Source organism: Amyelois transitella, chromosome 8, assembly GCF_032362555.1.
Source record: "Amyelois transitella isolate CPQ chromosome 8, ilAmyTran1.1, whole genome shotgun sequence".
Lineage (NCBI taxonomy): Eukaryota > Metazoa > Arthropoda > Insecta > Lepidoptera > Pyralidae > Amyelois > Amyelois transitella.
The window spans coordinates 9287760-9576117 of NC_083511.1; the positions used below are offsets into that span (position 1 = coordinate 9287760).

Here is a 288358-nt window from a genome sequence, read left to right on the forward strand (position 1 = left end):
CACAATATTTTCATACATTTATGTGTATTTATAGTATCTAGGTAGATTTATATCTGTGGCACCGTCAGTATTCAGGCACGGCCCTTTATTCGTGTTTATTGTGGTAGGTATTTGTTGTACGAATTGACATGTTTCCAATTTGTTATTAAGACAATTTAATACCTTCATCAATATAAACAGTTTGCCTTTCTGACTGTTTATTTAGGCATCGATAATTAAAACTAGGTAGGTAGGTATATTTCCTACTACCTACTATATACTATCGATGAGTGTAAGTAAGTAAAAATTCATTTTAGTAACTAGGCAGAATACCTTGTAAAGGTTTATGAAGTATGTAGGTAACTAAAACAAGCCCTTTTCTTCTCGGAAAAATTGCATAACGAATTGTTGTCCTTAAAAGTAGGTTCATACTAACATACATATAATCACGTCTTTCCTACTTACGGGGAAGACAGTTCACTGCCGCCAAGTTCTCTCTTTCATCATTGCGTGTTTCCAGTTACACCGTCTGCCATCTGTGATTCGGGGCCTAGGGTCTGATTTCCTAAATTTATATTTTCACTTGTTCGGTCTGCAGCATCTTCAGTTTTAAGTCCGTCCTAGATTGTCCAAGAGTTCTCCCATAGTGGGATTTCGTTAGTGTTACTTGTCTCGAGAGTACTGGGACAAAATCGTCCCACCGTGACGTGTGGTTCCCGGCACCAATACAAAAAAGAATAGGACCACTCCATCTCTTTCCCGTGGATGTCGTAAAAGGCGACTAAGGGATAGGCTTACAAACTTGGGATTCTTTTTTAGGCGATGGGCTAGCAACCTGTCACTATTTGAATCTCAATTCTATCATTAAGCCAAATAGCTGAACGTGGCCATTCAGTCTTTTCAAGACTGTTGGCTCTGTCTACCCCGCAAGGGATATAGACGTGAACATATGTATGTATGTTGTCCAACAGTGGGTCGTGGGACAACTCAATGGGACTAAGTGGTATAGAGGGGAGTTATTATAGGGAAACTTTTAACACGTACCTAAATTAATTCCAGTGTTCATTAACGAAAGAAAATCTTAACTTAATTAATATTATTCTGGCATTTAATTAGTAGGTAGGGCGAAAATAGCCGCGGGAATAATTCGAAGTTTTCTCTCAATATCTATATAAGTAGGTAATTTAACAACTCTGAATTTCTTTCAGGGAAAATTGCCAGCCAAATTATACGGCACGCAGGGCTTAATAAAACGAGTCTTTTTATTCACGACTGATCAAAAAGGAGTGTTATGTTTCTTTATTTAATCCATATTAATATAAGATATGAAAAGATAATATTTGTATTTAGAAATATAGACAAAACATAGGTGGCATATTCTGGATGAACCGTGAAAAAACCAATTTAGTTACTTCCTAATATAATGAATGCGGAAATTTGAAGGATGTGTGAGTTTGTTACGTTTTCACGCAAAACCTACTGAACGGATTTTGATGAACTTACGTAGGTACACGGAAAGAATATAATAGGGTACTTTTTAACCCGAAATTCTAACAGAATGCCAAGCCCCCGTGACGTATTTAGTTTAAATGATTTTTCATTAAAATTTACGGAGGTGGGGTGGTAGGTAGTAAGCTGATTGGCATGTATCTAACTTCTAAGGAAATGACGCATGAGGATTGTAAAAAATGTGATTGTACTTTACCAACGTGATTCGAGTTATTTCTTTATCCCAGCTCAGTGCTATAAACGTGTGACCTTCCGAAAAAAAAGGTAGCATTCAAAAGGTTTCTGAGAGGAAAAAAATTCGGGCGTTTTATAGTCGCTTCTTGATCTCGGCCCTACAAAACATACCTACTTATTTAGTTGGCACACCCTTTCTTGAGCACAAGTGAAAAGCTCGTATAAATTTTACGAGTGCATATATTTCACAGATATTATTCGATGTTGAACCTTTGATTGAAAGTGGAAAAGAATCATTGTGCATAGTATAGATACTAACTAGCTGTGAATAAAACTGTTACTTTGTGCATTATTCATTGAAATAAGTATAGGAAACTACTTTAGGTTATTAGGTTTCTTTCTGCTTTAATTCTGCACAACTTGGTTTATACCTAAAAATCTTGAGGGGCATAACAGGGAAGTTTTTATCTTCAAATTTGTTATAAGTAGCTTTTGCTCTCGACTTCGTTCGCTTTTGAAAATCGAACGTGGTTATAAAATGTAATTTTCTTCTTTGTAGGTAGATACTTTTTATATTTAAGTTTGTGAAATTTTTAGATTGGTTGGGAAGATAATTGGCAAAAGATAGATAGATAAACTCTTTATTGCACCGTTAGAAAAAGAAAAACAGAAAAAAAGGGTTATGAGGTACAAACGCGGACTTATCGCTAAAGCAATCTCTTCCACTCAACCTTAGGGTGGGAGGAAACTAAAGAATAGAAAGGCGATTGGCGCAGTACCTACGTATAAAATAAAATACAAAGCATAAATTTACCTAAACTTAATACAAACATAATATAAAAACATACTACATTGAAATAAACCTACATAAATAAATATTTATCTTTTCAAATTAAATACATAATTAAGGCATAAAGAGCAAATAATATAAACAAAAATAAAAGAAGCTTTCGTCTAATATATTATCCTAAAATAATACTATGTATATATAATCGGTCAATCATACAAGTGAATCAAGCGGAAATTGAAATGAATAGTATTTTATCATGGGATGGATATTTTATTTTATATCATATACCCGCATGAATGGCAGCCTATTTGAGTAAATGTTTGTTTATTCAGAAGGGTGTTAAATAGGTGTGAGATATTTTAAGATCAAACAAAACATCTACTCAAACAGAGATTGGTGTTAATTACACGAATCCGTATGTTATTTATAGAATTGTTCACGTTTTATCCATTATTATATATAGGTATATTTTTTATCATTTTAATTTGGTAGGTATTGCATAGGTGTGATGAGTAAAGTTAATATGTCTTTGTGTATAGTATAAAAAACTGCGTCAGCAAAAATCAGGACGTAATAAACTTCATAGTTGGTGAAAGGGTTCAATAAAGTTTTAATGATATAGTGTAATCCTTTTTTAAACGCTTTAAGTAAGTGTGAGAAGCCTTTATAATAATTATGATCAAATTAGACAACAGGTTTTTTAAAATCGCACGAGGAAATTGTTTAACGGTTATTTTTTTTTAAATAAATATAAGGATTAATAAAAAAGACAAATTTTTAACTAAATTTATTCCCAAAAACTATTGTTTTAGAAACCCTACAATAATGATAAAGTCCAGGTCCAACACTGTTTTTCGTCACATAAATATATATGAATATCTAAATAAAATACATTAAAACCATTCAATATCTTACACGACAATAGGGCAGAATGGTAGGCTGCAAATAAATATTCAACTAACATTCAACTAAGAATTTTAATAAATACCTACATTAAACATTTCATTGTTTGTAACTCCAGCAAATTGTCTTCTTATTTTACCTATCGCTTAAAAATTATTTAATTTATTATGTGTTTTCTTTATTTGTGATATTTAAAAAAAAAGTAATATTCTGTTCAATTATCCAACTGATTTATACTGGTCTGGTATCAGAGGAAAAATAACAAAAATAATGATTACTTTAATTTTTCTCGATTATCGTTCAAGGGATTATGGGTTTCTTGTTTAGAATAACCATCGGTTAGTATTATGCCACTATTACAAATCTTTACTGCATCAAACAAAAGTAATCGTGGCGTTATTTATTTCACAAGGAGATCTCTGTTTACTGTCTTCAGGAATAAAATGTTGCGCTAACAGAAAACTGTTTTCTTTAAATAACTCTAGTACTGCCGGGTTACAATTCGGGAATACGCAACTAAAACTATTTAAATTTAAAAAGTACTTAACAGTTTGCTGTAGTGACATACACTGTTTCAATTACCTACCTGGAACAATTACATATATATTTTTTAATGTTGCATGAAGTTTTTATTACAATATACATTATCTCAGTTATTTGTATCTTTGAATGATTAAGAGATCAATGTATTTCGATCATGGAGAATTCTATAAACATGGCACATGCGTTTATTTTACTTGGCAACAGAATCAATGGTTTGATGTTACGATTACGGCTAGTATCTATTTGAAATTCTACCAAAGTTCGTACTTCATATTCGTCGTATCATACAGCACATAATGAAGCGTATTTTTATCTAGAACTAATTACATTTTATGTTCGATTACCGATATCAATAGTCTGATAACTTGCTAGTGGTTGTTAGAAAGAAAAAGTCAGATATAAAATTCAGCTGGCCAAAAAGCTTTTATGAGAAAAAATTCGTAAGCTCTCTTAAGTATGTTGATGTTTAGTGAAGAGTTAGTTACCCATAACACGTCTCGAACTTACTTCAGGGCTAGCTCAATATGTGTTATTGCGCCGTATATATTTATACTTAGCGAGGATCGAGCAAGATGTAAGTTGTTATCTCTGCCTGCTTCTTCTGGAATACTCGAAGGTACCTAACGCTTAAATTCACAAAATATTAATGTAGATATTTTTTGTTAATTTTTATTTTTGAAGAACTGTTGGTGGGTACTGCCCCCGTAGAGTAGCACGCGCAACGCCGTTTTTATAGCACGAAAAACCAACGCTATCGCGCGATCAAAACGCCGTCGTCATGCTATAGGGTTGATTACTCATTTAATTATTAGTTTAACATCATTTTCCTGCTACACGTCTTGATTATCAACAGCAATGATGAAAAACAAACAATAGCATGTTATCAGTGATTGATCTCAGCATTTTCTCAGTCACTTGCATTGTTTTCTGATGAGGAAGTCAACTACGCCATTCTAGAAATGTTTAGGCAGGAAGATGTTTTTTTATGGAAGTTTTGCTTAAAATTGACCTGACACAGTAGCACAAATCCAGAAAAACTAAGCCCATGAAAGTTTTATAAGGAATTGTAATACAGTGGACAAGCCTATATAGTAATATTACCTAATGATATGGCTGCGATCGTAAATTCGACTTTGCAGATACATCCCAGATACTTTAAACAAGCGTATAAATAATATAATAGACGCTAAATGCTAAGAGTATTTAGAAACTGTTAAAATGTATCGACGTCAACTTTTACAGTCGAAACTTTGCCCGAAATATTTCCCTTCGCAGCTGAAACTTCGAACGTCTACTCGAACTCATGATTGAGTCCTTAACTTGTTATATGAAAGTTTTCCTCCAGTTACTAAATTTCCACGGGGACATATTGACTTTCCGAAACAGTATTTATTTAATAATCCTAATTATTTATTTAAGGTACATTTCATTCGCGCTCGTTTTCATCATACTAACAAGATTTTGAAATCCATATTGGTCTTAAATCTATGACTAGTAGAGTAGTAACAAATGCATCGATCACAACTCATCACTGGTATCGGTGTACCCAGAATTTTATTTCATTACAGATGTAACAATTAAAATATTTTTCATTTATAAAATAAGTGTAATCTGAAGCAACAAGACGACCTAACTTGGATCGAAACAAACTCAATCGACTCCTTCAGACTTACAATAATGTTTTGGCATAAGTAAATATTCATATAAAAAAGATGGCCCACAGTAAGTTTTTCATAATAAACTATGAAATAATTTATATATTTAAAAAGAATTATAAAATAAGTTGAATATATGTTAGAAATAGTAAATAATTCACAGTACACGAAATTATCCTAATAGGGGATCATCAACTACACTAGTTATTTTATACTTTTTACATTTATCTACCTATTTGTTACATGGTTATAATTAAGGTTTCATTATCTACATAATTATAATGAACAATAACTTCTAGTTTTCAGAAAATACAGTAGTAATAGAATTTTTCAAAATTTTAACCAATTTTTATTATCATTTTAGGTATTTTATACTTTGAACTAATTCAAGGTCGAAGGAAATATTACATTTCAAGCTTTGCCTAAAACGTTCTCATTATACGCAAATATTGCGAAAAGTACTTACGTAGCATACACACGAGATACGTAGAGATCGTACTTATTTACTGCACTATATAATAGTAATAAATCTTCAGAGGTGAGATACTCAATAGTGTTTGATGATAAAATTTCGATTATGCGCTTCAAAAATCTATTTTCAAATTTATTGCCCTCCACTGTCGAAGCGCCACATCGCAGTCGGTGCTACAGCTGATTCATATCACATGCGATCTCACCCGATGCCTAATCGCGTACGAAAACAAATTCGTTGTAGTGGTTCCAGCGGTTCTCCTCTGTGTCCACTCCGGGCTTCAACTCTGCTGCACCTGCAGTGCCACTGCCACAGCTGGCAGACAATTTAAAACCGTTTTCTTGCAACATGTCAAACGCTTGCTCTATGAAGGAATGCTTCAGGAAGAACCGGGATGTGTAGCGGTCAGCGAGACCATGATCAGGATCTCTCGACTCGTTGAGGGTTTCGCCGAAAACATCGCGACACAATGTCACCTTCCCGCACACTAAAATTCGCGACAACTTGCGGAACTTCACGTCAGCAAGCCCATCTCGTCCAAAAGCGAAGCTGCCTCTGTATCCGACGGTGATGCAGCCACGTTCCCGGTTTGGAGGTCGCGGGTCTGAATCCCGAACGGCATTCTCGAGGCCAACCAGTCTGTAGTGTTTGGCTTCTCGTGCTAAACGTTTGTGTTCTCGGAAGCATTCCGGCAGTACTAAACCACCGTCTCGGAGATAATCCAAGACATATCGAAAAAGAACTCCGTCGCGGTCAAAAAAGATGCGCCCGCGAGCGTCGCGCGGATGGTCTGGATCCCGAAGCGCAGCGGCGGGAAGCGATTCGGGTTCGCGGAGTAGCGTGTCACGCGTGGTAGCGTAGTGCACGCCGCCTACGTTGAGCTCGAGGACTTCGGGCGGTGCGTCCGCCATGGCTGGAGGCTGAGGGCGCAATGAGTCGGCGGCTGCGCTCTCCTCGCTCCCTCCCTGACCCACTTACCGCGCGTCTCAGCGCCGCCGCGCGAGCCCATCAATAACGCACGCCCGGGTTACTGACTTGAACGTAATTATTTCCTACCCTTTCGAGCGAAAACTCCTCCGTAAAAGCCTTCAAGGTCGACATCTATTGTTAGCTAACAGATGGCATATTACTCGTCGATATCCCAGAATGCCCTAATATTTGAGCGGTTTACTTAGTATGAAGTAAATTGCTTCTCAAAAATTATGGCCACATGCCCGAACATGTGGAGCGAGCATTATATGTAAAATGATTTTCTGATGGTCACTCTGCCAAATTTTTTGTAAAAGTTGATAAGAAAATATTTGGCGAACTATTTGCTTAACATAGAGTTTACAAAATAAAACTTCTGAAACTACTTTGTAAGTAATACAAACATTAATGCATTTCAAACAGAGTTTGTGCAATTTAGAATTAATGTAACGCTTGCCAAGGTTACTGCGAATGTTTCAAGCGGAACTTTTAATGGCACCTTCGAGCCCCATATAATTTCTTCGGGCTCATAAAAAGCTGGGATTCATTACACCTGTGCGATAAATTGGGTTTCGCGGTGAATATTATGACAACTTGGGGCGCGAGTGTTTACAGATTAATTACATAATATTGGATAATTGCGTGCAGTAAAGATAATAATAAGGTCATAATATACCTACCTAAAGAAATGGGATGAATTTGAATGACGGCGACTAAATGTAATCTTCATTCAAATAAGTTCACAGTTGCACTATAATTAAGTAGTTGACACTCATTAGAAGTCAGGCGGACCCCGGGCCCAAAAACACTTCTGTGGAGGGTGCAACCGGGAGCACGCGATGAGAGACTCATTAGAAGTCAGACAACGCACTTTCATCATCAATCAAAACATATGTAACAGGTCTCTTGCAAAAACTTTACACGTTTTATTTTCACATGGTTTTTTTTTTCATAAATGTTATGGTCATAAACAACTCGAGTGTTTCATCCTTCAGGCTGACGTCGGCTAGGGCTAGGTGATTTATTATATTGGATTTTCGGAACGGAAATACCGCTCATTTTGGCTGTTACCTAGTTCTAAGATGGGTGAAATTCCTCTTTTAGGTGGGACCAAGAAACTAGCTTGGTGTAATTACTAACATCGACCTCCCCTGTATCTGATGATCGAGACAAATAAGAGAACGATTCTGACAAAGTAATACCGAATGTTAACTCAATTCATTTATTCATAACAGCAAAAATATGCTTTTAAGGAAATATGTTGGGAGTTGATGTAATAATCGCGGTGGCTGGTAAAACATTTTGCTGGAAGTTTACGACAATTTTACGTTGTCTTAAAAATTTTAAATTAAGGAGCAATTTGGCGTCGTGCAATGAATTTGCTTGGTACGTTGAATTTTCATAAACGAAATGGCTTATTTTGGAAATAGGAGTGGAAAATCTATGGATAACGCATCGTACTGATATGTCAATAGTGAAATCGCATCATGCTATATATAGCTATACTTGAATTCACGATGATACAGTTACGAGAAGTAATTAATTGATGATGCTGACTTATGAAAAGCCTAAAATATCTGCATTTGCACGAAAAGTGTTCGTTATAGTCAAGTCTGAAACTTTTTGGGTCGTAAAACCCAAAGCCCCTTACTAAGGGTTTGAGCGCGTCCCTTTGGAGAATTACGCAGATTATGAACCATTTTATATTGTACTAACTCATGGCTATTCTTTTTTGTGACCAAAAGATCAGGAAACTTTCGTTCTTTTTTAAAATGTTGGTAAAATCATTAGGAAGAATTCAAATAATTTCATAACCTATTTTAAATTAATTTCGTTTTAAAGTTTCACCAAAATACTAATTGAATAGAAATAATTTAGGTAGCGATTAATATACAATAGAAAGCGAGGCATCCAGTAATTTGAACTAGCCTCTCTGGAAATATATGGGAGAGGATATTTATGTTTCGCATTTGTTAGCTGTGGGACCGGTATGTACACAAATGAAACTTACTGAATAATAAACTCGAGGGAGGAAGTTGAAACGCATTCACTGTTTCATCAAATCACGAGAGAAAGCAATTCACAACTGTGAATGACACGAACAATAACAACGTATTACATACATGATCAATCTTTGTCTATCACGGGGTAGAAAGAGCCAACAAAGAAAGACCACGTTTGGTCACAAAAAGAAAGACCACGTTCAGCTGGATGGTTTAATGATGGGATTGAGGTGATATTTAGATGACATAGGTTGTTGGTTTAGCTCATCGCCTGCCAAATGGAAGAATCGAAATTAGTCTTTTCCTTCATTCAAGCAGATGGCACACACTACTCTTGTCGTTACCAGACCAACATAACATGATGACAGTGAAATAAATGTAATTATTGTAGAATCAAAACTCAGGGAAAAGTAGAAACTAAGTTTGATAAGATAAACTTTTCAAATAGAGTCTTCGATAAGTTTTCTAACTTTGCTCAAACTACGATGTATCTAGTTCTTAGATACCTACATACATGTGTGGACGACAGAGTCTTATGTATTTTCAATACCTATTAAATGTATCGAGATTGAAAACTTGCTCACTGATAAAATAAGATCTACTCATTTTCCATAGGTACAGTCATATTCTCTTCATGCAAGCTCGTCAATTTCGGGCACTCTTGATGATGTTTTGCCAAAATGTCTCCAATTTGATCAAGGTAGGTACGTTCGGCTAGACCTTTGACATACAGAAGATGAAAATCCAGAAATCATAATCTTGTAGCATATAATTAGTTAGAAAGCTTATTTTCACCTCATTCTGATAAAATCGTCGATAATAATTTTTCATAAAAGGTTATTTTCATTAAAATAATAAGATCGTTCTCCGTGATAACTCGTCATCAAGTTCTTCATAATTAAACAGTGGATTCTAAGACTGGGGATATAATAATTGAAATCAATTATATACAATAAGAAACAGAGGAAGTAATATAGCGTAGTCAACAAATATGACCAACTTTCCTATAAAAGAAAAAATGCCCGGCTCTCGTAATTAATAACTTACGATAAGGATCGCTGATTCATGTTTTCTATTTCTAACGACGAAACTTACTTAGGCCATCACATCAAAGTCATGTTATCCATTGAATTGTTTCGACGTCATCGCTAAATGAAAATGGACTTCGTAAACCTTGACCTCGTTCTGAATAACCCATATTGGGGGGACTGTCAGTGGGACGATTGGATAACAATGGTGGTTTTATAATAGAGATATATAGGTTTGCATTGTTTGGATCGGGGTGAAGTTTATTTATTATTAGATCGCGTGTAGGACTGGAACTGGAGAAAAATATTAAAAGAGAGGAAGATGAAGAATAAAACGTTTGGGTCAAAGTAAACGTAAAAATTTACCTACTTACTAGTAAATAAAAAATTAAAGACAGAAAAAAAATTTTGGAGGACAAACTCTCTCTAAACGACAAGACCTAAAGAAAACATAGAATCTTTCCCGGTTGCATCTTACGTTGCATCTGAATCCACTTTCCGACATTTTTATCTCTACTTTGTCTTCGAAATCCATCCTTCGAATCCATTCGAGATTTTCGTTTGAAATGTTTTTTGTTCTTTAACTTTAACCCCTATACATATTCTCCCTTTTAAAAACAACTAAGTAACGTTTTATCATCATTAAATCAGACCCTTCATATTCGCAATTAGTTCAAGGAGAACTTGATCATATCAAATATAGGTCCACAGTTAGTACGATTATATTGTTTTAAACTCACTGGGGACTGAAATGGCTGATTCCGTAGCGTGTTAAGTCCCGGTGCTATTGTAATTTAACGACATCAGCTTGAATGCGTTTCCAATAATATGGAAAATGGGATAAGCCGCTTGGGGTAGGGACTTTATTAGTCTATATTATTTAACGGGACTTTGTAAAGGGAAGAATTATTAAAATTCAATAACGGAATTAGAAGTCAAATTTTAGGTTTTGTGTGATAGAGGAAAGTCACCAAATATGGAATAGTATCCTAATATGGAATACCTTCATTTCTCTAAGACTATAAGTATAGAAATGCAACACTCGACCATCTTCTGTTTCATTCGGTCTACTAACTATCGCACTCACACCATCGAGTCAGTTGCGCGAACGCTTCACGTGTGGCAGGCGTGTTTTATTTTGTTATCGTGCAGAAAATTTTAAAGGTAAGTAATAAATGAGTATAACCAGCTGTTATGTTTGTATACAAAAGTGTTATACTATTTAGTATATCGGTATTATGTTTATTTCACCATTTTGTGATCTTTTATCATTAAAATATTGTGACATGAAAAAATATTTGGAAGAGTTTGAACTAGTATAAAAATCCAAATATGGACAGTCGTGGGTGTCTAATTATGGAATATTCCATAATTAGGTCTTAATATTTCATAATGATAGATACTTGCTATTTTTTCTTTAAAAAAATATATGTAATGTTTGTTTTTAGAATGTCCGGTTCACAATCAACCAAACGAAAAACCTGGGATGAAGAAAAAATGGCACAAGCTATAAAATTCGTCCGGGAAAAGAAAATGGGGTATTTGAAAGCGGCACAGCATTTTCAAGTGCCTAGGAAAATGATTTAGAAGATAAAAATATGAAGAGACAAGAAAAAGAAAATAAACTAATCAAGACAAAGAATAAGAAGAAAACTGCGAAGAGAAACAAACAAACGAAGAAAAATAAGGATGATAGTGAAGAAGAAGACTCTGAGGAACTAGACGTTATCCAGTTTAGTGAAGGTAGTGAACAAGATGAGTTGATGGACCAAGTACGCCCTGACTCTGCTGATGCAGAATGTATGTTTTGTTCAAGTCTTTTTTCCATGGATAAAAGTGGAGAAAGCTGGATTAAATGCTTGATGTGTGGGCTCTGGGCACATTATGATTGTGCTGGTCCAGAGTTTGATACTTGGATCTGTGACTTTTGCAAGTAATTATGTAACTTCTTTCATTTATCACAATATGTTATATTCATTTGATTGATCTCAAAGATATTAATGTCCATTTTTGTTATTGTTACGTTGATTTATGCTTATATTCCATATATGGGTACCTATTCCATATTTGGTTACTCATTTGTGATTTTGTTTTTTGTGTTAGATTTTAATTTCATTACTAATATATTTGATTAAAGGCTGTTAATTACTACATACAAATGTATGACTGATTAGTTAAAACATTAAACTGGTTTAATTTATATGAGGTTTTTTTTTTATATCCCAAAAACAAAATGGTATTCCATATTTGGTGACTTTCCTCTATAATTTTGGCTGCAGCTGAATGTAGCGATAAAAATATAAAAAAATGAAATATTAGTCTGCCGCGTTGGTAGTTTTTAATAAAACACATAAAAATAATCACCAAATTGCTTGCCCATCGCCTAAAAGAAGAATCCCAAGGCATCCATGGAAAAGAGGAGTGATCCTATTCCAATGTGCCAGGAACCACACGAAACATTTTATGGTAAAAGCAAATTTTAGAATGTTAATCCACTGATTTCAAGAGTTATTAATTTTCAAACCTCGGAATCTTCACAATTAAATCCCAAAGGGACGGGGTATGGTACCTTAAAGTTGGCACCGTTATTGAATCCACCCTTGTCATCTGTAACCCTTAATTTATCTGAAATGAAATTACATTTCAGGCTTTATTACCTACAAGTATTGAAGGGATTAACAATCACTTTTCAAGAAGTGAAATTGTTTAATGGAAAAGTTAATTTAAAATTTGTGGCATTTATTGCCCGACTTAAAAAGGCGCGTGAAGCGTTTAATTACTAACTGATGCTCTTACTGCGTGAGAATATATCGTAAGGAAACCTGGACATTCAGGCAACTGGGTGTATTACCGTAATCGATGTTGGATTTCTATATAAAGATTGCGGAAGACGACTTACCCAATCTAGGATCGTGGTAATTGTCGGACCAAGAGCTCCTCTCTAGAAAGTTGAGAATATAAAGCCAGGAGGAAAGAAGGAAAATATTATAGACAGACAAATTAAAAAAAAATCTCTGTAACGCACAACATAAGAGTACCTATTTTACGAAGGAATATTACTTAAAATATTGTCCAATGTTATTTTCGTATGTAACCTCACCTGTCAAGTTAAGGCGGCCTAATTGTTGCTCATTAAGGGACTAATTATCGGGAGCTTTTAGCGAAGCCTCGTGAAAATACGCCTTTGTATTCCATATTAACCAGATGAAGGCAGAGGTGAAGTAATTAAAAATTTCCAGACTTTTGTTTGCCTTCACCCTTTTAATTAATGTGAATGAATAAAAAATGGAACGACGTGACGGTTTGCGCACGCATTTAATAAATGTTTTAATTAATTTTAATTAACTTCGGTTATCTATTCCTTTGGGGTATGTCACGTGTGTTATGAATTATGATAAATATATGTTACTTTTTTGGTTTAGGAATTATAATGAATCAAAAGTTGTTAATCAAAGAGGAAACGTGTCATTAGGACATATTATATTTTATAGTAGTTTTAGAGAGAAAGCGTCAGTGGTCGAATCGGTGCCTGGTTAAAATGCGTGTGGCGCAAAAAAAAAGGCACAGGTTCGAATCGCACCTGGCTATGTACCAATGAAAGTTATGTACATTAGTTTGAATAATATACACAATTTAGCTACTTAGCTAGGCCTTCGAGCCTTATGACTATTAGCTATGTCTACCCCGTAAGAGATAAGACGTGATATTTTTATGCTTGTAGGTATTATATTCAGTCATATCATAAAATTAAAACTGACCGATGTCTGTACTTGAAAGACATAAGATACTTTAGAGTAGGTTATGGCCGATTCACACATTATCGGTAAAGTGCGGAGCGCAGAGGACGAAGAAGGGTGTCTGTGTGTACCGCCACCTCACAGTGGTAATTCTTTTAATACCTATATAACATACTGCCACGCGTTCACAGACTTAAAAGGCGAAAACCACAAAATCTACTCTGTCCTGTAGAGGAAGACGGTATGTCACTGGACATGTGCCTCATAGGAAATCGGCATTAGACATTGCCAAATGTCCATACTGACAAATTGCAATAGAAATGGAGAAAAAAATAATGCATTTCAGGCATGTCAGCGACGTCACAGTTCTCAGAGTGTGAATGAGCCTTCAATGAAGTGTCAAAACAAAACTTAACATGCTCTGTGGAAAGGAATCAAAAGATCTTCGTGTTTTTGAGTCTTTACTAATGTCGTATTTAAAACGAATGTATTGGATACATATTATGCACATCATTCTGCATTATGAGTCACATTTCACCCAAGCAAAGCTAAGTTTTTATATAGGCAAATAGATGAATTAAATATTTAATAATGGCAACACACAAATTTGTAAATAAAGAAAAGAAAACATATGTACCTTAAGATTTTATATTAGAAAAGAATAAATTATAATACGTAGGTATTTAATACACTGAAAAATATCACACAGGTACACTTATACCATTGTTTCTACTAATTTATACGCAAAACCACCAGTAACTTAATATTTAGAAATTCATAATAAATATTGTGAAAAAATTAAACAAAAATAACTTTTAAGTAATTAGTAGTGAAATTAAATGTTTCTTCTTTTAGGCGATGGGCTAGAAACCTTTCACAATGTCAATCTCAATTCCATGATAAAGCTTGTACAGCTTAAGATGGCATTTTATTAGTTCCATCTACTTCATAAGGTTTAAAAATGAGATGTATTTATGTGATGGTTCAAAATGCAACAAACCCATTGAAATTAAAATTGCTCAGCAATTTGACATTAATCAATCAAACTTAGTGAAGAATATGTTCTAGTGGTTCAGATATAAATCTTGGGAGATTGCACAATCCTCTAGTGATAATAAAATTAATCTTTGACAATACTGAAATTGTCAAAGCTATACTCAGTTATCTCCTTTTGGTTTCTAAATTCAGCCTTTTCGATTCTGCTGCTCGGACTCCCAGTCGTTTTCAACCACTGCATCCTAGGAATAGAGAGGGTATAAATCAAATTAAATAACTAAGAAAGAAATAAAAATTAAAAAAGAGCAAATTTAAAGGTATGTGTCAACGAATGATATAAGCACGGCCACCACTGAATAAATCCAGGAGCAAATTAGCAAGGTTCTGTGTGAGAGAACGTGGCCAGTAAAAAAAAAATCTTACATTCATCCATCAATCAATTTGGTAATTTTGTGTCCCTTTAAATAACGATATTGGCAGAATCTCAGAAAGTCCGTTAAAAGCCAATAGTAACAAAATACATTTAAGTTTTGTTCCTCCCGTAATATTAATTACTGACGAATTTAATATAAAAGCTATTAAAATTCCTTGTTCATTACTTATTCACAAGATGATTAAACTATGTAAATATCAGGTTTGAAACTCAGTTTGTGCTTTCTGGGTAACTGCCTGTGACTATGATTCTAATGTGGAAAGTAAGATAGCTGTTAAGGAAGTTGCTTTGTTTTAGAATAGTCCAATCTACTTTTTATATTCAAGGAAATAAATGCATATGAAATACTTACATTGTTTCAATTTTATCCGGTGGCCCCTGCATGTGTCCTAAGACAGTTCCTTCATCAGTATTTTTACACCAGCCACGGAGTCCCAGTTTCTGGGCTTGTTCTTTAGTGAACTGAAATAAGATTTACACAGTTTATTGAGCCACAAAGACTAAAGGGCCTGCATTTGTCTTATCAAACTTATCGGCTAAATATAATATAAGTACCTTACGAAAGAAAACTCCCTGGACTCTACCATAAACTTCGAAATCGGCGGCTCTCATTGCCATTGCGACAGTGGCTGCGGTAGTGCAGTTTACTCTCAAAACACTGACACCCGTCACAGCCGTTAATACTAAAAAACGAAACATTAACTGAAATATATAAATGGATCTGGCTATTTAAGTTAGGTAATTAATTTGAATTGAAAAAGAAATATCTACAAGTCAATCTATTTTCTTCATTTTTCAACTTTTCACTTGACAACCTGACATTGACACTGTTTGTTTTCGGTTCATTTCACGATTCGTTTCACTTTTTTGCCATGATTAAAATATTAGTTACTCTGAGAAGTCTTGGATGAAAACCTAATAAAGCAGTTATCTCATGAATAATTTCTAAGTAAGAAGAGCATGGATGCGACTAAACCATGGATGTTGAGAAATACATGACTAACCAATCATAAAATGCAAAATTCTTAAAACAAAATTTAAATCAACGGAACATACTAACTGCGTACTTTTAGATCTCGAATTCACGAAACGTCAAATCAACGTCAGCTGTCAAATCGTGAGACTCAGTGGTAAGAGGAAAACTTGTTTTGTTTTGTAATTTAAAGAAATACTCTCCAGGAATCTAAATAATTAACTTTTCTTTATTATTACAGTAGCCTACGACAATAATAAATATTCATCAAGTAAAACAATGGCATTCTTTTCTTGCGGAAGGTTAGTATGCAATTATTATGTAATAGTTGTTTTGGTGCATTTTGCGTGGCTAAGGTGAATAATGCATAATTTTACATTTCAGATTGGCCAGTAAACCTGTGCTTTCAAGTTTAAGTAGGTTTCCTACGATCTTGGGCACTGCTCAGTATGCTCAGGCGGCCGGAGTCCCTAAAATAACATACAAACCATATGCTCCGCCGAATGAGGAGCATCACGACATAAGAAATGAAAGGCTCAAGCGTCCAATGTCCCCACATTTGACGATATATGCCCCACAGTTAACCAGTATGTTGTCTATCACACATAGAGCTGCAGGTTAGTGATTTTCTTTTAATAACCTAAACTAAGTGCATCAACTTGAATTAGCATAAGTTTCATCAATGATAATGTTATTTGATGGGAACATTAGACCTCTAGAGTCCTGGAAACTGGCCTTCTTCATAAATATTTTCAATAGGAGATTTGCAGAGAAAAACAGAAGTTTATAGTATAATTCTATTTCAGGTATGATTCTTTCTGGCTATGCCGGCGTCCTAGGCATTGGGGCTTTGGTCCTACCCAACGACATTTCCTACTACATTACTATTATTGAGGGTCTGAACTTGTCTCCCGCCACTCTGTTCCTGGCAAAAGCAATGATTGCAGCACCGTTTGCCTATCACTTTGCAAATGGCTGCCGACATTTATACTGGGATACAGCAAAGGGACTGACCATAAAGGAGGTTTACACAACAGGCTATGCCATGCTCGCTGCTTCACTTGTGATAACAGTATTCCTTGCTGCTTTATAATTATGGATTAATTTCTCATTAGCAATCAAAATTCCGAACTGGATTTAATTTATTTGTTACCGTATTAAGTGATAAAATAAAAATGTTGTAAGCTACATGGTTTGTTTATTTAATTCTTAGATGATGGTTAAGTAAGCCATAGTCAAACTTTCTGTCATTAACTATCTATAAAGATTTTTTCTAGTTTTAGGGACTTCTGATTAATGAGATATTTCACTAATTTGTAAAAAAGCTGGCACATAGAAAATATCATGGCTTGTCTTGACAAGGGAAAATTTGCAAGACAATAGATTCAAAATTGAGGATGCTGAAGCCCAAGTCGAGAGAAATAGATTATTCAAAGATAAAGAGCTCTTCAGGTATATGAACATTTCCTCCTCCTAAAATTTCCATTCGAGAAATCCATTGGCAGTTATAAAAGCAGATTATACTAAGGGTCTATAAATCATTATGATATGATTAACCCATCTATTCACTACTTAGTCTATGTTATCAGGTTTGCTATGTTAAAATGAAAAGATAATTTTATCTCACTTCAAGATTGCTTAAGGTTTCAACAAATCCATTGAAAAGGTTTTTTTTAAATGCAAATTATTAATTAACCTATTGGCTAATGAGGCTGGATAAAAAACTCGGGCGTGCTTTTTACGTGCGCATGACAGTGGTAAGGAATCAAAATTAAAATGTAAATAATAATTTTACCACGTCCAAATTTTATACAAGAGTTACAAATGATTTTGATATAAAGATATAGTTAGGTACCTATTACACAACTTTCAATCTAACCAATGTTGGATAACCAAGGTATTTAAGACAGATCTCTTTAAGAGTAGGACAGGAGAAATATAAGATGGGAGTTAAAGCACAAGCTAAACAAGTAATTTTTTTTTATTTGTAATTTTTGACATATATCAAAATTCAGACTTATAGATTGAGATGAGATTCGGCAACCATTATTAAAAATTTTATTATATTAAATGTACATAAAAGTCTCTTACAAACTATTGGATATTGCTTAGTCTAGTTGAATTGTAATTACTTATACTAATCCACAGTTAGAAATGACATCGTGGATAGTCTTGAATTTGTCAAAATCAAACTTCTCCGTTGTAGCCAATCCTTTAGCAGCATTCTGAAAGAGAACAAGTTTATTAGTTTTACCAAGTAAGCTTACTTTTTCATCATCCTTTTGGTGTTGTGGTTTCGTCTCTGCGGAAGAGCCCGGGCCACTTTTTGGCATGTACCAACTAGTAATTACACTTTCAATTTGTGTTATTCCAATTGTGGTCCTAATGTAAGAAGAAGCTGTTTTTCTTATGATCACGATATAAAATTAGGGATATTAGTCGATCTATTAACAAACTTTGATCATCTCTTTCTCTCTAAGTCATCATAGCCAAAAAGATAGATCGAGAGGGAAGATAAGATCTACGCATCTTCAATGTTGAAATGCCCCAAAGGTAAATACTACTATAAGCAGAGCAACTCTTGTTCAGACAAGAGTCTATAGACGAAGTTTAGAAGCGTATTCTTTCTTTTTTTATGGTGCAATAAAGAGTCTTTCTATCTATCCTATCTTTCAGGGGAACCTGACGATTTTCAACTAAAGATGTTAACCGTGATGATTATACACTTCTTAAGGTAAAGTTGTAGGTACGTACATTAAAGAGGACGTTGTTATTCTTCAAGAATTCGCCGTAAATGTTGAACAGATCTGATCTGGTATCCAATAACTGGGCCAGACTCAATGGAGTGTGTGCTATAGAAACGTCAGACATGCTGGTCTTTGACGCTAGCCAAGTCCTGGATGGTGCCATAACAATGTTACAAGTCTCGAAGTTGGACAATTTGTCTCGACCTCCAGACTCTCTATTTAGGCAAAGTAATTCATATTGGGATTCGTCGTAGTCTTTCAAATCTGCACCTGGAAGTTAAAGCGTTTTGAGTTAGAATATTTTATTACATTTATGACTCTGTGAGGCGAGAGAAGTATCCGACGGTCGAAAGCGGAAAGGTAAAGACTCTGCTACATGTGTTGTAAGACCTCTGTCACTGTGAAAACCGTGAATGTCACTATTACTATTTCTTTTACTTACTAGAAACGAATGCTATATCGCCACGTCCTTCTTGAAGGCATTTGAGAGGATTATTGTCACTAGCACACTGTTTCTTCAGCATGGATATGTCATCACCTGTAGAAGAGGAGACTGATGAAAAATGAGGAATTTTAATGTTAAAAAACATTTTACTATTTTCGAAAGCAAATTTTACCTTTTGGATTATTTTCTGGCTTATCAACACCGGGCAAGCATGAGCCGGCAGAGAAGAAATCAGAAAGTTTTTTGACGCACTGCAATAAAGAAAAGTTTTTATTATTTTGTGCTGAGTTGAAGTGTAGTTTGCGGATATATAATGTGAGTAAGAGGTCGAATAAAGCTATCACAGATGTGCTATCGTTACCTGTCCAGGTTCAGAAGTGATTTTTCCTTTATTGATGAGGTAGAACAAAGGAGCGTGAAGGCCACTGAAGGTTCCGAAAGAACTATGACATGATCTAAAAATAAAAACAATAACAGCATCACGTCAGTTATCATTTAAGACTAAAGAGCACAGGCTCAAGTATTGATCCCTGTGGAACACCGATATTGTAAGGTTTTCCAGAGACTCTTGAATTTTACCTTATTGAATTCCCATTAAGAATTGTTCAAATTTATATGTGACTAAGCATTCGTGCACTGCACTTGCACTAAATTGTTGTGTAATTATTTATTCATATTTAAAAACGATATTTTAAAAAGATGTTCTTAATATTTCGTTCAAACTAGCCGAAACGTTTTTAACACATCTGATAAGTTACAAAAATTGAATCATTCATACCTTTTACCCCGCAAGTCATCAATCGTCGTGTAAGTAGAACCTTTTTTGACAACAGCAACTGCATAGTTAGGAGTTTTCTTTTCCCCATACACCTCGTGGAAAACTGGATGAAGACCATATTGTTTGGCAGCGGCTGCTACTCTAATATCGTCTACTGCGGCTAGGTCAGAGCCATTGTCTTGGACCTGATTGAGATTTTAAACTGTATTAGGTATAGTCCCTTACGGTAGGTATAAAATATAAGTCTATTGGACGTGACTTGACTTGCCAGTCAAGTTCAATGTTACTAGTTATCACAGTTATTTTGTTGTGTTTATTACTTCGCCAAGGCGAGTTATTTCTCGTATAAATTTTTACATTTCCACTTCCCTTTCTATCTATCATACTCTACTGATTTAATTCATCGGCCGTGTTTTATTTTAGTACAAGATTCCTTTTAAAATTAATACTATTTTCAAGCGAAACTCTTGTCCAATATGTAAGGTTCTTCTGCAAAGGTTGCGGAGGAAAGATATGAAGGCTTTGTGTGAAAACCTGATTTACCCAATCCAAGATCATAGGTAAAGGTACCTCACTAGAGGTAAAAAAGACAATGTAAAGCGAACCTTTGAATATTACAGTAATACATACGCTTCTCAAGCAGTCCTTTTCGGAAGACTCCTGCACACAGTCCAGTATGGGTCTGATGTCGCGGCTGAATGCAAACACCGACATCGCTCTGCACTTAGCGAGGGCAACGCTTGATGTCACACACATCCTACAAACAAGTTTTGTTGAGTCTTTAATGTGTATTAACATTTACATTTATATTTAATTGAAAGCTTTTTTTAGTATAGTATAGATAAAGTCAATAATTCCTAGCGTTAGTTTTGATTCTATATAAGACGTTTCATGATTCAATCAATCTATTTGATCTTAAATCTGGTTTGAGTTTGAATCATCTTTCATTATACCATCAAAAAATATGCAATATATAAAAAAATCATTATTATTATAATTACTGTTTGAAAAATTTACAGCACGTCCATGTTCTTGCTCATCATTCATCTCTGTGTAATTAGCTTTCTTTAAAGATTTTACTTGTTTAATAGTGTCATTATCTGTTATGTGATTTTTCATAGAAAGATCCAATAAGTTTCTAACGTTTACTTTGTTTTCAAGAAATTATATATCTTCCTACAATTCGTTGCACATGAAATCAATATAATCGTACCTTACTACCAATTCTGGCACGCCATGCCCTCGTTCAATCACCTCTGTATAGTTGGCCTTCTTTAAATAATCCACTGGCTTTATAGGGATGTTATCTGCTACGTGATGGATCTTCTCAGACAGACCCAATACGTTTGTGAACCAGCTCGGCTTTGTGCTTGCACCTAAACATTTTAAACAGTTACCAAAAAAGAAAATTATTGATGATGGAATTACAAGATTAAAAAAAAATAGACTCAGCGAATTGGTCTATACAGATTCATGAAGTAATCAATTAGGTATATGATACGATTTTAATTTTTTTTTATGGATGACAATTTTTTCGAAAATCCCACGACGTACTTAATATCACTGATGACATCAAAATTAGAAATAGGTACTTTAAGTAAGTTGTAATGTAAAATCATGTCATCCCATATATCATACATCGTTTTAGATCAATCGTTAATTGTGTAACATTTTATATATAGTTTAAACATTAAATACATTGAACTTACCGGCGTTAGACAGTTGTTTGATTTTCTCTCTCAGCGGCGAGAGTTGAGCCAGAACGTCATTATGACCAAGCAGACCCTGCCAAGGCCTAGCCGCCCACGAACAAGGGTTTTTGTCGCCAACAGGCACTTTAGACCCGTCCACACAGAGATACCTGAAGTTTGTCGGGTCCTCTGGTGAAGGATGGGCTGGAATAGTGCCTAGGGCCAGCTGAAACGTTTGTTTAACTGAAAATGACTGCTATTGAAGAGTTCAATTTGTAGGTTATAAAAAAGTATAAATTAGTTTTCAGGAGCAATTGACGTTTGGGCGGTTTCCAATCAGCATCTGAAGAACTTGATCTTAGTTCATCTTGTGAAGACTTGACAAGACGTTTTATCAGAACTGATAATATTGAAGTTGATCCTAAATAAGTATGTGTTCCGAGAACAAAATACATAAAAAATTAAATAACAGTAAAAATAACTTACGCCAAAGAATTTGTGGACATAAAAGACTTTAGTGAAAGCGACTTCGCCACCATTATGGGCAAGACATTTCAGGGCTCCTTCGTAACCACTGAAGTCGTCAGGGTAGTCACATTTATTAGGATGTTGACAGAGTGAGCATAGTTGACTGTAATGTTGTTCTGAAAACATATTATCATTATTAGATCCTTATGTAGTTGCTTCTCTTCCCTTGTGGATTGTAAAAACCAATCAAGGGAAAGGCAAATTAACTAAGGATTCTCCTTTTGGGCGATCTATTCTTATCTGAATATCAATTCCATCATTAAGCCATACAGCTGAACGTGGCCTTTCAGTCTTTTCGAGACTATGTTGGCTCTGTCTACCGTGCAAGGGATATAGACGTGATTATATGTATGTAGGTATGTAGGTCTATTTAACATCTTTTTAGCCTCGTCCTCTCATGATATTGCTGCATTGTCTTCGATCACAATATATCGAAGCGCTTTGTAAGGAGTAGATATTTAGACGTCTTTTAACATGTAGGTACATAGATTACGTTCAGCTGTGCGTCTCACTTGCACAATAAGAAATTTAGTGGGTTAAGATTCTATTATAAAGGCTTGTAAAGGTTTTCATTTGTAGTAGGGACCAGAAATTAATTTTAGTATGTCCACTTAATTTTGGCGTATTTCCAATCAGAACTCATAAAGATTAGACGTCTGGTTAGTACCTGGTGTTTGGGCCTTGATTAATTTCAATATTTAGCTTCACGGAATGTCGCGGGAGATAAGTTTATATTTATTCAAGATCAGTATGAAAAAATCCCCCAAGCGGGTAAGAATAACTCTCGGAAAAAATAAACTAGGTAGGTACCTACTATTCATTCCATATATGCTATTGTTCACATCGGGGTCAAATGAGAGGTCCGGATCAAATTGATTTATTTATCTGTAGCGAAGGTGATAACGTTTTATTATTTTGGTGTATATCCAATTTATTGTCGTATTTATAACTCGCCGACATGTATATTTATGTATGAAAATCATTCTACAATTTAAAAAGCTAAGTAATACTGGCCAGCGAGAATGCACAAACCAAATTATAACTTAAGTAATAAGTTATGTTTTTCTAATATCTGTCTGATGGTAATGCAGATGATACCTAAGGTGGTGCAAGCTTAAGTATGTCGTTCATTTTCGTCTTTGTATAAACAGGCATTGACTTACTCCAAGCACTAGTGGTTTTTGGATCTGGAGACCAGGTGCCGACAATGCAAGATTGTTTGAAGAATGTGGATAACGCCTTCAGCTCATTTTCTTTTGGCGATATTGTGTGATCGTTCATTTTCGGGAACACAGAACGTTTCATAAGCATTGTCAATGGGATCTGAAAATAAAGTTTACAATTATGAATTTGTAAAAACAAATTAGTATGTAAGTAGGTATGCAAGTTGCTCTTTCTTTACAGTAATAAAAGAAATAATAATTATAATGAGAGATAACTTGTGTTTTAAACTTATGGTATACTAGCTGCCGGTTACGGCTTAGCCCACGTTATATGTTAATGTAGATTTAACAGTAAAAAGTTATCAAGAACTAAACGAAATTTAAACTTATTAAGCTAAGTGTATATGTTTGTGTATAGTAACAATACAAATATAATACGCGAGCAAAGTTGCGGACGGACGCTTAAATAAAATAATATAAGAAGTGAAAACAAAAAAATACCACATAAAATACTTTAAAATCCATTTCGCCTTCGAATAAAATAGATTTACGAGTTACTGAAGCCGTAAAATTAATGTGATAAGCCATGTAAACACACCTGTCCAAAAAATAATTTATTGTCAACATAAGTGTAATTTATTTTCTGTACCTAGCAGAAAATAATTCGCTGAGCATTTTGTTTTTCATATTTATTGCATTTACAATAAAGTGTGGATAGTGCCGTGTGGTTCCCAGCACTTTATAGAATAACTTCATTTGTTTTCCATCGACGTAAACTGCGACTAAGCGAATAAGCACATGCATCTAGTGAATGTTTTACCATTTTATATGGGTTAGGTTCCCCTGCAAATGTTGCGTCTATCGGGCTCATGAATTGTTTCGAGTAATCACCTGACTCACCCAATCCAGAATGAAGGGCAAAAGGCGCACCCTAGGCTCCTCTTTAAAGTTGTTTATAAGAGAGGTGACGGTGTTATCAGGATTTACAGCAGTATGAAAAAGATTGCCGTGTGGTTCCCGGCACCATTACAAAAAAGAATAGGACCACTCCATCTCTTTCCCACAGATGTCGTAAAAGGCGACAAAGGGATAAGCTTATAAACTTGGGGTTCCTCTTTTAGGCGATGGGCAACCTGTCACTATTTGAATCTCAATTCTATCACTAAGCCAAACAGCTTAGCGTGGCCTATCAGTCATTTCAAGACTGGTGGCTCTGTCTTCCCCGCTAGGGATATAGACGTGATCATATGTATGTATGTTAAAAAGATTCTTCTCTATTTTGGAAAGTTTGGGTTTCAAATGAAAGCTACGAAAATATTGGCTACTTATTTAAATCCCACCCCAAAAACGTTTATTTTTCAGACGAATCACCCAAAATCCGACTCGACCTGTTGTACCTATGTTAAATATTTATATAAAGTCTACACGCATCACAGCACAGATGTTCGCATGATTTTTGCAAAGTTGTAAAACTTGTTTGGTTTTGAGTAAATATGTTGAAGCAAGGACCTTCTACGTGCTGGTATGAAAGCTCTTATATATTGGTCGCTCAAATACCTATATTCATGGAGACTATTCACTCGTTCAAGTTTGACATTTGGAAGCTCTTTGGGTGGTTACAATAGTTCTAATAGTAGGTGCCTATAATTTTTGGCGTATGCTGTGGTTGTATAAGGTCAAAGCTTTTTATTTTCTAAGAAAACTGTTGTTTAAATAAAAAAATGTTTAATTATGTGTAAAATTTTGAAACAAACCTATTTACCCTTTTTTGTGAAATCTTCTTCAGATTGTTTCTTGTTACGTGTTATATAATCTGTGATACGGTATTGTCATAAAATACTATATACATAAAATAATATAATACCTACAAGATGAGCACCGTGAATTATTAACCTATGTTAAAAAAAGTACTTAAGTGTCATAAACGTACGAATTACTATACGTCTTGTATCGATTGTTAGTAAGTTATTAATATACATATATACACACAATCACGTCTGTATCCCTTGCGGGGTAGACAGAGCCAACAATCTTCAACAGACTGATAGACCACTTTCAGCTGTTTGGCTCAAGATAGAATTGAGATTCAAATAGTGACAGGTTTCTAGCCCACCGCTTAAAAGAAGAATCCCAAGTTTATAAGCCTATCCCTTAGTCACCTTTTACGATAGCCATGGGAAGGAGACGGAGTGGTCCTATTCTTCTTTTTATTGGTGCCGGAAACCACACGGCATAGTAAGTATTGAAATTAAAAACAATCTACTATATTGAAAAAACAGAAGCGTTCTCAGCTTTATGCATGTTTCAGTTAAATTATACCGAATGGGTATTTTAATAACACCGCTCAGGTATTCCGCGCGCCACCCTCATGTCATGCCCATTCATATTGCGCCGTTGATCGAATTACAATCAGTTGTTTATACGCACCGACAGTAGGAACGTCCGAACGCTTCCAGTTTATAAGGTAACAACAATATTTGTATGTCTTTTTCAATTTACCTTTCATCGTAGGTTTTTCACGGATGCTTTATTAAGCTTCAAAATTTGAAAAACGCTAGCAAATTAAAACGTTAATTAGCAAATGAAGCGAAGGAAGTATGAAGAGATCGTGGCAAGTGGAAAGAGGTAGTTTCTGCCTACCCCTCCGGGAAAGAGGCGTGATTTTATGTATGTATGTATGTAATTCTTAATTGCAGCGTATATGTACACCTCTGTCACAACATTCTGCCTCTCGAAGGATCTCTTTGGTGGCGATCAATATAATTTTGTTTCTAATATGTTTGATGGGCTGTAAGCTGTCACTATTTTAATCTAAATACCATCATTAAGTCAAACAGCTGAACGTAGCCTTTTGGGTATTAGCAAGTTCGCTGGCTCTGTTTGCCCCGTAAGGGATGAAAACGTGATTATATGAATATATGTTCTATAGCTATCCATTAAACGTGAGTAATTAAGTATTTTCGATTTCTAAATCTTCTAAACGTTTAGTTAATACGTCCCAGCGTTACACGCTTATCAAAAATCTTTCGCTAACGACGTCACGCGTTTAGGCAAAAGCTTTAAAAACACATTTTCCACATATAACCGTAATATCAAACTGACACAACGAGACACCCCTTCGGGGGCCTGACATGATATGTGCGAGATAAATCCGTTGTTTGAAACGAAAATGTGGAAAATACATGATACTGTAGCAAATTTCCGTCCGACGCGTAACCTAATTTGCCTATAGATTGCGCACGTCTGTTATCGAATATCAATCGTTCGTTCGTCAAAGTCAATGCTGCCAACACAAAATAATAAGGGTGTCTATAATGGAGACGTTGTATTTTCTATCGATATTGCGCCCTGAATAGATGAAGAAAACCTGGCTGGAAGTTAAGATAATGATCGTGTCTGAAAACAGTGCAGGCCGGATAGAATGAAAAGAGAAATATCGAGTAGCTGCCCCGAAGTGTACCGGCGGAACAGATGAGAGAGAGAATATATGCTGTATTACTTCAGTGTCGGTGATAAAGTATTAAAAGTATAAGGACATACAAAGCCTGACTTTGGATGATATTATACAATTTACATGCAGCTTTAATGCTATTATAAATTGAAGTGTGGATTACTATCCGACAAGCGACTAACCGAAAACTGTCGATAAATATTTTTGCAGCATGTGCGAGTAGTTTAAAGTATAAGAGCATGTCAGCATGAGTTGAGTTTATTTTGAGACTAAAAAGAATTTCTATGAAATATCTCTTACATTTCGTTTCTATCAAATCCGCGATTCATTTGTACAATTTATTTGTACTTTCCCGTTCTTTGTTCCTGTATACCTTCCATTCGAATACAGCTATTTGTGTTTGCACGGCAAACGTTTACGTGTTTCTTTTCGCAATTCTCGTTAATTCCACACGAAATTCTTTTGTGAATTCGCAAAGGCTTTGTTTTATTTTAACATTATTCAATTCTATTGTAGAAAAATCTTTTAAGAAACACTCAGTTGGGTACGCTAAGAGCGAGAATTCTAGTGAAGTCGTGTAAGTAAAATAAATGTCTTTTCTTGGATCCCTCTTTAATTACTTTTGGACACTTGTTCGTGAACTTTGAGAGTAAGTACACAGTGTGCTCTTCTGGGTTTTCTTTTACTGAGCAAATCAAAATTTACGAGTCTTAATGTATCCTTTGAACACGTTTCTAGCTGAAATAGGTATTTTTAATAATGTTACTCACCTTATATCCCACGTTCCTGTTGACCCCGGTGTGACAAGACTTCAATCCTTTAAGTCCATCTAAGCTATTGATCGGCAAATCCTTGTGGACCACTATGACGGCTTGGTATCGGAATTCCGCTGTCAAAAAATATGTTAATAAAAACTAATTTTTATTTATTTGTGTTTTCTGATAGGGTGAATGAGAACTAAGATTAAAAAGGATGAACGTCGAAAAGGGCGACAAACTGTCAGGACTCTTCCCCCGTGTGTACTCTAAATAGCGTAGCATTATAATCGGGTACTTTATTTATCAAATAAAGTACCCGATTATAATAAAAAATATAAAAAAAATATTACAAAATATTCACAACAGCTTCGTCAACATCAAGGTAATACAAAATAGAAACAATCACCAAACAAACAAATACATTTAATCAAAAATACCACCCCGGACTGCACCCGGCTCAAAAGTACCCATTAAACTTGCCGCATTCCCTCTTTGTAGCGTAGCATGTTTTTGGACAGACAAAAGAAGTTGTCGGTTCAATATTGATAATAGTTGATTGCAAAGGTTGTGGAGGTCTGACTTACTAAAACCAGGATCGTGATTATAGGCGTACCAGCCTCTTATGAGGACTACAGAGAGGTGAGAACGCAGGTTGGGGGTAAGGCCAGGAAGTTCACGAAAATAAGTTTTCAGGAATCGTGGTATGAAAGAAGCAAAATGGCTCTGCCTATCCCTCCGACATTTAGGTAGGCAAAGGCATCTTCGGGGAATTGGTCGAGTATAGATGTTACACGTGTCGGAAAACTCAATATGCGATTGACAAAAAATGTCGATGTTTTCAAGTGTCCCAATAGGATTGATATTGGAAAACTGTTGAAGTAGAATGCAAATAGTGATTTCAGTTTGTGACAAACCCAATTGTTCCCTAGAGGTTTCAAGAGAATAGAGAAAGTTGTTTATATTTTTCGGGCCTCTTGACAAAGTGAACGAAATATTTTTTTTTGCAATATTGGATAAAATGTTCGTATAGAATACGAAATACTACACTGCAGTGTTAATTTATATGTTCTCAGTCACTCACATCAGAACGAAGAAGGAAAATGAGTGGTTGAATAACAACTTGTTTTATCACTTCTAGAATGGATTATCCAATCATATTATTAAAAGCTAAGTAATGTTATTAAAAGCTAAGAAATATTTGGATTTTATTTTAGACCAATAATATACTTAATCAATTGCCAATAAGTACCTATATAAGACGAAGATAGACTAATATTACCTTCTGTATCAGAGATTATATAAAACAATTTTAGAGTGTATTTTAAATTAACTATGATGACAATTTTCTAAATTATCATTATTGATTGACATAAAACCTTTTTCCTATGACGCAATGACATCAACTTGAGAGCTTCGATATTTGATGTAAACGAACGTTATCTATAATTTGAATAATAAAATCGTCACGAATAAGTGCCTGATATAAGTGTCAGCTACTTTCATAAAAAAGCATCACTTTAAGGTAAAGTAAGTTAGAATATTATCTCCATTCTAGAAGGTTTTAGTAATAAAAATCGGTATTATGTAAAATATTATTCCGAATGACATATAAGAATAAGAAAAGACCTTTTAATCCACGTTCGAAGCTGATCTTTGGTAACGAAAATGGTTTTTTTTTCCTACATAATGGAGCCGTGAGAACGTTATTTACCTACTAAATATGCAAAGAATGTGAACGTGTATTTTGAAAACACATTTATTACACGAACACATACTAGATTGGTACTATATATTTATGATATATTTTGAAACAGCTTCTATTAGCGAAATATTAATATATATTAATCACGTCTACATGATAGAAAAGAGGAAATTTAAAGACTTAAAGACCATGATCAGGTGAAGACATGCATACATAAATCACGTTTATATTCCTTGCGGGATAGACAGAGCCAGTAGACTTAAAAATACTGACAGGCCATGTTCAGCATATGGCTTAATGGTAGAAATAAGATTCAAATTGACAGGTTGATAGTCTATCACTTAAAAGAAGATTTCTAAGTTTATTAGCTATTCCTTGATTGGCTTTAACGATCTCCATAAAAAGGGAAGCAGTTGACAGATAAGGTTTTTCGCCGCCTTTAACTAAATGTTAACGTTAACGTTAAAGGTGACTAAAGGCAAGAGAGGGAGGGGTCCTACTCTGAAGCTCGGGGAAGCCAGACAGCATCATAGTCAGAGCCAATAGTCTCAAAAAGGCTACCACCACGATCAGCTGGATGGCTTAAAGAAGACATTAAGATTTATGCCGTGTGGTTCCCGGCACCAATACAAAAAATAATAGGACCAATCCATCTCTTTCCCATGGATGTCGTAAAAGGCGACTAAGGGATAGATTTACAAACTTGAGATTCTTTTTTTTAGGCGATGGGCAACCTGTCACTATTCGAATCTCAATTTTATCTTAAATCCAAATAGCTGAACGTGGTCTATCAGTCCGCTCAGAACTGTTGGCTCTGTCTACCCCGCAAGGGATATAGACGTGATTATATGTATGTATGTATTAAGATTCATGTAGTAGGGGTTCGTAGGAACTTCTTATTAACTTTTTATTTTGTTTAACTTACCGTCTGGCTCATCGTCGGTCCTATACTCCTGGAAGAGGACGAAGTCTTGGTTGGGTATCTTAGAAGCCACGTACATGTCCTCGGGGTCTACCGGCACAAAGTCGGCTTGGCGTTGCTGCACGTAGGAAAGGCATTCCATTCTGTATAAAAATAAAAATGAATTGTACAAAATCCTTCAAGAATCCTTTATCTTTCAAATATCTTAGTTTCGTGGATGACTTGGTTACTATTTTTTTTTTTTTATAAACTATGGTTACTCTTTTGTAAGAAAGGAATTCTAGAGATAATCCTTTATTAGTTACGTCAAGAGCTGATTAAGAAAATGAAAAAAACCGTGGGGTTCCTTATTTCTCCTGGTGTTTGACCCGTTTATATTCTCTCGTCGCTGGAGACGAGCCCCGATTGGTTCCTTGAGCAAAGTTATTATGACATTTGAATCTGGCATTCATATTATTAAGTGAAATGTAAAATCATAGGGATAGGCTTACAAACTTGGGATTCTTTTTGAGGCGATGGGTTAGCAACCTGTCACTATTCGAATCTCAATTCTATCACTAAGCCAAAAAGCTGAACGTGGCCATTCAGTCTTTTCAAGACTGTTGGCTCTGTCTACTCCGCAAGGGATATAGACGTGACCATCTATGTATGTAAAATAAAAGCATTCTTATCAGCAAAAACAGTGAATATGAAGCAGTATTTAAAACGAAAAGAAAACATAACTTAAACCACAGAGCGCATAGAACACAAACGTTGCTACAATAATAAACTTCAGTCTTGTTACAACTCCTTTAATATTTGTAGAACAATAGAAATTAAATTGTCGTGGGGGAAACCGTATGCGATAAGTTTTGTAGTTCCAGAAAATTCACTCTGCGGAATTTTGGTGTAGTAGTTTGTATTTTATTTCGCTAATGTAGCCGTGCAGCTACAGGGAAGTAGAATTATTGTGAATTTCAAAATTTTATTTCTCTACAACATGAATCAAATAGTTATCAAAAGCTGTTAGCTCTCATTTTGATAACTTTTAGTTTTTCGAAATTGTGTATGCTAACTTTGGGTTGCATCTTCAATTCTTACGTTCATACCATCTAACTTAGCCAAATAAGCCTTTTAATGAACGAAACCGCATCGTTGTCTTACGTAAGAGAGACAAGACACAAAATTTTGATCATTCTTATTCTCGCTCTCTTCGTTGCTTGACATGATTGAATCTGGAAATACGAGTACTCACCTATCTCTCGCTGCTACACATTCTAGGGTTGCTTTGCTTTTCGTTTCTACTTCTAGCATCTGCTCGCAATCTTTTAAAAACTGTGCCGGCACGCATATTTTGTCTGCAAAATAAACAATATGAGAAATAATATCCTTAATAAATTTAATTATGGAACCATTTTTTTTTAATTGCGTTACTTTAAGCAGGTATATTTTTATTTTTATTGCGGTATATTTTATCAAAATCATTTAATGTACTAGCTTTAATTTAAGAAATTGTTAAGTTGTTTTATATTTAAATTTATATTTTACTGACATATTTTTTCAGTAACATTTATCAAAGCAAAGAGAAATTCAGGATTTTCTTTTTTAAAATCGCTGTTCTATTTTATGTGGCTGTCAGCTAATTTATAAATTAAAAAGAAACAACCGAAACAGATTTTGTTTTAAAAATTAAAGGTGGGCTTTCATTATATATTCAGCTAATTAATTAACTGTCAAGTTGACCCTCTTTGTACTTCCAGCTACAATACCTTCAAGTAGGAGTAACATTTACGATATTTTATTATTAAAATAAACATTAAACGACAAACCACTTAATCCGCATATTCACAAAAAAAGAAACAAAAACAAAAATACGTACACGGAGATTTACAATGCACACACACGATCAACGCTATAAGACACGGTATATATTTTAAATTCATGGTGTGTGACCACAGGCAATGACACTTGCCGATATACTGCCCGTGATCCGATCAGTGTCTACTTTTATAAACATTGAATATGAACATCTTTGTATTGTAGACGAGCACACACGGAGGGAAGTGATAACTGGAATTGATGCAGTCTAAATGCGAAGCTGATTTTTTTTTCTTGATATAAAGTTTTGGAACAGATTATTCTAAAATTTGGTAATAACTACGAATGTTTGATAAGGTATTTCATATATTAGTGTGATTAGGTACTAATTCATGCTCTTAAGGTGAAGAAATTCGTGAGGAAGCCTGTATATTAAGCCAACGGATGAGTAACCAAGATCCTAGCTGGGTTTAGCTTTCCTTTAAGGTTAAATTGCGGGCAGTAGTGTTCTTAGACGTTTCGTATAGTAACCTGATTTAAGTTATTATAAGACTTACGATCTATGATGATTACAAAATATATTTATAAGAATAATAATTTTTGATTTTAGATTTTCCAATTGGGATAAGTCTACCATTGCAATTATTTTTTAAACCCAGATACTGTATTAGATTGTGTATATTTTGTGCGATTAAAAGTTTACAAATAAACAAACAATAACCTCTATTTTGTGAACTCCTAATAAAAAAATTGTCTTCATTTTACTGGATAGGTGTTCCAACCTTAATGATAAGTAGAGTTGCTGAACTCATGGCAAAGCTGTAATGTTTTATGAAACAACTGCTCGAGTATGCATAAAGGTGGCAGTCATTACTCGCAAGGGAGCGTGTTGGATTTATTATGCAGCCAGGCCTAACGTGAAATTAACTATTTTTTAGGGTCAACTTATCTCATGTTCCAACCAAGGTAAGGGCTACCTGCACAATGGGTGGTTTTGTTGCGACTTGGAAGTTACAACATTCTCTGCTTAATTTTGCCATCATAGTCAATTAACACAAAAGAAGAAAAATTATATTTTTGTCTAGAGATGAAATATGTTAATAAGTAATTAGTTTGGGCGGAAATTGATATTCTCAACTACATTGATAGTATGTACCTATGGCAGTACTTAAATATTAATTAATATATGTATATAAGGACCACAAAAAGAAATGTAATATTTCTATGAAAAACTAAAAGAATTAGATAATAAAAAGTCTCAAACTAATTTGCCTCAAAAGAGGATATATTGACTTATTTTTAATAAGCTCATGCATAACTCACTTATGCGAGGGTGGCTAGCAATAAATATAAAAAAAGAAAAATGTTTCTTAAAAAAAATTTACTTCTCACTGAATATGCATGGAATTATGCTAACAAAAAAAGAAAAAAATATATTGTGCCAGTTTTTCTAAATTCGAATGTATGAGCCCTACTTACACCAATCTTTTTTGTACTATACCTTTATAAAAAAAATATGTTAAAAAATGGCGCGAGCTGTCAACATTTTTAAAAATAGATCAAAAAATAAGATGCATGTATTAAAAGTTTTTGAGATAATTAACCCGTAAATAATTGAAAATGGATTGGATTCATTGCAATAATTGTTTTTCTCAATTAGATCCTGGCATAACTCTTCATTTGACATCTTGTGGACATATGTTTTGTAATAATTGTTTAAATAATGGTAAGTTCCTTCATTTTATGCGTATTTGTTGTTAATATAAAACATATATTATTTTTTTTAAACAGAAATATTTTATCTTTTTAGGATCTCAACAAAGCACATGTTTAATATGTCGTTTGCCTTGTTCAATTATGAAATTGGTACCTGATGTAAGTAAATTATTAAAGATTTTTATTACATATCTTTAAGATTGTTTTTGTAATGTGTAAGTTAAAACTCAACAATATTTTATAGATGAAACCAGAAATTCAAGACTATTTTACTGAGCCGGAAGAGATAATCAAAAAATGTTGTGAAGTATTACAGTTTCAGAAACAACACAGGCGGAGGCTTCTTTCATATTTATTTCAGTCGGTAAGCATTTCTCGTGTTTTACAATAAATTATCTAAGGAAAGTCGAGGAAATATTTGTTGCTGAGTCTTTTTGAGTTTCCATAATTAAATAGCTAAGGCGAAATTAATCGACACCAGTACCTAACTCCCTAACTAAATTACTGTTCGTTACAATTATCTGAAACTGTCCTTAACTAAAGCTGTTCTTTGTGGAGTAAGTTGAAACTATCTAGTCGAAGATTTAATTAAATGGCCGACTTGGCGACCATTAAGAGAGAATCACTTTATATGTGTTTAAACTAATTCGTCCGCTAAAAGTGTAGCCTATAAGTATCAAATGTAGATAGTATGCGTATATTAGTAAAGTATAGATGTTTTGAATACTATAGTGTCATACATTTCAAGGAGTTTTTCTAAGAACTTTTTGTATTTCTAGACAAAGAAATTTTACACGGCCAGAACGGAGTTAAGGCGAATGACCGAGTTGTGCCAAAAACAACACAAGCAATTGAAAGAGAATCAGAAAACTATCAAACATTTGGAAGCACAGATATCACAGTCAAGTAAGTGATATACCTACTTAATAGAATATTTGAATTTTTCTTACTTAGCTGCAATCAAATCAAAATGTATGGGAAACCAAAACATATGAAACAGCTGATTTTATTTTCGCAGTTTCGACGTTAGTCCCATAGTAAAAGTTGTTCAGTTTTGTATTCTGAGTCACATATTAAAAATATTCAAATTTAATGAAATTGAACATGCAGAGATGAAAGGGATCGTCAGCTTTTGTTTGGGGCTTCGCTCCCGTGGAAATATCCAGAAAAAAGGATCTTATTTTTGATATTGAATAGGTATAAGTCTTTCATAAAGTTGTTGGTTATAAGGCAGCTCGCTACAGAATTATAGGTTCTTTTTCAAGTGAAGGTTAACATTTCTACTCATTTCTTTCACATACTTATTTGTATGGGGTTTGTTTCATGCATGATAGTTTGAATTGTGATATGACAGAGAGACTATTGGAGCCGGTGGGTTTCTGTCTCGTTGTACTACAAGGCTTTAAAATACTCTTGACATTTTTATTTTTGTTCCAAAATAAATGTTCCGCATGTTATTAAGGTTTTTCCGTGTAATTGCAACATTCGGTAAATTATCTAAAAAGACAATTGACTAAACCATACCTTTATGTTTGTAAACATTTAAACAAAATTTAATTAACAAAATATTTTAAATTTATTGTGCTACTAATTTTTGATTTGAAATAGATATGCTTACCTAGGTAACATATTGTAAGTATAGTAACATACTGACAGGGGCAGACAGAGCCAATAGTTTCGATTACACTCGAAGGTCAACCGCACCTTTAGAGTTGAGAATCAGTTAGTGTCAAACAATTCAAATTATGTATTTATATAATATTTTGACTGAAAATGATATTTGCTTTCCTTGTCAGCTAGTGTCTTGCTTGACCAGAGTAGGTAATATAAAAAAAAACAAATTTATCTTTTATTTCAGAACAAACATCACCATTCAATATTCCTATATCACCTGTTACTAACGTGTCACCTAATTTTTTGCAAGCGACGCCTACTTACAAAAGGACAGCTAAAAGTACTCCATATAGTGTAAGTTTATATTTTTTACTTACAACTCCTACTGTATATTTAAACATACCTACATATCTTCTACGAAGTAGACACAGAATAGTCAGTCTCGAAAAAACTCATAGGTCACGTTTAGCTGTCTAGCCTAACGATGGAATATAGTTAAGATTCAATTACAGTGAATTATTGTAGCACATCGTCTAAAAGAAGAATTCCAACTTTAAAATCCTTTCCTTTGATTGACTTTTTGTGTGAGCGGTAAGATAAGCAGCTGGTACTGGTATTTTCGCTTCTAGACTATATGGAAGCTTGCTTTAGATCTTCTTTTTCCTTCTTGGCTTAAGTCTTGGTTACATCGTCACCTCTCTGGAGAGGAGCTCAGGACATGCCTTTGACCATGGATCCTTGATTGGGTGAGTCAGGTTTTTACACGAAGCGACTCCCATCTGACCTCCACAACCTTTGCAGGTAAACCTACCCTGTATTGGATCCATGGTTACACATCTAGTTGCCTGAATGTGCAGTTTTCCTTACGATGTTTTCCCTCACCGTAGCTGGCTTTAGATGATTGTGCTTAATCCCTTAGTCGACTTTTATGACATACACGGGAAATAAATGAAATGATTCTATTGGCCGGGTCAAAACATATTTTTAATACTTGTTGTTGGGAAAAGGGAACTTGGAATTTCCCCGTATATCAATATTGATAATAATTACACGCACAACTCGTTTTTATCAGTTAAGTTGGTATTTACATTACTTAATAATACTTACTTATCGATGTCTTTCTATGCCGATTAACAGGGGTGTTATTTGAGTTATTTAAGTTAATATACACAAAGGTAAACCTATTTAAGAGAGTTATGAATGTGGATGAAGCGAAGGAAGTATGCAGAGATCGTGGCAAGTGGAAAGAGGTAGTCCCTGCCTACCCCTCCGGGAAAGAGGCGTGATTTTATGTATGTATATAAAACTATTTTTAAATACTTAAGTGGCTAGTCTGTGGGGTCGTATTGTTTCCTTAATTGATTACTTTGATATATTTGTAGGCAGAGACTTAATATATGGCGGATCCCAGAGGGGTTAGTGCGAGATTTACTCGATCAAACGCGTCGAGCAAGTAAACGCGAATTTGTATGTGATTTGATCAGCGCCACCTAGTGGTAACGCGATGGCACTAATGCACTCTACGCATTTGATCGATTAAAACTCGCACTAACCCCTCAGGTACCGAAGAATAGAATAGATTTATTTTAAAAATTGGATACAGGGTAGCACTTATTGACGTCACAGCATGGTAACGGTGTAGTGTAGTAGTGTAGAGTACATCTTTACACTTGCAACAATCCTCGCAACATTCTTATGCCATCGTCCACATTCGTAAATCTTTTCACTTAAACTTGTCGGTAGTTAAAATATACATAAATCGTGTTGTTCCGTCACAGCAGCCGTATCAATCTAACCTGGTGACCCCGTCACGGATAAGCAAACAGAGGACAAGCAACTTTGGTTCTCAGAGTCAGGTAACTAATTAAATTTATCTAAATTAATTTAAATAGGTACTTAATTTAACCAGTCGGAAGAGACCTTTGAAAGCGCCCTTTGTTTAGAAAAACTATTCAATTTAGCTTTAAAAAAATTTAAGAGTTTGTTATGGGATTCTAACTCGAAAGTACTTTATTTTGTGTTCTAAATATATTAAACGCAAAGATGAGTGACTGATTGATCTATCAATGCACAGCTAAAACTACTGGACCGATAGAGGTGAAATAAGGTATGCACATAGCTATGATGCTTTCAGCTTAGATTACGAAATGTATCAAAATGGTTTGTGTAAGGAGTTCTACATTATCTTTGCTTCATATACTTGTATATGTATATATATGACTATATTAATTGTGTTATATATAACTAAGTTATAACAATATTAACCCGTTGTATTGTTTCCCTAGACGGTGTAATGTAGGATTGAAACTAACATTTCTGTATTAAATTTCAGCGGTCTAACACGTCCCTTAAGATTTCATCGACAGTGTTCACACCACCGACGCCCGAGTCAGTAGGGTACAGCGACTTTTTAAAGAATTTGTAATGAATGGTATCACGCCAAATTATGATGTTGCCAGCGACGCTAAAGCGAATTGTGTTTAAAAAAAAAAACAAAAATTGACATTGACGTTCGATTTATTTTAAATTAAAATTAAATTTATCATCAGCCAGCATGCTTTCACAAATTGTGTTACTTTTTTATTGATTTGCAAAGAATCGTAAGAAATTGTTGTAATCTGTGACGGATTTCCTAATAAGAAATATTGGTCGGTTTATTTTCTAGGTCCTTCCTTAGTCAATGCAGCAATGAGTCAGGCTACCTGTCCAACAGCCCGGTGTTGTATTGCAACGGCTATGACCGAAAATGTACATTCAATAAAAAGAATTACATTAAGAAGTAATGATTTTGTTATAGCTATAAGTTAATTGTTATTTGATTGTTTTTTATGTAATAAGCATGTTGTTTGTGCAATTATCATATGAATTTGCACTGTTTTCTGCATTAAAATATAATTTGCTCGAATATATTTCTAATGATAATATTGAACATATGCTATTTGTTTTATTTATACTTTCAACTATCAGTTATGATATAGAAGAGACGTTAAGTATTAGTACTTGTAACATAATTATTATTATTGGTACCTACAGTCGTCCAAAACACAGTAAAAATTTTGCTTATAAATTAATAAAAATTTAAAATTATTAAATATATTTAGTTATCAAAATTAGTGTCAAAATGTTGAAGGAAATTTCCGAATCCACCAAAATTCTTACATCAAGTAATTAAAAAACTTTTTTCATGTAATCCATTACAAAATCTGTCATGAGACCAATTAGGTACAAGAAGTTAAACGAGTTTTACTTAATAATATGCAAATTGGAAATCATGGACGAGAGACGAGAAAATATTTTAAAAGTTTTCATGCAATTTACATAATTCTATAGTATTTTTAATCAATATGTGCAAATTTTAGATTATAATAAATTAAACCTTTGAAATTTGGCATTTACTTAGATCTTTTCGTTATCAAGGGGTGCACTTAAAAAGGATTTCCCGAAATTCCCGGGGGCACATGAATAAGCGAGATATTTGGGCACAGTGTAGTACAAAAAACATAAAAGGCTTGAAGACTAACAAAAAAGGAAGGTATGAATTAGGTAAACAAAAATTGCAGTACTTTTGTATCTGTACCTATATTTACCTGTACAAATCTGTGTAAAATCACGCCTCTCTCGGAGGCAGGCAGAAACATTTTGCCATGATCCCTGGGCACTTCTTTCGCTTCATCCACATTCAAAAAATATGAATTGGGATTTTTCTCGTATAAGTCGGTCAACTGGAATTTCTTTTCATTATTACGATATTCCATTTGTCACTCCATTTTCTCATAATAGCGTATTTTCAATGGCTTTCAGAAGCTGAAGGTTTCACGGCTTGGGGTTCAATGAGAAGTATTATGATAAAAGTACTTTTTGTTATTGTGAGAAGATTTACACTACGTTCAGGAATTTTTTATCATCTAGTTGACATGATAGATTGATTACTACTTTTGCTCTATCACAAAATATGTGGCCGGTACACTATGACCATTTTTATGTTATCTTACATCAAAGCAATTCCTGTAGGCTTTGTATCTTATACATAAATCGATATGATACTAATTACTCGGATTTCTATTGTTATATTTGATTCATGGATAGACCACAATACTGTTGAGAGACGCATTATAGATATACCTATTCCCTAGGAAACACTCAGCCGACTCGCCAAGAGGATGATGAGAGTCAGAAACTGTCCTCCGACAATCGTACGTCCTACGAATACATACATACATACACATTTGAATGATCCGTCATACTAAGAGTGAGAGAGAAGCAAGGTAGGTCTATTCTATCGGCTGAATACCCAAGGTCAAAAGTGTTATGTCATCGAAATGTTCGCGGAGTAAACGTCAGTCTCAGAATAGTTTCAGACTGCAGTTGGAGCATCAAATAAAACTACATCTAATGGAAAAAGGTCAAAAAACGTATTTATTACAACAATCGTCAGAAGAAGTCGATTTAGCGGTGGATAGGCAATATTCCCTTGTTTTGCTGGAACCCTCCGCTGGCTTCTTGGTGACCGTGGATCGAGTGGGCACCCAAGTTGTTGAATTTCTCCAGCTGTTCGGCACCCCCTTTGTAGCCTTTCTGCAGGAATTCTCCCTAAAAAAGACATAATTTGTAAAGAACACAAACAATTTAGATGGTTTCAGGACTCATCTGGTGTCTTAGTGATATCCTTAGAATTATTTAAATCCGTCGGAATTTATGTTGATTTTAGCTTAATTTTTTATTTTAACCAAAAAATATGTTATGTAATTTCCTTCAGAAATAGATTGTAATTTTATCTTTTTATGATTTCACTCTCTGTCCCACAAAAACCGGAACATAATACAATTCGTCAGTAAATGTGTTTGCAACTAAACACTATGCTAATGCAACAAGTCATACAAAAGACTGCGTGAAAGTTGAATTTGAAGACATGTTGTCATGTCTGGCACTCTAACAACTAAAGTTGAACGAGTTAAATGCAACAATAGTAACGTGTAGGTTTATTTTTACATCTGTATATCTAAAGTTACCAGTACTTATTGATGACTAGAAAAAAATATTTTTATAATTTTTCGGCTGGCAATCTATGCCATCAACTCTGTAAATGGTGATAAACCATAAATATTATCGTTCTATTTTCATTATTAGGAGGATTTTTTTACATGTTTCATTAATTAATGATTTAGTGCAGAAGATTTTCAGCAAAATGGCTCCTTAGAGAGGAGATAAATAACATAACATAATCTTGGGATTAGCGATCGGTCGCATTTACAACTGCTAACTTCGATGTACGAGAATTTGTAAAATCAACATGAAGTCATAGACCTACTTAACATGCTGAGCGTGTGCATAAAGTTTTTTATCAACTGGCCGAACAGCCTTCACAATAACTAGTTGTTCTATCTGTTAACTAGTTGTTAATGTTCTCTAAAATAACAATATTTAAAAGCTAAGCTTCGAGAACAAAATGATTACTTACCTTGTTGGCTTTGGCGTCATCAATCTTCTGTTCTGACACATGATGTCCTTCCTTTCCGTGCGCGTTGGCGTCCAATACTTTCTCCTCATGAGCTCCTTTGAATCCTTGGTGAGCATTTTCACCAAAGGAACCAGCGTTCTGCCCAGCAACCTTATGGTCAGCTTCGTCATGTGCCTCATCGTAAAAGCTCTCAGTTTTCTCTTCTTCATTCTTACTACTTGAAGATTTGAAGCCTTTGCTCACATGGCCCTTTTTGTGGCTCTTCGCTTTCTTAAGCTGTTCTTCATTGGCACCTAAATATTAAAAAAAATAATCATGTAGGTACTCATCGCAAAATAGGTGTTTGGTGTCTCTTTGATCTAATTTGTGGATTAAAAGTGTGACCTTTATTTTAAAAGAAAATAAGCTCTTTTTCTTCTCTTTAAAACAGATAGTTCATAACAAAACCTAACCTAGTTACTTTGAAAATATTTCTTACCATGTTTATCAAACTTCTGACCACCTTCGTAGAACTTTTCATCACCGGCAGCTTTCTTTTTGGCTTCTTCATCTTTATAAAAACTGGATTCTCCTTTTTCTGCCTTTGCAGCCGCAGCAGCTTGTTGGAAACCTTCTTGTCCATGCTTAGATTCTTCTTCAGCCTTCTTTTCTAGTTTCTCAATATTCTCCCCAGCACCCTTCTTTTGTGCAGAGTCATACTCCTTTTTATCAACATATCCTCCACCCACTTGAGCTCCTAATATAGGATGATGGTACAAGAGACCGTTGCCTATGCCCACACCTCCGACGCCAAGACCTATTCCAGGGTTAATAAGACCCACTGTCCCGATTCCACCTTGGCCGATTCCTGCTCCAATTCCAGCACCACCGATGCCACCAAGCCCACCAAGGCCAATGCCTAATCCTTGGCCAAGTCCTAGGCCACCGAGTCCTCCGAGGCCAATTCCCTGGCCTAAGCCAATGCCTCCAACACCAAGTTGTCCAACACCTCCAACTCCACCAACACCACCACCAACTCCGCCCACTCCTACTCCACCAACTGTGTTCAGAATAGTAGATGCAGCTCCTTCTAGTTTATCAGGATAATCCTCACTTTCTTCAACTTCGTATGAATTAGCTATAGGAACCCCGGATCTTACGTCAGTACCAATTGCATCCAATCGTTCCTTCACATAATCGTACGGAGTTTTTTCATCAGCTAACTCCACTTTATGAAACACTTGGGCTCCTGCCGACGCGACAACGCAAACAATAAAAACTGTCAACATCTTGGTGATGTGATCGTAACCGACGTTCTGAGACTGATGTCATTTGAATATTGCAACGATTATTTATAGTAAGGTTAAATTTGGTGGAACGAAGTACTTTTTGTGTTGGCAGTGTGATAGTTTTCACGCGGCGTCTGGAGCCGTGTCCAGTGGTTTCCTTCCTGTAGTATTGTTTTAACTGCTCCTAATGGGAACGCCACCAGTGTAATAAGACAATGAGCCCAGTCGAGACCTTGCGTTCCAGTTCATTGCGGCCGGCAGTGGGGCGTTGGTTTTACGCAAGTGACCTGTGGGTGACACCTTTTCTCAATGATTTGCTAGAACTGCATATTCTAGACATGCTAAAAAAGTATGTTTATTGTTTGCAGTAATTAAGTGCTTTAGTTGTTCTCATGTTTCCTCTTCGGCAGTTCGATGTTGTCTATCAAAAGCGAAGCTTAGATTCAGTATTTATTTCTGTTAAGGTAATATTTCACTGCAATCAAATAGGTTTCTTGATTAGGTATGACAAATCAAGTACTGTTTTTGCTAAGTTAGAACAAATAATTAATTTCATTATTAGGTGTTAGCCTTGGTTCAGTTTGGCGATTTCACGTTTTTGTTTTCTTACTACGGTTTGATTATGTGTCGAGGGCTCTAATAAAGGTTATCCATTATATTCGTATCAATGAACAATGACTGCTTAACAACTTAAAATTCATCATGCAGAAACAGTCTAAATTGGTAAGACAGACAGTTACACATTTCAGATATATCATACGTTCATAAGAAAAAGTAGGTTGCCAAAGGTATTCGTAATTACTTAACTGACTATTAACTCGCAAAGAAAGAATATTTTTATTTTTAAATTTATTATTTCATCAATTAAACTTAAAATCAGTAGGTAGGTAGGTTACCAAAAAAATCAAAGTTAACTATCTACAGTATTAAATTTTATTTACAAATAATCATTAAGTATATTAAAAGAGTTTCCCCCAGTTTTTCTAAGTTAAAGTTGTTAACGCGTATTACACAAACAAAACATTCAGAAATTCCTGTGACGTTTGTTGAAAAAGTTTAAAGATTTCAAGACCTCAATATGTTAACCAATTTATACTCGCATGTGCCAGGATTAAAATTTATTAAGTTTAATATGGACTGAAGTACACTATTGTCCAGGCAAGTTTTAAAACTTTCTCGTATAAAATGAGTTTTAACTTTAGTAATGAGCCAGTTATATCACAGAAGCTGGCTAGATTGTGCCTTTTCATTTAGAATTCATATTTTCCGTACTATTATGGCCAGTACAAACTTAGGAATAAAATCCGTTTCAATTTAATAGGTTTGTTTTTTTTTTAATTGTGATCCCCTACTAGGAAAAGATGTTTCATTCCTCTTTTGCATATTCTGATCGTGGGTCTTCACTGAACAATTGATGAAAGCTCTAATATAGATATGTAATTCTATTAATATTTAATATAGTTAAGGATTGAACGTAGTGTTAGATTGGCGCTCGTTTTAGCGAGGGCACTGACATGTGCCCAGATCTTTGGACAAATGGAATATAAAGAAAACGGTAAAAACAAACCTATACACCTATAGTAAAAACCTAATTGTGACATAAGAAAATATAGCGAAAGTAGTATACAGGGATCGTGGCTAGTGGAATGATGTAATTCTGCCTATCCTTCCGTAAAAGAGGCATGATTTTACTATTTCACATTGGCTACCAGTCAACTCGGCGCGAAATAATTATTTTTTGTATGTATGTTTGTACCGCAATAACTTTCAAACTGTTGGTCTGATTTTGATGATATCTAATATGTATGAATGATCGGTCAATAGATTTTTGAGTTCGTAGGGTTTCAAAATCGGTTCGCGAAGTCTAAGTTCGCTATACGTAGTGTAAAATACATAAAATATAACAACAAATGAATCGCCTGATGAGAACGAATGGCAAACTATACAAATCCACAATTTCCACTTAGATTTACAGGCACATCCACTTAGAAACTTAGTCTGTTTTCTAGTAATCCCTGTTTAGTTACATAGATGTGAGAAACTAAGATAAGATGTAAGATAAGAAGGGATTGGGTAAACTTTGTTTTAAGAAGTTTGTACTTCTAAAGCAACTTTGTACTTAGTTTGTTCAAAAATCCTTTGAATAAGTATGTTTTTGGATGATAAGTAGTTTTCAGAGTCCACTATTTTTATTAGTTTATTTAAATTTAAACAGTTGGATGGAGTATGCCACATATGAGCTTTCTGTACCAGTCGAACCTTTGGACCAAAACATATGTATGTTTGTATGGCTGGTGCGATAACAGTGCAAGAAACGATAAAACATCTATACTAATATTATAAAGCTGAAGAGTTTCTTTGTTTATTTGAATTTGAGGAACTACTAGTTCTAATTGAATAATACTCGTATAACATCACGCTGCAACTATTTGGAGCAAGGAAATAATGGAATATATAAAAAAAAACGGGGAAAATTATTTATCCTTGAGGGCTTCAATGATGCCCAAAATAACTATTCCACGCGGACGAAGTCGACGAAGAAAGGTAATTATACTATTAATCCATCTTTTTAAACTTAGTTGATGATTTTATTATATTATATGCAAACCTATCTAATACGTTCTTTACGTGTGAAAGCAGTTCGACACATCAGTAACAAGTTATAAAAAATATCCATAGAAATTCAGAAACCAATTGAGCATATTCGTTCAGTTGTTCATGCATACTCGATACAATCATCGTCGATTTCGACTTTATCGTTATCGACTCGCCTATTCTGCGGTTCAGAAATTGAACGTTTTGGCTGTATGTAACTCTGCTGAAATTGGACCGAAAGTGTGTCTGAGAATTCTGAAAATGGGTAACAATTTAAACATTGTTCTGTATTGGAATGTTCACTTTTTCTTTTTATTAATATACATATGACTGACTACGGGCTCTAGTCATCCAGCTTTGTGGCTGAAAGATTGATTTGTGAGAATATTTCATAGGTTGCTTATCCATTGACCTAAAAACAAATTCCAAGTTTATGTTATATTCCTTTATTGACTTTCTGCGCGAGGGAGACTCGGCTGGCTAATACCATATTTTTTTGCAACCAGAATAGTAGGGAAACACATAATAGTCGTCGAATTTCTTTGTACTCTTTTTAGGAAGTCCATTTCGCTCAGAATCCTCATAAAAATGCAATGTTGCAAAGTAACATGCAAAAATTCGGTGTTATTTCCTTTTTCCTACGGTTTCAAAGAGACAAAAATTTCATGAAATACGTTGCGATTTTTCCAGTGCTTCCCACATTTATTTGGGTTTGCAGTGAGGGCGGCGAGTGACCGCGGCGTCCGGTCACTTTGATCTCATTAGCGCAGTCACTCACGAGCTGTGAAATTCGGATTCAATTTTGCAGCACACTTTTATGGAAGATTTTTCGGGAAATAAGAAATAACTGTTGTTGGTATTTTAAACATTATGATGTATTTAGTAGAAGGAGATTAGTTTCCTCTGTTGTTGGTATTTTAAACATTATGATGTATTTAGAAAAAGGAGATAAGTTTCCTCGAGTTAGTAAAGTTGTGGAAGTCAGACGGACCTCGCTTTGAGCAAAAAATTAGCAGAAGTATGTTACAGGTGGACCCCTAAATCCTCTTCTGATAGACGAGTACTAACACCAGGAAGATGATGATGAAGATTGTACGTTAGTAATAAGACTCTAGACCATTCTTTTGTTATTCTTGGGGCGTTGTAAAAGTTGACCAAAAGGCAAAAGCGCTGATAAGTACAGGAATAATTTAGACGTGTCCTTTTGCCCTTTAAGCAAACAGCAGAGACCCTTTAATGACAAATGATGAAAGAGAATTGGGATAAGAGGAGTCTAAACCCAAACAAGCTGTTACAAAATATAGACACACATAACGTCCTTTTTGGGAGTTGATCGTTGGGAATCATTGTGGTGTTCTGATAACAGTCATTAATGAGGCTATTTGAATGGCATAATATTTTATTGAAAATACATACATTACAAAGAACATACACAAAGATTCTCAAATTTCTAAGTCTTTCCATTGATCGAGTTTTACAAACCGGGAAGAGAACCTGGCACACACTATGTTTCCTTGCTACGAGGCCAGCAGAGAAGCAACATACATACATATGGTCACGTCTATATCCCTTGCGGGGTAGACTGAGTCAATAGTCTTGAAAAGACTGAATGGCCACGTTTAGCTATTTGGCTTAATGATAGAATTGAGATTTAAATAGTGACAGGTTGCTAGCCCATCGCCTAAAAAGAATCCCAAGTTTGTAAGCCTAACACTTAGTCGCCTTTTACGACATCCATGGGAAAGAGATGGAGTGCTCCTATTCTTTTTTTTATTGGTGCCGGGAACCACACGGCAGAGAAGCAATAAGAAACAAAATACATGTGAATATTACCTAGTGATAAAATACATAAAAGTTTTATGATTATCTAAGTTAATACCTCGTTGCTGATTACTCGTTTGAGTAGGCAATTTATACTTAGGCAATCAGCATGATTGGATGGATGTACCTACTTGTTTGCGTAAAACGGAGCGTTAATTAACGCCGTCAAACAAATTTTCGCTAAATGTATGCGAAGTTTTCGTTTATTTGTTGTGCCTTTGCGAAAATTAAATAAGAGATATAAAATGGTAAAAGAAGTAATAATATAGGTATATATATTTTTATGTAAATAATAACGTCTCCAAAGAGTTTTGTTAATATAAAGAAAAGCAGCCAAATACGTTCCGTACCATCATAACGTTTGTTACTTAAATATTTATTTTTTATATTCACGTTTCTACCTGTTTAAATAGAAGCAACGACAACACATCATTTGTGCAAATTGCGGCTTTTTATTTATTTATTTATTTATTCAGTTCACCAACAGTGGATACAACAGTAAGTATTTACTGTACTCTCTGTATAGAGATACATACAATAAGGTTCGTTCTAATTGCTGGACCAGTTACAGGCAAACCCAGCATGCTATGGGGAACAATCCGTGTTTAATTTTAATTATTACTGATAAATTTAAGTAAGTATCTATCTACCTTTTTGTTAGTATAAAGTTTATTGTGGTGCAAATAGTAACAAATTCAATGTTTTGAACGGCTTTCTAGCTATCACGATATATGAGATACAGTCGAGGACAGAGAGACAATGGAGGCTTAGTTATAGGGTCCCGTTCTTACCTTTAAGGTACGGAAACCTATACAAATAAAAACAAATATTTTCAATCAAACAGAAACTGGTGTATATCTAGTTACAATAACGTACAGCCAAAACTTTGGCGAAAGAAACGAAAATTGGCATGTATGATTTTTGGGATATGGAATATCTTGAAATTCCTAAGGAATAGGGAAATCAAAAGTTATTTTTTTTGTTTTACGCAGGCGGAGCTGCGGGCTTAATCTAGTATGTATATCATATACCTACATATAATATAGTACCTTAAGATACCTTTGTTGATCAACATTATTTTATTTCAGACTATTAATGATGTGGTCAAAAAACTCCATAAATCATGTGCCACGTTTCCCTACGGAAAAAGCTGCGTTTGTTAATCTATTTTTGGTAGGCAGGTAACCAACATTTTTGTGAAGCGCATATGAATTTTCATAATATTTTATATAAAAATTGTTCTGTATTTCTCTTTATCTCTCACTCTCACTTTCATTATCAAAAGATTGATTTAAAAGCGTATTTAGATAAAAGGTTATATTTTTTTGTTAAATTATTGGCAAACAGTTGTAACAAGTATACAAAATTAAAAACAAGAAAGCATGCAAATTCTACAACCTAAACTGAACGATATCTATTATTAAAAAAAAGACAGATATGATAAAAAAAATTTTTTTTTTCACTCAGTGTTACTTAATTTTGGTATACATAATTTAAAAAGAATTCACCAAAAACATAAAAACCAAATATAAAGTCAACGGCCAGTATCACGAAAAATACGTCAGTTTTACCCAAATTTGAACATACGCAGCGATAAATCATTCTATGAACCGACAATTTAAGGATGATGGATTAACTTCAATATACAACCTGATACTAACATGACGCACGTATACTTAGTTACCTATGCAAACAAGTTATATTAGCATATACATGTACGATTAAGCTACAGCTTGTAGCTTTAACTTACGTCAAATATGAAATGCTAAAGTGATTTTGTTTATGTACGTGTATGATTAATTTGTTACAAAAATAGAGGAAATTTTGAGTAAGCTATTACCCGAGATTTCGTTTGTGTTAACTCTATATAACTTACATTTCTGTATGTAAGTTTATATTTCTGTATGTAAGTTTACATTTCTGTATGTTAGTTGTATAGTTCTGTATGTATGTGTTCCAAACTTTTCCAATTTCGATTCAGCTATTTTTTTACGAAAATTCTCTATTTAGTAAGGATGATACTCGGTACCGATCCCAAAAATCTTACCCATTATTCCAATTTCTATAGCCCCTATAATGTTTTCTTTGATGAGACATCTCTACTTGTGATGAAAGACGTCAGCATTCATTATCTATTCTGAGCTGGGCCGGCGGCCATTTTCTTTTCAGGGCAACCCACAGACGCTTGCATTCACCGCATCTGTCCGACGACGTTTCGATAGTTCATTTTCAGAATTTTTTTTAAGCTACTCTTTTTTCTTCATAATTTTGAAATTAAAATTGGTACTATAGTGTTGAAACTTCAAGTTTACATTTTCATTACGATAGCCAATAGGAATCATTGAAAAGACTTATCCAAGTGCAGACCTGTGAGAGTAGTTTTAGTTAAAACCCAGAACGGTTTCTTCAAGAAAAGACCAATCGTTAAATTAAGTCCATTGCCGTCGCAATGACAATATTCACTGCATTTTCTCAAAAATGACTTATTTTTGAATTGTATTATTTTTTTTTCTCCGTGTCGTGTGCCGTGTGGTTTCCCGGCACCAATACAGAAAAGAATAGGACCACTCCATCTCTTTCCCATGGATGTCGTAAAAGGCGACTAAGGGATAGGCTTACAACCTTGGGATTCTTTTCTAGGCGATGGGCTAGCAACCTGTCACTATTTGAATCTCAATTCTATCATTAAGCCAAATAGCTGAACGTGGCCATTCAGTCTTTTCAAGACGGTTGGCTCTGTCTACCCCGCAAGGGATATAGACGTGACCATATGTAATGTAATGTAACTTTTTACGACTATGAGTGATTTCCTTTTGAGAAAGCGATTCCCCACCGATTTTTTTTTGTTTCTATCCTTTACTCTTTCCGCACAACTCGACAGTGGCAGCATGCGTGGTTACTTCGGAAGCTCGAAAACACCCGACGGCTTACGAATGGAGCCTTAGAACAATTCAAAATCAGTAATTGAAAAAAAAAAATGGCGTGATCATATGTATGTACCTGTGTATGTATGAATAAAAATAGATGGATCATTTGGGATTCATAACGCGTTTTGTCACATAATCCTCTGTTTTCCCACCGTCCATAGCCTGAATGTGTCAATTAAGACGCCAGATGGCGCTGGACGAGGGCACGTAGCGACACGAAATAGATCAATTTGGACAATCTATGAGGATACCGCAGTTTCGTGATAGGAATTTCGGTATAAGCATAACAGACCGACAAAGTAACCGAGTGATGTCTACCAATCAACTTGAGACGTAAATTTTTTTTGTATGTGTGTATGTTTGTAACACCGGTAACTTTCGAACCGCATGTCTGATTTTGATGAAATTAATAATACAAGTAGGATCTGTCATCAGAATTTTTTAGTTCGTTTGTTGAGATTTTGAGATAGATTCACAATTTATATATTAATACAAATTTCAAGTGTTCGTGAGGTCATGTACGCTTAGGCAAAAATATGATGATAAAATGCAAAATAACTACTTAAGTACTCGTATATTTACATATTTATAATCTTTGAATGAAGCGACATTTATAAATTTTCGTACTATGCTCATAAATTTGGGCTCAGGGTTATCATGACCCCACCTTTCATAATATCCCAGATTTGATTAAGGTACCTTCGTCTTGTCCTTCCCCTTTCAACGTTTCCAATTACACTCACCTTGTATATTTATACCATTAGCCCTTAAACCATCATAAGCAATTAGTATATCTTTTAATGAAATCTCTAAAACAACAGGGAAACATTTGAAAATGTAATGAAATATGGATTTGAACAGGGAATGTGGTAAAGTCAACATATTAATGCGTGTTATTCATACATGTGCCGTGTGGTTCCCGGCACCAATACAAAAAAGAATAGGACCACTCCATCTCTTTCCCATGGTTTACGTAGAGGCGAATAAAGGATAGGCTTGCAAACTTGGGATTCTTTTTTAGGCGATATGCTAGCAATCTGTCACTATTTGAATCTCAATTCTATCATTAAGCCAAATAGCTGAACGTGGCCATTCAGTTTTTTCAAGACTGTTGGCTCTGTCCACCCTGCAAGGGATATAGACGTGACCATATGTATGTATGTATTCATACATTTAGTATTCGTTAATCTCGTAAAAGCCGTGGAGCCAACACGGGAACAGTTTAAAGTCAATTAACGCACACGGTACAGTCACAAGTTGCATATTTATTAGTTGCATCCAGCTGCATACATGGAGGACAATGAAAAGAACTGATATATGTAACTAAAACATTGTGTGAGGACGCTTTTTTAATGCAAATTTTCTAAGTTTTCTACAAATTGAGTATAGTAGTCGGAATTTTAAGATTTCATTCATAAACAAAATATAATAAACATGCAATTTTATGACCCATATTACAAACAAATAATTGAGTAAAAACTGAATCAAGAAATAATGTTAAATAAAATAGTTATTGAAACGCCTTAAAAAATTCAATACCAAATTTATTTCATTTGAAAACTACTTTCAGCTTATGCTGTAATCTTGGGGATCGGTTCGTATTCAGTTAAAGGTCAAAACATTTATGAGAACATATTTCTTTACAAAATCACAAGTTATATTATTTTATCCATGTTTTATCGGTCGGATACCCCAGGAATACAACGTCAAATTAAATGCCTTCTCCATTCCAATATCAGCTCAATGACCTGGTACAATCTGTGCAATAATCAGTTCCAATTAATTCAAAAGCTGAACTTTCATTGTTCGAGCCTAAGCAGCAATTAAACGCGTATAATGTGCAACATTTGTTATTGAATACGCCCTCGAATCGTCCTCAATTAAGGCTAATTGTATGAATAGTACGGCGGCTGGACGCACTCCAGCCGTAAATTTTCGGCTTCGTTAAGCTGAAGATTAGAGAATATAGTTATCTACTTTATTCTCTTTATCCTCGTTAAAGTCTGTTTGTCTCGGACTTGTAACAAAGGTTAAAGTAAGCAAGTAAGTAAATGCTTTATTGTTCACTAAAGGAGTACATTACAAATATAAAAAAGTAGTACAGGCGCGTTTATCCTTAAGTGGGATATCTTCCAGCCAACCTGTTAGTTGTGCTACAGTATGCTGGGACCAGTATAAGGGGAAAATGTAGTCTCTGCCTACCCCTCCGATGAAGAGGCGTGATTTTATGAATGTATATAGATTAGGGTTAGTCCCTGGTTAAAATTCAGTGAAAAAAGAAAAATTATACATGGGAGATAAGGTCAAATTTAAAATAAAATTGTAGCCCGCACACACTATATTTCTGGCACTAGCTATTCGTAATTAACTTAATAAATATGTATATTAAAAATAGTAGTGCCGTGTGGTTCCCGGCACCAATACAAAAAAGAATAAGACCACTCCATCTCTTTCCCATGGATGTCGTAAAAGCCGACTAAGGGATAGGCTTATAAACTTGGGATTCTTTTTTAAGGCGATGGGCTAGCAACCTGTCACTATTTGAATCTCAATCCTATCTTAAAGCCAAAAAGCTGAACGTGGCCTATCAGTCATTACAAGACTGTAGGCTCTGTCTACCCCGCGAGGGATATAGACGTGATTATATGTATGTATGTATGTATGTATTAAAAATAGATAGGGAACGTTGGAAAGTAACTAACTGAAAAACCAACCTGCATTTAAATCCGGGATGTCGTAGCGAAAGCATAGGTCAAAAGCTTACATCGATTAATTGATAACAAAAAGAATTCGCAATGCTTTTCACACGCGCATATAAAAGAAATCTTCGCTTGTCGATATCCCGACGGCACAAAAGAGATATTCAACAGCATCTGTAAACTGATTGAACTGATAACTCAAAGACCGATAATGATAAAAGTTGTCAATCTCTTTGTGGAGACTATCCGATCACGTCCACACGATTTGCCCAACTTTCTAGATGCAATCGTGGTACCTGTTTCACTTTTACACTTCCTTGATGCTTTGATATGTCTGAGTCTAGTATATAAACAATTTGTTTCGCTTTATTATTATACAAACAAAAACATGAAGCACTTAATGTTTTTGATCCGCCGGTCAATTTATGAGAAAGCGAGTCTGCGAGTGGGCGGATAAGTATTTGTTTGTTTTCCTCTTTTATTGTATTGATTCCACGTGTTCTTAAACACTTTTAAAATAAAGACACAGAAGAGTTGAATTTGGAACGCAAAAAATCGCGTAAATGACTTGTTTTCTACAAAAAATTTACCCACTATAGTTTTGGTTTGTTTGAATGGAGATCATATGTCTCTGTATTTAAGGAGGTAAATCAATCGAAAATAGGACTATGTGAAAAGATATCTGTAGAACAACTGACCCTGGATCTCAAAGTACAGAAGTGGAAGGTGTTACCGGGAATACGAAAAGACGAAAAGGAATCTCGCAATTTGTCAGTTAATAGGTAACTGATTTTAAAACTTCGTGTGGCATTATACTGTTTATAAATAATACAGGTATTAAACACGTACGTAACGTACCTTTATTTTATCGGACGTTTCGAATAAAGGTACGTCACGTGCGCGTTTAATACCTGTATTATTTATAAATAGTTAATAAGTAACTGTACCTCTTGATAGTTAATTTCGTCACAGCAAAGGTGTTCTTCTGAGCGTGACGCTAAGATAAAAAATCTTTGAGGAAATTACAATGGTATGTATGTATAACACGAAACATTTCACGAATCGGGTAATGCACACTTTCTTACAAACGCAGAGAGCGTGTTGTGTTATGATATATTTGGTACGAGTGGCCCGTCCGTCTTCGTCTGATATAGTTATAAGGTAGGTAAATGATCAACTATGTCCCATAATGGTTCCCGTGCAAAGTTGACGAGTTCAGACGGAAGTCGCTTCGTGTAAAAACCTGACTCGCTCAGTCCGGGGTCATGGTCAAAAAGTGAAGAAGCAACCAGGCAATGCCAGGAGGAAGAAGATACATAAGTAAATTCAGTTTTAAAAGAAAGAAACAAAGAAAATAGACCTGCACAGAGATTACAACATACAATCAACAAAAAAAGAGCAATGCATGTAAAAATGATAAAAAATTCTTCACTTGACATTATTAACTCCCGTTTCATTCAGCATTCCTAAAGTATTTACGCTTTATGAGTTAACCCTTGTTAGGCACAAGTACCAGGTCTAGTCATAAATTCCAGTGGCTCACAAAACATCGCAGCTGGAGCCATTACTGAAATATTCGATGCTACTGATAAAAGAGCATTTACTGTACGCCACAATTCGCCATATTAATTACAGGTTCCGTGAAAAGACTTTTTTATAATATTCGAAACGATCAATCGATTTGAATTTGTCTGAGTAATTTTGCATACATATAATAACGTCTATATCCCTTGCGGGGTAGACAGAGCCAACAGTCTTGAAAATACTGATAGGCCACGATCAGCTATTTGGCTTACTGATAGAATTGAGATTCACATAAAGTGTCAGGTTGCAAGCTCGTCGTCCAAAAGAAAACCCAAGTTTATAAGCCTATCCCTTAGTCGCCTTTTATGAGATCCATGGGAAAGGGATAGAGTGGTCCTATTCTTTTTACTATTGGTGCTGAGAATCACACGGCACATATTTATTTAAATTTAAAGTTATTTATTGAGTCTCAAAGGTAAAATAGGTGGCCTTACACAGAAGTGTCGCTTTTATTTCTAAAGGATAAGGATAAATTACCAATACAAGAAAAAATTAAAGTTTCGGAAATTTTTACGTTTATTTATTTACTCTAGATCCCAATTAGACACTCTACTTTGATTTTATTATAATTGAATTTTAATTTAATATTTGTATATAAAAGCGAAATTGAGTTGGGTAATAACAACTAACATCTACGAGTAAACGCCTGTAATACAAAAGAGGGACGATTAAATTCATATTATCGTCATGCATATAATCATGCCTCATTCTCTTAGGGGAAGGCTCGGACTAAATGTTTTCACTTTTAAGCAATAATCGCGTCGAAACATAATCGTGTCGTACATTGTAAACGCGACTTTCACAGCGTGTCATTGAGAGCTTTGCACGGTTCTACTGTTATGTTATTAAATAAATCTCGATGCTATCTTGCCTGTCCTAACACTAACAAGCGAAAGAATCTAGATAGGCGCTCGATTAGTAGTAATTAAAGCCTGCACGGCTTCTTTGTGGTATCTCCGCTTGAAGACTGCCGGTAACCTTTATACTTACATAGATTTTAGTTGAAGTGCCGTGTGGTTCCCGGCACCAATTCAAAAAAGAATAGGACCACTCCATCTCTTTCCCATGGATGTCGTAAAAGGCGACTAAGGGAGAGGCTTACAACCTTGGGATTCTTTTCTAGGCGATGGGCTAGCAACCTGTCACTATTTGAATCTCAATTCTATCATTAAGCCAAATAGCTGAACGTGGCCATTCAGTCTTTTCAAGACTGTTGGCTCTGTCTACCCCGCAAGGGGTACATAGACATAGATGTGACCATATGTATGTATTTTAGTTGAATTATGTAATTACAGTTTTGTTGCTAACTGATGATACTGCACGTATGATAAGGCAAAATATCGTGAGGAAACTTGGATGTGTAACCATGATCTGATATGGGTTCTGGATAAGGACAAGGGTGTGGACTTACCCAATTCAGGGTCGTGGTGAAGGTGGTGCAACCGAAATCGGTGCCAGGAGCCCATGAAAACACGCCATGTATATGTACTTATATCCTTTGCGGGGTAGACAGAATCAAATAGTGTTGAAATTACTGCAAGGACACGTTCAGCTGGTATGGGTTAATGATATAGAATTGAAATTCATAAACACGCCATTCTTGACTGTTTATGGTTTTTGGGCAAAAGCTAATAATTTTAGTCATACCTATTACTTTTAATTTAAATAACAAACGCCGACACTAGATTTAAATTCTGTTGTCTTATATACATAATGATTTTCGATTAAGATATTAACGTTGGAAAGCTGACATGTTTGTTCATAATTTGCCTTCAATATATCTACTATATTCTGTCCAATAATTTTATGCGCGTCACGTGATATTTATAGTTCATTTTATTAATATTAGAACTCATTTAACATCGCCATAGATTTTATTATAGAAAGTGATGGCTGGACACGTAATTTGCTCAAAGGTATAATATTTCTTGCAAATGAAATCGATTTGTTTGTTTTATTTTGTGTAATTAATGTAATTACTTAATTGTTTTGTGTACATAATGTAGAAATTATCTGATATATTTAAATAGGAAGTTACTGATTTGTGGCGTTTACTTTTTCATATTCTAAATAAGGACCTCTCCACGTTTCCCGTAGGTTTCTAAAAGGTAACTAAGGGAATAATCACTTACAGTTATACTTAAAAATAACATTCCTATGTTTTTAGTTTGTAAATTTAGAATAATTTTTTTATTATTAAATAATTATAATTATCTAATATTAGTTTATATTATTTAATTAGGTATATTTATTATTAGTACAGTTCAGAAATTGTAATAGTCACATTTTATTTAAATAAATGTAGCCTATAAATAACTGTATAAAACTAACCTATATTGAAGTTTTGTTAATTTAAGATCACATGGGCCATTACAGTTTCTGCCCAAAAATATGCAGAAAATGTATAATTATGAATTTAATTTTATTACGAAATTTTGCATTTTCGCAACTTTCAGACTGAAATTACTATTGAAATGAGTAAAATCTGTGTAACCTTTGCCTAAGCTATAATTTTCTAAACAACGTTAAACTGAACGTTTAGTCTAAATCATAATAAATATGTTTAGCCATTTAACGTTAGTGTTATGGGTCGTAAGTCCAAAACTGGGTTGTTACGAAGCTAACAATCGTAATCAATACTCATTACCTAGAAAACAAATACATATGTTTTCATCTGGTTTCACTTCACAGCTTGGCTGTCTGGGGGTCTAAGCAATATTTCATCAAGTAGTTATTTTGATGATTTACTGAAATGATGCATTTGTACAAAATAAATTAAAAAAAATATGTGCCGTGTCTTCCCAATCTTTCCCGTATGTCGTAAAAGGCGTCTAAGGCGAATTCCTCTTGTACCACTATTTGAATATCAATTCTATAATGAAGCTATAATTAAAAATTGTGTGGAGTGGCACGAAAGGCCGTGAACCAACTTTTACTCAAAAAGTTTTCAAATGTTTAAGTATTGCCGTGTGGTACCCGACACCAATAGAAAAAGAATAGGACCACTCCATTTCTCTACCATGGATGTCGTAAAAGGCGACTAAGGGGTAGGCTTATAAACTTGGGATTCTTCTTTTAGGCGATGGGCTAGCAACCTGTCACTATTTGAATCTCAATCCTATCTTAAAGCCAAATAGCTGAACGTGGGCTATGCGTCTTTTCAAGACTGTTTGCTCTGTCTACTCCGCAAGGGTTATAGACGTGATTTTATGTATATATGTTTAAGTATATTGTTACAACAAAAACCCCTGTTGCAAAATATTTTTCATCAGCTGCCATATACATACATGCACATATATAGCAGTAAAACTGCGATAGTCGAGGGCTAGCAAACTAAGATCCGATTAAACGTTCAGTGCTCACAATGGATGCTTGTTTCAAAGCTTCAGAATCCATTTGCGCATCCATGTTCCTTTAGAGTGGACTAAAATACAGAATAAGTGAGTGACAAGTTTGAAATTCATGATTAAATAAATACATAATTATAATGCATCTATCAAGAAAGATAAAAGCAAAGCAAAAGTTTTTTGTTTGTTTGTTTGTTTGTTTGTTTGTAATATCTTTATTGCATAGAAATTTACACAGTAACAAGAAAAAAGTACAAAGTTATAAAATAAACAAATCACTAGCAATGGCGGACTTATCCCATAAAGGGATCTCTTCCAGTAAGGCAAAACAATAAATGTTTATTGTTTTTTATCAGTTTTTTATGACCAAATTTTTTAAAAAGTATTTCATCTACAGCTCTGCCGGCATAAAATGAAAAATTTCGCTTATTTTCCGTTTTTTTGGGAATTCCGGAATATCCTCTCTTAGTCCTCACACTTTCTAATGAACATGCATGCTAAATGTAAGCTTAGCTCAGGAGGTTCAATACGTAGACATTAAGTACATAAGAGATCTTAAGATATTAGTAGTTTAATTAAATATACATTTTTAAATTTGTTGGACAATACATTTAATGTGTTTGATGAAGACTTTCATTCAGGTTGTAGAATAGCTGCATTGCTTTATTTTTCTTGTAGGCGTGATCATAACAAAGATATATATACTTTGGGTGAGGTGGAGAGGGATACCCACCAAACACATACATACATATAATCACATTTTTATTCCTTTTGGGGTAGACAGAGCCAACAGCTTTGAAAAGACTGATAGGTAACGTTCAGCTGTTTGGCTTAATAAGTAATTACCCACCATAATTAGTATGATAATGTCTACTCATTAGAATTATGATGCTAGTCGCAAGTATATTAAAAAAACAACAAAAAATTGGGCACATAAATATGGAAGTGAGTTTTATAACGAATCCATTTTGTTTACACATTGTTAGTTCTTTGAAGGTCTTTTATACTTGTAAGGCGAAATATTTTGTTCTTGCATGTATGCTCTCGAATAATGAACAGAGTCAATAAACAATAAACATGTGTTTTAAAAATAGATGTTTAATGATAAGTGAAACATGTTCCAAGTGTACAGCTGGCGTGAAGCCTCGCGACCTAATTAATGTGCGGTTTCATTACGGCGACTCCCGCAAACCGCCGCGCTGTTATGATCCATTGGAGCTTAGTGTCCTACCGCATTTCAAAGACATATCATTTCATACATGTGGAAGAAGTTTTGTTTTTTGTTTTTATTTAAATATTTGTTGTTAGCTCTTACTTATTTTTACGCTGGCAATATTAAGAGAGAGAATAGGGGGTCTGTGGTACGATGTAAGACGTTACAAGAAGGTCTAATCAAATAAGAAGATTTACGATATAATTCCGCACTGTTTTACTTCAAATCCCACATACATGTATAGATCACGGTAGACAAACCCAGTAATCATGAGAATTGTAGGAAACGATTAGCTGGATATCAAAATGATTGGTTTCGAGTACTCTTGCCCTGACCTTTCGCCAGGACGAGTATTTTTATCACATGAAGGCCATGTTTCTCTGGATATCATAAGGATGGAACTAAGATTCATGGTGACAGGATGTCAGTCCAATCGCCTAAAAGGTTATTCCGACATTATAAGAAAGATTTTTGCCTCCATTTACTTTTGTAATCGACGTGGAAAGAAAAGCAGTTGGCATAAACAAGGCATGTTTTTTCTTCGTCTGTCCCATAACAACACTGCCATTTATAAAATCAAGACATCAATTCTGCATTGCAGTGAGAAATTGTCATCCAGCCACCTCGTGCAATTACTCATCTGGATGGGACGTAGAACACAATACAATACAATGCCATGCGCCCTGACGTAAATAATAGTACGCTGGACCAAATATTCTGTACAAAAAGATGCTGGTATTGGCCTATGATGTGCTTTCCCAAGCTTCCATTTTTTATACAAGATTTGAGTGCATTCGACCTTAAACTTCCTGGTGATAAGCAAGATGAGGTCTAAGGTGGTGGTTCACGCGCAAGCTACAATAATGTATATTTATCTTGCCTTGAAAAGTTGCAAAAATCGAACTTGCATGGATTTGGGGTAGAGAGACGCGGGGAGGGAATTACAAATCACAGATGTTCGTATGATAAAAGATTTGGCGAGTATGGGTACTAAAATAACATTTTATTGTCTGTTTTTTATTTTGTTATACTATTTACTTAATTATTTTTGTGTATGTACTAAAGTTTACTATCAAAGAACAAGCGGAACGAAATAACATTCCACGCGTAATTCTATGGACGCACACAGTAATATCTATAAAAACAATCATCGCCAAAATGGCAAAAATTTATAGAGGGCCATGTTAACGTGCCAATATAAAATCCAGAGTTCATTATAGAGGTCGGTGGCTTTCCGTATATTCTCTTGTAAGTCTGGGCGAATCATTTTCTTGGAATGAAAAGAGATGTTGTTTTTCTTCGGATATGTAAAATGCTGGTGTAAATTTTTCACGGGAAATTACTTGAGAAAACAAGCGTTTAACAAGGTTACTGGACAATGAGTGTACGTTTCTAATTTTACCTTAGCAGATGATTTACTAAGCCATCCCATCAAGTCTTGTAACTTTAGGTATGTCTTTTCCGTAAGGGATACAGACGTGATGTGTTTGTATGTATGTTATCAGGTTGTATCCTAGCCGTAAAGTTATTTCCCCTTGTCACTTGTCGAAAAGAAAATATTTCACGTTTAAATAAAAAAAAATAGGAATCAAACTGGCATTATGTACCTACTTGAAATTATAGGACTGATGTTTGGTCGTATCACACCGCTTAGGTACCAATTTGAGTGCAGTTGAAAAAATACATACATACATATAGTCACGTCTATTTCACTTGTGGGGTCGACAGAGCCAACAGTCTTAAAAAGACTGATAGGCCATGTTCAGCTGTTTGGCTTAATGATAGACATGAGATTCAAATAGTGACATGTTGCTAACCTACAAAAGAAATTCCAATTTATAAGCCTATCCTCGTCGCCTTTTACGATATCCATGGTTAAGATATGAAGTGGTTCTATTCTAGATTTAGAGATTCTCTATAAAAAATCCATGCAAGTTCGATTTTTGCAACTTTTCAAGGCATCTATTTGAAGATTTAGAGGAAATGAGCGATATTGAAGATGGATGGAAGGAATTTAAAGAAAGAATTGTGAAAGTAGCTGTTGAAGTGTGTGGTGTAAGTAGAAGAAGGAAAGGAAAAAATCACAAAAATGCGTGGATGAGTAAAGATGTGCAAGAACTTGTGCGATTAAAGAAGAAAGCATGGCTGGATTTGTTAGCAGCAAAAGCTAACTTAAGAATGCAAGAGGTTATAGATGAAGATGTGAATGAAGCACGTAAGGAATATAAGAAAATGAAAGATTTGGTTAAGAAAGCTGTGATTAGAAAGAAAGAAGAGTATAAAGAGGATTTTGATAAAAGGCTATCAGAAGACTTTCAGTCAAATCTGAAAGTATTCTGGAAATCCGTAAGGTCAGCCCGAGGAAATACTATAACCAGAGAGCTGACTAGGATCAGATGCCAGGATGGTAGCGTTGTGAAAGGAGAAGAATGTGTACTAAAGATATGGAAGGACTATTTTGAAAGTTTATTTGAAAAAAAGGAAGGAAATAAGAAAGATTTCTGCTATAGCGAAGAAAAAGAGAATGAGATGGAAGGCGAAATTGAAATGTTCGAAATTGTGGAAGCACTTAAGAGTATGAAAGCGGGAAAGGCTGCTGGGTGTGATAGAGTGTCGGTCGAGATGCTTAAAGCAGGAAAAGGCGTAGTAGCTAGTCAGTTGTACTGCCTTTTCAATTTGTGTTGGAGAAGCGGCCGAGTACCAAAAGATTGGTGTAAGGCTGTTATCGTGCCACTTTACAAAGGAAAAGGGTCACAGCTGGACTGCAAAAATTATCGTGGTATAAGCCTGCTTAGCGTCGTCGGCAAATTGTATGCTAAGGTATTGATTAATAGAGTCAGGAATGAAACTGATGACAAAATATGGGATGCTCAAGCGGGATTTCGAAAGGGAATGGGATGTACTGATCAGGTCTTTTCCTTGCGGTGCATAGCCGAAAAGTTTTTGGCCAAGAGTCAAAAAGTCTATTGCACATTCGTAGATCTGGAAAAGGCCTATGACAGAGTTGAGAGGAATGAATTGTGGTCAGCACTTTCTTTGCATGGGGTGAGCAGTCTCTTAATACGAGCACTGAAATCCTTATATGAGGATTCGAGTGCTTGTGTCAGGATAAACGGAGCGCACACTGAGTGGTTTAAGATTGAGAAAGGCGTTAGGCAAGGATGTGTTGCGTCACCGTGGCTGTTCAACCTATTTATGGATAGCTGTTTGACAGATTTGAAAGAGTCTAAAAGTGGATTAAGGATGAATGAGTTACTCGTCAAATGTCTGCTCTATGCCGACGATCAGGTTATACTGGCGTCATCAGCGGAGGAGTTACAGGAGATGGTAAACTGTATGCATGAAGCTTTAAAAGAGAAAGGAATGAAAGTGAACGTAAGTAAAACTAAAACACTGGTTTTTGAAATGGAGAAAGAAATGACAGCATGTAATATTTTGATTGGAGGAGAAAAAGTGGAGCAAGTGAAAGAGTTCGTATATCTAGGATCAAAGTTTACATCAGATGGCAAGTATGATAGTGATATTGAAAGGAGAGTGAACGCGGGGAACATGGTGAATGGAGCTTTGCATGCCTTTATGAGCAGTCAGAAACTATCCAAAAAGGCTCGACTGGCTGTGCACAGGGGCGTGTTGGTCCCGACATTAATGTATGGGAGTGAAAGTTGGGTATGGCAAAAGAAGCATGAAAGCAGAATAAATGCAGTGGAAATGAGAGCGTTAAGGAGTATGATGGGTGTGAAATTGAGTGACAGGATAAGGAACAGCGTGATAAGGGAATGTTGTGATGTGAAAGAAGATGTAGTTACAGGAATAGAAAAGGGTATGTTAAGATGGTTCGGTCATGTGGAGAGGATGAATGAAAGCAGGTTGACTAAGCAGATATACAAGGAGAGTGTGGAGGGAAAGGTCGGAGTGGGAAGACCTAGACGAACGTATCTTGATCAAATTAAGGACGTCCTGGTAAAGGGTCAGGTCAAAAGTACCCGAAACCGCCGAGCTTGTATGAAGAGAGTTATGAATGTGGACGAAGCGAAAGAAGTATGCAGAGATCGTGGCAAGTGGAAAGAGGTAGTCTCTGCCTACCCCTCCGGGAAAGAGGCGTGATGTTATGTATGTATGTATGTATGTATGGTTCTATTCTAAAGTGTCGGAAATTACAAGGTTATGTCAAATATATTCTAGTGTGAGATGTAAGATAACAACAAAACGTTTTTTGATGATGTCACATCAAACTGACCAATTGTGACGTCACACTCCCCATTACTTACCACTTCTGCAGTCTTATATTATTCCGAATACTATGGTGCCTTATCTACGTTTATCTTATCTGTGGTCAGTTCTAATTCAATTTCACTATAATTGAAGGGCGGCCGTTAACGCTTGTTTGGATTAGTGAAAACGCCACTTGACTGATTTACAACTGGAAGCACTGTCCAATTATTTTTTTTATAGATAGCAATAAAACTGCCAATCAAGTTAGGAATTAGTTGCGTCGGAGCGTTGATATTAAAAAAGTTACGAGTTGTAAGAAAATGAAAGTTTATTGGCTGGACTTTCATGTCGATTTGTTGTTATTTAATATTTATTTTCAAAGTTCCTAACAAATAAATTTAACAACATAGAAACCCCGCCGTTATTTTAAACAATATTAATGTATTTTATTGTTATTAAAAAATTGTATTAGCTTTTAACCGCAGATTCGCCCGCAAGAAATACAGAACTATATTTCTTGACGAGATAGAAAGTAGATAGAAAAGGAAGGAAATAAGAAAGATTTCTGCTATAGCGAAGAAAAAGAGAATGAGATGGAAGGCGAAATTGAAATGTTCGAAATTGTGGAAGCACTTAAGAGTATGAAAGCGGGAAAGGCTGCTGGGTGTGATAGAGTGTCGGTCGAGATGCTTAAAGCAGGAAAAGGCGTAGTAGCTAGTCAGTTGTACTGCCTTTTCAATTTGTGTTGGAGAAGCGGCCGAGTACCAAAAGATTGGTGTAAGGCTGTTATCGTGCCACTTTACAAAGGAAAAGGGTCACAGCTGGACTGCAAAAATTATCGTGGTATAAGCCTGCTTAGCGTCGTCGGCAAATTGTATGCTAAGGTATTGATTAATAGAGTCAGGAATGAAACTGATGACAAAATATGGGATGCTCAAGCGGGATTTCGAAAGGGAATGGGATGTACTGATCAGGTCTTTTCCTTGCGGTGCATAGCCGAAAAGTTTTTGGCCAAGAGTCAAAAAGTCTATTGCACATTCGTAGATCTGGAAAAGGCCTATGACAGAGTTGAGAGGAATGAATTGTGGTCAGCACTTTCTATGCATGGGGTGAGCAGTCTCTTAATACGAGCACTGAAATCCTTATATGAGGATTCGAGTGCTTGTGTCAGGATAAACGGAGCGCACACTGAGTGGTTTAAGATTGAGAAAGGCGTTAGGCAAGGATGTGTTGCGTCACCGTGGCTGTTCAACCTATTTATGGATAGCTGTTTGACAGATTTGAAAGAGTCTAAAAGTGGATTAAGGATGAATGAGTTACTCGTCAAATGTCTGCTCTATGCCGACGATCAGGTTATACTGGCGTCATCAGCGGAGGAGTTACAGGAGATGGTAAACTGTATGCATGAAGCTTTAAAAGAGAAAGGAATGAAAGTGAACGTAAGTAAAACTAAAACACTGGTTTTTGAAATGGAGAAAGAAATGACAGCATGTAATATTTTGATTGGAGGAGAAAAAGTGGAGCAAGTGAAAGAGTTCGTATATCTAGGATCAAAGTTTACATCAGATGGCAAGTATGATAGTGATATTGAAAGGAGAGTGAACGCGGGGAACATGGTGAATGGAGCTTTGCATGCCTTTATGAGCAGTCAGAAACTATCCAAAAAGGCTCGACTGGCTGTGCACAGGGGCGTGTTGGTCCCGACATTAATGTATGGGAGTGAAAGTTGGGTATGGCAAAAGAAGCATGAAAGCAGAATAAATGCAGTGGAAATGAGAGCGTTAAGGAGTATGATGGGTGTGAAATTGAGTGACAGGATAAGGAACAGCGTGATAAGGGAATGTTGTGATGTGAAAGAAGATGTAGTTACAGGAATAGAAAAGGGTAAGTATGTTAAGATGGTTCGGTCATGTGGAGAGGATGAATGAAAGCAGGTTGACTAAGCAGATATACAAGGAGAGTGTGGAGGGAAAGGTCGGAGTGGGAAGACCTAGACGAACGTATCTTGATCAAATTAAGGACGTCCTGGTAAAGGGTCAGGTCAAAAGTACCCGAAACCGCCGAGCTTGTATGAAGAGAGTTATGAATGTGGACGAAGCGAAAGAAGTATGCAGAGATCGTGGCAAGTGGAAAGAGGTAGTCTCTGCCTACCCCTCCGGGAAAGAGGCGTGATGTTATGTATGTATGTATGTATGTAGAAAGTACCGTAAGTCCTCTTAATTATATTAATTCAAAATTTCAAGAAAATTAGTTAGAGTAACTAGAAAACACGTGAAGGGGCAACAAACAAATTTACTTTCACATTTATTATATTAGTTGGGAAGTTGGGATTAGGAATTCAATACAGAAAATATATGAATTGTTGTCTATTGAAAATCTTGGTCATTTTATTACAGTTAGTTTCAATAAATACTTGCATCTAAGTAGATATCAATGACAACAACATTTTTTTTTCAAATACTCATATTACTTACTAATTTTTAGGTCCTAAATGGCTTATTATTTCACTAACCAGTAACCAACATACTGAAATAAGCTACGTCAATTAAGTTTTTTTTTTATCATATGTAAAACAATTTTAAACAGTTTTGCAAAATGTGTCAGTAACATGACAGAAACAGTAAGCCGTCACCAAACGTAAGGCGCTACCGTGCCAAACCGTGACAGGTTTTGACAGGTTACTTTTGCAAGGCACTCTGTCTGAGTTGATCTGTGCGTTACAACCACGGACCTTAGTACGCTGGACTAAATCTACTTATCTTTAAATATAAATGTTAAAATAGATTAACTGACTGCAGTTGGGCATATGGTGTAGGAGCAGTAGGTGAATTCTCCAAATAAAAGGTACATTTTTGCTTATTTTCAGATGATTATAACCAGTGGTTTGGTTTGGGTTTCGTTGATATGTCAATCAGTGAGTCAGTGTCCTCTGTTACATATTTTGATGGCAGCTGATTTTGGGTGAATAAAATATATTTGACGAATATATTTCATGATCCCCCATGAGATTTGAAAATTTGTGAACTGGAAAAAAGCAGTTCAGTTTGTGTATTTTTCTGTATATGTATAATTGCTAGTGATGTCGTGCTTCATTCTTGAAAATGGTGGCCTGAAGCTATATAAGTGTAGTAAAGGCAGAATGCATGGCTTTTAAAGCAGATTTTTTATCTCTACAAATAAGCAATGACGTGAAACCTATAGAATAAGTAGTTCCATAGTCACTCTTGCCAACAAAATGTCAAAAAGCTATGGAAGACAATTTATTTCGCTAATATGAAGTCCAGAGTGCACTATAGATGTCAATGGTTTTAACTAATCTCTGATCACTTTCACTTATACCTTCCGCGAATATTTATGCATTGGCGATGGATTAGCTATTTAGATGATGTCTTATGATTTATATTAACAGGTTCAATTACATATGAACTAATCAATTGTTAAAACTATTGTTATATTTAATTAACAGGAATTTGGTATATAGCACTCTTTTGAGTTAATATAGGATAGCTACCTGTTACTATTAAAATCGCACAAAAATGTCATTGTCGCATATTATTAAATAAATATTGAAAATGACTTAAGAGATATATTAAAATGAAAATGTAATAATCATAGTTATTTTATCCACAAAGAATAAAATAATTAAATTATAGAAAATCTTATTATAAGCATTTCACTTTACTGTTTGGATAACAATGAATCTATGTATGTTTTGTTTCACCAGCAACCTTTTTCTCAATTTCTCCTAAATATTACTATGTGACAGCACAAAGCTTACTTCTATCAAATCATTATACACCCACGAAAACCGCCCAATTATTTACACTACAATTACTATTAAGTAAGGCTGTGGACAGACGGTGAGAAAGTTATGAATATAGTCATTTTACATGTTAATCCTATACACACATACGTCACAATTTTCATGAGACTATAAGGTGGTATAGGATTTTAACGAAATAGAAATAGAAACGCATGAAACTGGAGTGCTTTGTAAGTAGCTTTTACATTACACTTGATTATCTGAAAATAATGAATAAAATATAAGTTCCTGTTGCCTCTTAACTCTCAGATTAAATTTCACAAGACAAGATGAAATAGAAGGTAACATGTAATCTCATCGTCGTATTTTGTCAAGTTCTTTCGTCCGTCCACACCTCTTTGAAGAAGGAACTCAAGGTCTGTACAGTTTTTACATGAAGCAGCTGCCGTTACCTCCGCAACCTACCTTAACCATATGAATGTGCAGATTTCTTCACCGTAGCCGCTTCAGTAAGCAAACAAAAATATAGATTTAAATAGAAGGAAACAATGAAATAAAATACAATTTATTCCTCTAAGACTCACACATACTAATTATTCCATAGCAATCTCTTCACAAATTGGATGCTTACTGATTACTATGTTAAGTTTATAGTTCTCGCCGACGGCAGATCAGCGCGCTGGGCCATCAATAGTCTGCACTACGCCTTACTGACAAGCGAATCCAAGTGGATTGGTTTATGCCTCTTTGCTCTTCGTTAATTGAACAGATTTATATCTTTTTTAGCATAATCTATTTACAGATAAAAAAGAAAACTAATGATTATGTGACGCCCAAACATTGAGAGTGTAGAAAGGTTCAGATTATAAAAGTCAACCAAGGAAGGATTTTTTTAAGCGATGGGCTAGCAGCTTGTAGCTATTTGAATCACAATTCTATCATTAAGCCGTATGGCTTAATGATAGAATTGTGGCTGTAGTTGAGCTGTATAGCTCAACTACAGCCTTTCAGTCTTTTCAAGACTGTTGGCTTTGTCTACCCAGTAAAGGATACACGGTATTGTACTTATATAATATTGTTATACAAAGTGAATATCAATGCCGTGTGGTTCCCAGCACCAGTACAAAAAAGAATAGGACCACTCCATCTCTTTCCCATGGATGTCGTAAAAGGCGACTAAGGGATAGGCTTACATACTCGGGATTCTTTTTTTAGGCGAGCAACCTGTCACTATTTGAATCTCAATACTATCATTAAGCCAAATAGCTGAACGTGGCCATTCAATCTTTTCAAGACTGTTGGCTCTGTCTACCCCACAGGTATGTAGTGAATATCACTGGGATCAAATTGGAACAAACAAACGGCTTTCCCAGCGATCGAGATGCACCAGCTAATCGCCGATCACTTTCACCGCGGCTGCCTTCAGACGCGCGAAATGATTGCTAATTTACATACGCTTGTTATGACATTGATGGACGTTATGCCAACATGTCGTCTTATGTTTGAAAATAGATTGTTATTGTATATAAAAAGGTTTTCTTTCAAGTTATCATAATTTTCATATATTTAAGAGTTGAAATATGAAAACAGATTGACTATTGCTTAATCAATCTGTTTTCATATTTCAGCTCTTATACAAAGGAAGTGTGAATGGGACTGTTGGACTGGGAACGCCTAGATGAACGTAATTTGCCCTAATCGGTGACGTTCTAGCAAAAAGTCAGGTCAAGAGTACCAGAAACCGACGAGCTAGCATGAAGAGAGTTATGAATGTGGATGAAGCGAAAGAAGTGTGCAGGATCGTGGCAAGTGGAAAGATGTGGTCTCTGTCTACCTCTTCGTGAACGAGGCGTGATTTATGTATGTATGTTTAAAAGCTGAAGGTGATGGCCAAAAACTTCTCGAGTGCAGACTACGTAGGCTTCAGTGATGCCTAAATAACTATTCCACGCGGACGAAGTCACGGGCACAGCTAGTTACTTATAATTAGCATCACACAAGTTTTTCAGTGTGTATGGTCATGCAAAGCTGTTTTCACAACACTTTTTAAAATTTGATGATTTGCTTTAAACTCCAACTTTTGATTGGATTGCGTTTTATTCATATGCCTTCTCTTTGCGTAGAATATAGTAGTCAAACAGTTAATAAATACTCTTTTGATCATTTGATTAAACTTAACAGTGTGATGTATATTGAAAACTTTCTATTATAGGCACTTTTATAATTGGTTAACATCTTGTTACTGGGTTTATTATATAACATAATTAAAAAAGTTATTTTTGTATGTTATAAAAAGTTTAAAATTTCCTAATTAACCTCAAGTATACCAATGTAAAGGGAACTTTCAAATAATAAAAAATACAAGCCGTGTGGTTCTAGGCAAATTGGAATAAGACATTTTATTGCAATTTAAACATTACTTAAAGCTGTAGGCAACACGTAAAGTAGCATTATATTAGAGTGGGATTTATAGCATTAACTTAAAACTAGTTTAGTTCACTTTGCCATAAGTGGGCACCCATCTTTACACAAACTACACCGGAATCTTGTTACAGAAATGTTTGAGAAGAGCTGACCATTTATCATCATTAAGGTAATTAGTTAATAACAGGAAACGTCTACGGTTAGAGGACTATATTTATACTAAAAAATGTACCTGCATTAACCTAATTAATTTGGCAAATGTGTGGATTTCATATAAGAAAGTTTCCGCAATTTTATAGCATTCGCTGTCGATAAATCTTAAAGTTTAATGATCGCATTTCACGTTACTCGTAATGTTGAGAGAAATCTGATTTTAGGAAGATTGGTTGCTTTGCACCGTTTTTAAGGTCTTTAGGTGAACCAGTTCCAAGGTTCGATTTCAGATCGGGGCAAGACTGAATATGTAGTTTTCTATGCAATATAGGAATTTCATACTGCATTCAGTGCAACCCTATGTTGTTAAAAATTTCCAAGAAGCCGATTGAACCACTATTTATTTTGTTGTTGGTCAATTGGCTGCGATGATATGCAGCCATTCCAAATGACTCATTGACTCTGTCTACCTTGTAAAGATTAAAAACGTCATTCTAATGTATGTATTATGTATGTACTTAGGATATTTTGAAAGAATTTTGTATAAAATAAAATAAATGAAATAAATAATTCTACATGATTCTTCTTTTAGGCGATGGGCTAGCAACCTGACACTATTTGAATCTCAATTCTAACATTAAGCCAAACAGCTGAACGTGGCCTTTCAGTCTTTTCAAGACTGTTGGCTCTGTCTACTACGCAAGGGATATAGACGTGATGATATGTATGTATGAAATAAATAAAATGACTGGGTTACAAAGCGATGAGCTAACAGTCTGTTACTATTTTAATCTCAATTCCATCATTAAGCTCTGTTGACCCTGTAAGGGATAAATATATGTATGTTAGAAATGATTATATGTATCTATGTAAGTTTTTAATTGGAGGTGTACGTAGTTTTTTTATAACCAAAGGTTTGGTTCTGTCTTCTTGTATAACGTAAATCGGACTGTAGTGAATACCCGGGAACCTTGTCTTATCATCTAAGTTAGATAATGAACCACGTACTATACTCATAATTAAACACACATTATTGAGGTATTTATGTCATAATAAGAATAGAAATTTATATTTATTTATTTACTTTTATTGTATTTTTAATTTAGATATACACGCTACTTTTGTAATAAGTACCAAATTTAAACTTTTTTCTCCTTAAAGCATGTAAAAATGTACGGAATTTCGGTCGACGATTTTGTAATTTGCGTCTGCGCGCGCGCCGCACACTCGTTGATGTCTTTCTTACGTGTCAAGTGAATTTTGTATGTAAAAGGGTCTCGTTCGCTTTTTGGGTTAAATAATGTTTCGTTACAGGTTAAATATATGGTTATTTATAATATTGTGTATTTATTCCATTGTTGAAGGTAGTGTACCCATTTTAGGGATCACATTTTATTTTATGCATGTAACCTTCGCGGTATTCACGAAGTAAAACTATTTCCTACTTTCTCTTTCAAAAGTGTTTTTCAAGTTTTTAAAAGGTTTATTTCTCGACAATTGCATATCTATGAAGAGATATAGAAACAATAGTTTTCCAGAAGTGCAATCGTGTTAGAAAGTGTTCATGACCGCCGATTTCGTTTTTACAGTCGACAATAAAATCACGAATAATTACTACTTTTCTGTTTTTGATGAATATCGTTAAATTGCAACAAATACGCGATTCCGTTCAGCTCCCGTGAGGCTATCACGGCGGATCATTTCACCTCAGCCGAGTCAGTTGCGTCCGCGCACCGCAAGAGAACGCACGCGTGTAACTCTCTCGCTCGCCGGGTCTCACGCGCGTCCAGTGCAACCAACAAAACATCTGTGACAGTGACATGATTTTGTGTTATTATCGGATTCACTAACTGTACCATTGAAAACGTAAGTCGATTAATAAAAATCCCGAACCTGTCTTGCCCCAGTAACGTCAACATTCAGCACAATTAAGAGCCGACAAATGAACACGCAAATCGATACACAAACCCATTTCAGTGGGGCAATTAATTCGCCATCTGCGTTAATGCGTTTCTAACATCGTGCACGTATTTAAATTATTTAGAAATCTCAGTCGTCACTTGCAAAAAATGCACGAAATCGCCGAAGCGGCGCGCGGCGCCGGCACATGTGATGATCGCCGCGCTGCTGCTCGCTAGAGGATGCTGAAATATAATAAATTAAGCCAATCGGTCACTATGCTCTTAGCACAGCTACTGTCAGGAATCGAATTAAGAAATTTAAATATGGAAATACAAATAACGTTATTTTAAAAAAATTGCTTGCTGCTATTATTTTTGATTACGCGCACAGATTTACTTAATTAGTCTCTATGAATTTAGACATTGTTAGACACGCGAATTGGTAACAGAATTGTGAATTAAATTGGTAAAAGAAATAAAAGAAGAATAAAAAAATTTGATTTATATTTCATTTGGGTTTCGTGTGAATTCGCGTATGAAATCAAGCTGTAAGTTTCAAATTATTTCTTATACCTTTAAATGATCTGATATAAATATAAAAGGTAAAACAAATTTATACATGAGTGAGTAAAACTAGGGTCAATATTTTTTTCGCATAATTGCGTATAATAAATAAGTATAGTGTTCACATGTAAAAAGAAAAATGTAGTAAGTAACTGCAGCATGTAATTCACAGTAGCTAAGAGCATAAGTTAAACTAACTTGGATGAGTGCCAATCTACCAGTTAAGAAATTACTGACTTGTGTAATACGGTTAAGGTGAAAATTTACTTTCTTGTTTACCAGTCTTTCCTTGGCACTTACTTAGATTAAAAAAAAAAAACTAAAATGCGTTAATAAAAAGATAAAGGTCTAATAGATGTGGTCAAATCCCATTATAATAACCCACAATGGTTTTCTCCAACCGTTAATAAAAAAAAGAATCCATCATCAGTTTCTCCAAGTCGATCGCAATCATTTATATCGACCGATTTCCATACTGCGTATTCTTTAAATCCGCATAATTAGGTACTTATTTACATCTTGTCCCATAAAATTTATTGCCAATGATTACACTGAAAGTTTATTTCAATTTTATTAAACGGTTCGATGTTTAATGAATTGTAACTTCGAATGCCGCAGATATGAGAAAATGAGAAAACTTCTCTTATGTATGCTACTGTTAGTTTTACTTTTTATTTATGAGAAAATAAGTACGAACATATAAGTCTGCAAATACTTGTCGTCTGTCATAAATGTTGACGACGAAAATTATAAGATAATATTGTAGGTCTAAAATAATTAGCTACGTAATGAATGCATCTTAACGACGCGACTTATCTGTGTAATTTGTCCCGTATATATTTATATTTATTTATTTATATCTTTTCAAAAATAAATCATAAAGTATGAACATGCATACATACATATAATCACGGCTATATCCTTTGCAGGGTAGACAGAGCCAACAGTCTTGAAAAGACTATATATATAGGTCAGCTGTTACGCTTAATGATAGAATTGAGATTCAAATAGTGACAGGTTGCTACTCACCTGCGTCGTTGCTACTTTATAGTATGAAAATTAATACAACAAATATATCACAAATAAATACTTGTAAATAATAAAATGCTTCATTTTAATGTAACATAATATCTTTTTCCGGGCCCCAGGTACTACTCCTCCTACTCTTCCAGAGAGAAGAGAAGAGTAAGAAGAGGTTATGTTTTAACTTATCTTTGAATTTTTATTTAAATCAATCAAGTCTAACCTAAAGTTACATAATCAGTCTAGAATTTTATGGAAAATCCAAGATTATTTTCCTTTTTCGGGCGAAACGATTTTTGGGCCACGATGTAAATAAAGTACCGCACATACGCGGCATATCTAGGTAGGAATACGTCGTGTATCATATGACTGGCAGTGTGTTAGTGGCTCGCGTAGTGAGAGTTAGAATGTGTATCACCACCGACCTGGAACCACGCGAATTAGCACTCGTTAACAATTATGCATTATTTTAACGCATAAATCAACCATAATGAGCCGTTTTGATGGCGGCTTTTTATGGCTTTCAGCGGATATTTTCCGTTTATTTGAAGTTTGGTAGTAAAATATTCATGCTGGAAGAGGTAATAAGATGTTGCGATGAATATTAAATTTGATCAGTGTTGATTTGTGTTAAAAGCACTGAATTATAGTAAATATTAATTAGATCAGTAAGTCGTTCTGATTTGCCAATATTTTGATGAAAATTCAAAGTTGAGTATGTCTGATGAAAAATGAAGAAATTTCCATTAGTGTGATATAAATTACTACCTATTAAAATAGAGTGTAATGAAAAAGAAAATATAAGTTCACCTCTAAATCCCAATTAATCTTCATTATGTTCATGCAAACCCATTTTATAAATTGTGAACATGATTATTTATTAAAACTAATGGTTAAACGTAATAACTAATTAGTTAAGAACTTGTTACTACGGATACTAAACAGAACTATCCAATATAAAGTGTCTATAATAACTGAAATCAATCAAATTAAGCGTCCCATTCATTAGAGGAAATTGCAATGCGCGCTTCCGAGCAACTTTCCTGGACCTTCATTAGGGTTCACATTTGGTTGATGATACTGGTAATAAGTGATCGTATTACTTGTTCTTATAAATCGGGTCCATTTGTAAAAGTGGCACTCGACATCTATACAGTGTGAAATTCGTGGTAAGTGTAGTAAGTACTAAACTATAAGATAAAATAGAGACGAAAGTATCAGTTTTAGTAATGCATGTAATTTTTATTTTATTTGGTTTTTGTGCTATAATTTCAGTTGATGTTGTTTCTGTCAGCAATTCCATTTCTTTTCACGATATCATTTTTTAAGTGGTTAATATAAAAAAAAAAATACCTAACAAAATAACGGATTTGACGAAAACTGGCTATTTCAATTCTGCCCCTCTTTTTGCTATGCACTGTTGTGATTAAAATTCAATAAAACTCATCAAAAAATTCGTTATTTGTTTTTTTTTTGTTATTGGTGCATCCTCTATAGCCGTAATCTTTCATGCGAGTGGCTACCACTCGACGAATGTAAACCCCACTGTGCCAGTAGACTTGGGAGCGCTAACTTTCCTCCCTTTACGGCCTTTGATTACCGGTGTGACCGCTTCATTACCGTGGCAGTACCGTGGATTGTAATGGCTCTTATGTTATTACCCGTAAAGGGCAATTTTCAATGAACAATGGGGTATGTGCTACTGTTATTCCAGATGATAGGTAATGAATTTATGGGAGATGTCTCGATTATAATGGTTTATTGATATAGACTTTAAAGAAAGACAAGCCTTCTAGAAATTAAAATAAATACTTTGACATAAAATTGGAATTCTACAATTAGACAAATTGTAATTTTATTATTTTATTCTTTTTTTTATTGTAAGATTTTTTGGACATTATTGTAACTTTAATAATTTAAAAGATATTAAAAACTCTTTTGTTTGGAATTTTATCGAAAATGAATGTATCCAATTGATGGATGAGGTAACAACAGTGCACATATAATACAAGATCCCTATAATTTCTTAAAACAGTATGCACTTAAAATTGACGTGTAATAACCATTTAGACATTTCACTCTGCGCGGACACTTGAAAAAGTAAAAATTTAATACTTTCTCTTGAAACGACTGACGTAACTTTTGAAGTCGGTAAAGGCTTGCGATTGATAAATGGTGCTCTCTGAATTATCTGCGATGTGGCATTGAGAAATGTTTAGTTCAGTTTGGAGCCATATCGAACCTTTTGAAGACAGTTGGGCGACAAGAAATGGCTTTTAAAGGTGAACGCTGGCTTTGCCGCGCCGTACGCATTTATGCGCAAGGTTGAATTAAACTTTTAATAATATAATTGGAACTGGGGCGTGTGTAGAGCGTGGCCAAATCTTTGTTCATCTTAAAAAGGCGGACGTACAGGCCCAAGAGAACTGTGTTCCCAATTTAATTCATAAGTCCTTTCTGTCCTTCGTCAGAAGCTGAAATTTGGTATGTACATTTCTTATACACTTATTAAAGTGAGGATATCTCGAAATCCCGACGGGAACGAACATAAACGGAAGTTTTTTTTTTCATACGGGCGAAGCTGCGAGTTTTACTTTAAAAGCATAGTTTAAGAAATTCATTTGCTTTATAATATTTCCTAACAGAATATAACACTTTGGATCGACAATGGGCGTGGGTTTTTGTTTTGCATACAATGACAGTGTTTTGTTTTTGGTGAGATTTCATCAAGTCTTGTACAGAGAGGCGCAAGCGCAACGGGGCGGCGATGTAACCGCGGCGGAACTGATTGTTTTGTTTCAAATTTTTGTAACTGCAATTTATTATTTCACAGCGTATTTGATGTAAGTAATTTTTTTAATGAAATTGAGAACATAAGTAAGGAACAGATTTAATACAAATCTCAGCGAAAAAAAAATGAGACCTTGACAAAAGAATGATAAGACGAGCAGACAAACTAGTGGTCGAATAATTTCCTAAAAGGAACCCCCTTTTAGGAAATTATGGAACCCTTAAACAATACAGTAAATATCGGTTCAAAGATACAATCGCTCACACAACAGAGGTATACAAAAACTGGCTCAATGTAAAAAAAGAAATTCAGATAGCATCTTCAATATAATAAAAAATCACGACATTATGAAATTTATTCAAAGTCCTGCGCACTAATTCAAATCTATAATCTATCTCTCACTTGCATTATAAGCTCTTATTAGTAATGTCTACTATTTCAAAATACGAGTACTCCACTCGTTTTAACAAAATCAACTGTCAATCATCTAATTAACTTAAAGTACCACACAATAAGAAATACAAACATAAAAATAAAACACTCATATCTGCATCCGGGAAAGTAGTTAAAACCTTTGAAACTTAACGATGTTATAAAACCCAGCTTTCAAAACGACGGATAAAAATGCTTTCACATAATAAAAGTCACAAAAAAAGTTGTGTAAGGTTATCTCACTGTGGTTAATTGTATTTTAATTACTTGGGTCAATGACCCTGTCTAGACGGTGCAGGGGTCAAATAAACAATGTCGGCTAATGATTTTTCACTTGCCAAATAGTGATGTGAGTGTGCTACTATATGCGAAAATAGTTGCGTCATGTATGGTGCTCTGTTGACAAGAACTTAGCTGCTAACTGTTTATAACAATATTTTTATAAAATTTAGTGAGGATTTATGAATTTACAAGAACAATTCTTACTTACGTTTTACCACGTTATAAAATTGGCCACCTAGACTGACACCGATTGAGTCATATTCTATTTGAATGTTGAAAAAATGAAAAATATTCACTTATAAAAAAACCCACTATATAGCACTGAATTATTAATAATCCTAAGAGACTGAGTCAACGAAGCTAGTGTGAACGGAGCACTACTGCAAAACAAATTATTACATACTACTCTGTCAAGAAAGTAGCAGGAAAAGATCAATAATACACAAACTGTTTGTTATTCATCCAAATTTATTTTATCACCTTCAAAATATGCTCCTTTAGAAACGATACACTTACGCCAACGAATAATCCAATCATCAAAACATTTTTTAAACGCTGTTTCCGGAATTGAGGTCAGTTCTCGCCGCGAATTCTCTTTTATGTCTTCTACCGATTGAAAACGGGTGCCACGAAGTGGTAATTTGAGTTTAGGAAAAAGAAAAAAGTCGGCTGGAGCCATATCTGGTGAATATGGTGGTTGCTCGATGGTATTTGTTGAGTGTTTGGTTAAAAATTCGTTCACAATGATGGCCTTGTGCGAAGGTGCATTATCATGGTGCAAAATCCAAGAATTTTCTTTCCACAAATCTGGCCTTTTTCGTCGGATTTGCTCTCTTAAACGCCGCATAACACTCAAATAATATTCCTTATTTACCGTTTGACCTTCCGGCAAGAATTCCGAGTGCACAACACCGCGATAGTCAAAGAAAACAGTCAACATGACTTTGACTTTTGAACGACTTTAGCGTGGTTTTTTCGGTTTCGGTTCAGTTGGAAGGCGCCACTCCGAAGCTTGTTGACTAGTTTGCATGTCAAACTCGTAAACCCACGTCTCGTCACCAGTAACAATGCGTTTCATGAATGTTGGGTCGGAATTGACTCGTTCTAGCATGTCCTCAGCGACTCTCATGCGATTGAGTTTTTGAAAAAAATTCAGGTCTTTTGGGACTAGCCGAGCGGCAACATGTTTCATACCCAAATTTTTAGTTAAAATGGTACGGATCGACTCGTGAGATACAGAAAGTTCGGTGGCTATCTCTCTCAAAGTTGAATGAGGATTTTCAGTCACTATTTCCTTCACTTTTGCGATGTTAACTTCAGTTGCAGACGTTGATGGCCTACCAGAGCGAGGCAAATCTTCCATCACATCTCGACCGCTTTTGAACGCTTTGTACCACTCATAAGCACGAGTTTTTGATAAAGTCGATTCACCGTAAGCCTTCTGTAACATTTTCAGTGATTCCGAACACGATATTCCATTGGCAATGCAAAATTTAAGACAAACTCTTTGTTCGATGTTTTTATCCATTATGAAATTAGCAATACACACTAGATATGATATAACTAAAAATAGCACTGTATTTAATGTAAACAACAGATGCAACTCAAACTCCGCGCCAAAATGGAAAACAGTTGTGCCAATCTAACAACAACAAAAAAAAACAAAAATTTGAATTTGGAACCATAAATAAATAATCCATTCCCGATACTTTTCTGACTGAATGTATATTAATATGTCAGCTACCGTTAATAATGATGATAAAAACACGAATAAAATTTTAAGTGTAATTATTTAGTTTTTCTGCACTATTTGGTGTGGAAGTAACTGAGTTTTATTAATTGAATATTATCTTCGCCTTGGTTTCACGTGGATTTTTAAATTATTTTTAGCAGGTATTTGTATATTCTATCATTGTCTTATAATTCTTTGATAAGGTTTCTGATAATATTATTTCAAACTGTTCTTATACTAATTTTAAAGGTTTTGTTGTACTAATTTTAAAGTTAATTCCATATTGCACGTCCAACGCATTATTTTCGGAAAGTAGACATTCGCAGACGTATATATGCAAATAAAAAAGTTTATACTTAAAAATAGAACTAGGTTAAACGAAAAGAAATTTCGAACACTAAAACCAATCAATTGTGTTAATTTAATGTAAAATAATGCATTATTTAAGCATTAATTGGTTTTATCTGGGCTTCAAATCGTTAATTAGTGATTGAATTAACAGATAATGGGGGTTTCAAAGTTTTATTAATCTAGTTTGGACGATCCTGACATTGAATGACCAAAGAAATTAATGACCGTAAAGGAGTGTGATGACTGGTAACTTAAACTTGAAATATAATTGATTACATTTAATTTCCCTCCATCTTATTGATTAAAACGTGGCATAGATCGATTGCCGGGTTTCCGGCAGAGAGGATTACTTTATCTTCTTCTGTGAATGACTATCTATTATTAAAACAATAAATGTGAAAGTGTGTTGACTCCTCACACAGATTTTTCCATTCGACCATTAAAAAATAAAGACGTATGCATTGTTACCGTATATCTTTTCTCCCGGAAAATAAATAAAGTACAGTGCAGTACAGTAACACGCGCAAATTATAGTTTTTCAGAACCATACAGTATAATCCCGGCACCAATAGAAAAATGAATAAGACCACTCCATCTCATCGATGTCTTATTAAGGAATATGTTTATAAACTTGGGATTCTTCTTTTAGACGATGGGCTAGCAACCTGTCACTATTTAATTTGAATTAATGGAAAGATTGAGCCAAACAGCTGAACGTGGCCTCTCAGTCTTTTCAGGATCGTAGGCCCTGTCTACCCCGCAAGGGTTATAGACATGATTATATGTATGTATGTACTAAGATGAAGGGTCAGCGAGCATACTAGATATTTTCTGGATTCACAGCAACCAGCTCAAAATTCGTGGAACTCGATTTGATAAATAGATTTCTCAAGAGACAGAAATTTAATAATCCACACCTTTTTTTATTCAATGACTCACAAAAATAAAATAAAGCCCTTTTCCAATTTCAACAGAATGAGTCTCGCCCATCTTATGCACGGTATTGTTAACAGAAATTTTAAGAAAAGGTCTCCTATCTTAATTCAGTGACTCACCTAAATTAAACAAAGTTTTATTTCAATTTCAACAGAATGTGTCTCGCCCATCTCATGTTCACAAGGTGATTTCGTCGTAACTCCGCAACCAGTTCAGTTTATACAAGTGAACTAACTCTATTGACCCTCTTTGATATCGTCTGGCTTTCCAACGATGCTCGCGGCCGCCCGTTTTATTCCACAGATGCATTTTACTGATTGCAAAAATGCATGTCTGACTGCAACTGCTGTAACCTCTTTCGTTATCTTTTTGGCTACTGTTTGTTTTGTGACTTTTAGATTCTATTTCGGTCTTAAAAGAGGTCGAAGAATTGTCTTTGTTTCTTCATTCTTAAAATTCTTTTTAATTTTTTATATCCGCATCCACAGACGTAGAAAGGCAGACGAAGTGTGGCTTGATAAAAAGTGAAGCATTTTAAAATTAAATAAGCAATTCTATTCTATTCTATAGCCGTATTGTACGCATGTGTGAGTGACAGAAAATAAGATAGGTAATCTATGACGTTAAGGCGACGCATTGGTACACATATGTAGGTGAGAATGGGTGGGTGAGGCGTGTATGTTATGTACGGCATACTATTGATACTTCATTATATATTATTTGCCGTATAGTAAAACTCCGTCCGCCTTTTTTTCTTCGTCTATGATTTTCACATTTGAAGTTTCGGTTGTTGTGCTTTATAGCGAGGTCCTCAAATATATGTGTAACTGTGTGTGTGTGTGGAGTGCGGGGAAGAACATACATAGAGTATTCACGCGGGCGAAAGTTAGTAGTTATTAATCTTTTGAAGCTGATATCTAGGTTAAAATCTTAACGACATCTTTACAAACATAAATTGTTTCTTTATTACGTTCGCCGTATATGCCACAATTGTAACTAGTCTCTCGTTGCATGAAACCTGCTGACTAGAAGTGAAATACTGTCAAGTAAGTGGAAACTGTGTCATTTCTACTGAACTTTTTACTTATGTTTCTAGATGATTTCTTACTTAGGTCTTTTGTTAAAATTATTCTTAAAAAATTTCTGTTGTATCGTTTCTCTGACTTTAAAGGTCCCGGGGATTTCCTGAAGTCTACAAAATTGGATATGCCAAGTAAAGTACGATTGAAATCTCTGGTAGAGAAATACGACTGGGTATATACAACATATTTATTTCAATGAACGAAATTAATTTTCGTGCGATATGTCAAGGAGGTTATAATTCGCTAACGAAGTTATTAAAAATGCTACTATTTTGAAGCTTGTAAACCTAGTGCCTGAAATTAGTGTACCCAAGAAAAAACATCAACAAAATATGTTATTTTCCCAATTTTTTTGTAACAAAGAAATTGAACTCAATTGAATTTATTTTTCAATGACACGAACGAGTTACAAACAATATTTATTTATAGCCCAAACACCATAAACAACGAAATATGAGTAAACACGGCCATTGTTTTGCCGTGACATAGGTATGTAGTTAGTGATAATGGTGACCCATTTGTGTCTGTGTCACTTCGGAACATTAACATGACCATAAAGTCTCATGATTGAGGTAAAGTCAAATTGAGGGACGGCGAGTATGATTCATTATGGTGAGGGCAGTTCATCGAATACAGGATTTTTTTTAATTTCTTTGAAAGAATGATATGTTTATGTTATGAATAGATGAGTAAATTTGCAAAAGGTATAAGTAAAAAGTTAAAACAATTGCCAGCTAATATTTTTCAGGCAATCCCGGCCCTTGTAGTTGTTACATAAATAATGTTGAGAATAACTATGTTTTTTGGAATAAATAAATAAATATGGGACAAAGCTAGCCTTACATTAAGTTTGAGACTTTGGCGCTCTAAGAATCGTCGAATAAGTTGTAATGAGTAAACCATAAACGTGAATTTCACGAATTTTTAGTACTAAAATAGTCATTATCATTGTAAAAACTACTTAAGGTGCTAAAAAACAAATTAAGTTTATTAAGATTATTCTTTGAGGTTTTGCCTTCTAATGTGTGAATAGATTCCCAACATAGCGAGACTTCGAGAGACTGCAACTAATATATTATTTCCATTAAACCTCACTAAACACATCATAAATATCTCATTGAGTATCGATCAAAACTAATTTTAGTTTGACCTGATTCGCGAAGAATCTGATAAAAATATTTTGAACCTCGCAACGGTATTAATTATGCAATTCATTTTGTTAGTTAGAACAAGGTAAATTGACCTTAAAATTATGCCCGAATTACATTTAAAACACTTTCGCTGAATATTCAAGACAATAATTTTTCTTATGTCTTTTTTGTGTTAACACCAAGTTCATTTGTAAAAGTGCGTGTCACATAAATTAAAACGTATTTTTTAATAATGGCAGTAACAATCATTTGCCGTGTGGTTACTGGCACCAATACAAAAAAAGAATAGGACCTGCATCTCTTTCCCATGGATGTCGAAAAGGCGACTAAGAGATAGGCTTTGCTGAACTTGGGGTTCTTTTTTAGGCGATGGGTGGATGGATGGATGGATTTGAATCTCAATTCTATAATTAAGCCAAAAAGCTGAACGTGGCCATTCAGTCTTTTCAAGACTGTTGGCTCTGTCTACCTCGCAAGGGATATAGACGTGACCATATGTATGTATGTATTTTTAATAATACTTACATTCCGTATAGAATCACATACATACATAGGTACATCAGGCAGATACATATTTTACTTGCCACGGTTCCACTATACATCTTTATCTTCTTCATGAGTGATTCTTCGGTTAAAGCAAGTAAAGGTATTAACATAATTGTGAATAATATTATTATCACCATAAAAAAGTGCTTCAATTAAGGTATATATATCGTACACACAATCACGCATCTTTTCAGGAGGCGCAGGCAGAGTCTACATCTTTTGACTTGCCACGATCCTTGCATACTTCTTTCGCTTCGTCCACATTCATAACTAGCTGTGCCTTGTTTAAAACAATTTGCGAACAAATTATGTCGATGCTACCTCGCTTTTCATCGCGTCTTTATTGACAGTGTGTGAAGTTAACCAGCCCGGTTAGTTTGCAGTATAAGGAAGTGAAGTCTCATTGTGCCCATGGGTTTTGGACCAATCTGATTTTTAAGAACTTCTTCTTCATGGTCTGTTAAAAAATCAATTATACTCATATTTAAAAAACATAGATACATACAAATAATCACGTCTATATTCCTTGCGAGTTACACAGAGCCAATAGTCTTGTAAGGCCTTACAGCCTACCTTCAGCTAAGAACAACCTAAGCAAGGTTAAAAATATGTATCATATATGTATGTGAATTAAATAAAAAAAACAAGATTTAGTTACATTAAGATTAAGTTATCTTACAATATTACAGATACAGATATCGTCTTCAATCCGTAAAGGGTTAAGATTTAGTTTCATAGCCGACTGATGGAATGGAGTTTCAGAATGTGTCGTGGGAAAAAACAAATTTTGCCACGTATAGATACTTGGACTTCCTATTTTTAACAATTAAGTGATTGGAAGTATATGTAAATAATTGTTTATTACAATGAACAATATTTGATTAAAAAATTTGTGACAGGAAATATTCCGAAGGGGCCAAAGAGAAAATACTCATTGGGCCAGTTTCACGCTAATGCTTCGTTTCATTAAGATGAATGGCAAAACTATACAGGAACTTACCTCATACGTCCTCAGTTCTTGCGGCGTCGACAGAGCGTCGGATTAGGACTGTAAAGAGTACGTTGTTATTGATACCCTGATAATCTAAAAGTATATTTTATCTGGAAATCAGAAAATGTATTGTATTACAAATATTACTATATCTTTGGTTAAAATTTTTAATATTTACAATGTTTTTTTATAGAAATTATGTCTGATTAACAAATAATGACGCAGTTACTCATGTAAAACTTAAAATGTATGATTTTTTTAGCCTATAAAAACCAAGAAAATTACTAACTATCGCTATCATTTTTCATCGGCTCATGAATTAAACTAGCAATTAGTAATTACGTTAACTGACCTGGCGAGTCATAAATCAACATAAAATGGAAAATAATGGGTTCCAGTGCGAAGCTTGAAAATTGCGAATTTCATTATTGTAAAGATTGGGTCAGGAGGTCAAGAAATGGGTTAGATTTAGAACTTTAAATAATAATCTTTGCTTGCAAATAAAATGCTTTTAACTGCGTTAGAAGTGGTTATACCATATTTTGAAAATGGAAACTTTTACTTAATTTTTCACCGTTCCGACCCTAAATCTAAATAGCATTAATTTACTTATTGTTCATGACTTTAAGTTTCATGAGTATTGGTTTCGGCGACTCCGCAAGAAATGAATTTTTTTTTAACATAAAACAACAGTATAGCAAAATGTGTGATATATTTTTTAAATTTTTCTCATGTTATTTTGTCTGTTATTTGTTATTTTTAACCGGACAATTATCGCCGTTCAAATAATAGTTCATGAACACTGGCTTGTTGAACTAACTGACCGATGGGTTACGATTTCGCGCGAAATTTCTGGGAAGTATTTCTCATATTTGCATGCTATTCTGCGTTGGTATTTCATAGTTGTTGGTTTAATATTTGAATGATGAAATCTCGGGTCATTGGAATCATCCTAATTAAATATAGATTCATATACTTATCTAATTGTGGTGGAAGTTAGGTGTGTTTATAATAATTTTTCACGAAATAATTTGATAATCCATACTGATATTTTAAAGTCTATCAGTCTGTTACACTTTCACGCCGAAACTACTGGAGTAGTTTTGATGTAATTTTCTTTTGTCATAAATTTATTTATTTATTCAAAGTCAAATGGTGATTACTTATTGGTAGTAGGCTAGTAATTCTTAAAAAAAGTGAATGACTGCTTACGAAAATAAGCACCTAATGGGCAATCAAATCCATGAAAAAAAAACACCTTTTCAATACCTCCATACCCTTTTTATCGTAACCACTCTCATAACGCAAACGTTAATAATCTTAACCCATACAAAGCGGTACACGCAAATTAAAACTGTACGGTACACAAAAGCGATCCGTACCCGGTAAAATAATACGTTTAGAATGAATGCGATAGTGATGTGGCCGAGTGTACCGTTGCCGACTGTATCAATAACGCATCAGTGAGGGCATTAAGCCGGATTCTTGCTCCCGCGCACGCTTGCCGCCTTATTCTGAATTTGAATGCGAAAGTTTGTTTTTTATATTATGTTGATCGATTAGCGGTTTGCCGCGACTTCACCCGTGGTACATACATCTTAACGAAAATAATATACCTTTTTAACGGTGAAAGAATTTTCATGATCGGTATTCCCGTGATAGTGCTATTAAAATTGTGTTCTTCTACAATCGATGATAGCTGCGTATATTTTCATAGGGAAGAGATTTGGTAAAATTTTCGAGAAATCAAACATTGCGGTTATTTGTTCTTACGCTAAAGCCGAAATGAATAATAAAGATACTGCGAATTGTATTAAAGTGAATATTTTTTTATTAGCGTTTGTCCTGGTTACATACTCGCCACTCTGAAGACAACCTCGCAACCTTGGCAGGAGAAGGAAAGTAAAAGTTCGTCATTAAGACCTTTCAGTCTTATCAACACTGTTAGATCTAAATACCCCGTATGATAATATGCATTTATGTAGGAAGTACATTAGAATAATCCCGCAATAGGTATTAACTGCGTTTTGAAGGTAATATCTTAGAATGCACGCGTAGTGCAATAATGCAGGTGGATTCAATACATATAGAACGTAACCATTCTATGAGATTCCTACAGCTGTGGTAATGACCCGAGCAGGGTTGCCATATACATGGAATTTCCCGAATATGTCCGGTAATAGACAAAGGAATTCAAATACGTCCGGAATTTGCCCGATTTGAGTAATGAATTTGAAATGTTTTAGCTTCAGTAAAAGGGTCTTTTGGGAGGCAAAAGCTAATTCAAACAACGGATAGAGTGATTTAATATTATGCTTTCACTATGTAGAAAGTAAAGTAAGTATATTATAACGGCAATTACTTAACTATACCTAAATAAAAAAAAAACTGCTCGATCCTATTTAAATAATTTCACATTTTTTAAAAGCTATGATAAATGTTTTCGATTAAAATAATTAAAAAAAATTTAAAATCTAAGTTGTTAAAATATTCGTTAATACCTGTATTTCAATTGCGAAAGACTAATATACTTATTCCCTTTTATTCGTTTATTTTTTTGTTTGAAATTATTATGTTTTTCATAAACTGCCAAACATGTTTACTGATCTGACAACCCTAAATTATTGGACTAGCGGTCTGTGTTGCCGGATCGGTAGTTTGTGGATCTTTGTTTTATTCCGCTAATGAATTTCAGACGTGTCAATAAATAAGGTGTTGGTTACCACTGGCTTCTGTCCTATGTAGTCATTTGTTACAATAAACTTACAATTCAATAGTCCAATCCACGAGCTTTCAATGGGTGATCTACATGGGCCTTTAAATTGTTTTCTATTTAATGGATAAATAAATTATTTGTTTTATTATTGCTTTTATCTAATTTAAAACTGTTAAGTTATAATATAAAACTGGTAAATTAGTTGTAATAAGACGGCTGTTAATTATATGGAGAAAGAAATTGTATGACGATTAACCATAATAAGGTGTAATTACAACTATATGATACAAAAAAACACAGTATCAATTCTTTGTTGTATTGATTGTGTGATTTTAATTTTTTTAATCCAAAGCGAAGCCGTCTAACTATATTGCAACTTTCGAAGCAAAAATCGGCTAAGCTCGGCTAGCTATTGAGTCTGAATAAAGAAAACACAATTTTTTCTCATCTTTTATTTTAGTAATTTTATACATATATAGAAAAAGAATTTAGGATTCCTTAGATAGGACCATAAAATTAATGAGAAGCACTACGCAAAGTTTAAAGTCTAATAATAATAATCACAAAGAGCAGTTACCAGCAGTTACTAGTTGGAGAAAAAATTACTAAAATATGCGTGTTAGTGTGTCTGGTGCATCACAAAATTGCAAGCTGCCCCACATTTAGGTAGGTAAGAGTGGTAAGAGCCTCTCGCTACTTGTCCGGACGGCAATTATGTTTGCGACACACGGTCAGCAAGTTTAGTGAATAATACAAAGCCGCGCGTAGTTTGCAGACAATTACGACTATTTATCTTCTTACAGCAAGGTAATAAGGACTTTTAATTAGCAATTGTGTTCCAATGGTGGTAAGGTTCTATTGATAACAAAGTTGTGGATGTTTGACGCGTGTCTTCACACGATCTATGTTTTTTACCTGATTTAATTTACTATTTAACCGTGGTCACATTCAGACCCCTGGATTCTGGTAACCGAGATAAGTGCCGCAGGTGGATTATACTTAGTCACTGTTACTGTATTGACTTCGGACTTGCGCGCTGAAAGCAGGCTCATATTAGTGCTTTTTCAGTCTACCTTACCTCGTAAAGATGAAGCATGTAGTAAATTTATCTTTTTTAGTCTCCGTTTATTTATTTAAACTTAATTGCACAAAATACAAATGACTAAATAATAATACTAAAACTAATACTAAAAGCATTATTTATCTAAGAATATTTTAACATTAAAATTTTTTATTTATGGATAAACGCAGAAATCTATATTTAATTTTTAATTCTAGATACTTAATCAATTTCTGTGGTTATTGTTTTTACTTTCCACACACTGAGACCGTGTGTCCATAGAAACGCGAAAATGAGCATAATTTGCACACCACAAATAGCGCTTATTATTTTAAAGTACCCACGTATTGTCTCGGCTGATTTCTTTTAACTTTTTTTTTCACCGTGCTGACATTTTGAGTGGAATTGTCTACAAAATGGCGGACGTTTTGGTCGTTTTCATTGATTAGAGCCATTTTAAAATGTAATTTGTGTGAATTTGAACTTTCTATTTGTTAACAAAAAGTTGCCATTTGTTACCTTTTTTTTACAACATACTTCAAACCTTTTACATTTATAACTTTCATGACAGGTTGAGGAAACTGCTTACCATTGGGTTGCTATACATTTGTTTATCCGCTTCTATCCTCAATAAGCGATTCTATATCGAGTAATTAAAAAAACTGCCTTTGATATAACTGTTTCAAAGATTGTTTAAAGATTTATGAACCTTATTCGTACTATATATTATCTATTAGTGTTATGATCAACCGAACCTATGTTGAAACTTAAAAATGTCTCCAATCTACATACATACATATAATCATGTCTATATCCCTTGCGGGGTAGACAGAGCCAACAGTCTGAATAAAATACTGATAGGCCACGTTAATCTAGTTAAAAAAGAATGTTAAGGGTGGACAACCCTTATCAGACCTACTCAATATGTTCACAAAATTTCATGAGAATCGGTCAAGCCGTATCTGCTCCTCCGAACGGGAACGCAAATTGTGACACGAGAATTTTATATATAAAATTAAAAACAAACAACGTAAAAGAAGATTAATACAAAAAGAATAATATTGAAAGTCATCTGGTAGCCGGTACGGTATTCTTAAAGCGCGCGTAACTGTACGTGCGCGTCGTTAATACCACGTCATGGTTGTACAGTCAGCTACATTATGAATATTATTACGGTATGTCGTGTGGTTCTTCATAGATGTCGTAAAAGGCGACTACAGTTTAGGCTTATAAATTAGGGTTCTTCTTTTAGGCGATGGGCTAGCAACCTGTTACTATTTGAATTCTATCTATCATCAAGCCAGAAAGCTATTCTATTCTATTATAATTTTTATATGTAGTTTATAATTATGCCGTGTGGTTTGATGTCGTGAAACGTTGACTAAGGTAAGTATAGAATAATAATGGGAACTTGGAATTCTTTTAGACATTGGTTAGCAACCTGTCACTATTTGAATCTCAATTCTATCATTATCTCATCTATATCTATCTTCCATCTGTATTTATATCTATATCATAATCATTTATTTAATTTAGACCTTAGATAATTTTAATTTAATTTATGTGATATAGCAGTTAATAGCTGCAATAAAGATTATTATTATTATCCCATACAAATGATCGTGGCCTTTCAGACTTTGCGAGACTATTGGCTCTGTCTACCCCTAAGGGATAAAGACGTGATTACATGTATGTATGCATGCATATTGTTTATATATGTATGTATTCTAAACCTAAGTACATTGGAAGTAGATAAAAGGAACTTTATGTAGCTGACTATACCAGGTTTAGCAATATGTAATTCATTTTATTATAAAACAGCTTGTGTTCGTACATGTTTTTTTAATTTTCTATACGTAAACATAAATTTAAAAAAAACGCTGTGTTTGAATTAAGAACAACGTTTGAAGGGCTCAAAAAAGGTAAATAGGTTTTACATTACGAAGAAAAATGTTTCACTCGTATAGTAGTATTTATTTTGTAGGTACACAGCTTCATTCGCTTTTATTATGAAGCCTTTGTGTCATTCTCAGATTTAATCTGTCTTTATTTTCTAAATCCGTTTGATAGCGTGAAGGAGTAAAAACATAATATGTATACTCATAAAAACACAAGCCGTGTGGTTCCCGGCACCAAGACAAAAAAGAATAGGACCACTCCATCTCTTTCCCATGAATGTCGTAAAAGGCGACTATGGGATAGGCTTACAAACTTGGGATTCTTTTTTAGGCGATGGGTTAGCAACCTGTCACTATTTAAATCTCAATTATATCATTAAGCCAAATAGCTGAACATGGCCATTCAGTATTTTCAAGATTGTTGGCTCTGTCTACCCCGCAAGGGATATAGACGTGATTATTTGTACGTATGTATACGAAAATCAGAAGAATTATATTTATTCCCGTTTCATAAAGCCTAGATAGAAAGGTAACTTCATTCGGGTTATCTGACAATATATGCAGTCATATTTTTTGTGAATATTATCTATCAAAAGAGCACACAGCATTGTAATGAAATAAAAGAAAACAGAAATGGAATTTTCTATATATATCCTTGAAAGGTTTATATTAGCATAAAATATAGCATAAAACATAGCTGAAAATTGAAACATTCAGTCGTCATTGACAGCTTATTCTTCATTTATTCTTCATAATTTTCAGTATTTCCATTGGTGTTTGAGTAGCTTGAAATAAATGTATTTTTTAAATATTTTTGGGCCATTTGCATAAAAAATTGCATATAAAGTTCTTTTTAAAGACAATAACAATTATATTTGCATTAAGTTGATTTAACAATTTGAAAAGTGTGCCAATTCATCTGCGGATAAGATATTTAATGGATAAATTGTCATCTAATTCAAAATTTATCTAAAAAAAATTAAAAAATAACTTGGAAATATTTCTTTACTCACGTTAGTTTGTTACACGGTCCCGTTTGTGTCAAAATAGAAGAAAAACATTGCGTAATTTTTAGTCAGAAAGTAGGTGTGGCACTTTTTGTGGCTAAATAGAGATTTTAATATCTACTTCCGAGGAAAATGCTGTGCTACTGACTTTATTACGTTTTTGTATTCGATCGTTTGGGTGTTTACCAGATAATAAACCGAATTGTGAGCGTGAACATTGAATTGTATTGAAAACTAACATTTGAACAACTATCTTTGTTGGTATTTGGGTGAGGTGAGAAATTATTTGTACCTAATTGGTAGACTGAGTCCTTACGATCGCTCAGTATTTTTATTTATCTTGTAATAAATCTTTAGTCATTCTTGGCTCTGATATGGAGCCTAAAAAATATATAAAAAGCGTTTTAGTTCTTGCATTAGCTATGTCAACAGCTTCGCAGGCGTGGTCTTAGTTCTCGAAGAACGACTAGTAATATATAACAAAGACTTCATAAGATTTATCTGCTAGTAATACGAGTATATAACAAAGACTTCATAAGCTTTGTCTGTTTCAGGTGGTGTGTGTGGCGACAGGCGCTGAAGGAGCGGTGATGCGCCGCGAGCGCCCGGGATCGACACATGCATGCCGCCCGCGCACCCGGTAAGTTTTTATTTTTTATTAAATCATAAAATTGTATTGGTGCCGTGTGGTTCCCGGCACCAATACAAAAAAGAATAGGACCACTCCATCTCTTTCCCATGGATGTCGTAAAAGCCGACTAAGGGGTAGGCTTATAAACTTGAGATTCTTCTTTTAGGCGATGGGCTAGCAACCTGTCACTATTTGAATCTCAATCCTATCTTAAAGCCAAATAGCTGAACGTGGCCTATCAGTCTTTACAAGACTGTAGGCTCTGTCTACCCCGCAAGGGATATAGACGTGATTATATGTATGTATGTATGTTTAAATATTGGTAACTAAACTTTTGGTTGGCACTAAATAGACTATCGCTATACTTTTAATTATTTAAAAGTCAGAATTTTTACGTAAATTTGCTTATTTTCATCATTGTACTGTTCCCCTAGATTTTCCTAGATCCTACTAATTTCTTTCGATTCCTGAACATGTGGAAATGTAACTCAACGGTTGAATGACAGATGCTTCAAGCATTAAGTCCGCCAATTGCGCTATATAAGAATACTATATTTTGTACAATTATAAAAAACAAACAAGTTAACATAATCCAGAAAAACTCTTTGCTGACCAGTAATAAATCAATTAGATTCGAGATTTGTTTTTTTTTAAAATAATGATGATAAATAAAGGCGTCTCTGCCTTTTAAATTTATTTCACATTTATTTCGACGACTGCCATTCATCATATCCACTATAAATATTAATATTAACCGTGTCAGTGGGTCGGCCATACATTTATCCCCGTTCGGCGAAAGTGCTTTTGTTTTGAGTATCGTGTTTGTCATCGGACGATGCCATTTAGCACACAATAAGATTTCTCATCATTTTATTCAATTAGAAAGCCAACGTAACATTTGTACTTACGTAATGAAAAATTGGAAAATTTTGAGTATAAACAGTGTACACGTACTTATTATAAAGCTTTTTTACAAGATCGCAAGAAGGGTTAGTAATAAAATCTCGTTAAATTTTTTAACAACAAGTAAATAAAGTTTATGTTTAAAATAAATTGTTTTGTCCTTAAATAAATCTCGCAGAAGTTATATGTAAAATTTAAATAAATATTAACAAATAAAAAATAAAATATAAATAGTTGATACATTTAGTATACAAGTATTTTAAGGTTCTATAAAAAATTAAATTGTTGAATTGAAAACCAAAAAGAAATAAATGAAAAGAGCCGCCCCAACTAAAAATACTAAAGAAATGCTTAAAACTGAGCAAGTCAAAATTATATAAATTAATTTAGGTTAACTGTCCAAACAAGTAGGTTATTTTCGTAATATTTACATATCCTACGTACAACGGAACGGCATAGTGATAATTTCCACGAGCATCAATTACCATGACATTAATGTGGATAACTGGAGCGAACCGAATTGGTACACTAACTTGTTTGACCCATCGTTACAACAAGATAATGTTTGATTAAATATTGTCATTTAGGTTATGAATATGAATGATAACTCGGTCGAATGTTTGAATTATTAAAAATTGCTCGAAGAAGCGTATCCGTTTAGATAAATCCACCTTTAAACGTCACCACGTACGATGTCTTTTCTGAGTAACATGAAGTTATGAGGGAAAATATCTCCAAAGAGTTTTGTTTGAAAAATCAGCTTTGAAGCTTTGAAGAGGGAAGCCGCCGCTGTAAAACTCATTTGTCGTGGATTAAGTCTCGGTTGCGTCTATACATCATACATCCACCTGTGATAGCTATCGTGGACAAAGTAAATCAAGTTTTTCATGAGACTCCTGTCTGACCTCCGCAACCTTTGCAGGGGAGTCTAACCCATATTGGATCTTGGTTACACATCCAAATGTCTGTATGTGCAGGTTTCCTCACGATGCCACTCAAAGAGCATTGGTTAGCATTCAAACTAATGTACATTATTCGGAAAAGCATTATTCGAAATAGCCGCGGTAAATTTAGACCTGTCTAATTATTTCAATCATCTCTAATAACGCCTTACGACAACCTCCTTCTATTCATTCTCTCAACACCTACGGGTCTTGAAAGAATAATACAAAAAGTAGAAGGCTTTACACGATAAATTACGTAATCAACGCTTTTAACAACCTAATTATGAGTCTTTGACATGCCACTAATTAATGTGACAAGGTGTTGATTATAAAGCGGTACTTGATAAGTTGTTTGATGTTTAGCTGTGCGTGTTAGTCTGTGCTACGTTTACATTACCTTCGTTAATAGGAGTTAGTTCTGTCGCATTTTCATCTAGTATTTTATATACGCTTTAAGTGTTTGGTAAAACAAATTTAAAAAGAAAATAATGGGAAGGCTTTTTAACTAGGGATTATTCTTTAAGCCTATGGCTAGCAACCTATTTCTATTTGAATCTCAATTCAATCATTAAGCCATGCAGCTGATCGTTAATGTATTAGTAAATAACGGGGTTGTTATTAAAAGATGTTGGTAGCGCTTAAAAAAAAACTTGAAAACAAGTTACACACAACTTACTAAGTTCGAGTAAAAGTTCCATTAACTTTTATAACGTAGGTATTATAATTGTATCGTAATATTACTCGCACCGTGTGAACTAAACCAGCTGATTATGTCAGTTGGATGTTGACTTTTTTTATATACTTATTGAAAATAAACTTCGTGGCTAATGAATGATTAAAATCATTCGTATATTAGTACTCTTAGCATAAAGCGGACCCCGGGCCCTGAACCATAACCATAGAGGATGCAATTGAGAAAGATGAGACAAGAATGAAAACTTATAAAATCTCACTTTCCTGTCGTGGGCCTGCTGGAAGAAATTTCTCTAGAAATAAGTAGAGCCCTTGTACTAAATTTCTCTTTAAGTTTTTTTTCTTATTTTCCTTGTTGTACATAAATAAATAAAAATAAAAAAATATTTTAATTAAGGTATAGAGAATATACATATATCTACTTAACTGTAAATCTGGTTACATAATATTTTCGTGAATAATTAGTTACAAACGCGCAATTGTAATTTTATCGAAGAAAGTACATGAATATTTTTTATTTATTTTTTAACGAATCACAACGTACAATAAAAGTTTATTTAACGGCCAATTATGTTGGAGGCTCGTTGTAATTGACGTTGTATTAGCAACTAAAATAGCCCTAATAAAAAGTGAAAACTTGCACTTCGTAGCGCCACATGTGGGTGGATGTATAGACGTGTTGTTACATGTAATTGGATGTAATAAAATATCTCTTTTATTTAAACTTTAGACTTACATAAGACCATCATGAGATCTTTACGGAGAATGTAATTTAATTGATATTTTGACGAAGGTTTTAGATATTTTCATATTTATTTTGGCAGTGTATTATTGCATGTCTAGTTTTATTATTCAATTTCTTATACTTGTATTTCAATTGAAGTCGTGTATTTATAAAAAAGAAAGTTTATAGTAAGAAAAATAAATAATTCAATGCTTTTCCTTGAAAAAATAATGCGACTGATGTAAACGAGGCTTAATGAGTAATTTGCAAAAAATCTTAGAAAACACTTTCACGATCGCGAATTCCGATTTCAACGAAAGTGACCTACCAAAAAAAAAAACAACGTACAAATAGGGTACAGTCAACCGCATATCAAACCGCATACCGCAAAGCATATCTAGTTACCCAGCTTGGAACGACGCCGTAATAGAGGTGAATTCACAGTGAATTTCGGTAGACTGATATGCTGCTGACTGTACTAAGAAATCGCGCACCGTCGCGCGTCCGCAAGTCGTAATTACAAAAAGCAATTAGTGAGTGAAAGTGAAAAAAGTGACTTTTTCGGAAAAGTGTCGGAACATTTGCGTTGCGCAACCCGCCGCCGTCCGGTCATCGACGAGTTTTCGGTAAAGCATTCGTGACTACAATATCAATCGTCGTTCTGAACATTTACGTGACTTGGCTGACCGCTACTGGGGAAATTAAAAGTGTTTATTTGATGGAATGGACGAATTAATGTTAATAGGCTGTTGTTTGTGACGTTATTTTATTATATGCGCTACTTAACATTCAAACCATTTAAAGTGATTTATTTAAAAAGTTACTGTTTAGCATTAGTTTTTCTTATACTAGCTGCGTCCTTTGGCTTCGCTCCCGGTTTTGAGATAAGAAGCTCCCTGTATGTTATGTCAAGTTAATTTATGCGTAATGTACAAAATTATATTAAAATCCGTCCATTGTTTTTGAGTATAAAAGTATTAAACACACTTATAAATAAATAATTTAAGTCACGAAAATGCTACCTGGAATCTTTCTGTGTTAAAGCATAGTGAATTGCCTGTTACATTTTAAGGAATTAGCTTCAAAGTTAAGAGATGACTCTTTCTTTATCCATTTCTTTATTTTTCTCAGAATCTTCTTATCAACGACTAGCTGTCCTTTACGGCTTTGCTCGTGGTACGCAGCTTATGACTTCAGCACATACCTTTTAAAGGTAAATGAATTTTCATGATCGTTTCAGTATTTCCGAAGCTCTTATAAATGAATGATTACAAACATTACCTCTCAATAAAAATTTTATAGAATATATTTTTGAGAAAGTGTTATTCTCTTCAGGCTCTTAAGAAAAAACGCATCCAACAGACTTGAGTTGAGTTGAGGTTAACTAGTTATCAGTATTTTTCTTTTTTTTTTCTTACAATACCTTTACAATAATCTCGTTTAACCCGAAATCTGTATCGTTTCGGCACTTTCTAAGCTACTCATCTTATTGTACGCGCGTCCAATATTTTTTTTTGTCAACTCCGGCCGGTGTTTACTCACGTTTAAACGTTTTCACTTTCGTCCGAAGTAACGTCGCGCACGACTACCGAACATTTACGGGTTAAGTAGGCGGTGAATGGAATACGCTAATATTTTGGTAGCTGTCATTATGAATGATTGTTTGGTGTTTGACAACGGATTACAAATTAGTTTTTTTTCTTTAAAAATTTTTTTTTTTTAATCTGGCCGCTTAAGAACACGAAGAGATCTAAAGAGAACTGAGATTTTTTTTATGAGAAATCAGAAAAATTGTAGCCTTGGAAAAATCAATTGATACTTTTGATCAGTAGTGCAATAGTTAATGCAATAAATTAAGTTAATGTTTTAAATCGTATCCCTTATTGTATTTTTAGTTTGTTTTTAATGATAACGTAACGTGAATGTTTTGACAACGTTTTTACCGTCGGTTATGTGACTTACTAAACTATTGATGTCTCTTTTGTAAGGTAAGTTGCGATGTTTTTATTTCAGAGATACAGTAACTATAGGTACATGCACATTGATAATCTTGTCCAAGATAGATACTTATATAGATAGGAACATTTCATTAATCTTTCATTCCGAATCGAAGCTTAAATAAACGATTTCAAATCCACCTTTATTTTCGTTAATTTCCTTTGGTTTCATTTCGGAAGAGCGAGGAAAAAATTCCCGAATAAAAGCCCTCTTTTGATGAAGTTATTTTTTTCTTTTTTGTCCTTTACTTGGCTTTTTATCTCTTTTATTTCATTCGATTATAACATTTTATTCGATTAGATATTTCAAAGTAGAATAGGATAGTATACCCTTTTTGCACATAAAAATACCTAATGATTTATCCTATTAGTACTTATGCTGATATAATGTACAAAATAATCAGTAACTAATGACAGTGTACATTCGGTATGGTCTAATATAGTTTGACCTGTAAATGTTGCGGAAGTCAGACGAGTGACACTTCATATAAAAACCTGACTTACCAAATCCGGGATATTAGTTAAAGACGCAACCCGGGCTCCTCTCCAGTGAGGTGAGGATGTAACCGGGACTAACAGGGGAAAAAAGAAGATGTCTTCTTAGGAAATTAAAAACAAACAACGAACATTTTCTCAAAATCAAAGACATTACACGTATATTTACGTTAGTTCGTTGTAATTTAGTTGTTATTTCTTTGACATAAGGGTCTACATTTTCTTGCTAGTTGTGCTGCTGACTGTACTTAGACTGAGCTTTTAATATCTTAATTACTCACGTGTTTCTTGTACGAAATTCTCATAAAGTATTTCGCACTCTCAAGGCTTACAAGGAAAGCTTTGACAAACTTTCGAACTCAGTTCTTAATACTTCGCAAAATATTGGATTTGTTTTGAAAAGTTTTACAAGAACAAACATTTATTTCGGCACGTTTAGTTTCTTTACGTAATTGACAGAGCTTCGTAAGAAAAAAATCAACTGCAACTTATGATAATTTTAACAAGCATTTATATTCTGTTCTTAACTGTACGTATTCCAGGAAAACTGAATTAAAATCCCACATTTTTTATTTGCTTACCTTACCGAGGATTCATATCATACCGAAAACCGGTCAAGTGGAGAGAGAACTTGGAAAGGGGACCCTGGGCTTCAAAGCATATAGTTTTGGATGCAACTGAGTACATGGGAAGATGAGAGAGATATAATATTTAAAAAATCTTATTTATGTGTCATACAGTTTAAATATTTGTACCTAGTAGTAGTAGTGACCTTTTCCTTATATTAATGTTTAGCCACTGTATTAAGTGCTAGTCTGGATTCTTTGATTATTCCTTCTTTTTGAAGTAAAGCTTTTATAAACTATAAAACTAACTGACACTGAATTCTGAATAATATTTCCTCGTAGTTCAAATAATTGTACGAATAATTTCCTTTATATACATATCGCGGCTTAGCTATAAACGACTTAAACAGTTGTTTAGTAAATTTTTAAACATTGACTCTTTTCTGTTAATATTTTGATTCCCACGAAAGCAGAGTTTCGAGGCACAACAATCTTTGTGTAAGCTTTATATTAATATCATTCAAATACAAATTAAAAAAAATATTCATTATTATGGGACATTTCAACATCACTTTATAATTTCTTAAAACTAAGTTTACTGCCGTTTCCAAAGCGTCTTCTGCAATAAAGTCAACTTCACAACTATCCAAACATAAAATAGAATTGTGGACGAGGTAATACATTCTTTAAATCTTTATTAATTCAGTAGCAGACTTATTAAATCATAACAAACGATGGTGACTCACGATTCTTATCGATTCTCTTAATCCTTTACAAAATCGATGCCGCTCCCTATTCGAGTTATCGATACTATTGTTCTCAACGACGAAGCTTCGATTCCCATTGTTCTTAACCGACTTTTAAAGATTAGGAACATTCGTTCATGTTTCAATCTGATGTACTGGTTTTTTATGTATTAACTTGCGTACTAATTTCCGTACTTTGCATACTAAATTATGCTAGCTGCTTCTCTTGCCGTGCAGATGTAGAAATAAATCAAGGGAATTCATTCATTCATATAATCACGTGTATATAGACAGAGCCAGCAGTCTTGAAATACTGGCCACTTTTAGCTGTTTAGCTTAATGATAGAATTGAGATTCTGATAGTGACAGGTTGCTAGTCCATCGCCTAAAAGAAGAATCCCTATCCCTTAATCGCCTTTCAAATCAAGGGAAAGGCTAATTAACTTAGGATTTATCTTTTAACCGATGGGCTAGCAACTTATCAGTACCCTGAATTCCATCATTGGGCCTTGTAGCTGAACGTGGCCTTTCAGTTCTTCCGAGACTTTCGGTTCTGTTTACTCCGTAAGGGATGGAGACGTGTTAGTATGTACATATGTATACATGTGACCTAGTTTTCCAGTCATTCTTCATCTTCCACAGTGATTTCCAAAGGCCAAATGCCATATACCAAAAGAGAAATGAAGACAAATTATCCGCTCGGCATCTCATCCTAATTACTGTTGTCGTACGTTCCGTCAAGCAAACTGACATGAAAGGGCAGGCTTTAATATTCAGGGCAAGGGTCCTTTCGGCCCATTTACAAGGTTATAGGAAAACTAGCTGTGACCAGACGCTTCCCGAGATGAACGTGGCTTTTCAGTATTTTCAAAACTGTTGACTCTGTCTACCCCGCAAGGGGTAAAGACGTGATTATATGAATAATTCAATGAATGAACATATGTACGTATAATCACGTCTATATCCCTTGCGGGTAAACAGAGCCAGAAGACTTGAAAAACTGATAAGCTGTTCTGCTGTTAGGCTTATTTGTAGAGTTGAGATTCTAATGGTAACAGATAGTTAGCATATCGCCTAAAAGAAGAATACCAAGTTTTAAGTCCCTTAGCCGCTTTTTACGATATCCATGGGAAAGAGATGGAGTGGTCCTATTCTTTTTTATATTGGTGCTGGGAACCACACGGCACATATACACATTGTATGTTTGTATAGACTTATAATACTAATTATTCCGAATTCTATGGTAACGATGGATAGTTCGACTTTGTATCCCATTAACCCTTTACAAGTTTCTCTGAAACATTAAACCCTAGTGCGGGCTTCTTTGCTTTGTGGGTTAACCTTACATGTAGGATATAATGAGTTTACTCAACCCAAAACTTTCAATGGTCACCATAGGATGCTAAATTGATTTTGGAATCTCCGTCATTCTTCAATTTTAAATATGAAACCAACATTGAAAATAGGAAAAAAAAATTACAGCTGCTTCATACAAAAGATTTACGATTAATTATTAACAGCTGATTTTATTTTTGCTGGTAGGTCTTTTCGTAAAAGTTGTTCAGTTTGATGAACAGGATCTATACATAAAGTCAGTAGTCACGTCTATATTACTTGCGGGGTGACATAGCCAACAGTTTTGAAAAGAGTGAAAGGCCACGTTCAGCTGGCATGACTTCATGATGGAATTGAGATTCAAAAAGTGGCAGGTAGGCTACTCTATCGGCATAAGAGCGAATCCCAAGTTTATAAGCCTATACCTTAGTCACCTTTTACTACCTCCATCGGAAAGATATGGAGTGGTTCTATTCTAAAGTGCTGGAAACCACACAGCACAATGAATTTCAATTATATCATTTAGCCATACAACTAACGTGGCCTTTCAGTCTTTTTGAGAATCGACTTTGTCTACCCCGTAAGTGATATTGGCGTGACTATATATATATATGTTTTTAATGAAAAAAGATTCCAGACGTCTTCAGCAAACAGCGAGTGTTTATGATAGAATCTGCGAGGTAAATGCGTTGAAGTGTAATGAACTATTCATAGCCTCTTGTTCCGTGTAAGACCGCAAAATCCATAGTAAGGTCAACGGATGGCCCACTAAGGATGCCACTTTGACTAACTAATACTACACTTTAATTATAAATTTATGTTATAACTAGCTGTGCCCGCGACTTCGTCCGCGTGGAATAGTTATTTTGGGCATCATATTTATTTTTGCAGGTCAGGCGGTCACATGTATTAGAAAGAACGCTGGTTCGCCGTATTAAATGTTTCGCTGCAAATTGCTTATAACGACTATATCTCAAAACCTATTCGTCTGATTTATATACTGTAAATGGCAATTTTAGTCTACATGAAAAGCCGAAAGTAATAAACATATTTATTTGGATAAGGATTAATACTGAATTAAAGAAAATTGGTTTCAAAATAACTTATGTTTATAATGAAAAAATAATCTGAAAAATGAACATAAAAGTGGTTATTGTAAGTAAACCTTAAGAGATAGATATATGCTCTCGCGGACTTTTTTGTGGCAAAAAATGAGTACTTCACATCTTTAGTACATTGTTTTACTATATCCTTGTAGGTTTGCGCAGCGTTCTCGTGGAAAGCTCGCAGATGGCCGACTCATTCAACTTTCACCTGCATTGTTGACGTTTCCCGTAGGAAATCCGGGATAAAATGTAGCCTATAGCCTTCCTCGATAAATAGACTATCTAACAGTGAAAGAATTATTCAAATCGGTTTAGGAGTTTCTGAGATTAGCGCGTTTAAACAAACAAACAATCAAACAAAACAAACTCTTCAGCTTTATAATATTAGTATAAATGATTTAAAATTTAAGAAAAACCCCGACAAAAATTTTACTTATTCATCTCTTTTTTGCACCGAGGGTTAAGCTAAGAATACTCTTGATCAAATCATCAATATTCCCTAATATATTTAAAGACAGAAAGAGGTAGTCTCTGCCTACCCCTCCGGAAAAGAGGCGTGATTTTATGTATGTATGTATTTAAAGACTAAAAGTCGCGCTGATAAGCACGGTTTATAATAATAATATCAATTATTATCTGTCAATAAAGTCGAACACTCTGAACGCATCAACAGCCAAATATTGAATGAAGCTTGCATCATCTTCGGGTCTTGCCATACTGCCTGAGGGGAGTCGGAGTAGATTGGTCAGGGCTTTTGGCCCTCTTCAATGGCATCATCGCTGCCTACGACTGTAGGCAGGTCGATGGGGCGGCCGTGGCGGCCTGGGTCTTCACGACTTCACTGGGAGTTCCCATCGGCGGCGGTGGGTACGGTACGTGGCTGTATGATGACCTTGCCCTCTCGAACATCTTCGTCGTCTAGGCTCACCCACTTCAGGTCCCTGAGGATCATCGAGTTCCTCACGTAGCGCGGGGAACGACACAGCTCGACGACAGCTCTGAGACTTTGGTTCTCTTGGGCTCTGAGTCTTCTCCTGTTGGTCTCAGAACAGTATGCGTACCACGCCGGGGCCGCGTACGTGAGGCGGGATCTGACGTACGTTTGGTAGATCCCGAGCTTCACCCTCAGGTGGAGGCTGGAGGAGAGAACTGCGTAAAGTCTCCCCCTGGCTGCCTTGGTCTTCGCCACGACGTCTCCAACATGTTGCTTGAAAGTGAGACGTCGGTTGATGGTCACTCCCAGGTATTTGACGTGCGGCCGCCACGGCACCGATTCGCCGAGCAGTCGCAGTGGAGGCGGCTGGGGTCTTGTCCCCGTCACGATTGCTTGAGTCTTGCCGACGTTTCCCGAGAGCCTCCATTTGGAGAGCCAGCCCGGTAGAGCATCCAGTGTGGGCTGCAGCCTCTTGGCGGCGTACAGCGAGCTTATGGATGAAGCTTGCGCTCGCCTCCCGCCTCTTTTCTACCCTGCCGCCGCGAGCCGCGTCGAGCGCGGCAACCGTTACGCCAAAATAATCCTTATAGCATGATTCAGCACTTACATTTACGCGATGGCTTGTTAGCGTTTTTAATTTCATGTATAAGTTTGGTGTTTCTATACCGATTTCGATGATTCTTTTTTTATTGAATAGGTACTTATATTTATTTTTAAGAATTATGAATGAGTGTGAGTGTTATTGGTATTATAAACGTCAGAGTAAAGAAATATAATCAGAAAGCTCCGATCTGCTACGCTATTAGGAGTTATTGTGAGTCAACCATAAAAGATAGACTTATGCTGTCTTGGGATATTTTTTTAATAATCTTATGTAAAATATTTCCGTAATACATGGTTTCGCTGTAGCTTTAACCATTAAGGCTGCACACGCGACGGAAGCTTAAAAAATCAAGTAACTTCTCCCGTTTTCCCAACATTTCCTTTTACTGCTCTGCTCCTACTGATTGTAGCGTAATGAAAAGTATACTATAACCTGCTCAGGAGTATGAAGAACAACTGTACCAAGTTTTGTTAAAATCCGTCAAGTAGTTTTTGTATCTATAAAGAACATACAGACAGACAGACAGACAGACAAAAATTTTACTAATTTCATTTTTAGCATCAGTATCGATCACTAATCACCCCCTGATAGTTATTTTGAAAATATATTCCATGTACAGAATTGACCTCTCTACAGATTTATTATAAGTATAGATATAGATAGATAGATATTACACTACCTGGGTTACTGATCTAAACTCTTTGTTTTTTATCAAATTAAAAAAAGGAGAGGTTGTCAATTCGACCGTACCTTTTCTTGTTGTTATCTGTTTCAAATTTACATTTTCCTGAAATTTGTCTAAAAATAAGTAGTAGGGCACTACTTATTTCTAGACAAATTTCTGCCACTGTACTGAATTCCTCTTTATTTTAAGTTTTATTCTTATTTTTCTTGATGTACATAAATATATAAATAAAAAATGATATCAGATAAACCACAATTGTGGTTCTTACCATCTTAAAAAAAATATTTTTGGTGATATTCTGGAAAAGAAAACTAGTATTTCTAGTCGTATCGTACGGCCCAGACGATTTTCTTAACCCTCGTGCTAGAACGATCTATTATATAACTCGCGATACATATTAAAACCGATTTTAGAAATTACAATTCATTTTGTAATATCGCATACAGGATAAAAAAAGTATCGCTTTTTGCTTTATATTTTCAACTTACTCAGTTTAATCGTACAAACGTGCCGTCGAACTTTCCTTAACGAAAAAAAAAAACAATTAAATAAAGAATTTTCGTGGACTCTAAGAGATTTTTTTTCTATATATCATAGGATTTACGTAATCCTGTAGATAAAACATCTGTTGCGCTTCGGTGAGAGTGAAAATATACAAGAGAAATATTCTCAAAGTGAGCGAGATATCGTCTGAATTATTAATATGGGATTTGCTATAGCGTCGTGCCACTTGTTGCGTGTGTATTGTACGTTATTTTTTATCTTATTTGCTTCTTTTACAGATTGCTTTGAGTATTTAAGGATAAAGAATTAGAGATACACACAGCTATATGTTTTTAAGATTTTAAAATTGTTAAGATTATGTTAACTAGTATAATTCAGAAAGAATCATTTTTCAAACGAAAGATGATGTATATTCTATTGGTAAAATGGTTAAAATATATCTGGACTTTTGAAAATAACTGCTCTGAACTCTGAACTTATAGTTTAAATGACACTGTTCTGACTGGTTCGAAAAACCCCTTGTTTGCAAAGTTTTAATAACGGTTGAGAAGTATTTTCAGAATAGCCAATGATCCAATGATAGCAAGTAGAAGAAAAATACTGACTATGAGAGCTTCATAAAGTATTTTAGAATTAAAGAGAGAATAGGTAAATTTGCCATTAAATTAGCCCTGCAGGACAACTTACACCAACTGACTGAAAAAGGTCTAGTTTTAAAAGCAATAAACAGTCTGAAATCCTTTATAAGAGTGCCAACCCTAAGCCCGTCATCATATCCAGTTAAAAGGCCCGCATACTATAAATTTTTCGAAGAGAAACCAACGTCTGGCCTTCCTGGCTAATTAACAGGATTCTAAACAACAATGGAATAATCCAGCCAACGTCTGACCTACATACAAGTTGAATTTCTTTTGTCATTTTGAAAAACGACCGCAAAAATACCTTAGAATCTTATAATTAAGGGTTTGTCTTTGAACTTTTTCCTTTTGTTAATTGCGTCGGCGCAAACGAGTTGGCGTCGTTATGGCTGTGAGCTATCAACGTTAATTAATCATTTGAAAAAGCCTTAATTAAAAAGAACATGACCGTTGTACGCTTAAACAAATACCTTTAAATTTGTGCTGTATTACTTTTTAATTTATATAATTGTGAGGCTTTTTATAATTACGTTTCACATATCGTTACAGAGTATATATAATTATTGTTTAAGGTAATTAACTTGGGACTCTTCTTTTAGGCGTCGACCTAATCCCGTGTCACTACAGATCTCAGGATTTGCATTTTATGAGATCTATTAAAATTCAAACCAAATCACACATTTAACAGTTTTTGAAAGTGACAAATTAATTTATATTCAAAACATTTTAATGACCGTATCGTCCAATGAAGGTTGTAAAACATTAATTATATTTAAGTTAGTTTACGATTACATCTCTGGGTCGCCGAATATTAAATGAAAATTGACAAAATTATGTTCAGTCCATTTGTTCTCCATCATATCATAGGAAAGTTTTCAAATTAACTTGTGCGGTGTTTTCCATTAACGATGTTAAAGGTGGCCCATAAGTTTTTATTGGTTTAGGTCAATAGAATATAAATTAGATTTTTAGCTATGTAGCCCATGCCCCACGCTTCTGAAAAAAAAGATGACGTTTACTTTTTCCGTAAGAAATAGTAAAAATCGGGACCCGGGGAAAGGTCACATCGAGAGTAGGTATAAAGCAAGTGACGAATATAGATAAATCGAAAGAAGTGTCCAGCAATCAAGCCAGATAGAAAGATATACTCGTAGTCTCTATAAACCCCTCCGGGAAATAGCGTGATTTTTTTTTTTATCTATTTCATGCTTTGCGCATTTTGTGATTCAAATGAAAACAACAAACATATTTATTTATATACTTTCAGTTAATACGAAGGGGTTTGTTTGGTAATAACAAATACTGAACACCTTCTCCTTTAATCTTAATCATAACTTTGAACCAACCAAATTGAATTTCCAATTTTCATAATATTAAAACTTTTCTTGAAAGAGTTCATTCGAAAAAGCTAAACTATTTTGTTTAATTAAAGTCGACTTACATTTGAGTAACGACCGTTGAAACACTGTTCTCAGAATTTAATTAAGTAAAATCTCTCAGACCTTGCGTAAAACGAAACGGGAAGCAAAAGTAGAGGGAATTTTAATATAACACGTTTATCCTGGGTATTTGTGTGCCTTCCAATGAGACATCGTTGGCCATACATACATATATTACGTCTTTATCAATTACAGGGTAGACAAATCCAACAGTCTTTTGAAAAGCCATTGACCACGTGTGCTGTATTAGCCACTATTAACAAATAAAACCTATTTAAGATTGTTTGTTACACTTGTATAGAATTTCGTGGCTTTTTCGTGTATAATGTTGTTCTGTATATTAATTTGTAGTCCTTTCTAAAGTCGTACAAAAATAACCCACAAACTTTGGCTATTATCATATTTAGTATGATTCTAAAGACCGCATTTAAAGTAATAAATAGGCTGCGCAAAATTACCAGGATTTACCACTTCCAGCTTCGGAATCATACCGTCGTGGCGTGTCGAATATTATGGCTTTTTGTGTGTTAGTCTTGCATTAGCCCGTCCATTCTTGCGATTATAGCCTCCTATATTACTGCTTTATGGATTATGCCGTGAAATTCCAACTTGATTCTAACCGTTTCACTGAGTTATTTAATGTTTGCTTTACATATTTCTGTGATTTGTCCGTTTTATGACTGCAATCGTTGGAACGTTATAAACAAACTGTTTCTGAATGCTCATATGAATAGGTTAAACTAGTTCGCATTCCAGTTTGTCTGAGGATAAATTCATAGTGAAGTACTGAATAGGCGTAAATGTGTTCCTTAATAATCTCAATTAAATATACGAATATATATTGCAACCTTTTGGGGTAGATACTTTTTGAATGTGGGGTCCATCTGAACACCAGCTTTTCCTACAACTTTTGTAAAAGCTAATGCAGGTATCTCGTGGCTGGAAATTATCTGGTTGAGACATTCAGCCATTTATGCCGTTCAAGATGTCAATGCTGCTAGCCTTCTGGGCATACTCCCGCAGGTTGATGCTATGCAGGGATTGTACAATTTGTAAATTTATTGTAAGTTTGGAATCATCTTTTTTCATTTTTTTTTATAAGTAGTTTGTAATCATGAAGTTATGAAGATAAGGCATCATTAATTAAAATTAAATATACTTTACTCTTTATTGGCTTTTACGATCTACGCACTATTGGCACACACTATTTTTATCGGCTAACAAGAATGGAAACAATATCTTTATCACAAGATAAATCCAAAAGAACCCTTGAAATGGCAAAATATATTTTATCCATATTGTACATAATTCGCATCACGGATACCAATAAAGGGACAAGCGCATTATGCCTTAAATAAGACGCGAAAAGGTCGCCTATTTTTCTTTAACCTTTTTTATTAGGGTCAGAAAGGTCAATCTATATTTGAGCATTTCCAATGTGGCGTAGGTGTGCGAAAGGCTATCACGCAAATGACAGTAAATATTGGTTCAATCATGATAGATTCTGCAATTTTTTGAGGCTATAAATTCTGTAGCGGTATTTATTATGACACTACCGCTATAACTATAGAGGTGAACAGCTATTACGAGTATACATACTCACATTAATAGGCACCAAAAGCAGCATACTCGTAGAATACTAAGTACGTCTAATTCTTCTGTGTCATATGGCACTATTTGAATTTCAATTCCATCGAGCCGTGCTTCTGAGCGTGGAATTTCAGTTTTTGCGTCACTGTCGGCCCTGTCTATCCCGTGAGTAATTAAGATGTGATAAAGTAAGACATACGTATATATATGTATGTATGTAGCACTATATGAAGTCTTTATTGTTTCCATCATTTGTAAGCGCTTTATTGCACATAAAAATAAAAAAAAAATACAGTCATTGGATTTAGGAGAATATGTATAATGGCGGACTTATCCCAATTGGGATTTCTTCCATTCAACAATAAAATAAGGGCGAATCCACAAATAAAAAGGCAGCGCACATAAAAAGCAGTGCACAGTAAAAGTATTAGACAATTCTAGTGTACACAAGTGTTGCAGTTAGAATCGATGATCTATTTTATTAAGTTTGATAAATCGAAATAATCCCTAAACAACTAAGTGCTATACTGCGGAGAAATGAAGATATACGTTACTTACCGTACCTGAATACAGAGGCGTCCTTATTTGTGTTTGTAGGTGTTTTAAGGTCGTACTACTGATATAATCGGCTTGTCAGCATCATGGTGTTAGGGCGTTTACACACTCGTTTTATGTAAATCTTAAGATTTCTTTAATATTTTCTTCACCATACACTTGGTTCTGCCAATAGAAAAAAGGAATAGGACCACTCCATTTCTTTCCCATTGATGTCGTAAAACGCAACTTAGGTATAGGCTTATATACTTGGGATTCTTCTTTTAAGCGATGGGTTAGCAACCTGTCACTATTCGAATCTCAATTCTACCATTAAACCTATACTACCATTAAGGTTATGTTTATCACATACTACATATTTGTATTTCATCATTGACATAAAATTGAATAGAAGTATGCAGAGATCGTGGCAAGTGGAGAGATTTGATCTCTGCCTACCCCAGCGGGGAAAGGCGTGATTTTTTGTAGGTATGTAAAATTGCTCAAGTATTGTATGTTACAATTATGTAAAAAAAAATTCTATTTTATATTGGCTTGTTCTTTTTACATGATATTTTTATCTCAATCTCCTTTTATTTTCTGAGTATTCCTCTGCCGCATTTTGTTTCGGGCTCTCTGAGTGCACTTTCATACTAAATACTCTTCACTTTACCCGTACATCGCTATCCTTCATTTTTTTTCTTTATATACATTACTACATTTCACAGTTATTATTATAACTTTCATCAAGTTTATTATAACTGCATTTTCGTTCCGAAACAGTGTAAAATCACCTTCGCATTGTAATGCCCAGTTGACATTCAATTGAAAACTTGTACAGCCACTTTCAAATAAATGATGGCGAACTTAACAAATGACCGTAATCCATTAGCATTTGATCTGAGATGCGGTGAAGCCCTCGTGGGTGGTGGGTAATTTACTTCTCTGTTGTGGCTGTCAGTGCCTCACATCGTTGCGTATTCCCGATGCAAGATTGAAATAAATTAAATTAATCGGAATATAAATAAATGTGCCGTGTGCTTTCCGGAACCTTAGAACCGTGGCGAAATCTATACGCCACAAGTCACAAAAATAAAAAATAGAACCTCGCCACGCTATCAGTCATAAACAGCGAAATACCTAAATCGCGCAAGCAAAGATTTCACGGATTGGAGCTATATATACAACCTCCGACACAACATCGCCGCTACAGAACCATTCCATATCTTTCCCATGGATGTCGTGAAAGGCGACTTAGGTATAGGAATACAAACTTGGGAGTTCTCTTGTAGGCGGTGGACAGTTCATTCCACACTTTAAGTACTCGAATCAAAAGGGAACTATCGCAGAATCATATTTTTTTCCTCAATTTCCACGATATATTCACTCCTTTCTTAGGCTCTCTAAAATATATTTTTTGAAGATTTTATATACATACCTATTATACTTTTAAACATAATCACAATGTTTACTAAAACGACCTAACCTTTTTTTCTCTATTTCTCAACATAGATATACAAAAACCAATAAATTATTCGGAAAACTGGTCACAAAGGGTCACACGATTGTTAAACACGTAAAAAATGTTGGAAAAAGTACAATTTATCTTCTCTCTGGACACAACTGCGTCCTCTAACGATCCAGGGGGATCTTGTTCTTAACGTAATCTACGACTGCTGATTCTTTTCTTGTTATTTCGCTATGGAGGCAAAAATAAAAATACATATATTGTATCACGTCTTCCCCCTTAAAGGTGTAGTTTGTTCCGCCGCTTCTTCTACATATGCGATTTGGAAGCGGTAGTAGATACATTCATACATATAGTCACATCTATATCCCTTGCGGGGCAGACAGAGCCAACAGTCTTAAAATCTGAAAGGCCTTGTTCAGCTGTTTGGATGAATGATAGAATTGAGATTCAAAAAGTGACAGGTTGTTAGCCCAACGCCTTAATGAAGAATTCCAAGTTTATAAGCCTATCCCTACTTCGTCGTGGAAGTCGACTTTTATGACATCCACGGGAAAGAAATGGCGTGATCATATTCTTTTTTATACTTGTGCCGGGAACCACACGCCACGAAAACGAAAGACTATAATTTAAGTGTGGAATTGCGATACAAACTATATATACAACAGCTTAACCAGCGGCTGCTTTCAACTGTAAGTGAATTATATGACGAGAGAAGTCATGAAGCACTGATAGTCATCTGGCGCTGGGAGCTTCAGGTATCAGATACGGTATGTTGATACGCGTCTGTGACATACTGAGACTTATTGTTGAAAAAAGGGTAGAATAATTTTTTGTTGGCTTGTAGTTGCTATCTTTTCAAATTCTCACTTTTCTGAAAAGGACCCCGACCGAAGAGCGCTTATAAAATAAAATAAAATAAAATAAAAATAAAATAAAATAAAAATTGTTTATTTCAGATAGCCACGGATCCATATCAATGTTAGTAAACTTAGTCTAGATTTGTTAGTAACATGGCACGATAAGAAATACTAAAACATAAAAAATAAAATAAAATAAAATAAAATAAAATAAAATATAAAATAAAATAAAATAAAATGGAGAGTGATCAGATCGGCTCATTTCTTTCACAGATCACCCTCCTCACAAAAACAGCCCACAACGGAGAGGAGAACCTGTCTGCCAACGTCTTCAAAATGCTATTGGGACTGTCCCGTATTCTAAAAATTAGCGACGAGGTCTTCTTGCGCATAATAGCCGCAAAGCTATCGACTTGGTATTCCGCGAACATACCTGAGGCGCTACAGAAACGAGGCAATCCCAGCATCATCCTGAAAACGTTATTGTATAGAACACGCAGTGCGTCCATCGCCTTTTGGGTACAGCCCACCCACAGACTTCCCGTGTACATATTCTGACAGTATGATTTGAACAGCGTGATCTTGACATCTTCAGTACAACGAGAGAATCTGCGGATCAGCATATTCCCCCTCACCGCTAGCGCCCTGCGTTCTCCATCAATGTCCTCATCATCTTTAAGGTCCTCAGTAACAATGTGTCCCAGGTATTTGAATTTTGTCACGCGTTTTATTTCAACTCCACCGAGAGTGATACTCAATGTGACATTGGGGCGGTTACCGGGGGCCTCAAAGACCATATACTCGGTTTTCCTGACATTATAAATCAGCCCATGATTGGCGGCATAGGTCTGACACACTTCAAGCAGGGTGTTTATCCCCCCCACCGTCGGACTAAGCAGCACCATGTCATCGGCGTAACTAATATTATTTAGATTAACGCCATCCAACCGACATCCGACACGCATGCTGCTCAGCTCAACGATGAGATCGTTGATGTATATGTTAAAGAGCGTGGGAGACGTTAAACCACCCTGTCTCACCCCGCTCTCCAACACATATGGCTCTGAAAATGCACCCGCCCACTTCACAACATTAGATTGATTGGCGTACCAAAATTTAAATATATTTATGATTTCCGCCGGCATACCCCCCTCACTCAGCTTACTCCAGAGCTTGTTGTATGACACAAGGTCAAAAGCCGTCGAGAGGTCAAGGAAACAGCCATACACCTGCGTCCTGCGACTTGTGTAGTATTTGACAGTGTGCTTTAAACTCACAATTGCGCTTTCCGTAGACAGCTTGGTACGAAATCCAAACTGTGCATCGTGAATATCAGCAAACTTCTGTAAAATCGAGTTTAGCACACTGTCAAACACCTTAGCAATGGTTGTTGCTAGCGAAATGGGGCGGTAGTTCCCCTTTACCGAAACGTCACCCGCCCTATTCTTCACAATGGGTATCACAACCGTTTTCAACATTTCATGTGGAAGATAAGAGTGGCTAATACACATTGTAAAGAAGAGAGCGAGCACCCTGGGCAAGTGAGCACCGGCATGTTTCAAATGCTCCACACTGATGCCATCATGGCCAGGAGATTTTCCACCACTCATACCATTTATCGCCATTTTAATCTGTTTTGCCGAAATACATATCAGTGGAGTCTGTCCGCTAAGCTCAACATAAGAGGGAGCCGAAGGCCCCAACTGTGAGCTAACCCTAAAATGATTTCGAAACATATTGGCAATACTAATAGGCTCGCTTTCCCCCTCCACACTCGCGGGCAGGCCAGGCCTAACATCAAGCCTTTTTGTCGCTTTCCAAAATCTGTCAAACCGCTTTTCCGCTCTATACTTAGCTAAGACATTCATTTTAAGTATATCTTGATTTTTTTGACACCATTGTAGACGGCTCTTAAAAATTTTACGCGACTCCTTCATCTGTACATATATTCTACCTGAACTAGGGCGATTGTATAGCAACCACAGTCTGTAATTAAGCCTGGCCACCCTGTGAGCCTCGTGAACGTGTTTGTTCCAACCACATAGATGTTTGTAGCTGCTTTTCCCCCCCTCAGATCTCTCACTAGTTTTACTTGCCGCTTCACTTAAGGACTTTACAATGTCACTGTACAAACGGTCTAACACCAGTTTATGTCCACTCAGGCTACATGCTCCACGACTACACTCCGTGAACTCTGGGGGAAAATCAACTTCACTCAAACTATGATTACATAATTCACTATACCTCGCCACCTGTTTCTCTTCACGCGCTCCCCACACAACAGTGCTTCGGTGCAAGAGAGAAGATGCCAATTCAGGTCTTAAAATGCTAATGTCACTCTTAACATACAAGGGTATGTGATCCGATACAAACACATCCTCTATGACACCTACCTCCACAACTGTTTTCCAGGCCGCGTCCGAGACGACACAATGGTCTAGCCATCTTTTACACCCATGTGCTGCGCTAACGTACGTATAAGTATTACTTTGCAAGCCTATTTTCTCTACGTCAGCACAAACCCAGCTCAAATCGGAACAGAAACTACTGAGCTCATTATAGAACAGTTCGTGTGGATGGGCATTAAAATCTCCTAAGATATAAATATTTTCAACATTCTCTTGATCAGCTATTGCATTTATTTCGCCCAAAATCTCCGTCATAATAGGAAGATTTTTCTGAGAATTATTTGGCATATAAACAGAAAACACTATTAACGAGCATTGCCCTAGTGTAACCCTAATAGCTACTAATCGATCACTAGTACAGTTCAAAATATTCACCTGGTCAAAAATGCCTTTTCTCCAAAGTATGGCTACCCCACCATAAGGCCTGCCGATAAGCGGGCCAGCAGACGTGTCCACGGCTGACTTGCCCGTGTAGTCAAAGTAATTCGAAATAGTCCCAAGTAATGGTATTTCATGCGGCAGTAAACACGTCTCCTGTAACGCTAAGACATCCGCCACCTTACATAAATTTTGTAAGTCAACAAATGATCTCGTGACAAACAAACAATTAAAACTAAGAAAAGTTAAATTATGTTGTGGCTGTAAATCCATAAATTAAATCATACAATAACTTTAACTAATCACCTTATTCGTTTTTGTTCCGTACATAAAATGTACAAAACGCCTAAATGAGATGCCATTTGGCCAAAAATCATCTTTCAAAAATATATCAACTTTATTTTTAGAGACATATAACTTAAAGGAATTATACGTTTTCGTTTGCTTCATATTAATCTTTTTTAGAGTTACACATTCGCTAGTTCTTTCTTTTATATAATTAATAATGTCCTCTTCACTTGCATCTTTACTAACATTGGATATTAAGAGTGGGATCTTAATATCCGCAGCTTTGAATTTATCGTTAGGCGCAATAGGTGCACAGCCTCTTTGACCGATTAACTTATAGTGTTTTGCAGATTTTTTACGCACAACTGTCCATTCCGAGTCCCCTACTACTTGTTCACAATTATCTTTACACACCGCAGCAGCGGTTGCGGTCGGCTGACCGCTCGCGCTCGCAGAGTAACCATGAGTTACGCACGCGCGCTCGCTCGCTTATGCCATGAAAGTTGATTGTTTTAAAATTCTTAATTGCACATAATAAAAGGAAAAAAAGAGAAACAATAATTGACATAATGAACTTTAATTTCAATTAATTATTATGAATTCTCTCGTCCACATTAATAATTTTAAGTTAGATTTATTGTGAAGTTAACGTTGTTGAAGAAAATGCTGCAGTGTAGTTTGTTACAGCTTCTCCTGCACTAAAGCTTTGGAAGCGGCACTAAACTGCACTTCACTTAGCTTTAAGTAATTTATTCGACGTCAACCAACGTTTTAAAACCAAAAGATGTCACAATTGATAGGTGATGTTCGAGAAAAATGTGAGTTTGATTTAAATTTATTCTTCATCTTCTCAGTTCGTTATATTTATTTAAAATTCCAAAGTGAAAAAGATTTAAAAAGAAAACTCGTTTTTTCTAACAAACGGTTGTTCAATTCTTATCGAACCAAAATAACTTTATGCTTATAATATATCGTGACAAAATGTATTTCAGTCAATAATTGAGTAAACCGCAGGCGGATAAATCATTATCTATGTTGTCATAGTGTGAAAAATAATCATGACACTAATGTTACCCACACTTATCGACCGTGTGTCAGTTGCGAAGTAGTGCGTCCGGTCCTACGTCGACACATTTCCTTAGTCGCCTACTGACTGAGTCGACCACAGATGTAGATCTAGCTAGACCCTGCACCTACATGTTCATCATGTTTTTGAAAATATGACCAAATGGGATCTGTTTTGTCAGATTTTATTATATTTTGGCGTTATTGAATTTAGTCATTTTAATTTATTTAATAAAGAAGTCCGAAAATTAAAATTTTACTTCATTTGTGAGGACTTTCGTTTGGTTTTCTGTAGTAGTTTCTAGATCAAATCGTATGATTAATATTATCACGTCTATATCCGTTGCGGGGTAGACAGTGCCAGAAGTCTTGAAAGCCCGATAGGCAACGTTCAGCTGTAAGACTTAATGATAGAATTGAAATTCAAACAGGTTGCTAGCTCATCGCCTAAAACAAGAATCCCAAATTTATTAGGTACTTTAGTTTACTAAGAACTTAGCCGTCCTTGACATCCATGGAAAAGAAATGGAGTGGTTTTATTTTTTTATATTGGTCATGGGAATGAATGTTTATTAGGAATTGAACATAAAATTTAAAAAAAAATTCCACTTAGAATATATCGAAACCCAATTATTAAAATATTTGACCCTTTCTTTTAAAGTAAGCAACAAAGACTTGACAGGCTTGGTTATCATTCATATTCTCTGGCGGTATCTAGCTATGTTTGTATCTATGTCTAAAGAGTCCACTATAATGCACTTTATCATGCAACTGGCCGTCGTTGTGATTATCAATTAACATACTCTGTTTACGCTATATTTCATGCGAGTGACTTGTAACTAAGAGGCCGACTGAGCATTAATGTAAGCTAAGCGGTTTTAACTAGGCCTAAGATCAGGAACTGCAATTAATTAAGATTTTGAATGAAACTTAATTACGACTTATATGTAAGGTCACAAGTTGAATACTTGAAACATTGTCAAATGTTTTGTTAATATGCGTCACGCGATGATATAGTAAATAGCGGTTATATATAAATAAATAAATATAAATGTATACGGGACAAATTACACAGATTGAGTTAACCTCGAAGTAAGTTTGAGATTTGTGTTACGATGTACTAACTCAACGATACTATATTTTATAATAAATACTTACATAAATAAACAAACAAGACGCAGGCCAATCAGAAAAAAATCTTTTCTCATCACGCCCTGGCCGGGATTCGAACCCGGGACCTCCGGTGTCACAGACAAGTGTACTACCGCTGCGCCACAGAGGCCGTCATATGTGATATGGAATAAATAATGACTTCGACAAAGATCGATTTCAGGCTTAAATCAACCACAGTGTTAAAAGTATCAAATTTTATATCATACTCTGTTCGCTAGTTTCAATATTTATACAATATTAGGTATATTATAAAAAAAAAAAAGACGTGAATAAGTTTTTTATAAGTGTATTAATATCATAAAGTTGTCCGGCTAAATGTGATGTGGTCGAATGTTGTGACTAAGGGATTTCCGTAAGAGAAAAAGACGTGATCTCAGCTGGCAAAGGCACTTAAACGACACAATTAGTATTTATATTTATATTCAAATTATTTTTTGATGCCGTGTGGTTCCCTGCACCAATAAAAAAAGAATAGGACCACTCTGTCTTCTTCCCCATGGATGTCGTAAAAGGTGACTAAGGGATGGATTTATCAACTTGGGATTGGGACACTATTTGAATCCTAATTCTGTCATTAAGCCAAGCAGCTAAACGTGAACTATCAGTCTATTTAAGACTGGCTCTGTCTACCCCGCAAGGCGTGATTATATTTATGTACGTATAATTTAAAACATTGTGTTTGCAATCAAACTCATTCTAAATCTATCGTAATGTCATCCATAAAACAATTTAATTTTTAGCCACCTATCCGATTTGCAGGGAAAGCTATCAGTCACGATTATAGATCGGGTCGATTTAAATCGATTGCCGAATACCTCGTTTGATCAATGAACAAAGGGGAGATAGCGTTCGTATTTGAGGTGAAAATAGATAAATTACGCGGTGTCGTGTTCCGAATAACTCGATAGTAGCGTCCCAGCTATTTGGATTATTTCTCGATTCAGATAAATTGCGAGCCGGTTGCGTGTCTGTCTCATTTGACATGTCTTCTGCGAAATGAGAATTGTTTTTGTGCTTTTTATCTATGTCTAATACATTTTTGGAAGTAAATTAAATTTGGTATTTCAACCTAAGTCTTTATCATATATATCATTTATTCGTGGCTTCTTCTCGCTAATTTTACGCTATGTATATCCCAGTATCTTCTTATTGATTAAGTTTACCCCGTTTGCATTATGTGTATGTTGTAATGGTTTAATACTAACTAGGAATTAGAATAATCAAACAGCTAACCTAACCTTACCCTAAGGTTGACTGGAAGAGATTGCTTTAGCGATAAGTCCGCCTTTGTACCTCATAACCTGTGTCTTAATTTCTGTTTTTCTTTTTCTTATGGTGCAATCAAGAGTTAATATATCTATCTAATTAAATCAATCAAGGATAGTAGGTACCTTCTGTGAATTGTTCTTTTAAATTTAAGTTAGACCAATCGCGTATTAGAACAAGCGTGTGAATAAATTCTAATGTTTGATGTTTCTGTTACAGGTAAGATTTCTTTGCAACGCTATTTGGCCTGTTTCATATCATGATGCGTAGTAAGTGTAGAATTAGATAAATATCGGTGTACAGATATAATTAAGTAGGAAGGGACTATCTATTCTGTTACATTTTTAACAGGAGAACTTTAACAGTATAAACCTAGAGTAACAACTACACTCAAATTTCAGACCACTATTCTAGACCTAGAGGTTAGGGATGTGCAATGAATTGAAAAATTAATGTGTTCATCAGTAAGTCAGCATCTTTTTTTTTATATTAAAGAAAGATCTAACATCTTCATTCTGGGCAATATAAATAAATATCACGATTCTTCACTCTGTTACCTTTTTAACATGAAAACATATTGTTATTGTTATATTTTACCAATAACAGTTAATATGAGAAAACGTTATAAAAGTTTGGATTTCGACAAAATTTTTGGTTTAAAAAACTTTATTCTTATAGGGATTACAAAAAAAAACCATTCACTTACTGAGAAAACTGGCTACTTACAAAAATGTTGTGACGAACACGAAATAACATTATAAACAACAAAAAAAAAATTGGTCAAATTATAGAGTACTTTGCATCAAAATCTATCCTTTCAGGGAGGAAATCCCTTAACTTAGTTCGGGTAAGACACCCTTTTTTCCCCAAACTTACATCTGTTGCGGTTCATAAAGCCATGTAAATATGTGGGCTATCCCGGTTTATCCCACAATCCATCCCGATTCCCGGCGACAGCTGACGTCTTCACGCCACATTTATCCCACTTTGGCGGTTTGCCGCCTCCGAAAATATTGTGTCGGAGAAATATCCGGTTTATTGAGTGCACAATGAAACATGCAAATTGTTGAACACTTTCGTAATTAAATAGCGAGCCATGCATAAAGGGTCCAATTGTTGGATGGGATGGAACCTTTTTGGCATCAACGATTATATTTATGGCATGTTCTTACTTAGCTAGCTAAGTTGAACAATTAAAAAATGCATATTTACCACGGATGTCGTAAAAGGCGACCAAGGCATTGGCTTATAAACTTGGGATTCTTCTTTTATGCGATGCGAATATCAATAATGGTTAATGCGGATAATGGTTTAAGTAATAAAAATGGAAGTATTTTAATTTACAAAAGGAAAATAAATCAACTGTCACGAAGAACGATTTTTTTAACTGGCACACAGAACTTAATTTTTGTTAACTTTTGACCGAGGCTTTGGAGAAATAAGTTTATTTTTTATAGATCCTATATCTACCCGAAAGCAATTTCCTATTGGCATTATCAGTTTGGAAATCTCTAAAAGGCGTATGATAGCCATGAGGAAAATATGAATAGATAAGGAATGATTGACAGTGCTGAACACCTGCGCGGTTATGGCTACTGTGTTACCAAATTTGGCATATCTGTCATCTGTGCCCTATTTTATTTATAGAATTTTGTACTAGAACTAATAATATGGTAGTAGAAAACATTTGACCATTTAAATGCCTTTTTTCTTCAAATTGTGTACATTAGTTTGAATACTAACCGATGTTCCTACGGTGAAGGAAAACATTGTGCAAAGCTGCAAGGTTAAGAACAGCACCCAGTATGGATGCTGCTTTGAATATGTCCATGCCATAACCCCTCACGGCTGTAGCCGCCATCAGTCCCTGCAGTTCCAAGTGTCGGTATTGCCTCCCCCGTCCGGCATGAGTTGTGGTAGCACTTCTATGAGTACCTATACAGTACTACATTAAAACTGAATTTGTAACCATTATATGGGTTAAGTTCTCCTGTAAAGTTTGCGGAGGTCAGACGGCATTCACTTCGTGTAACAACCTGTCTTGTCCAATACTGGATCATGGTGTATACATACCCCGCTCCTCTACAGCGAGGTGAGGATGTAACCGGGTCTATCACCAGGAGGAAGAAGACATTTGCTACCGTAAGAAGAATAAGGTATTCTTGCCTTTAGTAACTACTTATACGAGTACTTTAGCTGCTGGATTCAATGTCTTTACTGGGTAATACAAATTTAATTTGTAAAGCATTTACTCAAATATAAAAAAAATACCGTTCACGTAATAATTGGTTGTCATCGAACAAATAAAATAAAATATTATGACCATTATAAAGATGCTCATAAAATATTACTAATAACCCAATTAAGCGAACATGTTGCCAAAGTAATTTTTGCATAATATTTCAATAATTTTGGTATAAAAATATCGATATTTGTTTAGTATGCAAAAGCTTGATCAATTCTTACATTTTCATTGATTAAGATTATTATATATAATATTTATGAGTTGTTAGTTTTAAAAATAGACGGCCGAGACAGCATGCAACTGAATTGTTTCTTATAAAATAAATGGAATGTTTTATTCCGATGTGTCTGCATAACATATTTATGTAATTTTTAATTGTCTTAATATTTTGATTGAAAGACATTATGTACGAATCTAATGCACACAATTTTTAAGATTACAAACTTACTTTTCTTATTGGCTTATTATTGGTTATGATGGCGTTAGTATATTATTTCTAAATCGCGAAAAATGTTTATAAATCTTTTTAAAAGCAATTTGAGCGAACCGTTGTTTTTTAAATTATGACTGCATTTAAGTGTAATGAGTCTGGAGCGTTAAAGATAAAATTGTCTGTTTACAAAATTTTATACGTACGTTTTATGTGAAGAGAAAATATATAAATTTTGGCTTCACCGATTTTTCTGTGTAACCACTACTAATGTTTCCAATGAAAGGGTTACTTATATTATATTTATTGTATTATGTAAAACTAAAGTTTTGACTTGGGCTGTTGGTTGATATGTTAGTTAGATTTTTGTTTTATTTTCTCATATAGTCACGTCTCTATCCCTTGCAGGGTAGACAGAGCCAACAGTCTTGAAGAGAGAGGCCACGTTCAGCTTATGATAGAATTGAGATTCAAACAGTGACAGATTGCTGGCCTATCGCCTAAAATAAGAATCTTTAGTTAGAATTTTCTTTAGAGATATAGATCTCTATTAAAATCTGATTAAATACCTACCAATTGGATCTCTGGATATGTTTTATATTTTGTAAGTGGATACAAATATTTATTTGATTTACGAAAAAAGAAAAATATTAACGTAATAAATACATACATACGGGTCAAAATCATAATCCTTCTTTTTGCTTCGCCGTAGACGGGTAAAAAACAGACCACGGATTTGAGAAAAACTCGCACGAGAACCAAAAGTGAGGGTCGCGTTGAGTAAAGTTGTAAAATATCGCGATTTACGACAGAAAGTACCAGCGGTTTCCAGAATTTCGGCGCCATAAAGCAAGCGGAATTATTCCGAGAACCATCGATCTCGAGATTGTGTCTCGGAAATTATTCCATTTAATGTGGGGTCAAAATTGTAAAATAAAAAAATTGTTTAAGACCATCTTCATTTAGATTATGTAATGAGTATTTAAGCAATATTTAACTATATTATATATATTATATGTAAGTGTATAAAGTAATCTATTATCCATATTTTTATTTATTATTATTATTTTTTTTACAGTCATTGCACCACCCGTATATCCATCTCAGTTTGGTCCAAAGGTTCGACTGGCAGAGAATGCCTTGTGGTATTAAGTCCACCTGTTGTACATTTTACGTGCATAAAGTTTAAATAAATAAATAAATACAACGAAAATGTCAATAAAAAGAAGGTATCGTTGAATGACAATGCTTAATCTATGACCTAAGAAATTTTCAGCCCTCTGGTCACAGAATACCTAAATAATGGCATATCCATGACGTAAATAACCTAATCCATAAACAAGCTGCCGTGTTTAGTTATGTAAATATCGATGCAACGTATCGATTTATTTATCGATACTAAACAATTTAACATCTCACTCTATATGCAAATTTGGACATAATAATTCTGTAGACGTCCTCTTATATGGGGCTCTGTAAGCCTTACTATAGAGGCCTCACAAGAAGGCTAAGGTTACTCAGCTAGTTATGAAGAAATCGGATGGTTATAGATCTTAGACGAATTAGGAGATGCATACATACATACATACATATGGTCACGTCTATATCCCTTGCGGGGTAGACAGAGCCAACAGTCTTGAAAATACTGAATGGCCACGTTTAGCTATTTGGCTTAATGATAGAATTGAGATTCAAATAGTGACAGGTTGCTAGCCCATCGCCTAGAAAAGAATCCCAAGTTTGTAAGCCTATCCCTTAGTCGCCTTTTACGACATCCATGGGAAAGAGATGGAGTGGTCCTATTCTTTTTTGTATTGGTGCCGGGAACCACACGGTGATGAGGAGATGCAGGTGAACTAAATTGGCAATAGAGGGCCAATAAGGCAAAAACGTTCTTAATAGTGACAGTGTTGCTAGCCTTAAAGCATTCGAAGTTTATTAGCCACAAAATTATTTAGTGCCGTATGGTTCCCGGCTCCAATAGAAAAAAGAATAGGACTACTCCATCTCTTTCCCACGGATGTCGTAAAAGGCGACTCAGGGATTGGTTTATAAACTTGGGATTCTTCTTTTGGGCGATGGGCTAGCAACCTGTCACTATTTGAATCTCAATTCTACAAAAAATTCAAACAGCTGAGCGTGGCCTTTCGGTCTTTTCAAGACTGTTTCCTCTGTCTACCCCGTAAGGGATATAGACGTGATGATATGTATGTATGTATGTATGTAAATAAGTTAATGTAAATAATAATAATTTTGTTAAACTTGTATAAATTATTTTCCTACAATATTTCGTCGATGCACTTATTTTTATAGACCATTAAAAATATATTTAACATCTTTCAAAACTAGTCTGATATTGACATTGGTTTTATAAAAAGATTTAGTGTTTGTAACTCAGTTATCAAAGAGGCATATAAACAAGGCACTGAAACACTTATATTACGATAAAACACGTTTAATAAACCTCGAACTACATATATAATAACCACCTTTAACTAGATTTTAATAATCTTCTAATGAATTTGTAAACTTTCTACCACAGTAATACAGGCACTGCCAATAAAACTGTTTTATCGTAAAAGAGTTCCAGGGAATCGTTAAATTTACTTTCTCTTGTACGTAGTTGAAATTCAATTTGACTAAAATTTTATAGTGAGCGGTTCAGTGGTTTTGACGTAAAAGACGGATGGACAAACAATCATATTAACAAAAATTCACATTTTTAATATTAGTATTTACATGTGACGTCTTACACGCCATTTTGACAACCATATGAAAAAAACTCAAGACAGGGATAAGTCCGCCCTTGTACATCGTTATTTTTTAATGTATTTTTATGTATTACTTATAATTTGTTATTTACAATAAAGAATTTACAAGCAAACAAACAAGACTTTATAAGTACTTTACAGGGTAGACAGAGACAATGTTTACGAGGCAAGCAGGCCAAGTTTAGCTTAGTACCATTTCTTGGACTTCCCAACTGTTAGCAATAATTTATTTAATATAGTTTTATATGTTCTTTAGTAAAAAGGTTTAATAAGAATGTATTCCAATATCGATGATTAATAATGTATTTGACAGCCGGTCTTTTTGAATTGACAACGGAATCATTCTGCTGCTTACGTTTGACTCGTGAGAATCTCTGTCGGTTTGCTGATAAGAAAATAAATGTAATCACATAAATATTTGGTATTATTCTTGCTTACTTCTGAATTAAGCTAATAGTTCAGAAGCGGGATAGAACGGGAATATTATTAAATATTCTAATCACGCCCATATTACCGTCATCTGGATTTGTCTTGACAGGTAACATATATTGGTCGGAAATAAAGGTGAGTTTATACTTTTGTTTATTTTTTTGTAAATCCGTAAAAATCTAGTCAATCATGAGTTAAAGACAAAATAATCATTGTTTGATTATAATTTGATGATGTTTTAAAGATGATGCGAAATATTTTTTTTTAAATATATTAAATTTTATATAATTTTGTTATTTTTTCTTAATCCGTTATTATCTAACAAATCATGAGTGATTGAGGGAGGATCACAATTAATATTTAAATTTTATATAATGCTTGTTCAATAATGCTTTTCCAATGACATATTGGTAATTTTTATTAAATAAAATAACTACACGAGTAATTTAGATGATGCAATTGGAAGTAAGAAAACAGGTGAGTAATTTTACCACCCAAACTGATTACAGATATATGCCTGAAAGTCGCGGAAAGATGCTGAGCGTAAAGAGGAGGGAATGCCGTGTTGCAGTCGCACGTGACGTTCTTGCAATCGACCAAGGAGGAGCAGACCTAGCGGCCAGGAGACGAGACAGCTAGAAAGAAAGTCAAAAGCAGCACGAGCGGCGAGGAATGCTGTTTCGGCGAGCGACCGTGAAGCAGTCGCCGGCACCACCTTCGCGCTTGCTGTCGAGGTCTGCTGAGGTCCGAAGAGGTTTCAATCGACGCAAGAAGAGTTAAAGAAATCATCACAAGGGTCCAGGAACCGTGAGTTAAAATATTTGAAATTATTGCTGAAACAAATTTAGTACTTGTAAAAAGCAATGCATACAAAATATTAATTAACTTTTGTTAACGTTAGAAATATATGGATTATAACTTTTATTGCTAAATTTGAACATTGTAAATCTACATTTGACAACAATTATTTATGACCGTGTTAGATTTTATCGATTAGGTTAGATTTAGAAAAGTCTACACACAAAGGAGTCTTTGGACAATTATGAGTGTGTTAGATTTATAGAATAAGTTATAAATAGAAAAGTCTACACACAAAGGAGTCTTTGGACAATTATGAGTGTGTTAGATTTATAGAATAAGTTATAAATGGAAAAGTCTACACACAAAGGAGTCTTTGGACAATTATGAGTGTGTTAGATTTATAGATTAAGTTATGAATGGAATAGTCCACACACAATGGAGTCTTTGACAATTATGAGTGTGTTGGATTTGTGGCTTAAGTCGTGAAAGGTCATCACACAATGAGTCTTTTGACAATTATGAGTGTGTTTGACTTTATGAAATGATTGGAATAGTCTTCACACAAAGGAGTCTTCGGACAAATTATGAGTGTGTTAGACTTGAAATAATTTTCAGATGTATAACATGATGTACCTAAATTGTAAATTGGATAAGGATCTTAAGCAATATCGTGATGATAGTATAGTTTTGGTTATTTTATTTTCATTATATATTATATATAGCAGACATATTATATGCTCTGATGTTATGAACATTTAAATATAAGGATAATTTTGGTGGAACAATTTTAAACACAGATGGCCGAACGTAAAATTCATAACTGAAATATGTAATTTAATGTAGTTTGTTTATAATTATTAGGTCATGATGAATTTTTTATAAAATTTGATTATTAACTGATATTAAAATGTTATTAGCGATTTATAAGACTTAGAATTCTGAATTCCAGATTAAGACGTTGTAATTTAATTATGTAATTAATTTGTTTATAAAAAAACATTGACTCAACGAGAGGACTTCGTTGATACAGAATGGCCGACTGTTAGCAATAATTTATTTAATATAGTTTTATATGTTCTTTAGTAAAAAGGTTTAATAAGAATGTATTCCAATATCGATGATTAATAATGTATTTGACAGCCGGTCTTTTTGAATTGACAACGGAATCATTCTGCTGCTTACGTTTGCCTCGTGAGAATCTCTGTCGGTTTGCTGATAAGAAAATAAATGTAATCACATAAATATTTGGTATTATTCTTGCTTACTTCTGAATTAAGCTAATACAACACATCAAAGGGCTTTCTGGGGACTTAATCCGAGACTCATGAAAATATATAAAGAGATAATAGATAATTCCCCAGTGAAAAGACCGCCTGTTCAAGATTATATTTACAAGTTTTCGCGCCATTTGCATTGAACAGAAAGTTATTGGAGTGTTGATTGCGCAGAATAATCGCCGTCTAGTTTGTATGCTCACAAAATATCGAGACCACAGAAGAACGCATGTTTTTGAAATATAAATGGTACGTAAAAATCTTTAACGCGGATGAAAAGTAGTTAACGTCGGCACGTCTGTATTCTTTGCGTAGTGCACACTACAATTTTTTTTTATTTCAAAATTTTCTTTTCTTTTTGTTATGTATGTAAGTGTTGATACATTATTGTCCAGATTACTTACATTACTGAAAAACATATTATGAATTAAGTACTAAAAGTACAGCAAAAAAATAATTATGTGTTTTATCTGTACACTATTTATTTTGCATTAAAGCTGATTAACGTTACAGCAGTCTTCGTTCACTGCAAAATAATGTTTTAACATCTCACTTTGAAAATATATGAGTTGCTCTCTTTTCCTTACACGGAATAATAAAAGCTTTTAAGTTATATGTTACTGAAAACTTCTGTTTTTTGTACAATGGTCAATATCTTTAGAATTTAAGGCTATATTTTTGGGTAGTTAGTCCTATAACCAATCAATGGGAATGACATATCCAGAATTTTTACACTAATCGATCATCAATTAAATAATAACTCTATGAATTTTCTAAGTATAACTCTATGAAATTTCTTGACATGTGTATAGACATTTGACATGACATTGTTTATATTTTTGTCCATGAGTTTCATAAAACTTGTTGATGATATAGTCTGTGCCTATCCCTATGGAAAAAAATGTGGGACTTTATGGTAATTTGTATTTAAATCTGTTGAGAAGTCCTATGGCTCCCCATAGGAATGTCAAATAAAAGAGATTTTTCGTAAAACGCGGGTAGCAATATTCATAAATCAAATTAGAAAAAAAAGAATATGATGTGTACATGAGGAACGGTTAACTATCTGTACATTATTTAATCTGTGCTGAACTCAATCGTTTGTTAACGTTCACTGATTTTATATTTATTATGCCGCGAATTAACTTTGTGTTTCAATTTTATTGAAATTGAATTAATTCCGTATAATTTACATAACAAACTGAACGAAAACTTCAAAGTTAACATTACGAATTGCTGAAATGAGAACCGAAATAGTAAACACAAAATGTTCTGTTTTAGTAAATGATTAAGTTTGATGGAAATGAAGTTTAAAAATAGTGAAAGGTTGTTAGTTCATCGCCTACAAGAAAAATCCCAAGTTCATTAGCCATATCTTTTACTACGTCCATGGAAAATATATGGACTAGACCTATACTAAAGTGCTGGGAACCACACGGCTCTCTCTTTTCTAAACCGAAAAGGAAACAAAACTAAACAGGAAATGCCTTACAGAGGTTCGTGAATAGCCTACTGAGCAGAGTTATACACTACAAACTCATTAGAATACGCTATTTACCCAAGCAGTACATATTCATAAGAAAATAACATTAAACAGAAAATTGTTGTGGATCTAGAGATGCAGGTGGATTTTGTGTGAAATCCCTTAACTCAATATAGACTTTATCTCATTTGAATTGAGTTTTATGACAGAACTTTATTACGAGATTGTAAGATCTAGTTTAGTCGCGAGCGCGAGCAAACAACGCGATGATAGGGTTGACAAAAAAATAATTATTCTTAAATAATTAATAACCAGCTTTTTCCTTCAAATTTAGAGCCATCTAAAAAGCAACGTATTTAAATTTAACGCCATTTAACAGCAAAATCGATGAAATTAGCACAAAAGAATACTATAGTTATTATTGGGATGAAAATACCCCATAGGTACATACATTAGTCACATTATATATCCCTTGCGGGCCAAACAGAGCCAACAGTCTTGAAAAACCGAAAATAATAGAATTGATATTCAAATGGTGGCAGGTTGCTCATTCCCATCGTCTAAGTTAAGAATGCCAAGTTTATAAGCTTATCCCTTAGTCGCCTTTTTCAATAAAATTAATTAAATTGTAATAACAGCATGCATTTTCTCTAAGTGACAACCTTAAGAAGTGTGGCGATGCGTGATAGCAGCAGAACGCGGTCTAATTTAAATGATAACTTGTTATTACTTAAACGGCCGTAGGAAATACATTTCATTTGTAGATCTACGATAATTAAGAGTTATAAATGTAGCGCTTAATCAAAATAGGGTCTAGGACTGCCTGCTTATATTAACTGAAAGATAAAAAAGAGTTATAATAAATTACCATGTATTCACACGTTGTTTTTTTTTAAATGTATGCATGTTTGCATGAATAACTTTTTTTTAGTGGCTAAAAGATGTACATTTCCATACATATCACGTCTAAAATTTTCGCGGGGTAGACGGGGCCAATAGTCTTGAAAAGTCTGAAAGGTCACGTTCAGCTCAGTATGGCTTTATGATGGAATCGAGATTCAAATAGTGACAGGTTGCTAGCCCATTAGGTACCTACAAGAGGAATCCCAAGTTTATAAGCCTACCCCTTAGTGGCTTTTTACGACATCCATTGGAAAGATATGGAGTGCTGGAAATTACACGGCACTGTTGTATATTTTCTTTGATAAGCAGTAGACTCCGAGGTTTGAACTTGATCGGTAGTAAACAGGATTACATTTGTGAAGACAGAAAGAGGTGGTCGTAATTATATGTATGTATGGAATAATGTATATTCTAGTAAGAATATCATCCACTTATTTGTTTAAATAAATTATTATTTATAAATAAAATATATCAAGGATAATCATCCTTGATATATTTTTATTGTTCACCATTTTTAAATCCGAATATAATAACTGACGTGCAATTAAGTAAATAAAGAAAATACTGTTTATCACGATATCGCGCCTGTTTCAACAATTTATTTTTATCACCGATGGAATAACATCCAATCACAATAAAACTGGACAGACAATATGTCGATGTAAAGATGGCTACTCACTATTGTGCCAGTCATAAAAGATAGTGGCTTGCATCTTTGCATTATGGGGACCGCAGACAATCATCTTTTACATACGTACATACATATAATCACGTCCATAACCCTTGCGGGTTAGACAGAGCCAACAGTCGTAAAACGTTTAGCTGTTTGGCTTAATGATAGAATTGAGATTCAAATAGTGACAGGTTGCTAGTCTGACGCCTAAAAGAAGATTCCCAAGTTTATAAGCCTATCCTTTAGTGTCTTTTACGACATCCATGGGAAAGAGATGGAATGGTCCTATTATTTAACCACACGGCACAATCATCTTTTCACGTCGAAAAATTGTAGCCTTCTTTGCAATTGTTGTGATTAAACTGATAGTATCCATTAAAACCTCTTTTGTTCTATATGGGTAATTAACTTGAAATTCTTCTTTAAGGCGATGGGCCAGCAACCTCTGAATTTCAATATCCAGCTTAAAGTGGCCACTCAGTCTTTTCGAGACGTGGGCTCTGTCAACCTTGTAAGAAATAAAATATGATAAAATTGTTTGTATGTATTTCATTTTATTATACGCATATGTAAATGAACGCCAAGCAAATTACCAAAACTTACCAAAGACCAGACAATTTTGTGTGAAAGTTTTAATTATACTTAAAATTAACATGAATTCTTCATGGAACAGTCGCCAAATCCAAAGCGTTATTTTTAGATCAATTATCACCCTCTCTTTGCGCATTTAAACCCTCAACTATAGTGCTTTTGGGCCTAGGGTCCGCTTTCCACAATTATCTTTCCGTTTAGTCCGGTCTGGTATTATTATTATGGTATAGTCTATTTAGGGTCAGGTCAAAAGTACCCGAAACCGCCGAGCTTGCATGAAGAGAGTTATGAATGTGGATGAAGCGAAGGAAGTATGCAGATATCGTGGCAAGTGGAAAGAGGTAGTCTCTGCCTACCCCTCCGGGAAAGAGGCGTGATTTTATGTATGTATGTATGTAGTCCGGTCTGCGGCGTTTTCAGTTTTCAGACCATTGGCACGCATATCAATTTTAACGACCAAGATCTATGGTCACTCATTACGTTAAATTAACTCCACAACTAAGTCTATAAGTTATAGACCTACCTTATGTATAGCGACCCTTATACCCCCAATCGAGTCAATGGCTGGCTCACTCAATGTCAGGTTTAGTGGCCGGGCGGGGATCCTCCAACCGATCCAATTATAGTCCACGACTTGACTTGTTGACAGATATATATTGGCTTCTTGGATTTTGGATACTGAAAGTACATACGTACATTTATCATGTACATACATATATACATATGGTCACGTCTATATCCCTTGTGGGGTAGACAGAGCCAACAGTCTAGAAAAGACTGAATGGCCACGTTCATCTATTTGGCCTAATGATAGAATTGAGATTCAAATAGTGACAGGTTGCTAGCCCATCGCCTAAAAAAGAATTCCAAGTTTGTAAGCCCATCCCTTAGTCGCCTTTTACGACATCCATGGGAAAGAGATGGAGTGGTCCTATTCTTTTTTGGATTGGTCCCGGGAACCACATGACAATATAATCATGTCTGTATTTTTAACGAGGTAGACAGAGCCAGGAGCATCGCAAAGGTTGCAAGGCCACGTTCAGCTGTTTTGCTTAATGATGGAGTTGAGATTCAAATAGTGACGGGTTGCTCGCTAATTCATTTCTTTTTTTAAATGTATTTAATATAATTTGTAATTGAAACTCAGAATGTTATCTAATTTCGGTAAGTTTATTGTTGTTAATGTTAACAATTTTACTTGAATTTTTGCCATTGTTATTGTAATAAATGAAAGATAAGGAATCGTCATTATAATTCGCCTAATGTAGGTGGTCTTCCTCTGACCTGTAATCTCGATAGAATGAATAGCTAGCTTTGTTTCGAGCATAGATGTAAATCTAGTTAGATATCGTAATCATTTCGTAAAGTTCATCATATGATGAACTTTACGAAATGGTATAAAAAATCAACGGTGTCAAGATTGTTCTGCTTGCGCAAAAAACTATACGATTTTCGTCATTTTTTGTCGATTTATATATACAGATAATATTTATATGTAAATAGTATGTATATGCTTATTTATCAACTCGGTATATTTTCTACCTAATTTAGGAAGATGTTGCTACCTTTAATCCTTTTATGTAGTTTGAATTCGTCAGAGCGTAATCAATCTGTTCGATAGAAATGCTTTATTTACAGACGACATTGTTATTTCTTCTTAATAAGATATTCCTAAATACTTTTGGCCACTGTATTGTGGTTATTTAGAATGAACTTTTATTATAATTTATTTATACCAGTTCTAACTATATCTATGTCTATGTAATCTTTGTGTCTATACTGGTCTGTAGATTTAGTGGTATTGAACTGCGAAATAATGGTAATAAATAACCTCCACCGGTCCCAGTTCAACTCTATCTGTAGGATTCGTTGATTTATATGTGAGAGGTTTGGAGTTGGGAAGGTACCTAATTAATTTTGGGTCGTCGGGTTACCGCTCATTGCAATAAATAGAAGGTACAAATAATGACATATGATAGGAATATGCCGTGTGCGGTTCATAGGACCACTCCATATGTTTCCAGTGAATGTTGTAAAAGGCGACTAAGGGATAACCTTATAAATTTGGGATTCCTCTTGTCGGCGATGAACTAGCAACCTTTCACTATTTGAAGCTCAATTCCATCATAAAGCCATGCAGATGAGAGACTGTTGGCTCTGCCTACCTGTCAAGGGATTTAACCGTGACTAAATGTATGTATGTATATATAAGAGGAATGTTTAAGAAAAGCCTTCATTTTAATGATGTTTGTGAACACAAAAGTGGATTATTTTTATCATGTTGAGTAACTGAGCAAAAAGTGAATTTTGGTTAAATTATTAATATAAAAATCAAATGTCGTTATTGCGATACTACCCTTAGTATCGCAATAACGACACTTGATTGTCAGTCAGTCTCTACTGATTAACAAACAACGCATAGTCGAAACTACCGGCCGTGAGACGCTGAAGAGGCAAGAGAATGAGATATGGAGAATATAGAAAGGATATCTCAAAGTTTCCACAGGTTACACATAAAAGTTAAGTTAAATAAAAGCATTGTACGTACATAAAAAAATCGGGTTAGTAGTCGATTTGCACGAAAATTATTCGCACGATCGTGCGAATCGTCCCCTTCAAGAATTAGTAGTATGCGATTCGCACATACCTACATTTAATCGAAAAGTTTTAAGAAAAAGTACAGTAATGTACAATTTACTAGAATATTAATATTAAAATTAATGAAAACTTATATGAACACCATAAACAGGATTATCCTCTTTATGGTGTTTATATAAGTTTTCATTAATTTTAATATTAATATTCTACCTCCATATACACCATAAAAAGGATTATCCTCTTTATGGTGGTCATATACCGTCGATGTCGTGTCGATTTGCACGATCGTGCGAATAATTTTCGTGCAAATCGACTACTAACCCAAAAAATCGAGAGTTTTCATTTGACGTGACAAGAAATGACTTAATAAATACCATATAGTTAAAGTTTCTCCATTATTTCCTAACGGCAAGCGTCTGTTGATTATGTGAATTTATACATCGTGAAAACATGTGATTGAGCCATAAACCTTTTACATTATAGTCTTAATAAGTGTAATAACATTAAGAACTAATTGCGGCCTTGTCACCTGAGCCTAGAAAATATCATAATTATCTTTATTAGGTTCGCTGCTAAGGACATATTTGTTTAATAATTTATATTAAGTAGATATACATGTGATAGTAAGTGCCGTGTGGCACTAATAAAAAAAAGAATAGGACCAATCAATCTCGTTCCCATGGAGCTTGTAAAAGGCGACTAATGGAAATGCTTCTTGGCAATTTGTCACTATTTTAATTTGAATTTCTGATAATGTATTTATGACCACTTAGAAAGCTACAATATGTATCAGGTCTATGGGTAATAAAACTTTGCGAAAATCAATTTACTTCATTAAAGGACTTTGAAATAGATTCCTTTGAGTGTCGTCATTAATTTCTAATAATACCTTAGTCATCTACAGAAGGTTACAATAATTAAGAAACTATTTCATTAGTAAAACCCGTAAGGTAGATGTGCCTCGTAGATCGAATGGTTAAGTTACCCGAATCAAAAAGGGTGATGAACACATAAAAACCTCACCCAGGAGGAGTTAAAGTACATTAGTTTTATTGCTAACCGACTCTCGATGCTAAAGGGTAGAAATCGCGAGGAAAACTGCATATTCAGGTAATTAAATGCATACATACATACATACGGTCACGTCTACATCCCTTGCGGGGTAGCCAGAGCCAACAGTTTTAAATGGCCACGTTCAGCTATTTGGCTAAATGATATATTTAAGATTCAAATAGTGACAGGTTGCTAGCCCATCGCCTAAAAGAAGAATCCCAAGTTTGTAAGCCTATCGCTTAGTCGCCTTTTACGATATCCATGGGCAAGAGATGGAGTGGTCCTATTTTTTTATGTATTTGTGCCGGGAACCACACGGCAAAGTACGGCACAGCACAGTAACTAAATGCGAAGGAATTAATCAGTATGGGTCAGATTTCCCTGCATGTCAGGACAGACGGGCGTCGGTTCATGTAACTTCCTGACTTACCCACTCCTGGACCGAAGTCATACTACAATCGGTACAATACTTTCGTCTCATCCCATCACTATTCATTAGTAATTATACGCATATGCGCCATATTAAGAAAAACCTCTCTCGCTTTAAGAGAGGTAATTAAATCATTTGAGCCTTATCAAAGTCGCATTTCTCAATCATTACTTGTACCCATATATGGCACTAATCAACTCATCCAAACTGGTTTAGTGGAAAACATTTTCCCGTGCCTTTTTTAGGCGTAAAATCACCAGCATACTACGCACAAATCATACATCTTTATTAATTACGGAGCAGACAAAGTCAAAAGACTCGAATGTCCCGTTCTGCCGGATAGCAACCAGCGTATTCATTTAATTTAATCAAACCAGTACATCATAAATTAAAAGGGATGATGTGCCGAGAAACAAAATGATTTTTTATTTATATTAAATTACTGAATTTTCAATAATAGGTATAACCTTTTGAAAAATACTAGAATTAATAACATGTCCAGTTCTTTATCAAAATTCAATCGTCTAAGTATACGAGTATAATAGCCTAATCATAATATGCCAACTTAATAATTCCAATCTCTCTAATTGACCGACAACATAATCTTGACTAACAACTTATGATAGATCTTCAAGTATTAATAGCATCAATAATATTTCAATGAATTACTTCGTGATTTCCACCACACTCTTTTCACATAACAAGCTGCCCGCGGTACATATATGGTTAGGATCGTTAGAAATGTATGTTTTATCATCTGACCTATATGATGCTGAACCAGTTTTTCCACAGCAATTTTATATTTTGTCCCACAGTTTGAAATAGCGCGAAATCTTGTTCCGTCAGAAGATTGCTTTGGTATCAAATTTCGTGTGACAATTTTAGTTTTGCCGCTTCCAAAAATGGTGTTATAAGTTTGTTTATAGGAAGAATATTATTATATAAAAAAATAAAAAATATATAAAGATGAGTTTAACTTGGCGTAGAAAATGTATCTTAAGTATAAGTAAAACGATAACTATACTAATATTATAAAGCTGAAGAGTTTGTTTGTTTGAACGCGCTAATCTTTATTATTATATATAATTCTTGTTGTGTTGGATAGACCCTTTATCGAGGAAGGCTTAAGGATATATTACATTACGCTGCAACTATTAGGAGCGAAGAAATAATGGAAAATTAAAGAAAAAACGGGGAAAATTATTCACCCTTGATTCTCAATCCCCAGGCTTCAATGATGCCCAAAATAACTATTCCACGCGGACGGAGTCGCGGGCACAGCTAGTATATTATAAAACGTAAAACTTTGAAAGCCGTTACCAATGTAAACTTCACGAGAGTTAATCGGTCTCGCTGCTTGAGACAACCGATTAGCGGAATAATATCGATCGTTGTTAGCAATTGTCGACTGTCAGCACATCACTAGTGAAAGCTGAAGCACATCCACGCCTGTCAATCACTATGAGAAATTGCGCGAATTTTCCCGTCGGTACATATGTCGAACTTTAAGATATGACTGTTTCACTGATGTCTGTGTAATATTTCATCTGGGATTAGACAAAGGCTGACTTGTCCCTGGTGAATGTGTTTTAATATAAAAATAATGTTATTCCCTTCAAAAATATTTCTTTTTTTATCTATTAATAAATATTTTGTAAATATTGTCTTATATTCTAAAGTAAAAATTATTACAGGTTAAAGAATAGTTATTTATTTACTTATTTTAACTTTATGCACGTAAAATGTACACTAGATAGACTTAATGCCACAAGGCAAACTCAATATTATTTTTAAAAGATTTTTAATTTGAAAGTTTTTAAATTGTTGAATTTTACTAATATTTTATTTCAAAACAATGTAGTAATGGAAATATTTCATGAGCGAGGTAAGTAATAAAAAAAATTAAGTATTTACTTATGTACTCTAGTTTCGATAGATAATTATCGATATCGCCATTAATAAATTAATGAAATCACTATAAACAAACCTTCGAACCGCTTATCTATGAATACATACGCTAAAATACATTCCTTTTCCAACAAATGTATTAAAAAGTTGTTCCACTGCGGTATATGTGGCATGAATTGTAAAGCAGGAAAATCCGCTCGCGCGTTCGTTGCAACGCGATTGTTAAATTAGAACTTCAGTGTGACACGGCCTTTGTGACTCAGTCGCAATTTGCACCAGATTGAAAATTCTTTTAACCCCACAAAGTAGCTGGGTTGCAGTAAAAAGCTTAACATTTTGACATATTTGTTTCTCAATTTTTTAAAGACTGAAAAAAGGAAATTTCCATGATAAAGCATACATATGATAAGACATATAATCACGTCTATATCTCTTGCGGGGTATACAGAGCCAACAGTCCTGAAAAGACTGATAGGCCACGTTCAGCTGTTTGGCTTTATGATGGAATTGAGATTCAAATAGTGACAGGTTGCTAGCCCATCGCCTAAAAGAAGAATCCCAAGTTTATAAGCCTATCCCTTAGTCGCCTTTTACGACATTCATGGCACTCGTCGTTTACAAATTATACTAAAGGTATATTTTTGTTATTTTCTTCGGGACCAGTCACACAGATTGAGTTAGCCCCAAAATAAGTTCGAGACTTGTATTATGGGATACTAAAATTGTGGCACATCCATTTGATGTAGAAGGATCTTACGAAATTCCCAAATGGATATAGCTCCCAAATTGAAGAGTTATCCGCAGACACGCACACAGTTAGTCATTCCGTTTTGCAATAGGATATTGCTGCAAGCAAAGAGAATGTCATCGAGGTAGACCCAGCTTTTGAGTCACATCACGCATGTGTGAATCAACGAATTTTTAATAAACAGTTTTGAAATGCGATGTTTGTTGTTGACTTATGAAAGTGGTTTGTGTGAAGTGCTAAACATCGCATTCAAGTCGTAAACATCATGGTTCTAAATCGAATCAAAAATTGAGTATATTTTGCAGTGATGTAATGTTGACGTACAAAGATAATCTCTAAAACTCTTTTGTCGGACTCCTGTTAAAGAAAACTTAAGAATAAATCTACAAATACGCCTAAATATAAAACTAACACTTATCAAATCAAATCCTTCTTATAAAATACATATAAACACACAATAGTAAGATATCTGCCATCATATAATGAAATGTTTCATGAACATACTGTACTGTAATAATTATCTCAAAACATTGTTTATTAAAATAAACGTTCCGAGTTTCTAATAGCGACCTTAAATGCTTTCTAAGTAGCATTTACGTAATTCAATAACATTACTTTCATTCGGATCAAACAGATTGAAACGAAAATGGCGGAACTAAAGGTTTGGTCGTGTGGATATAGGCAACTAACATCTAATTTAACATAGGATGCTTGAACGCTTCCGATTTCTCACTTTGTTTTCGAACGAAAGTATATTTTCACTTAATGTGGTTGCAATTAAGTCTAGAAAGATTTATGTAACGCACGACAGGCGAAGCATTCCGAATCGTTGTAGTGGACATCCGAGATTATTTATCATCGGCATCGGAATTCGGATTGGATTCCTGGTTTCGGCCAATTATGATGAGATTCGGTTGATAAAATCTATCGAACATTTCCTTGAATTCCGCACTTACTTTGTATTGTTAAATTATTTCCTTGCAACATTGTTGTTTTCATCTTAAATACTGAAGTTTTCAACAAACTGTTCGATATTTAATTTGAATAGCTTTATCAAAACAATAACAATTAAGTATTGTAAAAATAAATACAATTTTGCCGCTATAAATTGTAAGATTAAATGTCAACGGTAAATTTCTAAAATTTTAAACTCATGCATTTTTTTCTTATTATAAAGTAGAATATAAGAAGATTAAAGTTAGAGATCTAGATTGGAAATTCTTAGAAGCAAACTTCAATAATAACAATTTTACAGCTCTGTACGTGAGCTGTATGTAGTAAGATCGTTTTTCTATTACCGGCTATCTCTTTGCTTCCTAACATCAAGAGCGCAGATTGATTCTCAATGATTTGCACGCATGTTAAGATTGTCACCTGAGATTTCTCACTGATTCTGTAAAACTAGATGATCTAAGAGCATGTGTGGAAGAATTTTTGAAATATTGCAGTGCTATGTTTACAAGATGAGCTTTAAAACCGGGCCACAAAGATCTGACAAAGTGGACAGAAATGTGATGGAAAATGGACCCCAAGCTTTGAAGCACGAGAGAGAACACTGAAAGATGAAGAAAGAGAGAGTTTACTGGTACCAAGAAAATTTTTTTTTTGTATTTGGTTTGTATTTTTTTTTTGGTTTTGGTTTGAATAAATGCTGCTCTTCTGGTTAATAAAGTGAGTGTTTACTTAGGGTTAATGTATTTATGGTGGGACCATGATCTATGTTGCCTTTGTCTTCTATTAACTGAATCAAATAGGTCATACATCATTTCCTGATTTTCCCACATATGGACCAGTTCCAGGTTATTGACATCTTTGTCTTCAACCTAACTAGTGGCTAGCTTTTTCCCAGCTGCTCTTTTAAGGCTGCCTTCGTTAACTCGAGAGCTCCACATAAATGAACTCCACAGAGCACTAAACGGCAGCATAGACGCGGGCTTGTCGCAATTTTTTTCATCATTCTGTGGTGAAGCCCGTTTGGATTTTCGTGTGGGTTTGATATTTTCTAAGTCTATATTATTATTTTTTTTTAACTCGCAGGTTCTGAAGACTCTCGCCACTTAGAGTTTATCCATTAACTAGTCTTGGAAAAGTTTTAAACACAAATATTAAATTTCGCCAACGTTTTATTTTCGAAACTTAAAACGAATTTCTATATACATACATATGTATGTTATTGAGTATGTCTTTCTTATTCCTCTCTTGGTACCTAAATATGTCTTTCGTTTTAGTTCATTCAGACTCCTCAAAAGTAACCTGAACACGATCATCATCAATCAATTTTATAAATTAATGAATTACTTATATTGATTGAATTTGAAATTTTAATTTGAACTTACTATTGAGCAACATATGTATAAGGCAACAATTTTATATTTTACTTCGTCATAAAGGGTTTCATTGCATTTAAACTTTCACTATAAATGCGTCTCCATCATCGTGTTGCTCAAGACTTAAAAATCCAATCACAAGATGTCGTTCAGAGGGAATTTTCAATAAAAATTCCTTGGCAATGAATATTTATCTCCGATGTCACCCAGGGGGAGGGGAGGGGTAAAGACTCTCTCCCAATAAAAGATTCTATTGACAGATAGATCAGTTTACGATGTATATACGAAAGGCCATAAGATAAGCGGGAACGTCTCTTATAAAATGTTTGATTGCATTAGAGTGCAGTATGTAAAGATAAATCCGAATGAAATAGTTTGGAAATAAATTTGTGTAAGTAACACTTATTAGGTATTTATTTATTATAATTGTTTTGATTATATATTATATACCTTCTTCTTAATAATTTTGCGTCCAACTCTGGGAGACTGTGTACTGTGTGTGTGTGTGTGTGTGTGTGTATTTTTTGTGTTAGTAAATGACTTCGTTGACAAAGTAATGTGAACAATAAAATTACTTATATGATAATAAAGTCGGATAGATGGTACCTTAAACTTGGATTTAACATCTTTTGAATATTTTTATTTTCTTTACTACTAATTAAAATTAAAGAAGACAGGTATAGAAGGAAACAATATCTCTATAAGGGGCCACGCTGATTATTTATGATTTTTATATTTCATATTCCACCAGTCATTCCTTCACAGTATCTACTTCATTGTCACATTAAATCATCACTTCTTATTTCAAATGTATTTTTTTTAGCTGACGCTACAATGACTAATCGCTCACTTGTTTCGTGGCCCCAAATTTAAGTGTCCATGAATCTTGTTACAAAACGGGAAAACGTATGGATAATGCTTTCGTCGCTCGTAAACGTATCTCCGCACTCGGGTGACGAAATTGTATGTTACTTTCACCTTTAATCATGCGTCTGAGTTGAAGTTGGTATTAAATCCAAGTAGATTGATTAAGGGCTGTTTAAAATGCATAACCTTAATCTTTGTCGTAGTTAAGATGTTGATAGTTCTCATTATAGACAAGTATTATTTCAACCGACTGGATTTCGACTGTAATATACCATTAAAAGTCTTAACAATTGATGAGTATAGTCATATTTTTCTATGCTGAGCAGGTGAATTGGAACCCACATTTAATATTACCTCATAGATTTGTATTTTATATTCCATCTTGCAAGAAGCCACAATGATATTTGTCGTTTTCAAATTTCAATAAGATTTCGATAATCTTTTTTATTCGTTACCAAAAGCAATTTGTTTAATTTCTTAAATAGACTTCACTATAACACAATAAGAATTATTTAAAGATAAGTTTTCTTTGTATATTAGCGATAGCCAGATAATTCGGTTTGTATATATATTAATTAAATTTTATTGTTGTATCATTTTGTTTTGTTTAATGGCCCTTTTTTCTCTTTCGATATATTTTGGTCCAAGGCCGCAATATTTATTTTATCTTTCAATCGGCATAATGTTCAGAAATTCATATCATCATGAAGCTATTTATATTGAGAGAAAACAACATTTTAAGGGCTTATTGTTTAGGGATCAAAGGGGCCTTGGAAGTTTGTTTGAAGTTACGCAAAAGGGAGTTCAAGTGTGACTTTTGGTATATATGCCCTTATTACCATAATAAAGGGAAAAGGACGAAACAATGTTCAAACGATTGCTTTCTTTGCTGTTTTTAAGGTTATATAAATTTTATTCGGGTTTCTGAATAAATTTTAGAAATGAACACTGCGAAATATGGTAGTAGGCCTGCTCCTTCTACTAATAATATTAAAAAAAAACCGTTTCTTTATTGTTCTGACCAGATCTGACCCATAAGAATCACGCCTCATTCCCGGAGGGGTAGGCAGAGACTATATCTTTCCACTTGCCATGACTGCTTCTTTCGCTTCATCCACATTTATAACTCTCTTCGTGTAAGCTCGCAAAATCTTGACCAAAAGTCAAACCTATAGTCTCCGGTATCACATCTTTATTCCTACAGAGCAAAAAGTCTCGCGAAGTCTAAATGACCACGCTCATAATGCAATTGAAATTCAAATAGTGAGATTGCTTGCCTATCGCCCCAAAGAGGAATCTCAAAATTAGCATGTCCTTTAGTAACTACATAAACATTTGTATTGAATTTTCGAAAGGATTCAGCTTTTAATTCGAATTTAGTGTAAATTCTGTAATTGTTTTTTTAATAGTTTACCAAACGGTTTTAGCTTTCAAACCAGCTATTGTTATCAAAGTTAGGTATTAAATAATTTACGATGGTAACAGCACAGTTGTTAGAGTTTATGAGGCTAGCTCTTTGTTATCGCGACTTGGACGTAAGCACGACCCATTTTACGGCTTCGGAACTGGGACAGAATATATAGTATTAAACAAAAAATGTCTTCCTCCTGGCTTTAGTCCCGGTTGCATCCTCACCTTTCTGGAGAGAAGCCCGGGGTTGCCATTGACCATGGATCCTAAATTGGGTGAGTAAAGTTTTTACACGAAGCGACGCCCATCTGACCTCCGCAACCTTTACAGGGATCCCTAACCCGTATTGAATCCATGGTAACACATCCAGTTGCCAGAATGTGCAAGTTTCTTCACGATGTAATCCCGCAAGGGATAACAGACGTGATTAGTATGTATGTATGAATGAAATAGGTCATATGCAGCAATGTTTTGGTTAACTTGAATATTTTAGCGCAAAATAAAGTTGTTTTGGGAAAACCCGTGATACTACCGGGATTCCACGGGCTCTTTCCGGTCATAAAGTTCCCTCCCCAGGGAACTTACCCGCATTAGCAACTTCCATAATAGGTTCACGTAAAAAATTCAATGAATTTACACGGGTTTCATATTAACTTGAACGGTTAATATATTATTCTTACAATTTATATGGGTAAAATATTACACAAGATAAAAGGAATTAATAGATTCTAAAATTGGAATTTCTTTTTAAGGTGTAGGCTAAGGACTTGTCACTATTTGAATCTCAATTGCAACATTTGACAATCCAGCACCTTTTTTTATCACGCGAAAATTTATCGCCGTCCCGTTTCACGTGATAATAAAAAGTGAAACAGCGATAGTGTTTCGCGCGATGAAAATGGCGTCGCGTGTGCATTGCTACGGAGGGAGCTGAACGTGGTCTTCCAGTCTATTCGAGACTATTAGCTCTGTCTACCCCGCAAGGGATTAGGACTAGACGTATGTATTGATATTGCACAACAGGCTCTGACTCAGTGGGACGTTTTTCGCTTTTGTAGTGTTTAGCATAGATTTCAAGTGATTACGTACGTACTTTATACAAAGTGTATTTCCTCATATTAATATTGGTATTTAGATATTTTTTTGAAATATTTGGTTCAATATGTGAAGTTACAAAGTCGATGCGGGCTTATTATCCGAGCCATATTTGTAAAGATAACACTAAAATTGCATTCCCTTTAGGCCGTGCGTTAGTAATCAAACGAAAATACAAAACTCAGAAAAGATTCATGCTTTTTTATTCTAAGATCTTTAAGTAAGATCTTTGTATACATACATAATAATATAATCACGTCTTACGGGGTAGATAGAGCCAACAATCTCGAAAAGACAGGAAGGCCACGTTTAGCTGTATGGATGAAAATGATATTTGATTGATAACCCAACGCTTAATAGATGAAACCTTAGTTTATAAGCCTTGATTGACCTTGTTATGTTTTCGCTACCAGATAGGCATTGAAGCCCATTCCCTTAGTTGCCTTCTACGACATCTATGGAAAAGAGATAGAGTGGTCTTATTCTGAAGTGTCGGAACAACTTTTTTAGTAAGAAAACCTATTTAAAATAAGATACACATATTGGAGAAACTTTTATTAGCTATATTGACACTAAGTCCTCTTTACACAAGCCGGAGCTGATGGCGGTCCTATCAAAACACGAATAAAGTCAACAGCAGATGAACTCTAAGAAATCATAATATTATTGAGAATAACCATGCTTACAGGACGAATAGACTGAACTGAATATACAAAAAAATTATACCTTTATCAATGTTTACACAAATGTTTGTGAGAAACAATTTACTTCTGCCATTAAATTCTGTTGCGTCCTCCCTAGAATGGACCCCAGGGTTCATCTTTGATCATATCAGCATGCTTCTGGTGTCAGCAACGCCTGAATCTAGATTTCTTATAACGCAGGTATACTTTTAATTATTATTTAAACCGTCTTTATTCACACTGTCGTGTAGTTCCTGGAACCAATATAAAAAAGAATAGGACCACTCTGTCTCATTTTCCGTGGATGTCGTAAGAGGCGACTAAGGGATAGGCTTATAAACTTGGGATTCTTATTGTGGCTAGCAACCTGTCACTATTTGAATCTCAATTCTATCATAAAGCTAACAGCTGAAAGTGGCCTTTCAGTCTCTTCGGGACGGTTGGCTCTACTTACCCCGCAAGGGGTATAGACGTGATTATAAATATGTATTTTATTCACATGTTCAAATTGCAACATTCCCAGAAAGTGCGCAGTTATTCATTGGGAGTTTAAAACATTCATGGATGTTACAGTACGATAGTTCCTTATTCAGGAACATAACGTGCCATGAAAATTTAAGCGCTATATTTACGTGCGGAATTCGTAGCCGGCTTTATACAACTGAAATATTTCTATATTTCTCTTAGTTCCTCTGTGTAATATATTTTCAGCTTGTTTAATGTAGTTTTGGTCGTTATATTATGACTTATTAAAGGTTTAATAGATAAAACATAAAAAAGTTACGTCAAAAATATAGCCAATGATATAGGGCATCGTAAATATTTCGAAAAATACAAATTACAATTTTTTTAATTTTTAATTTTTTAATTAATTGTTTTTATTAATTTTTTTGATTGGGATTTGACTATTGTAAGATAAATAGCCAAATAGCTGAACGTGGCCATTCAGTCTTTTCAAGACTGTTGGCTCTGTCTACCCCGCAAGTGATATAGACGTGACCATATGTATGTGTGTAAGATAAATAGTTAAATATGTTTCGAAAACAACAAAAGTTTGTCACCCCATATTCTCGTACAAAAATTCAGATAGGTACATTCAATGTAGCATCCGAATTTCGAGTGACCGTCTTTTGAAACTTACACACGAATGCACGAAGTCATACTCAATAGCTATAACAAAATTTAACTAATATAGGTACAGTCAACATCACAAGATACTCTGCATGGGCATCTAAGATGCGGTAACAGTGGCGAATTTTGCTGTAAATTTGGTTAGGTTAATATGCTGTTGGCTGTAAAAGGAGACAGGTTATTAACGTAACTGTCGCGAACGCGAATCGTGGGCGTCTAATGTTGAACTGATAGATGAATCCAATTTGCGCTGAACTCAGTATACCTACCCACAGCTTTCCTTCTAATGGAAGCCATTCCTCTTGTTCGTAATCGATAGCTTTGTCTTCTGAGAGGGTTTGATGTGTAACACTAGAAATGTATTGATAGAAACACTTATAAATATAAAGACAACTTAAATAATTTACATACATACATATAACCACGTCTATTTCCCTTGTGGGGTAGACAAAGCGAACAGTCTTGAAAGACTGAAAAGCCACGTTCAGCTTTTTGAAAGAATTGAGATAAAAATAGTGACAGGTTGCTAGCCTATCGCTTAAAAGAAGAATCTCAAGTTTACAACCCTATCTCTTAGTCGCCTTTTACGACATCAATGAGATCGAGATGCAGTGATCCTGTTCTGCGTTTTATTTTTTTAGCTTAAAAAGCCTATTTAAAATAGTCTATTTATTTCAAGGTTTTTTTTATCTATTCTCAGAGATTGTTTCAGACTTATATTGTTTTCATACTTTGGTCATCATCTACATATATTGTTAAAGCTGAATTTCATGTTCACTTAAACCAAGGCAATGGAGAAATTCACACTTAAAATTGCTAAAATGGCTACGTTTTGTGGCTTAAATATTACAATATAATAATTTATTAACTTGAAGCGAGATTCCATAAAATATGAGTCTGCGACAAAGTTGAGGTTAAGTAAACTATTAAATTGTAACTTTGACTTACCTTGGATAAGTATTAAGAGTGTCAGTTATCTTTAATGTATAAAGTTCACCGAGAAATTGCACTGTAAATTTCCATAATACTATTTAAGTATGAAACTCTAAAGATTATTCAGAAGTTTGAATAGTGCTCGCTCTTTTGGAATTACAATTAGTTATTTCAATTCAGATTGTTGCTTTTGTTTCATTTATTCTCATTAAGGTTTGTGGAAATGATGACACGTACATACATACATGTAATCACGTCAATATCCCTTGTGGAGTAGACAGAGCCAACGGTCTTGAAAAGACTGAAAGGCAACGTACAGCTGAACTGTGCAATGGTACATATGATCACGTCTATATCCCTTGCGGGGTAGACAGAGCCAACAGTATTAAAAAGACTAATAGGCCACGTTCATTAATTGGCTTAATTATAGAATTGTGATTTAAAAAAGTATCAGGTTGCTAGCTTGTCGACTAAAAGAAGAATACATACATACATATGGTCACGTCTATATCCCTTGCGGGGTTGACAGAGCCAATAGTATTAAAAAGACTGAATGGCCACGCTCAGCTATTTGGCTTAATGATAGAATTGAGATTCAAATAGTGACAGGTTGGTAACCCATCGCCTAAAAAAGAATCCCAAGTTAGTAAGCCTATGCCTTAGTCGCCTTTTGCGACATCCATGGGAAAGAGATGGAGTGGTCCTATTCTTTTTTGTATTGGTGCCGGGAACAACACGGCACCTAAAAGAAGAAGAATCGTTTTAATAATATTGGCTCTGTAACCCGCAAGGTAATACACGTGATCATATATACAGGTTGACATTTAAAACAACTGCATTATTTTAATAGAACAATTTGTTAAACACTTTTATGTTTGTCCCCAGGTGTGGTTGTGATGTCATGGTGGTGGGTCGCGCTGTTCGCGCTGGTGGCACCCGCCCGCGCCGCGCCCCGGGCGGGCAACGGTGAGCTATTTTACAGTGAGCATCACTTGCACTTTATCTCTGAAACTGCTGAAACTGTCTTTGGCGACAGATTAAATTAAATAAAAAAAAAGACAAAGATATAAATTTCACTTGTAACTTATAACACATCTCCTTTTTGCAACGGGGGTAAGGTTAATAACGCTCTCGATCGAATCAGTGACATTTGGTGTTCCTTTCAGCTCCCACAATTATTGAAGGGTTCAATCGATTTTGATCAACAATGTCTAAGAATACGTAAATCACCTTTAACCAAAAGAAATAAATAATTGAAATGGCTTCCGTCGGTGAGCTTCGACGCCACAGCCAGACAGACATACATAAAGTCATAACACCCCTAATTTTTCCGTCGGGGTTTAAAAATCAGAACTTGCAATAATTTTGACAACAGCTTAAAAACTGAGTTGCAATAATTTCGACACAGCGAAAAAAGGAATACCTAAGTACATATTTTCTTTCTCAATTTCAAGGCATAGACAAATGTAGAAAATCAAATCAAATCAATACTCTATTATATACTGGTCGGTAAAACTCGGAAAGGAGAAAAAGCAGCCGTTTTCTGATTGGTTGAAATTGTTGAAAAGTTTTCTAAGATCATATTTTTGACGGCGCGTCTATTGAAATTTCAGTGAGGAAAATGACTTGAGGCGAATACTTTTAGAGAAATAAAATTAAAAATATATAATAGTGCTTCGGGGCCTGTCCGCTTTACCTTATAGTCACAAACATCTAAAAATTCTAGATTCTTGTGATTCAAATTCTCGAAAAGAAAAAGTTTGGTTTTCTCCTTATTTATTATTATATTCGTAGTAGGTAAACCGAATAATGGACATTAGCAACCTGTCACTATTTGAATTTCAATTCCATCACTAAGCCACAACGCTGAACGTGGCTTGTCTGTCTTACAACTCTGTCTGCCCCGCTAGGGATATAGACGTGGTAATATGAATGAAAAGAATGAATGAATGAACCGTTTAACAGTTTCAGTTGTTTCGAGAGTCACTTTTCACTAGCACTTGTTGCGTTAGTACTTTATAAAGTGATGCTTAAGATTTTTATATGTTCACTGAACTTTCCTGTACACATATTTTTTAATAGGTTTAAAATTTATAAGAAAAACAGTTTTAAGTCTTCTACGATGACAAGCGAACACTTCAAAGGTTTTCTTCATTAAATTACAAAACAATAATTTTTTGTTCGATGTTCTGCATGAATATGGAATGTTTTTTTAAAAATAAAAACGAAAAGATATATTTCTGGCCACTAAGGCCATTCTAAGGCTAACTGGGGTTATAACAAATATGAACATATTTTAAAAAGAATAAAGAGACGATCTCTTTGTTTTGCCATAGCTACACACGTATTTAGAAAATTGACTAGACCCTTTGTAACTTGATACGCCGATAGCAGTCAATACTGACTAATTGATCAGTATCATGCCACACTATCCTAGCCTAAATAATACGTAGATACAAAATCTATATTACACAAGCTGTCCCGGCAAACGTTGTTTGGCCATATAAATAATTTTTAAGAAATTTCTAGTTAAAAAAAATGTTAAGGTAGACAACACTTATCACTAACTAACGATTCTCAGACCGACTCAAAATGCTCACAAAATTTCATGAGAATCGGTCAAGCCGTTTCAGAGGAGTACGGGAACGAACATGTGAGACGATAATTTTATATATAAGATAAAACTCTTCCGTCGCCTGACAGACAGACAACGCACAGCCCAAACCATTACGGCCTAGAAATTTAAAATTTGCCATGTTGTTAATTACTTATGAGGTAAAGGGGCGCACTAAGAGATATTTTCCCGAAATTCTCGCGGGAAAGGGAATTAATGGGATTTTTTATTTACGCGGGCGGAACCGGGCATCCTAGTCTATAAGTCAGTCGTAACGTGACTATGTAACAAAGAGGTTTAGGTGGTATTCGTTCGCGCCTCCTTATCGCGGATTGAGTCGTAAAGCCGGGATTATACCGCAATTTTATTACCCAAAGATACGGACATTGAACTATCTTCAAAGATATGACTTAGATTTTATCAATATTTAGGGGCGACGCAATCAAATTTAATCGAATAATTTTCTAAAAGAAATATAAAAAGCTCCCACTAAGTATCTGATATTGATACAAAAGATCAAATATTGGTTTTCACTTGTTATCTATAGTGAAATGTAAAGTATAATTAATGTACAGATTAAGAACTCCATTAAGGTCTTGTTTCAGGGTATCTATATTCAGAAAAAAATTATGAAATGCAATATTATTTTTAGGAAAAATATTTCAGTGTTTTGATGATATTGATGATTCGAATAAACTTAGAAACCTACTGAGTTTACACTTTATTATCTAAAGGTCTAGGCAGTAGGTATCCTTAAATAAGATCTCTTCCAACCATCTTGTATATTAAGATGACATATAAGAGAGTATTTAACAACTTATATAAGTTTATCAAAACCTATCCTACTACTATTATAAAGGCGAAAGTTTGTATGGATGTATGGATGTTTGTTACTCTTTCACGCAAAAACTACTGAACCGATTACCATGAAATTTGGTATGTAGGTAGCTGAAGACCCAGAATAACACATAGGCTACTTTTTATCCCAGAGTTCCCGCGGGATTGATAGGGTTTCCATGCGGACGAAGTCGCGGGCGGCCTCTAGTATTATTATATTTATGACACTATAAAATTCATCGTTCAGATATAAATTTCTTGTTGGTAGAAGTCATCTGCTGGTAGTTATTCTTCAGTAATTCAGGGCGTGTTTCAAGTACCACTCGCGTCACCGAGTTTATAGTCCATGAAGTAATCTAAGAAAGTCCCAGTTTAATATACAGCTGTAAATTCTTCAGCGTGTCCTAGGTAATACTCGCAAGTAAATGACTGAAATTGTTCTGCCTGTTTAACTGTCTAAGTTAGTAATGTTTACTTAATCAAGAACTAGCATTTACATGCCGTGCCGTGTGGTTCCCGACACCAATAGAAAAAAGAATAGGACCACTTCATCACATTCCCCGTGGATGTCGTGACTAAGGGATAGGCTTATAAACTTGGGATTCTTCTTTTAGGCCACAGGCAAGCAACCTGTCACTATTTGAATCTCAATTGTATTAAGCAAAACAACTGAACGTGGCCTATCAGTCTTTTTAAGACTGTTGGCTCTGTCTACCCCGCAAGGGATATAACGTGATTATATGTACATACAGATAATCACGTTATATCCCTTGCAAATGCTACATACATACCTACATATGTATGTAGCATTTGCCTGCAACTCCACCTGCGTAAGACTAAAATTATTTTTTTACCCGATCACGCGAGAACGTGCCCATTTTTAGATGTGCTCCATTTGATAAATGCACATTTTACGGAGTGTAAATATTTTAGCGAATGCTCATTTGGCTTTAGATCCTCTGAATATTCGTCGTGATGGAAAATGGAAGGAGATTTAAATAGTGTCAGGTTGCTAGCCCATCGCCTGAAAGAGGAAAGTTAAGTCATAGTGCGTGCCTTCCGGGTATTACGTTAAGATTTTAATTATTATAGTTAATAAAGCAATAATCAAGATTCGTCCCAAAGGGTTAATTTAGATTAGAAGATTTCCACAGCTTGCGAGGTGAAGAGATTTCGTTCGAATTAATTTCCGTTCCAAGTTTATCTCTCTTCAAATAAGTATTTTTTTTAAAGAATGAATAATTGCGATGAAAAAAATATCTACTTTTAAAAGAAGTAAAGCCTTAGCTTAAAGAAATTTTGAAATCAATAGCTTATTAGTTCGTCTGCTAAAAGAAAAATCTGTAGTATATAAACCACTCCTTTTATTTTGAACACATACTCGTAGAAAGGGTGATATTTGAAATAGCTGTTAAAATTATAACCCTACCCGTTTTAGTTGGTCGTCGAAGATTTTGTTAGATTAAGCGATTGAATGGCAAATAAAAGAGCCGTTAGACTATTCCATTAGTAACATTGTATAGAGCACTTTATTTGCTGAAGTTAATGGAAAAGCTCCCTCAGGAAGTAGTATCGGGTAACGTTGGCTGGTTTACTATCTATAGTTTGTGTTGAATTATTACATAACATAACATATAATCACGTTTATTTTCCTTGCGGGGTAGACAGAGTCAACAGTCAACAAAAGAGTTAAGGGCCACGTTCAGCCGTTCGGCTTAATGATATTAAATCTTAATTGAGATATAAATAGTGACAGGTTGCTAGCCCATCGCCTAAAAGAGGAATCTCGAGTATATAAGCCTATCCTTTAGTCGGCTTTTACGACATCTAAGGGAAAGAGATGGAGTGGTCCTATTCTTTTTTCTATTGGTGCCAGGAACCACACGGCACATTACATTATAACTTTGTAATCAAATATCTATTCTGGGGTCTACCTCACGAGAGGTGGTGTATCTTATCTTCTGTCTTTGTCTTGAAATTCACTCGTATGGTACTTATATTGAGAATATGTATGGCTGGAATTGCAACGAAAAAGGTACCTAAAATTTGCCAACTATCTTATCCTTCTTTTAGACGATGGGCTAGGAATGTCACCATTGCTGGAAACATTTCAAGTGAGTGAAATGTGCCTATAACTGGATGCCACGTTTAGTTGAATGACTTATTAATAGCATTGAGATTCAGATGACACCATACGTCATCAAGCCAGTTGAACGAGGCTTTTCAGTCTTTTCAAGACTATCGGCTCTGTTTACCCCGTAAGGTATGTATATGTGATTATATGTACCTATGTGAGATTCAGATATAGTTCCAGGTTGCTAGCCTATCGCTTTCTTATAAAAGTCTTATTTACAGGACTAAAGTTTATTATCATTGTCATAACAGCCTTTAGACGTGCACTGCTAAATATTGGCCCACTTCTAAGATGTCTGCCACGCTCTTTTGGAAGTGAAAGCTTAAGTTTATACCCTTATTTGTATTCCAAAAAGGTATTTCCCTATGACCCTAACAAATACGCAAGGACAACCATTTATCCTGCTCAAGCTACCTTATTTATTTTAGGGACACCAAATACCTTCCTTTAACTTATGAGGGCCACCATTTTCAATAATGGAGACATGTTTTGACGCTATAAGTAATGTAGTTTTACTGATAAGGGTTTTTATTTTTATTTAATTTTTTGTGCTGGTTCTGGATATTTAGACCCACGACGCTGGTCTGGTAGAGAAGATGAAACATATTGCAGTTACTTTAATTATATAAAAATAAGTAATTGACTTATTTTTATTTATTTTATTTAATAGGGAAAGGCTTATATACTTGTTTTTATTCGATGGCGAGTCCCCCATAAGCTATCCCGCTATAAGTGGCTTTCGAGCCTTGATTTATAAATAAAAACATTGTATGTAGGTACGAGTATATAGTGATAAGATCTTATTATGATATTAAAAAAGGATCTGTCTAAAAATATCAACAAGCATTGGTGATATTTAGCAAACAAAAATTTAAGAAGTTTCGTTTTAATCGATTGCTATCAAAATACATCGAAGCCTTTAAAGGAAATACACAAAGGAACTAAATGTAAAACAAAAGATAGTTCCAAATATGACTGATCGCATCTAATCATAATACAAACGTGTAACACGAAAGATAGTGAAAAGCAGTTTCACTTTCATACAAATTACCACCTGGACTGACAAAACGCAACACGGGCCCTTTGTAGGGTCACCAGGTTAATGGCATTCATGGGACGACGATGTTTATTGTTGGCGGTTTGTTTTGTTAACCGTATTTGTTTACTAATTTATGTACACAGAAAACATCGAGAATGATAAACACAAGAAACAAAATTACATAGGCTCTGTTTATAATGTACATATGTATACGTATAATGTTTCAACTTGTTTTAGTATTGAACTGGTTTTGAATGTTATGTTTCTGCTTAGTTCATGACTGTTAGTTATTGTATGTTAAATGATAACAATGGTTTTTAAATGTTCAATCCTAGTGAAGCGCCACAGTCGATAGTGATTTAAACTTCATCTTATTTATCGTAGCGATAAATAAATGGAATTCGCGTGAATATAAGCTCTGTCTACCCCTTAAGGGATAAAGATGTGACATCTGCATACTTTTACATACAGAAGAAAAATGTATCAGAACGTAATATATAAAACTTGTAATATCTTTCATTCTTGCCTTAACATGATTTAATTTGTATAGCTAAGTTTTTCAATACAAAATCATAATCAACTTCCTTGATTTAATTTAAGCATGACATTTATTTTTATGGTTTCTTACACGCAATATTGCGTTCCTAACTTAAATTAATGTGGTGTTATGTATACGTCAATTGAATCATATATAAAGGACATTTATGATCATACAATGACTTAATTACATATATACATATGGTCACGTCTATATCTCTTGTGGGGTAGACAGAGCCAACAGTCTTTAAAAGACTGATCGGCCACGTTCAGCTATTTGGCTTAATGATAGAATTGAGATCCAAATAGTGACAGGTTGCTAGCCCATCGCCTAAAAAAATCCCAAGTTTGTAAGCCTATCCCTTAGTAGCCTTTTACGACATCCATGGGAAAGAGATGGAGTGGTCCTATTCTTTTTTGTATTGGTGCCTGGAACCACACGGCACAATGACTTTATTATTTAATTAAATTACTTTGCTAAATCCAAGACCAAGTTATAATAATAAATATAAAATCGTATTAAAAAGAAAATTTACAACCTTTTTATGTAAACCATACATTTTCCACCACACAAGTCGAACAGAACCAAATATCAAAATAACGAGCATAGTTGTATTCGTATTAGAGAGAAAGTCCCATAAGTGGCTGCACTATGCACTCCCTACATCATGAACATGTGTAGTGTTGCCCCTCCTATATCGTCACTTTCGATAGACTCAGTTATCGACACTTAGAAACCAGTTGGTAATAGGCGTTTCTATTTGGTATTTATTGTTATGGTCATTATAGGACGGGCTTTTATAATAGGTTACATCACTAGTGTCTTTTTTTAGCTTTCTTGTGATCAACATTTGGTATTGCAAATTTTAAGCAAATTAAATAGACAAATAAACATACATACATACATACATACATATGGTCACGTCTATATCCCTTGCGGGGAAGACAGGGCCAACAGTCTTGAAAAGACTGAATGGCCACGTTCAGCTATTTGGCTTAATGATAGAATTGAGATTCAAATAGTGACAGGTTGCTTGCCCATCGCCTTTTACGACATCCATGGGAAAGACATGGAGTGGTCCTATTCTTTTTTGTAGTGGTGCCGGGAAACACACGCCACAAGACAAACAAGTAAGATTTTTATTTTAAGACAAATAAATAAGTAAGATCTATGCGTTTAGGATTCAGTAGATACTCTTAGATTGTAACTAATTCTCTATAAAGAGTTAGTAGGTACTTAGTAAGTTGGGTATGGAAGAAAAGTGAATTTATTAGTTCGATAAAATTTAATGAAAACTCCCAACATAATCGATGGATTATGTTGGGAGTTTTCATTAAATTTTATATCAAGTAGTTTATGAGATATGGTATAATGTTCATGAAAATATAATAGTCTTATTTTTTCAGCGGTACGTTCGTAGAAAAATTGGACTTTTCTGTGAAAAATTATCCTTCGTGGAATTTAATAAAACCTTAGATCCCTCGATATATCTTATAGTTTGCATCTTGAAATTGTGATCATACCTAAATCAATTTTCCCAAATCGGGTAGTAAAAAGGTTGGAGGACTCAATCTTGTCTACTTTTCCTTCGCATTGATTTTGAATCTTGTTTCTATAACAATAAAATTTTAATTCGCTGAAGATTTAAGTCAGTTTTAGCGTAACGTTATAAAGTTATATTTTGTTATAAGTATGTCAGTGTATTGGCGTCATTGGCTTTCACTATATCTGAATTAATTAGTCTTGTAACAATTGGTTCTGTTTACCAGATCATCTACCAGTTCTATCGGAGTCATAAGTATATACCTAACTATTTTACTCGATTGACTTTAACAATATGCGCGGGAAGAGAAGCAAATACTATGGTTTTTTTTTTACTATACACAGATTGATTTAGCCTCGAAGTAAGTTCGAGACTTGTGTTACGAGATACTAACTCAACGATACTTTATTTTATAATAAATACTTATATATAGATAAACATCCAAGACCCAGGCCAATCAGAAAAAGGTCCTTTCTCATCATGCCCTATCGGGATACCGGGATACGAACCCGGGACCTCCGGTGTCACAGACAAGCGTTATACCGCTGCGCCACAGAGGCCGCCTTTCTTCATTCAGATTTGTATTGAAAATGTAAAAAAGTTTTGTAATCAAAACAAAAGAAAGTTTCGAAAACATTCAAAAGATTCAATATTTACAGAATCACACATTCACAACCAAAATATTAACAAAGCATTTTCCCTCAGTAAATCTTGTTTGAAATGCTAATACAAAGGGCCTCGCCCTGCGCGTGCGTCGATTGCAGTCAACGAAAGTGACATTTGACACGCTTGCCGACTTAACCAGCACTATAAAGTATAAATAGTGTAGAAAAAAATTTAAATTAGTTAGTGTTTTCTTACACCTTTTCTATATTTTTTGTTAAATTCTTTTAAATCATAATAACAATTTTTCAAAATGATTATGTTAAAATATCTTTAAAATCTTATCTTTCTAAGTAGCACCTTTGTACTTCAATTACTGTATTAAATGCTCTCCTATATAATTTTGGGTACATAAACAAATAAATAAATAAATCTTACATTTTGTTGATACATAAAACATCGACCTATATAACATCTTAAATATTATACTGTACTATGGCTATGTGTCTTTGAAGTTATATTTTTTACAGCAGGTAAAAATGTGGACAAAATTTAATTTTCAATTCCTGCTATTTTCGTTATGGATAAATAAATAGTGGTTTAAGTACTAAGTTTTCTCATGAGTGGTGTAAATATACATATGTGTAATTCGTACAAATTGTATTATTTCTTGTAAAATACACTCATTATTGTTATGATAATTTGTCTCTATGTACTCAAGCTTCAAAACCTTTTTTTTTCTTTTTATGTAATAAGTTTATTAGTAGATAGTTAGATACGATTAGTTAATAACAAGCAACCATTGTTCAACAAAATCAAAACATTTGAGTTTTATACGCAAGGGGGGAAGCTTTTATGATTTGTCATAAATTTATACTAAAAAGATTAACGGTTAAGTGATTGCCAATTTAAATTCAATCTCTTACGGTAACAAATGCATTCTACGTAACTTATTTCAAAGCAGTTAAACTATAATAAAGGTACCCTTTGATCTAAAGAATCAATAAAACTATAATGGAAAATAACTGTAAACCGCTTTGATATCATGCGGATGTTAAGCGGAAAAGGTATATGTACCTCCAACTTGACACTTTTCTTTTATGACCTTTCTGACCGTTATAACAAAATCATAGTTAAACTTTTGATCCTGATGAGTTGGGGTCATGTTATTAAATTTTGTGACTTTCTATTCAAACCAGGATTGGGAATAAATATGATACTTTAAATAAACGATAAAAAAATCTCTTGACCATTAGAAATACAACGATATACTAAAAAAACTATATTATTATCTTAACTCTCCGGTGATTATACTAAAGCATATAGTATAGTATTAATTTCTTATTGTAAAAAAAATCACAAGAAATTTAATATAATATTTTCCAGACAAGTCATCCCTACAATTCCGTATTAAAAAAGAAAGTTTGTTAATGTTATACTAACAACCGCGCTATTCCCATATTTGTAATTAATTCGTACAATGTAAAGCTAATGTTCACGTATTTAGCAGTCATTATAGCCATCTCTCGAGTCATAAAGATGTGATGTGAGATGCGAGTGAAATCTCCAGTTCGTCTTGTATGAACAAGGCACTAAACACAAATATATTATAATGACAAGAAGAGTCAGATATATTTAAATTTAATATGAGTTAAATTCAAAAAAAGTAATGTGATGTGTTATGTCGTGTGTGATTTGATTAAAAGTTCAACCTCTGAATTATTACTGTTACGTCTTATTTAAGCTATGACTAGTTACCTATCAGCTGAAAATGTCTGAATAGCTTTAGAAAATCATTCATACTTTGCTTAAAGGGCATGTATTACAGCGAAACGTTTTTAGGCGAGGGCTTAACGCTTATCCTTTACTCGAATTTAAAACAAAGCGCACAAAAGACTAACAGGACAATAACGTACCTATAATAAATAAACCTCGGCCTTAAATTTTGTCTATATGCAATGCGAAAAACAATTTTCCCATGTCGATGATCCAAAAAACGCGAATGTACACTTCAATCAAACAGAGCCACTTCCAGTACTGACTACGAACAACATTGATAATGGTCAGAGATTGTAGGGCGTAATAGTAGGATTTCCTAGATGTGCAAACAGTTTCACTGCCCGTGGAAAGCTGTGACAAGATGGCGAGTGACACCTCGTTCGTTAGATAAATGTGCGATTCCTTAGTTTCTAAGTTTGTACTGAAGTTACTTGAAAAATCCTATCATATCTTACTTTTTGTCCTTCCTTTTAACTTATAAATGCTTGTTGGCAAAGTTGTGTGTATTATGTGTGTTTGTTAGTCCTTCACGTAAAATCTACTGAACGGATTTTGATGGAATTTACTATACGGGTAGAATATAATCTGGAATAACTTAGATACTTTTCGTCCCGAAATTCTCACGGAAGTGAAGAACTAAGGCGCAGCTTGTATATTGATAAATGTGGATGAAGCAAAAGATTTACGCAAACACCGTGATAAGTTACAAGATACCACTCTGAGAAAGAGGTGTTGTGGAATGAGAGAACAGAATTGACAAATTTGATATACTAAACACTTGTATTAAGTATTGAACGTACTTGTACCTATTGAACTATTATTAGAAGTTTTGAATTGTTTGAAGATGTGGTATCTGCCTACCCGTCCGGGAAAGATGCGTGATTTATGTATGTGTATGTATGTATGTTAAATTGGTTGATAATTGTCTATTCACGCGTTATCTTTTGAACAAATCTTTTTGAAATTTTGCATATACATTTATATAACTATGAGTTTGGCGAAAGATATAGGGTACTTACTTTTCCTCCTGGTAAATATAATAGTTCCCGTGAAAATTTGGAAAAACCTTTTGTAGGTGGCGGTAAATTCGCGCGGGCGACGTTATAGGTAATAGCTAGTTTTCAATATTATAATCTGAATGTTATTTGTTCTATTGTATATGAAATTATATACGTACTTACATAAAATTATAAGCGATGCACTCATTTCTGACCTCTGCAACAGTTAAGTGCGGTAAAGCGCAACCTAATTAATACTTTGCACATATCGAATGATCATCGGCAAGGGCAAGTACACACAATCTAAATTTGTTTTTTGTATTGCATGCCTAAATTGTCTTCAGCCCTACGCTACAAACACATATACCTTTACAAGGAAGACAGAGCCAGTGCTTAAAGACTCAAAACCATCTTTTACTTGGAGGTTAAGCAACGTGGCAGAATGTTTGATTTGAGATTTAAGATCGAGATAAGGTAAAAGTCCAATTCCAAAAACAAATCTCAAGTTCAGGAAAAAAGCCTTTAAAGGAAATGATAATTAAAAAAATTCTATTTTTTATTAAAGTTGCAATAAAAAAATAGTATTTTTTTTTCATTTTAACCCCCATTCATTGTGTCAGTATTTAAAAATGTTTACCTTTATAATGTTGATGAAACTGTAAAGCGAATTCTTAACCGCTTTTAACACATTATGAACGCAGCCTAAATCTGTATTAAAAACTTTATTGAAGCGAAAAGAACTGTTACTTCATCCATTTTTTTAACAGCACCTTGTGTATATTATTACTTCGGTTAATATATCGTGACCGAATATGAATAAATTTTGCATTTTGTTCGCATACTGCTAACTACTGTTATGTATTTTCATTGAGGTGTCGATTATAAAATTTATAATTGCGTTTTGTTAAAAGTAGGTTATTGAAACAGTTCTTTTAAATTATCTGTTTGTTTGGCACCTAATTAACGATCTTATTTTGATAAAAATAATGATAGCTTGCATGAAGTGAGTTATGAATGTGGATGAAGCGAAGGAAGTATGCAGAGATCGTGGCAAGTGGAAAGCGGTAGTCTCTGCCTACCACTCCAGGAAAGAGGCGTAATTGTATGTATGTATTTAGATAATTAAACTAGAATTAGTAGTTTTCTCGATATCTTAGTACCGATGCAGTGTGCTTTCCGACACTTTATAATAGAACCACTCCATATTTTTATATGGTTGTCGTAAAAGGCGACTAAGCTTAAAACTTTATGAGCCACAACCTCAATTGAGTTATATAACCTGTTCGGGATGAAAAGTACAAAGTAATTTATATTTTTACAAGAAATTTCCATAATCGGTCATTATCAAGAGCTGCGATCTATTTAATAGATTTCCGATACTGTAAATTGCCGAACGAAATTTAATGGCTGTATCTAATGGATCTTTAATTTCATTATAGGACTCTGGCTAGCGGCTGGATTATGAACTGATAATAAATTGCAGGATGTTATTATCAAGAATGGATTGGAAACTTTATAAGCTATTCCTAATTGTATCATAATTAAAAATGTATCTATATGAACATTAAAATGTGGACGAGAGATCATGTTGTTATGATTAATCGGTTTACACGAAATTTTCTTATGTATTGGCAATTTCATATAAATTGATGTGCCGATAATGATGATTATGTACCAATATAACTATTAAGTGATAGTAATGATTAAAAATTTTGAATTTCAATGGATTAGTTAGCTGACAAAACACGCTTTTAGGCGGTGTTCTTTTGACTGGCAATAAAAGTTGATTAAAATGTCATATAAAAATCAAAAGTAATCCATTGTCATAAAATTGAATATGTATGTAATAAATAATTTAACTTATTACGGACTTATCCCTGTAAGGGATTTTTTCCTTCACAGGGATAAGTCCGCCCACGTGCATTGTTATTTTTAATGTCTTTTTATGTACTACTAAAAATTAGTTATGTACAAAAAAGTATCTACAATACAATACAATTTTATCAAAAATCTAATTTTTTTTTTTAGTTTATGTATTCCGAGGGCGATTCAGAATAAAAAGTGGGTCCTATATATATTTTTCCAGGTTATTTTCTATTCACGTACAAAATTTAACTGAAATCTGTCCATTATATTTTGTGTGTAACAAACGTTTATATGTACATTGTACACGTTATTACAAACTTTTGCATTTACAATTTTGTTATCAAATAAAATTTTACAGAATTGAAATCTCTGTAAGTATTATGGCACGGGCATATTATAAGTATTTGACTCGACAACTTTAACCACTCGACCGCCTACGAGTATGTTGTCGTATATTTAGCATTAGTGTGTATAATTCAACGTTTAACGACATAAGAAAGTGATCGTAAACCTAAGAAAACCTTATTTTTTGTGAAGGGTAATGGGCCACGTGATTGATGAAGCAGTTTTGAATATTTATATGTGTTTTATTGGTTGTTTCACTGTGTTAATCGCCTCTTTAAGAGTGCAGGTGATAAGACAGCTGTAAAGATAAGTGGTTATGGTTTTAACGCTTTATATAAAGTGTATAATTTAGATTTTAGACAACAAAATTTTGAATGTTCAAACATTCAAATTTTATTATTATAAGTGGAAAGGAGAGTTTTCTTCAAACTTTATGTAAAATTGTACTTTTACGAGTATAAGTTCATTTGAAATTTTTATCACATTTTGGTCATCCGAATTTACTTAGTCTCCAAATATTGACTTTATTAAGTATTGACAATAGCTCTTTATATGTGTGTTTGACTTTTTGGGTTATACAATCTAGAACATATTCGATATTCAAGAGGTTTAACATTATGATCAAACCTAACCATATACCTTTTAGTGAGAACCACAGAACGGAAAGCCTGACCTTTCTGAGGCGAGCAGTCATAATGCCCCTATTAGCTTTTGACCTCGCCTAATAGAATAGATGTTCGTTTTAATATGATTTAAAATTCACTGCTTTATCCCTGAAATAATACTTTTTACTTATACATGCAAGTATGTGTAAGTTAACATGCATGTGCTATGCATGTATGTAAAGATGTGTGTGTTTGTTACTTTTTCACGCAAAAACTACTAAACGCATTTTAATGACACTACAGTAACATAGCTTGGATATTTTATATCATAGAAAGTTAAAATTTGTAAAGATTTAGGCAGGGCAAAGTCTTGGAAAACAGCTAGTTACCTTATTAATAGATGCGATAAGAATGTATAACACACTTTATTTATGTGATTAAATCATGCCTTCCTTTCTATGGAGTTGGCAAAAACTATAGCATTGCCAGCTTACTTACTTTTCTTTATCCACATTTATTAATGTCTAGGTATATAATAGTTCGTCGGCTTTCAAATTCTCAAAAAAATACTGTTTAAGAAAACGTTACGAAATATCATAATAAGTTACAATAACTATACTGCGTGACTATATATAGATAGATAAACTCTTTATTGCATCAAAAAAAAAAAAAATATAGAAAATTTGAAAAAAAAAAACATAGGTATATAAAAAGACAATACGATAAAAAGATGAATGAATATAATAGGAGCCATTAAGTGTAAAAATGTAAAATAATATCAATATTTCACATTGCGCCGGGTCACCTTTTGTTGCTATGTTTTAATACATAATTGTGAGTTTGCTGTAATTAACTGTAGCGCAATAAAGAGTTATTGCATTGTATTGTGATAAACTATTTCAAACATAAACAGGCTAAAACATAAGACCTTCTAATACAAAATGTTAAACATGATAAAGTGAAATTAATTATTCCACTTTCCTACGCAAACCTGGGACTGAATCCCACGGAGTTTATTAACATCATTTATACGCGAGTCCACATAGAACTGTAAAAGGTAATAGTATAAGCATTGTAGGAAATGCCATCCCATAATTTACTAGCAAAATAAAATGTAAATAGCATAAGGGCTAGCTCACACATGGCTACTGAAATCTTTGGGCACGCTAAATAAAGTAAAGTAACTAAAATTATTTAGATTTCGTCAGATGACATTGTATATATTCTGATCTCAATTTCGTTATTTTAAATAGCCTTTGACACTGTCTGGTAGTGTATTTTTAATTTATTACCTAATCATCTTATTGGCTAAGTTTTTTTAAAATCCTTTTTAAATTAAAGCACTCAAAAGTGGTAAAGGGTCAAGTCAAAAGTACCCGAAACCGCTGAGCTTGCATGAAAAGAGTTATGAATGTGGATGAAGCGAAGGAAGTATGCAGAGATCGTGGCAAGTGGAAAGAGGTAGTCTCTGCCTACCCCTTCGTGAAAGCGGCGTGATTTTATGTAGGTATGTATGTATGTATGCACTCAAATAAAAGAGGGTTGTTAGTTTTTCAGTGGTTTATCGATTAATATTCAGTTATTGTAATACAAATTAACTATTATGATAAAATTAAAACGTACGTAGCCAATATTTTACGAGACGTCATTTTTGTTTAAAATTTTACCACAATAAAATGTATATAACGGAAGTACTGAGAGATTTTTAGTAGTCAATTCAGGAATGGGCCTTAAATACAGTGGGGTCAGGTGATTGTAGCCGCGCAAACTGGGACAGAGCGTAAAATGGCCTAATAAGCATCAACATGCGGCTATTAATCAAATTAGATTAACAATAAGCTGTACGAGATTAGTTATTTATTGTTTCGCTGCATGATTTGTGAGGGAAGGCTTGTTAACTTGTGATTCTTATTTAAAGCGATGGGGTAGCTTCGAATACTATTTTTGAATTATCAAAATGTTAAGATTTTTATTGTCGTTAATGTCAAAGGTATAATTTATTTTAATGTCAAAGTGAATCAAGAGAAATCCTAATTTTTACTTAATCTCAACCAGCCAGTATATTGCGGCCTTTTAGTCTTATAACAGCTGGCTCTGTTTCCCTCGTAAGGGATAAGATCGAATGTGTGTGTAATTAATACGTTTTTGGCCACTTCAAGATACGTTTTATATAGCGATACTACTCGTACTAATCAGTAGAATTTTTGGCCAATAATTGCTTGTTGCTTGACAGATTCTTTCCCAACATAACAAATAACAGTTAGTCAGATCACAGTCTAAATTCTCACCTAATACATCATCCGACATTGAAGCAGCTTTCCAGCCATTATATATTGTAAATTATTTAACATATCGCGAGGAGCGGTGAAAATAGCTAACGACCGAGGCGAGTTATCGAGATAAAATGTAATCAGCTGAGTTACATCGAATTTCTAAACTTGTGCGTGTACGCATTACGGGTGCGTTGTATTGGACATGTTGAAAATGGAACTTCTTATTTTTAATTCTTGTAGAACTTACGTAGGGTTGGATCTCTTTATTATGCTAAAACTCAAGGTTTTTCAATTCTTTCTTGATATTGGAATACCAGCTGGATAAGGGCTGTCTCTTAATTTCCTTAAATAAAACTCAGGTCAAGATAGTCAACCTGAACCGTAGTGCTTACATAAAAGGATTCAAGAATGTAGTAGAAAATTTAGAAGAAATATAAGAAAAAAAGTCAAAGCAAGTGCGTAGATTGGTCTTTGTGTATAAAGAGACGTGATTGTATGAATGCATTATAGAATAAAAGCGAATCTACATTAGGTCTCGAATTTTTATTACCGTTGTTCAAACTATTCTGAATAAAGCGATTTAAAATTCAAAAGAAGTTTAGCAAAACCTCCGCTTTACTTGAAAGTTTTTCAGGAGATGTCTACTTTATTTGCATAGCGACGACATGTAAGGTGAATTTTAATGTTGCCCGCGTATTTGAATTTTAAAGTGCTCTTTTATATTCTTTATAAAGTAACAAGGCTGCATCCACTCGCCGCGCATGCTGGAATATGTGAGTAAATCAGAGTTTCAATCAAAAGGTTTAACGAACTGTAATTTATAAAAATAAATATACATTTTTTCTTTGCAGCTGTGTGATTTCTGACACTTTATAATGGGACCACTTCATATTTTCTTATGGATAAGAAACTAAGGGAAAGGCGAATAAACTTGGGATGGGGATGCGGGGATGGGCTAACAACCTATCACTATTTGAATCTCAATTCAGTCTTTTGAAGACTGTTAGCTCTGTCTACCCAGCAAGGGATATAGACGTGATAATATGTATGTAGTCTAAATCAATTGCCTAATACAAAACGTAATTAATGCAAGCGACCATAAACAATATTATTATGACAAAGCAGATACTTCAGCACACGAAGTTCGCGTAATAAAATACCCAATCGCGTGCTAAAATCGCTTAGCCATAATAATGAATCCTTAGTCACAAATTAATGTGAATACAGAATAGACATCACGAAAGGTATACAATTTTTTTTTAAATGTCCAAAGATTACTTATTTATAGTTTTATGGACAGTAGCATTTTTGAAATATTGACAAGTCGTAGACAATGTTATTTTTAAACACTACAGGTATTAAGTACCTTTATTTTATCTCGGACGTTTCGAATCATGTTACAATGATCTGTGGTCTCCGAGCAACTCAGACAACGCTCGCTTGGTCCTAGATAAAAGGCACATTACGTGCGCGTTTAATACCTGTAGTTTTTATAAATACGAGTAGTATTACTATAACGCGAAAGTATAAAATCAGTCGTAGATAATATGCCACATGGGGTCATTTAAAATAATGTACAAATATTATTAATGGATACCAAAAAATTTTGGGCAATGGTCAATCAAAATATCTCTTCTATAACTTACCTTATCCTCTTTTAGTTGGGGTCAGGTCTTGCCTTTTATTTTCACCAGGACAATCTATCCTGGGTTGTCACATCTAGAAATTAGGTTGTCTTGAGTTTTTTTTAAGTTGAACCAATAAGGTCAACCACAGGCGGCCTGATCTATATAATATTAAATCTCTAAGAAACGCAAACCAAGAAATTTTTATCACTTAGATTATACATACAAGTGTACGTAAAGTTCCGTTCTACCATTATTTTATTCTTCAGGTACAAAACGGCACTAATATTCGAGTATACATTAACGTTATCGCAATATTTTACGAGACTGAAAAACTGGAACGATTCCGATACTGGAAGTAGGTTGGGCTTGCTTTTACCATAGAAGGCATGAGAGTTTTATGATCATGCATCATTATGCTTATTGATGACCTATAGATACGATTTATAAATATGAATAAGTTTAGTCTGAGGGGCTTACTATGTTGTTGCAAAGTTATAACGTGCGCAACTGCGTAAGTTGTCATTGCTTTTCTTTACATACTCGTATGTTAATAACAAAACTATTTAGCGTCCATTTGATTTGACAGATCTTTAAATATTTAGACTACTCTTATTCCTTGCCTCTTATTCGTTTCTTTATTCCTAACTTTAAAATTTTACAACCTAAAGTAGTGAAAATTTAAATCGCTTAATAAATTACATTAATATCGCTTATGACGCGACAATTTCCGTTCTGAATTATCAAAAAGAGGCGAAGTGATAGAAAAACTATATTGACTTGAAAGAAAAATCAGCTTTATTGTTCACGATTTAATGTCTTGTATAGACTGGTCGCTAATAGGTAGCGACGTGCGAGAGCCCTTGTGAATTCACAGTAAAGGCGCGGTGGGTTATATCATGATGGATTGTCCCCAAAAGCTTATCAAAGTCACGTTGGTCGCCGGAGGATGATCGATCATTATTTCTAGTATATTTTTATTGATAAACTCATAAGGTTTGTTTAATAAGGTGACGCGTACTTAAACCTTTGTTTAAAGGAAACTTGTAGAGCGTGGCTTCAAACAAAAAGTGGGAAGTACTCTAATTATAGTGGAGTGAGTCCTATGGAAGTCCTATATTTATCTGGGTTTGTTTGCTAATAAAATATTAAATTATAAATTAGTTAATTAACTTTTTTAATTTAAATTGTTGTGAATTATTTTGTCTGAAATTTTTAGGTATTGGTGCACCTAGTTGAAATGACTTTAGGATGCATTTCATAATATGTACCTATATGTTTAGAGGACGACTAAGAGAGTCTACTCAATTCAGCATTCATTCTCAATTCACTACTATAGTTCCAAACTACCATATTGCTGGTCTGATAGCGAATAAAACATATTTTAGGCAATTTCCTCAATAAATAGATTTGATTTGAAAAAAAAGGGCTAGAATAATGCTACTATAATAATGTAATAAATCGTTAATCTATAAAACCTTTATACTCAAAAACCAATGAATTCAAAAGTAGAATTGCAGTAACTGTGAGGTATATAGGTGAGATAGTAAGCGGTTTATTTTAAATTATTCAGTCCGCAATCTGCATGTCGTCGTTGCAAAATGCGAAAAATAAATTGCATTTGTTGCCGATATGCTAACCAAAAGCTTTCATTGCATTCGTTGAAACAATTTGGGGAAATGCCTCGCTTTAAAACAGCTATTGTTCTTTGAAAATGGACCAGTGAAAAATACAATGAAATAGTACAATAATGGACTTGAAAATTTATTTTTCAATTATTATTTCGATGTTCACAAAATTTTTATATGTTTCGGTTGAGCACAAAATTGTAGCATATTACTCGTATGTACCAATTTTTATGGCTGTTAATAAAGTCTTCTTCTTAGTCGAATACTCTTGTCAGAGTGGACGTGGTTGTGCAGACGAGGTACATGGAGAGGTGAACGGTGGGTCGTATTCTTTCCCGAGGATTGTTATTGTTGTTAATAAAATAAGTTTTATAAATAAGACGAATGCTAAATGGCTAAAAGAGATTGTAGGGACACAATTTTAAGTTTGCCAGACCAACAATTTATTTATTTTTGAACAACAAGACGAAGGAAACTTAAGCTCTAAGAAAAAATTCATATTTATTTTTTATACTATTTTCTGTTACTGTGGAAATTTCTATGCAATAAAGATATTACAAACAAACAAACTTTGTTATACTTATTTCTAAAGAAATTTGTAGCGGCGACTGAAAGCGCCAAACGCAAAAAAATAAGCTCAGCTTGAGTCAAATCATATTTTTGCGCCTTTTGCTGTTAAGACAATGGGTCCATGAGCTTCAGTGACCGAAATATGTATCAACGCGTCTCCGTGAGGTAACGGGTGATCCAGAGGCTAGCAGTTACTTCGTACAAAGAATCACTATTGCAGTGCAAAGAGGCAATGCTGCCAGCTTACTGGGCACCCTGCTTCGCGGCGACACGTTGGAAATTTTATTTTATTTGTAAATAATAATTTTGTTAATTATTTTGTATTAGTTTTTATAATCAATGTGTGTTGTATTTATGATTAGTATTTTGTAAGTTACTCAGTTTCTTCTAGTATTTTATTTGTTAATACTAAAGTATGTGAATTAGAAACTAATTAGTACAGTGGTACTTATATGTCCAGGACAGGAGTCTAATCCTAAATCCGAAGAGATTGTTTTTTCCTTCATCATTAAGCCAAACAGCTTAACGTGGCCGATCAGTCATTTCAAAACTGTTGGCTCCGTCTACCCCACAAATGACATAGACGTGACCATATGTATATAGAAATCTCCTCCAATCAACCAACAAAGGCTTTAATAATTCTCACATGTTACAACACGTCACAGTACGAGCATAATACTCAGATTAGAAGCAGTCCACGGTCAGCGCACCCAACTAACTGTACAGATATACGAAAGTGAAACTTACACTATTTTGAACGCGACGATGAGTCTGCCAAGTTCCCATGGTCATTCGAGTTAAGGTGCGGTTCGACTGCACAGTTTGTTCATTGATGTTGCTAAGATTTCGTGAACGAGGTCGCTTGCAGGCGCCGATCAGTCTTGGCGGAGAGAGACTGGTTTGATGTGGGTTAAAAAGTAACTTCTGATTTGCCGGTTCTTTTGTCTTGAAAGGTAGAGAGTTGCAAGTAATTGTTCCATATAAAATACAACACGTATTATAATAACCTATATGTTACAGTGCCGTGTGGGTCTCGGAACTTATAAAAAAGAATAGGACCTCTCCATCTCTTTCCCATGGATGTCGTTAAGGGCGACTAAGAGATAGAACTTGGGACTTGGGAACTTGGTGATTCTTCTTATAGGCTACGGGGTAGGAACCTTTCACTATTTGAATCTCAATTCTATCATTAAGCCAAACAGCTGAACGTGGCCTGTCAGCCTTTCAAGACTGCTGGCTATGCCTACCCCGCAAGGGATATAGACGTGACCATATGTGTGTATGTATTCGGATATTAGCGAATAATGCCCATAACCCATAGCAAGGCATTGAGATTCTTCTTTGAGAAGAGTCTTCTTTGAGAAGAATCTCAAGTATGCCTTCCCTTAATTGATTTCTACAATTTATGTGCCAAGAAAAAGCAACTGGCACTTTGTTTTTTTTTTTCAACCAACGACACGGCATGAGAACTTTCATTAGTATGACTTTACAATTTCAACTTTGTTATCATTTTTTACCCAAAAATAGTGAAGACATCTTTCTTCGATGTCGGTTAACATTAAGCCCAACGCTAAGTAGAGATAAACTACATTACAGAACGGGCGCACCTCGAACAGCGTGAAATTAACGAGCGTTGATTTGCGCAGATAACGTGAACTAGACTTACTCCAGTTACGCCTGCTTACCACTAACATAATGATGCCCGTTTATAACATTAAGCGTTGTTCACACCGTATACTTCTAAATTCTTTGCCGTGTGGTTCCCGGCACCAATGTAAAATAATAGGACCCCTCCATCTCTTTCCCATGGATGTCGTAAAAGGCGACTAAGGGATAGGCTTACAAACTTGGGATTCTTTTTAAGGCGATGGGCTAGCAATCTGTCACTATTTGAATCTCAATTCTATCATTAAACCAAATAGCTGAACGTGGCCATTCAGTCTTTTCAAGACTGTTCTGGCTCTGTCTACCCCGCAAGAGATATAGATGTGACTAGTTCTATGCACGTATTCCGTTATGAAGTATTCTTCTCCCGAAGACTTTTAACAGAATCACTACTTTTTTTCTTCATAACAAAGTGAAGTCGGAAATATGGATGTATATTTCTGTAAAGATGATGTTCAGATTTATTTACTTTTACAGTTCCAGGCTTTTTAACAGCAGTATTTATTTATGCATTATTTTATAATGTGTGTATTTTTCAGTATACATGTGCACTTTATCGCACCACCAACTCAAAGTTTTTTTTTTGGTTTGGTCAGCTGGTTGACTGGCTGGAGAATGCCAAACGGCATTAAGTCCGCCTTTTGTATATATTTTTTGTGCAATAATGTTTTTAATAAATAAATAATAAACTTTAAATGCCAAGAAAAAAAGGGTACCTAAAAGTTTTTACGGACGTTTGCTTGTTTGATTCTAAATTTATCTTATGAATTGCCTGTGGTTCTACTGCATCCGCAGGAAGTACTAGTAATGGAGTGTTTTTTGTACAGCAAGATTAGAATTGCTATTTTTAAGTTTGTCGTCTAAAAACCATTGAGACAAATGGACAAATGATGACTCTTCGTTATTGATCGAACACCGTCAAATACATACATACATACATATAATCACGTCTATATCCCTTGCGGGTTAGACAGAGCCAACAGTCTTGAAAAGACTGATAGGCCACGTTCAGCTGTTTGGCTTAACGACAGAATTGAGGTTCAAATAGTGGCAGGTTGCTAGCTCGCCTAAAAGATGAATCTCAAGTTTATAAGTCCCTTAGTCGCCTTTTACGATATCCATGGGAGCGAGATGGAGTCCTATTCTGTTTTTAATAAGTGCCGGAAACCACACGGCGCGTCAAATTGATGGTTTATGTTAAGATTGATTTGCGCAGATAATACAGACTATTCCGGTTCTGCCTGCTTACAAATGATCCGCGTCAAGTCGGGAAAGTGATGTTGGAACCGGTATCGAACAAAAAATATTATGTTGTTTAACAAGCTGCAATTTAAAAAGTCGCGTGATTTCCTTCTCCTGAGGTGAAGACACCGGTGACTTCCTGTAGTTGAGTCTCAGGACCACACATACATACATACATAAAATCACGCCTCTCTCCCGGAGGGTTAGGCAGAGACTACCTCTTTCCACTTGCCACAATATCTGCACACTTCCTTCGCTTCATCCACATTCATAACTCTCTTCATGCAAGCTCGGCGGTTTCGGGTACTCTTGACTTGACCCTATAGGACTACTACTACTCAGGATTTACGTTTAGTCGAACGGTTCGATGATAGTATTGTGGTATTAAGAAATCTACACCTTTAGAGACATAAGTCTCGTCAAGTCCATAAAGAAAACAATTTTTTTTTGTCTTACGTAATCACAACATTGACATTTTCCTCAAAAAAACATTTGATTGCAGGATTCCCTTGGGGCGCTAAAACTTTACCTTATTTGTAATTCCTTGTGCTAACGCCGACGCAGGGTCTACACAGTCAAGTATTTTAACAAAACAAATGACTATATATTTTTTGATTCAAAACATTTAAATAAGTACGGTGGGCTCAGATAGCTTTACCGTCTCGCTTTGATTGGTATTTGGAAGGTGACCCAGGTATGAGTTGTGTGTACTTTTATTATAAGTACTTCTTCTAGTATTTCTCCGTGTCATAAATTGATTACTTTATGGGAAGTCTGAAAGCTATTCCGTGAAGCCATATCTTATCGCTCAATTAAGTTAACGTTGTTAAAAATATTATAATGTTTTATTTCATGAAAGTCTATAAAATATATTAATTTGTCATGTTTAGTAGTTTTGTTAAATGTAGTGTGTAAAATATTTTTTTTGTTTTTAGCTTGACGACGACGATAAGAGTACCAATAATATGTTGTATTTTCATTTTTGGTTCTGACAACCCTAAAAGCACTTCTATCCATTCCGCCGAGGATGCCTTTATGGCGAATTTCAACCTTTTTGTAGGTACTATAAGATGCTTCAAGTAAATTAAAGCACTCGATTTTCCATGAAAAATACTAACGAAAGCGATAGGATCTTTTTCTTTTTCTGTCTGTTAGTATTTCACAGCTTAATTTATAATTATTTTTTAACTTTCTCATTGCATTATATTATACTATTTTTATATAATATACAAGTATTAAACCTACCTTTATTTTGCACTTCATCTCTAAATCAATGATTATGAAATTTTGTGTGAATATAGTTAAACCCCATGAAGTAATCTCCTTTTACAAAACATGCTAGTGAAACCGCGGGCAAAAGATATACAATAATAAAAAAAATACAAACATAAATATTGACAGAGTTGGACTGTCAATAAACAATACCTGAAATACTTCTATCATATAGAGTACACCCTTAATCTTTGCTAAAATTTATTGCAATGTGCAATGCGGTGTTATGTTACTAACATTTAAATTATGGCGGTACTTAGTACCAAAGTCTCAAGTTTCCCGTTTAATTGCTGCCTTAAATTTGTAATTTGATAAAGATAGTACCGGCTACTGCAGCTAATATGATAGTTAATTTATTAAAGTAATATGAATGCTTCTGAACGTAAACTTGGGTTATCTAAATGAGAAGATATAATTGAGTTTATGGTACGTTACAATCTTTCGATTATGCCAGTAGGAAGTCAACTTATACTACATCTGACTTTTTCTACTCAAGGAGGGATTAATTATGGGTATAACCAGGACCATATTTATTAAATTTGCTTTTTCACTAAGTCAGAATCATTTAATGATCATAATTTGATGGAGGTTAAAAAAACAGAGCAAAGAAGATGTCGTGATGCGACGTGTTGCGAAACACTAATGGTAGGACATAAGTCCAAAATAGAACCGTGATATAAAACACTTCCCGAGTGAAGACTGTGAGGTCAAAGAAGACCAATGGGCAGACTTCATATGGGATGAAAAGATGACATCCAGTTAAATAAGGCATTTACAGTTAAACAGGGATTATGATAATGATAATGAGTGATAGCATTAGGTAAAGTTTTACTCAATGATGTCGTAAAAGGCGACTAAGGGGTTATAAACTTGGGATTCATCCCAGGCGATGGGCTAGTAACCTGTCACTATTTAAATCTCAATTCAATCATAAGGCCATACAGATAAACGGAGCTTTTCAGTCTTTTCAAGACTGTGGGCTCTATCTATCCCCGCATCGGAAATACACGTGAGTATGTGTATGTATCAGGTAAAAATAACGAGTAATAATCATCATAATCTGATTTTAAATTTTATGACAGGGGTCCACAATAACCACATTGGATCACATTCACTTGATTAAACGTACTCTTTCCCACTGTAAATCGGACACACCGTTTTATTTATGTTTCTTCATTATAAAAGAAGGACTTCATCGAAATTCACTCATAAATCACCAAAAAACAATTAAGGAGATGTGGCAAAAAAGAAACAAATTGCTTGTCCAAAAATCATACGGTCGTTTGCATCGACACAATAATTGTTTTGGTGAAACGATGATTTCGAACGCCGCCGACCTTTTTTAAGTCTTACAATTAAATTCCTGACGTATGCCAATGTACCGTGCTGAGTTAATTGATGACTGCCATTCACTGTAAGATTAAGTTGAGACAATGTGAAACAATGTATATCTTTCTTTATTCATTTACCCATAATTTAAAAAAAAAATATTTTTATTTTTGTTTCGAATAAAACTGATAGATTTAAATTATATACGATATAGGATAAACAAAATATTTTTTTTGTAAATACCTATGGGCATTAAGCCATCACAGAAGATAGTCTTGATATAAAAAAAACAATTGATAAACATTGCTTTAGTGATAAGTCCGCCTTTGTACCTCATAACCTGTTTTTTTTTCTGTTTTTTTTCTTATGGTGCTATTAAGAGTTTATCTATCTACCTTTTTTCTAAAGATAGATATATATATATATATATTACTCTTTAGGTTATTATAGATTCTTTAGAAAATAGTTGATTCTACATCCTATAAATTGTGATCATTCGTATTTTAAAGTTTCATAAAATCGATACATGGGACAGTCGCGTCATGAATGTCTCGATAAATTTTTCTGCATCGAACATTCCCCGCTTTTTATTAGGGGTAAATGAGACGAAATTGCGTGCGTGCAGTAAACGGTTCTTTTATACCAGTTGTCAGGGTCTTACTTTAACAGATCAGTGGCTTTAATTTATCCCCAGAATCAATATGCATTGGAAGACATTGATTTTATTTTCTTTTTTACAAGTAACTCAAGAGTATACGCAGACGTCCTAAATGATTCAGTAACTGATTCAGACATACCGGTATGAAATTATAACATAAATCCCTTTCACTTGTATTAATTAGTTAATGAATCATTAAGGAAGAATAAATTTTGTCATAGGCAATATTTATTTATTCAAACTTTATTGTACAAAATACAAATGTGTAGCACAGTTGGCGGACTTTATGCTAGAAGCATTGTCTACCTGTCAACCATTGGGTCTGAACAATTGGGTTTGGAACACATCAAGTCCAACTCATGATATAATAAGTCCTCAAAACCACAAATATAAATATGTACATCAACAAAATTTCTGTGATCGTATCCTTAACATTAACAATAATGAATTAAGACGATGGAGCGTATCACAAAAAATACTCCTATCAAATACGCAGTCTATTAGTCTGACCTAAATAGACCTTACCTGAAAGCCCTTCGTATATTACTCGTAACGATATTGCCGAAATTAGGCTCTATGTTCATCCCGTCCCATTCCCTTTAATAAAATTGAAAGGAACCCTCTTATTGCGCCCCACTATCCTCAGGCAACGAATTTAATTACATACTTAAGGTGGTTTCTGTTTATTACATTTCAATTTGGGATAAACCTGAGGCTATGTTTTGAGAGACCATTTTGTGACAGCAAATGAAGTAAACATTATTATCGTATTATATTACAATAGATATAAATACTTTTTTTTTACTAAAACGTGCCATGATTAGAAAGGAAGGCAGAGACTACATTTTTCCACTTGCTACGAATAACTAGAGATATTTTGTGTTTTGGAATTATCTCTAACCAAATTCATAGATAAGTCTTAGAAATATTAATATTTTAAGTTCGTGAGGAACCTTGGGAAACTAGATGTGTAACTGTGATCTAATGTAGGTTAGGTTTCCCTGCACATGTTGCGGTAGTCAGATGGGAGTCGCTTTGTGTACAAACCTAGATAACTAACTTACTTATAAGTGAGTCAAGTCAAATGAGTGATCATGGTCTAGGCGCATCCCGGATGACTCTTCAAATTGGTGAGAATGTTGCCCTCTCCACAGTATTGTGTCAGACTTTCAACTTTTCTCTCTCTACTTGGTCCGATTTTCGGCGGCCTCAGTTTTCAGTCGGTTGCCAAGTATATCATCTTTTTCAATGTCCTGGCTGGACATTCCTGAGATCAGACAGAGATTCTGATCTCTTCGAGTTATATATCCCCAGATAGTCTTTAGATATCCGCAAGAAGTGGCCGTTCCCATAAAGTGTAAAGTGGTGATTTAACCAGGACTGATTTTATGAAACATACAGACAGACATCATATGTAACTACGTAAGTCTACATGTATGACTGGACACATTCTTATTGAGTTTTTTATTTGCCGTGCAATTTATAAAAATCCTATGTATAAATGTGTTTTCGACGTCAATTATTTCTGAAAGTACAGCAAGCCTCATTATCTTAATTTTGTGGCAACTATCTTAATCATGTTTTTTCGCACACCGCCATGACGCATGGTGTCAAGGTCCGATCAAGTCCTTAGCTGGAGAGCCATAGAAAAGTAAACAGTACACCAATTTTTTTTTTTTTAAATATATGTTTAAATAAATATTGAACTTATATCGCCTTTTATACATATTTATTTATTTTTATCGTGGCGTAGATAAAGAAAGTAACAAGACGATCGATACGAAAACATCGTAATTTCTATTTAATCAGTTCATCATTACAATGTATTCTAATTCAAAGTTTAGACAGTTTTGAAGTTGAAGTTGTGTTATAAGTAATTTATTTGACGTCAACCAATGTTGTTAAACCATACGTTTTGACAATTATTAAGCGATATGAAGTATCCTATAGCAATGAATAAAAATTTTGAATTTTGAATTTGAACTTTCTGTTTAATATTTGTTGTGACTTAGACGCTGGACTTTCTGTTTGATATTTGTTGTGGTTTGGACGCTGGACTTAACGGTTGCGTAATGCCACCGTATCTATTTATCGCGATTTCCGTATAAGGCAAGGGATACACTGGCTTTATAATGATCTCTGAATTTTCGGTTCGTTTTCCTTGTCAATGTCAGTGGTGACTCTGAGTGATGTAACAACCATTTTAAGTAAGGATACATACATACATACATAAACTCACGCCTCTTTCCCGGAGGGGTAGGCAGAGACTACCTCTTTCCACTTGCCACGATCCCTGCATACTTCCTTTGCTTCATCCACATTCATAACTCTCTTCATGCAAGCTCGGCGGTTTCGGGCACTTTTGACCTGACCCTTCACCAGGACGTCCTTAATTTGATCAAGATATGTTCGTCTAGGTCTTCCCACCCCGACCTTTCCCTCCACACTCTCCTTGTATATCTGCTTAGTCAACCTGTTTTCATTCATCCTCTCCACATGACCGAACCATCTCAACATACCCTTTTCTATTCCTGTAACTACATCTTCTTTCACATCACAACATTCCCTTATCACGCTGTTCCTTATCCGGTCACTCAATTTCACACCCAACATACTCCTTAACGCTCTCATTTCCACTGCATTTATTCTGCTTTCGTGCTTCTTTTGCCATACCCAACTTTCACTCCCATACATTAATGTCGGGACCAACACGCCCCTGTGCACAGCCAGTCGAGCCTTTTTGGATAGTTTCTGACTGCTCATAAAGGCATGCAAAGCTCCATTCACCATGTTCCCCGCGTTCACTCTCCTTTCAATATCACTATCACACTTGCCATCTGATGTAAACTTTGATCCTAGATATACAAACTCTTTTACTTGCTCAACTTTTTCTCCTCCAATCAAAATATTACATGCTGTCATTTCTTTCTCCATTTCAAAAACCAGTGTTTTAGTTTTACTTACGTTCACTTTCATTCCTTTCTCTTTTAAAGCTTCATGCATACAGTTTACCATCTCCTGTAACTCCTCCGCTGATGACGCCAGTATAACCTGATCGTCGGCATAGAGCAGACATTTGACGAGTAATTCATTCATCCTTAATCCACTTTCAGACTCTTTCAAATCTGTCAAACAACTATCCATAAATAGGTTGAACAGCCACGGTGACGCAACACATCCCTGCCTAACACCTTTCTCAATCTTAAACCACTCAGTGTGCGCTCCGTTTATCCTGACACAAGCACTCGAATCCTCATATAAGGATTTCAGTGCTCGTATCAAGAGACTGCTCACCCCATGCATAGAAAGTGCTGACCACAATTCATTCCTCTCAACTCTGTCATAGGCCTTTTCCAAATCCACGAATGTGCAATAGACTTTTTGACTCTTGGCCAAAAACTTTTCGGCTATGCACCGCAAAGAAAAGACCTGATCAGTACATCCCATTCCCTTTCGAAATCCCGCTTGAGCATCCCATATTTTGTCATCAGTTTCATTCCTGACTCTATTAATCAATACCTTAGCATACAATTTGCCGACGACGCTAAGCAGGCTTATACCACGATAATTTTTGCAGTCCAGTTGTGACCCTTTTCCTTTGTAAAGTGGCACAATAACAGCCTTACACCAATCTTTTGGTACTCGGCCGCTTCTCCAACACAAATTGAAAAGGCAGTACAACTGTCTAGCTACGACGCCTTTTCCTGCTTTAAGCATCTCGACCGACACTCTATCATACCCGGCAGCCTTACCCGCTTTCATACTCTTAAGTGCTTCCACAATTTCAAACATTTCAATTTCGCCTTCCATCTCATTCTCTTTTTCTTCGCTATAGCAGAACTCTTTCTTATTTTCTTCCTTTTTTTCAAATAAACTCTCAAAATAGTCCTTCCATATCTTTAGCACACATTCTTCTCCTTTCACAACGCTACCATCCTGGCATCTGATCCTAGTCAGCTCTCTGGTTATAGTTTTTCCTCGGGCTGACCTTACGGATTTCCAGAATACTTTCAGATTTGACTGAAAGTCTTCTGATAGCCTTTTATCAAAATCCTCTTTATACTCTTCTTTCTTTCTAATCACAGCTTTCTTAACCAAATCTTTCATTTTTTTATATTCCTTACGTGCTTCATTCACATCCTCATCTATAACCTCTTGCATTCTTAAGTTAGCTTTTGCTGCTAACAAATCCAGCCATGCTTTCTTCTTTAATCGCACAAGTTCTTGCACATCTTTACTCATCCACGCATTTTTGTGATTTTTCCCTTTCCTTCTTCTACTTACACCACACACTTCAACAGCTACTTTCACAATTCTTTCTTTAAATTCCTTCCATCCATCTTCAATATCGCTCATTTCATCTAAATCTTCAAATTCATCCTTCAGTCTATTAATATACTTCTTACCTACATCCATATCTTGCAAATTTTCTACTTTCACTCTTTCCAAAGCGCTGGTTTGCTCCCTTACCCTGTGCCGCCAGCGATTGAAGATACCCCTTATCCGGGATATCACCAGTAAATGGTCCGAGTCAATGCCAGCACCGCGATATGCACGGGTATCCAGCACTTTGTTCTTCAATCTTTCATCTACAATCACAAAGTCTATCATACTTTTTAAAATACCTTCCACTCTTGTATAGGTGTGGATCTCTTTATGTTGAAACATTGAGTTCGACACAAAAAGATCCCACTCTAGACAAATTTCTAATACACTTCTTCCATTATCATTCACCTTTTCGTCACCAAACGCACCAAGCACCTTTTCATATCCATCACGCTTTACACCCACCCATCCATTAAAATCACCTAACATAATAATCTTCTCATTTGGCTTGGTAACTTTCAATACTTCTCTTACACTATTCCAGAACTCCTCGTTTTCGCTTTTTGCTGATGTTGTACCCCTCGAACCCACATCCCACGGTGCATAAACACCTAAAACGAAGATCCGAGTGATTCCAACTTTCAGCCTAATCCATAGAAGACGAGGGCTGACACACTCATACTCATTCACACACTCAGCCATTCGTGCAGAAAGGATTAGACCGACCCCTTGACAGCCTCGGCTGGTACTGGAAATTCCAGACCAATACGCCGTGTAAGGGCCGTGCTGCGTCGCGTCGCATCCTTTCCGCTTCGTTTCATTCACGCACAACACATCCAACCGTCTTTCACCCATCATCTGACATACTTCCTCAATTTTATCCTTCATTCCTCCTCTTACATTCATCGTCGCAAAGCGGCTTTCAGCAGACCGCATACCGCTCCCGCCGGGAACGAGACGTGATGGGGTGCGGACACCATCGCCGCAAGGATTACATTAAGTAAGGATCGTTTGAAATAATATATTTTTCACAAATTTTCAAAAAGTTAATAACATTTTTATGCTTTTCACATAAGTAAGATAGATAAGTTTAAACAGGATTGCCACAAAAATATGAATACTCGTATTCTTTTGCCGTTTTGTATTTTCCGATATATTGACATCGTCAACGATCGATTGTGTCATCGTAATTAATTTCTAGCCTATCCCTTTGTCGTCTTTTACGACATCCATGTGGGAAAGAGATGAAGTGGTCCTATTCTTTTTTCTATTGATGCCGGGAACCACACGGCACAAATCAAATATAGTATATACTTATTTAACTATTTGCAATCATATTATATAAATTACGAACAACAAGGTCGGAAGGTCGTCCACCGCAGTGGCATAGCGGCTTTCGCCACACTCATTACCTCGCTTGTAACTGTTTGTAGTCGGTTAAATTAATATGGAAGAAGATCATTAAAATACTTAAACTTTTTAAAGTAATATTAAAAAGTGCCGTGTGGTTTCCGGCACCATTCGAAAAAAAGAATAGGACCACTCCATCTCTTTCCCATGGATGTCGTAAAAGGCGACTAAGGGATAGGCTTACAAATTTGGGATTCTTTTTTAGGAGATGGGTTAGCAACCTGTCATTATTTGAATCTCAATTTTATCATTAAGACAAATAGCTGAACGTTTTACAAACACATAAAATCGCGTCCTGATTTGATTGCGGAGTAGGCAGAGCCAACAACCTCGCAAAGAATGAAAGGCCACGTTCAGCTGTATGGCTTACTGATGGAATTGATATTCAAATAGTGATGGGTTGCTAGCCCATCGCCTAAAAGCGGAATACTAAGTTTTATTAGCGTACTCCGTAGTCGCCATTGAGATGAAGTGGTAGTCTAAAGTGCTGGGAACCACATGGCATATCAAAATAAAAATATTAATTAGTTATTCGTAATTTTACAGCGTACAGCGAATTTAGCGCCACCTACAAATGAATACAGGGTTTTCGCAAATCCCACGGGAACTATGTATAGCTTTTGCCGGGATGAGAACTTTTCCCGACGCTTAAATATTATTAAGTTATAGTTCAAGAAGATAGGTTTGGAAGATAACGCGAGATGGTTAAACAAACAAACTTTTTTATACGAAGCGTACTATTCCGTTGATTTGTCGCTCTCATGGTTTTGTTATAAGGGATTGAGATTTTTGCATAAAAAGAATCCATCTCCATACCATGACAGCTCTATAAACAATAAATTAACACTGTTACGGCGGTTGATGCAATGATGATGTCATAGCAATAGAAGCTATAAGCTTCTTACATACATATGGTCACGTTTATATCCCCTGCGGGGTAGACAGAGCCAATAGTCTTGAAAAGACTGAATGGCCACGTTCAGCTATTTGGCTTAATGATAGAATTGAGATTCAAAAAGTGACAGGTTGCTAATCCATCGCCTAAATAAGAATCCCAAATTTGTAAACCAATCCCTTAGACTTAAACCGTGCCGTGTGGTTCCCGGCACCATTACAAAAAGAATAGGACCACTCCATCTCTTTCCCATGGATGTCGTAAAAGGCGAATAAGGGATAGGCTTATAAACTTAGGATTCCTCTTTTAGGCGATGGGCTAGCAACCTGTCACTATTTGAATCTCAGTTCTATCATTAAGCCAAATAGCTGAACGTGGCCATTCAGTCTTTTCAAGACTGTTGGCTCTGTCTACCCCGCAAGGGATACAGACGTGACCATATGTATGTATGTAGACTTAAACCAAACAGCTGATCGTGGCATATCAGTATTTTCAAGAATCGCAGACAGACAGACAAGCTCTGTCTTCCCCGCTAGGGAAAGAGACGTGATTTCATGTATAAAGGTATGTAATCATTTAAACCTGAGAACGTTAAAATTCATAAAAATCGCCAACAAAACTCTCGACCATAGATATCATGAAAAAATTTATCTTAGACTTAAATTCAAGTCACAATTTTGTACAAAGCTGTTCAACATAATATTCTCTATCATTTTATATTCTGGGCGTAAATACGAGTAAATATGTCAATGTAAGTCGTGTACAGCATAAAATTAAGGCTGAAGGCAAAATGAGGGTCATTTCATACTTTTAATAACAAAAGTTGGATAACACGGTAGCATTTAGCAAACTCCAAGTTATTTAAGGGTTAGGGGACAGATAAGTAAAGTTAAACAAAATACACAATATATACATATATCTTGAATGTATTTTATGTACATAAATTAAAATCGGCTGCCCTATGTTAATGTTTATGTTTACTAATCTAAGAAGTAAAAATTGATACCATTAAGAAAGTTTTAATATAATATCATCAAGAATTATATAATCAAGAAAATTTTGGAAGAAATACGGTACTTTAACGTGACATCGCTCATAAGGCATACATACTTTAAATCCCTTGCGGGGTACACAGAGCCAAAAGTCTTCAAAATACTGAAAGACCCCGTTCAGCTGTATGGCTTTATGATGGAATTGAGATTCAAATAGTGACAGGTTGCTAGCCCATCGCCTAAATGAAGAATCAAATGTTTATTAGCCTATCCCTTAGTCGCCTTTTATGACATCCATGGAAAAGAAAGTGAGTGGTCCTATTCCGGTCTGTCGTATTTGATATTTCATAAAAATTTAAAATTTGTTAAATTTTATTTCTAGAAACATTTTAGCAGATTTTTGATTCTTATCTTGATATACGAGTATTCTAAAATGCGAAAAAAATAAAATTTGCACAAGCACTTCACAGTTTAATGGCGGCTCACCCTCGCGAAATATCAACAATATGTCCTTATAAATGAAAAAAATAATATCTCAGATGAATTATTACATCTTAAATTCAATCTTGATACTGAAATTTAATTGAAAGAAACATTTATCTTAGACGCAGGTGGCATCGTGGGAGTAACCGAATTTGAAAATTGTAATAATTATTTCCGCCGTGGATGGAACGAATTTAGTATAGAAATAAAGACATGTTCCCTTTATCCACCTTTACATATGAAGTTGTTAAATTTTGATACACAATACTAGCATAGTGAGAAGTAAGTATAAAAAAGGAAAAGTAAAAAAGTGATTATAATGCATGTATGAGTACTTTTTGATATGCACATGAAATACAAAAAGATAATGTTTCAACGCATACTTTATACGGTTTATTTGTTATCTGAATAACCATTTATTGTTTAAAAGAATATCGTAGTTTACTTCACATAAATCTCCTTGCAATTTTGAATATTTCGAATTTAAAAATATTTTCATCCTTAAGTTCTTCGACAATTAATTATTTCGATTTTAAGAGACAATTTCCTGAAATTTCCATCGCATTAGAAATTAACAAGATTTTCCTATAAACGATCAAAGCATTGGCACATTCTATTATAATAAAGAGCTTTATTTCCGTAAAATACGTATTTTGTGTCACTGGCGTATCGTTATCAATCATGATTGTTTCTCTACAACAATATCTATAACAATAGTGGTGTACCGTGTGGTACCCGTATCTGTTGCATTGCGGTGTATCGCTCGCTCATCCTTCGTGGTACTGCCGGCCACAAAAGTGTTTCAATATAAAAATATCCGTCCTCCTGGCGTTAGTCCCAGTTGCATTAAGATTAGCTCGTGGTACGCCTATCTATAATTACGATCCTGTATTGGTTAAGTCAGATTTTTACACGGAACGAGAATCACTCTCTCTCTCTCTCTCTCTCAATATGGAAGTGATCAATGGCAATGTACAATACGTAAAAAAATATTGCTGTTATGTTTTAATACTTCACTTCATTGTTATCATATTCCTTTAATAGTTATGATTTTTATTCATTGGGTGAATGTTCATAAGTTTTCTCTGCATTTTGTTTATACAGACAAATAATATCATACTTTCTCTTTTACTCTTTAAAGAGTCATTATATCACATTACATGTGAAAAATACTTATTCATTTTAAATCGTACTGCGATCGATCATTTTGGACATAATTTATCTGGCCATATCACTTTTGATCGTGACTGTACCGTCCGCTCTTAATTGATACAGGCATGTCCATTTTTTGCCGCCATTGAAATGATCTTTTCTTTGTACACGAAATTAATTGATGGTCAAATATAAATGAAATGGGCTTCCCCGTTATCCATTATGTTTGCGATACTGTTTTTTTTTTACATTTAATTTGAAATTTGTCTTGTTTGTTAATGATTTTATGATTTAATATTGCGGTGAACGGAACAATAATGTAGTATTTTTTTGCGTTTGATCGATGAAGACCTCCGCGGTGCAAGCGACTTGGAAATTTTGATACAATATTATTGATATAGGTCTTTGAACTACTCATATGTTTCCGATATTTGCACAGAAATAAGACTTATTTAGTATTCTATGATTTATAGTGTACTTTTTTTTATTTTATCCGATCCATCAAAAAAGTTTAGAAGGGCTACGGTACTTGTAATGGCAACGTCTGGAATTTTCTAGAGTATACACAGAACATCTTTATTTAATTCTTTGTGTAAATAATTTTTGATTTTATAAAACTATATTCATGCTTATTAAATTCCTGTGACATCTTAATTTGTGAACCGATTACTCAAAAAAATGAGGTATCGTTAAGCCGGACGGACTATTTCGTAATTGATAATGTCATCACATAAAAGTATTACAGTAAGAATTTATTTCTGTTTACAAAAATGAATGAAAACAGAAGACATTGCGTAATAACAGCGATCATATAAAACAATGGAATGGGTGGACACCAACTTCCTACGATGCAACAATAATGTGGAAGTCATTTCGTGCCGTATTACTGGCAGTTTCCTATAGTAACGACTGTTTTATACTGTGTTTATTGACCTATCTGTCTGTGCATCTTATCCATACTAATGTTATGTGTAGTCCATAACATTGGCACTGAATAAATTGAAACAACCTAGAAATGTCCTTTGATAATATATTTTTTTTTAATAAAGATTGTTTGTTTGTAAACTCTTTATTGCACATAAAAATGAATATAACAAATCAAAAAAACAGTTATTGGATTTAGAAGAATATGTACAATGACGGACTTATCCCAAATGGGATTACTTCCAGTCAACCAAAATATAAAGGAAATATATATCTACCTTTCAGTCTTTTTAAGACTTTTGGCGCTGTCTACTCCGCAAGGGATATACACGTGACAATATTTATGTATGTAGGTATGTCTATATTTTGAATGGTTATTTGTTGAAGTTTTAGCATCGTCCTTCAAAAGTATGGAAAGGTTCCCAACCAAAAAGGCTTATGACATTACCCTAAATAATTATTACTCAATTTTTTTATCATTGTCCGAAAGTTTTTGTACCGTGAACCGTTTTGCAGTGGCCTTAATATGTTGCCAGTTGTTTTTGCTCACCACCCTTTGTTTTCTGAATGATGGTTTTATGTCACAATGGCTATGATGAAATTTACATGCTATTTCATGTACCTACTGGTTGGCGCCAACGACTTCGTTCGCGTGGCTAAACGATTTTCGTTAAGGTGTCATTTCTATGGTGTGCCGTGTTGTTTCCGTGTGTTGACGTGATTATATGTATGTTTGTATGTATGCCATTTTTATATTTAATTTAGCTGAACCATCATGGTGCTGCATCAGGTGTTTCAGAACTTTTTTATATCTCATCAGAAAATGCTCATCAGTCTAATAACTTGAGTTACGGCGGCATTTCCATATTTAATTATAAGAAACTCTCGTGTCACATCTTTATTACTTACGGGGAAGGCAGAGTTTCGAGACTCCCAGATAATTTTTGTATGTATGTACGTTAGGATATAAACAATGATTAAAACAATCTATTTCTTACCCTTAGCGGCATCTTCAGTCATTAATATTTACTTCGAACGCAATTATCATACCATTTCCATTATCCATTATTTAAAATGAAACCTCATCACGAAATCCATTCATCATCAAACATTTCCATTTCCTCACTATCCATCGCCACTAATACACGACACGTTATTTGCAACTCTTCCTTCCATCTGTCAATGGATTATAAACAGGGAAATAATAACTTAATTGTCTCACGTTCTACAGTAAAAGGGAAAGTCTTGTCCAATGGGAATCAAAGAGAATTCCACTCGTGTACGCTTCATTCATAAATCAGCTTGCGTTGGCTCCGTTGATTGGTGTATCTTCAAGTGTAGGCTCCGGGGTATTAATATGATTGCCTTAGAATTACATGAGTTCATTCATGTGTTCCTCATATTCTGTAATATATACTTACTGAAATGTTTGTCGCAGATATGTAAATAGATCCGAATTATACATTGTTTGTCTTTCCCTCCAAGCAATGACAAACAACTGATACAGCAAAGTAATGGGCTCGTATAAATGTGTTTACTTACTTTTTTGTTGTATAATTGTATGTGAAAAAAGGAAAGCTATTACTTTCATCATCGAACAAAGAAAAACCGTAGTTTGTTACTTCAATCATGGTAAGACTTATTTTAAATAAATAATGAATAATTAAATAAATATGATGTGACGGTGTAAGTTCGAGACTTGTGCTACGAGATACTAACTGAACGATACTATATTTTATCTATACTAATATTATAAAGCTGAAGAGTTTGTTTGTTTGTTTGAACGCGCTAATCTCAGGAACTACTGGTTCCAATTGAAAAATTATTATTAGTTGAAAAGACCATCTATCGAGGAAGGCTCGAGGCTATATAACATCACTCTGCAACTAAAAGGAGCAAAGAAATAATGGAATGTGTGAAAAAAACGGGGAAATTTAATCATCCTTGAGGGCTTCAATGATGCCCAAAATAACAATTCCACGCGGACGATCGCGGGCACAGCTAGTTATAAATAATTATATAGATTAACCCAGGCCAAGAAGAATTTTTAATTCACACCAAGCAAAGCCCGAAGGCCAGTTAGTATATTTCTATTTTATCTTTAAGGAAAATCCTACCCTTAGGGATAATCCTTAAAACCCTGAAACGATGAATAATTAACATCTATTTGACTAGAAATTATTAAGAAAATAGTCCCTAGGGATAGCTCATTATTATCCTGTAGGCGTTAGGCGTAGCCCAAGGTAAGCCTATGGCCTCGTTCCTAGAGTGAATTATTAAATAAAATACCGCTGTTCCTGGAGGGGTAGGCAGAGACTACATCTTTTCACTTACCACTATCCCTTATTCTTCACGTTTTCACATGTAAAAATACGACCGTTTTCTAAAACAAGTCTTTCGAAATGGAAAGGGTAAACACAGATGTTTTATCATACTATATCTTAACTAGGGCAGTACAGTTTAATTAAACCGGCGACGATCTTACTTGCTAATTGGAAAATTAGAGGGAAATCGGACTGTTGGCCGCGACGAATTATTATACTCTGTCGGAGCGAGAATTTGTGATGCTTGAAAGATTTTCCATTTTGGTTTTGTATAATAGAAAATTGATTGGACATGTAAAAAAGGTTTAAAAATTTGTGGTTTCATGTATATAATTAATACAAACATACATACATATGGTCACGTCTATATCCCTTGTGGGGTAGATAGAGTCTTGAAATGACTGATAAGCCACGTTCAGCTATTTGGCTTAATGATAGAATTGAGATTCAAATAGTGACAGGTTGCTAGCCTATCCCTTAATCGCCTTTTACGAAATCCATGGGAAAGAGATGGTGTGGTCCTATTATTTGTTGTACTGGTGTCGCAATACAAACGGGATTCGCTTCGTAATGCTTGCTTATTTGAAAAGATTATGTGAGTGCGGATGAATTAAAATAAGTATGGAATGATGAAGATATGATGATATCTTTGTCTTATCCTGTAGGAAAAAGATGTGATTTTATATATTTACGATGTCAAACTTAGTTATAGAAAGACTATCTAAAAATAGTGAGAAATGAAATTCTCATTTCAACGGCTCTTCACGAATTGAATCCGGAGTGGCAGTATGTCACTTCCTATTGCTTCAAGAAAACTAATTTCAGTGCTCGTTCGATATCAGCTCTTGTGTGTCAGCAAATGCGCTAAAATTTTCTTTGGACAATTGTTTTTGTATTAGATAGCTTTCTTTATAGTCATCACATCACATTAGTGATACACAGCCTAACGTGGCCTATCAGTCTTTCAAGATTGCTCGCTCTGTCTACCCCGCGAGGGATATTGACGTGACTCTATGTATGTATGTATATACAGTAGTGGTCTCTTGTTGACTATGAGACCTTATCCCATAGTCAACAAGGTCTTGACGTAATAATACGCCATACCTTATAAAAATCTGTGGGGCGTGAATATATAAATTAAACGGCCTCTGTGGCGCAGCGGTAGTAACTTACGCTTGTCTGTGACACTGGAGGTCCCGGGTTCGAATCCCGGCGAGAGCATGATGAGAAAAGAACTTTTTCTGATTGGCCTGGGTCTTGGATGTTTATGAATTAATTACAAAATATAGTATCGTCGAGTTAGTATCTCGAACTTACTTCGAGGCTAACTCATATGTGTAATTTGTCCTGTATATATTTATTTATTTATCATTGGCCCGACACGTGCGTGGCCCGATGTGACAAAGAACATAGTCAGGGACTAGTTAAGAAGATTATTTTGTGACAAAATACGCACAGTTATTTTTCACAGGTTATGAAATTTCCAACTTAGAATCTAGTATTTGCCAGGGAAGGGTAGTAAATTTGGCATTAATTACCTCACTAACAACATAGGAATTCTTAAGATTATTGATACAATATTTATTTAAGTTAGATGTTAATGTAGATGGTTTTTTGAAGTACAAAATTTCCTTTAATAAAATCTATGTGTTCTTCAAAACCATGAAAGCTAGATGCTACCGGAAAATATATAGAAACAGGAAAGACAGATACCAGAATTCTATTCCCGCTCAGACAGAAACTCATTTCGTGTAGATTGTTCGCAGGAAATTCCCATTTTCCCGGCAAAGTCGTTCCGTTTTACAATAGATTGTTAATTAGTTTGCGTTCCTATTACAATGTAAATAAACAAAATCCAGAATACATTGTTGGGACATCCATTTCAAGATGTTTACTTTTAAAATAAGGTTTGCCCAAATTCCAAGTTTAGGCAGCGTGAAATTATTTGAATTTATATGTCCTCCGGTTTGTTTTTTATTTATTTAATATCAAAATAACATTTACAATGTGTTCAGACAATCAAAAAAACAACGAAGATTTGACCGTATAGCATTTTAACAACGTCAATTTATATCACGTTAGTTCTTTAATTATGTTGCATTTCACCCTGGTTTCTCCATCTAGGTATATTTATTTATTTATCTTTTACAACTTTGTGTACGTAAAGTTTCCGAATTGCGATTTCCAAAGCCTGCACTAGACTAGACTGAAAAAAAAAACGATAAATATACTTGAAATTTCGTTTTTCTTAATTTGTAAGTAAGTATATCTGATTGATAGATAGATATATAAATCATTTATTTCTTCATCTGTAGCATACATATAATAAATCAGAAAGACATACTGTGTACCAAACTTAAATCTAAGACATGCATTTGTGTCCAACAAGAGCATAGAAGGGCTTACAGCTCAGCACCTAGATTGCATTTTCAGTAGTCAGTTTTCATTAACGAATATTAAAAACGCGCCATTTTTTTTGGATAACCTTAATATGATATAAAGATTTTACTCGTGCATGTGTCGATTGAAAATTATTACTAACATAAAATAAAGGTCATAAAAAATTTACGTGTAACTTTAGAACCTGCCAGATGCATCTGTTATATTTCCAGCTTTGCCCGTAAAGTTAAGTACATAAACCACATCAAAATAAACACCTTATTCACACTTACCGCTATTTATTCGCATAACATTATAATAACAAAACGCAATGCGTATATCAACATTATTATCACCGCATGTCGCCTTTACAGCTATGACAGTGTCAAAATAACGATAATATAGAATTAATACCTTTACAAAAATGGGGGAAGTTCTAGCAAAAGGTATGGTCAAGAGTACCCGAAACCGACGAGCTTGCATGAAGAGAGTTATGAATGTGGATGAATCGAAAGATGTGTGCAGGGATCGTGGCAAGTGGAAAGATGTGACATCTGCCTACCCCTAAGAGAAAGAGGCGTGATTTATGTATGTTTGTACAAAAATGGGTAACAATAATATAGTTTTATTTTTTCTAAGATAAAATTGTCTATTACACTGTTATTTTGTATGAATTATGTATGTAAAGCCATACAGCTGATCGTGGCGTCAGTCTTTTCAAGACTGTTGGCTCTGTCAACTCCGCATGGGATATTGACGTGACCATATGTATGTATGTGTTCACATTGGCTGCGGACTTTTTTTTATAGTGCGGAGCTTCCAAATAAGTAAAAATTTAACTATGAATATGGAAAAGTTACATATCTTTATGGTTTTTGTAGAGACATAATATTTGTTTATGAGATATAAAATAAGGTACTTATGTATTTATTTCAAAGTGTTATGAATATAAATTAAGATTGTTGAATTTAATTTGTATTTCGTAAGTCTTCTGTTGTGCCATTCCATTCCAAATTTCATATGCATTACTTATAAAACTATAATATTTGAGTAAATTATTTGACTCGAAATTAGCTTTTTTGATATCATTGAATTGCAAACTTAAAAATCCGATGGGAAAATTTTGGATCATTTTATTCGATATAAAATTTCGATTAATTCGATTTCTCACAGTATGACTTTATAAGACTTCACCTCTTATCCTCATATCTGAAATATACCTAAAATCTCTTTGATTAAAACTGCTCATTAAAGTATCATATGACTACATACACTTCTGTTTTGTTTATTTTTTATAACAAATGCAGCAGGAAGGTAAACTTACATCTATATTCATGTTTAGGTCTTTTAAAACGTCTGTCTGTTTGTTTATTGACGGTATAAATCCTACTATTCGAGTAATTTTGTAGTAACATTTGAAGTGTTCATTCTTGCTGTCCTAGGAACAGATTTATAGTCTTGTTCGCTTCAAGTGAAACTAAAATTTCTTATGAATTAGTTTATTTACTTATTAAAATTATTGAGCCTTACAAATACAACAGGTAAACTTTATGCTGAAAATATTCAATCATACTTTACATATAGTCACGTCTATATTCCTTGCGGGGTAGACAGAGCCAGCAGTCTCGAAAAGACATTAACCACGTTCAGGGAACCACACGGCACCAGATAAATAAAATGCACCTACAGTTCCAGTGAGATTTGATAAACGATTAAGTTTGCAGGATTTTTTTTTAGCGAAAACTAGTTAATTTCGTCTAATGTACTTAAATTTCCTCATAGATTATTTTTTGTGAACTAGAAATCACAAAATATATGGAAGCAATTTAAAAAAATATATATCTTTTTAATACATTATACATAACACTGTTTATAAAATTGTATTTTGACGACGTGTTTAAAAAAGGCACACATATTAAGTTGTAATTTATATGTTAAGTTTAATATTTTAATGTAAGTAATCAACATAAAATGCTAATCACATTTAATGCGTTAAGTTTTTAAAACATGACATTTTTATGATTTTGTAAATATAATATTTATTCACGATTGAACTTCGTAAGTATAAGTATGCATAAAATTAAGTATAGACTAACTTTTATAATTAAACATACTTAATGATAAAGGATGTCGGGAATGTCACTGTGCAGAGATCATGCCCAATGGAAATATGCAATCTCTACCTATCCCTCTGGAATAGAACCATTTTTTGTACATACATACATACATATGGTCACGTCTATATCCCTTGCGGGGTAGACAGAGCCAACAGTCTGGAAAAGACTGAATGGCCACGTTCAGCTATTTTGCTTAATGATAGAATTGAGATTCCCAAGAAAAAGGAATCCCAAGTTTGTGAGCCTATCCCTTAGTCGCCTTTTACGACATCCATGGGAAAGAAATGGAGTGGTTCTATTCTTTTTTGTATTGGTGCCGGGAACCACACGGCCCTTTTTTTTGTATGTAAATTAAGTCTAGCAGTGGTCTTAGAAATTCTTCTTTCCCCGTTGACGTCAGCAACTAAGAAGCAATTAGTTGTAAGTACCTAATATTAATTATTTTTATCTGTGTGTGTTCTTGGTGCATTGCATCCTCGGGGGTAGTGCGTCAGAGCCCGAGGTCCGCTAACTTCTTCTTCTTCTTATCTAGAGTACTAGTTTATTAAGGAGAAAATGCCGTGTAGTTCCTGTCATTTTAAAAAAAGACTATTCCATCTCTTTCCCATGGATTTAAAGAGTAAATGGCGAGTATGGGAATAGGCACATTCAGCTAGTGCAGCTTTTACCCTGATCTAATATGAGTTACGTTTCCCTGCTAGGGTTGCGGAGATATGACGGGAGTCGCTTTGTGTAATTTTTTTTATTTTATAAATTAAAGAAACCAACAGCGTATACATTTAATAGTAATACAGTATTAATCTTATGCTATTATAAGGCCAATGACAGGTTTCTCTTACTATTACTGTAATAAAGTCAATAGTTACTGATAAAGAAAGTACTTATCGCTTAATCAAGACGCAAGTATATTTCAAGTCTCTAATTTTAGGTGTGAATAAAAATGTTAAATTTAACCGAATTGGAATGGCATGGTAAAAACATGAATTACCCAATCCAGGTTCATGGTCAAAAAGGTCCACATCAGGCTCATCAGGATATAACCGGGACTAACGCCAGGAGCAAGGAAGGGAGCATTTAAATTAATATTGTTTTTTTTTAGGTTTTTTATTAATATTTTGTTTTATGTTTTTTTTAGCTTTAGTTTTAATTTGATTTAATTGTGATTCAAATATTTTAATCCAGATAAAGATATTATGTTTTCAACTTATTTGCAAATTTAATTAGCTATTAAGATTACTGAACAGATTGTTTAATGTTAATGTTAGACCAAATGATAAAAATAATAAAAAAAAAAAAACTATTTAATCATTCAGCCTCCAGCCATGACGACGACATTTTGATTATAAACAGCATAAAGACACTTTCTACTGTATAATGTTTATATCTCCATAACATCTTGCAAGTCAAGAGCGAAGAGCGTGACCATCGGGAGATCTACAACTTTATCTGACTTAATGATGAAAACATAAAATAAAAAGCGTACAGAATTAGCACTTTATTCTCTTTCTCCTCTGTTACATACATCATTAATTTCGGGAGAGGAGCCCGGGATGCGCTTTTTTACCATGATCCTAGATTGGGTAGGTCATATTTTTACACGAAGAGACTCCCATCTGACCTCCGGAAACTTTACCTAAAGAGGAACATAACCCATATTGGATAATGGTAATCGCTGAATTAGATGAATTTGTCTGTTCCTTTCGAAGCCTTTAATGACAACCATTATAAAGAGATGGAGTGGTTCTATATCAAATTGCCGGGAACCATACACACGGAATTTGAAAATAAGAAATATTTTATAATAAGTAATAATAATGATAAATAAATAAATAATTATCTACGGGACAAATTACACAGATTGGGTTAGCTTCGAAGTAAGTTCGTGATGATTATAGATGACTTAACGTAACTTGTGTTACGATAAGTCATCTATAATTTTATAAGTTATCCCTCTATGCTCTCTTTAAGTTATTTTGTTATTGAGATGTAAGATACGAGTGGAAATTGGGAAAATTCGAGAGCAGTCATAAGCGAAACGGTTTGAAGGCCATTCCAATGGCTGCTCCGGTAAATTGGACAGTTATGTCAAAGCTGTGTAACTTATTGTAACGATGAGTGTCGCAAAATGTGCACATGTCCTTAGAAATATACGGCCTTCATGTTTTTAAACGGTTTTATTTAGCTCACCCCGTTTGTTTTATTTATTCTTGGGTCAAATTTAGTAATTCAAATTTCACCCTCTTCCTGTCAACCGATTAATCTGAAATTTTGTATACACTTTGGATTTTGGTGACAATATAATTATGTTTATTCATTATCATTATAAATTCAAGATGGCCGCCGTTACAAAATGGCGGATAATTTAGGTTTCATTAATCCCATCAATATGGGTATCAAATGAAAGGGCTCAACAAGCAGAATACAATATACTATAAAAAATTGAAATCCAAGATGGCGGCCTCTACAAAATGGCGGATTACTTAGGTTTTATCAATCCCATCAACATGGGTATCAAATGAAAGGTCTCAACAAGTAGAATACAATTTACTATTCAAAATTAAAATCTAAGCAGTGGGATAAAATGTAGCCTATGTTACTCCTGAAGGTTAAGTCTATCCCTGTGCCAAATTTCATTCAAATCGGTCCAGTAGTTTTTGAGTTTATTCGTTACAACTAAAAACTAGAAAATAAAAATAGGTAAAAAAACTTTTTAAGTTAAACGGTTTTATGTTAAACATACATTGCAATGTTTAATATAAATGTACTAAAAACCAAAAAATAATAAAATAGATACAGTCGTGGGAATTATAAACATATGCATAGACTAGACTAAAATAAAACCGTGGGGCACGTCAATTGTCTACAATCGTTGATTAAAATGTTTGTTTTGTAATGTTACACTATAATTAGGCAGTTGTTCAACCGACAACGATGGACGTGTGATAAGTAGGGCTAGAATGTGGAAACAAGTTAGCAAGCTCGATTAAGCGAGTTTTAGGGTTTCATAATGTTGAGCGAGTAGTACTTTTATCATAAGTTTTGTCGATTAAAGACAAACTACGAGCAGTGAAACGATTCCTCGGTAGCCAGCAAAATAGTAAGTAATTTGCGCACCGTCTGCGGGCCAACTGCCTAACGACGAATTAAACGATTCTTCTATCGCACATTAAGTCTATAATTTGTAGACAATTCACGTGCCCCACGGTTTTATTTTAGTCTAGTCTATACATATGTTTATAATTCCCACGACTGTATCTATTTTATTATTCTACCATAATGTCTGAAAACGCGAAAATGAAAATGTGACGATAAAGTGGTTAGGCATTTCTTATATCTTTCGTATATATCTTATCTTAGGTATTTTGTTTGCTTTTGATTTTATTGAGAACAGGGCAGATAATGGAATGGGTCATGTAGTTCCATATGAGACTCTTAGAAATGATCAATTGTTTGTAGTTAAAGTTTTATATCAAGTATTCATATATTTTGTTGTCAATTTATATTCATACATACATAAATACATATAATCACGTCCATATCCCTTGCGGAGTAGACAGAGCCAACAGCCTTGAAAAGACTGATAGGCCGCGTTCAGCTGTTTGGCTAAATATGGAATTAATATTCGAACCTACATAGTGACAGAAAAAAAAACGCCAAGAAAATAAAAGCAAGTGGACTCAGAACTAAGGATGACAGAGACAGAAGACCATTCAAATTGAGAGGAAGATATTAGAACTTGGGGTTCGCATCATCGGTTAAATCGGTAGTACGAACAGACGAGAAAGACTTAGAAAAAGTCAAAGTGTTTCCTAACCATTAGATCAAATTTGATTAGTTCTGATCTGCCTATGATTACCTTCGGTACCTTAAACCACCCGCCTTATAAACCGGTAGCCAGCACACAATATACACCGAACAATTTATTGTAAATTATTTCCCGATGAAACTCTGCAAGTACGGATATTGTAGGAATTCCACGGTCCGTGTTCTGGACAAGTACGTTGTGGTGAGATATAAGCAAGGTGTCTACTAGTGGTTCGTTTACGAAAATCGTTTTTGTACGATGATTATTTAAGTCGAAAAAGAAATAGGCCAGTCTGCGTTAATCTTATCCGTTCCCGTTCCGTTCGTTCCCGTACTCCTCCGAAACGGCTTGACCGATTCTCATGAAATTTTGTGAGCATTTATGAGTAGGTCTGAGAATCGGCCAACATCTATTTTTCATTACCCCTTAGTGATAAGGGTTGGCTACCGTAACATTTTTTTTACTAAAATTACTTAAAAGTTATTCATATGGCATAACTGGTATAGCAACCTTTTCCGGGACAGCTAGTATACCTATAAATATTATGACATTTTCATGTGTCACTTTAGAATACAACTATTCCATATATTTCCAATGGATTTTGTAAAAGGCGACTAAAGGAAAAGGTTATTAACTTAAGATTCATCTTGTAGGCGATGGGCTACCAACCTATCACTATGGGCTAACAAAGCCATAAGCTAAACGTGAAACGTCGGTTCTTTCCAATTTGCAAAGGATATGGACGTAAATATATATATGTACCTATGTATGTACATTTCGAAAGACGTTTTCGATGTCGTTTTACAACTATAGTAGTTACCCTGATGTATTATTATTGGAGTATAATGGTGCTATCAGATTGGGGTCCGATTTATTGTGATTTAATGCAATTTTGAAATGTAAGTGTTGAGAAATCCACAGAATAGATATTTTGAAGCCGGCCTTTGCTTTCCTGTATGTCGCTTTTATACAGGTAGAAGTTTACACCGATCGAAAGGTGGATAATATAGAAATAAGCCGTGTGGTTTCCGGCAAATATAAATAGAATCGAACCAAATTAGTTGCATAGCCAATTAATGCATGCAATAAAAAGTGTCTACCGTTACAAATATACACAAGTACTCTTTATGTCGTACTGTGCAGTAGTATCTAGTAGTAGTGCCGTGCGTAAGTAATGCCGTGTGGTTCTCGGCACCAATATAAAAATAACTAGAGGCCGCTCGCGACTTCGTCCGCATGGAAACCCTATCAATCCCGCGGGAACTCTGGGATAAAAAGTAGCCTATGTGTTATTCTGGGTCTTCAGCTACCTACATACCAAATTTCATGGTAATCGGTTCAGTAGTTTTTGCGTGAAAGAGTAACAAACATCCATACATCCATACAAACTTTCGCCTTTATAATAGTAGTAGAATAGGACCACACTATCTCTTTCCCATGGATGTCGTAAAAGGCGACTAAGGGAGAGGTTGATAGAGAGATTCTTCTTTTAGGCGATTGGCTAGCAACCTGTCACATATGAAATCTCAATTTTATCAGTAAGCCTAACAGCCGAATGTGGCCTTTCAGTCTGCCCCGCAAGGAATATAGACGTGACTATATGTATGTATGAATGTAGTACTCTTAATGTCACAACAGTTTTGTACATTAGTTTGATTGCAAACCGATATTCTTGCGATGAAGGAAAACAATGTGACGATCTTCACGTTTAAGTGCAAGGTTGAATGTGCAAGGATTTGCACATTCCGGCAACTGGACGGACATTAATGATCCAATATAGGTTAACTACTCCTGAATGGGTTGCGGAGAATATAAGGAAGACAGGAGTCTTTCATTAAAAAACCTGACTTATCCGCTCCAAAATCGTGGTCAGAAGTGTACTCCAGAGATTCTTTTCCAGAGAGGCGAGGATGTAACTTGGACTAACTGGGATGTCTTCAAATTGTATTATTATTATTAGACGGCCTCTGTGGCGCAGTGGTTGTGCGCTTGTCTGTGACACAGGAGGTCGCAGGTTCGAACAAGGCGAGAAAATTATGAAAAACGTACTTTTTCTGATTGATCTCGGTGTTGGATGTTTATATATCTGTGTATTTTTTTTATTTATCTTAATAAGTATTTATTATCAAATATAGTATATATAATATAGTATGTATAACCCAAGTTAGAACCACTTTTACCGTTAGACTCGAACAACTGTTGGTAAAAGAAATAAATGAACAGGTAATATGAAATTGCTTACTTGTAAGTATTTTTTAGGCTATACAGCTTACTTTAAATGTATATGCCAAATATCTATACTTATTTGTATTTTTGCATTTATAAAATAATTTATTATTTCTTTCTAATTTAAAAATGCGTAAGATGTCTGTTTGTTTCTCTTTCACGCAAAAACTTCTGAACATACTTTCATGAAACTTTGCAGTAAAATGGTTTAGACTTTGGAATAACATAAAAAGTTTAAAAATCCAAGAGGCAACAGCTAGTAATGCATATTTTCTTTCGAAAGCCCCTTCCCTCGTTCCGTGAAGAGAAATTACTGATTTCTAGTCAATTGAAAACGTAACGATGTTTTAATAACTAAGGCAGTTAAAATGATCGTTTCATTCATAGACATCCGGTTAATTAGTCTTATACTATTTTGATTTTATATAGTTCTATCTATATACGTTTAGTATTCGGACCCTTCTATTTGCGTTTAACTATCCCGCAAGGGATATAGACGTGACTATATGTACGTATGAGTAAGGCATGTCATAGTGATATGCGTCATACAAAGTAAGTACTTTTCATCATAAAAATAAACAAATAAAGTGTACGCACCTAAATTTCTAGACTTCTATAGTAACTCAGCCGACAATCTAATCTGAGCTGTGGGCACGTTTCCTCCAATAAATCACAGTTAGGGAGGGGGTGGATCCAATAAATTTGCAGTGGTTGCTGCGCCGGCGGCGATGTATGCATTGTGCCGCCTTTACCTACACTCAGCACTTTAGTGTTAGTAAACGTGTTAAATGTGATGTATGTTAAGATTTACGAGAGATGTAACACGTTTACTAAAACGTGTTAAATGAGATGATTAGATTTTTTAAGCCCCAATATTGTGATTTATTTTTTGAGAGTTATCAATTTATTTGGGACAAATAACGATCTTAAATAAAAGTAATTAATAAAATTGACTTTGAGCTTCAAATAGAATGCTATTATTTTCTTAACTTTACTAATGTTCTACAAAGTTGATTTTAATTTAAATAATTTAAAAAGGCAGGTCGTGATGGATAATTATTTGGTTTCGAAGTACAAAGAATTTAAAAAATACAGGTAGTTAACAAAGTTTACTAAACACTTAACAACTAAATTCGTGTAAACAAGCCTTTGCGAAATACAGCTCAGCACGCGAGTCTGATAAGACTTGCTGAGGTGCCACAGATGTATTGTAATTTAAAGACATGAGATTGGGCTCATGATTCTAATTTATGAAGTATAGCTTTTTCAGTTTTGTCTTATTTATAGTAAGTACTAGCTTTCCGCCCGCGGCTTCGCCCACGTGTAATTCGGTTATATATAGCGTTTTTTAATGATCTCGACAGGGCTTTTTCTTCCACAGGCTGAAATCTTGTTACAACTGGAATTAAATATAGCCTGTGTTACTCAGGGATGATGTAGCTTTCTAATGGTGAATGTTTAAAATCGATTCAGTAGTTTCGGAGTTTATCGATTACATGTGTAAACAAACAAACATATAAAAAATAGATTGTTCCTCTTTATAATATTAGTATACATACAAATCTATATAGAAAAAGTAAAGCGAGACAAAATCATCGTCTCAAAAGAAAAAAAAAAACAGGATTTAAATTCAAATCAAAATATTTGTAGTGTGTAATATGTAGTTTCGCGTATGTCCGCTAGGGGCGCTGCTAAAATTACACGATAAATTAAAATATTTTACGCTACCTAGCTAAATGACGGTAACGAAACCATAGCGCGATCTATCTCGATGCCAACGCCATCTATCGAGCATCGAGACAACTCGTGATAGTTAATAGAAAATAAAATTCGGGTGTTTTATTTATGCATACCGATTACGCCGAGATTTATGGACCGATTTACGTGATTCTTTTTTTGTTCGGTAGAGTATACTTTCAAGTTGGTCCCGTTGTTACCTAGTCAGGATCTGATGATGGTATTCCAGGGAAATCAAGGGCAAACCTCAAATTTACAGGCAATTACGTTTTTGACAATTTCATAGATCTGTTTAAGTATTTGCGTCTGATAGTCATCATCCCATGTGAATGAGCTGATGATGGAAGGTACAACTCCTCAACGGTTAGGAGTTGAAAGAAAATTCTTACGAAGTTATACGTACATGTGAGGCTATTAGGTTGACCTGATAATAAAAAGTAAATCTCATTAACGTTAAGAATTTAGGTGAAAATGGATGCGGACAAATTTCGTAGCTGTTTGTATGGGTAGTGTTAACACAAAATAGGGATTTAAAGGCGTGATGTTATTAATGTTATGCATGTATGTACATAATTATGTATGTTATTATGTATGTTAAAGAGACGACTGAAAGTTGTCATACAAAGTCTTTTTTTTTAAGGATGGGAAATCATCAAATGACCTCTCCCGCTCTGGGTGGAACGGAAGGGAGTGTCAGACTTTTACTGACTAAAACCCACCTCGTTCCTTCAGTTGCCCTTTGCGTTCCGGGGCCACGGTATCTCGTTAGAACTTTCCCGCAGCCCCGGCTCAGTTTATCCCGTTTCCCCCCCTTGGGGGTTGACATTTCAAAAATCCCTTCTTAGTGCTCACTTATGTTACTAAAGGAACCTCTGTTCAAAATCTCAGACTCCTATACCGAGCGGTTTCGGCTGTGCGTTAATAAATCAGTCACCCAATCGCACCCCCTAAATCACGATTGGAGGGTAGTTTGAAAAAACTTATAATGTCAAACATATTTACTTGCCTATGTACGTGTTCATGCCAAGTTTCAAGTTTATAAACCCAAGGAATAAGATTTTTCATAGAAACGTTTTTACCCCTTTTCCCCCCCTTGGGGGTTGAATTTCCAAAAATCCTTTCTTAGTGCTCCCCTACATATCCCAAGGAACCTACATTCCAAATTTCAGCTGTCTACGACCAGTAGTTTCGACTGTGCGTTGTCTGTCAGTCAGTCACTCAGTAACGGAAGAGTTTTATATATATAGATTATTACTCGTTATTCAGTACTCTACTCGTCCTTCACAGTTACTAAATGACCTATTTTGGCATGTAGGTCAGTTTAAAAATAATTGTGTTCTGCACTTTATGAAACAAATATCAAAAGAAAGGCAAATAATAATAATTAAAATAGATTCTGCGCCAACGCCAATCTCCTGTTTGGTTTCCTTCCACCCAAAGGTTGACTGGAAGAGATCTTTTGTATGTTTTACTCTTATGGTGAAATAAAGAGTTTTATCTATCTATCTAATAACTTGTAACGCGTGAAGGGTAGGCAGAGCCAACAGTCTTGAAAATACTATAGGGCCATAAGGCTTCATGATGGAATTGAGATTTAAATAGTGACAGGTTGCTATTTCATCGCCTAAAAGAATCCCAAGTTAATAAGCCTATCCCTTAGTTGCCTTTTACGCCGTATTCTTTTTCTATTAGTTCCACACGGCCTAACCCTTTCATTTTTTATTTAGAAATCCGCCAAAGGTTTCGCGGTAGACCATTCTTATTATTTTTTTTTTTTTTTGAGAAATAGTTCGTCTATTGAACCACAAAATATATGGGCGTTGCGGGGAAAATAGTATGTTAAGATTTACGAGAGATGTAAGGTAATATTGGGACGTACCTATATTTATTGATGCACGAAAAATGTGCGTGTTCAGATAAGTGTTATGCGGAGGGAGCCGATTCAATAGGACTGGGTTACAAGCGTAAGATATACTACCGAAATTGTTCTTTTGTATTTTTCCTTTATAGAAAATCATAATATATTATCTTATTCTATTATTAGAGAATGTTTGTGAAGACAATGTAACATCGAGGTGTATAAATGGAACAGGTTATTGACGTATTAATCAAATCGCGGCTGGGAAACTAAACGGATTTATCTTACAAAAGGAAGAGTATACTTATATATAATTTTGTTTCCAACTTGGGGAAAAATTGTTGATTTTGAATATCAAATAATAAAATACTTTGAAAAAAATTCTCGCGAATTGAACCCACACCTTGTAACTCAGAGAGACGATATTGTAACCACTAAGTCACAGCAGCCGGTCATTCAATACTAGTAACACCCGACTTCACCTATAAATATTCAAATAACTGCATAGTTCCCATTAACTAGTTACATCAAATTAGTAAATATACTTGCATGCACGAATTATGGCTTACACTAAAGCGTAACTTATACCTGTCTCAATATATCGCCAACTAATTTAAATTTACATAGTAACTGCTTGAATACATGAATGATTAACGTAACTGAATTGAGATATAAATAAAGAGCTCCTAAAAGATTGATGTTCAAGGAAGAATAAGCAAAATACTTGCCAAGATGATCACTGATTATTGGTAACCATTGACATTTCAATGTATTTAATTTAATTGCCGTGTGGTTCTCGGCACCAATACAAAAAAGAATAGGACCACTCCGTCTCTTTCTCATGGATGTCGTAAAAGGCGACTAAGGGATAGGCTTACCAACTTGGGATTTTTTTTGGGCGTTTGGATAGCAACCTGTCACTATTTGAATCTCAATTGTATCATTAAGCCAAATAGCTGAACGGTGGCCATTCAGTCTTTTCAAGTCTGTTGGCTCTGTCTACCCCGCAAGTGATATAGACGTGACCATATATATGTATAGTAGTTAAGTAAGATGTTTACTATTGTAAGAAGTTTTAACTAATTATGGTATTTCGCAATTGCCAGTAATAAAATGATTCCAGTATTATAATTTTTTAGTAGTAATAACATGCATACACACACTTGTAGTCTAACGTTTTTATCCCCAACAGTCTCGAAAAGACTCGTTCAGCTGTGTATGGCTTTATGATGACAGACAAATAGTGACAGGTTGCTAGCCAATACTGTTGGCTCTGTCTACCCCGCAAAGGATATAGACGTGGTATTATGTATGTATGTATGAACTTCACAAAATGGTGACTACGCATTCGACATTCTATTGAACGTGTTTTATGAAACAAAATCATATTAAAAACCCTTTAATACTATAAAAAATAACAAAATTTATAACTTCAGCATAATATAAGGACCTAATACAAAAAAAATATTACATAAAAAAATTCAACATAACTCTTAATAATAGTAAAACCTAACAATATTACAAAAAAAAATATGACATCAGAAAGTAACAATGTTAGTTTCAGACTAGTGTTTATCTAAAGCCCTAAAGCTCCTGCACACTTCAAAAGGCACGTTGGCCCCTCGTTATCCGACATAAGCCTCTTTCATGTGTGTAGTTCAGCTACTAACTCAAACAGTGAATGGACGAACTCAAATACTATTTAATTTTGTGACTGGTCAAACAAAAAGCGATGGAGATTTTTTTTTATTTCTCTTAAGTTACATTATTATAAAATTTATTTAAACTATGTAGGTAGGTATGTGTTACCATGATCAAAATATGATGTAGGGTTCCCTTGCAAAGGTTGCGGACGTCAGACGGAAGTCTTTTCATGGAAAAACCTGACATATCCTAATAAAGATTTTATTTATTTATGTTATACACAAAAGGAACATGCAGGAGCATAATACAGCAATTGTAGTACAAAGGTGCTAGGTGAGTATATCAATAAAAAGCTTTTCCATTAGATCCGTGAGAGGAGAAATTAATAAAGGAGCAGTTTGGCTTAACTGGATCGTGTTTTTAGCCGCACCCCGGGCTTTCCTCCAGAGTATTTTCTAGGCGGCCTCTGTGGCGCAGTGGTAGTATGCGCTTGTCTGTGACACCGGAGGTCCTGGGTTCGAACCCCCGCGAGGGCATGAAGAGAAGCGAATTTTCTCTGATTGTTTTGAGTCTTGGATGTTTATCTATATAAGTAATAATTATAAAATATAGTATCGTTGAGTTAGTATCTCGTAACACTAGTCTCGAACTTACTTCGAGGCTGACTCGATCTGTGTAATCTATCCCGTATTTATTCATTCTCATATTTCATTTTATTTTCTCGATTAGTTTGAGTTTTTATTTATTAATTCATATCAACTTTTATAAATTTTATAACACCTCAGAGAATTCATAGAAATACAATTCGTAGAAATTGCAAATCGTTTCCTTTTATGCCTCTACAAACAGATTTCAATTTCTCACTGTCGCTGAAGGAATGAAAAGTGAAATCGGAAATGGGAAAATTCTGTACCTACACGAGGTGCGAGTCAACATATTAATGTATTAAAATATCGACAGTGCCTCGCAAAGCTTTGTTGTGGCAAGAGAAAGCAGTTTACGTGATTTATCAACTATCTGACGAGTCATTCATCTGAAATTGATGATCGTGAAATATGATTGTGTCATTGTTAACTGAGAGTTGAAGTTAGATGTGTATAAATAATCGTTATCAGATATGTCTTTTAGTGGTTATTATGTTTTAAATCGTGCCGTGTGGTTCTCGGCACCAATTGATAAAAAAGGACCTCTTCTTCTCTTTCCCATGGATGTCGTAAAAGGCGATTAAGGGATAGGCTTGTAAACTAAGGATTCTTCTTTTAGGCGTTTGACTAGCAACCTGTCGCTATTTGAATCTCAATTCTATCTTCAAGCCAAAAAGCTGAAGTGGCCTATCAGTCTTTTCAAGACTGTTGGCTCCGTCTACCCCGCAAGGGATAGGTATAGACGTGACTATATGAATGTATGTACTTCTTAAATCGCTTTCTCAAGGTAGCATTTCATGGAAAATGTTTGCATTTCCTCATAAATAGAAAGAAAGAATTAAATGTTCATCAAAAAAGGTGGTGTAAGTCGAGAAAAAAAACCTTCGTATAATAATGAAAAATATAAAAGCTGTGAAAAGTTGAAATATCGATAAATAATACTAGAGGAAATCACTAGCGTCACAGGAAAAATATAATTTCTGTATAAGATAATTGAAACCGCGGGCAATACACAACAAAATAGAAGTCTTGAAGCCCATAAGCACTTGCGACAAGACACCGTAAAGCTGATGGTGGTCGAACGAGATCCGATTATAAAGCGTGATGCATAAGGTTCAAAGCAGTCATTGGTATGTATTATTAATTTTTTTTATTAATAGTTACATAGTAAAAGAAAAGCATAATTATACAGGGATTTAACAAAATAATCTTTTAACAAGAACTAGTGAAAAAAAACAACGCAATTATTTTCTGTTCATAGATGTAGTCTGCCTACCTCTCCGGGAAAAAGGCGAGATTTTATGTATTTTCTGCTCAAGTTTCGCCATTGACCCCTCAATTACGTTCTTGATTACACATTTATCTGATTGCTATAAACTTTATACGGTGCGTAAAAATATACATACAGACATATGGCCACGTCTATATCGCTTGCGGGGTAGACAGAGACAACAGTCTTAAAAAGACTGAAAAAAGAATAAAAATATCATGAGGAAAAAAGTCGCAACGCATCGTGTCGTGTCGCAAGTGCGTCCATTCTTTATAATATAACTCAACAGCTGTCAAAGTCACGAAGCCTAGGAAGCGGCTATTATTTAATCTGTGGCGATGACCACAGTAGCACTACACAGGTTCCCTATCATCCCCAGGCCAGTTACAGACATTGGTCATAAATAAAAAATAAATACGACTACATCCTGTGGAACCAGGAGAAATGTGGCAGAACAGTAAATTAGAGATGGCAGGTTGATCGCGGAAACCCACTCAACTTTGTGTATTATAAGGATTCAGCCGTGTGGTTCCCGGAACCAAATCAAAAAGAATAGGACCACTCCATCTCTTTCCCATGGATGTCGTAAAAAGCGACTAAGGGATAGGCTTATAAAATTGCGATCCTTTTTTTAGGCGATGGGCTAGCAACCTTTCCCTATTTGGATCTCAATTCCATCATCAAGCCCAGCAGCTGAACGTGGTCATTCAGTCTTTTCGGGACTGTTGGCTCTGTCTACCCCGTAAGGGATATAGACGTGACTATATGTATGTATGTATGTAAGGATTCAGTCATGAAAAAAATAATGAACCGTCAAAGAAACAGGACTCAGGTGAGGGAAAAACCATCGTGAGGATACCTTCATATTCAGGTAACTGGATGTGTAACCATGATCGATGCAATAAGGGTTAGGTTCCCCTGCAAAGATTGCGGAGGTCAGACGGGAGTCGCTTCGTGTAAAAACCTGACTCACCCAATCCAGGGTCCATGGTGAAATAAAAATAATTGTGACTGGGTATCTCCCCAGATTGGCGAAGATGCAACCGGGACTAAAGCCATGAGGAAGAAGAAGATACAGGATCCCTGTTCATATAATCCAAAATCATATTTAAATAATATAGACATAAGATTTTTTTGATTTTATATTACATACATATGATCACGTCTATATCCCTAGCGGGGTAGACAGAGCCACCAGTCTTGAAAAGACTGATAGGCCACGCTCAGCTGTTTGGCTTAGTGATAGAATTGAGATTCAAATAGTGACATGTTGCTAGCCCATCGCCTAAAAGAGGAATCCCAAGTTTATAAGCCTATCCCTTAATCGCCTTTTACGACATCCGTGGGAAAGAGATGGAGTGGACCTATTCTTTTTTTAATGGTGCCGGGAACCACACGGCATTTAATAGATATTATTCTGATTTAATACCCATATCCAACTTTCTTATCACAAAGTAATAAAATTCGAATTATCATTTATTGGCTGCTGCAGTTTATTAATTATTCCATTGCATAAAACTAACAACATGTTTATTTCCATATCTGGGTTTTAATGTAAAACGAATAGGTAAAATTCATAAGAAAAGTGTATAAATTGAAATAAGTACTTCATAGATTTATAATAAAAATACGTGAACTTGAACTACACACATACATACAATCACGTCTAAAGCCCTTGCGGGGTAGACAGAGCGAACCGTTTTGAAAAGACTAATTGGCCACGATCAGCTGTCGGCTTAATGATAGAACTGAGATTCAAATAGTGACAGGTTGCTAGCCCATCGCCTTAAAGAAGAATCTCAAGTTTATTTTACTTAATTATACTTAGTCGTTTCTTTACTTTCCTTACTCAATGTCTTTTACAAAGACGGGACTCATTAATGGAAACTTCTTGTTATCTGCTCGTAATCTTTTAATTAATTCAGACAACGCACAGAATATAAAATTAACATAATCAGTCAAATCCAAGATGAAGTCCTGATTCTATTTATACTTTGCGAGGCTAAGGAGTGCGTTTTGTTGGAAATTTAATCATCAATTTATTTTTCTTAGCACGGCTTACGCACACATAATTATTGCACAAAGTACTTTTATTACACAAGTACAACCAACAACACAAGTCTTGTTCCTCCAGGAATTAAACCCATTACTTACCTTTCTGAAGATGAGACCGGGATACGCCTTTGAACATGATCATGAATTGAAAAAGTCAGGTTTTTACACAAAACGATTATCGTCTGACCTCAACAACTTTTGCTACGGGAATCTAACTCTTATGAGATCATAGTAAAAGCTTCACTAGATGACTGTACCTATTTTTTTAGCTGCCTTATATATATAGATATATATATATATATATGGTCACGTCTATATCCCCTGGTAGACAGAGCCAATAGTCTTGAAAAGACTGAACGGCCACGTTCAGCTATTTGGCTTAATGATAGGATTGAGATTCAAAAAGTGACAGGTTGCTAGCCCATCGCCTAAAAAGGAAGCCCAAGTTTGTAAGCCTATCCCTTAGTCGCCTTTTACGACATCCATGGGAAAGAGATGGAGTGGTCCTATTCTTTTTGTATTGGTGCCGGGAACCACACGGTTTTACATCCATGGGAAAGATATGGACAATTATGTACCCTGCTTTATATATAACAACTTTTTGTAATCTCTTCTCAATAAAGACTTAAGTAACTGGCCAAAAACAAAATAATTAATTTCTTTTTCTTTTTCCAGGTTACCAAATGTCGCGCAAATCGTGCGTAGCTGGAGGGGCGCGTGGGGCGTGCATGTGGGTGCAGGAGTGCAACCGAGTGGGGGGCACCCACGCTGGGGTCTGCGTCGATGGGTTCATGTTCGGCTCGTGCTGTCGACTGCCGGACAGGCCAGTGACAGTAGAAGGTGATTTGAATTTGCTATGGCTTCTTTGTTCCTCGATACTTTGGGGATTTTCAATTTTACATACATACATAAAATCACGCCTCTTTCTTCTCTCTCTTTTCAATTTGAAAAGTCAAAAATCATCTCATTTTTGAATTATTACGGAAATGGTAGGTAATTGGATATTTTGGTTAAAAAGAGAAAAGATTTGTATTTTCACTTGTAATAAATTGGAACTTATTGGATGACAGGTGTATTTGGCAGAGAAATAGACAAAACCTTCAAAGTAACGGCTACTTTTTTCTGGAAATTTTCACGGAAATAAAGCCGTGCGCAAAACCTAGCCTCAACATATTTTGCTGGAATTATAACAGCAAAAATATGAGTCTACCAATCTCATGCATAGAATTTTTCAGTACGAAATAAACTTAAAATTAAAACGTATCTCGCCTATATATTCAGTGCGTTTATTTTCATTTCGAAAGATACGTACGAAATTGAATTTATACATATTTTATTTTATACTTTCCCAAATTTTCATGAAAATTTGTACACGTTTCAGAATCTACGAGCAGCATAGCAGTTACAGATCGGCCGTTTTCACTGCCATCTAGCGGTCACACCACAACAAGTCAAGCGCCGAAAACTTCCACGCAAAGCAGCCCGCGACCAAGCACTTTCCAAACGCAGCGCCCGTCGTTCATGACTAAACCAATAGATGGCGCTCCCTCATCTTACAGCTATAGGCCGCCAGAAATAAACGTACCTTCATTAGGCAATTTAGATACAAGTAACGAACAAAATAGTGATATAGTTAATAAAATATCGTATAACAGTGTAAATAAGTACCAAAATGTACATAGGCCGAGCGATGTGGAAACTAGTCCCCACAACAAGATATCGTCTAGTCTTAGCATAATTCCGGGCGCGAGGCCGTTGGCCGTATCTGAGCAACACGCAGAAAATAGCATTTCTTCAGGTATGTAACAAATCAAACTATAATTTTTTCAGAATTAGTTATCACGCCATCTTTCGATTGTATTACAAACCATGTACAGGTTTCATTTGGTTTGAGCTGCATACTTAATAGTTTTACTATTTGTTGTTAGATGGCTCTGTCACTAATATAGATTTGCGCTGAAAATAAATGTATGTTAGGACTGAGAATAAAATAAAAAAAAAAAACGCTATGATAAAAGGAAAACATTACTTATTCAGACAGATCCAAACAGCAAACCTACTGGGTTCAAATCCAATTTTATAACTTTTCTTTGAGTAACATTTTTATGATTAACATTGACCACGGTCCGGGACAATATTGTTATTTATTAGATTCAGAATAGGTTTCTTATTTCAGTCAAATTGGCGCCTGCCTTTTGTGATTTGATTATTAGATATAGACATAACTTTTTATTCCTATATTAACACAATTTCCCTAAAATTCCAGCACAATTTATGTCAAGACCAAACAATCTGAACACGATCCACTGGCAAGCGACCACCGAACCTTCCTTCATCACGAAGCCCCGACCCTCGAACTGGGAGAAGCCTGCAGGGAAACCAAAGCCGACGAAGAAGTTCACCACCACCACGAGTAAACCCCACAAGAATTATGTGAAACCCAAGGACCCGTCTTTGAATATAATCAATAAGACAGATGAGACTACAGTTTCGCCGGTACATACCACTGCGGCGACTAGTAGTGTAGGTAAGTAACTTAAATACGAATTTATTTTCACAAATTGCCGTGTGGTTCCCGGCACCAATAGGAAAAAGAATAGGACGACTCCATCTCTTTCCCATGGATGTCGTAAAAGGCGACTAAGGGATAGGCTTATAAACTTGGGAGCCTATTAAAAAATATTTGCTCTCGTAAACAAATTTAAAACGGGCGGGCTTAACCCTAAGTGGGATCTCTTCCATCTTACCTGACAATAAGAGGATCGCATACAAAATTGAGGCAAAGGCATATATGTATTTTTTTTTTATACTTGTATTCATAATAAAAAGTAAGTGGATCTGGGGCATAGGAGTGCCTCCGCCAAGACTAGAATGGAGTTATCCTCGGCGGTGTTTAATGGAGTTATATCTTAAACTTAAAGGTATAACTCCAACACCTGCCAAACTAAGCAACGTCAGGTCTTCTAAACCAAGCATGGTGACAGACTGTTAGATCTGTCTACCCCGTAAGGGTTAAACACGTAAATGTAATACGTTAAATAATTTAAACTAAATAAATTTTATTACAAAATATTACTATAACTTACTTATAACACAGCTTATGTCTTAATACAAGGTTTTGCTTAAATTAAGCTTACACGGTAGATTTTCACCACGTGTACCTATGAGAAAATTCGAACATTTAACATCCCCTAATTCTGAAAATCTCGCAGCTTCGCCTGGGTAACTCCAGTTTCATAACAGTGCAACCCATTGACCACCTATTTTGTAGACAACGCATTTATTTTTAACGCTCGTTATGTTTCTCACATTTGGAGATATTTCTTTTGAAGTCACGCAACGACGTAAGAAGTGACGGAGAAGGTGATACATATCCATCAACCACAAGTACAGACAGAAAATACATGAAAATAGAGTTTAGAATTATCACTACAATGCTGTGTGGTTCCCGGCACCAGTAGAAAAAAGAATAGGACCACTGCAGCCAATATCCCATAGATGTCGTAAAAAGCTACTTAGGGATAGGTTTAAAAACTTGGGAATCTTCTTATAGGCGACAGACTAGCAACCTGTCACTATTTGAATCTCAATTCTATCATTAAGCCAAACAGCTGAACGTGGCCTATCACTCTAATCAAGACTGTTGGCTCTGTCTAGCCCGCAAGAGATATAGACGTGACTATATGTATGTATTTATGTACTACAATGAGGAAGACTAGTGCCTTGACTAAGCAAAGCCTTATTAGTCCACCATTTTGGCGCCATACTTACCCTACAATAGCTTGATGGCCAAAATTAGAATTTTAACTAATAGATTAGTCCCTTTGGCCTTAATAGAACTTGTGAATAGTCTTCAATTTCCTTGGAAACTCTTGGAAAGGACTGCAACTATCTGGATGCTAAGACTAGCTAGACTCCTATTTACCTTTTGCTCGTTAAGAACTAATCATATGAGAATAACATTTTGGATTTACTATCTCGTTATTTCATGAACTGAAAAAGCAAACCTCTTCTTCGATACTTGTAACTTGGGGATATTTTTTTTTTTTTTTTTATTTATTTTATTTGTTTCACTTTGGGTTTGTTTTTGCATTGAGTAAAATGGATTATTTTTTTTTGGGGATATTCAAGGCAGGAGTGAATAGGCATCATTTGAGTTTGCATGCACCACCTAAAGCCCCATCTTTCTCACCGCCAGGCAGATTGAGGTCAAACGCATACATACATATGGTCACGTCTATATCCCTTGCAGGGTAGACAGAGTCAACTGGCTTAAAAAGACTGAATGGCCACGTTCAGCTATTAGGCTTAATGATAGAATTTAGATTCAAATAGTGATAGGTGGCTCGCCCATCGCCTAAAAATGAATCCCATGTTTGTAGGCATATCCCTTAGTCGCCTTTTACGACATCCATGGGAAAGTGATGGAGTTGGTCCTATTCATTTTTGTATTGGTGCCGGGAACCCACACGGTCAAACGCACTAAGATCTATCATAAAAAAAAAGTTAATACCGCATCCAGATCTACGGATGTGATGTCCATTTCTATGTATGTTGAGACTGCAGCCAGATTACATCTCATCCTCATTTAGCCAACTCAAGATGTAATTTGAGAGCGCCATATTGTCTAACTGGATTCCGCCGAGGATTGCTCAGTTGCATTTGATAATATTATGCATGTTTGTATGAAATTTTACGATTTACATATTAAGATGAATGTGAATAACCCTATTAATATGTTAACAAACATACACTATTATATCGTTCATCTTATTGGGAGCGGTAGGCAGAACTTCGTGACTTTCTGCTTTCAATGTATTTTTTTTACCCAGATTAACCTCAAAGTAAGTTTGAGACTTGTGTTCCGAGATAATAGCTCAACGATGCTATATTTTATAACATAGGTATATTTATGTAAAAAAACATCCAATAACCAGGACAATCATCATGCCTTATCTGTGATACCCGGGTTCGAACCCAAGACATCCAGTGCCACACATAAGCCCATTAAATTTACCGCTGCGTCACAGAGCCCTCCAAAAGAAATTCCTTTATTATTTTGACAATTATTAAGCGATATGAAGTATCCTATAATGATGAATAAAAATTTTGAATTTGAATTTTGAATTTGAATTTCTTCTTCTTTCAGAATGTGGTCTCACAGCTATGTGGCCTCGTCCCGAGACCCGTATCATGGGGGGCAAAGATTCCAGCTTCGGTCGCTGGCCGTGGCAGGTCTCCGTCAGACGGACATCCTTTTTCGGCTTCTCCTCCACGCACAGGTGTGGGGGGGCCATCATCAACGAGGGCTGGATAGCGACGGCTGGCCACTGTGTTGATGAGTGAGTATCTGAAATTTAACATATAGTCACGTCTATATACCTTGCGGGGTGGACAGAGACAACAGTCTTGAAATGAATGAAAACCCACGTTCGGTTGTATGGCTATTAGAATATTTAAATACACAGTGACAGTTGCTAGCTCATCGCCTACAACCTATCCCTGAGACGCCTTTTACGACATCCATGAAAAAGATAATGGTTCTATTCTAAAGTGCCGGAAACCACACGGCACCTGATTGGAATCAGTACAAAATAATTTTGGGCTGCTGCGGGGTTTACCACATTATTATACAATACATCGTTCTATCTTGAGATTGAATATGTTCTTTTATTTGTGGTTTGAATTATTACACAGGAAGTATGAAAATAATAAAGTGTGTATCCTCAAAACTAATATCCACGAGATCTCATAAAGAAAATAAAGAACAGATGAAGGAATTATTGTGAAACTAGTAATAACGAAATCAAGAAACGAACACAAAATAAGTATCTTATTCACACAATCAAAAAATTTTACGTTTCAGCCTCCTAACCGCCCAAATCCGAATACGCGTCGGGGAATACGACTTCTCATCAGTATCGGAACAATACCCTTACGTGGAGCGAGGAGTGGCTCGCAAGGCAGTTCATCCTAAATACAACTTCTTCACTTACGAGTATGATCTAGCTCTGGTGAAATTAGAGGCTCCGGTACAGTTCGCGCCGCACATTTCTCCGATATGTTTGCCGGCGTCTGATGATTTGTTGGTGGGGGAGAATGCTACTGTGACCGGGTGGGGGAGGCTGTCGGAAGGTGGCGTACTGCCATCTGTTTTGCAGGAGGTGAGTAGATATTCTATACATACATACCATCATACTTGTGTCCCGTTGGGGCAGACTATGGATTTTCACTTGCCACGATCCTTGCAGACCTCTCCCGCTTCCTTCACACTCATTAGATACTCTTCATGCTTATTCGACGATTACGGCTACTCCTAACATCTCATCTAGATATTTTATAATTTATTAAATTGTCGCGACTTTACTTACCTCACACACCATCTATCAGTCATAACGAAGAATATGACGCGCTCCGCTAATAGCAGCGAAGAGTCTAATCGCGAAATCAAAGATTTCACGATTTGGAGCATAAAAATACAACCTTCGATTCAATATCGTCGGAGCCGCGTTTCCCCAGGCATAACACCTAGCCTACACCCAACCAACACCTAGAAGATCTTCCTTTTGTGGCGGTAAGGCCCATCATCGCTCCCGCTACAAAATAAATGTTTTGGCAAAGTACAACTTGCGTTGAAAGTCACTGCGTTCATAAAGCATGTAGGTAGGTACCTACTGAAGTTTTTCTTCGGAAACACATCTTCCTTGTTTGTATTTCAAAGATATTTCTATAACTATTGCAGTGCAGAAGCAAGAGACCTAATGAGAACGAAAAGAAACGGTTAAATTTTATTCTGGGCCTTTCACTTTTATTTTGGTCCAAACAGAAAACCTTACTTTGATGATTCTGTTCTCTTCAAAAAACACTTCAAAAGAAGGATCTTTATCTTAGCCTAAAGCTTTAACGATCACGTCATATATTCCAGGTGCAAGTGCCAATAGTATCAAACGAGCGTTGCAAGTCCATGTTCCTGCGCGCGGGCAGGCACGAGTTCATCCCCGACATCTTCTTGTGCGCGGGCCACGAGAGGGGCGGCCACGATTCTTGCCAGGGCGATTCGGGAGGACCGCTACAGGTTAATAATACATAAATAAACATAATCACGTCTATATCCCTGAATTATCCCAAGAATGAAAAGACCAATCCTTATTAGTACGAAAAAAAGGGTTAAGACTAGGGATTATAAAACTTAAGTAGGTATGAAAATTTTGGGACTACAGAGGGCTGTAGTCCCCAAATTTTCATACAAATTGGCTTTAGCTTGTTCTCCTTGTAATCAGTATAGAAATTAATTAAGGTCCATCATAATTCTAACTCATTTATTAGTGACGGTCTAACGTTGTTAGATTTATACAACACGCTGAGTTTAGTTTTGTTCTTGTCTTCATATGAAGTAACCACCCTTATAAATGCTTGCAGGTCAAGGGAAAAGATTCAAGGTACTTCCTAGCTGGCATCATCAGCTGGGGTATTGGTTGCGGCGAAGCAAACCTCCCAGGCGTCTGCACCAGGATATCCAAATTTGTACCCTGGATCTTACAGACCGTGAACTCATAGACAGAACGAAGAATGTGACAGTGTTATACGAACCGAAAGTGTAGACTGATCAGTTCGATAAAGAACTATACGAATTTTTATTGACGTTGATAAGGCACATGTCTTGTCTTCCCTCTCCTTCTATACTGAAGAGTTGGAAAGGGAAGGAGATATATGCCTCGTCAATGTTCGTAAATATACTCGGACGAATTCAGTTCAAGTTACCTTCAAAAATGTTGATTAGATTCAACGTTTTCTGAGGCGTTTATAATCATTGGAGTCCTGAATATGTGCAGAATTGTTCGCTATTCTGTATCATATCCATGAATGCTTCCTCTTTACAATGTTAACTTATACTATTACTATATTCTTGGCTTTGCAAATAAGGAATTTATCTTCCGATAAACCAGAATAATCATTTTATAAAACGTTACAACAATTCTAATTACCGCGCGATTATATTATAATATTTCTATCTTGTGTCACCACAGATACATAAATTATTACGAGCGTTTAGAGGAAGCATTAAATGCAGCTATATTGAAGGCTGAAGCCTACTAATCGATGTTAATTGTATCGATTTTAATCAAAACCACAATTTAGCTGCAAACGTACAAGCTATGCGACTATTTCTATTCACAGGCATACCTACATAAATAAACGCCCTACAACGACTGCTTTCGCCTTAAGTGACGTGTGGTTCCCGGTATTCTTGAGAATAGGACTACAGAACTTTCCCATAGATGTCGTAAAAGGCGACTCAGGAGGCTCATTCGACTAGACCAATATGGATTTAGGTACCTTTGGAATGGTTGCGGAGGTCCGACTGGAGTCGCTTTGAGTAAACTTCTCTCAAGCAATCCAGAACCATGCTTAAAAGGTGTACTCCGAGCTCTTCTACACAGAGAGAGATAATTTATGTACATAATTTAGGTACTTTATTAAATTTAAGCAAATTATTTATAGTTAGTGTTAATACTTAATTGTAAATACTTTATACGTATTTCTTGCCTTTTTATTAGGTTTTGTATCTTCGTATTACAGTATTATTACCTGTTGAATAACCTACTATATTTTTGTTGTAAATACCTTGACATAGTCTTTGCAAAATTAATTAGAAATAATTTATTAAAAAGTTTTCTTCAGAGTCACGATGGCCTTTTTGGCCTTATTTGAAATGGCTTCTGTTATTTCAGTTAATTTTGTACGATTTTATGTTTTTTTTTTCTTTAAAAAACTGACTCAATCCGAATTATCTTTATCGTTGATTTGTTATACTCGTACTTAGTATATTATTATGTAAAATGTACTTAAATATATGTTATTATACTCTTATGATTACCAAACCGTACATTGCGTGCATTTAGTAAATTATGTGGTTGCTATGCATTTGACTTTTGTATATTCTATTGCAAGTTTGTTTCAATAAATAGTTTATGACAATGTTAATTTCATATTGTTCGTTTGCACATTGAATTTGTTAATAATTAAATATGAATAAGTTTCTTTGTTTTAATTTACCCTTTACATGAACTTAATTATTCAGAATCTCATTTACCGCGTGTTCTCCTTTATCAATGGAAAAAAAGAATAGGACCATCCCTTTACAATGGATGTCGTGAAAGGCGACTTAATCATATAGTAATAAACTTGGGATTCTCCTTTTAGGCGATGGGCGACCTGCGACCTGTTACTATTTGAATCTCAATTCTGTCATTCAGCCAACACCTGAACGTGGCTTATTTGTCTTTTCAAGACTGTTGGCTCTGTCTACCCCGCAAGGGATAAAGACGTGATTATGTATACCTATATGAAATCACATCGTAAAATTAAGGTACGTTAGAAAAGAGTCATTGGAACTTACATGATTAAGACAAAGCTCACTGAATATCTTAACTTTTTTAGGATAACAACTTATGCAATTTAATTACCCTTTTTAATTTATATTTTAGATTTTTATCAAAGTTGATAACAGTATACATTGTATATTATTATTGTTCAGTTCTACAAGGACTTCAATGTTTATGATATGCAGTAAAGATTTTGAATTGAATTGAATTTATATTCCGTGACAGTGCTAACGTCGAAAATACTTAAGTGATTGTTAAGTATGTTTTGAAAGGAAAGGAAAAAGAAAAGTAAAAAAAAAAGAAAGCTCTTTTGAACCTACATGATCGTGGTAGGATTGAAACCCGTGCATTTTGTTTCCTCATATACTAACGTTGAAAGCTTGGTTTTTTATTCGGACACCTTTTGACCACCGACGCACTAATTTGTTAAACTATGACCCATTAAGGTCCTGGATTTGATGTGAACTAAATACCCGGCGGATGACTAGACCGCAAATTCCAACCGAGCCATTAGGGACCCCAAATTTAGGTCAACGGGAACTGAGTGAATGAGGGAAATTACCACTAACGGTCCGCGATTGATATAATTTTGCGGGAACGGACCACGAAGCAATGCCGATTGTAATAGTGGAACAAAAGGTTTTTGTCCATAAGGCAAGTGAGTTTTAGAATAAGTGATTTTATAATAATATGAAGAATGCAGTTAGGTTAGTTCATTGAAAAAACCCCCCGTATTGCCACTTAGAGGGACATCGGTCAGTTACTATTTTATTTATATATATACACATAACAACTAAACGTGGCTTATCAGACTTTCCAGACTGTTGGCTCTGTCTACCCCGCAAGGGATATAGACGTGATTATATGTATGTTAGTATGTATGTTTTTAAATTTGGGGATGGGAAATATTATTATTTGGCAATTATTAGGATTGGTTGCTAGCAATTCTTCAATCGTTTCCAACTGATTAGTGCAGTCTTACAGAAAACATCACTAGAATCGATCTTCGGTTATTTATCGTGGCAGTTTTGGGTTAAAGTGCTAAATGGCCCATCCATTTGAGTGCCTTGGGAGTCCGAATTTAGTATTGCACTGGTGGTTGCAAAGTGGCACTGATGGATGCACAAATGCAGCCAATGTGTAACTTTATTTATTTAACGACTGGTCGGTGTTCGTCCAATATGTTTTTGTAATTAGTGGAGTGAAGTAACACATTAAGGTAAGCATGGTAGAAACTGAATATTGCAACGCTGGCAACATTTTACAACGACTGTAAAAATAAATATAACATATAATCACGTCTATATCCCTTGCGGGGTAGACAGAGCCAACGGTCTGGTTAAGATCAATAGGCCATGTTCAGCTGTTCGGCTTAATGATAGAATTGAGATTCAAATTGTGACAGGTTGCTAGCCCATCGCCTAAAAGAGGAATCCCAAAGTTTATAAGTAAAATAATTTACCTAATTATCCAACAAAAACAAGAAGCGTGGAAATCGACGAGGGTGACGCGAATTTTTGCACTATTTCGATAAAATACATACAAATTAGTACATAATAATACTACTTGCGAGGTAGACAGAGCCAACAGTCTCGAAAAGACCCAGGCCACGTTCAGCTGTTTGCCTTAATGATAGAATTGAGATAAAAAAAAAAACTATTTTGCTTATTTTAATTTTAAACTAGTGAGATATCGATATAATTATAGAAATTAAAAAGATTTAAAATATTTATGAGAGATTGACAGGAAAATCATATTTAACTTAGAATTAAGTACTTTTGTACAAAATGCAATCAATTAAGTATTCAAGTAAGAAAATTCAAATAAAATACATCAAGCAAACTTTTAAGAGTTGATTAATGTAAATTATATTTTTTATTATGCAAATAAAACTCAAGTGATTATACATAAAAGTTTAATTCCATTGAAATGCATTTCATTCATTCTTGCAATTATGACACAATAAAAAAGATTAAAATAATAATATATGTACAATAGAGTCCATTCAGCAAGCCAATACAAACATGCCGACTGGTATTGTACGAAATAAGTAAGCATTTAAAATTTTATGCATTGCATTCAAAAGAAAAGATGAAGAAAATACGAAAAGAGGTCTTAGATTTATCAGATAATATATGTACAATTAAAAAGACCAATATTTCTATAATAATATAGAATAGCGCATTGTTGATTCAATTTGTAGAATTCTTGTACAAAATATACACAGTCTAAATTGAATGGACTCATTAAATGTTCATTGATTCATGCACACATATGCTAAAGCCAACACATTCCTAACTGTTGCATAGCATGAAAGAGCCAAAATTGAAAATACACTATAGAAGTATTTCCATTGAACTCAACAAGCCCTGAGTATGCATTACTGACTAAATTATTGTAATATAACAATAAAATCTGCTTAAATTTTTCATTACAACTATCAAATTCTGGATGTATAGAATGTTTTGAACATTTACATTCAATACAATTTGTTATTGCATTATATAAAGGGATATTATGTTCTTTAAGTGTTCTAAGATACCCATATTCCAAATCTAATAACCACATTGTATGTTTGTCCAAATTATTTAGCTTACATAACTCATCTATAATGTCGTTTGGGTCTATTGCCGACATTCTCGGCGAAGATAATGTGTCTTTAGCTAACGATAAATAAATTTGTATAGGATCCTCAGATATTTGATTAACTTCCTGTGCTGAAGCATCAGTGTTTACATGAGTATTAACTTCTGAAAGAGAATGAGTCACATTTTCAGGAGCTTCAGTTTCTAATTGTTGAACTTGATCTACGTAACCTTTTTCATCTTCTGTGGTTGTCTGTTCTTCATAGTATGACTCATTCGCCTGAGAAGTAGTTTCGTTGCCTTGTTGTATGTAAACTGGAGGCTGCACATATGAAGCATAAGTTATCTGTGGGATTTCTGTGACCACGGGTGGATGTGGAACGTGGGGAGCGATACTCTGTGGCCCCAATGCTGTGCATGGAAATTGATAAATTGGCGCCACCATAACAGGCAGGCACCCAGGCTGGCAAGGAACTGCATATATTGGTGTTGGACCCGGCGGCGCTGAAGTCATTGCATTCCATTGTGGAATTTGCACTTGCTGTTGATGGGGATAATAATACGTTGCCATAGTTGGTGTATGATGTTGTGGGTGCTGCTGTGGGCACTGTTGAGGCTGTTGTTGTAGTTGTTGACGTGGACACTGTTGTGGTTGCCGTTGTTGGCACTTCTGTGGCGATTTCTGTCGCAATTGCTGCGGCAATTGTCGTGGTAACGGTTGTGGGTGATGTTGTGGTTGATTTTGTGGGTGATGTTGTGGGTGATTTTGTGGGTGATGTTGTGGGTGATGTTGTGGATAATTTTGTGGGTGATGTTGTGAGTGATGTTGTGGGTGATGTTGTGAGTGATGTTGTGGGTGGTTTTGTGGGTGATTTTGTGGATGACGTTGCGTGTGACGTTGTGGGTGACGTTGTGGGCTATATTGCGGGAGACGTTGTGGCGGCTGGGGTTGGTGTTGAGGCTGCTGTGGCAGGTGTTGTGGCTGCTTTGGCAGGTGTTGTGGCTGCTTTGGCAGGTGTTGTGGCTGCTTTGGCAGGTGTTGTGGCTGCTTTGGCAGGTGTTGTGGCTGCTTTGGCAGGTGTTGAGGCTGCTGTGGCAGGTGTTGCTGCGAGAGCGGTGGTGGATGCTTTTGCAAATTCTGTTGCGAGCTCTGCGGCTGTGTTGGCTCACCACTTGGATTGACTTTCTTATCTCTTACACCTGATCCTGATGGCTGCACGGGTTCATCACTCACTGTTAAATGATTTTTTTTCTCTGGATTTGGTTTCTTTCTTTGCATTATTATAATTTCGTACACACTTGTACTCACAATACTATTTACCTTCAGTATTATCTTGGTTAGTTTTTATTGGGCATAGCGTAATATCTGAAAATTTAAAAAATCTGTTACAAGGCTGCTGAGTTAAAGTTAAATTGAGTTGTATTGACAATAAAAGCAATGCTTACTTGTTGCAAATAGCGAATAGGAATGTGTTGGCATTAAAACTTATTCTAAATAAAATAATTGACAAAATAAAAATGTTATCAAGTATTCAATACCATCGTCATGACGTCAATTTTTATTCGCCGTTTAAGTAGGGTAGTTCTTGTATTTTCAAATTGCATTACGTTCGGATACATGCTTACAAACTGTAAGACTGAATACGTATTTCTAAATTTTTGGCAATAATAGATTTCCTGTTTGCTGAAAAATTTATTTGGAAAAGATATTAGTTTATAACTAATATTTTATAAAACACACTTATTATGGAAAGTAACAATGTTTATTCGCTCATTTACGTATGAAGCAATTCGGGTTTATACGAAATATACATACATACATAAAATCACGCCTTTTTGCCAGAGAGGTAGGCAGAGATTACATCTTTCCACTTGTCACGATCTCTGCATACTTCCTTCGCTTTATCCACATTCATTACTCTCTTCATTCAAGCTTGACGGTTTAAGGTACACTTGACCTGACCCTTTGCCAGGACGTTCTTAATTTGATCAAGATACGATCGTCAAGGTCTTCCCACTCCGACTATTCCTCCCACACTTCTCTTGTATATTTGATTAGTCAACCTGCTTTCATTCATCCTCGCCACATGACCAAACCATCTTAACAGACCCTTTTCTATTCCTGTTACTACATCTTCTTTCACATCACAATATTCCCTTATCATGCTGTTCCTTATCCGGTCACTCAATTTCACACTGATCTTCTTAACGCTTTCGTTTCCACCGCATTTATCCTGCTTTCGTGCTTCTTTTGCCACACCCAACCTTCACTCCCATACATTAATGTTGGGACCAACACGCCCTTATGCACAGCCAGGCGACCCTTTTTGGAAATAAAATTCAGACTTCTCATAAAGGCATGTAAAGCTCCATACACCATGTTCTCCGCGGTCACTCTTCTTTCAATATCATACTTTGTTATACGAAACCTTTACTTTTATTGTCTTTTTGCCGATTCAATTTTTTTAAGGTAAGTACATATGTATGTATTTTATTGATATAATAGTCGAACGAATAGTTTTCATGGACTACGATAACTGTGGTTTTTCTTTTGTCATTTAAATAGTTTTTCAGACTTGTATCCATGATTATTACAAATAAAAATATAACTAAGTCAAGACGACATTAAAACCAAATCAACAAATTTCGTGTTCTGTTTTGCAAAATGGCCACGGAACCCAAAAAGGTTGTTAACTGTAATCTTTAACACATCCTATCAATCCTTATCAGATTTCCAGACTCCATACGAGGAATTCAATAATCCCTCGCAAGACGGCAATTTCGAAGCCATTTTGAAAAAGATCCGTTTAAATTACTTTCTGTGTCACAGCAAAGTGATACTGCATCGTTTCACTACAGAGCAAAGGAGGCTAGGCACTGGGGCGTTCATTATTTTGGCTCTGTGCTTCTTCTAATTAATCAAATCATTGATGTATAGTAGGTACTTAAAATATATGGTTAAAAACTAGTTAGAATAATTGACATAAACTGACATGAGACAAAACGATTGTATTTTATTATACCCGCGTACCATACTCTTGTAGTAGGTACTTAGTTACTACCTTTTGCTGATAATTTCGCTTCAAAATTAATAAACGTTATAATAAATTTTAGGTTAAACGTATGTTTTACAACTTTGACAATTTGTGATTACTAAGCTAATCATACTTACATACTTATATATAATCACGTCTGTTTTCCTTGCGGTAGTAGACAGAGCCAACGGTCTTAAAAAGGCTTGAAAAGACTTGCGGTAGTACAAAAGACCACGTGCAGCTGTTTGGCTTAAATATAGAATTGAGATTTGACGGCCTCTGTGGCGCAACGGTAGTACGCTTGTCTGTAACATCGGAGGTCCCGGGTTCGAATCCCGGCCAGGGCATGATGACAAAACGAACTTTTTTCTGATTGGCCTGGGTCTTGGATGTTTATCTATATAAGTATTTATTATAAAATATAGAATCGTTGAGTTAGTATCTCGTAACACAAGTCTCGTACTTACTTCGAGGCTAACTCAATCTGTGTAATTTGTCCCGTATATATTTATTTATTTATATTTATTCAAATAGTGACAGGTAGCTAGCCTATCGCCTCAAAGAAGAATTCCAAATATTATATAACCCAATCTCTTAGTCGCCTTCAACGACATCCATGGGAAAGATATGGACTGGTCCAATTGTTTTTTCTATTGGTGCCGGGGACCACAAGGCACTGCTAAGCTAATCAAATTTCAAAAATATACACATTGGTGACCGTTATCGGTTTCGTAGCTAAACTGAAACATTTTGAGACTGCGCTGAGATCAGCTCCGTAAGTATTATAAGAAGTATTAATAACAGTAAAATAAAAAGGAACGAGTGAAAAGGATTCAAATAATCTTTATTCCCAGCAAGTCTTGAATGTTCGTATGAACCGTCTTTGACCGCGAGCGTGTCGCGAACCAACCGGGTGGGTGGTGTTTTTAAATCAAAAGAATTCAGCGACATTATATTTTAATGTGCCGTGTGGTTCCCGGCACCAATACAAAAAAAAAGAATAGGACCACTCCATCTCTTTCCCATGGATGTCGTAAAAGGCGACTAAGGAATAGGCTTACAAACTTGAGATTCTTTTTTTAGGCGATGGGCTAGCAACCTGTCACTATTCGAATCTCAATTCTATCTTAAAGCCAAATAGCTGAACGTGGTCTATCAGTTCGCTCAGGACTGTTGGCTCTGTCTACCCCGCAAGGGATATAGTCGTGATTATATGTATGTATGTATGTAATATTTTAATTTTTGAAGTCAGTTTACTCCGAGCACAGATATAGAACGTGGGTCCGATCATAGGTATAGAATTATTAGCAGCAGGCCTGGCATGGCACGCGTTTTTGTCGCGCGATAAACTATAGCTGTCCCATTTTACGTCATAATAAAAAGCGAAACAGCGGTAGTTTATTGCGTGACAAAAATTGCTTATTTCTTTAGTCAAATCAATCGAAATACAAAGCAACCTTATCACCAGGAAGCGACCTCGTTCAGGTCGTCTTTCAAGTAAAAGAAAAATCCAAATTAGCCCTGCCGCTGAGTTTATTAGGTAATACATATGTGTAGTCACGTTTTTATCCTTTACGGGGTAAACAGAGTCATCAGTCAACAATCAAGGAAGAATCCTATTTTTTTGGCCTATCCGTTAATCCGTATTTGAATTTATTTCTATTGATTATTGTTTGGCGCCGCATCTTGAAGAATTCAATTCCAATTTAAATATTTTATTTCAGACAACGTCTCACGTAAGTAACAATACTAACTTACAACACTGTTGATAGTAAACATTAAGTCCGCCTATTGTAAGTACTTTACAAATTGCAATTGTTACAATAAAGAATAAATAAATAATACGTTGAAACAGAAACAGTTTATAACTTGGACCAATCACTGCAGCAAGCCGATTTCTCGTCCGTCCTTTGTCTCCGACTTGGAGTGTACACGAATGAAAATCCTCACATACGTGATCATCATTACCAGTTTGCTTAGAACTCTTTTGAAGAAGTTTAGAATTACTAAACGTTATCAACTTGAGATACATACATGTCTACATATAAATTTATAATAGCTCGAAAGCGTTGCGGGGGAAACTCTTTATTGCTAGATCTTTATCAAGTCATCCATTACTAAAGATTAGACAGCGCTTAAGACAAGACTACAAGGTCACGTTAAGCTAAATCTTAGTCAATTAAATTGGAATTTGGAAAAAGTGTCAATAGGTAGGAAGATAAAAAAAGATTTAGGTTTGTAAACTTGTGTTTCTTAATACAGGCCATAAGCTAGCAACCTGTCACTATTTGAATCTTAATTCTATCATCAAGCCAAACAGCTGATCGTGGCCATTCGGTCTTTTCACTATTGACTTTTAGCTCTGTCTACCCCACAAGGGATATAGACATGATTATATGAATATATGTAGGTAGGTAAGACAGTATTTTTTTAAGTAATAGTCCATCGTCTAAACGAGGTATCTTCAGGTATGTAAGCTTTATATTTTATCTACTTTTACAATCTGCAAGGAAAGAGAAACGATTGACATTTAACTCGATTCTTAAGAGATCTTAACTCGATTCATAGATATGCAGACTTCGCGCTCTAAGTGCTAAAGCCACTCTAAGCCCTAGAAGATGTGCCACTGCACTAGATTTTTAGTAAGTAGGTAGTTCCACACATTTTCTGGTGGAAATTGCTCATTTCCTCAGTGCTTTGTGAGGCTCGTTGTTCTAGAATTTAATTCCTGCTCCACTTCAATTTATACAGCTTATTTATGCTAGTAAGGAGGTGAAGAAACAGTACCATTAATATATACTTACTTTACTTTTTTTGACAAGTTAGACGGTTAAGGAAAAAGTATTAAAGATCCTGCGTAGAGAATTCTACCTCATAATAATTATTACATATGCGAATGTTTATTTTTTTACCACATAACATTTAACCACTAAACCGATTTTAATAGACGAAACTCGGTAAAAAAATAGTTTAAATCTTGAAAATGGATATTATTACTGTTTTTGCTAAATTCTTCAGAAAATACGGAAATTTTATTGTTTAGGCAAAACTGAGAGCTTGTTACCAAATATTGTAAAGTCCAATTTACTTTACGAGCTCGCGAGAAAAGCTTAGGTAATGATATTAGATGTAGCAATAAGTAGGCAGAGATCATGGCAATTGGAAGATGTAGTTTCTCCCTATCAGTCCAATAAAGACGTGATCATATCGCATATATGCAGGTACACGGTACGGGAACAGCTAAATTTGTATAAATAAAATGGAATCAAAACGTCGACTTGACATTTTGTACCGCCCGCGCGGGAACCGGCTCCAATGGCGCGTGTAATGCAAAACGCTACAAGGAGCAAAAGTTCCGCAAAACGTCGTGATACCCAACTTTCTTACCGGTACAGTCAGCACCATAGTGGGTCATTCACTTTAATTCGTTAGGATACCTTTGTAAACTTGTAGTACATATCCTTCCTACTACTATTATAAAGGCGAAAGTTTGTATGGATGTATGGATGTTTGTTACTCTTTCACGCAAAAACTACTGAACCGATTACCATGAAATTTGGTATGTAGGTAGCTGAAGACCCAGAATAACACATAGGCTACTTTTTATCCCAGAGTTCCCGCGGGATTGATAGGGTTTCCATGCGGACGAAGTCGCGGGCGGCCTCTAGTATATAAATATTACTCACTATTTTCTTGTTACAGTGTAAATTTTTATGCAATAAAGATATTACAAACAAACAAACATTTATATGATCATGTCTTTTTTCCCTTTTCAGCTAACAGTCTCGAAAAACTGAAAGGCCACGTTCAGCTGTTTGGATTCATGATGGAGTGGATATTCAAATAGCGACAGGTTGCTAGCCCATCGCCTCAAACAAGAATTAAGTTTGTAAGGTTTTTCCTTGATTGACTTTTACGGGAAGAGAAGCAGTTGGTTTTCACTGTTTTCATTGCTACCGAACCAGCAATGAAGCATGCATAGGGAAGAGATGACGTTGTTATTACTCTTAATGCTGGGGATGGCACCGTCCAGTCCAGTAAACAGGTCAAGTGCATGTCAGGTCCAGTTAATAGGTCAAGTGCAAGTAATATAAAGTACTTGATCGATTTTGTTGAAACCAAATCTTATCTTACGCAAAGGTATACTTTCCGATTTCTTTTTCTCAGAATGAATTTTTACAGTATTACTTGCTATTGACTGTACATTTTATGTAAAATGTCCGTTGAATCTCAATACACGATGTTGCTTCCGCTGTGCTAGGAAGTTTTTGCAGTAATGGAATTTGGATAATGTCACATCTAACTCTTAACGTAAAAATACATAGGCAAGTGTGAAATTTTACACCATATATATAGGAATATACATGAAGAAATGTGCAATCAAAATTATATTTTACTTGTTTATGTTTATTTTTCTAAATTTTGTTTTACCAATTTGAATCGTGAATATTCTTGTAGCTTGCTTAACAAGACGTATGCACCTTGTACTTTAAGTTTATTAATGTTTTTTACTATTATTAATCAAAGTTAAATAATATTAAAGATAAATTTATTTTTATCTGTTTACGTCTGTAAATTAAATGTAATGATATAAGATTACTATCTGCTATCAACAAAAATTGAGATTTTGGTTTGCTTGCTATTTTGATTTACAAATTCAGAACTTACATAGGTACATACACATATAGTCACGTCTATATCCCTTGCGGGGTAGACAGAGCCAACAATCTTGAAAATACTAATAGGCCACGTTCAGCTTTTTGGCTTGATGGTAGAAATGAGATTCAAATTGTGTTCCTATTCTTTTTTATTTGTGCCGGGGACCACACGGCATTTATAACTTAATTCAAAGTAAGCAGAGAGTTTGCATTGCACCTGATTGAATTTCTAAATAAAAGTCAATAACTGTTGTTTTAAAATATAATAATTTATCTTTATAATATTACCTTATGGATTCATAAAAACAATATAAATAAAGTAAAATTGTGACGTCAATAAGAGATATCTATAGATATAGATCGTGTATCCAATTTTGAAAATAAATCTATTTTATTTTATTCTAAAGTTAGAAATAAGAACTTTATTTTATGTCATCATCAATAGGTACTTAATATTTCAGAATTACACACCCTTACATTTTATACCTATGCAATTTAATCAGAAGTTACAAAGGTATAAAACGTAAGGCTGTTTGCCCAGTATCAATAAGTGGTCTATTATTAGGTAAGTGTTTACCGATTCTCGTGGGTTGTTTTAGCAAAATATTTTCTCTACCAGCACCCACTATTTATTTGGCTGCTCCCGAACCGACCATGTTTGATTTATTTTTACAACCGGCCTTAGGACCTTTGATGTGGGCATAATGTTTACATTCCGTTCGGGGTGTGACCCTGTAATTTTTTCACGCGTAGGTACTGTTGTTATTTGTCATAATCAATTAGCAAAGAAAATATATAAAATACTTAAAGGACGGGCTGTGTTTGAAAATAATAAGGGTATTGTTAAATATAATACATTATCGTTGACAAAATATATGAATAGCGTAATAAATTTGAAATTATAATCATTTCAGAAGATAAAAATAAGTCATGATTCGTTATTATCTGAGTATGGTTATGGGTGAATTTAATTTTTGGGTTTGACAAGATTACTGGTTTTTACACAGAGCATATTCTGACCTCAGTAGAAAAAGCTAGACCAGATTGGATGTTTTCAGTCACTTTTAAAGACACTTAAAGACTATTTTAGTGAAAATAAGATCTATAACTCACCTATTAAGAAACAAAGAATATTAAAGTTAAAATAAGATCTAAAAGACTCACGATAAAAATAATATTTGATATTGATATGAAAAAGTAAGGACTAAATTATGTTGCCAGATAAATAAATATGAATTCTGATTATACTACTACTACCAAACTTAAAATCATTTTAATCAAATTTTCTAGACAAAAGGTGACACCTCGGATGAAGAACATCACAGTTAAAAAAGTTATCATATAAGAATTCGTTCATATATCCTTATCTTGTACTAAGTTGGAACATGCTGATATATCTGAGATTCAAGCTCTGTTTAATTCAGGCACCAGTCTCTTGCATTATTTTTTTAATTTTTTATACTGGTTAACGTAACAAATTCATAATAAAGACCTTAGTCTGAATTAAAGAATAAAATATATGGTAAAATTATTAAAACCAATCAATTAGTTATAATTTATTTATTTAATTCTCAAATGTATATGACTAATTAAGGATTTTAGTATCTACCAACTTTTTCTTAAATTCTTCAAGTTTTTAATCAATAATATTGATTTTAACCTGTTCCAAAAGCTTAGCCTTACTCCGGTTAATCTTTTTGTATTTAGGATTGGCTTTTACCGACCGTCTTATGCTACTTCTTATCATTATTCTGTTAAAAGCCTCTTCTTGACTGGTATCATCGCTATCGTCGTCAGAAAAATGATTGTTCATGCTATCATTCAACTTCTTTGGCGTAACTACTATTGGTACGGCTGGTTCCTCCGAAAACGCCGAATCATCCAAGACAATCCTTTCGTCATCGCTTATTGGACGATCATTACTAAATTGACGAGTAAATATTCTTCTATTCAATAATGGAATAGTTGGAACTTCCAACGTATTTTTCTTTTCTTCTTTCTTCTTACTATTACTATTACCAGGCTTGTATTTCATTGGGGAAAAATCTACTCTGCGTAAAAACCCTATGGAGTCTGCAAATCTCCTACTACACTTTCTACTTGCTTTCACTTCGATTTTTAAATCATCTATTTTGGGACTTAAGTCTTCATTTTCCAAAACGATTCCTGAGTCAGAGTTGGAATCAATGACTATTTCTGGCACAATAAAGTCTGTTTTGACGTTTAATTTTATGTTCAGTTCTTCAATTGTTTCATTTTGCTTTTTGATGATTTCATCTTTTTCAGCTATTTGTCTGTTGATGGATTCAGTCCTTTCATTTAAATTAGTTTCGTACTTCAGAAGCTCAGATGACAAGAAATCCAATTCTTTTTTCCTATTGGATTCTAATTTTTTGATGATTGCTGATTGCTTGGTAATGACCTCTTTAAGCCTGGTTATTTCTTTCTTATGTGTCGTAGTAATGAACTTAATAAGGTTAATTGCTTCTTGTAATGTTGTTGGCTCTGGGTATTCTTGATTGACTGACATTCTTAGTTTGAAAATCTGAAACAAAACGTATAAACTTATTAATATATTTTACAAAAGTATTATACCGCGTTTTTACAACGCTTAGTGTAAGATTAATTTACGTATTAGTCCTAATTCGAAATGATAGGAAATTCATTAAAACAAACAAAAGTAATTTAGCTAATAGTTGTTGCACATTCAGGTGTCACTGATACAGTTACTACCTATAGCGTTATTAAAATAACTTTTAAAATCAATTTAACAAACAGATAGTATTTGTAAAATGAAAGAATATTATGCTTGACTATTAGTATTTAGTTAATGGTAATTGGAATGTTTCAATTTCACTATGACGCATATAAAATTATTTCTGTAATGCGTGATAAATGAACATTATTCTTGGTTAAAAAAACGAAATTTTGCATTAACAAATTCCAGTGAAGTAAATAATATATATTATTATTTTGAGAACATATTAATTACATACTTTCATATATTGAAATTTGGCACATTCGAAAGTTTGTTTTCCGCAGTTATAATAAAACATCTGGTTATTAGATTGAGCCTTTGACCGAATTTATTAAGGTATTAAAATGAAGGGTTACAATCTTGAAATGTCTTTTAATCATAGAAATATATGGAGTGGTCCTATTCTAATGAATTGTGAACCAAACGGCACTAACACACAAAGATAAGAAGAATAAACAGAGATAGTTCTTTTTAACTCAGCAGGAAACTACGCGGACTTCAAACATTTCTTCAATACATTGGCTATAAACTTTGAATCAACACGTAACAAAGGCCAATATTTTCTTTCTTTAAGTGCTATCCTTATATTATTAGCCAGGTGTTAGACAAGAGAATTCACTGCGTGCCACGATAGTTTATATACTGGACTATACACAGACCGTTGTGAAAACAATGTGTTATTGTTCGGACCGGCTTGGCTGACCCGTTCAAACATATCTATTTTATTTCAGCTACATTTCCTATGATGTTTTTGTTAATGCCAATTGTCTGATGAGAAGTAGGGTAATTTTTTCTAGATGTTTTTATAGGCACGTTATGTTTTCTTCTATTGTGATTACTAGATTGATATGTGAGGATTCTAGACTGATACAATATTAAAGAAAAGCTAATTTACTATTGAATTTTCAGTGTATTTAATAAATATATACTAATCCCGTTTTTAAAAACTTTTCCTTATTAATGTTCAACCCATTACAATCTTTGCCAAAAGAGTGGCAGCCGGTATACACAATGTTTTTCTTTGTTTATATATTACAAAAAACGTGTTTTTTTCGTATATTTTTTTTTTGTTCAGTATTAACAAGTAACAATGTTAACAAGTAGACGCTTAAAATTTCCACAGAATATAAACTTGTATATTATTATTTTTTTTAAATAAATAAATAACAATAAAGTAATAATTAAACGCCCTCCCTACAACAAACGTTATTTTTAAGCAATTTATTGGCCGATTTTAATAAACAAGTAGAAACGTGAATAAATATTTAACTGAAAAACATGATGATGGTATGGAAACCTTCGTGCGTGAGGCCAACTCGCACTTGGCCGGTTTTTTCACATTAAATAGAAATGGAGAAAAATAAGATATCTAACAATCAAAATATTCAAAACAGCATTATAAATATCCAAAAAAAATTAAGTTAAAATAAAGTTCAACATATATATACCAATATTTTGTTTAAATACTTTATATTATACTAATAAATTCCCGAAAACATTTCCGTAGCTTTTTTTATTTGGGGCCTACCAAGGTAAGGTACAAAAATAAGTAAAGAACATGCTGTGACAAGATTTGCAGTATTATCCAAAGACCACTTGTTTAACTCCAATAAATTTACCTACCTTTGGCAATGCTGCCAGCCTTCTAGGCACACTCTCGCAAGTTAATTCTATGCAGGGACTGTACAATTTGTAAATTTAATTTTAGTTTGTAATTATCTTTTTTCTTTACATTTTATAAATAGTTTTAGTTTATATAATAAAGTTACAGTACACATACCTACCTACCTACAAATAAAGCCAACAAAACAACTTAACCAAAAAAAAAAGTAAAAATAAAATCATACCTGCAGAACTAATCCCACACAATCCAATAACTAAATGGAACAATTGACACTCTGCCGCCACTGGATGGTAAACACTGACTGACTGACTTGCCAATTACAAAGCAGGTGTTGAACTTGACGTTTAAAGATAACACACAGGTTAAGCAATTGTAACCCTAATAGTCACTCGAAGGGATTCCTCACACCGGTTCCATGAGAAAGATTACCACGTTTTAATAATAGTTTTATTTTTAATGAATGCAATTCTCGTGAATATGCCAATAAGTCTTAATGGCCGAGGGTAATTATGTTAACTTTGACGTAATTAGTTTGAGCGACCATTATTGCAACGAAGGACTAATTGATTGATGCAATATATGCCGTATGGATTTCTGGAAGACGATTAAGGTTAATGTTGATATATTTATTGCCGTGTGGTTCCCAGCACAAATATAAAAGAATATTATCTTTATTGCCATGTGGTACCCGGCACTAATATAAAATAGAATAGGACCATTTCATTTCTTTACCATGGAGGTCGTAAAAGGCGATTAAGGGATAGACTAATAGACTTGGGATTCTTCTTATAGGCGATTGGCTAGCGACCTGTCACTATTTGAATCTCAATTCTATCATTGAGCCAAGCAGCTGAACGTGTCTTTTCAAGACTGCTGGCTCTGTCTAACCCGCAAGGGATATGGACTTGATATATTTACGTTTAAACTTGGTGGAACCCAGGGCTCCTACTTAAAGAGGAGGCAACCGAAATATGGGCTTAAAGAATGATGTTTATTGTATTTTGTTGATAAGAATTACCTTTGCATTAGTTAATTTTCGTAGATATGTATTTATGCCTAATTTTTATACCGATATATATATAATAAATTGCTGTTAATTAAAATAAGGGAATGTTGTGATGTGAAAGAAGATGTAGTTACAGGAATAGAAAAGGGTATGTTAAGATGGTTTGGTCTTGTGGAGATGATGAATGCAAGCAGGTTGACTAAGCAGATGCAAGGAGAGTGTGGAGGGAAAGGTCGGAGCGGGAAGACCTTAGACGAACGTATCTTGATCAAATTAAGGACATCCTAGTAAAGGGTCAGGTCAAGAGTACCCGGAACCGCCGAGCTTGCATGAAGAGAGTTATGAATGTGGATGAAGCGTAGGAAGTGTGCAGAGATCGTGGTAAGTGGAAAGAGATAGTCTCTGCCTACCCCTCCGGGAAAGAGGCGTGATTTTATGTATATGTATGTATAAATTGCAAAGGAGTATGATGGGTGTGAAATTGAGTGACAGGATAAGGAACAGCGTGATAAGGGAATGTTGTGATGTGAAAGAAGATGTAGTTACAGGAATAGAAAAGGGTATGTTAAGATGGTTCGGTCATGTGGAGAGGATGAATGAAAGCAGGTTGACTAAGCAGATATACAAGGAGAGTGTGGAGGGAAAGGTCGGAGTGGGAAGACCTAGACGAACGTATCTTGATCAAATTAAGGACGTCCTGGTAAAGGGTCAGGTCAAAAGTACCCGAAACCGCCGAGCTTGTATGAAGAGAGTTATGAATGTGGACGAAGCGAAAGAAGTATGCAGAGATCGTGGCAAGTGGAAAGAGGTAGTCTCTGCCTACCCCTCCGGGAAAGAGGCGTGATTTTATGTATGTATGTATGTAAATTGCAAAGACACTTATATTATAAAAGCATTTTTTTGTCACAAGTCCGTATTTTTCAAATATTCTGGAACTCTGTCTACCCAATAAGCTATAATGACGTAACAATGCAATAAATTAATTAGGTTTTAACTGGCGTATGCCATTAAATATTGCATAGCTTTAATTAATTAATGCGAATCGATTACTTAATAAGATGGCGTAGTATAACCGCTACCCATGGCTTGGTCTGAATATATTCACTCTTGCAGTCATTTATAGTCACATCTATATTCCTTGCGAGGTAGACAGAGCCAACAGTCTTGAAAAGACTGATGGGCCACGTTCAGCTGTATGGGTTAATGATAGGATTGAGATGATTGAGATTCAAATAGTGACAGGTTGCTAGCCCATCGCCTAAAAAGAATTCTAAGTTTATAATCCTATCCCTAAGTCGCCTTTTACGATGGGAACCTATCCATGGGAACGAGATGGAGTGGTCCTATTCTTTTTTATTGGTGTCACACGGCCTAAATATATTTTTTATATACATATGTATATTAACTATTACTCTCCGCTTCGCTTGCATGCGCCGTACCACGTTTATAACGATCTTCTATTACTATATATACGTATATGACTGACAAACAATGCAAAGCCTACATCAATCATCATAAAAAATTATAAACTGCATGTAGTTTTCGAATATTATGCGTTATATAATAATATATACAACGCGTCAAAGCTACAATTCAAAACTTACTTGCAATAAATTTTCACGAAATTGTATAACGTAGAATAACTTACCGTGAAATCACTGATAATTTTAATAAGACTTAATCAGAACTTCCTCATTTTAAATGGCATTTTGAAATTATAAATTCTCGTTTTATTGTTACTTAAATACCTCGGAGTACACTTGAGAAGTTAGCCAATTATAAGTTGCCATGACTTGCCACAGTTACATTAAATTCCCGCTATAGAATGTAATATCTTTGTTCGCGAAGTTATATACTTGTTTTGAAGTGGGTAATACAGGTATTTGTTGGTTGAAGATGGTGCCTGTGACTTTGTCCGTGCCGACTTCGTGAAAAACGTGATGAAGATTCATCCATATTTAAGGCTCTTTTAGTTACATACTAAAAGAGAAGAAGTGAGAGGTTTAAGGAATAGGGGAAGAAAAAAAAAGAGATGGATGGACGGCATAAAGGTTAGTTTGAGTAGAAAGGGAGTGACCGGTGAGATGACAAGTGACAGAAGTAATTGGAAAAACTGACACACGTAGAAAGTGGGAAGGGTAGCGACAAAGAAGAAAAAGAAGAAGACAGTTAGTGTAGTATAGTTTGTATCGTGTACGGTGTCCAGGTTAAAAAACAAATAAAATAATGCAATATAGTTATAGAAATTAGGGAGTTCCTACATGAGCAAAAAAAAAAAAAACAATCACCTATGGATTTTTTAAATATTTTTTTATTGGACTATGAGAACAAAGTTTGCATTAAGCATATGTTATTACAGCGTGCGTCACGTTCAGACGAGGGCTTGACGCGTCTTCTTTCTTCCTTTTCGGCAAAACCGTGCAAGAGGCTGCCAATTGGAGCGAACCTAGACCTTGGACTTTGCCTGTTTGCAATACGAATACGAGTAATGCAAACATCAAAGATTTGAAACTTCATGATTTTAAAATTAGAACACAATGACAACTATACTCCATTTGACAGTGACATGACCTTAAACATAAATAGCAACATAAATCTGGTGGAAAAAAAATTTAACAAACACTCTAATATATACATACATATCATCACGCCTATATCCCTAGCTGGGTAGACAGAGCCACCAATCTTGAAAAGACTGATAGGCCACGCTCAGCTGTTTGGCTTAGTGATAGAATTGCGATTCAAATAGTTACAGGTTGCTAGCCCATCGCCTAAAAGAAGAATCCCAAGTTTATAAGCCTATCCCTTAGTCGCCTTCTACGACATCCGTGGGAAAGAGATGGATTGGTCCTCTTCTTTTTTCTAATGGTGCCGGGAACCACACGGCACTCTAATTCCGATATCAAAATTCAGATATAAACAGCGTCCATGGTTTCTCCATCCATTCATACGTCGTAATTCTCCCAACATAAATTGCGGGAACAAACAGTATTTTCCGAAGCCATTTACGTAACTTTTTCATTATTCCGGCACATAAATGCCAGTGGAAACAGTTAGAAATCGTCGGTAGCGCCACCTATCTCATTTTTATATCACCTTTGCAAGAAGTCGGGCCATTCGCGGGAGAAACTTCTACGGATACTGGTAAGAATTTAATGGAACCGTGCTAGTGTAAGCGTTAAGCTTATTACACTTTAGTTTTATTTTTTTACTAAGTAGCTTTCGTTTTAGTTTGTTTCCATAATTTAGTTTATTCATACGTACATATAGTCACGTCTATATCCCTTACGGGGTAGACAGAGCAGTCTTGAAAGATTGACGGGCTACTTTCAGCTGTTGTGTTTAATGTTGAAATTGAGATTCAAATAGTGGCATGTTGCTAGCCGACAGCCTACAAGAATCCCAAATTTCAAGTTTATGGGCCTATCCCTTAGTCGCCTTTTAAAATATCCATGGAAAAGAAAATGAGTGGTCCTATTCTTTTTTTAATTGGTGCCGGGAACCACATGGCACAAGTTAATTCATTCATTCAAATAGAACACCATCTACAAAAAAACGACGAATTTGGCGCCACGTACAAAAGAATGCAGGTTTTTCGCAAATCCCATGGGAATCATAGTTTTTTAACGTAACATTATCAAATCGGACACGTTCTAGCAAAAGGTCAGGTCAAGAGTACCCGAAACCGACGAGCTTGCATGAAGAGTGTGCAGGAATCATAGCAAGTGGAAAGATGTAGTCTCTGCCTACCCCTCCGGGAATGAGGCGTGATTTTTGTATGTATGTAGGATGAGAGGTACCCATATCCTTCTCCAGACTCTTAATTATATATCCCTACGTGATATTTCAAGAAGATTAATACAAGCAATTTTGCTCCATAAAGCAAATTAATACATACATATCATCACGTCTTTATCCCTTACGGGGTAGACAGAACCAACAGTCTGAAAAGACTGATAGGCCACGTTCAGCTGTTTGGCTTAATGATAGAATTGAGATTCAAATAGTGACGGGTTGTTAGCCCATCGCCTAAAAGAAGAATCCCAAGTTTATAAGCCTATCCCTTAGTCGCCTTTTACGACATCCATGGGAACGAGATGGAGTGGTCGTATTCTTTTTTTTATTGGTGCCGGGAACCACACGACACAAGTTAGCAAATTAATTAAAATATAATTCAGTGAATAACCCGTGAAGAGGTAACAAACAAACAAACAATTTACTCCCGCTTTTATAATCTTAGTTTGAATTGGAATAAAACACGCCGACAGTTGGACAATACCCTTCCAAGTATCCGAACAAGTCGTGACTACTTGTGACCGCCGTGCGTCAGTGAAACTTACTTTTAATATAACCTTCTGGTAACCGACGAAACGGGTGGTAATTGGAGAATTGCTGCTAAATATATATGTACAATCGTTAAGTTGTAGTATTGATTATTTTTTTTACTTTTTCTTTTTAACAAAGAAATATTGATTCGTTTTTGATTTGGTTCAATGAAAGGCGATGGGAAAGCTAACTTTTTGAAATGGATTTAAAACTGAATAGTGATGTTGCGGGTAGACGGTTAGGTAAAATAAAATTTATTGGGTAGTTTCAAAATGACATATCTTTAATCGAATACTAAGAACGTACAAAGTCTATAAGACATACATAAAATTACGTCTTTATCCCTTGCGGGGTAGACAGAGCCAATAGTCTCTAAAATACTGCTATGCCACGCTCAGCTGTTTGGCTTAATAATAGAATTGAGATTCAAATTGTGACAGGTTGCTAGCCCATCGCCTAAAAAATAGGAATAGAAATCAAAAGCTACTTAGAAAAAAATTAAACTAAAATGTAATAAATGAATGTCGCAAAAAGCGACTAAGGCATAGGCTTATAAACTCGGGATTCTTCTTTTTTAAAGATGGGCTGGCAATCTGTCACTACTTATTTGAATCTCAATTCTATCATAAAGCCAAACAGCTGAACGTGGCCTATCAGTCTCTTCAAGACTGTTGGCTCTGTCTAACCCGCAAGGGAGACAGACGTGACTATATGTTTGTATGTATGAATGACCTAGAGGGTACAGCGCTTTTGAGTAAGTCAGGTATTCAGCGAATAAATCATGTCACCAATCTTTTCTAAATTCGCGTCTACATTTTCCCCGTAATCCTCATAATGTATGTAAAGATAAGAATAAGCGTGCAACAAGCCATAAAAAGTAAGCCCCTATCCCGCTGGGGTACGGGAGTGTTCTAAGATTATTCACATCATAAATTCTGGATTATTTTCCGATATGTTGGTACGTCGGGGATTGGCAACTCTGGCAGCCCGCGAGACTGTTCTAAGTAGGTTATAATACTAGCTGTTGTACGCGACTTCTTTCGCCTTAAATTTTCACTAGATAAAGTTCTAAAGATTTGATGTGATTAGGCGGCCTCTGTAGCGTAGGTGGTAATGTGCTTGCCACACAAGTTTGAATCCTGGCTAGGGTCCTTTTTCTTTTTTTTTATCTAAAGAACATAAAAAGTAACTCAAGAAATACCTACCCGTATTAAATTAGTCCTACTTGTTTAGTTCTAATGTCAGTATGGATGTTTGTTACTCTTTCACGCAAAAACTACTGAACCGATTATGATGAAATTTGGTACGTAGGTAGCTGAAGACCCAGAATAACATAAACGCTACTTTTTATCCTGGAGTCTTCGGGGGAATGATTCCACGCGGACGAAGTCGCGGGCGGCCTCTAGTAATTTATAAATATATATTATTTGAATTAAACAGAGAATATCCAATTAGTAGACGAAATATTTGATGGAGTCAATTATTGATATAACAGATATTTTGATCAAGCGTGATTTCTGGGAAATTAGTCTTGAACACACACGTGTAATACACGTGGAACATTTTACATTGAGATTAATATATGAGATCTCAAAGAAGTTGATTATGTATATCGATAACTGGTAACTTATATTTATACAATACCTAATCTATCAGGCATCGAATATTCGGGGAATTATACCTACAGATTGAGAAAGATACAAACTAACATTTTTAATCCAATCAGAAAGAACGCCCTTTTCTCTCCTCTTCATTTATATTTTTCATCATTTTCTTACCTTAAATAAAAGAGACCTTTTGACACTGAAATTAAGCACATGACCACCATCTCACTGATGACAAAATTATAAATTAAAAAAAACAATAAAGATGAAAAAAAATAAACAATGACTGGACAATATGATTGATACGATATTGTTTTATGGTATAACAATGAAAATAACCGTATCGTCGCAAAATCCTAAATAGTGAAAAGGCATCAAATAAATCTAGAATATGGGACCAATTCTTTCAGAGACAATAAAAATATTTGGCCGTTTCCGTCGAGAGCTAACATAAAAATGATGCATTGGATTGGTAGCAATGCGGATAGCAAAATTTTATGCACATTTCACTATCAACAAAAATGTAAAAAAAAACTATATTTTATTATTTGCCAAAGTAATGGTTATTTCAAATAGTACATCCCTCTCTCGGAACAGCAATTAGAGAGAGAAAAAAACAAAGACCTATCACGTATTTATCCTCTAAGGGGTAGACAGGCCCATCATTGCTGAAAAACTGAAATTGCTGCACTGAATTGTTCGTGAAAAAATTACAAAACTACTTATTTTAACGCTTGAATAAGCCAACGACAATTAATTAAACCTTTATGATCCGACTATGATATCTTAGCATAACTTATAAGTTTGCGTTCAATATAAAATATGGCTGAATGGAAGATATTTTATTTTTATATACATGCGATGTAAAGGATACTCAGTCTTTTCAAGACTGTTGGCTCTGTCTACCCAGCAAGGGATATAGACGTGATTATGTGACTATAATTAACTGTAAGAATGAATATATTCAGACAAAGCCATGGGTAGCGGTTATACTACGCCATCTTATTAAGTAATCGATTCATGGACGTATATCTCAACCGATGTACAGATATCGATAAATTTTTGTGTCTGCATTGTTGATTACCCGGGATGAAACATTTTACCTGAAACTTCTTACAGGATCAGAAAAGAACACCCTCCCAAACAGAAAGTCTAAGTAGAACGCTTCGATCAAGTAAGACAAAAAGTAAAAAAAGCGAAATGTCTTATGAGTAATACTCGTAAGAGACAACTTGCAGAGAATGACTTGTGGAATTAAGTCCACCTGTTGTATATTTTACGTACATAACGTTTAAATAAATATGCCTAATGTAGTTAATCACCCACGTAGCAATAGATCTAAATAAAAACAGTAAGCGTCTATTTTTTTGACGTCGACGGAGCTTCGACTAAAACTAAACTAGGCTAGGAGCTTACTGCTTCATTATGGACTCATAAAAAGGTTACATTTCTTTATTCAAACTAAAATTTCATATTCTAAATTCAAACCAAACACAATAAGGTTTGTAAGTTTCTGGCACTCGATTCCGTTCAATTTTCATGCCAATCCTTCAAGTTTGGAAAGTTTGAACAGAACTTCGCCATTCCATCATACATTATGGACAATATGAAAACTGAGCTGCCCACTAACTTGTTTGGATTTTGTTTTCATACCGTTTTTGTTACCAACACAAGAATAGAATAGAATTTTAGTATCCATATTGTATAGAAGGTATCACTTATTGTCGTCAACATAACTTAAGTCTAATTATATATACTACAGATTTCAAAACGCACTTTATTTCACACTAAAGGAATAATACATAAACATATAATTACGTCTATATCCTTTGCGGGGTAGACAGAGCCAAATGTCTTGAAAAGACTGAAAGGCCTCGTTCGGCTGTTTGGCTTAATAATAGAATTGAGATTCAAATAATTTCAGGTTGCCAGCCCATCGCCTGAAAGAAGAATCCCAAGTTTTTAATCCTATCCCTTAGTCGCCTTTTACGACATCCATGGTAAAGAGATGGAGTAGTCATATTCTTTTTTATATTGGTGCCGGAAACCACACGGCACAGTTAATAGAAAAAACAATACAGATAATAAAAAAAAAGCATAATGATGGACTTTTCCGTAACTGGAGTGACTTTCACTTCGTTCTTCTCTTTAAACTCCACTTAACTCCACCAACAAGAGTTAATTTTCAGTACATACGAAATATCAATTTGATTTTCTTTTCTTAAAAAATGTTACGAAATGTGACTCGAGACCTAAAATCCATCAATAACAAGCGGATTTAAGCCGAAATTTGTCAAGATTCATCCATCATCGTGATCAGCGATAAACTCGGTTCCTTTTAATCCTTAATCAGCCGTATAATGGGTGTTCCATTTGCGAAATATGACTGAAAATGGCGGCAGGGAAGTTTATAATTTTATAGAAAAAAAAAATGTATTTTTTTGTTAACTTTCTGTAACCAACAAACAAAAATTCCGGAAAGTGTGCTCCAGGCATAAGGCTATTGAAATATAGAAGAAAAAAGCAATATTAAAAATGTCCTCTTATAAATGAAACGCTTAACGTAGTAAAGGCGTAGGTAAAGTTTGTCAAATTAATTTCATTTTACTGAGAATTTTTTGGCATGCAGATAAGACATCTCTCAATAGCTCAATAATCTTGCGAGCATGAATAAAAAGAAGAATAAACACGGGCAGAGATGGGTGCTAAAGCTAGTCGATACTATTTGTTCTAATCTCTCTTCGTTAGAGTGCATGTGCAGCCAAATTCAGAGGTTAATGAGCTATGAACTTGTGATAAGAACATCATGAAATTCTCTTTCTATGTAGGTGCAGTGATCTGAACTATCGACTTTTGAAATAAGGGAAAATCAATAATTTTGATCATATTAGGTTAAACTGCACAGTCAAAACTAGCCTGTATTTAGCCCCTGTAAGTAAAATAGAATAAACTACCAGTTTGTCTACATAAGTTATCTTATATATAAAATTCTCGTGTCACAATGTTAGTTCCCGTACTCTTCCGAAACGGCTTGACCGATTCTAATTAAAATTTTGTGAGCATATTGAGTAGGTCTGAAAATCGGCCAACATCTATTTTTCATACCCCTTAGTGTTAAGGGTTGTCCAATGTCCATCCTTAACATTTTTTAACTAGAAATTCCTTAAAAATTATTTATATGGCAAAACAACGTTTGCCGGGACAGCTAGTAACATTATGTACATATATAAGTTCTATACGTGAGCTAATAATGCAAAAAAGGCGGCCCTATCGCATTATGCAAGCTCTTCCAGGCAATCACATAAACGTTGCCTGATTACGTTCATCAAAAATGCTTTAGAGGTTCAAATTTATACATTACAAAAAAATAAAAATGTCTTTGTCAATATTTTTTCCCTTCTAAAGTTAGTCCCGGTTGCTTCCTCACCTCATAGAGGAACTTTTGGTGCACTTATGATTATGATCATGACCACATTTCGTTCATTTCTACGTTCATCACAGCGACAGGAGTCAGGTTTTTATGCGAAGCTAATCTCAATGTTTGCAGGAGAACTTAACTTATACTGGACCATTGTTACATATTCAGTTTCTTTAAATATGCGAAGTTATTGTTTATTTTATTGAACTATTTGAAAAAATATTTGAGGATAAAATATGGTATATGTTTTGATGGAATAACAAAAGAGAGAAAGAGAGAAGGAGGGATAGAACTTTGTGACGGAATGGAAAATGAGGAATAATTTTGGCCGAAAAAATGCTCGAACAAAGCTGCGTCGCTCAAGGCACCAATAAAGGTTTATCACAATTTTGTTTTGGAATATTCAGGTAAAATAAAAAGGACTGCGTATTACACCGTAAAAAAAGGAGAAAAAATAAATGAAAAAGGCGACTTTTTTTATTTTTTAACTCAAATGTTTGGAAAGCGAAGTCTATACGAAAACGGAGGTATAAGTTAAAATAATTTTAGTAAAAAGCATCTCATTTTACCAGAATTCGAGTGGATAAGCGTGCTTTTTACGGACATTAAGCGGACATACTACTAGGAATTATTTAATTAAATGCAAAAATGCAAAAAATAAATGTCATTAAGATTAATTGTGTACTAGTGTTGGAGGAGAATTCTATTAATTTTTTTTTATCCTATTACCTACCTAAAGAATAAAAAAATCTCTGATGTATTTAATTCAATTTCAATTCAATTCATCTAAACACAGTCAATAAAAGATTTATTATAAAAAAGGAACTTAAATTTTTCTTCTTTTTTATGATTGTCGCCTAACTAATTTTTATTCAAGCAAATTAAACTTTCGGTATTACGTATCAGCACTGGCTTGGTTACATACAAAATTACTTTATCAGCAGAAAATGAAAAATCAAAATGAAAACTATTTTTTAAACTCAGACTACATTTTTTTACAAATTTAAACTGTGTAACAGGGGCCAGAGCTTTCCATTGTTCTTTGGGCACAATTCGCAACCAGGGTCTGACAAAAAGGGCACCGATTTGATGGAAAAACTCTGCAATAAGAAGATGAGAGCGCCCTCCTGGGACCACACCTTGAAATGTGGTGCAAACGATAGGTATTAGCGGGTTTAAAGAAGTACCAGAATTCGTATCAAAATCGAAATAGTCTTGTATCTTTTAATAAGTACCATTTTTCAATTTAGACCCTGCTGGATTTTACATTTTTATTTGTAGAAGTGAAGAAAGGACAAAGTTTGCCGTGTTCTCCTTTACCAGTTTGTAAAAGTTTATCAGGGGAAATGACTGACTTGGGACTTTTCTTTTAAGTCTTGGAATAGCAATCAGTCACTCTCTGAATTTCAATTTTAGTAAACGATATTAAGGGGTATAAAGATATCATATTCTTTATTGTATTTTCAACATCTCAAAAGACTTCATTAGCACTAAATGGTGCAAAAAAATTTAAAATATGATAATTGTTTAAAAATTTATTATAAATATTTTTTTATGCGGTATCACTTACCTACTAACAACGCTATGATGACTGGAGAAGACATGAAATCTTTTCCCTTATCAAATAACGCTGCTATCTTTATACTTAAAAATTGAATTGGTGACCCTTTTACCATACGCCTAAAAAGAAGAGGGGACAAGAAAATATAAAAATAATTCTGAAACATTGTTGTCCGTATTATCGCTGTTTATGTAACGTTTGGGACGAATTCGCGCGCTCTCCTTTGAATTACTTAAGAAAAAATTAGAACGTTATATGGTTGATATGAATACACTTGAGACATTTTGTCTTGTTTATATGGAACGAATGTTGTTGAAAGTATTTGACTTTCCTGTTACGATAATGTATTGCGGCCTGTTTGGTGCAGTGTTTATAAAAAGCTTTGTCCCGTTATAAGTGGCAGGTTCGATTCTTGGTCAGCGTAGGATGGAAAAAAAACTTTGCATGATTTGTTAAGATTTTGATTATATTAATTGTAAAATATAGTATACGAGCTGTCGTACTTACACTGTATTCTGAGATAAAAAGTACCCGGTGTTGTGCTAAGTATTGTAAAGTATAATGGTAGCAAGTTTCATTTTAATTCAATTGTAGGTTTTTGATTGAAAAAAAAAAATATTTTTTTATCATATTTTGGTTTTCAGTATCGACCTAGTAAAACGTCTCTCTAATTTTGTTAATATTATCGATGTACCAAATAATAAAAAAAGCCACCGAGCTTGTATGATGAGAGTTATGAATGTGGCTGAAGCGAAAGAAGTATGCAGATATCGTGGCAAGTTGAAAGATGTAGTTTCTTTCTACCCCTCCGTGGAAAAGGCGAGTTTTTATGTATACATATATGTACAAAACTTACCCTTGTACAGATTAATAATTAGTTACAATAAAAATATATAAATACGTATTAAATATATCTACGCAAAAAAGAGTATTAAAAATTCTGTTGCCAAGCGGTATATTCGGGACGACAAAGGATTTCTCATACGGCGTCCCTTCAAAGAGTAGTTCTATTATATCTTTTCTATTCATATTTAAGAAAGCTGGCTTTGGATTAAGCTTTGTCTGCTTTACTTTATACCTATTTTGGGCAATTCTGGCAATGTGAAGACTTACAATGAAGTAAGTTTAAGTCTTTACAGTATTTTTTTATTTTTCTTCGTAGTAGTCTTGCAGCAATAAATTATACATGTGTTTCGTTAATTGCGCAACGCATTTCATATATTTTTAATAACTGAAGTTTAAATATTATTAATATAGTTACGTCTTTATCTCTTGTGGGGTAGACTTGAAAAGACTGAAAGGCCACATTCAGCTGTACGGCTTTATGATGGAATTCAGATTCAAATAGTGACAGGTTGCTAGTCCATTGCCTACAAGAGGAATCTCAAGTTTAGAAGAATCCCCTTAATCACCTTTTACGACTTCCATGGGAAAGATATAGAGTGGTTCCATCCTAAAGTGCCGAAAACCACACGGTGACTTTTGACAATTGTTTTGGAAAAGGCTTATAAACACGGGATTTTTATATTAGGCGATGGGGAATCTCAATTCTATTGCTAAGCTGTCCAGCAAAATGTAGCCTTTAAGTCTAGTGAATATTCTTCGTACACCACAAGAGTTAAGGAATACATTTACATTAATTATTAACACAGTTCTAACAACGAAATCTAGATGTCAGGTGTACATAAATCTAAACGTCGAAAACAGCTTTAAACTGCCAGGTCTATTTACACGTTCAGATTCTCCGGGCCATTTGCGAAGTAAATCGGACGACGTACAAAAGCTGGGTTCCGACGTAGAGTTATGTGTATGAAGGTGACTTAAAAAAATTAACAATACGAGTAGTGTAGGAAGTATAGACGCAATGTGACGTTATTCACTACAGGAGACATAAGGAGAAAAGAGAAGAGAAATAATGAGTTTAAAAGTACTATATTGTGGAAATAAAATGAAAATATTTGACAATAAAAATAATCTCTGTAATTTTTTTCCTAACTAAACAAACCATGGCAACCGTTGCTATGGCGTACATAAAGAAGGTTGCCTACAAGTAGTTAAAACGATTTGTATGTTAATTAAGGTAATAGGCACTATTAGGCACGTTCGTCTAGTGCAGCTTTCACCATAGTCCCATATGGGTGAGATTACCCTGTATAGGTTACGGAGGTCAGATGGAAGTTGGTCTCCATAAAAATCTGACTTATCCAATCCGGGATCATTAGTCGAAAGGCGTACATACCCAAGAGTCACAGGACTTTTTATCTTCACCTACAGAGGTGAAGATGTTAGGAAGGAGGAATGAGGAGATTAGTTACTTACTACTTACAATGTCGTGTACATTGTCGTCATTGACTGGAAAAAAAAATCTCTAGAAATAAGTAGTACCTTTGTACTGAATTTCTCTTTATTTTAAGTTTTATTCTTATTTTCCTTGATGTACCTACATAAATATATAAATTAAAAAAAAAAAAGTTTTCTTGTTAAATATGTACAGAAAACCACCTTATGTTTTCTCACGTCTGACATCTGAATCTGTTTAGGAGAGGTAAAGAATTTTCCAGCGGGTCTAGCATGGCGACGACTTTTTTGTCGCACGATAAACTATCGCTGTTTCGCTTTTTATTATGACGTAAAACGGGACGGCGATAGTTTATCGCGAGATCAAAATGTCGCCGCGCGTTTCATGTTAGCCCATGTAATAATTAAAAATAGTGTACTGTTGTTGTTGTTGTTGTTGTTGCACTATTTTTAATTATTTTACTTAAGTTTATATATCGATAAAACTAAAGATGTGAAATAACAAGGAAAAATTCTGATTTTGCGTGGAATGTATTTTATTTATCTTTTTATTAAGCCAAGCAAGTAAACTATAAAACATTTTTATAAAAGAAACAAACAGTTTTTTTGTTCATTCTTGCAATTCACCTCCATGCTCCGGACATTATCCGTTACGAGGGAATCCTAATCTCGGCCCTTTCTTCATCTAGAAGAGAGGATAATAAGTGAGATGCTTAACGCAATGGTTTATTCCTGCCAATCTCCCTGCTACTCAGCGCCACTTGTTTTTCATCGTTTTCTCGGTCTGTTTAATCATATTAATTCTTTTATTAATAAAATTAACCCTTTTCCGCTTATTGTAAGATTAGTTAGCTATTGCCTGCGACGTTTTACATGTGGAAGTGTCAAAATAAATCGTACCTCAAAAGGTTGCTCAGGTTTTTTAATCCGTGAGTAAGTTCCGGAGATAAGCTTGTTTCAACAATTATGAATACATACATACATATAGTCAAATATATATCCCTTGCGGGGTAGGCTGAGCCAACAGCATTGAAAAGACTGATAGGCCTAGATTAGTCGCCTTCTACGACATCCATGGGAAAGAGAAGGAGTTGTCATATTCTTTACGTGTATGTATTTATTAAGATTATACTCACTTCTACTCTATACTAAGGGATGGGCTTATAAACTTGGGATTCCTCTTTTAGGCGATGGGCTTGCAACCTGTCACTATTTGAATCTCAATTCTATCATTAAGCCAAATAGCTGAACGTGGCCATTCAGTCTTCTCAAGACTGTTGGCTCTGTCTACCCCGCAAGGGATATAGACGTGACCATATGTATGTATGTATGTATGTATACTCACTTCGTAATTCCGTAAGACAAAAAAAATCCTTTACACTTTTTAAGAAACATTCATGCTACTATATCTCAACTCTTTATGCCCAGTAGTTTTGACTGTACCGTGTCTTACTCTCAGTCAGAGTTTTATATCATCAGTTTAAATTTAATTATATACGTTTTATGTCATTGTTTCCGTTTTTATTTGTCTTTTTTTACAAACATACATACGGAAAATCACGCCTCTTTCCCGGAGGGGTAGGCAGAGACTACATCTTTCCACTTGCCACGATCTCTGCATATTTCCTTCGCTTCATCCACATTCATAACTGTCTTCATGCAAGCTCGGCGGTTTCGGGTACTCTGGACCTGACCCTTTACCAGGACGTCCTTAATTTGATCAAGATACGTTCGTCTAAGCCTTCCCACTCCGACCTTTCCCTCTACACTCTCCTTGTATATCTACTTAGTCAACCTGCTTTCATTCATCCTCTCGACATGACCAAACCATGTCTCTTTTTGAATGTAAAAAAAATCCTAAACATATGCTTAATATTTATCACACAAATCGACTCCTATGTAGTCCAGTCATAACAAATGAAATAATTGATTTATCTGAAAATTTATGTACATACTATATATGGTATTAAGTTATTCCAATCATCTTTCCCCTGAAATTAAATATTCACAATCAGACGATATTTATATAATAAGATTGATGAATTCCCAACAGGTCGGCAAATTTGCTCAGTATAAAGTCAATTAAGGAATCTTTAATTGGTTTAGCGTAGCTCTGATGAGCCGGTTGTTTATGATGACCGGTACTGAGAAATCGAGAGGTCAGAATTAATTCCACTAGGGAATCTTCTGGAAATGCTGAATGTTTATGAAAAGGTCTAATTAGTTTTTAAACAATCCGGTTTGTCAGTTGATTGCTCGATTTTAATGAAATTTCATGTTGAATTGTTTAATTTAAATCGCAATAATAAATCACTCAATTGACTAATTGGGCACCGAATGCCATGTGGTGCCCGGCACAAATAGAAAAAACTAAATACTTAATATATAATATAAACAAATTTTATTTATAACACTTCTCTTTTTTGCACCAGGGGTTAAGCTAAGAACACTCTCCATTAAATCATCAACATTTTCTCTCAATGCGCATAAATTTTAAACGGCTTAACCGATGTTGATCAAAGATGTCTAAAAATACTCGTACGTAAAATCACTTTCAATCCAAAAACAAGCTAAATTGAAATTGCTTCATCCGTTTGTGAGCTATTAGACACACAGACAGACAGAGAGACAGACACGTCAAACTTATAACACCCCTTTTTCGGTCGGCGTTAAAAATGATTTAATGAGGCGTAAAGGCGGACTCTAATGTACAGCAGGATACAATACTATATGGTACGATACACTTTTTACACGCATCTTAATTATTAACTTTTTAATTATCACAGATGACATAATTGATTTAACCCTCATAAACAATATAGCATTACGAGTCACAATTATCTGAACGAATACCAGTAATCGAATCAGGTATCGCGCAATCCAAAACGTTTCAACTCTAGCATTCAGTGAACCAAACGCTGCATTGATTCCACTATTATTGAAATGTAAAATGAATTTTGGCTTTCAAATTAAACGCAATTTTGAATGCAGCTGATAAATTATGCAACTTAGTACCAAATACCAGGTCACTTTAGATAGTATAAGGCTGTGTGCACGTTGCGATTAATTAATTAAAAATTATTTTCGATTTTTTAAATTTGCACCTTCCTAACCATATTTTATTTTTATGAGTCACTTTCTTACTGAAGTCTAGTCCTTACATATCTGAAAAGGAGTCCGGAGTGTGGATTGAGACGCCTGTGACCACGACTCAGGATTGGGTAAGTCAGGTTTTAATCGTTATACACTATAATGAGAATCATTGAATATCTGATGATGTTTTAGACAATTAATCTGTGGTAGTATGACGTTAAAATTTGCCATGAAATTTATTATAAAAAAAAAAAAAAAAGAAAAAAAAATCGCCCCAAATTGTGAAAAGCTCACAATTTAAGGACGTAATCGCGCGTTTGTAGTTAGCCTTATATTACGTTTCGACGTTTATCAAATGCAACTGAGGCATAAATATCTACGGATTTTAGCTGCGAATACAATTCTGCGGTTTTGAATTTGGTATAAATGGCTTTAAAATGGTATACATTTTTAATGGTGTCGATATATTGAAATTATAAGTATGTTTTGATATTTTTAGGTGTTCTGAATTGTTTGCGAATTGTTAATCCATACTAATGTTAAAAAGAGAAAAGATTTGTGTTTTTGTATTTTTTTGACGCGAATAGAGTTTCGATTAACAGTTAATTAGACATAATTTGTCACACGCAATCATGTGAAATTGCGTGGAATTTGCGTATAATTAATTTTTAATTTTTTAGATTCACGAATCATCCCCTGACTAAACACAAGATTTTTGTTATAATTTTAAACGTTTTTTTTATAAATTATTCATCTAAATATCAAGCCAAAAGGCCAATGGCACTTCCTGTATAAAATTGTGTGATGGACGTTGAATAAAAATATTTTCCGTTACCTCGATTCTCAAAGGAGCGAAAACAAATAGAACGGGGTGAAATGGTTGGCGTGTTTTTCATCCTTTTTTTTATTTTATTTGAAAATACAGGGTCTGACGATATAGGCTTTATAACTTTGACAATCTGTTTTTTATATATGTTTTTTTTTTATATATATGTATGCACACACATTATCAAAATAAGAAATTTAACACTATGGAACTAGTTAGTTACTACTATGTTATAAAGTAAAATTAAATTAAACTTAGTTGTAAATACACCACTATGCTTGGTCCGATTTCCGACTTTCCTCTTTCCACATCGCCCGGTTTACGGCGTCTTCAGTTCTGAATCTAAAATTTTAGGAGGGCAAAAATAAATAAAATAAAAAAGTAAAGACTTTTTTATGTATTCTATAAGAAATCTTAAACAATTATTCAGCATTTGTTTTTGTTTATTTAAATTAGTTTGTAAATATAACAGTAAATAATTCTTCTGCTAGTTCTTAAACAGCAGGCGCAGGCGTGCCGCACCTTTTTATTATTCTATCTCATACAACTTGCTCCACACCTTGTCTTAAATAAGTATATCACGCTTGTGACATAAGGCTACTTTGAACATTTTTGAAACTTGTGTTTTTATAAACTCATTGGATTTTAATGAATTTTACAAAAAAATTGTCGTTCATCTAAAATTTACCTTGGACGTAAAGTCGTAAAAAACGTGCGTAAATTCTTGCATAAATCCGGGGCTTTCTATAAATAATTTATTAGACAAAATGGGTTCTTATGAAGCTTTTTTTATATTTACAGCTAACTTTAAATAGACCACGTCAAATTTTATGGTTTGTTTACCGAGTTAATGTTGCAATATTATACCGGCTTACTAATATTTTAAAATTAAAAATTTTGTGAGTGAGAATAATATCTTTATATTTTTGTCACAATAAAAAACACTTAGATGGTTTTTTTTTGTAAATAAATTACTTGCTTTGGCCCGTGGCTGCGCCCAGCCTATTTTTTTTCTCCCTTTACTCCACATTTATATATAGATTGTTACAACCATTATATGGTTACCACCAACAGTCGTCATTAGTAGTGAGTAATTTATTATTTTTAAATCAATCAATAACTCAATTATCATATCACAATGTTTATCAATTAACCAAAAATACACAGATGCAAAATACATATATTACGAATTAATGAATCAATCTTTTTCCCGATATCATTCGAAGTCCAATCTGATGAATGGGTTTGTGGGCAGGTAATGTCATTTTAACGGAAAAATAATGTTCAACGTTGTATTGTACATTTTTTATCTTTAAAATATTTTATAAGTTATCGTATTCTAGTTGACGTAGATGAAGCGCAAGAGATTGTTACTTACTTTTTAGCGCACTTAAAAAATAATGTAACAAAATACGAAACAGTCATCGGATTTAGAAGAACATGTACAATTGACGGCCTCTGTGGCGCAGCGATAGTACCTACGCTTGTCTATGACATCGGAGGTCCCGGGTTCGAATCCCGGCCAAGGCACGATGTGAAAAGAACCAAAGAATTATTGAGACTTTTAATGGTAAAAGATTAAATGTATTAATTGGGATTTCTTTAACATTTACCATTTATTTCACCCACGCCTAGTAAACTGTTTAATAAGAGGTTTTAATCACAGTAATGAACAAGAGAGTATTAAAGGGGTCAAGCGTAAAATGTGAGATGGAGTAATCCTGAAATGCTGATGGTGAATTACCGGTCCCTGATATGAAGTAATTAAATATTCTACGTAGGTAATATGGTTCTGCATTTGTTCGGTCAATGATGTGTATAAAAATCGATACTGCATATTTGTTAAAACTTAAATATAAGTTATGTTTAAATAGCTGCACCTGTGAGATGTGATTTCGGGATAAAATAAAGCACATACTTCCACATTATCAAATATTCTCACATCCTTATAAACTTTCACATTTTATATATAAGTAGGATGTCGAAGTTCAGGGTAATTGATCACCATATATTTCTTTCTTACTTGCTATAGATACTTACACACTTTATTAAAAATCATCAAATAACATTTTACAGAATAAATCAGCATTGGTAACATTTATAACTACATACTTTGTTTTATGTAGGATCAAATTAAAGTTTTTAAACTTTAATTTGATCCTACCCTTTATTCTGTCAACAGATACATATATAATACGTGTTTTTTTATCTACCGATTTATTTGATTAACTTATTTTTGTTTGTAAACTCTTTATTACTCATATTAAGTACAAAAGATAATATAACTAAACAATAAATGGATTTTAAAGTATATATATATGTATAATTGCGGTCAAATCCCGATAAGGACCTTTTCCAGACCTATAAAGATATTTATTTATGGTATCAAATTGTCTTTATCCAAGTACAGATGACTAAACTTAAATATTAATCCTATAATTCCGAAATTACAATACGCATAAACAAACAATTTTAATTTTGTCACATTTCATTGTAATACAGTTAAATGGTGTGGATTGCGGTAAACGAATCCATTTCAAATTAAGCTCGTTTGGTTTGTGTAATGCAATTAATTTTCCATATTATTTAATTCTATTGTAATTAATTCTATGTTGAATGAACACACTAACACTTCGTTCAATTTGTGTGGAAGTTATTAATACAACTGGAAATGTTTTATAGTATTCTTAGAGAACCCATTCATCCATAACTAAGACTGAGGACTAAATATCGAGAAGATGAATGGATGGCAGATTGACAAAAGGAATTTATAAGGCAGAGGTGACTGCAAAAGTGAGACAAGCACGCCTCGTCGAACTTTTAAGGACCAAATATCAAATGTCTTAAATATGAAGACGTTAGGAGTACCCGTAATCGTCGAATATGCATGAAAAGAGTAAAGAGTGTGTATACTCTGCCTACCCCTATAGCAAACAAGCGTGATGGCATGTATGTATGTAGGACTACCACATTGTATCACGATTACTGTACACAAATAGGGTTTCAATTATTCGTTCGTTTTTTGTTAATAGATGTATTTCTATTGAAAAAAAGAACGCAGATACAGAAGATTACATGAATTTTTGAATTTTATTAATCTTTACGGGAAAGACAGAACCAATTGTCTAGATATTATTCGAAAGCTTTCAGCTGCCCACCTGGATGATGGAATTGTTATTTACCTAGATAGTGAGAGGTTTCAAAGCTAGTCTACGCAAAGAATCCCAAGTTAATCCCAAATTTTCCTTTATTGGCAAAATTAATATTGAACAATATTATTCAATTTTGGAAATTTAATTACACATCTTATTAACAAAGTTAAAGGACATGGTTAGAGTTTCAACGTATCTACTTACTTAATTAAACGTTTATTAACCAAAGGTCGACCCCCGGTTAACCTCAAGTTAAGACTTTAATCGCTTTATAATCTGAGTACTTAAACTGTAACCCTTAATTGGATACACAGCTAATAAGTATAATATAATACAGAAATAAAGTAACAAGGTATAAAAGTGTGCTACGACTTATAAGTATGAAAATGTGTTTACTATATATTTTTATCTTCTTCCTGGTTTTAGCCTCGGTTGCATCCTTACTTTGACGGCCTCTGTGGCGCAGCGGTAGTGCGCTTGTCTGTGTCCCCGGAGGTCCCGGGTTCGAATCCCGGCCAGGGCATGATGAGAAACGAACTTTTTCTAATTGGCCTGGGTCTTGGATGTTTATCTATATAAGTATTTATTCTAAAATATAGTACCGTTGAGTTAGTATCTCGTAACACAAGTTTCGAACTTACTTCGAGGCTAACGCAATCTGTGTAATTTGTCCCCTATATATTTATTATAATTTTATTTACCACTCTGGAGAGGAGCTCGGGGTATGCCATTGACCTTGGATCGTGTATTAGGGAGTCAAGTTTTCACGAAGCGAACCTCTACAACTTTTGTGAGGAACCCAACTCGTATTGGATCGTTCATTGTTACACATCCAGTTGTTGGAATGTGCAGGTTTCCTCATGATGTTCCGTTACCGGGAGAGCATCGGTTAGTATGGAAACATTTAATTTTTTTAATTTATTTTTTTTTAAATTTTTAATTGAGTAATAAGTATAATATATTACTTAATTAAAAATTCATGTTACATGATTAAATTAGCAATTTACAATTAAATACTCACCAGTTATAATGTATGTAATTCTCTTTAAAAGTTGTTTTATATTTACGAGAAAACTCAATTTGAACTGAAGCCCGTCTTTTTAAAGTTTATTTCAGCATCGTGTCAGTGTAACATGAGAACCACTTAGTGATTTATGACCTTGGATCATAGAAATAAAGAGATAAGATTGTAGTTGTTTAATTTAAATATATATTTTTCTTAGAAAAATCGTTCGTAGTTTAACACTATACGTACCTATTACGAATTAAAAAATAATCAACCAAGCTACTGAAGTAATGAAATACATACATAAAATAATACCTCTTTACCGGAGGGGAAGATGGTGAAAAGCCACTTATCTTTGCATACTTATTTATCTTTATCCCTCCTATTCTCCTATAACTTGGATAAGCCTAAAAACCTAAAAATACTAGAAGGAGCATGCTATGTTCACAACCGATTGATTGGCAAGATATAAATTCAAATTTAAAATTGTAAAACCTTGTTATACTGTCACTATTTTAAAATTCTCAGTTCCATCATAAAACAAACAGCTAAACGCGGCTTTTCAGTCTTTCATAGACTGTAGGCTTTCTTAGATGGTGTCTGTCTGTCCCACAAGATATATAAAAGTGACTTTATATATGTATAAATTTATAATGAGCAGCGAAAACAACACATTTATTTTATAGACTTTCAAAACGTTTTAATACACATATCGCCTTGTTTCTGTGACCTGTTTTACGTGAGACACCAAGTTGCGACTTAGAAGTTGGTCTTTTGAACTAAAATCGATTGAAGCAGATGTCCCAACATCGATGTTACCCAGGTGTTGCGATACAAATAGTGGACAGCGAAGCTATCACAGCATGTAACTTACATTCCCGTTTCTGTTAAAAAATAAAAAAGGTATGCAACTGACTTTAAGGAATACAAGGAGTTGTTGAGAACTAAGACTATTATAATGATTTTGTTATTAATTATGTGAATGATTTAATTAATCCCAACTATTATTATTATAATAATAATCGTTTATTTCAGATAAAATCCATATCAAATGTTAGTACAATGTTCTTAAACCTATGTTAGTAGTTTATTTAAGTGGATATTGGTCCAGTGTTTAAGTATGGGCCCATCCACCCTGCCAGCAATAACAGTGAGAAGGCTGTTGGAGCTAGCGTCCACCCTCCGCATCAGGGAGGCTACCCTCTTCCGCACTATGGCCTGGAAGGTGTCCACGCGCGCCTCCGCGAACATGCCTGACGCGGAACAGTGTTTCGGTAGCCCCAACAGCGCCCTCAAGCCGTTATTATATTGGACACGCAAGGCGCTGTGTGCTTTCTGTGTATAATCGACCCATAGACTGCATGTGTAAAACACTTGGCAGTATGCCTTAAACAATGTAAGTTTTACACTTTTAGTGCATTTGGCAAACCTACGGGCCAACATATTACACCTGACAGACAGCGCCCTGCGCTCCCGTGCCATGTCCAGGTCATCACTCAACGTGTCCGTTACCCAGTGCCCCAGGTATTTGAACTGCGTAACTCTTTTTAGGGGCGTGCCTGCAAGTGATACAGGTGGCACCACAGAGTATGCCCTGCCCTTGGCTTTAAACATTAAAAGTTCGCTTTTCGTTGCATTATACCTGAGGCCATGGGTCTCGGCGTAACGCTCACAGACGGAGACAAGTCTTCTGAGGGCACTGACTGATGGGCTCAGCAGCACCATGTCGTCAGCGTAACTGATATTATTAAAAGATGTACCGCCTACAGAACATCCCAGCATAGTGCTGCTGAGCTCAAGAATCAATTGGTCCATGTACAAGTTAAATAACGTAGGTGACGTTAATCCCCCCTGCCTCACCCCGCACTCCATTCTGTACTCGTCAGATAAAGAGCCCGCCCATTTTACATAATTACGCTGATTACCATACCAGTACTTGAATATTTCAGTGACCTCACTTGGTATGTCCGTCTCCTCGAGTTTGCTCCAAAGCTTATCGTAAGATACAAGGTCGAAAGCTTTGGAAAGGTCTAAAAAGCAAGCGTAAACTGGCGTTTTCCTATCCGTGTAGTATCGGACGGTATGCTTGAGACAGAGAACTGCTGACTCAGTAGAAAGTCCAGGCCTAAACCCGAACTGGGCGTCATGAAGTGATATATATTTATTTAGCTGTTTCTCAAGCAGACCGTCCAACACTTTAGCAAGAATGGTTGCTAGAGAAATCGGCCTGTAGTTATTTTTATCCGACCTGTCACCCGTTTTATTCTTTGGGACCGGCACGACCAACGTCATCATCAACTCATTAGGCAAATATGAATGGCCCACGCATAGTGTGTATAGCATGGATAATACGCGAGACAGGTGCGCACCCGCATGCTGTAGGTGTTCGATACTAAGTGAGTCATGACCCGGGGATTTACCACGAGTCATACACTTCACCACAGCTGCTACTTCTGTAGAAGAAAAGTGTAAGTAGACCTGCCGATCCTGTCCATCAGAAGACAGACTATTTGGTCTTGTCGGTCCCAAAGGTGAGGAGACCTGGAACTGCTCTTTAAACATATTGGCCACCGCGGCCGGCTCACTAACCCCTCCAACGCTAGCAGGTAAACTCGAAAGGTGATTAAGTCTATTTGTTTGCTTCCAGAATTTATCAAAGCGCTTGGATGTATGGTGAGCGGCTAAAATGTTCATTTTAATATTTTCCTGGTTGTTTTGGCACCATTTTAATTTAGATTTAAACACCCTTCGCGTCTCACACATGTCATAGTAGATGGGCCCAGATCTAGGTTTATTACAAAATACCCAATTATTAAAACTATTTCTCGCCTCACTGTGGGCATGTCTAACATGTTTATTCCATCCAATAATACATTTTCGTCTATTTTTATTAATGCTTTCATACGACAATGTGGATGCGTCAAAAAGGACTTGAACAATTTCATTATATAAATTATCAATTAAAATTCTATGCATTAAATTATGGCATTTATTATGAAAACATTTTTTTAATTCTAACGGAAAGTCAATATTTCTTAACCTATCATTACAAATTTCGTTGTACACGTCAATTTGGTGAGGTTTTCTGTTCCCCCAGATTATTTTATTAACAGGGCAATTACTACCTATTTCAGACACTGTTTTAATGAAATCACATTTTATTTCTATGTATATGGGAAAGTGATCAGACCAGAAAACATCGTACAGTACCTTAACATTGGAGATAGTCTCGTTTGCCACTTTGGTTACGATCAGGTGGTCTAACCAGCTCGTAGTGCCATGTATGTCACTTACATATGTGTATGTATTCGATGAAATACCTAGGAAATGCCAGTCCGCGCAGACCCACTGTTGCTCATCACAGAAACTAGCGAGTTCCTTGCCGAACACCGTACTGTGTTGGGCATTAAAATCGCCTAATACATACACATATTCGGCACCACACTCATCCACTACCGCACTAATTTCACTTAAACGTTCTGTAAACTCGGGTAGATTATCGTCCGATACCGTAGGCATATACACTGAGAACACTAGAAATTGCTGACTATTTATTAATATTTTAATGGCCATTATACGCTCACTTGCACATTCTACTATAGAAACATTCGCAAAAACACTTTTACGCCACAGTATAGCGAGACCGCCGTATGGACGTCCTCGCAAAATTCCAGCCGATGTATCCACAGCTGATTTACCGCAATAAGCGAACTCAGTATCGATAGTACCTAGATACGAGATGTCGTGCGGTAACAGCCATGTCTCCTGTAGGGCCACTAAATCCGCTGTCTTACACAACTCGCGTATTGCGTCAACAGATCTCGTGACGGACTTGCAGTTATAACTTACAAAATTAAGATTTGATTTAGTATTATTTTCAGGTTGTAAATTCATAATCGTAAATTGTTTTTTCTATTCATTTCTTTACTATCTCTCGCCTGCTGATGTCCATAGTCTTTAAAATAGACAAAGCGTCGAAATGATATTCCTTCTGGCCAAAATGTATCATCTAAAAACAAGGATAAATTCGTTTGTGGAACAAATATTTTATAAGAATTATATCCCCGTTGATGCTTCATGTCTATCTTTTTTAAGGTCACTAAAACCTTCGTTTTGTCTCTGATATAGTCGACTATATCTTTTTCAGCTGTATCCTTATGAACCCTATTTATAAATAGCGGGATTTTTGTCTCTGCCGCCTTAAATTTACTGTTCGGTTCCACAGTGGCCTTTCCGGTCGTACCCTGTAAACGATTTTTGTACCGTTTATTTTTATTTTTAGGCATCTCCCATTCTTCTGTCGTTTCTGTTGTACATGTCTCAGACTCATTTACAATTTCTGCAAAGGTTTTAGTACAATTGTCACGTTTCGTGGCCACACTCTGTCGCTGTGTGTTCGAAGACTCGGGAGCAGATGATGAATCATGCGCGTTCGTAGCACTCTCGGTAGTTTGTCGAGACATTAGCGGGAACGGGACATTGCATTCAGAATAGCGGTTGGGTGAGTGAGACATCACATCTGTAGACGGGTTCTCTGCAGTCAAACTTTGCGATTTTTCTGATATGTGGGTAAGACCCATCGGACCGCTATCGAGGCAAATACTACCGCTTAATCCACCCCCACGTTTTATATTTATGTTATGATCATAATTTTGTATGCTTTTATTTTCTTTTATGCTTCTTAGCTCCTGTCTTATTTCATCTAGTTGAGAGGACGTGATGTAAGTGTCTTGAACATTTTTAAGTCCCTTCTGTAGCAATAATATGTCTTTTAACAGCCTTGTCGCATCAATATGATCAAAACTAACTGGTGGTAATTTTTGAAGATCCCGGGCACAGAAGATAGGAACTAATTCAGCATCGGTTTCTTTAAACAATGCAATCACGTCAAATAAGTCTCTCTTCGACTTACCGTCTCCCCGTCGCCGAATTCTCTGCGCCGACATAGAGACAGATTCAAAAAATAACCGCTTCGCGTTCTCAATCTCCTCTTCTGAGAACGATTCTGTACAGATTCGCACCAAACACTCTTCATTCATCACATCCAATTTATTTTGAATGAAGGCCAACACTTCACAAATTACAATATTGCAATTATTACATTTTACAACGGACGAAGACATTTTTGACGCACTCTCAACGACAGCGCGATCCCGACTGATGATTATTAATGCGAAAGTAAGTTTATTTGATTTTTCTTAACACGTTGTCTGTGGAACTAATATTCCTGAAATATTATTATTATTTATATATAATTAAGAGTCTAAAGGAGGCGCATATGGTTCTTTTGTAATAAAAATACAAAAAATAATTATGAGAATAAAAATGAATGGAGGACGCTCAACTTAACTCTATTACATAGCCGTGGTAGGAATCAAACCTATTCATTGGGCTCCTTCTTAAGGTTAGATAGTTTAACCGCTTGACCCACCAGCTACAGTTTTATGCTAAAGGAACAGGGTAAGAGGACTATTAAGGCAATTGACCATAAAACCGGTAAATTGGCCGGCACGGTCGATATAAAAATGCAGGTGCCGCTGCGCTATGGTAATGAATATTGCACCATTTCGCGTAACGTCCTATTACGTAGTACGGAAAGTTTTCTGCCGTTGTGGGTTGAAAAGGATATAACTAGATATTTCGTTGATATAATCTAGATAATTATTTATTGTGGTACAAAATAAGATATAATAAAAAATGGCATTTCAATGATCGTGTGTAAAGTTGTTTCTAGGAAAGTATAAAAAACAAGTGAGTCTCGTTTTCTAGTTTAGTACTGTTTTCTGGTCACATCTCTATTTGTTTACGTGGAATTCGTAGAAGACATGACTAAAGTGTGTCAAAAATTTCCTTAACGAGTAATGGTGACTGGCAGTCAGTTTCGACATATATTTTTACAGCAATTTTAATGCTGTAAATTTGTTTCATAAATTATTTCATTAATTTAAAATTTTTTTTCATAAGCCACGATCTTTGCATACTTTTTGACTTCATCGGTATTGTTATTTTTTTCTTGTAAGGTCGACAATTTAGGGTGCCTACTATTGACATTTCCCCAGAATATTCCCCATTTAATAAAGTTACGATCTTTTTGTCTAATAGGCTATTACACTCTTTTTAGAAAACTGTTTTAAATCAATCCTGAGACTGTATTTTACCTATAGAATTTTTATTAAAATTTTTTGAAGCCGAAAAGTGCTCTAAAAACGATTTATTATTTATGATTTTGTATTTTCGCGCGAAAACGCCATCCGCCATGCTGTTTTGACTCGTGACGTCATACTTTTAGTAAACAATACGGCTCTACGTAAGACTAAAGTAAAAAGATTTTTGTAATAATGAATTACAATACATATTGTTGGTGTCTTGTTCCTGAATGCAAGAATACAAGTATAAAAACACCAGAAAAATCTTAATTCAGCAGAACAGAAATCGGGATTGGACGCAAAAAATTTCGCCACCATCAACGTATTAATCCTCGGTAGATTTATATTGTCTGCTTTCACAAAACCGTCTTCCATGATTCTATTAAATTATTAAAGAGTAAAAACCCAAAAACGTGATAGAAATTTTAAAATTTCAAAATAAACAGAGCCTGACATCATCAATATGTTTTCGATTCGATATTTGTTTACTAAAAGTATGACGTCACGTCAGTACCCAACATGGCGGATAGCGTTTTCGACTTTTGAAGAACAGTTTAAAAAAGAGGATTTTTTAAATTGAATTATAAAATCCATATTGCACTTTTATGAATAATGATCGATGTTTTTCTTTTATTTTTTGCAAAATCTATAAGATACGTGCATTTTTATATTTTTTTTTTTACATGGTGTAAAATAGCCTATTACTTGTACCTATTATATTTTTAAAATAACAATTAATAAATTATTCTTTCTGTATCTTATCGGTTCAAAAGTGCCAAGTTTCAAGAATATAATCTTGGACCTTTTCTATTTTGGACTCTTGCCATTGCAGAGTGACGATTAAGCCGTCAAGCTGCATGGCTAAATGTATGAGTTGAGCCAAGCAACTCAACCGAAGCGGGAACTAAAATATCGTCAAGAAAATTCTCTTTATTTCTCTCTCTACATACATACATACATATAATCACGTAGGTATATATCCCTTGCGGGGTAGTCAAAGCCAACACTCTTGAAAATACTGATAGGCCACGTTCAGCTGTTTGGCTTTATGATGGAATTGAGATTCAAATAGTGACAGGTTGCTAGCCCATCGCCTAAAAGAAGAATCCCAAGTTTATAAGCCTATCCCTTAGTCGCCTTTTACGCCATCCATGGGAACGAGATAGAGTGGTCCTATTCTTTTTTTTGTTGGTGCCGGGAACCACACGGCATCTCATTTCTCTCTCTTTAACTTAAATAGCATTTTTAAATGATACTGACATTAAACGCGCACGTAACGTAATTTTATTTTATATCGGACGTTTCGAATCATTTACATAGATGCGTGATCACCGAGCCACTCACGCGTCGCTCGCGAAATTAATGGAATGCGAAAGTTTGAAATCACTTTTTCTTACATATGAATAGAACAGATTAACTGAATGTTACGTTAACCTTCCTTTGTTTGCACGTTACTGTTTGCTCTTTGAGTGCACTGAGTAAGATTCAATTCAATCGTAACGCATAGCTAACTAAAAAGTTTTAAGACAATTAATAAATTAAGTTGAAGTTTAATAAATTAAGTTGCATCCATTTATTAAACATACAAAAATTAAGGGTAAGACAGAATTGTGTGACTTTTTGTTATGTCCACTTTGAGGAAGACACCTTTGGTTATATTATTAACAGGTGCTTCGACTGTATGCGGTAATCAAGCCTTGCTGAGATAGATCCACTGTTTAACTGGGTTAAAGAAGTTAGAAGGGACTCCTTATTTAGTAGCTCTCGTAACTTCTTTCTTGAGATAAATCATACATACGTACATACATATAAACACGTCTCCCTTTCGGGGTAGACAGAACCAACAGTTTTTAAAATACTGTTATGCCACATTCAGCTGTTTGGCTTTATAATTGAATTGAGATTCAAATATTGACAGGTTGCTAGTCATATCGCCTCAAAGAAGAATTCTAAGTTTATGAGCCTCTCCATTAGTCGCCTTTTACGACATCCATGGGAACGAGATGGAGTGGTCCTATACGTTTTTTTATTGGTGCCGGGAAGCACACGATAATATGTTAAGTGTTTTAATAAACGATTTATGTTTACAAAAAAAAACACCAAGCAGATACAAAACAACAATAACAAACCATTGTTAAATTTTCAGTTAAAAAAATAACTTTAATTTTGTTTAGCAATCGCATCAAAACGTAACGACCGTAAGCTCGCTTAATTTAGCTGAATCGCGTCCTATTGCTAACAGGCACCTGAGTTTTACAGTAATGAATATGGCTACGACGGTGAGGCGCCGTTTACTGTGGGCGTTTTGCGGAAAATTCTTTGATATATAAAACAAATTTAGGTATACGGGACAAATTACACAGATTGAGTTAGCCTCGAAGTAAGTTCGAGACTTGTGTTACGAGATACTAACTCAACGATACTATATTTTATAATAAATACTTATATAGATAAACATCCAAGACCCAGGCCAATCAGAGAAATTTCATTTCTCATCATGCCCTGGCCGGGAATCGAACCCGGGAACTCCGGTGACACAGACAAGCGCACTACCGCTGCGCCACATAGGCCGTCAATGATAAGAGGAATTAAATACGTCTGGGTGGTTCTATATATTTGTCATTCATTCATTCATATGGTCACGTCTATATCTCTTGCGAGATAGACAGAGCCAAAAGTTTTGAAGAGACTGGTAGGCCACGTTCAGCGGTTTGCCTTTATGATAGAATTGAGATTCAAATAGTGACAGGTTGCTAGCCGATCGCCTAAAACGAGAATCCCAAGTTTGTAAGCCAATCCCTTAGTCGCCTTTTATGACTTTTTAAGGTATTAGAAATCTCATCTAATAAAAATTAAAATATGAAGAACAAATTTGGTTGATGGCTTAGCAAATGAGTGATATCAGGGCAGGACTGCAATGTCTAAATCGTCAGGTCATAGTTAAATACTTAAACATTAACACAACGCTTACGTTTACCGCTTATAGTGTGACAGTTCCCTGAATACAGCTCTGGTGCCATTAGGCCGTATTCACATGTGAACTAGTTCACATACTCTCTTACGATTTTATGATCACCTTGTTATTAAAATGGCAAAGAAAAATTGTATAGATAAATGAAAATAAATAATAATGGACATAACCGACAGAATGCTTGCTCAGATTATCACCGAAAAAAATCCTGTTGACAAGACTACTAAGCATTTCCCTTGTTCGCTTTTACAATCCACGTAGCAGGAAACAGCGATTTATATAAATATATACCGGACAAATTACACAGATGGAGTTATCCTCGAAGTAAGTTCAAGACTTGTGTGACGAGATACTAACTTAACGATACTTTATTTTATAACAAATAATTATATAGATAAACATCTAAGACCCAGGCCAATCGAAAATCTCATAATGGCCGGGATTCGAACCCGGGACCTCCGGTATCACAGACAAGCGTACTACCGCTGCGCCACAGAGGCCGTCAATTACAACAGATAAATACAACAGTTACATGAGAATGTACGACGGTATAGCGGAAGTTATAGCAGCTTCTGTTGTTTTTTCTGATTTATTTTGTATATAACACAATTTTTGTTCCTTAACAAGTTTCGAGAAATTTAATTTAGCGACATCAAAAGCAAACCTTAATTTTGGATTCATTTTTCCTCATAAGATCGACTACCCTAAATTTAGTTTCTTTGATATACCTCATATAACATAAATCGTATTTGTTCACTTATACTTATTTCTACTCTAGTCTCATTACATGCAAAGAGTAAAATTTCCACATTAATATCTCTGAAATCAAACAATCCTTAATAAAATATCATATTCTGAGTACAAATATTATCCCTGGAATGCGAACTCGGCTTCTGTTGTAGACATCAAAGATTATTTATTTTGTATTCAAATTAGGAAGCAAAGTAGAAGCCAAATATAAAGAGTCATTTGCGATGTGTGTCCTTAGGAATTTGGTAAAACCGAAATTTGTTTTCTAAGCCGCGTTTAAGTTTAATTCTGAGCAAGTGATTGTAACGTATTTTATCAATTATTATGTGGTGGCATATCAATCATGAAGTTAGACAATCATCAACACTATCTAAAATTTAAAGACAGGTTTTTGAAATAATTTTATGTTGATGTATATTGCTATACCGCGAAAGGACTCCTGTAAAGAGCATGCAGGGGTTTTCATATATCAATTAAAAAAAAGTATTTCAAAACGCTGTTAGTTCCAACTGTTTCTTTACTTTATGCAAATTTAATGATATAACTAATTCAATCTGCAATGTAGCGTTAGCGATCTAATAGATATGGTGACCTAGTTAAAAATGTGTAAAGCACAAAATAAGTATTGAAAAGATTGCATAAATAAATACATACATACATACATATAATCACAGTAGACAGAGCCAACAGTCTCGAAGTTTAGTCTTAGTCGCCTTTTATAACACCCACGGAAAAGAGATGGAGTGGTCCTATTCCTTTTTTTATTAATGCCGGGAACGCACCGCACAAAGACTGAAAAGTCACATTCAGCTGTATGGCTTAATGATGGAATTGAGATTTAGGTATGATGCCTATAGGTAGTGCCGTGTGGTTCCCGGCACCAATACAAAAAAGAATAGGATCACTCCATCTCTTTCCCATGGATGTCCTTAAAGGCGACTGAGGGATAGGCTTAAAAACTTGATATTCTTTTCTTGGCGATGGGCTAGCAACCACTATTTGAATCTTAATCCTATCATTAAGCCAAATAGCTGAACGTGGCCATTCAGTCTTTTCAAGACTATTGGCTCTGTCTACCCCGCAAGGGATATAGATGTGACCATATGTATGTATGTATGCCTATAGGGGGCTGTTTATATCTCGAGCTGTACTTAACCTAAACACTAATGACTTAGCGGTTAGTACGTGTCAACGCGGCACCCAACCTCGGGTTTGATTAAAAAGGCGAGGCATTGTCTCGAGGCCCGGCCGACTTTTAATCTCGCCTCAAAAAGACGCGACAACTATACAACGAAAGGATTAATTTTCAAGAAGTACTCGGGAATATTTCACTGCTGGTTTCGCTGCAGAGTTTTGTGCTGGTATGTAATTAAGGAGTTCGGTGAAACGTACCGAATTAATTGCTGGCTGCTGTCTTAGATTTTATGTGTTAGCATCAAATATACAATATTGCTATATACAATGTAACACTTAGTAGTTATCTGTGAATGCATTTATTCATAGTATGTTCAGTGTGGTTCCCGGCACCAATATAAAAAATAATAGGATCACTTCATCTCTTTTCCGATTTTGCTGATGGATTTCGTAAAAGGTGACTAAGGGAAAGGCATATAAACATGGGATTCTTGTTTTAGGCGATAAGCTAGCAACCTGTCACTATTTGAATCTCAAATCTATCAATAAGCCTCACAACTAAACGTGGCCTGTCAGTCTTTTAAAACTGCTGGCTCTGTCTACCCCGCAAGGGTCAAAAGACGTGATTATATGAATGAATGAATGAATAATTAACAAGTAATTTATTTTCAACAGTATGCCGGCGAGGTGTAAATATAAATTATATTCTTTCTTTCCAGATCGACGTCACAAAATTAATTAACAAAACCCCTGTTGTGTAAAGTACTCGTACAATGGGTTTTCCATCAATGCTCGCAAGTTGTAAGTTTGTTAGTTAGCGAGAGAGCAAATTCCTACCTGTTTGCGTCAGATTAATTAACAGTTTTAGTGCCGTGTGGTTCTCGGCGCTAAAGTAAAGAATGGGATCCATCTCTGTTCCAGGGATCGAAAAAAGCGATTAAGGGATAGGCTTATGAACTTAGGATTATTTTGTAAATGATGGGCTTACGACCTGTAACTATTTGAAATCCCAATTCAACTATGAAGCCATACAGCTGAACGTGGCCTGTCGGTTTTTTCAAGATCGTTAGCTCTGTCGACCCCGCAATGGATATAGATGTGATAATATATATGTATGTTTTACTATTTTTTACTTACATAAACACGAGGGTTTGCGGATTAAACATGATTTTCATAACATAATGTTGTTATATGTAGTTAATGTAACAAATTAATAATTCTTATTTCTGGAATTACTGATCGTTATATTAATACATATATAATGATGAAGCCATTTCCAGGTAACAATCGTTAATGAATGAAGTTTGATAAATGTGATATTAAAACGTAATAACAATGGTTTGGTCATGTGGAGAGGATGAATGAAAGCAGGTTGACTAAGCAGACATACAAGGAGAGTGTGGAGGGAAAGGTCGGAGTGGGAAGGCCTAGACGAACATATCTTGATCAAATTAAGGACGTCCTGGCAAAGGGTCAGGTCAAGAGTACCTAAAACCCCCGAGCTTGCATGAAGAGAGATTTGAATGTGGATGAAGCGAATGCATATGCAGAGATCGTGGAAGTGGAAAGATGTAGTCTCTGCCTACCCCTCCGAGAAAAAGGCGTGATTATATGTATGTAACAATGTTACAATTAGGTTCATTAGAAGTAATTCCAAATTTACGCAAAGTATTGAAAAGTATAATCATTTGAGTGTACCTGCCTATCAGCTTTGCTTCATACTCCAAGGTCCACCACCTAGGTAGGTGGTTTGATAAGGTTCCAGGTTCAACCAAGTCTATGAATAAACTTATTAATATTTTCAACGAGGCAAAATTTTCAAACAACGTAGTTTTGCCTTTTCCTGGAAAGGAACATTGGATTTTTGTGAAATTTTGTATGTAGAGAAATCATAATATTAGGTCCTTATATATGAAATTGGCGTTTGGTATATATAGGTGGAGCAAATAATGGAATATTTTTTGATATAATATATATATTTTTAATTAAAGTTAGAACCTTTATTACCTATTCACTTTTGCCATTTCATAAGTAGTTCATTGATCCCTTTACTAAAAAAACCATTCGGAAGGGAATCAATAAAAATTTTGAAAGCCGTTTGGACTGTCCTATAAGAGTTGATTTTTTCCTTAAATAGCTGTATGAATTTGAATTTGGAATTACTAATCAAAGAGAAGAAATTAGTGATTAAAGTGGCCAGTTCAACAAAACGCCGATTTCATATGTAAGGACCTAATATAAATATCTTAGTTTATAATGGTTTCTTACAGTAAAATACACCACTACACACGATAATTTTCACATAAATTAACTTAAATACCTTACCATAGTTATTAAATCAACAATTTTTTAATGTATAAAAAAAAGCTGTATTAAGCCTAAGAGGCATCTTTTTATGTTACAAAATAATTTACTCGTAATGGATACCAAACAAAAAGAGTAACACACAAAATATTCTAGTAACAAAAAGGAAAAAGATGATTGCATCAAATGGCGACGATTTACGAATATTACTCAGTGATCTCATTGAATTTAATATTCCAAATCTCATCTGTGAACGTCGTAAAATAAAAATAAAGATAACCAGAAGACGGATTTTACGGAACTGATGAATTCAAGCCGTAAAATGAATAGACTCGCGACTTTATGGTCTCGTAAAGACGTGCCTCCCCGACGGGACAACTGATTTGAATTTTCCGGGATATAAGTCGTGGTTTGGGAAGTTAGATTCCAATTATGCACAGGAATAAGTTTGACGATTTGCAAATTTTAAGTGGATATTATCATGTCCTGAAGGTTCTAGTTACTCATATTTGCGTGCTCCTAGCTAGCACCTTCCGTCACAGTGTTTCAGGGCTGCAGACAATATTACCAAAACATGAAATACATGAGAATATCCGTTGTTGGTCTGGAACAAAAGATAGCTTCTAGGCTAGAAAGAAGATAGTGTGCGTAATCCCTTGTAAGAATAAGTATATCAAGAGATGGGCTTCTTACTATTAGGCTACTAGAAATTCTTTATCTTGGCAACATACTATATCTGAATTTCAATTCGATTTTTAATGTATTTAATTTAATTTGACTTTAAGGTCTTTTGACTTTGGCTTCCGCCTTAAAAAAAGTTTTAAACCTTATCAAAATTCTCATGTTTTGAATAAGAAATGGTCATGTGCTTGTCGGACCATGTTTTGTGTATAAAAAAATACATACGTATGAAGTCACAGGCAACAGTTAATAACTATATATATTGAGTCACGTTCAGCCAAAGCACAATTTCCAACTGTAAATTACACGAAATAAAATTCATTTTGACAATCCAATTTTCTGCACTTTACGTGGCAATATTTTTAACCTTGCCTCGAACATTTGTAAGTTACATCGTATCGTTCCTATAATATCTGCCCGCGGTTCCGTCCGTATTTATGTAGGTCGCTTTTTGCGTAACCTATGGTAACTACACTTCTTTTATTAAGGTTGTATAGCACAGACACAGTCATGTCACTCGTGACTTCTGAAGAAAAAAAAAGTGATGTGTGAATATTCTTAAATAACTAAATAAAATACATATTTATTATATTGTTTAGAGTATTAAAAATAAAAATTAAATTAAATCTATTGTGTGCTACGCGGGCTTCTATTCCACTGCAGGTATTTATCGGCAGTAGTAGAAGGAAGTATGCAGAGATCGTGGCAAGTGGAAAGAGGTAGTCTCTGCCTACCCCTCCGGGTAAGAGGCGTGATTTTATGTATGTATTTCTTGGCCTTTATCATCTTTACCGTTATTTCTGTGATAATAATAAGATTTGTTATTGTCATCGTAATTACTATTGTAGTGTTCACGATTTTTTCACTCAACAAACTTCAATTGTTTTTTCATTCGCTCTAGAGCATCATTGTGAAAATGTGCAAAATTTTTTATTTATCGCATCGCAAAACATGTAAGTGTCCATTGGAGTGAGCTTTGGAAGCCCTCGACGTCAATGTGGACTCTCCAACCGGTTTGGATGGTCGGAAAATATTTTAAATGCACTCCAGTACTGTGAAAAAGTGTTTGCATAGCGTTCGATCCTTGACGTGAAATAGCATCGAAATTAGAATATATTTTGCATATAAAATTATAATAAACATTTTGTAAAGGGTCAGGTCAGATGTACCCGAAACCGCCGAGCTTGCATGAAGAGAGTTATGAATGTGGATGAAGCGAAGGTAGTATGCAGAGATCGTGGCAAGTGGAAAGAGGTACCTAGTTTCTTCCTACCCCTCCGGGAAAGAGGCGTGATTTTATGTATGTATGAGTGTATGTAAACATTTTGTAACGTTATTTTAAATTCAAATTCAAAATTTTTATTAATTTTTATGGAACACTTCATATCATTTAATAATTGTCATAACTTTTGGTTTCACAACATTGGTTGACGTCAAATAAATTACTTAAAACTAAGTTTACTGTCTGTGCAGAAGAAGCGGTACCAAACTGCACTGCAGCATTTTCGTCAACAACGTCAACTTCACAACTATCCAAACTTAGAATAGAAATAAGAGAGAATACATTGTAATGTATAGTATTGATAATGTATACAGTCATCGAGGCAATGTATGCAGTAGAAAGTTCTAGTAACAGCGTACTCCTCCAGGGAAGAGGCGTTATTTTAATTATGTTTGTATTACATTGCTGTGTTTATTTGTAATAAGTACAGCAAGCTATGTAGGTTATGTAAAAAACTAATTAAAAAAAAATCCAAAACAATTACCTCCACCTCCAAATGCAATGCAAGTAACAGCACGAGCAGGCATAACAAACCTTTCGACGGCCTCTGTGGCGCAGCGGTAGTACGCTTGTCTGTGACACCGGAGGTCCCGGGTTCGAATTCCGGCTAGGGCATGATGAGAAAAGAACTTTTTCTGATTGGCCTGTGTCTTGGACGTTTATCTATTTAAGTATTTATTATAAAATATAGTATCGTTGAGTTAGTATCTCGTAACACAAGTCTCAAACTTACTTCGAGGCTAACTCAATCTGTGTAATTTGTTCAGTATACATATACATATATATTACTAGCGGCCCGCCCCGGCTTCGCACGGGTGGACATATTTTTGTGTTTTATATTTTGAAATAAATTTATTTCAAAACAAATTTATGCCTATGTCACTTTTGAAGGTCTATTCTATATCTGTGCCAAATTTTATCAAAATCGGACCAGTAGTTTTTGAGTTTATTCCACACAAACATACAAAAATACAAATCTTTCCTCTTTATTATTAGTGTGGAGTGTGGATTATTAAACCTGTTTCTGCCGCTGTCCACATGCAACCTAATAAAAAACATAACCAAATTCAATCTCATATACCCCAACATACAAGGTAACAGTAAAAGAAACCCAAAGGTTAAACATCGATATCTTCTTAAACAAAGAAAGGGATATTGGTTTGCGTCAATAATATGGAGATCTGGAATTTAAACAGGCGTATGCTCATCTCGATTCTGGTTGGAACAAAGTAAACAAATTCAATATGCATTTATTCCGCGGCTTCATTTGAATAACTTTAGGATTTCCTTCCCCGTGCCTTCTGATAAAGTCGCTGGCGAATGTAAAAATTGCTTGTGTTCAAATGAAGATTTGATTCGGATCTTCTTCCTCCTGGCTTTAGTCCCGGTTGTATCCTCACCTCTCTGGAGAGGAGCCCGAGTTATGCCTTTGACCATAGATCCTGGATTGGGTGAGTCAAGTTTTTACATGAAGCGACTCCCACCTTACCTTCGCATCCTTTGCCGGTACTTAACCCATATTGGATCAATCATGGTTACACATCCAGTTGCCTAAAGATGCAGGTTTCCTCACGATGATTTTCCTCATCGTTGGAGCTTTAGTTAGTGCTACAAGCCAATTCTTACGATGAGGGTAAACACCGTGAGGAAACTTGCATATTCAACTGCAGGTGTAAAAATGATAGATCCTGACACACCCAATCTAGGATCCATGGTCAAAGGCTACTCTCCAGAGTGGTGAGGTTGTAGCGGGGACTAAAGTCATGAGGAAATAAAATATTTTGGTACTTATACAATAAATTCCAATTAAATTTATGGCACTTCATAAAAATAAATCTATATCCTTTGTTTTATCGTATTAAAAGATTTTTTTTTTGCTTCATAAGAAAGTTTCTCAAAGAAGTTGCGAGTAGAATTCACACACTTTTATACGAACACAGATGAGAATGTGCAATTAGGTAATTACCTACCTGATTATAGTTTATCCGAATTATTTTTTCATCGTAACGATAATGCTTGCCACAAAAGGTATCTAATCACTGATATTATCAATAATCTAGAATCTATAACACTATTGTAATCACCTAATAATTCTTCTCATGTTTTTTATATTAGCAGTAGGTCTCAGAATATTGAGAAAGGGCTATTTAATAACTAAAATTAAATTACATACTAAAAATACATTAAGCTACCACACCAGAGTATATTATTTTTAACTCTTATGGTGAATGTGCTAAGTTCCATGTTTTTAATTGACTGTAAAATAATTTTCTCATACATTTGTATCATGAACGGAATATTTCTGGTCTAAGATTGTTATTAATGAGTGTCACGGCAGAAACACTTTTTACACGTATATTTTGTATAAATGTAGTTAAAATTTTCACTGGAACGAATCCTCTGGCCAAAGCCAGATTTTTCTTTATTTCCAAAGTTAAAAAATTTATATTTTTTTACAGTCAAAACAGAGTTCTTTAACCAAACTTGCTCTATGGAAACACATTGAGCAACACTGGAATAGTATTTACAGAAATGGCAATAAAAATAAAATCAGACGGCGTGTAACTTATTGGGTTTCACCCACCGTGGGGCAAGCATCGCCGGGTGTTATTTATATCGTGGGCCATTCGTTGTACGTGATTAAGAAAGTAAATGTTAGTACAATTAGGCACGTTGGGGAATTTGTCTTGGACATAGCTGGTAAAAAGGTGGGGTCACTTTTGCGGCGATTTATGTATATTTGTTAATAATACTTAATTTTATTTAAGTTAGTGTTAATTATAATGTCCCACATTCTCTATATATACGTATTATATACACGTTCTCTATCGGTAGGTATCTAAGGATAGGCTTATAAACTTGGGATTATTCTTTTAGGCGATGGGCTAGCAACCCGTCACTATTTGAATCTTAATTCTATCATTCAGGCCAAATAGCTGAACGTGGTCTATCAGTCTTTTCAAGACTGTTGGCTCTGTCTACCCCGTAAGGGATGAAGACGTGATCATATGTATGTATGTATGTATGTTCTCTATCGGTTCTTGCGTGCCCCGTGTGAAAAGCTAACGCCGTTTCACGTCATAATAAAAATGGAAACCGCGATAGTTTTGGGCGCGATAAGAATGGAATAAGACGACAAAAAGGATAAACTCAAAATTAACATATTTTATAATCACGTCTTTATCCCCTGCGCGGACAGAGACAGAGCCAACAGTCATCAAAAGATTGAAAGGCCACGTTCAGCTGTTTGGCTTAATGATTGAATTGAGATTCAAATAGTGTCAGGTTGCTAGCCCATCGAGGAAGAGGAATAACAAGTTTATAAGCCTATCCTTTAGTCGCCTTTTACGACATCTATGGAAAAAAGATGAAGCAGTCCAATTATTTTTTCTTTTGATGCCAGGAACCACACGGCACACGAGAAATACTCAACTGATTTAAATGTGTTTGACGCTATTAGTCGCCCCGCAGACTGGACGCCTATTAATGGGTGTTTGCACTGCGCAGAGCCATTCGATAAAATGGATTATACTCTAAGATCCAGTCTCCTTTTGCCTCGGTCCATTGGAGTCGAAGATCGGAATCAAAATTTAATATACCTTCCTACCAATTGTGCTCATACCACCTTTATAATCGTTACGAGTTAATTCACATTCACTTTTTAAATGTTATGCACATTGTCTTATACAGTGTAGTCAGAGTCATAAAACTCAAAGCCCACGATCTGGTGGATTCCATAATGATGGAATTGAGATATATATGCGCATAACCACGTCCACATCCCTTTCAGGGTAGATAGAGCCATCATTCTTAAAAAACTGAAAGGCCACCATCACCTCTATGGCTTGGTTATGGAGTTGATATTCAAATAGTGACGATAGAGGTTGCTAGACCATCACCTAAAAGAAGAATTCCAAACTTATAAGCCTATACCTTGGTCGCCTTTTACGACATTTATGGGCAAGATATGGAGTGGTCCTATTCTAATGTGGTGGGAACTACTATTCTGAATTATAAATACGTATTTCTGACCCCTTCTCTTCTCAGAAATTCTCTTCTCAGAGGGTAGTGAGAATTAAATTTATTTATTTAATAATTTGCACAGAAAGAGAAGTATCTGGCACACACTACGATTTCAAACTCGTATGTATTTAAACAAGGAAACAATTTTCATATCAAACCAGTAACATTGGTCACGTATACTATGAAATATTACTAAATTGTAGTAGTGCCCGAGCGAAACTTCATAACGGGTTCGTATGTTACACGTACGAAAAAGTTGTACAACAATAAACCACGTTACTTTCTATGCAAACTAGCTCGGTTCCAGGTGCATTATTGCCAGCTATCTTTGATAGAAAACGCGGAAAAAATGGACCATAAAAACGCCATATTACTAAGACTTTAAAACGATAATGATTTTTCAATTATTTTGATTACACTAACAACTTTGGCTACAGTCGTCCGTTTTTTGTAAGACATTTTTATATACAGTATAATTAACACAGCACATACTCTATTTCCATGTTATACAATGAGTTGGATGAAATCTTTTAATAACAAACATGTAAAAAAAAAATGGCAGAATATGAACACTGATGATAAAAATTTAGTTTTCGGTTACCAAATATCAAAAAATATCATACATTATCATACATACATATAGTACATAAAATCACGCCTCTTTCCCGGAGGGGAGGCAGAGACTACCTCTTTCCACTTGCCATGAAGTCTGCATACTTCCTTCGCTTCATCTTTCAATAAAAAATAATTCAATTAAAATATCTTACAATTAGCGCAAAAAGCGAAGTTTCTGGATCATAGGTGGTGTCATAGCTGAAAAAAGCGCCAGATTTAGGGAAAGGGCTGAGTTGGCAACACTTTCCAGGTGTTTGTCCGTTCTCTGAGCAATCAAGCGAGCTATTGTTGGTAACTTTCCAGCTACATATTTATGCTTCGTCTGTGTAATGCCTTGAATAGGTATATATTTTATGTGGAAATTAGACTGACTAAGTTTTAGCGATGAGCAAGTAACCTGTCATTATTTCGGAATCTCAATTTCAGCATAAAGGTTATTTCCAGGTAGTTGAACTATTTGGCTGTCTGTTGTCAGAAAATTTGTAATTTGTCTTATATAATTTTTAATTAAAAAAATAAGGTAATATTTATTTTAACTTATTGTTTAGTGTTTTCTTACTTTGAAATAATTATATGATTATAATTATTTTATTTTATATTTTGTGTAGGTATAAATATATTTATTTAGTTTGATCCCACATTTAGTTCTCAGACCCAATGGTTGACTGATAGATAATGCTTCTAGCATTAAGTCCGCCAATTGTGCTATAGGTACATTTGTATTTTGTGCAATGAAGTTTAAATAAAAATAAACAAATAATATTATACAGCATGTAATATCTAATATGTCATTTTAAGCTAAAAAAATCATGTTTGTAATGCAAAAGAAAAATAAATAAATATAAAAGGGACAAATTACACTGATCGAGTTAGCCTCGAAGTTAATTTGAGACTTGTGTTACGAGATACTGATCCAACGATACTAGATATATTTAATCATAAATACTATATATATTTCAACATAAATATGTATAAAAAGACATGAAAGATGCAAGTTAATTAGAGAAAGTTCATTTCTCGTCATGCCCTTTCCGGGATTCGAACCCAAGACCTACGGTGTCACAGATAAAGGCACTACCGCCTCGCCTTCTATAATAGCATCCTTGATAAGATTATCAAGTAATTTATAACACATATTAAACAAGGTAACTTTCTTAAAAAAAAAACAAAGCTGCTATTCTAAATTTTAAATGAAATTTTAAAGTTTTAAAATTAAAAATAAGTTTTAAAGTTACCCCCGAGAAATTTATGTCATATCTACGACTTAAGGCAAAATAATTATATGACAAAGCCGAAGTTAATAATTAATTAATAATTTTGTCACAGCGCACAATGTCCTTTTATTAAATGCCTTGTAGGTACTTGAAACCTTCATCAAATTGTATAAAATTTGCCGTCTAATTTGAAACATTTAATACAACAAAATTTTAATTTTATTATGAGATCAAAGTGTCTTTTTAATTTGCTCATATTATTTATTTAATACTACATTAGTTTGATTGCTAACCGACGCTCTGATGATAAGAGAAAATATCGTGGGAAAACTAACACATTCAGGTAACTAGAAGTGACATCATGATCCATTATGGGTTGGGTTTTTCTATAAAACTCACGATGATGGTCGAACGGGAATTACTTCATGTAAAAATTTGTACAAATATCTAGAGTAGAAAAACAAAACAGATCTTTTTCCAAGAGGACTATCGACAATAATAGTCTCACTAACTCACTTTTCTAAGTCTATGCCTAACGACTCATAAAGGCAATAATTCTACAAATAAATCACGCCTAAAATTAATGACCAAGACCGCAACAATTCCCAATAAGCGCAGAAGTAATCTTCGATTTCTCCCGTTATTTCTTCCGATAATCTGCGATAGTCCTCGATATTTCCACTACAGCAATTAGTGGTTCGCCGTTAGCTAGTAATTTACTGTCACAATCGCAAGGAGCGGCTCTTAGCTGCAATAGGTGGTATTACGTGTCGTGATGCTGATAGGAACTGTGGTAAGTGTCTATTTAGAAAAATGATTGGTTTGACAAATACAGATTTTGACAATCAATAATTACTTTGTACTGCCATAACTAAATCAAATTTTTGTTTATTACTCCGAAGCAACTTTCATTTGACCTACGCAACATAAGAAAATCTAAAGTCCGCAGAGTAATCTATTTTGTATCGTTATCCAGTTGCATGAATGTTCAGGTTTCCTCAGAGTTTCCATCGCTGTAAGGTCTTCGGTTTTTATTAAAACTTATGTATACCGTCGATAAATAGTCACTGGTATATGGCCGTAGTAGGATTTACACCTTTGCCTTTATGCGCATCACTCATATTAACCCAGCACTATACCGATTCGATCACCGACGATAGGGAAAATACTATACGTGACGCTGAATAAGTAATTACGATTCAAAATTGAGTTTAATAATATAACATGCAAATGTTCTGAAGTTCAAACAGAAACCGCTTCATGTAAAAACCTGAATTGTCCAATTAAATCTCGTGGTTCTAGGCGGATGATAGGGCGATAAGACTTCTTTCTCAAAATCGTGAGGATGCAACCGGGACCAATGCCAGATGAATGATGATTATACTTCCGCGTAATTGGAATGTAGTCCTTATACACAGTGCAATTAGTACAATTTTGGTTTTTATAAACTCAATTTAAATGTCGTAGTTCTAGGCGGACGATAGGGCCATAAGAATTCTTTCCCAAAATCGTGAAGACGCAACCGTGACTAATGCCAGATGAATGATGATTATACTTCCGCGTAATTGGAATATAGTCCTTATACACAGTGCAATTAGTACAATTTTGCTTTTTATACACTCAATTTAAATTGCGTCAACAAAATTAAAAAAAATTTTTTTTTGCTTTCATCACCACGATACGTAATAGTACGTTTGATAGCGCTAAGAGTCGTGAACTAGTGATTAAGGATTGTACGGCTTTCTTGTTTGGTGCAATAGGTGTCCTGTGGTGCTTCTGTGAACAATATTGCGAGTAAGATTAACTTTTTTAACGTGGTAGGTATTAAGTTATATCTTTGGCTGTTCATTTTCCTTAGCTTACTATTCTGATTGTATTTTTATTAGTGAGAAAATATAATAATGTAATTAACTAAAACGTTACCACATACATATATACATATCCCGGAGGGGTAGGCAGAGACTACCTCTTTCCACTTGCCACGATCTCTGCATACTTACTTCGCTTCATCCACATTCATAACGTTATCACATGTTATTCCGAAATTTGCTAAAATACAAATGATTATAATCTCAAATCCTTTCTGCCCTCGTTCACGAAAAACTATCGCTGTTCGCTTTTTATTATGACTTGAAACGGGATATCGATAATTTTTCGCGCGATAAAAATGCACATGCCGTGCTACAGAGGCTGAAGGGGTAGGAAGAGACTCAATATTTCTACTTGCCTCGATTAATATTTTAATGCAAGTAAAAAATTAAGATACTCTTGTCCTTGTGCCGTGTGGTTCCCGGCACCAATACAAAAAAGAATAGGACCACTCTATCTCTTTCCCATGGATATCGTAAAAGGCGACTAAGGGATAGGCTTACATACTTGGGATTCTTTTTTAGCCGATGGGCTAGCAACCTGTCACTATTTGAATCTCAATTCTATCTTAAAGCCAAATAGCTGAACGTGGCCTATCAGTCTTTACGGGACTGTTGGCTCTGTCTACTATGTATACTCTTGACATAATATCCCAGGTTTATTAGCCAATCCCTTAGTCTCTTTTTCCCTAAATCGATTAAAACTTCGGTAGTTCGGTGGTTCTAAGAGTGGTCTAAAATACATAATTTAGTAAATAACCTTACTGCACAACAATTTACTTGCAAATGCACGAACTTACAGCGGACGCTGTTGCACAAATTCAAGAGATATGAAATATGGCATGTTTTGAGAAATTTTACCTTAGTTAGTTCAATTTTGGTTGAATTTGTCAAAGGTAGAATTAAAATATAAATTTTCGTGTACCTATTTTCAAACATCAAAGTATGAATTTTGGTGTACATACATATTTACATTCCAACATTAAAGTTGAATGCTTTTCTTGTAAAATAGAAATTGCAATTCTGTAGAAGTAGTAGCGCGGGTGCCGTGTGGTTCCCGGGTGTCGTGTGGTTCCCGGCACCAATACCAAAAAAGAATAGGACCACTCCATCTCTTTCCCATGGATGTCGTAAAAGGCGACTGAGGGATAGGCTTACATACTTAAAAACTTGGGATTCTTCTTTTAGGCGATGGGCTAGCAACCTGTCACTATTTGAATCTCAATTCTATTATTAAGCCAAATAGCTGAACGTGGTCATTTAGTCTTTTCAAGACTGTCGGATCTGTCTACCCCGCTAGTCTAGTCGAAAGTCCGAATTATATACTTATGAGAAGACTATTTGTCTTGTCTTTGTCCATAACGGGTCTCGCAAAGACTGAAAAGCCACGTTTAGCTGTATGACTTAATTTGCTAGCCCATCACCTTGAGTAAGAATTTCAAGTTAATTAAAAAAATATCTATTTTGTCTATTATATGCTTCGTCTTATTTCTTCTGGTGCTAATTTCATTTACATCCTCACCTCTCTGGAGAGCAGCCCGAGGTGCACTGGAGGTCAGGTTTTAAACGAAGCGATTACACGAACCATTGCATGGGCAATGGTTTCGGAGGTCAGATGAGTCCTAAGAATTCAGGGGAACCTAACCCCTTTTTACTCTCACACATCGAGTGCCTAAATGTGTAACTTCCTTAAAATTAGTAGTAAGGTTAGCTTTCAAACTAATGTATGTAAATAAATAAATAATTCTATTATACATTCAGTCAGAAAAGTATCGGGAATGGATTATTTATTTATGGTTCCAAATTCAAATTTTTGTTTTTTTTGTTGTTGTTAGATTGGCACAACTGTTTTCCATTTTGGCGCGGAGTTTGAGTTGCATCTGTTGTTTACATTAAATACAGTGCTATTTTTAGTTATATCATATCTAGTGTGTATTGCTAATTTCATAATGGATAAAAACATCGAACAAAGAGTTTGTCTTAAATTTTGCATTGCCAATGGAATATCGTGTTCGGAGTCACTGAAAATGTTACAGAAGGCTTACGGTGAATCGACTTTATTAAAAACTCGTGCTTATGAGTGGTACAAAGCGTTCAAAAGCGGTCGAGATGTGATGGAAGATTTGCCTCGCTCTGGTAGGCCATCAACGTCTGCAACTGAAGTTAACATCGCAAAAGTGAAGGAAATAGTGACTGAAAATCCTCATTCAACTTTGAGAGAGATAGCCACCGAACTTTCTGTATCTCACGAGTCGATCCGTACCATTTTAACTAATAATTTGGGTATGAAACATGTTGCCGCTCGGCTAGTCCCAAAAGACCTGAATTTTTTTCAAAAACTCAATCGCATGATAGTCGCTGAGGACATGCTAGAACGAGTCAATTCCGACCCAACATTCATGAAACGCATTGTTACTGGTGACGAGACGTGGGTTTACGAGTTTGACATGCAAACTAGTCAACAAGCTTCGGAGTGGCGCCTTCCAACTGAACCGAAACCGAAAAAACCACGCCAAAGTCGTTCAAAAGTCAAAGTCATGTTGACTGTTTTCTTTGACTATCGCGGTGTTGTGCACTCGGAATTCTTGCCGGAAGGTCAAACGGTAAATAAGGAATATTATTTGAGTGTTATGCGGCGTTTAAGAGAGCAAATCCGACGAAAAAGGCCAGATTTGTGGAAAGAAAATTCTTGGATTTTGCACCATGATAATGCACCTTCGCACAAGGCCATCATTGTGAACGAATTTTTAACCAAACACTCAACAAATACCATCGAGCAACCACCATATTCACCAGATATGGCTCCAGCCGACTTTTTTCTTTTTCCTAAACTCAAATTACCACTTCGTGGCACCCGTTTTCAATCGGTAGAAGACATAAAAGAGAATTCGCGGCGAGAACTGACCTCAATTCCGGAAACAGCGTTTAAAAAATGTTTTGATGATTGGACTATTCGTTGGCGTAAGTGTATCGTTTCTAAAGGAGCATATTTTGAAGGTGATAAAATAAATTTGGATGAATAACAAACAGTTTGTGTATTATTGATCTTTTCCTGCTACTTTCTTGACAGAGTAGTAGTTCAGCGGTTGTTGTCAGCGTGTAATTTATAAATATTGTAACTTTATAAGCAAACTATTTGCAACTTTAAGCAGACTAGATATTATCTGGAAGATATTGCTTAGCGATAAGTCCGCCTTTGCTTAACATATTCATAATGTATCTTGATCAAATTAAGGACGTCCTGGTAAAGAGTCAGGTCAAAAGTACCCGAAACCGCCGAGCTTGCATGAAGAGAGTTTTAAATGTGGTGAAGGAAGTATGCAGAGATCGTGGCAAGTGGAAAGAGGTAGGCTCTACCTTCCCCTCCGGGAAAGAGGTATGTATGTATTCATAATGTATTTTTCTACTACATATGTTTTATTTTATGGGCATTAAATATAATTTGTATTTTTATTGTATTGCATCTGTGCTCTAACTATTTTAATCAGTTGTGTTTCGCATTACAAACTCGTCGGCGGACTCCGAATATTTACATAATCTGGTGTTTTGAGAATTATTTATTTGAGGCACCGTCTACGTCAGCATCTGTGAAACTTGAACTGAATGCATTTTACTATTGTATGTGACAATTATAATCATCATACGAACAAACCTTTATGAATAGATTTAATCACGTCTTTTGTGATACGGGGTAGACAGACTCAGTCTTAAAAAACATATAGGGCACGATCAGCTCTTAGGATTAATAATGGAATTTAGTTCATACGAGTACGTTCATCGCTTTGAATAAAGTCTCTCTCTTGAATAAACTCTTCCGGAAGAGAGTGACTCTAAAAGACAGCCACTGAGTCAAGATATTTGAAATTTGTGCTCATAGTTGCACTAAAAAAGGATTTCCCAAAATTCCTGCGGGAACTAGGACTAACGGATTTTTCGTTTCATGTAGGTAGCTGTGGGCGTTCTCTAGTTAAACATATTACTTTTGCAATTTCATTTTATATATTTAAAAAAACTAAGCATTGAATAAATAATGTTGTTATGTGTGGGTATAATATTAGTACGGCAGTAGTAAGGCAATGTTAGGTTCTGAGTAAGGAGTTCCAGAGACAGAAACATAATTTGTATACTGCTACGATTTCTCGTAGCGTGCTACGCCGTAGTTGTCATTGACGTAGGCGTTTGTATATGTTCTAAACTTGTATAACATTCTAAAGGACCATGTCTCAGAAATATCTTAGAAAAACATACATACATACAAGCACGTCTATATCCATTGCGAGGTAGACAGAGCCAACAGTCTTGTAAAGACTGACAGGTCACGTTCAGCTGTTTGGCTGAATGATAGAATTGAAATTCAAATAGTGACAGGTTGCTAGCCCATCGCCTAAAAGAAGAATCTCAAGTTTATAAGTTTATTATTTTATAAGTTTTATCTGAGAAAAATTGTAGCCTAATGTTGTACTTGTTGTATCATAAAGCCAAACAGCTAAACGTGGCCTATCAGTCTTTCTAAGACTGTTGGCTCTATCTACTCTGCAAGGGATTTAGATGTGATTATATATATGTATGTTGTACTTGAACCCTTTCTTTGCTGCGGTGGGTATTAGTCTTTATTGCATCCGATTTTTTTTTTATTAAAAGCTCCAAAGTATCTGCTAAAACAGACTTATCAATTATATTTTTTAAGTATGAACAACTAAAAATAGTCTACGGATTCGATAGTCGAATTTTAGTAAAAATTGCTTTGATCAAAAACTTGCCAATGTTCCGTATCAGTAAACTTCCAACTTTGTTCTAGATCTAATTATTGCTAACGACAGCGTTGGCGAGTCCTTGAAGTTTGAAGAAATATTTACTTCAAATTTAATATTTAGTTATGAAACGCACTTGGCTTTATATTTCAAACTGTGTTTTAATAATGCTGTTATATAATCTTTACATACATACATATAATCACGTCTTTATTTCCTTGCGCGGTAGACAGAGTCAACAGTCTTGAAAAGACTTAAAGGCCACATTAAACTATTTGGTTTAATGATAAAATTGGGATATTTATATTAATACAAATACAAAAGTCTGCCTTACTGCCTGTCTAACTGTCAATTATGGTATACTATTTTTGTGAACATATCAAGGCAAAGTAGTAGTATAATTTATATTTCGCAAAACACACAATTAAATAAAAAGAATTTACATTATTTTACATAATGTATATTTCCATAATAGCTGGGCATTTAATGTTTGATATGTACGTACATATATCATGTCTTTATCTCATACGGGGTATACACAGTTAATAGTCTCAAAAAGCCTCGAAGGCCACATGATGCAGATGGATGACATTAAGATGACATTAAGATTGTAATTTAGAATAGTTTTTTTTTATTATTATAAAATAATTAATATTAGTTTAAATTATTTAATTAGGTATATTTATTATTAGTACTTTTCTGATTAATTATAAACAATTGTATGTAATATTTATAAACAAATAAAATATTTTTAAGATGGCTTATAATATTTAAAATTATGTTTCCACTTATTTATATAACTATAATGTTTCCACAATTTTTTAAAGTATTATTTAAGCATCCATCTTAGGATTCAGTATTCCCATAATAGATCTCCAAAACCATCGTAATGTAGGCTGGCCGCAGCCGACCGCAGCCGGCCGCAGCCGACCGCAGTCAAATGTATGCAAGAGCTTACGGAGCATTGCAGATGCGATGCCTGTTAAGCGGTGCTGGTTAGCTTTTGCATAATCCAGCTATCATTGCGAAAAAAGACTAAAATGTTCAAGATATACTATGGTATCAAGATAACTTGATAAGATCAATTTTATAAACAAATTTATATAAAAAAAAACAAATTTATAAAACTTGATCCAATTTGCCGTGTGGTTCCCGGCACCAATACAAAAAAGAATAGGACCACTCCATCTCTTTCCCATGGATGTCGTAAAAGGCGACTAAGGGATAGGCTTACAAACTTGAGATTCTTTTTTTAGGCGATAGGCTAGCAACTTGTCACTATTCGAATCTCAATTCTATCTTAAAGCCAAATAGCTGAACGTGGCCTATCAGTCCGCTCAGGACTGTTGGCTCTGTCTACCCCGTAAGGGATATAGACGTGATTATATGTATGTATGTATGTATGTATGATCCAATTTATCTTATTAATTAATAAAATATAGTGTGTACTTATTAAAATTCGGTATTTCTTATAATACCGACTTGTTAACAATAAAATACATTAAAAATCTAAATGGAAATATAAAAGCAATCTTCGCAAGAAAAGCACATTATATTTGTTATTACTTAATACGTTTTTCATGTGAAGAAACAATAAAATTGTTGTTTTAATTAAACCCAGAATCGCATTACCGTATGGCGCCTCCTGGCAGAATTTATTCATTAATTTTCTATTAATTACCCTGCAAAAGCACTTATTAATGTTGCAATTATACTTAAATTAACATTAAGCGTTATTTGGTCGCCATTTCTATAAGTGGATTAAGAAAATTAGGAAAGTGGGGGGGGGGGAGGGGATTTTTATACAAGGAAAGGATATTTATATACTTTATTAGAAGAACAGTAAGAGCGTCGGTGGTGGAAAGCTTAACCACCCGGAAAAGGCTGATGACTGATGACCAGGTTTAAGTCCTGTCGCGATCTGATTACTAACTGACGAAATAAGAAAACATTCATTCATGTTTTTTTTTAATTTAGACAATGTGAATTCGTCCATGATTTTGATTTAAGAGAGTTATATTTGTAAACTGACGTCCGTTGAAAATGCTACAGTGTAGATTGTTTCGCTACTTCTTCTACACATGCGATTTGGAAGCGTTAGTAGTTATAATTATATTAAAGTGATGTGACGTCAATAAGTGATACTTTGTTTCCAATTTTGAAAATAAATTTATTCTATTCTTAAGCTGCACATCCAGGCTATTGGATGTGTAACCATGATCAAATATGGTCAGGTTTTCCTGCAAAGATAGTTGAGGTCATACGGAAGTTCTTTATTTAAAAAAAGGCCTGACCTATTCCAGAGAGGTAGGGACGTCCCTAGTAGGTACGACGATGTAACCAAATCTAACGTTAGCGGGGCTAGCGTGACACGCGCGACGCCGTTTTTATCGCGCGATAAATTATAGCTTTTTCACTTTTCATTCTGTAGTTGTGCTATTGTGAATACATAACTGGGACGGCACAACTAGTTGTCCATATCAGTTGGTCCACGAGGAAAAGGTGGACGTGAAAGCTGATGATTTATCTGTCAATCAAGTATTGTAACTGACCGATGTCTCGACTTAAAATAAACTGCTAAAAAATTGATACCAATGGGAGATCAATGTAAGAAGTTACAAATTAGTTTTTTAAAATTTTAGTCAGACTGTGTTTGTAATTGCTTTGATTTGAATGCTGTTTTTTTTTAAAATCCTAAGTATATAAACATCTCCCTTAGTCGCCTTTTACCACATCAATGGGAAAGAGATGGAGTGGTCATATTATTTTTTTTATTAGTGCCGGGAATCACACTGCACGGCAGGTACTTTTATTACAACAATAGTAAAACTTCGTAATAAAAACATGCTCTTAAATTTGTCTTTAATTTCTTCGCTAAACGCCTGCTCGGGAGTTTTGGACTGAGATAAATGAACCGGGGCCCCGCTTGTGATAGTAATTTGTCCATGATGCCACTTCCGAGGTAAAGTATTTCTCACTGTTTCAGTGGATTTTCTCTTTGTAAAATGTCAGTAATACTTAAATTTAAGTGTGCATTAAAAAAGAGTTTATTTTGTTGATGTAAATGTAAGATATTATAGCTATTAACTGAAATAGGTTAAGTTGACAAGTATTCAATATACATACATACATATAATCACGTCTATAACCCTTTGCGGGGTTGACAGATCTATCGGTCTTGAAAAGACTGATAGGCAACGTTTAGCTATAATTTATTAAGTTATAACAGTGAAATATTGCTATTCCATCGCCTTAGAGATGAATACCAAGTTTAAAAGCCCTTAACCCTTAGTCGCCTTTTATGACATCCATGGGGATGAGACGAAGTGGTCCTATTCTTTTTTTTTATATCCAAGCACACAGGCACGTAAATGACCTTTAATTAAAAAAAAAACTTATTTGAAATCGCTCATCCGTTTGTGAGCTATGATGCGACAGACGGACATATCAAACTTATAACACCCTCTTTTTCCGTCGAGGGCTACAAAAGGACAATGGCAAGTCCAACAAACTTAACGACAAAAGAGTAGAAAAAAAAATATGCCCGAACAAAACAAAAAAGTAAACGTGCGACTGAACATCTCAAACTTTCAGCTAACTTCCCACAACTTCGTAGAATCGGTAATAAGTTCAGGAAAAAAACTAAATTGCTAGTTTAACGCGACCGTGACGTCGCTTTGTAATTGCAACAAAAACACTTAGGCGACTCGCAAACTGTCACAATACCTAAAGATCCATTAAACTTTAGCAATTTCTAACTTTTCCTATTAGACAATCTGCACACATTTCGTCCAAGTCTCACAACACTTGTAATCGAGCTCAGTAGAATGTTATTGTTAGTGATACATTTTAAGTGATAATTAATTTATATGTTGGTATAGTAAGTATGTTTAATATATATTATTTACTCGTATTGTCACCATTATAAAGGTTCTCTGCTTAACCAAATGGCAGATAAAGTATTAATAAATAATAAAAAATAGACATCGCACAGTTAAAGATAAAATTAAGATCTGTTAATGAACTTGTATCGAAATTATACATAGGCAGTTTTAAGATAAAATGAGTTTTTTATCACAGGTATTAATTAAATCTTATAATTTGCTTATTTAATCTTTATGTATAATATATATGTTATTCATTCATTCATGTAATCACTTCTATATTGGAGTAGACAGAGCCAGCAGTCTTGAAAAGACTGATACTCCACATTCAGCTTTTGGTTTTTTTTTGCTGACAGGCTTATAAAATTGGAAAATTTCAATTTTCCAATTTTTTAAGCCTGCCCCTAAGTCGCCTCTTACACACCCAGTACCCTTAAAGTGCATTTTTGTTATCACCGTAAGTAATTAAACTTATTTCAGTACGTCAAAAAGATTTCAAAAATGTTCGCGGTAAGATTCGAACCTGTTGTCTCAAGAAAGGGTACATATTGAGTCGTACACTGTAATCACTCGGCCATCAGTGCTCATTGTTCTTATACTTTTGTATTTGTCATATAACTGTTCCACCACAACGCGAGGAATGGCATGGCTCCAAAGAATGTCTTTATTGCTATTCGGAATTTCCTACAAAGGAATCCAATAATACGCTATATCGGCTTATAATAATAGCTTGTAGTTATTTCGAATTGTTGTTCTACTATTTCTCATTAAAATTGTATTTATTATGTTCTCGTTACTTTAAAAAAAGGATCACTCTATCTCTTTCCATTTTAAATGTCCTAAGGGAAGAAGACACGCATACAGAGAAAGCTATTGCAAGTATTGGTTTGACAGTTAAGAAAAAGTTTGCCAGTTACTTCTTTAAGAAATTAATAATATTTCACAAGTTTTCTTACAGACTTTTTGTACACTTTTCCTGCATACTTTTTAAATTTATTTATTTATTCTATATTGTAACAATTACATTTGTTAAGTACTATAGGCGGACTAAATGCTAATAGGATAAATCTAATAGTCTATCTACCATTGGGTTAAGCAGAGAACCTAAGTGTGGCTTTCACTTTTGTTTCATCTACATTGTTAGTAAAATACCTGGCCATTCACAAAGCGATAAAAGAAAAAGCATTTCAGCTATGCTTACCAAAAAAATGGTAAAGGTATAAAACATACATATATATAGTCACGTCTATATCCCTTGAGGGGTACACAGAGCCAACAATCGAGAAAAGACTGATAACTTCACACACTTCCGGACCACTTCAGTGTTTGGCTTTATGATAGAATTGAGATTCAAATAGTGACAGGTTGCTAGCCCATCGCCTTAAAGAAGAATCCCAAGTTCAAAAGCCTATCCCTTAGTCGCATTTTACAATATCCATGAGAAAGAGTGGTACTTTCCTTTTTTCCATTCGTGCCGGGAACCACACGGTACAAAACAAAAATTGTTAAGACTTCAAATTCTAACACCAAGAAGTACGCCATCATTGATGTACCTAGCAACCACACAATACCTTCTACAGAAGTGTCGAACAAGTGTAGGAAAATTTGCCTAAACACTTACCTACGTATGGATTCAATTTGGTTATGTAAATGTGACACGGTGCCAGCCTGTGTTCGTGTTTTAGGCGGGTGTAGGACGTATGTAATTTGGCAGCATGTTGTTAATAACAGGTGTGGTGCTAGGTAGAAGCCACGTGATAAGCCATGTGAATGATAAGGAGTACCTACATTTAGATTGAGTGAATTATGATTACTTTTTCTCGTGATTATACTCGTAAGACATTTATATCAAATGCCTAATTTACGTAGGTATCTGAATCGTCATTGCTTTATTTGGGAGCTACTTAGGAAAACACCAAATATATATACATATATTCATCATATATATATCTACATATATATAGGTATCTACATATATACCATGCTCAGTTGTATGGTTTACTTATGGATTTAAGATTTAAGAGAACTACATATAAAAGAACCGGATGATCGTATAATCTTATACATATATATAATTAAGTCGTACAGCTGAGCGTGACTTTTCGAGACTGTCTACCTCATAAGGGATAAAGACGTTATTATACGTACTTTCCTTGGAAACTAAATACCTATAGACCAACATTATGCATGAACATTACAGAATATCTATACGTACATTATACAACATGATTCATATGACAGTGTGACATAATGCACTCCCTGTCTCTAGTTGTTCCTGTGAACGTACCATCTTAAGTCCTAAGTGCAAGGTAATTCCTGGATTTAGGTCCTATTAAATCACTCCCATGTAATACATGACACACTAGAGCAGCTACGTTCTCAAGATAGTGCTTCATTTGCGTAAATAAATTGAATTTGCATCAAGTTCGGTTCAGTATGGAGTAGATGGAGTGGAGTCAAAGCTTATTAATTAAATAAAAATATATGTATTTTCACATATATGTATGATACTAATAAAAGATAATAAGCATAGCGGAATAAAGTGCTTTTTTCTCCAGCACTGATTTCGCTTTTTCTGTCGATGAAATAGGTAATTACCTGCAACGATTCACGCAGTGTTAAATATTTAATCGGATAACAACGAATAAAATTTGTTGTCATAGTCACAGATCGCATGTACCATTATCTATAACATCATACGGACATTTACGTATACGCTGAAAAATCCTTATTTACCCACAGATATGAAATGACACGAAACCATAGTGGTGAAAGTTAGTTTTCCGTGAAATGATAGCAGTTTATAGTTATATGCGGTAGAGTGAAACCAAAAAGTTATATCGTAAGAATCAGACTTTATTTTTGTGCAATAAACTGTCGCTGTCCCGTTTCATGTAATAATAATAAGCGAAACAGCGATATTTTATCGCGCGGAAAAAACGTCGTCCCGCGTGTCATGCTTGCCACTTAATGAAATATGCATGTAAAAGTAAAACAGACCTTAGACTTTGTAAGAACCTTCTCTATAATTCCAGTCTAGGTAGCCGGGAAACAATTAAAGCCTCTTAAACGTTTAGCATAATTGCTAGACTCCGAACTTCTGAGGTGAAGCTTTCTTTTGTACCGCCTGTGTTTAAGATGAAGTTTAATAAAAGCGTTCTTGAAAGCCTTGGTCAGATTCTATCACTATTTTGCAAATTACAGCGCGATAAAATGTAAATTTCATATTGTCGTTTATTGTTTTAGTAATTATCATAGATATAAAATTGGATTTAGTGTTTTGTTGTGACATTTTATTTGCCAGGAAAATAAAACTACGTTATCGCGACAAATTATTGTACAGTTGAATCTATTTCAATTTGGGTTCCAAAAGTTTCACAACAAGTTAATTTTTTCAATACAAATTATGTCTTTGTCCCTTATGAGTAGACAGAGCCAATAGGCGCAAGAACCGAAGGTCATGCCACGGGATGACTTAATGTTGAATGTTTGACTCAAAGATAGTGACAGATATCTCATTCATCGCGATGGAATCTCAATTTTTTAAAAGTCTTTCATTGATTGACTTTTACACTCTACGCAAAAATGAAACAGATGACACGTACGTTTTATTTTTGCTACCAAACAAGCTTAGAGAAATTGTTTCAAATAAAATAAAATCAAATCACGAAAACGTTGAATATTGAACAGAAATATAATTTGACAACATAATTTCCACGTGAATCGTCGCTGGCCGTGTAATCGGCCTTGTTCCGACATCAACCGATAGAATTATCTTGATCCCAGTCACATGTTTCGAACCCATAATTTATACGGCCCTACATTTAGCACCCAATAAATTTATCCGTTGTCAAATAAAGCCAATGGAAACTAGATTTCACTCAGACAACGGGAAACCCTCGAGGGTTAAGAATTATCCATCAAAATATACAAGGTCTTCCCGGCAAAGAATTAGAAGTACAACTAGTTTTAGAAGAATTAAATGTGGACATTTTATGTTTGACTGAGCATTGGCTCATGGAGGGGGAGATGATGTTCAGCCTAAACAATTATAATATTGTGAGCTGCTTAAACAGAAAGTCTGCAATTAGAGGTGGGTCTATGATATTTATCAAATGCGGTCTTCGCTGTAAAGAGCGAACAGACATAACCAGACTTTCGGTTGAGCGGTGTGCCGAAGTGACCTGTGCCGAGCTAGATCATCATATAATTGTTTGTGTGTACAGTCCCCCAAACAGTGAATTTAAACAATTTTTAAAAATAATGGATCAAGTGTTACATGTTACCTCAAAATGTAATAAAAAATTAATTATTTGTGGTGATTTTAACATTGACATTTTAGTTAAATCAACCGTTAGTATACAATTTATTAATTTGTTTAAATCTTATAATTTAGAGTATGTTTTTTTCGAACCAACCCGAATAACATCTGCATCTGCCAAGTGTCTGGATAATTTTTTTTGCAATAATCTTTATATACGGAAATCAATTATTCACAAATTGCCCTCGGATCACACCGGTCAATATGTTACCTTTGAGAAAGAGTCCTTAAACAATTTAAATAATGATAAAATTATGTGTAGACCTCTTTCTTCCAAAAACATAAGAAAATTTAAAATAAACATTGCAAATCAATTAAATACTTTAACATATTCTGGAAATAATCCTAATGAACATTATAACAATTTATTTGATATGATTTCTGCTGAATACTCAAAAAGGTTCAAGCAGAAACAAGTCAATATTCGTAATAGATTACAGTTCAGTGAATGGGCTACAGTAGGTATTCACAAGAGTAGGAATAAGTTATATGACTTATATGCCCAGAAACAATACAATTTTGACCCCAGTTTTGTAGAATATGTCAAAAATTATTCAAAATTATTTAAAAAAGTTTGCAGGCAAGCCAAGTCTTTGCACATAAGTAGTAAAATAAACAACGCACCAAATAAAATTAAAGAAACATGGAACATTATTAATAAAGAATCTGGCAAAATCAAAGATAGAGACAGTATTAAACAAATATCATCCGGTAACAAAAGTATTTCTAAAACTCAGGACATAGTAAATGCTTTTGATAATTTCTTTGCAAAAATCCCTGTGGAGCTAACTTCTGACGTTGACTCTTGTCCATTGCGCGCTGAAACCCTACTTAATAATAACACAACTCCCATCAAATCTGTCTTTAAATTTAAATATGTTAACTCTGATAATATATTAAAGGCGTTCAAACAACTTAATTTGAAAAAGTCTGAAGACCATTGGGGTATGTCTGTTAGTATCATAAGTCAAATCATAGATATTATTGCATCTGATCTAGCTTTTATATTTAATGAATGTATTGATGAGGGTATTTTTCCAAATTTAATGAAATGTAGCAAATTAATACCTCTATTCAAAAAAGGGGAGAAAACAGTCCTTGGCAATTATAGACCTATTTCTATATTGCCAGTTTTGAGCAAGGTGTTTGAGAAGATGATGCTTAATCAAATGCAACAATATTTTAAAATCAATAACATTTTCCATTCCCAACAATATGGGTTCACTGCCGGGAAGTCCACCACTGATGCGGGAGTAGCACTTGTTACTCAAATCTATGACGCGTGGGAGAGTTCACAGGATTCAGTTGGAGTCTTTTGCGATCTCTCTAAAGCATTTGATTGCGTAGATCATCAGACACTTTTGCGTAAACTTCGTCAATATGGGTTTGACCACAAATCAACTAAACTAATGGCATCCTATTTGACTGATAGGCTTCAAACTGTAGATATTAATGGAGTAAAGTCAAGCGGTTCAAGCGTCTCAATGGGTGTTCCTCAGGGCTCAATTTTAGGACCATTCCTCTTCTTGGTATATGTCAATGACCTGCCTTTTATGGTGGAAAAACAGGCGGGTATAGTGCTGTTTGCCGATGACACTTCTTTAATATTTAAATTAGATCGCCATAGCGAAAATGTAAGTTCGGTTAATAATATACTGTCGGCCATATCTATCTGGTTCTCAACCAACAATCTTCTTTTAAATGCTAATAAGACCCAATGCATTAAATTTACCCTTCCAAACGTAAGGCAGGCCAATACTGACATAACACTGGAAGGCCAGAAATTAGAATTTGTTGAAAATACAAAGTTTTTAGGAATTATAATTGATGCAAAGCTACAGTGGGGTGCTCATATTTCTAAACTATCCAATAGACTTAGCTCTGCCGCTTATGCTGTTAGGAGGATCCGACAATTGACAGATGTAGCTACAGCTAGGCTTGTTTATTTCAGCTATTTTCATAGCTTGTTATCTTATGGTTTACTTTTATGGGGTAGCGCGGCTGATATACAAACTATTTTTATAATTCAGAAAAGGGCCGTTCGCGCAATTTACGGCTTAGGACCAAGAGACTCGTTAAGACAACTCTTTAAGAAAATAAACATACCTACAGTAGCGTCCCAGTACATTTTTGATCTTATAATGTATGTTAGGAAAAATACCTCTTTTTTTCAAAAAGTTAGTGCCACAACTGATAGAAATTTACGTAATAAACATAAATTAGTCATGCCGTTTCATAGGCTTAGCAAAGTCAGTAAATCATTTATGGGGAACTGTATACGATTTTATAATAGGTTGCCGGAGTCTGTTCTTGATATGCCCAACCGAAAATTCAAAGAGTATGTAAAGAAAGTACTTTGTGGGAAGGCTTATTATAGGACTGATGATTACCTTAATGATAAAAACATCTGGCTCGAGCTTGGCACAGGAACCTCGTAATTAATTGTAGTTTAATTTGAACTTAAATCAAAATTTCAGTACACTCTGTACATAAATCTTTTTTAAATTGGCAATCCATAATATATATATATATATATATATATTTTTTTTTCTTTTTTCAATATTAAATCTCATAAATATATAAATCTCCCGTGAACAATGTATTCTCCCGTCCACATTCTATTCTAAGTATAATTTAATATTGTGAAGTTGACGTTGTTGATGAAAATGCTGCAGTGCAGTTTGTTACCGCTTCTTCTGCACTGACGCCTTGGAAGCGGCAGTAAACTTAGTTTTTAAGTAATTTATTTGACGTCAACCAAGTTGTTAAACCATACGACAATTATTAAGCGATATAATAATATCCTATAATAATGAATAAAAATTTTGAATTTTTTTTTTGAATTTTGAATTTGAATTTGAATTTATACGGGCGAACGCAACTATTTACTACGGTTACCTCTTGAGCGATTTATTTTATAATTAATGGCTGTTTTTGTTAGGAATTATGGATCGAATGTTTTTACAAAGTTGCCTTTATCGTTAAAACGTTTGAGGACTAGGTATTATTAATGTTTTTCTTTCGCTCATCCTACCTCGAGCTCCTTTTCAGAGAAGTGTGGGTTGAAACGGGATTAACGTTAGAAGAATGAAGATTCTTTCGTTATCTTTGTATGTTCTCGTATAATCACGTCTTTATTTATCTTATCTTATATTCTTATCTTTGCGAGACTGTCGGCTCTCTCTACCCAGTAAGGTTACTGGGTAGACAGAGCCGACAGTCTCGCAAAGATTGAAAGGCCACGTTCAGCTGAATGGCTGAATGATAAAATTGAGATTCTAATTGTAACAAAAAGTTGCTAGTCCCTCGAAGAATCCAAAGTTTGTTAGCCTATCCCGTAGTCCCCTTTTACTACATCCATAGGAAGGATATACCTATTATAAAGTGCCGGGAAACAAATGGCTTATGTTACATAATTATTATTATGATCCTTTACTGCATCCATGATGAACAATATCGCTTCGTGTTACCACTGGTTCATTTTAATTTTCTTCCGTCCGACTTAATCAATTTTTTTTATTTCATGTAATGTGCCTAAATTGTTATTTGGCTATGTATGTAGTAACTTTCTTTTACATAATAACTATCCAAGGTCAAGGTCACAACAACCACCTCTCTCACATTGCGCATTTTTCTAACTGCGCGGTATCCTATAAACTGATGACAGAATCGTTATAAGTTTAAAACTAAAACTGTAATGTATTTTCTATGAGAAATAAACAAAATACAATTTTTCATATAAGCCGCTAAATTTATAACCCTCTTCTTCTGAGGAGAAATCCTAAAATCACACACGTCTTATACTGAGAATAAGAAAGATACTCGTCGCAATTCTTTCCCGTACATTTTCCAAACGGGCCTGCCTAATATTTTATGCAAAGGCGAGTCCCGTCTGTTCTGACAGAGTCCTGTTGTTTGAACAGGAGAGATCAAAAAGGGAATTTGCTCTAAATCCTCGCCTTCGTGTTCCGAATAACAAACTAATTTATCCGTTCCGTGGAAATTTTAATAGCGATTCGAAAGAGGATTTTGTTATTTTTGGGGTTATGTGGGAGTTATAATCTGTCATGTGGTTTGTCCTAAAATGTTATTCGTTGGCTGTCTATATGGCGTAATATTGTAATGTTTAGTGCGTCAGCGCATAAGAAGCAAGTAATAAAGCATTGCAGTTCTTCAGTAACGTCGACTTCATAATAATCCAAACTTAAAATTAGAAATACATTGTGTACGAGAGGATACATTGTTATGACTAGTTACTAGTTTGACTCTTATTATACTATGTTCGATGCTGCACAAAAGTAATCATTGCGTTTGCGTCTTTACATATCTGAAAATAAGACATCCAGGGAAAGGGACATTATGAGTCTTATTACCGGAATGTCCGGTCAAAAGTCTTTGAATGTCGCTTACCTGAAATTTAGACAATTATTAGTGCCGGGAATCACCATTTCTATCATTGAGCCTTGCAACTGAACGTGGTCTTTCAATATTTTGAAGACTGTTAGGTCTGTCTG

General features: G+C 34.9%; 10 protein-coding genes across 12 annotated transcripts; 3 read left to right on the forward strand and 7 right to left on the reverse strand.

The window, feature by feature from the left end:
- Positions 1-4694: 4694 nt before the first annotated feature.
- LOC106137192 (BTB/POZ domain-containing protein KCTD16) lies at positions 4695-9481 on the reverse strand. Its single transcript, XM_013337986.2, is given in 2 exon segments — positions 4695-6972; positions 6975-9481. Coding segments are annotated over 2 exon segments (795 nt in total). The 5' UTR covers positions 7035-9481; the 3' UTR covers positions 4695-6237.
- A 4912-nt stretch (positions 9482-14393) lies between these two features.
- On the reverse strand, positions 14394-35732 carry LOC106136554 (acylphosphatase-2). Of its 2 annotated transcripts, XM_013337144.2 has the most exons (5): positions 35729-35732; positions 15963-15995; positions 15747-15874; positions 15544-15653; positions 14394-15000 (listed from the first exon to the last, which is right to left on the reverse strand). In XM_013337144.2, the coding sequence occupies exons 3-5, from the start codon at positions 15807-15809 to the stop codon at positions 14883-14885; spliced, it is 291 nt and encodes a 96-aa protein (XP_013192598.2). In that variant the 5' UTR covers positions 15810-15874; positions 15963-15995; positions 35729-35732; the 3' UTR covers positions 14394-14882. The 2 variants fall into 2 exon arrangements, with proteins under 2 accessions (XP_013192598.2, XP_013192606.2); XM_013337152.2 differs by lacking the exon at positions 35729-35732 and having other exon boundaries at positions 15747-15995.
- LOC106136583 (succinate dehydrogenase cytochrome b560 subunit, mitochondrial) lies at positions 16259-17352 on the forward strand. Its single transcript, XM_013337181.2, has 4 exons — positions 16259-16321; positions 16406-16466; positions 16549-16781; positions 16971-17352. Exons 2-4 carry the CDS (start codon positions 16444-16446, stop codon positions 17255-17257), a joined length of 543 nt encoding a protein of 180 aa, XP_013192635.2. The 5' UTR covers positions 16259-16321; positions 16406-16443; the 3' UTR covers positions 17258-17352.
- Positions 18209-32362, reverse strand: LOC106136573 (transferrin). The gene is made up of 15 exons (XM_060945406.1): positions 32208-32362; positions 31584-31686; positions 30353-30492; positions 27738-27856; positions 23517-23676; positions 22312-22469; positions 21844-22051; positions 21348-21510; positions 20765-20891; positions 20135-20319; positions 19718-19811; positions 19529-19607; positions 19354-19449; positions 18919-19181; positions 18209-18389 (listed from the first exon to the last, which is right to left on the reverse strand). Exons 1-15 carry the CDS (start codon positions 32269-32271, stop codon positions 18297-18299), a joined length of 2052 nt encoding a protein of 683 aa, XP_060801389.1. The 5' UTR covers positions 32272-32362; the 3' UTR covers positions 18209-18296.
- LOC106135306 (probable E3 SUMO-protein ligase RNF212) lies at positions 33767-38259 on the forward strand. The gene is made up of 8 exons (XM_060945630.1): positions 33767-33872; positions 33957-34021; positions 34107-34226; positions 34642-34768; positions 35721-35830; positions 37255-37332; positions 37809-37897; positions 38142-38259. The coding sequence occupies exons 1-8, from the start codon at positions 33767-33769 to the stop codon at positions 38257-38259; spliced, it is 813 nt and encodes a 270-aa protein (XP_060801613.1).
- A 1627-nt stretch (positions 38260-39886) lies between these two features.
- On the reverse strand, positions 39887-42223 carry LOC106135314 (pupal cuticle protein 36a). The gene is made up of 3 exons (XM_013335579.2): positions 41413-42223; positions 40935-41227; positions 39887-40066 (listed from the first exon to the last, which is right to left on the reverse strand). The coding sequence occupies exons 1-3, from the start codon at positions 42200-42202 to the stop codon at positions 39923-39925; spliced, it is 1227 nt and encodes a 408-aa protein (XP_013191033.2). The 5' UTR covers positions 42203-42223; the 3' UTR covers positions 39887-39922.
- Positions 42224-70669: 28446 nt separating this feature from the next.
- LOC106135376 (serine proteinase stubble) lies at positions 70670-209364 on the forward strand. 2 transcript variants are annotated; one of them, XM_013335661.2, is made up of 10 exons: positions 70670-70806; positions 89958-90043; positions 143046-143141; positions 202240-202404; positions 202946-203362; positions 203831-204091; positions 206714-206906; positions 207431-207728; positions 208490-208639; positions 208984-209364. In XM_013335661.2, the coding sequence occupies exons 2-10, from the start codon at positions 90022-90024 to the stop codon at positions 209119-209121; spliced, it is 1740 nt and encodes a 579-aa protein (XP_013191115.2). In that variant the 5' UTR covers positions 70670-70806; positions 89958-90021; the 3' UTR covers positions 209122-209364. The 2 variants fall into 2 exon arrangements, with proteins under 2 accessions (XP_013191115.2, XP_060801445.1); XM_060945462.1 differs by having other exon boundaries at positions 143046-143126.
- Positions 209365-212955: 3591 nt separating this feature from the next.
- LOC132902035 (uncharacterized) lies at positions 212956-214814 on the reverse strand. The gene is made up of 2 exons (XM_060945632.1): positions 213548-214814; positions 212956-212981 (listed from the first exon to the last, which is right to left on the reverse strand). Exons 1-2 carry the CDS (start codon positions 214812-214814, stop codon positions 212956-212958), a joined length of 1293 nt encoding a protein of 430 aa, XP_060801615.1.
- Positions 214815-222856: 8042 nt separating this feature from the next.
- Positions 222857-225902, reverse strand: LOC106135324 (uncharacterized). The gene is made up of 2 exons (XM_060945641.1): positions 225834-225902; positions 222857-223773 (listed from the first exon to the last, which is right to left on the reverse strand). The coding sequence occupies exon 2, from the start codon at positions 223756-223758 to the stop codon at positions 222865-222867; it is 894 nt and encodes a 297-aa protein (XP_060801624.1). The 5' UTR covers positions 223759-223773; positions 225834-225902; the 3' UTR covers positions 222857-222864.
- Positions 225903-248974: 23072 nt separating this feature from the next.
- LOC132902036 (uncharacterized) lies at positions 248975-251794 on the reverse strand. Its single transcript, XM_060945633.1, has one exon. The coding sequence runs from the start codon at positions 251792-251794 to the stop codon at positions 248975-248977; it is 2820 nt and encodes a 939-aa protein (XP_060801616.1).
- Positions 251795-288358: the final 36564 nt, after the last annotated feature.

Excerpts from the sequence above, each read along its gene's own strand:
- LOC106136554 (XM_013337152.2), bottom strand. The coding sequence starts at position 15,890 with ATGTTTCGTTTTTTAGTATTAACGGCTGTGACGGGTGTCAGTGTTTTG. Across the intron at positions 15,654-15,746 it reads AGGGAGTTTTCTTTCGTAAG|TTCACTAAAGAACAAGCCCA; the intron begins GTACTTATATTA and ends ATCTTATTTCAG. Across the intron at positions 15,001-15,543 it reads CCGGATAAAATTGAAACAAT|GATGCAGTGGTTGAAAACGA; the intron begins GTAAGTATTTCA and ends CTCTATTCCTAG.
- LOC106135324 (XM_060945641.1), bottom strand. The coding sequence starts at position 223,758 with ATGTCAGTCAATCAAGAATACCCAGAGCCAACAACATTACAAGAAGCA.
- LOC132902035 (XM_060945632.1), bottom strand. The coding sequence starts at position 214,814 with ATGCAAAGAAAGAAACCAAATCCAGAGAAAAAAAATCATTTAACAGTG. Across the intron at positions 212,982-213,547 it reads CGACATTATAGATGAGTTAT|TCGGCATGTTTGTATTGGCT; the intron begins GTAAGCTAAATA and ends GTACAATACCAG.
- LOC132902036 (XM_060945633.1), bottom strand. The coding sequence starts at position 251,794 with ATGAATTTACAACCTGAAAATAATACTAAATCAAATCTTAATTTTGTA.
- LOC106136583 (XM_013337181.2), top strand. The coding sequence starts at position 16,444 with ATGGCATTCTTTTCTTGCGGAAG. Across the intron at positions 16,467-16,548 it reads GCATTCTTTTCTTGCGGAAG|ATTGGCCAGTAAACCTGTGC; the intron begins GTTAGTATGCAA and ends TTTACATTTCAG. Across the intron at positions 16,782-16,970 it reads TATCACACATAGAGCTGCAG|GTATGATTCTTTCTGGCTAT; the intron begins GTTAGTGATTTT and ends ATTCTATTTCAG.
- LOC106135376 (XM_013335661.2), top strand. The coding sequence starts at position 90,022 with ATGCATGCCGCCCGCGCACCCG. Across the intron at positions 90,044-143,045 it reads GCATGCCGCCCGCGCACCCG|GTGTGGTTGTGATGTCATGG; the intron begins GTAAGTTTTTAT and ends GTTTGTCCCCAG. Across the intron at positions 202,405-202,945 it reads CAGGCCAGTGACAGTAGAAG|AATCTACGAGCAGCATAGCA; the intron begins GTGATTTGAATT and ends TACACGTTTCAG.
- LOC106135314 (XM_013335579.2), bottom strand. The coding sequence starts at position 42,202 with ATGTTGACAGTTTTTATTGTTTGCGTTGTCGCGTCGGCAGGAGCCCAA. Across the intron at positions 41,228-41,412 it reads TCAGAAGTTTGATAAACATG|GTGCCAATGAAGAACAGCTT; the intron begins GTAAGAAATATT and ends TTTAATATTTAG. Across the intron at positions 40,067-40,934 it reads ATGACGCCAAAGCCAACAAG|GGAGAATTCCTGCAGAAAGG; the intron begins GTAAGTAATCAT and ends TGTCTTTTTTAG.
- LOC106136573 (XM_060945406.1), bottom strand. The coding sequence starts at position 32,271 with ATGAATTTAAAATATATACCGTGTCTTATAGCGTTGATCGTGTGTGTG. Across the intron at positions 30,493-31,583 it reads TGTGTAGCAGCGAGAGATAG|AATGGAATGCCTTTCCTACG; the intron begins GTGAGTACTCGT and ends ATTTTTATACAG. Across the intron at positions 23,677-27,737 it reads ACAGGAACGTGGGATATAAG|ATCCCATTGACAATGCTTAT; the intron begins GTGAGTAACATT and ends CTTTATTTTCAG.
- LOC106135306 (XM_060945630.1), top strand. The coding sequence starts at position 33,767 with ATGGATTGGATTCATTGCAATAATTGTTTTTCTCAATTAGATCCTGGC. Across the intron at positions 33,873-33,956 it reads TAATAATTGTTTAAATAATG|GATCTCAACAAAGCACATGT; the intron begins GTAAGTTCCTTC and ends TTATCTTTTTAG. Across the intron at positions 34,022-34,106 it reads TTATGAAATTGGTACCTGAT|ATGAAACCAGAAATTCAAGA; the intron begins GTAAGTAAATTA and ends AATATTTTATAG.